Below are 264,526 nucleotides of genomic sequence, written 5' to 3'. Positions count from 1 at the left end.
GATTACATCAATAAATACTCACAAACACAAATAAATGGCTGACAAATGAATGAATGTATGACGTATCAATTTCCACAGGAGCGTTTCCAGAACACTGTGTATATTGGATTTGCAAAACAATATTTTGCAACAGGTTTCTTTGAGTGTAGACTTCAGAGTAATGACTAGATAGAATGTTTCCATGAATTGCTGTCCCTGATAATTACAGACTTTTCCTATATGGTTCTAAACATGTTCTTAATTTGGTGGTGCAATTATGTCATCCATGCAAAAAAATGTTCTCATATACAATGCAGTCATTCATATATCCTATTCCAGACTTTAAACAAGGAACAAATAATGAAAACAAGTGAAGTAGTATTTCTATTATAGTAGTGTGTGTTTCACAAACTTAAGTCCACTCTATTCATGTTGCAAACTATGTAAAACTTCCGGTTATTCCACTAGAGGGCCATACATGTAATGCATTATAAACACAGAATATACAATAATAATAAATACTATACATTACCCTTGCAAAAAATTGTCAGTGATTGACCATGAAGTATTATAATATTTTGCCATAAAATTAATTATAACATGCTTTATAATATGTTTTGATAACTGTTATAAATAAATACAAATATATATAGAGCAATAGGCAAACAATAAAACATAATAACTATGTTTATAATGCATTATAGACATGTGCATCTTATGTGCTACCACACTTCCATTTAATTTGAGGTATGAAAGCCAATAACGTTAACAGAAGCTGTGAAGAGGAGCATTAGGTTCTATAAATTAAACTGAAATGTAATTAAACAAAACAAATGTTCCCATCACCAGATTACAAATAAAGAGGGCGGGTTCTTTTTTTCCCTTTTTCTTACATTAGAAGTCATTAGACAGTGTACGGTGGACGGTATGGTCCTGCCCTGAAGTGCCATGGTGCATATGATGGTGGTACATGCGTTGCTGGCTGGTGGAGGGACCATCATCCATCATAAAGTCCTCATCCTCTTCTGCCCTGTACCCCTCTGCCCCATCCTGAGAGTAGCTATGCTTCATCATCAGGATGCTCCTGTGTCCTGCGGGTGTGGTATGTTGGGAGAGGTGCGGTGACTGTTGGCTGCCCATCCCTGGAGGCAGTGGTGGTGGCATGAGGCCCCCCCCGTCAGCCACTATGGTTGCGTCCCTCATGCTCAGGTTGCTGCGACTACCGTGGACACTGCCATGCATGCTCCCCGGGAAAGAGCCACAATGGTGGTCACGGATGCATTTGGAGGAGGAGCGTCGGAGCTTGTGAAATTTCTCATAGTCCTCGGCCATGGCGGCATCGTTCAGGTCGCCGGAGGGGGTGCGGCGCAGAGTGCAGAGCTCGTAGTGAGGAGGCTCAAAACCAGGGTGAAGGAGGGCAGGGTCAAAGTCATCTCTGTTAAGATAGTTAAAGGAAATCACACACAAACACACACACACACACACACACACACACACACACACACACACACACACACACACACACACACACACACACACGTTAATAGAGTTAATGTTCAGAAAAGCATTACAAACTTTCTCAAAACAGAACAGCAACAGAAATCTGAATATTAAAGCCAGGTTCAAAATGTTGGCTTCTTTTTGCTAGGGTGAGAGGTTTTAAGTGTTTTTCTACGTAAATAAAAATGTAGGCCACGAATGATTTATCAACAAACCACTCTGTAAAAATCGTTAGAATAGAGATACCTATAAAAACAATCGGTCATAAATATTGAATTTTGAAATAAGATATATGAAAATGTAACCTGCGAATTATGTATTTCTTGCGAGGCTGTTTGACCTGGATGATGACAGAGATGATGAGCAGGATAAGAACCAGGCCACAGGTGACGCCGATGATAGCCAGGTTAGTGCCATCCAGTGAGTCCAGAATACTGGCCTGCCTTTTCTCTAGTTAGGAAAATAACATACAAAATAATGACTTTATGTTCAGCTAGAGCCAACATATAGCTGTATGGCAGCCATTGTGTCAGGGTACCTTTGCAGTGATTCTCGTCCCATGGGAAAACACAGTTCTGGATACCGTTGCAGACCAGCGTTTGGTTGATGCACATGTTGCTATGGCAAAAGAAAGTTTCTCCTTCACATGGAGCTGAAAAAACAGAGGCAGGAGTCATGCCATGGCGCACAGAATATTGAAACATAGTCATTTTTAAATGTAGATAATTATATTCTATGCTTGGTCACTTGGGGGAAGGACAACAAGCTAAAAGACAACCTATTATAACCTTTTACTGAACAATTGCCTATTGATTTAAACAAACTGTAAAAACTGAGCCACATTAATTTGGTTTGGTTAATAAATGAATGCTTGGATTCCTATTTTTCTCGATTCAATAGGCCTTGATCAGATTTTTTTTATTCATCCTATCCTATTTCATCATTTGCCTTGGTGTAAACATTTATCTTTCAATGTGGGCAAGTGAACATGTATTTAAGTATGGCATTTACATTTGATATTCATATTTGTGATTTGGGCTAAAACACCTTTTCAATAAATTACAAGAATGTTCCGGGGTTGCGATGTTTACTGAATTGGAAGATGGAATCGTTCATCGGGCAGCCCAACCCCCAAATAATATTGAGATAAGTAACCAAAAACGCCACTGGAGAAGCTACAATTAGATTTTTGTGACCATTGTCAAGCATAGCCGGTGCACCGGTAAAAAGAAAGCTTGCAGGTATATAGATTCACTCACGCTCATGGAAAGTTGTAAAGAGGATCCTGAATTTGCTCTTCCTGCTACCCTCATCTGCCCACAGCCTCACCACGCCCACAGAAGACACCAGCATGACATCGTTGGCCACCGTGGAGCAGAACTTATTCTTCAGGTGCTCAACCGAACTGCTGCCGTCGTAGATGGCAACGAAGTTACGCTTGCACTCGTTCGAGTTGTGCATCTCATATTCCAGGAAACGCAAGTAGATCTGTGGGTAAAGAGCTTTGATGTCAGTTACTGCTCCTGGCTTCCCAGCTAGCAGGGAACGTTCTCACAACTTTGGCTAACGTTACCTACAGGTTCTAATACTTTTTTTAAGAAACGTTTTAATCTGATGTTCAAAGAACCTTTTTGAGGATGTTTATTATTTCAAATAATGTTCCTATAAGGTTTAAGGTTAACTAAGACATAACGTTTTAACTGCAACGTTCAGAGGATGTTTTGAGGATGTTATTAAGGCCTGAGATGACAGAAAGTTTTTTATAAAACGTTCTTTTAATGTGATATGTTAACAAAAGTGGAACGTTTTGCCTGCAACATTATAAGGATGTTTTTTGGACGTTGTTGAGGTAACACATTAAAGATGTTCTTTTATAAAACATTCCCTCAATGTTACATGATAACAAAAGAAGATCATTTTCAAAGCAACATTCGGATAATGTTTTCCGGAGGTTATTCTTTTTTTATAAAACGTTCCTGTGATGGCAAATATTAACACGGTCATGGTCAACGTCAGATTTATTTGTAGAGCGCTTTAAAAAACAAACTTGTTGCATTTGTTTGAGAAGGATGTTTAAAAAAATCTGATGTCACCATATTTTCCTTTTGAAAAAAACAAACAAGTACGTAATTCATGATAAACTGTAGGCAGATATTGCATGTTTGCGGTGGCATGTGTGAGTTCCCAGCTAGACATTTTTGGTTCTAAAAACATTCTGAGAATGTTACCATTCATTGTTCTAGGAATGTTTTCAGCAGGAAATGTTTCTTTGTTTGAAATGTTCTTCTGAAAGGTAGGATAACGTTCTTTAAAAGCATTCTTGAAATGTTTGGTGATAACCTTCTTAAGATGTTTTTGATAACATTGTTAGAACATTATGCCCTACTATTCTTAAAACGTTTTCAGCGGGATGTTTTATTTTGGTTCCCAGAATGTTCTTCTGAAAGGTAGGATAACGTTCTCTAAAAACATTCTTAACATTTTTGGTGATAACTTTCTTAAGATGTATGAGCGCATTGAGACAATGAATAGGACGTATAAAAACGAATTTGCATGCCAATATTCCCTCACATGCACTTCTAATCACACTAAGGTTTATAGGCCCACAGTATTCATAATAGCATTATGTGTAAAATATCAGAAAATAATCACACTTTTTTTCTGACTATAAAGGTTGTGTCTCGTATGTAGGTTCTAACTGTTCGATAAGCTATCTGGCCGTGTGTGGTTTGTGAGGGCTGCGTATAAACAGTGTCCACTGTTTATGCATATTGGATAAAAATCGTTATTGCACCCTTTAGATTTGAGACCGACAGACATATAGAAGAACGGACCGACTGTCACTGCCCGTCCCTGAAACCCCTGTTAGTGTAGGTATGTGTTTGTTTCTACTGTGTGTCTCTCTCTCTCTCTCTCTCTGTCCCTCCCTCCCTCCCCCCCCCCCTGCCTGCTGGTCTGCTCGACACGGCTGGGAGCAATCTCCAATCAACCACACCTGCAACCTGCTCATCAGCCACACTATGAAAGCCTGCAGCCTGCACTCATTCCCTGCCGGATTGTTGCCGTGAAAGGTTTGTTGCGTGCCGCTCAAGCTTTTTGCCAGCAGATTTTTCGACAACTTTGCCTGCTTTTGCCTCACACTGATTTGTGTGTCTCTCCCAGGAGGAATCCAAGGCCTGCCACACTCTCAAGACCAGCCAGGCCTCTCCACCCACCCTGGAACAACTGTTTCCCACTGCTGCCATAACCAACCTCCACTCCCAGCTCCCCTTTTCTAATAAACAAATGTTACGCTCACCAGCTGATTCCAAGTCATCCTTTTACATGTGTTAATAGTCAAATTCCAATAGTTAAGTAAACTATCAAAATCATCCTAGTGACCACAGTGGTCAGTCCACTTACCCAGGAATTTTGAGTTGAATAATTACAGGAATATTATGTCTTTATGTTCTAATAATGTTAAAATATTTTAGTAAATTGTTACCACAGAACATTTGCATAATGTTTTAAAAGTAAAGCACGTTATCCTACTCTAAAATAATAACATTCTGGCAACATAAGAAAATCTAACTTGAAGCTGAAAACATTTTAAGAACAGTAGGGCATAATGTTCTAACAATGTTAACAAAAACATTTTAAGAAGGTTATCACCAAACATTTTAAGAAGGTTTTTAGAGAACGTTATCCTACCTTTCAGAAGAACATTCTGGGAACCAAAAGAAAACTTCCCGCTGAAAACATTCCTAGAACAGTGAATGGTAACATTCTCAGAATGTTTTTAGAACCAAACATTTCTAGCTGGGTTATCCCTCATTTGTTTTTCCGCATTTCTAGCAAAAGCTTTGACGATGGACTGATTTTAAAGAAATATAAGACATTTTAACAACGGCCAATCGACTTTTAGTCTTACGTTCATCTAGTTCTAGTGACACCAACATTACCTTGGTCAAATCCTTCGCTTCGTGGCTTATGCTAACACTTACGCAAATAAAAACTAGGTTAAGGGCTAAAACTAAATGGAAAAGTTAAATGTTATAAACAAATAAGGGTTATCAAGAAATGACATGTTCCAGCAACACCATCACCAGCACCACCACATAGCAAGACCAAAACAGTTCAAGACAGATACGGACCCTAGCTCTTGGTGGAGCCTTGATGAACCACCTGCAGTCTACAGCCTCAGTCTGCAGCGCTCGGCTCTCCCCGGCTATCTGGCCTGATTCTACAAAGCCTTCTGGACCGCTCAGCTCAAACTCACAAACTGTGGAATACAATATTTAAAGTAATGTTAGTTTTAAGGCCTAATAAATAAGGACTCAATCACAAAAAATGTATGCATTTGTATGAACTTAGTAAGCAGTATCTATTAAAGCTCTAATTATGTTGTGACTTAATAATACAAGTAAAATCCTTACATGGCAGAGCTGGCAGTTCCCCAACTCCAGTGAACTCTGGATCTAAAAGCAGAAGATAAACGTGTTAGAAATAAAGAAATATTTGGGACATTAATGGAAGTCTTTGAACAGTTAGGGGCAACCTTTAGAAAAAGAGTTGCATGGAAAAAATTGAAACAATTTCACAGATTACCTCTATGCAAAATGCTTTTTTGATGTATAACGTAATGTCCCAAATCAAACGTATTACTAACTTATTGTTGTTTTAATTTTTAAACTAAACATTGGAGAAACGTTTCATTCAATTAATAATGTATATTTTATCCACATTCCTAGTACAATTAAACCTGATTGAGAATCACCATGTAGATATAATCCATTTATTCCATTTGTTATCTCAAATTTGGAAACCTTGTATTTGCAATATGTGCATGTGTCCATGCAACGAATAGTATCTAAGAATAGACACAACAAAAATCTAGTCCAAAAAAAATACACAAAACAAAACTGATAAAACTAAAGACATATTGCAGAACAAAATAAAAACATCTGGCCAAGGCTTACATAATCTATGTACCAGTACATTCCCTCTGCCCTCATTTAAACTCCCCCGATGCCCTTCTTTGAAAAGAAAAACACACACTTGGCCTCGGACAGGCAAGAGAAATTGTTTTAAACCTTTGTGCTGATGAATCTACTTGCTAGGTGGATTATAAACCCTGATATACAGGCTTAGTCCAGGACAGATTAGGCCCCGCCAGCAGTGACAACCTGGTAAAAAAAAAAGTCTACTCTCTTTATTTTGTTTTCTAAATTCTTCTGGAAGTACAGTTTGAATGCACACCTCAAAACTAGTCAATACTATGACATATACAATTGGAACAAAAACAATTGTTTTAAAGGATGCAGCAGGGCTGGAAGAAGAATGTTTATTTTTTTAAGTGATACTTTTTCATACCTTGAACTTTTTTCAATAGTAACTAAGCAAATGTGTCAGTCAGTAGGTATAATCGAAGAAAGAAAACAGGTGATGGAGTCCACTGAGGCTCACATCAAGAAGGACTTTTATTAATCCCCACATGTTTCTTACCCCTGCTCCAGGCTTGTCCAGATTATTCCCATTCATTCCTCTGTGTGCGTGCGTGTGTGCGTGTGTGTGTGTGTGTGTGTGGTGTGTGTGTGTGTGTGTGTGTGTGTGTGTGTGTGTGTGTGTGTGTGTGTGTGTGTGTGTGTGTGTGTGTGTGTGTGTGTGTGTGTTGCAATAATGCATTCCCAGAGGATTTATACCCAATATGAGAAAAACATGTAAAATCAGATGAAGGCGCAATATAGGATGGTTTGTGTTAATCCTCCCTTAATATAATTCAGCTAGAAGGTATGTGGCACAAACCAGGACATTGTGGATTAAAACAACATGTATACTAAACTAACATGGAATCATATCAAATAGTGTGAACCAAAACCAGACGCCAACAGATGAAACAATTGCAGGCCAAAACAATCAACTGAAATAAGCTAACACGCTCCGAACTGCATTTAGATTAAATTAAATGTGTGAGTACATTACTACAAAGAAACCTTTCACGGACAATAGCCATGTGATCCATTGTTCGAAACTACTTTACATACAAGGAGGAAAAGATTCTGGACTGATTTATTGAATGAAGCTGAAACAACACATGACAACAGACTCTCTGAAGTTTAGTTTACCTCTCGCAACATACATTAACTTACAAAAACTTCACAGCATACCTTTACATTTGGCTTAAATTCTTGTAAACTCACAAAAGTCAGCATAAACAAGAAGAAGCATGCAATAATAATACAGTCTCTGCTAAAAGCAAGACACTGGTTGTGACTGCATTGTGTAACTAAAATTCACAGAGCCACTGTAAGGTGATATTTTTACTTCTCTTGTGCACACAATGCAATGCAATGCTTCTTTCAAATACTACAGTCCTAATTATATGTGTATATCTGGAATGATGTAATTATCTCCTGCCAGTAATGAGTAGAATTAGATGGGAGATTAGCACTTGGCAATGGGGACTCATTACATATGATGTAAACGGATAGAAATCAGCTTCTCCTGATCTGCCAATAATGAAACAAATCTTCTTAAAGGGGAAATAGTATTTGCTTAAGATTTTCAGCTTCCGAAAATATAAATGCTTATTTATGATTATAACTTTATAAACACTGGAATGTACAGATGGAGCCTCTTATTTTGGACCCCAGCATACAGCTTCCTGCCGACTGCCAGCCAGTTGCCAGCCAGTTGCCTGCCAAAGACCAGTATTCAGGAATGTTAGGCCCTCCCACTATTCTCCAATTTCAGGGTTTAACCAGGAGATGGCGCTATATATTAAATAACTAAGACTTAGTTTTTCACAATAGAAAATGCAGATATTATATAAAAAACTAAAGTTAAAATCTTGTTTTTAATGCCCCAAGAGCAATAACATCTTGTCACAAGCTTTTTGGAAGAAAAAGACTGACTCAAGAGACCTGTAGTTGACTAATTACAGGCCTCAATAAAGTTCTGCCATTGGTTGTGAAAAACAACGGTGGACATAGTGGAAAGTGAAATTGACATTGTCGAATTTAATAAAAATACAAAATAATGTATCTGTGTACGTGTTTTACTATGTCTAATTTCTAATGTCTTATCTAATTAAGGCGAGACACCCCAGGTGAATAGGGTATTTTTAACTTAAAGATATCAGCTAAATATTTCTCCAGTTAATTACTTACAATAAGGCAATTGTTTTTTGTATTACAAGTTTTCTGAAATAGCATGTTCAAATATGCAAATGAACCATTATCTCATGAAATATGCGCATATTTTAACACATTTCAGGAACCGAAATCTGAACTTTGGATAAAGCCAGGATCAAAATTATTGTTTCATTTTGTAGTCATATTAGTATCTAAGGCTTTTACAGAAGGGATTTTGGATATCTCTTTGTATCACTCCATAAATCAGAAAATACTGTCAACAGCCCTAAAATATCAATTTTCACCATGTTTTTAGGTATAAAATGTTATATAATTCAGGCTATGAATTATATATGACCAAACCCTTCTGTAAAAGCCTTCATAATATTGATAGGAATATAACTGGAAGGTTTGGTGTATGTAACTGCTGAGTGATTCTACAATTTAGGGTACATTCCATGTCCATTGATGTCCATTGATGATAATTATAATTATTCTAACTATTTTCTTCAAAAATATCATATTTTGCCTATTATTGGAAAGCATGTTATAATATCACACAAACATTATGTGCATCCTATGCTTTATTTAGCTTGAAATGTGTCATGATGTTCTTAAATTGTCAGTTTTTGCTATGTCCGTTTTTCAGTTGAGGGTGTCTTGGATTCAAAATAATGAATAAAAACCATTAAAGTAAATTTAAAAAATGATTCATTTATTTCAAAAGTCTAAATACTAAAGAATAATAACATATTTTTAATTGATTTCCCCCTTTCAATAATTTAAATATCTTAATATATGAATGTCCGCAAAAGTTCTGTCAACTATGTTACTAACAGAACTTCCCCCTTTAACTCAAAAATTGTTTGTCCCAATACCATGTCACCAGCATCACATGATGCCATGTTCCTCTTTGGCAGACATTTTGAACACACTGTGGTGATTGTCCTCTACATTTTTACAATATTTTATGTATAATAGCACATGGTCAATTAATATACTCATTGACAATCAACAATGTTACGTACATTGTTATGGTTTACAATTGTTTAATGATTTTAATTCAATTATATGTGCAAATGTGATGTTAACCTGTTCAAGAAAATGACATGTGGTCATCCAGGCAAGGCCTACCATTGAAATGATGGGTCAAAATAGGGAAATTGTCAACTAGGTTACCTGTCAACTGAGTTACCCAGTACTGTAATAACTGTAGTAACTTAGTTGACAGGTAACCTAGTTGACAATTTGTACGACATGTAGACGTCATTACACATCATTATCAATGGAATTTTGCACTTCTGCCTTGAAATTAACATATTGCTGATGGTTAATAATGTGTCCAGTCAACTATGTTATCTGCGTCAAATGTTTGACTTTCATTGTCAACTATGTTGCACCTCATTTTTTCAAATTTAAAATATCTAAAATAGTGCTTCTGATATCCTTTATAGTATAATGTATATCTACACAGGTTGGAGTTTTACATGACATCTCTTAAAACTATCAAAATGACCTGTATGGTAGTTTTATAATACAAAATATCCCTAAACTTAATGACAGTGCTGAACATATCACATGAAAAAACAAAACTTTAATACAATTATTTTTTAAACTTTAAAAAATCTTTGGATATATGGTAGAATAGACTCAAGAGCCTTTCAAATTTGATTTTACTTGAAGTGCAGGACTTAATCAAATGATTGTAATGACATCAAGTTTGTCCGTAACATAGTTGACAAACTGAGTAGTGAAAACATCCTTTCCCTTAAAATAAAAAAATATATAAAAATGTTTAAGCTTTGCAACTAGTGGATATGTTACACTGAGGAATATACTAACTTGAACCACTGATTGTTCTATCTATACATTTTATTTGGCATTAGTAAATAATTATGCACATTTACAGATATTTTACATGATATGAGTGATAACACGTGTTATAAGGGCTATTTCGCACAATAGGTGTGCCTTGAGATTTTTACTTGTCCTTTGGTGTGCCTTGGGCACAAAAAGTTTGGGAACCACTGCTGTAGAGAAATGTAAACGTTCACCATCCCCCACCCGCCTACTGTATGTTGCTTTTTGACATGTAAATGGATAACTACCCCCCTCTGAGTGAATACCTGTTGTACCTGTCCGGGGCTTAGCCCATAGGACGATGCTCTGATGTCATCACCCTCGCACATTGGTCATATGTTTACAAAAAACGATGTTAACACTTTCTCGTTCTTAATATATGCTATATTTAGGGTCGATATGTGTTGAATTTACTTTAAAATAGCAGATCACTGTGATTCACTTCTCCGCGGCTCCTCCGTGCAGAGAGGCGTTGACAATTCACGAGCGTCTAACTCTCTCCCCCCTGTGAAGAGATATCACAGGGGGGGTTGGGACACACACATTCCGATGGCCAATTCGTTTTAAACAAAGAGTGGGGTGGGGGCTGGTGAACGGTATGGTCAATGTTTGTAAACACTGTGACATTTTGACTTTATTTGATCATTTCAGTTAAAAACTAACGTTCATATTTCATATTACTGTTTTGCCTGGCTGGACCTGTAATTTACAGGAAAGGAGTGCACGCTACTAAAGAGACACGCTACCATGGAAACCAAACAATGGTGTTGCTGTATTGAAGTCCGAGTGGAAACAGTCATATTTGGAGCGTTATGTTAGAATGAAACAGCGAGGTCGTGACTCACAAAAAAAAAAGTGTTACTTCACTAACTGTAAGCTTGTCACTCAGAGTAACCTACAGTTAACTTAACTGTTGGAAAAGAAAGATCAGAGTTAGGAGTGTGAACACACAGCTGAGAGCTGCCGTTTCATTCTGACTGTTTAAAAAACGGTAACAACGGACTATTTTTCTTAGCGGATGCATGTCAATTTAAATCAATACATAGAACTATGTTTTAAATCAATAAAAATATTTTCTAAATCCATAAAAGCATTTTAATTAATATTGGGAGTCATGTCGTTACTTTGTTGAGAATGTGGCCATGTAATAAGCGGGATAATTTGCAGCGACTTGGTCATTATGGGGAAAAATAACACCCAGGGATCAAGATCCCTCCGCGACGCGGAGGGATCAGTAATTTTTAGTGAATTACTGAGTTTAGGCACGTTAATAACATTTTAATGAAGTTGAATACAGTATATTCATATTTGTCAGTGATTTCATGTCAATTCGGCGAACATAAACGATTAAATTAGGATTAAAAATCGAGAGCCGGCTGCTGTTCGTTACGGTAACCCAACTAGGACACTTGACACAGTGGCTTTTGGCAAAGCACACAAAGAAAACAAAAAAAACCGAGAGAGATGAATTATTGTTATTACAACGTGACTTCACTATTATTTAACAACTATTTTTATTGGGTTCTTTTATTTGGGGTTAAGTACATTGTCAGAATAAGTGAGAAATGGATTTAACTTCTGTTAGACAGCTATCATACTGAATAAATATTTATGCAAAAATGTATGGCATTAATAATGTATATCTAATTACATTTAAAAATGTATGGCATTAATAATGTATATCTAATTACATTAACTGTGAATGTCTTTCATTTTATTTAAAATGAAATAAAATTACATAAAACATTTTCCATAAAAAAGTTGATTCAAGAACAAATCAGTACTTTTCTTATATGACTATTATTGCTAAATTTGAAAGGTCTTTACCAGCTTTGGAATTATATATATATATATATATAGCACCTTCTGCCATCCCATCTCTACTGACATATGGATCTTAACAAAGATCCGCTATACATTAGTACCAGATATACTGTACACGGACATTTTAGTGAACCAGACCAGCTGTTTCCGCCGGGTCTTCGCTTCCCGGGCATCACGTTGTTTACAAGTGTGTTCAGATGCTAAATGACAAGTGCAAGTGACAATTGTTGTCGTCTTCTCTGTGAACGTTTTTTTCTCCGTTATTTTGCCATTTTCAGATTTAAATTTCGAGCGGAAAGCTAACCAGGAAGTAATAATTACTTAAGCGGAGAACGGAGAAAGTAAACGTTACAGCAGGCATAACAACAGCCGGTGTTTATTTTATTATAATATTCAAGAACAAATCAGTACTTTTCTTATATGACTATTATTGCTAAATTTGAAAGGTCTTTACCAGCTTTGGAATTATATATATATATATATATAGCACCTTCTGCCATCCCATCTCTATATATAATATCTATCCGTGACATATGGATCTTAACAAAGATCCGCTATACATTAGTACCAGATATACTGTACACGGACATTTTAGTGAACCAGACCAGCTGTTTCCGCCGGGTCTTCGCTTCCCGGGCATCACGTTGTTTACAAGTGTGTTCAGATCGTTCAGATGCTAAATAAAAGTTTAGCTTGTACTTTTGATACCCCGCCTCTCGGCACCACAACATCCAGTTTACTGTATTTCACATGAGCGATGTCGAACATTGAAAAGTCCTTATAAAATCTCTGTTATTAGATCAGTACTTTTCTTATATGACTATTATTGACTTGAACACTGAGAATGTATTTATTAACTTCAGACATTTGAAATATTTGAAATCAGATGAAAACAAACTGTAACGGACCCTGCCGTGTTATCTATGATTACTATGCCTTACTGTACATTCATAATTTCAGCCGGAGGTAGGTGGTAGGCGTTGCGGAGGAGCAGATTGCGAGTGAGGTGCCTGTTCTAAACGAACTATTCCAGCTGTTATAAAGCATTAAATAAAAAGTAAGCAAGGAATACAGAATGTTTCGTTACGTAACTTTGTTGAGAATGTGGCCATGTACATGTAATACATGGGATCATTTGCAGCGACTTGGTCATTGTGGGGAAAAATAACACCCATCCTGATCGTTTCAATGAAGTTGAATGCAGAATATTCATATTTGTCAGTGATTTCATGTCAATTCGGTGAACATAAACATCAATGATGATGATTAAATTAGGATTAAAAATCGGGAGAGCCGGCTCGTTCGTTTTTTCCGACTAAACAACATCTATTATTTAGAAGTTGATTTCACATGACTCCAGTGTGGAACCCCACTGCACCCCCTGGTGGATCAATGATCCATTGCAGCTGGCTTCACAATAATTAAATGTATTTATCATGGGGGCGGTATCAAGTCTGACTGGGGGCCGGCCGGCCATCACGGAACGTGCACGAACCGATCACGACCCTCGCACTTTAAACTGTCCAAAATAAGACGCTTCATCTGTAGGATGACCTGTAAATTGTGTGAAAAGAATGAGGAAAGTGTGTATGATATTTGCCGAATAATAGCACTGAGTCCCAACATGCACAGACAAACAATATCATTACCAAACAACTTAAAAAGGGAGAGTGCATGGAAAGGACACCCTGGCTAACACTGGAAGAGTCCTTGCCGAACAAAAAAGATAATGAATAACGGCTCAAGAAAGAGAAATAACAAAACAAACAAAGAAATAAATAAACATACGGGTATAGCAGGATGGACAGAGGGATGCAGATTCATCTTTGCCCCCCCTCCCCATTCCATCAGTGTAGGTGGCCTATAAAATCTGCTGCTAATGAAGCCTCTGCCTTAGACTCCCTTAAGCTGCTACTGCGGCTCAGCACTGACAAGCTGTATTCCCCTGAAGACAAGCTTTCATTAACGTGTGTGTGTGTGTGTGTGTGTGTGTGTGTGTGTGTGTGTGTGTGTGTGTGTGTGTGTGTGTGTGTGTGTGTGTGTGTGTGTGTGTGTGTGTGTGTGTGTGTGTGTGTGTGTGTGTGTGTGTGTGTGTGAATAAATGCTCCACTCCTCTTCCCTGATCAGCTGCTGCAGCTGGTGTGCTTGCACTACAAATGGAAATGGAGGAACATCCCCAGCAGCCAACAGACCACTTTTAAAGTTGCAATATCTACGCACAATTTAAAAAAAATTCAACAACCTTTAATACAATTTAATGATAACAGGCTAAGTGTCCAGTGTCCATTGGTGTCAATGTCTGTTTTAATGGGACTGAAAGGGAAGATCTGTGTCAAAGAGGTTGCAGCCAACAATGTCAAACTTATAGCAGGGTGGTCAATTGGGAGAGCACGCCCAATAAGGAGTGGAAGGCTTAGTACTCGAAACATGAACCCTGCCAGCCAGACAGAGCGCCAGCTGGCATGATATAAAAACAACAATAAAGCAGACAAACAAAATAAATAAAAAAACAGAATAATATAATCAATTATTTTCCACTTTTTTCCCCACTGTGACCTGACTAGGATGTCCTCCCATGAAAAATCATTAATTTGAGAAAATCCTGTTATTCTGCACAGATTACCACTGTTGTCCTTCGTAACCATGAAAACGAAGCTCCTTTAAGCCTAACAAAGTAATTATACCCAAACTATGATGTTTTCCAAAATGCATCCCTGTGAGGGAGGGGCCATTCGGTGTGACTGTTAACCTGGACGGATTGTCTTCCATGCTAGGGGAATCCATCGATGTTGAACATGGACCCGTCTCGTCAACAAGGCTTTTTGGGGGTGATTTTTCGCGGCCATGAACATTCATAGATACGCAACCAATGTTCATTAAACAAAGTTTATCATTTGCTAACTTTCTTCTGAAAATATACGCATTGAGCTTTTGCCGAGATAAGTTTACCTTAACTAATGGCGCGTTTCCACTACAGCGCGGAGCACGGTTTAAGAGGGCTGTGACGTCAGCGGCCCGTTTTTGGTTGCGTTTCCACTTGGCCTAGTACCGGCCGGCGGGTCCTAATTCACAGTTTTTCTGGCCTCATAAAATCGTGGGTCTAGGGCCAGAGACAACGAGGCTGAGTCGGGCTGAGTATGCTAAACTAGAGAGAGAATCGCTGGCAAGGGGGCTACAACTACAACAAGATGGACATATTTGACCGTGATTTAATTGTAATACACGTTTCAAAAATGATGCCGAAGTAACAACATACTGATACCGGTTAGTAAAAATCATGAATTAATGCTTTGACAAGTCTGCAGACAGACGGCAGGCGAAAAACCTTTTAAAATGCGTGTTTTCTAAATGGAGATTGGCTAAGCTAACGCAGTATATGCTCCGACCGTCCACACTCACAACAACGGCCTATACAGACATAAATAAAGCAGCGACTGTTTTCGCCATGACACAGGCAGTCTGTGGTTTGTACTTGTTTAACTTTTGTCTAGTTTCTGAACATATATGAGGAGCTGTGAGCTCTGAGTGCTAACAGCTAACGGCTGTGTTGTTTTTCTGGGGTTCTCATTGAAGATGACGTCACGGCTCCGCCTACACTGCGTTACTATAGATACTACCCCAGTTCCTAAACTGTAATGGAAATGCGCCATAAAGTGAGCCAGTCCTAACGAGGCCTAGCCATACCGAGCGAGGCCGAGCGAGGCCGTGTAGTGGAAATGCGCCATAAATCATCATGATTGTTAGGGATTCACATTTTAGTATCAACATTTAAATACTCACGTCAAACTATTAAAGAGTGTTTAAGACACACAGTTGGTGAAGGGATCAGAACAAGGGCTCGCTAACGCCCTAATGCTAACACATGCTAACTGCTATCAATCACAAAAACCACTGCATCCCTAGCATGATGGGAATATACGAAATGACTCAATTTAAAGAGTTTTCAAAACTTAAATTAACACTTTGTTCTATCCAGCCTCATTCATTTCAATAAGAACACTTAGATAAAGTGCCACAGGTGTCAATGCTAAACTTTTGCCGCAATGGGCCTCACCTGGCAACACTTAATTTACGTATAAAGGCCCTGACACACCAGGCAGTCACCAGAGAACTCGCCGACATCCGACACCGACAGATCCATCGACGAGTTCTCCTGCGTATTGGCCGTGTGTCGCACTGAAATACACCGCTTTACTACAGCCGAGCACGTACGAACTGCGCATGCGTGAGTGGCAATAACTCTCCTTACCAGCAGGCGGCGGTAGTGTGTATTCGTCATTCAAAATAGGTAACAACCGGAAGACAGAGAAGAAGAACAGACTGATATAAACAAACAAATAGCGGGTGCCGTTCCATTTTCACTCTCGTCCATCGAAAACATGTTTTAGAATATAAAAATACATGCATGATGAAATGAGCACATAAAGTGCAGACATACTATAAAATCACAGTTAATAGACCTGCATCTGATGATCGCAGTGTTCTGGCGGGTGTGTAGTTTATTGAGTCAGCAATGTAATAATGGCCACTTCTTGCTAAATTTACGATGAGATGAAAAACCGGACTTGACCAAACAAATCACGGAGCTCTCAGCAGAGGACAGCCGGGGACGCTCCCGCCGATATCAGAGATGTCCCTGCTATGTGTGGGAGGTAAGAGAGGACATTTAAGGGCTATGTTTGATGTCTTTAAGTATCACCTGCTGGTGTTTAGCTGCTGTCCTGTGCTTTAAATCGTTTGTTTACGTCCCTCACTTCCGTTTCGCTTCTCATTTGCTAGCTGAACAGCTGATCAGAGTGGTTTCTTGGCCCGATAGCTTGTGTCAGACACCCGGCCGATTCAACATGTTGAATCGGCCGGGTGTCTGACACAAGCTATGTGTCGATCGTGAAAGGCCAAATAAGGCGTGTCACGGCCGAGGGTTCGGGACACACAAAATTGACTTTGGGCGACAAGGAACCCGTTTTCGCCCAACAACGCAAGACGGCCGATATCGGCCTGGTGTGTAGGGGCCTTAAGCGTGCATTCCTGTTAGTTCTGTTAACCTTATCACCCATCACTCACCTTGTGTGAAGTTATAATGGGCAGAGAAACCCATGGCCTCCAGTTCCCCATCAGCCACAAACTTGATGTACAGGTACCTCCCACTGGAGCGGACATATGAAGGGCTTTCCGGCCCACAGAAGCGCCCGAGGATTGGAGAGAACACGAATGGCCCATCCCGTACCTCGATGTGGTCGAATTTACACTCCCAGGATGGCTCGATTGAATACTTCTCATCGAAAAACAAGTCGATGCACTGTCGTGGAGAGGCTTGAGAAAGAAGAGGGGTTGAGAAAAAGTGAGATAAAGATGGGACTGTCGGAAATGTAGCCTTAAACAAAGATGGAAGCCTCACCTTCAATAATATAGACACATTCTCTCTCAGGAGGGTATTTCTCTGGGTAGTTGGGTGAGGTGAAATACCCTCCCTCAGGCTCTTTTATCCAGGTCCCACACTGCCCAGCTGGTGTCACACCCGAGTTGTTCTTCACTGCAAACACAAGAAAGAAGTGAAAAGACAGCATGCAGAAGAAAGTGTTTAGCACACCACTAGTTTATATTTGTCATAATTGATCTTCTTTTAAAGATCTTGTAGTGCAATAGAGGTTTTTAATTTATGGTAAACTGGATTTTAGTCCAGTGGCAAACCTCCACTGGTTGCAAAGAGTAACCTGATTGTATAAAAGTCTATGAGAAATTCACCCCTTTCCCCCACATGATTGTCTTAGAACTTGAATCCTCTCGCAGGGTATTTATTTGTACAAGTTTTTACATACCTCTTACAAAGTGGTGGTGGCGTTAAGTCATGTGGCTGTGGTGTAGTTGTTTTCAGCCTTACTTTTTTTTACTTTTAGCAATTCAATTCACCCTTCAAAAATCATAAAAACAGTGTTAATATGTAGAAATTACTCTGCTGAACAAGTATCTTGTGAGAAAATAATAAATTAATACCGATTACGAGTTCAGAAAATGTCTACACATTGTTTGTTTTGTCGGATTAATTAAATTGTATTTAATTTCTCACAAATTCCATTTTAAGTAATTATAATAAATATAATTAAGATATTTATGTTTAAAAATGTACTTCATATTTCTATTCCGCACTTCTCTCCTTTAAGGGGCTTTAGCAGAAAATAGGCCTTTGAATGGTGGCTACAGAACTACAGGCTACAGAACGATCGGTGTGTCAGGGTGATACCTTGAGTTTTTGTTTTGGTAGCTGAGGCCCCCGGAAGCTCACGTGAGAGGAGACTTGCTGCCAAAGCTGTCAGAAAACAAGAGATTACAAATAAAGTTGCAATGTGTCAGAAATGCACTTAAATGTCCAGTTGTTATAAATAGAAAGTGTTTAAAACAGAGCAGTTATAACCAGAGGTGGGAGAAGTACTCAGATCTTGTACTTAAGTAAAGTAGCACTACCAGAGTGTAGGAATACTCGGTTACAAGTAAAAGCCCTGCAATCAAAATGTTACTCAAGTAAAAGTAGAAAAGTATTGGCATCAAAATATACTTAAAGTACCAAAAGTGAAAGTACTCTGTATGCAGATTGGCCCATTTCTGAATATTATATATCATATGATTCGATTATAATTATTGACTGGCTACTGCCTGAGATCGCATGCTGTGGTTTTATTAAATGTGCCAACTGCTAGGACTGTCTTAGGGAAAATAGCATTTAGATGCGCAGCTCCACTGTCCTGGAATAGTCTGCAATTAAAATGGAAACTGAGCAATCTGTTGCCACTAAATGTTTTTAAAGCTCGGTTAGATGCTACTGAATCGGAAGCTGTTGGTACCTGTTCATGTGTATAGTATGTAATTTGTAATCCCTGTATTGCTACTGTATGATGTCCTTTTGTTGTTCTGTTTATGTTTTTAATGTTTCATGTGGAACCTACTTGAGCAGGTCTCCCTTGAAAAAGAGGTCAATGATCTCAATGGGATACAACCTGAATAAATAATGGTTTGAAATGAAATGAAATGAAATTGACGAGGTTATCAAAGCTGGTAAATGTGCAGCTAGTAGTAATGACTTTGTATACTGCAGGGTAGCTTTTGATTTTGTTGATTTCATTTCACATTATTAATCAAAATCTGCAAAGTAACTAAAGGTAAAAAATAAATGTAGTGGAGTAAAAGTGCACAATTAACCTCTGAATTGTAGTGGGTTAGAAGTACAAAGTAGTATACAATTGAAACACTCAAGTAAAGTAAAATTACCTCAAACTTGTAGTTAAGTACAGTACTTGAGTAGATTTACTCAGTTACTTCACACCACTGGTTATAACACACAAAACGCAACCAATCGTGTTGAAGTATTTGAGGCACAACATATGATGCAAATATATCTATACTAACAGGTTTTGAAATGTGTGCAGCTGTAAACTTACCGATGTGCAGCAGAAGTTTGTGCACCATTTCTGTTCCCTGAGGATGAGCAGCTCTGTTACAAATGTTTCCATTAAATAAAGTTGATCAAACGTCCATTCTTTGGGGAAAAATATCCCTCAGTCCGTCGTCCATCAGCTCCTCACAATATGCGCATAATCCGAGAGCCAAGAGTTCGACATTTCCATCTCTCTGTCATTCTCCCCGAGAGCTCAAAGGATTATTCCCCCGTCCCCTCCGGCACAAACCTTCATGATTTTCGCTCCACCTTTAGGACGCAGTCGCATAATCTTCTCAAAACATATACGCTCATTGACAATGCTGCGAGTGCGACCCGCAGTGCGTGTGCACGTGCGTATATCTGTATGTGTGTATGCCGGTGTTGTGTTAAATTATGCACCCCCATCATGAAATGCCCCCCTTGTCACGGGAACGCGCATTTCTAAATGACACGTTTACACCTTAAAACGATGTTTAAAACGAAAAGTAAACGTTCAGGTTTTTTATTAATGGTAATTTTCAGACTGTGAGTTGTTTAGTGGTAGCTCATAATAGTCTTGATTCTTGTGGTTAAACTTTTCGCTCCGTATTTGATGGTAGTGGTGTCGAAATTCATTCATCACTTCTTTTTCAGTTTTTTTTTTTTTAATCTTTTTTTTTAAAATTATTGTTACGTCCTGTCTGTATACACGTGCTTTAAAATGTATTGTTTAATTTTACATATTTCTCATATAATAATCAAAATATATGTTTACAAATGTTACATAGTCTTTGTCAGCATATTTTTGCCACGTTATGCACCCCTTGCTATCTTACATAATAAAAGTGTCACATTCATGAAACTTGCTCCATTCATTTGTACTAGTCCTACAACTATACCCTGAACAATGCTTGAGGGTGGGATTAATAGAAACATCTTTTTGGGTGGGGTGCATTTTATGACAGGCCTGGTTATCACAATATGCCCCCCCTTGCTATCTTACAAAATAAAAGTGTCACATTCATGAAACTTGCTCCATTCATTGGTACTAGTCCTACAACTATACCCTAAAAAATGCTTGAGGGTGGGATTAATAGAAACATCTTTTGGGGGGGGGGGTGCATTTTATGACAGGCCTGCATGGTTATCACAATATGCCCCCCTTGCTATCTTACAAAATAAAAGTGTCACATTCATGAAACTTGCTCCATTCATTGGTACTAGTCCTACAACTATACCCTGAAAAATGCTTGAGGGTGAGATTAATACAAACATCCTTTTGGGTGGGGTGCATTTTATGACAGGCCTGGTTATCACAATATGCCCCCCTTAATATCTTACAAAATAAAAGGGTCACATACATGAAACTTGCTCCATTCATTGGTACTAGTCTAACCCTAACCCATTTATCTCCATCTCCAAAACACTCCAAAATAATGACTATCATCCAATATTGTTTTAACTCCATCATAACCTTTAAATTACAACAGGATTGTTTGGTCATTATTTTGGAGTGTTTGGAGATGGAGATAAATCATGGGTCAAAATTGACCCGCGAACACCATGAACGGTAACAGCTTTCGAACACAACACAAGGGTTAAAGATGAATATGACATGTTGTTCACACTGACTTTGATTGCTTACCATGTCACTGGACTCTAATCTTCAAAATGAATGTTTATTTTATGTGTGATAATGTAAACAATTTTAGTATGGATAATATGTCACTTTATTTCTTTATTTCATTCAACATGTATTATTAATTACTGTGTGTATGTAAATGTGTTGGACAATTGCAGGACTAGCCCTCACTCCATATTTGTTTTATTTCTGACTCGGATGATAAACCAGGCCTGTTATAAAATGCACCCCCCCCCCCAAAAGATGTTTATATTAATCCCACCCTCAAGCATTTTTCAGGGTATAGTTGTAGGACTAGTACCAATGAATGGAGCAAGTTTCATGAATGTGACACTTTTATTTTGTAAGATAGCAAGGGGGGGCATATTGTGATAACCAGGCCTGTCATAAAATGCACCCCACCCAAAAAGATGTTTGTATTAATCCCACCCTCAAGCATTTTTCAGGGTATAGTTGTAGGACTAGTACCAATGAATGGAGCAAGTTTCATGAATGTGACACTTTTATTATGTAAGATAGCAAGGGGTGCATAATGTGGCAAAAATATGCTGACAAAGACTATGTAACATTTGTAAACATATATTTTGATTATTATATGACAAATATGTAAAATTAAACAATACATTTTAAAGCACGTGTATACAGACAGGATGTAACAATAATAACAAAAAAAAAGATTAAAAAAAAAAAAAACTGAAAAGGAAGTGACGAATGAATTTCGACACCACTACCATCAAATACGGAGCGAAAAGTTTAACCACAAGAATCAAGACTATATGAGCTACCACTAAACAACTCACAGTCTGAAAATTACCATTAATAAAAACCCTGAACGTTTACTTTTCGTTTTAAACATCGTTTTAAGGTGTAAACGTGTCATTTAGAAATGCGCGTTCTCGTGACAAGGGGGGCATTTCATGATGGGGGTGCATCATTTGACACAACACCGGCTTGGGGAGTAACGTATGTAACGGGAGTATGTAATCAGGAAGGAAGGTTACAAAAAAGGTAACAACTTGGTTGGGTGATTTAGCCTATTGTGGGACAATTTTTGCGTTTCAGACTTCTGGAATATTGCGATATGAAGCCAATAAATCCACACCCAGTAGCCTACCATTCTGAAATCCCCAGGATGTGTCCTAATCAAACCAAAAGAGAAAATGCAGATATCACACTCATAAAAGAAATGGACATATCAGTACTCTCGTAGTGCCAAGTTGTCTCAGACAATCTGCATTTTCTAATGTGGGACAGTTCTGTCCAAAATGTGGGACAGTGAACAGTCTATGTTGAAAAGCCTCTTTCACCTTAATTCATGTAATAAAAACATCTCAGGTCAGAAACACTCAAAGCTAAATGTGCAATACCATGTTCAGCTATTTTACTATTTATAATGTTATTGTTGTTACAAAATCTAGGCTTATAGGTGTGAATGTTACATGGAGAATCAAACATCATCAAACGAACAATAGATTCTAATAGTTTTGATGCATTTATTACAAAGACATTAAGTAGCTGTGAATTGCAAAGTTAAAATGTTTAAAATCTATGTTTAAAATAAAAGATAATTGAAATGGGAACACATACAACTGCAGGTGTATTTGAAGGCAACATATCAAACATTGAGGCAACACATAAAACCTAAAGCTGCGTAAAACAATTGCTTACAACATGCTGCTGTGAATTGCAAAGTTACAATGTTATTAAAATCTAAAGTCATTCAAATTTATTTCACAGGGAACACATACACCTTTAACAGGTATATTAGGCAACACATGCCCACACAACACACACAAACATGAACCTGCCTAAAACAATTGCTTACAACATTACATGTCTGGAAACAAGCAGTCCTTGCATGTCAAGGAGCCATCATCGTCCATAACCCCATTATCCTCTGCACAGCTTTCATGGAACCACTGGACACAGACTGCACACGAAAGCCATTCCTCTGTGGACTTGGGGTTCTTTCTGTCCCCATATGAATGCTGGCAGATTGCACAAGCTTCTTGGACCACTTGTGCAGTTTTCTTCTCCTTAGTTTTTAGTTTTTTCTCCTTTTTCTTTCCCCCTTTCTCTTTGATGAAAGAAAAATGGCTGTCGCTCGTCAAACTATAGGAAGGAGGTTTGGCCCTCTGGCGGCTGGTGGTTGGGCGTTCTCTTACTGCAAGTGTAATCAGAGATTTGAAGGAGACCTCTGGCTGTGTCACCACTTCAACCTTCTTCACAGCAGTGGGGTTGAACCCTGCTGCTCTTGCGGCTGAGAGCGCTTCTGGTTTGCGCATGCTCAGTTTGGGGTTTCGCCTCAGAAACCCCTGAAACCATTTATAGCCAGCTTTTTTCGTAATTTCACTGAAGCCTTTTATTCCTTTTTTCTCAGCAAACTGGAAGGCCAGTTTTCAAATGTCGCCCAACCTCAGGGGGAATCCGTGTTTTCCCAGGGTTGCAATCATCTCCTCCAGTTCTGCTTCATCCTTCTCATGAATGAATGGCTTTCTTCCAATCATATGATGATAGTGACCATTGCCTTTCGCCCTGCGCTAGAGAGTGGATTTAGGAACGGTCCAGGCTCTGGCCAACAGCCTCAACGATCTGTCATACTCTTCTATGGCTCCCCTCATCCTGTCCTGCCTCCACTAATTCAGTTTCCTTCCCTGATTTTCCTTTCCTCCAGTATTCTTTGCCTGCTTTGCCTTTCTCTGTGTCTGGCGTTCTCTCCCTGTCTTATTTCTCTCCTTTGCCATTGTGATCTGAAATACATTCTATTAATCAATAATATGCATAGAATTATGTGGAAGGATTTATTAAATTGCTATGAAAATTTGAGCTTAAATTCATTGCCATCTTCTCAACTCAGACCATAGTATGGAAATTAGCTCCATAGGTTACTCACATTTCAATAATATTTGGCTGGACGAATTGCAAACCACGCCCCGTAAAACTCTGAAATGTTTTGTAGAGCTGCCATTTTATTATCCTCGCATTAGCATTATTAGCATTAGCATTCGCCCAGCGCACAAACGCAGAGAGACTAATTTATGGCAACACAAAATAAAGCATGGGAGCGGTGGAGATGAGGAGATGTCAGCGTTCTGGCGATTTACTCGGAAGGCTGCTGGGAGTCCCAGCAGCTTCTAATGAAGCCAGTCCCCAACTCCGGGGACTTCGGGTGGCAGTATACACCGTGAAGTGGTTTGCGGCCTGCCAGTAAACCCAAAGCAGAAGAAGACGAAGTGACGTCAGCGGCTCATTTGCGTAATCTTCCCTCAGGGAACTTATTCCGGTGTGAACGCGATCTGTACTAAGTGCCCTGGGGTAATAAGTGCCGGGGCACTAAGTGCCGGCACTAAGTACGGCAAAGTACTTGGTGTGAATGCGGCTTTTGGGATATTTATCTCCCATTCTTTTACTTTTCGGGCATTTTACAGACCAAACATGTCGTTGATGTCACTGTTTACCAAACTACCACTTTTTCTGAAAAATGAATAAAATGATGCAATATATGTTAAATACATGGTTTATACATGTAATTACTGGGGTTCCATTTCTTCTGATTACCTAATTTGGGCGTGCACATTTGCCGCGCACAAACCTACCTCTTTTGGATTTGGAAAGGTTGGCATGGACACACACAGGGCCGTCCCTCCCTACAGGCCGATCATGCAGACTGCATGGGGCCTCACCTCGCGGAGGGGGCCTCATCTTGCGGAGGGTGCCTCAACTGAGCCTCAATGCGGCGCACCTATGCGCTTATGCGGCGCAATTAGTGTGGCGCGGCACGGTTTCGCCGCTGCGAGGCTCCACTAGCACCACCCCCCCCGTCGACGACGACGTCGACGCTCGCGAAACAGAGGGCCTCATCATATAACTTTGCGTGGGGCCTCATGTTTGCCGGGGACGGCCCTGGACACACAGCTGCGACTGTATACGGAGACGATAGGTTGGGACGTATAACGTGTGCCGGAGAATATAGGTTGGGACGTGTCACGTGTGCCGGAGACGATAGGTTGGGACGTGTCACGTCGGCCGGATGTCGCCAATGACGTTATAGGAGCGAAAATTCTGGATCTGCTTGTTAGCACCACCATGGATGTATAATAGGTTAGCACCCCCCCTTTTTTTTCAGAGATGTGGGTACGGAAGAAAAGAGAGAGGGTTTTGTTTTCTGACACTTTGTGAGTTCCCTGACACACCGGGGACACATATTTGTATAAAAGACATAAAAAAGTGCATTTTGCATAATAGGTCCCCTTTAAGTTAGGTTGCAATGCCTTGCGGTAAAAGCAGTTAGTTTAATTTCAATGGTTGCAACCCCTGCTTGCCTGTGATGTTTCAGTTTCACACAGCTGTAAGTCTCGGTGGCAATCTCGAGTGGTGCACTGCACAATGACAAAGCTAGCTCTCCAGCCTAGTCAGGTGGCACAGCTATCTGCATAGTAACATAATGGCACAGCCAGTACAGAGCGGTTTTACAGATGGTTGATGGTTTCTTGATTGCCAAAGATCTTGGTCCTCCTTTAACATTACCATTGGAGCGACAGTGGCTGCGAGGTAGTGCAACCGTCGTCCTTAAATTGGAAGGTTTTGCATTCAAACCTAGTCAACATGTCTTATATTTAACCCCAAGTTGCTTGCAATGGCAACGTTGTGTGTGATTGTGTTCTATGAATGTTAGCATATACTTGAGCAAATGGCACATTACTCTGTATGCATGGGGTATGAATGGATGAATGGGTGAATGATGACTGATGATGAGGGGTCATAAAGACGCTTTAAAAGTACAGTCCATTTGCCATTGACTAGACATTGTCTTCAGTAAATTTGTTATCTTTTATTTAAGTTTAAATTGGATATTGTGGATATTTGTCTGGCATTTTAGAGAGCCTTAAAGGTCTCCTATCATGCAAAATGCACTTTTAGATTTTCTAATTGTCTCTCTTTTTTAGTATAAGCACTTATCTAACAGGGCTGAAATAGAGGGGTATGAGGCATGGCTACAATGGTGATCTGTCTGGTATTTTGAGCAAAACACTTCATAGACATTTTTTTTTTTATCGGAGACCTATAATGTATGCCTAAAAATAGTAGGAGACATTTAATTTGAACTGCAGTAGTGCAGCAACATGATACGTTTATGGTCTTATTGCCATGAATCACGTCATGTATTAAAGCTGTCTTAGTCTAAAGTCTATGCAGTTGTAAAGCTGAGGAAACCACTGCTGGCCTGCTTGGTTTAGCTCAAACCACTGATGCATGAATAGCTTGAACTGAAATGATAGTTGACATCCACGAGGTGGCAGCAGATGCTTGTGGAAGAGTTCAAACAAATATTGAGGTGCCTTTTTCATTCATGTTGAAAATACCCTCATGCTCATCAAAAGCATATCAATGTCGAATTGAAGTGCACAGAATAATTGCTAATGATCACTTGAAACAATGAACTGTGGCATTACGCAATTATTAACTAAATGGAATTCGGGTGTCTTTTGCTGAATTGCAAATGACAAACATAAAACAAGCAGCTAAAACATGGCATGTATATGTACATTTAAGTTACTTATTTTACAAGGAATATTTAAAATTCAAGTTCTGTTAAAATCAACAGGATAAAAAGAAAAAGTATAAAACATGTTAAGACCAGGGGAAAAAAGGGCTGTTTTTCTTAGTGTTGTAAGGTCTTAAAAAGTCTGCAGGTTTTAAAACCTTTGTGAAGGACATTGTACAACAAAAATAAGACACTCTACATTCGCTCAGAGACAACAAGAAAGAGGAAATACAGAAGGTGAAATAATAATAAAATGCTATATGCTGTAGTCTGTGCATGTGCTGCCAAACTATAATGCTGCAACCCGGAGCACAATTTTCATGTTGCATAATCAAGTATGTTTAAAATGAGAATAATAATAGATAAAACTCAGCTGGCAAGACTACAGTCAGAGAGGAGCAGACAATGACCCATCTGGCTGAACAATAAGCAGTATCCACACTTAATAAATTGTTAGCATGCCGCCCGTTTTTGACAATGTGCTGACAATGTGTCATTCATGACATTTTAGGAGCAAAAGTGCAAAACATTCTCCTGTATCTCACTTTGAATTATTTGGTCTGAATTTGCTCTGGAAAATTCAGATGTACCTTTACTTAATAACAAATTGGTGCTTAAAGATTAGTTTAAATATAAATGTTTAACCTATACAATCAAAAGCTACAGATACTTTTGCTAAATAATTCATTATCATTTTTTAAATAATTGATCTCCAGTTTTTTTTCTGGTCTTAACACCTGCATGTGGTATGTCACACTGCTATATACACTATTGTATATATAAGTTCACTTGTGTTCACATCGATTTCAGCATGAAAAGACTGTTGGTGTGCACATTCATTAGTTATTTATTAGCTCTTATTTGCAGTGTTTTTATATATTTCCCCTTTTTTGCGTTTGTTTGCAAAACTCATTGACATTTTTAAAGGGTCCTTATTCGGCTTTTTGGGTATTTACCTTTCCTGTATTGTGTTTTATAGGTTTTTGTGCATTTAAATGGTCTGCAAAGGCTAACATCCCTACAGAGGGAGTTTCTTCCCCTCACACTGACCCCTGCCTTAAACAGTCTCTTTGTTTACTTCTGTTACATAATGACATCACTATGTAACACGTGCGCTTCTATTGGCAAGCGCTCCAACCCATTGTACGTGATAGGCCAAGGGGTTGGACATCTCTTAGTGGTTGACCAATCACAACAGAGCCAGCCAGCTTACCAATCACAGAAGACTGAGCTCTGGTTTCAGACAGAGGGTGAAAAGAGGTGCTGCAGCACAGCGAGTATGAGAAAAACAAAGAGCTTTTTTAACATGAAAGCATGGAAATATGTTATAGTAGAGGCACAACATACAAATATTAACCTGAAAATGAGCATGATTATGTCCTCTTTAAAGAAACTATCTTCTTTGCGCTGAAAGACAGTCAGAACAGAGTATGTTGGAGTTGAGGAAGCTTAGAGAGAGAGTAAGAGAGAGCACACAAAAACACAGCCCACAAACTTTCACAAAATCTAGTGTATGCAAAAGCAAATGAATCAGTGCTTTGTGGTTGTGTCGCAGGGGAATACTGGCCACCCTGCTGGCTTCTCACACACAGCAAAAGACCTGATGTGATCCTAGACAAGTTCAGCCCTCAAGGAAAATCAACACAACACTCACAGATGCTCATGAATGGTGATGTTTGATGCATTTGTGCAACTAATTATTACTAAATAATCACCTTTGTTATGTTATATGTGGAAGGGTATGACTGTAAACTGTGTTCCCGCAAAACACATACAGTGACAAGTATTCATAAAATATTGGAAATGCCATGCTGCAATTTAGCTTCTTAATCTTAAGACTTCGTATTGGCTTTGTAATTCTCTCACCAGGGCGCTTTATAAGGCCCCATAGTTTTTTACACTGTAGCCTTTTTTCTGGTGCCAATAACTAGTTTGGGCCATGTCTTCCTGTCAAACAAAAAAAAAATTGAAAAAGCAACATTTGCAATATTTATGACAGGAGTGGGCTGCTCTCATAACATAACACGTTTACCTTCACGTCACATCTAGTGGCGATCAGGTGCCTCCTCAAATAGATCAACACCCAAACAGTGTGTGTTTTAGGTGTGAGTGTGTGTGTGTGTGTGTGTGTGTGTGTGTGTGTGTGTGTGTGTGTGTGTGTGTGTGTGTGTGTGCGTGTGTGTGCGTGTGTGTGTGTGTGTGTGTGTGTGTGTGTGTGTGTGTGTGTGTGTGTGTGTGTGTGTGTGTGTGTGTGTGTGTGTGTAGGAGAGAGTTTGTAAGGTGGGGGTGCGGTAAGGCAGTGGGAGCTGCAGGGCTTGTGGAGGCGTGGTCCTCTGCGTTGCACGTTGCTAAGCGCGAATTTGGCATATAAACGCAAAATGAGAAGCGGTCCCATGCAGCCAGTAGCGCACTGAGCCAGCTGAGGAATTCAACAGGTACCTATAGACATTTCTGAGCTCTCTCTCCCCGCGTGGATGTACCGACTGCCTGCCCTTGTGTTGCTTGTTGAATGGAATTAAAGGCTCCATGGGTTGGAAAACTGCAACTCTGCCCTAATCTCAAGGAGCTCTTGCATCTGGAGTATTGCACCTGAGATACTCTGATCGATTTGAGGGAATTTAAAGGTAAAAGTGCAGTACTGCACTATGAAATTACTTTTATTGTTATGGACATGTGTGTTTTTATTACTACAGAAATATGTCGTTCTTATCTAACGTTTTTTTTTTTTTTTAAGTATTCCTAAAATCATTTGTGCAGTATTATCTTTAGTGGAACTAGTTTTTGTATCAAACAATGCTAAGTTTAGTTCATAAAGGGGTCAATAAAAGGAAATATAAAATAAAATGTCTTTTAATAATTAGCTCCAATGCTGCACCTTACCTTCAGTAAATGTTACGGTACAGTAATTTACGCATGCGCAGTAATTCTCGTGCACTGTAACAACGTGTGAAAAATCAGTTTACACTGGTCCTACTGTGTGTACTGATGCGTGACCTACAGATGCACTCATACTGCTGAAAGCTGTATTACCCTTACTGTTTGAAGTCCCCTATGATTACAGCATTATTTAAAAAGAGACCGAGGATGGATTTAAGGTGCGTTTGGGGCTATTTTATAAAAATGCTGTAGTGTGGAAAAGCTTGTTTAGAAGAGGGTGAATGAATATTGTGTACACTTATGTGAATTAAGCCATCAGTCAATATTCTCCTATGTTTTATTGAAATTCAAGCTAAAGCTATTCTACTCTAAAGAGTTGTGGACTCAAGTCACAAATTCGATTAAGACTCGACATTATAAAATCAAAATTGACTTGGAATCGAACACCAATGCTTGCATATTTAGTTTATCTTTAAAATACTTGATACCTTTCCAGAGCCAAAACATTGTTTAATATTTAATTAAAAGTCACAAATCGATTCATTTAATTTAATTTAATGAATTGACTAATGTCAATCCTATTCATTCCAAGCAAATGTACACTTAATTCACCTGATTTACTTTGTTTGAACCAGTCTGACAGCAACCAGAGAACCATCAAGGTTTGAGTGGATATAAAATAAATATATATAATTGATTTTGTTTAAGTATTAAAACTACACAGGGTCAACAAAAAACGAATTCAATATGCATAATTTGCAGGTCAAAAAAGCATGACATGTTCAAGAGGCAGCCAGTGAAGGACTCAAAATGCAAAGGCTTTTTGGCTTGGTACTTCTGACTTAGGACCTTGACTTGCAACTTGAGACATACTCGTGACCTGCAAATCCCATCTCTGATACTTTTCTACTCTTTTTGTTTTGCAGAAATCAAAAAGTATTCTTGATTCAGCAGTGGGATTAACTCGGTCATGAAGAAGTCTATTCCTCTCCTGGGCTGGGTTAGAGTAGCGAGCTTGTTCCTGTGCTTGTCCCAGACCGTCCTGGCTGTGGTCCTCAACAACTCTACAAATCTCGAGTCCATCCTCGACAAGTACAGGGACAAGGATGAGGAGTGGTGGAAGGTCAGGTCCAGAGGGAAGAGGGCCATCAGCGAAGGAGACATGCACCTGATCCTGGACCTTCACAACAAGCTGAGGGGTCAGGTCCACCCTCCTGCCTCCAACATGGAGTTCATGGTAGGTCCTTAGGATAAAGCTGCGCCTTATAAACTGTAGGTCAATTTCCTCAAAATCGAATACAAATATTAATTTCATCATGTTTTTATTTAAATGAAAATGGCACTATCTTGCAATGTTAAATGAAACATAAACCATGATTTGTATGCGATCCAGAATCCAATGGGTTCTTTCTTGGCCCTTCCACCAAGTTTCATGAAAATCGGCTAGTATTTATTTTCCGTAATCCTGTTGACAGACAAACATACAATCACACAGACAGAGGTGGTGGGGGTAATCAATAAACCCTACCAGTATTATTCAAATAAAGTGTCAGAATAAAATTACTAGAGTTAAACGGATACAAATTCAGTTAATTTTGATTGACCCTTTCCTGAATGCCCGTCCAACCATAAAGGGCCACAGCAGGCTTCTGGCACTGTAGCTGTGTCAGCATAATAGGGAAGGCAATACGGACAGAACAAGATCTGCATCCAAAGCCCCCATCACGCTAGCTCCTTCCTCCTGCTTGCCCGCCCTTGCTGACCCTGGCCTACATCCAGCTTTCACCCCCGCAGTGTTGTCCTGCCCTCTGCCTCAACCATCCTGCCCTCCCTCCTTCCCTTCCTGCCCCACGTCTCCTTACTCTATCGCTCCGTTTCTCCTCCTGCTGACTCTCTTTCTCCCTGCCTTCTAGATCTTTAGCCTCACATGCTTTCCCTGAGGCTTTTCTTCACCCTGCTCTGCTTTCACGCTTTCCCTTCGCCTCCTCTCTCCCCATCCATTGCAGCTCACTCAAACCCTGGCCGAGGCCCATGTTATCTTTTGTTTGATCCTCCACGCATCTCATTTCGGTGCCACAGCGGTGAATCTATTTCAAACATGTTGAGCCTCGCCGTTTGAAGTGCAGGGCATGGTAGTGTAAATGTATGTTATGTACACTTATCTAGTGTTTCTGAAGCGAGGGATACTATTACTGATTATAATGATGTGGTGAGGCAGGAGAATGATGAGGGCCAAGTGTTTGGTTTTCAGATTGCAGGATTTGAAGGCCAGGAAGACTGCAGTTTATTTGCAGCTCTGACTTCTTTATTTCGTTAAAAAAAGCCACTCAGCAATTCCTTTAAAGCACTGTTGCATCTTAATCTAAGTCTGTCCCTTCTTGCAAAGCAGATTTTCCAGAAAAAGAGAACTCTCTAAAGGTAACCATTACCATAATCTTAAATTACAAGCATTTATGTTAAGCAATTTGCGTCCTTTACATTTCCAAAGGATGGCTCTTGTTTTATTGAGTATTCCCACTGCTGTAAGACATGTGCTTCCCTCTGTAGCAGAGGTGGTCCTGGCAGATGGCTGGAAACAGCTCTGTATTTTGAGAAATGAATGCTCTTTGGAATGCAAATGGCGACTGTTAGTTGTTACAGTGACCGTTCCCCAAAGGCCAGCGGGCAGTCCATCTTCCTCTGTGATGGATAATTGAGGATGAAGAATAACAAGATCACAGGAAGAATAATGAGCTGACAGTGATCATTAGTATCCACTGTCGATTCTTTGTAGTAAACTCGATCATCATTATAACCTGCAGGAGTAGTGACACATGGCCTGTGCGGGTGGGTAGTATTTCATTACAAGTAATCAAATAATCTATGTTCTAATAAGTGCTTTAAACATTTCTAATGGCAACGTTTTTCAATCTGTTCCAAGCGGATTTGTTAAGGTTAAGTTCTGCTTTTGCATTTATAACTCACATGCTTCTCGTATGGTTCAATTTCTCTAGCTAGCTAGCTTTCTCTAACTTTGATGTGTTAGTGAGCTTTAAATCGTAATGTTAGAAGATGTGTTGCATCTTATTGCTTAGAGCAGGGGTTTTCAAAGTGTGGGAAGGTGAGCCTCCCCTCAGAGAACATAAGATCAGCCGCGCCCCCCCCCTCCCAATTATTATTGCTATTATTATTATTATCATTGTTGTTGTTGCTATAATGCAGTGGTATTCAATTGCATTTCAAAGAGGTCCAGTAAGATAAAATGAAGACTGTTTCTCTCCTCTTGTCTCGTCTCTGTGTGTGTGTTTGAATCTATCGTGCTGACTCACTGACTGCACCGATTTGATTGGCTGAGTAGCGTCACCTCCTTAAAACATTAAACAATAACTTTTTTAAACCTTTTTATCTTTATGTTTTAAACATATTGTATACAACTCCCCCACTACTTGGACTATTCCTTGCACCCCTCTAGAATAAGCCCAAATGGTCTCAACCATATTGCATCAGTAATAACGTGCACTTTGTTGTTATCGTTATAACAAGATCGCAAGGACACTGGTAGCGATCGGACAATTGAGTGTTGTTCAGTTTGTGTGTTGTGGAACATGCGTGTCCGTGCATGAAAATATACCACACACCCAATTACAATAGCATGTTCAATTCACTACCCTGGAAGTTAATAAAGTTGTTAAAGTTGTAACAGCCTGTGGACAGCCGTTCTTCCTTGCATGTCAGTCGCCGACACCTTCTTACAGAGGACAGGCAAATCTAGCTGCAGCACGACCCGTATATTTTCGCACGCCGTGTTCTCAACACATATTTTTAAAACATTTTTAACATTTTCAACATCGTGGATAAATCCTTATATGTTCCCCGGCAACACACTGAACGTCAATTTTGCCTCCTTATTACACTCATCCCTACTTTAGTGGGAACAATGAGTCTGCGTCTTTGATGCACACAGGAATAAACGCAGATCATACTCTGCACTTGATTTTGATCAAAGTCCATGCGGAAAACCCGCACTCACACAGGTAGGTGGAGATGAAGGGAATGAGCACTTTTACAGCCTTTTTGGCGAAGTGGGGGAACTCGGTCTCCACAGACAGCCAAAAGTGGGCAAGTGTCACTTTTCTCATCTTTTCTCGTTATTTTTTTTCTCACGCTGCGCCTCCCCTGAAGCTCTCTGGCGCCCCCCAGGGGAGGCGCGCCTCACACTTTGAAAACCGCTGGCTTAGAGCATTTAAAGAACACGTTGTCTTCCTTTTATCATACATACATTTGTTTTATTATTCGATGACATGAATATACTGTAGCACCAATGCCCTTATAGCAATGTTGGAGAAAGTGACACATCACTAAATGTTGTGTTTCCCCGCAGATATTTGGATCCAAACCAAAATGTAATGGATATTCTCTGCCGATTTTACACCTTCCAATGAAATTCCTAAAAATATAAAACAATTGATTCCGTAATCCTACAGAGGGACAAACCAAGACGAAAACGTAACCTCCTTGGCGAAGGTGGCAACAATTGGAATGATCAAATTTGACCAAACACTTTAAATATTATGTAATGATCTTGGAAACATATAGTAAGAAGGGCAAAGCAGAAAACACACAACAACAGTGTTGGCATCTCAGCCACAGCTGGACCATGGCCAAAGGAGTAAAGAGCCAACGAGTCAAAATATCTCTTCTCCAATCAGACCTGAACAGTAAGCAGCACCACAGTGAATGAGCAACAGTGTGCACAGTGTGCTAGCCTTGCCAAACATATGGAACACATTATAGTGGTAAATCACAGCAGTTGCAACTCCACACTTGAGCATTATCCTGTTAGTTTTGACGTGTGATAGCTGTAATGCAACCAAACAGTTCAACGACAGAGCACACTGCACCTTTTCTTCTCCCTCGCAAACAAAGTCACCATTAAAATACGGTACATTGGAAATACTCAATACTCTGCTTTCCTGCTTTGTGGGAAGTTTTTACAGTAAAAATGGCTTCAAGCCCCCAAAACAGAGAGTCTCTGTTTTAGGGTAGCTTTTATTTGTCATATTTGTCAGCTTCTTTTATGAGACCAAAACTTACTGGAAACAAGCTATGAAACAACCGCAATGAATAGTAGCACAACACTGCAAGTTGATGTGGTGGTAGTGATACCTCTCTGTTTTCCTTCTCTCTCATGTATGTGTCTGTGCGTAGGAGAGTACATGTGTGTGCCTAATAGGAGGGGCCTAGTTTTGACCATACTGTGTTAAATTTGCGAGAGACATACATACAGCCACTTTACCTTAAAGAAAAGAGCAGGTTCATCTTTCAGGTTCACTTTCTCTCAAGTAAGTCAGGTTACTTTCAGATTAAGTACAATGGAATTTAAAGTAGTTTAGTTTACTCGATATCTTAAAAAATGCAATGAGTAGCAATTACAGCCTCAACTATGGTAAGTGGCCACTTACAGTAGCCCACTTAAATCATGAAGGTAATCCAGGAGTTCCAGGTCTGCAAACATCAATTGGAGGCAAAGAAGCTCTGACCTCAAACAAACTCATTGAGTTTAACCTGGAGCCCAAAAGAAAACTAATATTACTGAACCTAATGCTTTATGTACCAGCTGACAAAAATATGAGCCACCTACCCTAGCGGACCTTTAGAGTAGGGTTATGTTCATCTTTCCAAAGGCACGTAACAACTTAACCCTGGACCCTTTGTGTGTTTGTGTGTGTTCTCCCCAGGTATGGGATCATGAATTAGAGAGGAGCGCAGAGCACTGGGCACATACCTGCCGATGGGAACACGGGCCGAGCCACATGTTGACACAAATAGGCCAAAACCTTGGAGCGCATTGGGGCAGGTGTGTATGTACAAAGTGGAGAGAATTTTGACAGTTATATGATTTTTTTATACAGCAGTATTTTAATGATAATGTCTCTTACTCAGGATACCACTGTTCCTGTCTCATGTTTAATTAAAGAGCTACAGAGAGACTGAATATTGGACTTACCTTAGTAACGGGGTCAGGAACACAACTTCGCATACAGGCTAATGTTGTGCCAGGTCTGCCACATAAACAATTGTTTGCTGACACATTTGCCTTCATAGGGTAATAATATGTAACCGTTTTTTTTCAGCTTGTTTTGTTGCCCCCAAGTGGCTAAACAAATATAAATGCAACTTTAATGACCCCGACATATTTTCACTAACTGTATGAATGCTTGGTACAAGGAGGCTGGAAATGGCCCATCCCATTCAAAGCAACCTTCTTTAATGTCATCAATAACCCCTGTGTATAATTGTTTTAAAATGTCTTCAGTGAAAATGTTAAAAAAGGGAAGACTTTTTCCTTGTAATGCTCCATGATGGCCTTTCATTTTGTTACAGGTGAATTGCCTTGCTAACGGAAACCTAAAACAATGCAGTGTGTCTTTACCAACAAATGAGATGAGAATACGTTCATGGACTTGACTTGAATATAGTTTTTGTCACATGTCTTTTTGATGACGTTATAAAAAGATGCAGTGTAACACTTTTTCTGGGACTTTAGGGACCGTCCCCCTACCTATCATGTGCAGGCATGGTACGATGAGGTGAGGCACTACAGCTATCCCTACTCCCAGGAGTGTAACCCACACTGCCCATTGAGATGTTCAGGACCTGTTTGTACCCACTACACTCAGGTAAGGGCTTTTTTACTTCCATGTGTCTATAGTCAGAGTTGCTTTTGGAATACTTTAGGCTTTTTAATTAACAACATTTTTATTTAGAATTAAATATTTGCAAAAAGTTGTTTGTTTTGACACAGGCTGAATAGACCTCCTATTTTACCCTCTTTGTCAGCCTTTTTCGTCACGAACACCTCTCTTATCGACCTGTCATATTGGAGGAAATTTCTTACCGATTCCTTTATCTGCTTATACTAGTTAAATGTCAATATCATTGTATATCTGTAGTAATTTTCTTTTTTGGTTCCATTGGATTAGCTGAAGCCTATCGATTTACCATTTATTCTCATGTGATTGTGAGACCCAGATGTATTGTGTAAAATCCTGCTCTACTGCAGATAGTAGAACACTTGACATCTGCCTTTGGAAGATTCAGTTACAAGCTCCACCAAATGTGAGAGCACTACTGAACTTTTGACTTTGTTTCTGTATGTATTTACATTTTTCAGTTGGTGTGGGCAACAAGCAATCGTATTGGTTGTGCCATTAATGTGTGTTACAACATGAACGTGTGGGGAATGATCTGGACTAAAGCTGTCTATCTGGTCTGCAACTACTCTCCACCGTACGTTTTGGCATGTTTCAGCATCCGCAAAATAACTGAGATCAAAACTTAAACCATTAATGTTGTATCTCATTATCAGATATATATTTGTTTTCCTTTTTTAACTACGGCAAATACTCTTTTTTTCAGAGGCAACTGGTGGGGTCATGCTCCGTACAAATATGGATCACCCCTGTTCTGCATGTCCAGCTAGCTATGCTGGAGGCTGCAGGGACAATCTCTGCTACAAAGGTGAGTTAGGATCAAGAGTCTTACTATTTGTGCCTTATCTTATCTCCTTACATACCTTTATACCTACCCTTAAAGTTAATAATAGTTTAACCAAGAGAAAATGGGCTCAAATTAAATACAATACAGTGACAATCTTGTATCCATGTTTTTAGATGGGGGTGTTGACAGGCGTCCAGCTCCTGAGCTTGAGGAGACCAACTACATTGAACCTGAAACAGAACCAGTGAGAGACAGGGAGCCGCAGCCCAGGGCCCAGACACCAGACCCCTCACCCAACGACAACCTGGAGAGAAACCAGGTTCTCAACACAGAGCAGATGTGTAAGCAATGCTCTGAAAATACTACATCTCTCCCTGTGAAGCCGTTTTGAGAGTGTACATCATTACTGGTATTAAAATGAGGTTGTAAAAGCTCTTTTTTATTTGTTATTGTAGGTCAACAGGTCGACTGTGAGACTAAACTGAGAGATCGGTGCAAGGGAACAACCTGTAACAGGTAAATGCTTTGGAATATAGTGACACTTGATGCAAATTCTGAAAAATATCATGTGATAAGGTAGGTGGGAATTATCAGGACAACTCAGATGGGAGTAGATCATAAATAATGTAAATTAAAATAGTCAACTATAATGGGTCAAGTACCATTGCCAACATGTGTTCACTATACTCTTGTTCCTTTCCTTAGATATGAGTGTCCACCTGGCTGCCTCGACAGCCCTGGAAGAGTCGTTGGGAGTGGACATTATGACATGGTAAGGGATCACCAGAGACAACTTACATTTTCAGTACATTTTTTAAACCTGCAATTACATTTATGTATCCATGGAAAATTAATTGGGGTTGTTTATTTGGAAAAATCTGAGGATACGATACGTATTTTGATCCATGCAGTTATTTTAGATACAGTATCACAAAACATATATATATTTATATATACTTGAGTATCACTATTGTGTTAGTCAAGTGTTTTGATATTTTCTTAAAGCCCTAAAATGTAGGTTGATTATATTTTTACTTTGTCTTTTATTGCAGCAATCCAGTGTGTGTGGAGCTGGTTTGCACGCTGGTGTTATTGACAATGATGGAGGATGGCTGGATGTGACAAGACTGGGTAGAAAACAACAATTCAGCAAGTCATACAAGAATGGTATCCAATCAATAGGGTATGAATCAGTCTATTTATTTAGTCTTTTTCTATTCTAGTATTGAGTAAAATTGGAATGATGGATCATGCCCTTTTCTTAAATTTGCAGGAAAAACCGAAGTGCAAATTCCTTCAAAATAGAGACAGTTCCTGGTAAGGAGCATACACTATTTGTATCTCATTAAAGATATATAACAACATGTCATCTGCATACAGAAACACATTCATTGTACGTTGCCTTTTTTTCTTTCAGTCAAGGCAGTAAGATGTGACACCACTGTTGCACTTTTCTGCCCTTACAAGAAACCTGTGCGACACTGTGCCAGGTAACATTCTGCTTTAGATGTATTCCTTAAGGAGACTGAAAATATCTCACTCAATTTAACCACAATCGACTAGACCAATGAGTCACAGTCATTCTAGGTAATAGTAGCTATTTGGCCCATGTGACATGTAAGATTCAGAACAAAGTATCACCACTAGCCTATAGCCAGAGTATGCTAATATACCATTAGCTAACCTGCTAACGCTTCAGTAACGTCAACGATCAATCCAATGACCTATAATTATCAGGCTCTGCATTTAAAACAATAACATACATTAAATCCTGTGTATGCACTGACATTATTTCAGGTACTAAATAAACCTCTGTCTTTTTCTTCAGGTTGTATTGTCCCAGGAACTGTGTGCGGGAGAGTGGAGCACGAGTCATAGGGACAACATACTTCTCAGATGTAAGTTCTTGCATCATTGTCATAAATTGAGTCTTTCATTGACTTCATGTTGACATATCATAGTCAGTAAAGCAAATATATAGTATTTAATAACATGAATGGTGTCTTAAATTACTGCAGAGTATCAATAATTTGTTTATTTCTCTTTCAGAAATCCAGTATCTGCAGGGCAGCCATTCATTCTGGAGTTATCCAGAATGAGGCAGGAGGGTACCTCGACGTGATGCCTGTGGAGAAAAGGAGGCAGTACAGTGGCAGCTACCAGAATAGCATCTCCTCAGAGAGGTACTGCAGGGTTCAAAACAAAAGTACACATATATACAGTAAACCCACAATGTTCAAAAGACAGTAATGGTAATTCCAGTCAGATTATCCACCAACATTTTCAGAGGGTTAAACGTACAACATACAAACCAAGAACTGAGAAGGAGGGTTCTATTTCCCATTTTTAGTTTCTTAGATTATGTTAGAAAAATGCCAACCAGTAGGATGCAGTCAATTTCTTAGCCTATTCAAAGGAAAATGTAATAGATCAGTAGATCAGCTGACCTTTGAAAATGTTGCTGTTCCTGGTGCATTCTGGACAGACTAAATTCATTTCTAAATATTCAGAAATCGTAGTTTAAAAGCAAAGGGGGATGGGGGGGTTCACTGTTGACATCTTTGTTCACTCCTTGTTCTTTTTTTTCCAGCTTAGTGAACCCGACAGTTGGAAAAGCCTTCAGAGTGTTTGCAGTCATCTGAAGAACCGCTCCCAATGGACAGAGTACCATCAGACAAGGCCACTTCACATCCAGCAAGCCCACTCATTATCATCTTTCAACCTGTAATTACATCCAGTCATACAGTAAATTCAGCTTTTCACCTTCTGACCCAAAATATGTATGAGAGTTGTACTCAATGCTTCTCCTCTAAGTTTGGTGAGAATGATGATCCTGGATGTTTTTTGCCATATGTCTTACCAAAATATCCATAATAATTACATTGGGGCTGCCGTATATCTTGCTGACATGATATCATGACCTCATGTTTTTTTTTATCACATTGTATCAAGTTGATGTTGCACCCTACAAAATCCCACAATTTCCCATGTGAAGGTCAAAATATAACATGATGAAAATGACATAATAGGACCTCAGGCAGCGGTAGACAAAAAGGGGGTTTCACTTCCAGCCATCCACCATCAATTTTGCAAGCCAAAACAACAACTATCAGAATGCATATTAACTCTGGTTTGGGCTTCCATATAATATAGCAACTATTCAGGCAGTAGAATACAATTGTATATATTTGTAAATAATAATGTAAATAATACTGAACACCTTTTGATTAAATGTTTGCTACTGTTACCTTTTGTTTATTCATATTTCTAACACATTGCCAGCCATACAAAGAGCAATACCAGCAATAAACAGTAGATGCTGAAACTGATTCTGCATGCGTAACATATATTTGTCAAACAAGCTTTTTTTTAAATTTTTATAAAGGACAAGCAATAACTCTAGTATATTCATGTGTTTGTAAATATTGTGTATGTAACATATTGTTTTATTGTATGCTGCATTTCCCAGCCTTTGTTTACAGATTTATATGAATGGATCCTGGCTGGCCAGGAATGTGCATGGCAGAATCAAAATTAAAACACACAGAGATTAAATTCAAATGTTTTTTGTGTAATTTCTTATTGTTATAAAATCAATAAACTATACTCTCCTGCTAAAAAAAAAAAAAAAAATCCAAAGTCTGAAAACCCCAATTCACAGGCTCGACTGTGCTCCTCAGTTTACATTGTATTATGTAATACTTGTTTTCATCTTTAGCGGACATATGGTTACAGACATATGGTTTGAGTGGCCACACTTTTTAATATCAGTCCCTACAGCGTCCGGATAGCCTGAGGAATCTGGGCATTTCAACAACGTCTCAAATTCAGCTGCGGATGAAACTTTTGAGAGAAATGTCTTTCTAGAAAGCTGTGGGTGTTTCCAGAAACTGTAGGGAACACAGGAAGAGAAAGCTGCTTGTTTCAGGTCCAGGAAGGAGATTTTATTTAGCAGTTGGCTTTGCATGCTTCAAGTTAAGTGCAAAGAAATGCCAATGCAGGCAAAACCTTTGCCTGAACCAGTTTACATCCTGTCAATTCAATTTGAGATTACATTTTTGCTAATGCTTTACCCAAATGCCTAAAATATAAGTTGACAAACAGTTTTTATTTGCTTTCTTTTTTATCAACATTACTGCGTGTGTACATGTTCCTGCAGTGTTTTCTATCACTCCTCTTTTCAGTTTAATGTCAGTTAAGAGAGATGTTAAATTGCTCAGGACCACAGGCTGTGCCATAAGCTGCAGAGACAAATACCAGCTTTGTGTTTCGCTGATCTCAACTTCCCAGGATGCATGTCCGTTTCCCTCATCTGGATGGGCACAGATGTGTATTCCAGCTAAAAAAGTCCCTGTCAGTCACCTCTCAACTCTCATGAAGAGCCACACACACTCACAGAGGAGTACACACACACGGACATTAGACACACATCCACATAAGGCAGACACGCTCTGTTACTTTGCAAGTAAATGGGGTATGACAAGTTATGAAAAAGGACGGCATAGAAAAATAAACAATTTCCTTTGGAAGCTATTGATATTTTACCTGATCTTTTGTGTATATTTTAAAAGTCTTTGAGCATTTCAATTTCTATAAGATACAGTTTTGTGGAGACGTTACAAAAAGGTGTCTTAAAACACTATCTTCCGACAATAGGTCATTCAAATGTCAACAGAACAAATTACTTGAAAAGTCCAATATTGGTCAATGTATATACAGTATGTCCAGTCTAACCATCACATGAGGCAAGTGATGTTGCTCTGAAATAGGCATGACCCTTTACATACCACATCAAGAAAATAGAAACCAAGAAAACATATGCTAACTGGGTTTGTGCCAGGTCGCCTGGAGAAAGAAGTCAAGCATCGCAGTGCTGTCAAAATTCACAGGATCTTGTTGCAGAGGCGGCCATTGGCACAGGACCCCTGTGAACTGCTGCGGGCAGTTGGCCAGCCTGTCAGTCAGAAATTAGTCAGTCCGCCATCATGGCAGTCAATTAAAGGCTTTCTCAAGCATTAAGAGTAGGCAAGCAGCATGGAATTCCGTTTGTGCGTCATGACTCAATCAGTCAGACAGACAGCTGGTTTGGTCAGATGAGAAGCCACCCACTAAGCCAAGCAGTCCATTACAGTGGGTCGGTAAACCAGGATGCCCTAAAGGCTCTACAGTGGTTTACATTGGATACTTATTTAAAATGAGTAGTTTTACATTTTGGGAAATGTGCTATTGGATATCATGCAGAGAGTTAGGTGAGATCTCCTAAGACATACCACTCTCCATATTTACCGTGTAATCCATCCTCAAATCTCATTAATGGCAATAATAATAATCATTCCGAAAAATGCCGCTGGCAGACATCTACCTTTGTTGGTTTATTTGAAACGGCTTGGTTGGTGGTCTTGCTATTGCATATGGTTTTTACTAACTTTTTTTAAGATGGTGATGCTAAATGAGGCAATTCTTTGATTTTGAGCTCATTGCAGGCTATTAAATGCACATTTGTCTGGGTTAAACGGTAGCCTATTAGCTTGTATTGTTTAAAGGCCTGTTGGCTGTTCTCTAAATTGTCTTTTGGTTACGTTAGTGCATAAATAAAATAAATTAATTGTTCTCTCTCTTGCTCGTTTACTGAAAATACTTCATACTGTATGCACGTTTTGGAACATTAGAGCTAGCCTCAAAGAGGGAGTTCTATGAAATAAAATCCTGACAGGACCACTGTTTTAGAAAGTGTTACACTTTTCCTTGGAAGTAGTTTTTCAACTTTATAGTTGCAATCTAAGCAGTGTAATAGCTCCTACAGATACTCTCTGTATAAGAGAGATCTAACTGTGAACCTTGGACTAGCGTCTTTGTCATGCCATGACGTTTAGCCTGCAAACATCTTTTGAGAAACAGAAATCATGCCTCACAGAAAATGCCTTTGCAATGAATGATGGTAAAGTGGATGAAAGCTATTACAACACATACAATGAAGACAGTATCAAACAATGCATAACTCTTCCAAAATGTTCTCTAAAACATGGCCGAGTATGCAGTATTTAAAAGGGGCCCTGGTGCTCTGCTAGGAATTCTGAGCCCCTGGAGAAAGGAAACATGGCCCCTTGAACTTGATGTGTTGAACTCAGCAGAGTATAACCTGGCATCTTTGAGAGGGCCCCCACCAAGTTCGAGGACGTACTCTCCCCTCTGTGGGCCACACTTCTCAGCAAGCCACTGCATACATTGAATGCTTCAGTAAATCAGGGCCAAAGCCTTCAAAATGTTCTCTCTCAGACCAAACTAAACCTAGTCACCCTACTTTGGTCCTATATTTTTAACATAAAGTCGTAAGTGTCATCTTGTGATTCTGTAAATAGCTCTAGTTAGAGGCCTTGAACACTTAATCCATGACATTTAGCTGTAAGGGAAAGTTTAAGTCTTTTCATAGCAAATAGATAAATAGTCGTGACTGATATTTGTGTAAGTCTAACAACACACTCCTGAGTTGCCAGTTATAGCAATTAAACCTTTTTGATTGTGTGTGTTGGTCACTAAAATACCGAAACGTCAAACGGACATGGCAATTATGAGGTTTTTGGAGATATGTTTGACATTTTGACACAGCTGGCCGTTCCTGAAACACACTATATGTGTGCGTGTGTTCGTGAATACACTTCTGTGAATGAATGTGTAGTTCTGCATGTGTAAAAGTTAGGCACTTTCTAAATGCATCTCATGCAACCACTCTCATGCTATGTAGCCGGCTCCTCAAGCGGTTAACTCCTGGGTGGACACACACCGTGCATGTGGGCGAACAATCACTGTGGGCAGAATGAGAAGTAACGTGTGTGTCAGTGCTGGTGTTCGAGTGTGTGGTTGGACTTCCTCCTCTCAGCCCTTTTGCCACTCATAGATTTAGACATTGTTATTATTTTAACATAGTTAGCAGCTGTGTTTTGGTGGCGAAACATGGTAATCATCTCCCCATCGCTGGCTTTTCTGTCGGTTGATGTGTATTTATATCTGTCGACTGTTTCACTAAACTTTCTCAGGACTCTACACAGATCTGGAAGCTTCTCAAAGTCACACATTCATATTGAATTAGTCTTTATGTCTGTTCACTTGCGCTAATGTAATAATCAGATGGTTTTACTTATTCTTTTTGAGGGAATTGATCTATAAGGAGATTTTATGAGTTTATTTATTAACTCACAAACCAGATTAAAAGTAGGCACAGTACTTGTTAGTATAACAATAATTTACCATGACTGCCCTTACTGTACAACCCAGTCTCACGGCATTTCGTGTTATAGTCCCGACATTTAATCTATTGATTCGTGTTCACCAACACGATTTTCCCCCTTTTTTTCGTGTCACACAGAACGATTTTAAAATCAATGTATTTCTATTGGTAGTATGTTTCGTGCCTGCACCACGTTTTTTTGTCCGGTCGGGTCTTGGAAGACCGGAAGCTGTGTGGTTCATAAAAACATGTTCTTACTCAATATCAAGCCACGATTATTGTTTTTATTTTAAATCGTATAATGTCGGACTTTTTTTGACATCCGTGAGGAAAATAAATGGGATTCAGAGCGTCAGAATACTGAAATCTGTATTTTTTGTAATCTTTTTTACCTTCTAATTTGTTATTATTTTCTAAATAACACACTGTTATTTACTCAACAATAACACACAATTATCCTTGTTTTTATTTATTTGTTTAATTCTATAATATCAAGCTTTTTTGCCGTTCCTCAGGAACTGAATTTCAAAATAAAGTCACCGGGAACAGACAGAGGCCTATAAGGGACATTTTGAGCATCATTGCGATACACACCCACTGAACTGATTACCCAAGATCCTCAGCTATGGTTGAAGCTCGGTGAATGGATGTTTTAGCCGCAATGCACGTTGGGATATGGTGTTTATGCAATATGAAATATTAATAAGATATTAATGTGTAGAAGTAAAACATGTGAAATAATATAGCAATATCCTGTAAAATTATGTGAAAACATGAATAAAACGACACATCTTCAGATGTTATACATACAGTACATACGTGTCCTACACTAATAATACAAAGTTATTATGGCATTGTATGCTGTGTGTACCTTATTTGTAACATCTTCAGACCTTTCCAACTCCTCAATAGTTGCCTATCTTTGACTGTTGCAGGTGTAGGTTCAAATATCAAACAAATATATGTGTGGATAACAAAATACATCCGTCATGAACTAAGCTGGAAACTTTTACTGGAAAGTATAATTTATTGTGTTAACACTGTAAACTTGACAGTTTTAACACCGCCTAGTGGTTAAAGCACGTTATTGCATTTTTTGTTGTTGAATATGTTATATTTACATAGGGGGAGAGTAGAAGATCAATGATAGAAATATAGAATATAAAAAATCAAGAAGATACTGTAAGTGATCTCTACAATGAAACAGTTTAGTGCCGGATGTACAAAGATATTAATAGGAGGTTCACTAGCAAGAACCACGCCACGACAGTGTGATGTTTGTGCGTTTATTGAAGTAACATGTGAAGGATATGAGGGGGGTGAAGAGGTGATCTGGGAGGACGAGCTATGGTCCGTGCTGTGGGAGACTCAGAGTGGGGGTTCCGTCTCCAGCATGAACTGCGTGGGCTGATTACGGTCCCCCAGACGATACCTGGAGTTTAATGTTAGTATACGCAGTATAGATATGCACCGTTTAGATATAAATGGTGATGGGCAGAGGATGTTTATGGGTAGAAGGGTGAGGGAGGGTGGGTTGAAAGATGAGACAAGCGGTTGCCGGAAGCTTTTGCCGGATATAAATAGGGGTGGCCGTGGTTTGAGGCGGAGTTTTAGGCGTGGCCATGCTCCTGAACCTATGTTAACATTTTAACCTCATTTCACTAGCAAGAACCACGCCACGACAGTGTGATGTTTGTGCGTTTATTGAAGTAACATGTGAAGGATATGAGGGGGGTGAAGAGGTGATCTGGGAGGACGAGCTATGGTCCGTGCTGTGGGAGACTCAGAGTGGGGGTTCCGTCTCCAGCATGAACTGCGTGGGCTGATTACGGTCCCCCAAAAGAGTCGGATTAAAAGCAGCTGACTTAAGCGTGTGCATGTCAGACGTCGTTTAGATGTTGCGGATGTAAGCGTGGTACGCTTGGGATGACGAGCGGCCGAGGGCCTAGGCGGTTGGATAAGAGATGCCTGGTCTAGCTGCTGTGGACGCTGCGCCGATGCGGGAGAAATGGCTCTAATTCTGAGAGTGCCCCCCAAAATGTGCGGGATGTTCTGAAAGTGTTTCTGGACCAGAAACATGTGGCTTGAAGATAACGTGTCTGGAACGAGTGACTACATCTACACTTCTAAATCTGGCTAAACATTGAGAGAGAGAGACCGGAGCGTCTGCTCGCTGCGAGGGTCGGAGAGAGAGAGACCGGAGCGTCTGCTCGCTGCGAGGGTCAGAGGGCTTGCTGTGCCTGTTAACTGTTCTGGACTATGAGGAGATCTCTAGTTATCCTGAGAAGTCTACTGGATTCAGGTCTGTTCTGGACTATGTGGAGATCTCTAGTCTGTTCTGGACTATGTGGAGATCTCTAGTCATCCTGAGAAGTCTACTGGATTCAGGTCTGTTCTGGACTATGTGGAGATCTCTAGTCTGTTCTGGACTATGTGGAGATCTCTAGTCATCCTGAGAAGTCTACTGGATTCAGGTCTGTTCTGGACTATGTGGAGATCTCTAGTCTGTTCTGGACTATGTGGAGATCTCTAGTCATCCTGAGAAGTCTACTGGATTCAGGTCTGTTCTGGACTATGTGGAGATCTCTAGTCTGTTCTGGACTATGTGGAGATCTCTAGTCATCCTGAGAAGTCTACTGGATTCAGGTCTGTTCTGGACTATGTGGAGATCTCTAGTCTGTTCTGGACTATGTGGAGATCTCTAGTCATCCTGAGAAGTCTACTGGATTCAGGTCTGTTCTGGACTATGTGGAGATCTCTAGTCTGTTCTGGACTATGTGGAGATCTCTAGTCATCCTGAGAAGTCTACTGGATTCAGGTCTGTTCTGGACTATGTGGAGATCTCTAGTCGTAGAGATAGAGACTGGAGCGTCTGCTCACTGCGGGGGTCAGAGAGAGAGAGACCGGAGCGGCTGCTCACTGCCGCTGTTGCCGCTGTTGCCGCTGTTGCCGCTGTTGCCGCTGTTGCCGCTGTTGCCGCTGTTGCGGGTGTTGCAGCTGTGGCAGCAAAACACAATGCAGGTGTTGGGGAAGGGATGGGGTAGGGATGGGGTGAAGAGGAGGGGGAAAAGATAGACCAGTTGGAAAGGAAGGTACTGGGTAAGAGTCGGCTGATAGGTTAGCATGTGGCATGGCCCCTGCCCCTTGGTTTACTGGGTGGGACGCTGTTGCTACGGGGTTAGCTGCTAACCTTGTTTGAACCGTGACGACGCGCAGCGTCTTTCTTTATTTCTTAACTGAACATGCCAACGTCCGTGTACCTGGTTGTTACCAGGACACACGTTTAACTGAACATGCTAATGTCTGTGTACCTGGTTGTTACCTGGAGACGCGTTTAACTGAACATGCCAACGTCCGTGTACCTGGTTGTTACCAGGAGACACGTTTAACTGAACATGCTAATGTCTGTGTACCTGGTTGTTACCTGGAGACGCGTTTAACTGAACATGCCAACGTCCGTGTACCTGGTTGCTACCAGGAGACACGTTTAACTGAACATGCCAACGTCCGTGTACCTGGTTGCTACCAGGAGACACGTTTAACTGAACATGCTAACGTCCGTGTACCTGGTTGTTACCTGGAGACACGTTTAACTGAACATGCCAACGTCCGTGTACCTGGTTGCTACCAGGAGACACGTTTAACTGAACATGCTAACGTCCGTGTACCTGGTTGCTACCAGGAGACACGTTTAACTGAACATGCTAACGTCCGTGTACCTGGTTGTTACCTGGAGACACGTTTAACTGAACATGCTAACGTCCGTGTACCTGGTTGCCACCAGGAGACACGTTTAACTGAACATGCTAACGTCCGTGTACCTGGTTGTTACCTGGAGACACGTTTAACTGAACATGCCAACGTCCGTGTACCTGGTTGCTACCAGGAGACACGTTTAACTGAACATGCTAACGTCCGTGTACCTGGTTGTTACCTGGAGACACGTTTAACTGAACATGCTAACGTCCGTGTACCTGGTTGCTACCAGGAGACACGTTTAACTGAACATGCTAACGTCCGTGTACCTGGTTGTTACCTGGAGACACGTTTAACTGAACATGCCAACGTCCGTGTACCTGGTTGCTACCAGGAGACACGTTTAACTGAACATGCTAACGTCCGTGTACCTGGTTGTTACCTGGAGACACGTTTAACTGAACATGCTAACGTCCGTGTACCTGGTTGCTACCAGGAGACACGTTTAACTGAACATGCTAACGTCCGTGTACCTGGTTGCTACCAGGAGACACGTTTAACTGAACATGCCAACGTCCGTGTACCTGGTTGTTACCTGGAGACACGTTGTTAAAGGAGGAAGGTAAGCAGAAGCTGGGTAGCTGTGGACTGCTGAAGGTAGAGAAGAAGAAGGGATGGAGGGATGAAGGGATGTATGTGCAGGGGGATTTTTGTGAAGCCTGTGAGCAAGCACAGAGGGCAATACAACCTGGCCCCCACCAGGGGGTGCTGGTGAGTCGGGCTTTGTCCGTGGAGGGGGACGGAGGCCTGTGACGTCACGACCCGTGGTGCGCGCGCGCGGTGGTTGACTCTGGGGCGGGAAAAGCTGTGTGTGTTGCTGTTCTTGCCGTTGTGCTGCTGTAGGCTTGGTAGAGGTTGAACAGTCTAGCCTTGTTGTCGTTCCGGTGAAAGTGGATGCCGTTGTCTTTCAGGAAACGTTGGAGTTGAATGACTGTCCACCTCCGTAGTTCGGGCTCTGTTGTGGAGCGTCGAGTGCGTTCGGGCTCTGTTGTGGAGCGTCGAGTGCGTTCGGGCTCTGTTGTGTAGCGTCGAGTGCGTTCGGGCTCCGTTGTGGGGCGTCGAGTGCGTTCGGGCTCCGTTGTGTAGCGTCGAGTGCGTTCGGGCTCCGTTGTGGGGCGTCGAGTGCGTTCGGGCTCTGTTGTGGGGCGTCGAGTGCGTTCGGGCTCCGTTGTGGGGCGTCGAGTGCGTTCGGGCTCTGATGTGGAGCGTTGAGTGCGTTCGGGCTCTGTTGTGGAGCGTCGAGGGCGCCGCTGCGAGTGGCCGGGAGCTGCGAGTGAGGCAGGCTGCCGGTGGTGGGGAGATTGGAGCTGGTTGCACAGGGAGGAAAAACATTTGGGTGTTGGGGAAGGGATGGGGGAGGGGGAAAAGGTAGAGCAGTTGGAAAGGAAGATACTAGGTAAGAATCGGCTGAAAGGTTAGCATGTGGCATGGCCCCTGCCCCTTGGTTTACTGGGTGGGACGCTGTTGCTACGGGGTTAGCTGCTAAAGAAGGAAGGTAAGCAGAAGCTGGGTAGCTGTAGACTGCTGAAGGTAGAGAAGAAGAAGGGATGGAGGGATGAAGGGATGTATGTGCATGGGGATTTTGTGAAGCCTGTGGGCACGAGGATGAGAGAAAGGTTGAAATGAGCTGTGACATGTCAGACACAGAGAGAGCAGGCACAGAGGGCGATACCACCTGGCCCCCGCCAGGGGGTGCTGGTGAGTCGGGCTGTGTCCGTGGAGGAGGACGGAGGCCTGTGACGTCACGACCCGTGGTGCGCGCTCGCGGTGGTTGACTCTGGAGCGGGAAGAGCTGTGCGTGTTGTTGTTCTTGCCGTTGTGCTGCTGTAGGCTTTATAGATGTTGAACAGTCTAGCCTTGTTGTCATTTCGGTGAAAGTGGATGCCGTTTTCCTTCAGGAAACGTTGGAGTTGCATGACTGACCACCTCCGTAGTTCGGACTCCGAGAGGCGTGTCGAGTGCGCCGCTGCGAGTGGCCGGGAGCTGCGAGTGAGGCAGGCTGCCGGTGGTGGGGAGATTGGAGCTGGCTGTACCTGTTGCGGCCTCGGCTGTTTGCCCTCGCTGGCGGAGTAGACGAAGCCTGGGACCTGTCTGGAGTTGGAGGTATCTCGTTGGGGGAGCTTGAGTGGAAGCGGTGGCGGCTGGTGTGTGGGACACTGATTGCCGAGCGCACGCGGCTCCGTTCGGATGCTTGGCTTAGATCCGTCTGCTGACCTGAGGATGGCGGGTAGCCGATGTCGAATAGATCTTCATCTGACTCCGGCGAGTTGATCGGGATTTCGGGATCCATGGTGAGTAGCAATGTTCTTGTGGTAGCGTTTTAGCTTGTATTGAACTGTGACGACGCGCAGCGTGAATCACAGTCTGCCTGTCGATCTTTGAAAGATGAGACAAGCGGTTGCCGGAAGCTTTTGCCGGATATAAATAGGGGTGGCCGTGGTTTGAGGCGGAGTTTTAGGCGTGGCCATGCTCCTGAACCTATGTTAACATTTTAACCTCATATGTGCAAAACAGAAAAACGAATGAACCTTTATTTAAACATTAAAGAATACTTTAGGTTAAGGTCTTCTTTTAAATAAGAAAAAAGCTTTGGGCGTATCTACAGATAAATATTAAGCCTGACAAAGTACTTAACGTCTAATACAGGGGTCGGCAACCTTTTTGATATGAAGTGCCATTTAAAAAAAAAAATCTGATTAGTGTGCCGACGTTTGTGAACTGTCAACGGGAGGGGGGGGGGGAGCTTGACGCTCGTTAACTGTCAACGGGAGGGGGAGGGGGTGCTCGTGAACTGTCAACTGGAGGGCGGGGGGAGCCTCGCTGTGGGGAAGCTGTGGACCTCTGTCGCCTGTCAGCCCAACTTACATGATGCAGTTTAAACACAGTTAAATAAATAAAGGGCGGTGCCGGTCGTCAGCGAACCGAGCCCGGTCGTCAATGGCCCGCTGGCGACCGGCTCGGTTCGCTGACGGCCAGATGTACTGTGATTCTCCAGAACACACAGTTGGCCAGTCCACCCCTGTGTAGCATATTATTTTCGATGACAGATGAGCAGATCGCCACTGGGTTTTCAACTAAAGACACAGCCACGCAAAAACTGCGGCATGTACAGCTCCTTATGGGTACTGCAATGTGTGAAGTGCACCACCCCCCTGGTCGTTTCACCATGGAGGAAAGCAGCAGAAAGTCGACTGGAGTTAAAGAGAGCGGGGCCTAGAAGTTATCCTCCTGCGCTGCGTTGCGTGCATGGCTTCCTTCTGCAGGGGGAGACACGCTCTTCCGGCGGTCTCGTTCAGGATCCGAAAATACAATTTAAATATTTTGCACACTTATTCCTAGTGTGCCACTGGTTACGATACGATACGATACGGTCCCGCGTGCCAATGGTGGCACGCGTGCCAGGGGTTGCCGACCCCTGGTCTAATATATTGCTTTCTTGCAATGTTAACTATGTTGAAGCACTTATTTTAACTGATAGTATACATATTAATTATACTCTTATGTATGTAGATAGTATAAGAAATGTGCAGAATACGACAGTTTAATGGTGGAGGTATACACACATATTGATAGATGTCTTGTAATGCACTGTTGAGGAACCTGCGACCCAAGTTTTTCATTGCATAACTACACCGTAGTTGTGTATATGACCTTAGAAAATCTTGAAATCTTGAGAGGGATGTGCAAAATAGCCATTAAATACAGTTTTTAATTAACGAGTAATGAATATACTTTATAGGGATCTGCAGATAAATGTTTAGTCTTCTCAAGCACCAACTATCAAATATCTCGCGTGATTGTTGGCATTTGACAATCACCTTCCCTGAATTTTACTCAGGTGTAACTAAAGTCTGATTTAACAGTTGTTTATATTTCACATCATTAATCAGAATCTGCAAAGTAACTAAAATAAATATAGTGGAGTAAAAATACCAGGTTAACCTCTGAATTGTAGTGGAGTAGAATTACAAAGAAACAATGAGCTGTCATGTGGGTATATATTAATGCTGCCCATTATGGACACAAGCCATTTTCACCCATTTATTAATTATATGTTTTAAATTTGATAACACCAATGTGTTTCCTATCCCCTAAACCTCCAGGGATGTACACAGTTTAATACTGGCAACTTCTAATTGTGGGAAAAACGTCTTTTAAAACTAGAATTCCCAGTAGAGACTTGCCATAGAACATGTTGCGAAACACAATAGCCAGCATGTGTAGTTCTGGGGTGGGGGCTGGACCCGTTCGAGTCCAGTTTTGGATAGTCTGCCGTGGGTTTCATTCCATTTCAAAGAGCTGTCTGACGCTCGGCATAACCTTGGCACACTGCCACTCCAACATCCAATCCCAGAGCTTGAAGATTAAACACGGGGTGTGTCAAGCAACGGGACTGTAGTCCCAAACGATACATTACATTATATGACATTGCATTTACCTGACGCTTTTATCCAAAGCGACTTACAATAAGTGCATTCGACCAACAAGATACAAACTTGAAGAAAACAGAATCATATAAGTACATCAGGTTTCATAGAGCCAAAACATTTCAAGTGCTACTCAACTGGCTTTAGATAAGCCAGTCCTTTATTAGTATATAAGTGCTTTGTTAGCAATTCTTTGTTAGTAATTCTATCGCTCGAAGTGGAGTCGAAAGAGATGAGTTTTCAGTCTGCGCCGGAAGATGTGCAAGCTATCTGCTGTCCTGATTTCAATGGGGAAATCAGGACAGGTGAGGATTATGGGTAGTGTAATGTCTTCGGCCATCCTAAACTCTGAAATGTTTTTTGGATTTCATATCGCATTAACACCATATCCCAACGTGCATTGCGGCTAAAACATCCAATCACCGAGCTTCAACCATAGCTGAGTATCTTGGGTAATCAGTTCAGTGGGTGTGTATCACAATGATGCTCGAAATGACCCTTATAGGCCTACGTCTGTTTCCGGTGACTTTATTTTGAAATTCAGTTCCTGACGGATGGCCAAAAAGCCAGAGATTATAGAATTAAACAAATAAATAAAAACAAGGATAATTGTGTGTTATTGTTGAGTAAATAACAGTGTGTTATTTAGAAAAGAATAACAAATTAGAAGGAAAAAAAGATTTAAAAAATACAGATTTCAGTATTCTGAGGCTCTGAGCCCCATTTATTTTCCTCACGGATGGCAAAAAAAGTCTGACATTATACGATTTAAAATAAAAACAATAATCGTGGCTTGATATTGAGTAAGAAAATGTTTTTATGAACCACACAGCTTCCGGTCTTCCAAGACCCGACCGGACAAAAAGATGTGGTGCCGGCACGAAACATACTGCCAATAGAAATACATTGCTTTTAAAATCGTTCTGTGTTACACGAAAAAAAAAAAGGGGAAAATCGTGTTGGTGAACACGAATCAATAGAATAAATGTCGTGACTATAACACGAAATGCCGTGAGACTGGGTTGTACTGTACTGTCATTCTAAGGAATCCACCTTTAAAAAAAAAAAAAATAACACACTTATTTAGCTAAATTGTTGATGTTACCAAAGTTTATAATTTTTCAACACATTCAGATGGATAACCTTATTTATCTTTTGTATAAAGTCTACAATTTAGCAATACAAATGATGGGGCCCAAATTCTCACCACTTGATACTCAAAACTATACGGATGGAAATGAGCTCAAAGCTCAAATCCGGCATGTTTACGTTTTAAAGCATTATTTGTTTTAAATGTTCATCAATGTGCATTGTCCCTCTTCAAATAAACAATTAAATGAAATGAAAACAAATGTCTGCTCCTTAATTCCCAAACTTATGATGAATATAAATATACTATCTATTAATTCATTTCTAAAACTGCATGAGAGCCTAAAGTGATGTTATTTTATGTGTAGGCTTGTGTTCATGATTCACAGATGATTGATGATGTAGGATTTGTTGTATGGTGTCATTATATATTTAGCTATTTTTATTTTACTTACATAAGTGTACTGAGACATCCATTTACTTTAGTTGAATCAGTATCCAAAACACCATGAGTGTTTTCATTTTGCGTCTACATGTCGTACCGCACCAGGAAACAGCGTTGCTGCCAATGCTCTGCCCACTCGCCAGGTGAGTGGGTGATGACAGGTGAGATAAATACATTCAAGACACATATTTCACTTAGTTGTATGGTTTCTAAATTTCAAAAAAGTTATGATATGAATAATAACAGATAGCCTTTGACACTTTGAGTTTTAATCCCCAAAATTCACCCCTTCCTTTAAAACTTTAAGAATTCTTTCATGTTTTAGTAGATTGGTGTGAGTTTTCTTATAGGAAGAACTGGAGAAAAGTAACCCCTTTTTACTCATACTGTACTCCTCATTCGTCATTTTCCACCTACAGACTACATTTGCCTCCATCCTTCATACCCTTTGCCAGCAACCTGTCTTTTCTCCCCTATCCACCCCTTTTACACTTCTCAATGGACAGTGTTTGATACAAGAGTGTTACATGGCATATGTTTTATTTCCAGAATCTGTGATAAAGAAGATCATTGACATGATTTCGCCATGATAGCTCAGACGCATTTTAAGGATAGTAAATGTTGCCTTCACCAGAGCTCCACAACTTCTGTCCACCAAACACACTCACACACATACACTCATCCCAAACTCAAATGATGGGCTTGGCAGCTCTCCCTCTCCTCCTGTTTTGTTGGTTTCCCACATGCAGACCTCCAGTGCCAGCAGAGTGTGGCAGAGGGTCACTGTTTCCCACAGTCCCACAACATTTACAGACTTTCTTCAAAACCCCCCGATCCTCTGCTGTTGGTCCCCGGCCACCACCATAGAATGCCCATAGAAATGTTCCACTTGTACCAAAAATAGTTGTCTGACTGCTTGCCACGCTCGCCTGGTGCCCTCCTGTCGCTTACGGCAGACTGTGTACACACATCGACGACCAGAATTTTTCATCTTAATAGTGAAATTCATTAATTTGTTGTATTTATTTTTTCAATATGACGAAAAGACATCACATTTTTGTGTAAAAAGGATTGAGAGTTCGAAGACGAGGGAGATTAAATAAATAAAAATACTACTGGGTGTTCTGGGTATGTAGAGTCGGCATGTCCCTAAAAAAAGAAGACAAGGTAGGCACTGTATATGATCTTCAATGCTACTATACAGTATACCACTTGGCCAAAATACCCAATTTATTATTAAATGAAAGGCCAACATTTTAGAATTATATGGTTTAAGGATTATATGCCCACAGTGGTGTCTTGCACTCAAGGCACTGTATCCCAAATACACTCTCATGACATGTTTTAATAAGGAACCCCTGGCTTCTGGTCCCTAAAACAAATCATCTCTTGCCAAAAATATGTCCTATATTAGATTTGTAGACAGCCTTTTGTGTTTTTTTTTGCCGTCCGTGAGGAAAAGAAATGGGGCTCAGAGCCTCAGAATACTGAAATCTGTATTTTTTAAATCTTTTTTTCCTTCTAATTTGTTATTCTTTTCTAAATAACACACTGTTATTTACTCAACAATAACACACAATTATCCTTGATTTTATTTATTTGTTTAATTCTATAATATCTGGCTTTTTTGACGTCCGTCAGGAACTGAATTTCAAAATAAAGTCACAGAAAACAGACGTGCGATACACACCCACTGAACTGATTACCCAAGATCCTCAGCTATGGTTGAAGCTCGGTGATTGGATGTTTTAGCCGCAATGCACGTTGGGATATGGTGTTAATGCGATATGAAATAACTATCAACAGAATTGCGTTGCCAGGCAACAGCTTGGGGTGAAAACAGTATTTCCGGTCTCGAAGTTTGCAGAAACTCATCAACTAAACACATCAGTTTATCCTTGTTGATTACACAACATTGATTGGTTTAAATCAGGGGTGCCCAATATGTCGATCGCGATCGACCGGTCGATCGCAAAGGTAGTGTGGGTAGATCGCATGGCATTGAAAAAAAAGAAGAAAAAAAAATATATATAAATATTTTTTAAAGTTAGCCTATCATCCATCCTTACTATGGCATTTGACACTTGATTGACGTACAGGTAAGCCAGTCTGAGTTGTATTGTGCCCTACGGGTTCATTATGAGGGGGCCTCACCTCCTCATCTGAAGCGCAAATGCGGCGCCACAGTTTAACCCCCGTCTAACCCCCGTTTAGTCCACTAGCACGGCAGAAACCACGGCAGACTATCCAAAACTGGACTCGAACGGGTCCAGCCCCGCCCCAGCCCCGATAATATTTATCTGTACTGTAGATACCCCCAAAGCTTTTTTCTTATTTAAAAGAAGACCTTAACCTAAAGTATTCTTTAATGTTTAAATAAAGGTTAATTAGTTTGTCTGTTTTGCACATCCTCCTATTAATATCTTTGTACATCCTGCACTAAACTGTTTTATTGTAGAGATCACTTACAGTATCTTCTTGATATTTTATATTCTATATTTCAATCATTGACCTTCTACTTTCCCCTTATTTTCTATGTACTCTTAATATGTTTTTCATCAAATATAAAAATTCAATAACGTGCTTTAACCACTAGGCGGTGCGGGTTAAAAACTGTCAAGTTTACAGTGTTAACACAACAAATTATACTTTTTATTATTAGTGTAGGACACTTATGTATGTATAACATCTGAAGATGTGTAGTTTTATTCATATTTTCACATAATTTTACAGGATATTGCTATATTATTTGACATGTTTTACTTCTAATATCTGATTTGTAAAACATCACAGACAGAAAGGTATATCCGTCATGTAATGGTAAGCTATTGAAATTCTGAATCCATAGATGTGTCTCCCATCACCCAAAACCCCTGACTATTCTCTCAACTCAGTATTTACATTCTTATATTCAAAGAAAATCAATAATATCTTTAAAAACCCTGTCTATCAGCTGTGCACTGTTACCTATCTACCAATAGGATCAAATATAAAAGTCACCCGAATTAGTATTGATACTGCAAGGAGACGTATTGTGTGAAGAGAAATTGAAGATGTTGTTTAATTGCTGATATATTTATGATCCACGTCACGTATTCAGTTTCGGCGGCAGTTCTTCCAGATGTGTAATATTTAATGCAGCCGAACCGTGTATTACAATGCCATTATGTGATGACTTTCAAAGAGAAAAACAAGTACACTCGGAATAAAGTATTATTATTATTTTTTTTTAAAAATGTTTTCGGATTTCATATCGCATAAACACCATATCCCAACGTGCATTGCAGCTAAAACATCCAATCACCGAGCTTCAACCATAGCTCAGGATCTTGGGTAATCAGTTCAGTTGTTGTGTATTGTCTGTTTCCGGTGACTTTATTTTGAAATTCAGTTCCTGACGGACGTCATAAAAGCCAGATATTATAGAATTAAACAAATAAATAAAAACAAGGATAATTGTGTTATTGTTGAATAAATAACAGTGTGTTATTTAGAAAAGAATAACAAATTAGAAGAAAAAAAACATTTAAAAAATACAGATTTCAGTATTCTTCTGAGGCTCTGAGCCCCATTTCTTTTCCTCACGGACGGCAAAAAAAGTCCGACATTATTATATTAGTGGCTTGATATTGAGTAAGAAAATGTTTTTATGAACCACACAGCTTCTGGTCTTCCAAGACCCGACCAGCACGAAACATACTACCAATAGAAAGCAGCTACGGATAGGTAAGTGAGATTAGCTAGCTTGCTAGCTCTTGTGTTGTTGAATTTGCTTGATATTTGGCTGTGATGCGAGATGGTTGATGACTTGCTAGTGTTTTTGATTATAAGTATGTAATCATAACAAATGCTTGTGTACAGTTGTCCATGTTTTAGAGAGAGGTCCATGTGACTTGCTAAATCGGAAAATTAGCCTACTACATCTGTTTCTTTAGCTAGGAGGGTCACATGGCAAGATGGTAGGCTCGTATACATGGCTACACAGTTCTCTCTTCATGAAATATATTTTAATTTAAAGTGGACCTATCATGCTATATTTAAATGATATATTGTAGGGCCATACCTATATAAGGTATATTTATACGTTTCTGTTTTCAAAATACCAAACAGATCATGCATTTTAGCCATGCCTCATTTCGCTCTATTTGCTGTTCTCCAGCACTGTTTTTGCACGGGGCTGATTCTGTGAGCTGCAGCTGACCACGCCCCCCTGCAGGAGAGGGGAGCCGTGCTCCGATGAAGTCAGAAGAGGGGGAGAAAAATAGATCTCCGTCATCCGTGTTTTATTATATTATTATAGGCAGGGGTGCACATAACTTTCTCAGTGAGGTACTCAGATGAGTACCTGGAGTCAGTGTTTGGTACTCCAACTTCTGGCTCCCCTCAAAGTTCCCATGAAGCCCTCTGTATCGCGAATGTCAACGGAGGGGGTGGTAGTGGAGTACAGAGCTTCGTGACCACAGAGCGTGTGAACGTTGTGATCAGCTGTTTTAGCGCAGTGCTGCTGTACAGACCGACGTTAACAGCAGCCCTGTCTGTGCACACGGAGACCGACTCTGTCGTCCGGTGATCTAACCGCCTTCTGGAAAAGCTTCACAAGTACGTCGGTACGCAAATGCGCTTTGTGACATTTGGACTAACCGGAGAGAATTACAGTGCATGCCTCGACGGGGAGGGATTGCATTGAATTAAAGCAGCGGGAGGGAGAAAAAAAGCCACAGCGGAGAATAAACAGAAGAGTAACCATGGTAACCATGCGCGGGAAGTCTTCTTCGCTGCTTTTGTGGCAGACTACAGCGCCACTTATAGGCCTGGCATATGTACTACAGCGTCTCCAGCGCTTTCGAGCGGCAATGGCCGGCCGTGGCCCAACCCCACATTCCCCTGATAGGTGGAGAGTTGGCCCAATAGCCGTAGCGCCACTTCTGTGACGTCATTGAAGTGTTCAAATCTGGATCAGTTTTTATCAGATCTGTTGCAGCCCCTTTTTTAGAGATTTGGGTATGGAGGAAAATAGAGAGGGTTGTGTTTTCTGACACTTGGTGAGTTCCCTGGAACACCGGGGACACATATTCATGTATAAAAGACGTACAAAAGTGCATTTTGCATGATAGGTCCCCTTTAAGGAAGTATAGCTTGGCTACGTGAATGCTACCCAACATTAGCCAAAATGGTAGGCCAGTTAAACTGAATGTTATTTGGGGTTTCTTTTCTTTTACTAAGATAGCCTAAAGGGTGTAACATTACTTAAATGTAGTATTTAATTAATTTGACTGACAAAACATTTCAATATTGCTTTATCTAGAACAAACTACAAGGAATTCACTATCTGTATTATAAATTCAAAGTTGTATTTGAATTCTCATAATTATGAGGTTAGGATACTGAAGCCAATCTTCTGAGTGAATAAAAAGTACAGCCAAGCCATGATAAACATGGAGCCTTTTGCTCAGATATTGCGTTTTGCAGCAGCACAGTTCAGGCAGTTGAAATGTATTCCCTGTGTGATGACACAAGAGTTCGTCCAAACCCTCCAGTATGTTTGCACAGCTACCTGGTTTTGGACTGGGGGAGTCAGTAAACAGGTAAAAATGCTACAAATAGAATCTACCCACTTAAGAATATAGTCTTGAGGGAGGGCAACATGTCCCCGAGTCTGCGTCAGCACTGACCTTTTTGCTGTTTGCTAAAGGGATTTGATTTCAACTCGAGCTCTTTCGCTTACCCTTTTTTTTTCCTTCAACATTTACACTTAAGCCATTTGAGGAGTATAAAATGGCAGGTTTGTCCGTGAAGGCAAAGCTGAGGTAGTGATATCACGGCAGTGATAAGCTTATTCCAGCTATGAAATGCATTTTGAAGTTTGGATGTTTAAAGGTCTTGCCAAACACAAAATCAAGCTTGAATACAATTCTGACCTCTTAGATATTCATGTCTTTTATTGGGAGGACAGAAGTCAGAGTCAGTACAAAATACTGATTGAGTGACTTCAACAGTGCTTACCTGTTGTCACAAGTCCTCAAGCCACTAAGGGATGTATTTCTACTCTTTACTACCTCCTGCTGTGCACCCTTACTTAAAACCAGTTGCGGTCATCTCCCCTTGGTTGCTTACAGACTCAAAATATCCATTCCTGTGAGTTGGACATTGACCGAACATCTCTCTACAACATAAATGTTCAGCCCCCATGAGCCTGCAGCACCCTCTGCTGGCATTACACTGGCACTTGCTGTTGGTATGGGATCAAAATGATTGATACTTTCTTTAAAAAACTGAAGATTACAATAAGAGTCAAAGCAAAACCTAGCACAAACGAAATTGTGGTTACAATCAGAATTGAAACTTAATGCTAATTTTTCTATAGCTCAGCTCTTTTCCACTAAACTGAGAAAAGAAAAACAATATGTAAAGCTCCACCATGCATTACTTTCTAAACAAAGCTGAACAAATAGCAGTTTTCCTTTGTGGGATCCAGTGTGGTTTTTGTGGTTGGGATATCATCTGATATCAGGCCAGCTGTAGAATGGGTGTCTGCAGGTTCAACAAGAGCCATGTTTGCTTTCACTGCTGTTCCAATCCAGTTCTGTTTATTAAGGTCTACATTTCATGGCACACTATATTTCATATTAACTATTACGTGGCTCAGCAGTTTTGAAATAAGCCATAGGGACGAACACTCAGTCTTCAAAGACACACATCTGGTCAAACATCTGGGAAGCCTGTATTTTCAAAATGCATGAGACAGTCAGCTGCATTCCAGTTTTTCAAGATCACTCGGCATAATGGACTTTAGTGAAGTTTAGTTAGAAAAACGTGAAGAACAGCTTGCTAGACCCTTTTAAACTGTGTCTTCATTACTCTGTCAAACAAATAAGGATATAAACAAAAAATACATATCCCATCATGAAAGTCACAACAAAAGAGCAGTTTTTTTTAGTTACCATCACTTTATTGTAATTGGTCATCCTACTGTATTCTAAAGGAATGTCCAACAGAAATGCTAAGGAAAAGATATTGTCTGATAAAATACAAAGAAACATACAGTAGACTGCTTACTTTCTACATGTTGCGCTATCATTCTTAAAGAAGTTTTCTGCTAAACTTACATTACATCAAGATAAAGGTCCCAACTCCTTAACAAGAGTGTGTAAGAGTGCCAATGAAATGATCATTCCCACAATCTGTAAACAATGAATGTTTATTTGAGCCCATTGTTATTTAAAGCTAAATCCTTTTCCCCTGTGACAGTCCATTGTAATCTGCACCGGAGGAAAGTTAAAGTCCAAGGTTTCATGGTGTTTCCTTTGCTGGGACAATGTCTGTGTGTGCATGTGGTGCTTTGCTATGCTGTACAACAGCATTTCACACCAATACCCATAATGCACTGTGGGAAAAGGTAACTCCCATTTTGTGTACCTGAAGGAAACCAGAGACGGAAACTACCAGGGAAGGCAGAAGAGGAAACAAAACCACAGCAAGAAGAACAAGAAAGTAAAGAGTGTGTGTTTGGATTGTCCTTGTTTATAAGGAGCAAGTTGTTTTGTTTTATGGTAAAGTGGATTTTTTTAGATCATTTCGAGACTTTTATAGGTACTTTTAGAGTTTGTTTATCTACCTTTCTGGCACTTCAAAGGTGAGAGTGAGAGAAGTGGGACAGTCAGAGCAATGGGAGGAGCTGCAGGGTTCACCATGTATGGAATCCAGCTCTGTTCACATGGTAAATAGAGGGTCACATGGGGCCATAGTCTTGCACAGTGGGGGGAAACGGGAGGGAAAGGAACAAGGAGAGAGTGAAGAGATACTCTGCAGGACTTTGGCCTGCCTCATGTGCAAGAGGCAGCACTTTCAACCTGAGTTAAGAGGACACTAGATCCCACTACAAAGAGGAATGAACGAAAGATTTAAGATTGCCATGTTGAGGTCAAACTAAAACTTTGCCTCTACTGGGCCTGGATTTGACTTCCTTTGGATACTTTTCCTCTTCCCTGTGGGGGTGAAAGTTCAACAACTAATGCAATCTTGGTAGATGTAACTGAACACCCCTTACATACTTTATTCCATACGATTGAAGAGCCAAGATGCCCATCAACTTTACAGTAGTACCAGTGGAGGATGCAGAGGGTGACAGCAACAGTGCGGCTGCAGCTGGAAGCAGCAAACCTGTCAGTTTGGGCAACATTTTTGCGAAGGAAGATGACGAAGACAACTTACAAGGACCTCACTCGGGTAAGAATACATTGTAAACATGCTCATTCAGCTACACTAAGGGAGGACAGCTTTTAGCCGGAACTTATGACACCATACACTGGGTAAAAGAGAGGTGTGTATATGCTTGATCAACTGTATGCTTCATTGGATAACGGAACATGTAAAGAACTGATGAACGCTGACACAAGTTTCAGGATACATGTTTTGGCAGGCACATGATGTACACATAGCTGTTAAGTGTGACGTCGTTGAACTAGCAACAACTTGCAGGGCAGCTTGATTGGTGTGGTAGGAAGAGGGGGAGTGACTGTGTTGTTTTTACCTTCTGGTGTTCCTTCTTGTTCTCTATTGGATTTAGCCACAGTCAATTTAGTTTAAGCTTCAGCTAAAGCCAGGGGTCGGTTTGAAACATTGTTATAGAAGATGATATATGAAATAAAGACAACAACATTGTACAGATGATGACACAACACACATGTCAAGGCCCCCCACCTGTCATTTATAAGAGTAACATAAACAGACAGAAAGAGATAGAAAAAGAACGACAAGGCATAACTTAATCTTCTGTATTTGTTTTGCATCGTGATTTGTGTTTCTGTTCAGTTTACATCACTCTATTTTTCATACATATTTCTGTTTTGCTGTGGTCATTTGGCATCTCTTGTATTTGTTGTATGCCTTGCTCAGCCTCTTGTTTTGCCACTGTTTCGTCATTCTTTCACTTTGAGATATATATATTTTTTTATAGATTTGGGACAGTCTCATCCCTTGTCCACTTATTCACTACTTCTTATATTAAAGCTTGTTTTCGAACACAGCTTTAATTTGAAGTACTATTAAAGGAAAGGCACAAAAGCTCTGTGGCTATAAAACATATCGAACTAAGAACACAACTTTTTATTTGGAGAAGCACATTTCAATACTACAACTTTTAATTTAAAATCTTTCTGTAACTGTCAAGAGGAAACCCATGCTCACACAAAACATTGATCTTGATTCAGCAGCTTAGCCCACTTGTTGGAACCTAACGCTGATAGTCAGTTTGAAGGTCATAGTCCTGGTAGTCTGTCTCAGATTTACTATTTTGGTTGCTATCAATGGCCTTACAGTTGTCTCTGTTCAAAGTTGTCAGTCTTTCTAAGTATTGTGGCACCTGTTGAGTTGCCTAAAATAAAAGGATTCTGTCTGCTGTCTGTATAAAAACTGCTGATGTCATAGAAAGTCACATTTCCCAATTATTTCTACATGGACTTTATTACAGGTGGTTATGTATAATAATTTGTTTCAGTAGTATGGTGCATCACTTTGACCCTAAATAATCTATAATGACTCACTAACTAACCAAGCACAAACCATAAACAGTCAGAAAACATGATACAACCAGGTACTAATTTTAAAATTATGTTAAATATGAAAAAAAAGGTCATACTGACAGTATTTCACAAAATGTGGCTCAAATGCAAAGCCCTGGTTTTTAGCAAATGATACACTGTGCATTTTTATAAATATTTCTATCAGTGTGATAAATGAAAGGCAAATACTCTATACTGATATATAATACTGTCTAGCTTTGTATAGCCTACAGTCATGGACATTATGAGGGGGCCCCTGACACAGACATGTAAAAGGCCTGACATCTCAGTCTAATATATATATGTCTCTCACACACACACACACACACAAAAACTGACCCCATTGACCTTCAGTCACTATGCTAATCTAGGCTAATATTGGTGGTAGAAATACCTTCAGCGTTCTGCTTGCAGAGACACGCTGTATTTAATGCAGCAGATACAAAGGTATCCTGACTAATGCGTTATGCTTCAGAAGCTCTGGAACCTACTTTTCCCATAATGCAACTTATCAATAAGAGTTATTTTTCTCAAGATATAGTAAACCCCAGATGAATACCACAGCTGGTTTCATAGCCCTGTAATACTATTTTCTTCATAATGAGTGAGCTGATGGGAAATCTGTAGGATAAACTGACATGTTTTTTTCCACAAATTCCTTAAATCAACCTTTAATACGAGCCTTGCACAATAATGCAATCCTTTATCTGTGGCAGTACAGTGGGTACTTTCACTTTTTATGTGTTTCATTGTAACGGTCAAAGTCACAGAACGTTCAGCGCTCAAAAGGTCACAAACACCCACGTATGCAGACACAGTGCTGATTAGACAAGATGTCATCAAGTAAACAATAACATCACAGAACCATCATTTTCCAAAGCAGTGTCGGATGACGGGTGTCATGATTTGGGGCGTTCAACTATCTGCCTGAAGTAGGATTCACAAGATGCACAACACATTTGTTTTAAGTTCTAAGAAACCGTTTTTCGAAGTCAAAGATTTGATGTTGGTAAAATATGCTTCATACAATGTTTCCTACCTCAAGATTGCTGTCTTTGACAATGATAGCTGGTTGACAATAATGGTTCATCTCCATCATCTGAGATCAAATATGGGTAAAAAAATGCAAAAGAAAAAAAGCATACTGACAACTACATAGATGACAAAATGTAACAATCAAAGTTATAGTTAAAGGGGACCTATTGTGCAAAATCCACTTTTTCATGTCTTTTATACATAAACATGTGAAAAGATTCTGAAAGTTTCAGGAAAAAAGATTCTCTCACTTTTGGTCCTGATCCATTTATATAAAAACCTGTCTGAAAATGAGCTGATCAGATTTTGGCCACTTTATGATGTCATAACGTTTTTTTGGGTTGTGTAACCATTAGCCAATAACCAACCAAGGTAACCCCCCCCCCCCCACCCCCCCCCCCCCCCCCCCCCCCCCCCCACCTTATCACCCGAATCTCCTCCTAGAGCACCATTAGCCGCGTTCACACCGGAGTACTTTTCACCGTACTTTTCGCGTTTAGTTCGGTTAGTACCCCTTATGTCGCGTTCACACCAAAAAGAGCACTTAATCTCGGGAACGTTTACCCCCATTTTTAGTGCCTGCTGAGAGATGGTACTTTCCTGGGGGAAAAAAGTGCCCCAGTTCTGATTGGCTGGGCGAATTACAAACCACGCCCCGTACAACTCTGAAATGTTTTGTAGAGCCGGTGTGAACGCGATCTGTACTAAATGCCCTGGGGTAATAAGTGCCGGGGCACTGAGTGCCGGCACTAAATACGGCAAAGTACTTGGTGTGAACGCACCTATTGTGTTCTTTTTAACCAAATATCTCTCAGAGGGGCGTTGGGAGTGGCTCCTTATTTTCATTCTAAAGTAACAGACACATAAACAGCACTTTTGAAACAGGGCTGAAACAGAGGGTTTATGGGATGCTACAATGCATGATCTGTTTGGTATTTTGAGCCAAACACTTCGGAGACATGTTTTGTATATATCTGAGACCTATAATATATTGATGAAAAACAGTATAATAGGGGACCTTTAACAGAGAGGACAGAGTGAAACGTAGAGTAGGTAATCTCAGTGTTTATTCATTTTTTTTGGAATATGCTTATCTGCCAGAGTGACATGAGCTAACAGTTCTTCATAGAGTTAGCCTCTTCATTTTGTCTTCAAAGTGCACTAGATTGTGGCATTTACTTCATATATGATGTTTCCAAAGTCAATAAGTAATTGCCTTAGATAATTGTCATGTAAATATTGACTAAAATAATAATGATTCTGTCGTTACCATGTGTGATCAGACCCATGTTAAGGGCCAGTCACTGGGTATTAAACACAGGACTTTCTAGCAACTATAGCAAACTGAGGAAAAGGATGTTAAATAGCATTGATTTCCATGTGTAAACCTGGTAGGGTGGGCTTACTGCCAAGGGTTGAGTGTCTCGAATAGAAGTTTACTTTTAGCAAAAACCCTTGTGACGTTTGTTTTGTTTTCAGTTGTGGAGACGAGTGCCGATAAAATGGTATGAATCTCACTCACTCTAAGATGTGCATGGTTAGCGTATTGGTTTGGTATAATCTTTGACTTCATTATGAAATCTATAATACCCATTTTGCAGCTTTGACTCTTTGCTGCAACATAGTTTTGACACTACTCTCATAATTCAAAATGGCAGCAGTAACAAACTTTTTAGACTCATTATGTTGACCAATCCAACGTCTTTTGTGCTTTATACAAAAGATGCTGAAAAAACAAAAGAATAACAAAATCTTGTATGACTCAGCTTTCACTGGAAGGAAACACCCTCATAGCAAATGTCTAAGATAATACTGGTAAACTAGATTCATCACTTAACTTAATCTTGGCAAATAAGGTTAATCAGAAGCATCTCAATTGGGCTTAAACATTCAGTGATGCCATACACGTCGACCAAATTCATCTTAGTAATGTATCAACACATACCAATCAATTAGCAGCATGTTAAATAATTATTTAGTGTACTGTACATGTTGTGATGTGCTTGATTAAACTTAGCATCTTGAACACCCTGCTGTTGGATACAGAGAAAGTTGGACATCTGCTGGTTAACACAATTACTGCATCTGAAGCTTTTCATGATGTTAGATTTTGTGTAAAGCAAATAAAAAAAACTGTATGTGAGTAAGAGAGAGATACTCACACCTTTTATAGCCTATTGTGAATTAATGTAATTGCTGCAAACATTAATAAAGGAAAACCTCTTTCCGGAGCATTAAACAGAAAGATTAGGATGCGACTGAAGTTACAAGTAGATTATGTTAGGGTAGGTAGTTAGTTTGGAAGGTTAATGTTAGCGTTAGGCAATGAATGTTCAACAGAGGTCCACAGTCCAACAGACTGTTCAGAAATATCATGACATTGTTACAAGGAACATGACAATGAACCCACTATACACGTTACTGTTGACTGAAGATTTACATTTGTATGTGTTTGAAAGACCTTCAGGCCTAGCATAGTCAGCCTATGATTCACCAAAATGCATAAGCATAGTTTACAACATCTGACTTGACATTAATCAGGTGTTTCTAAATGTTTTTTTCTATTGTATTACCAATATCTGTCTCATAGTGTTCAGTCCTATATGTATATGACCCCCTGCCCCAGGAAGCCCCAGCTGACTTTTGAATTATGGAAATAAGATTTTCTCAGAATATGCAGACAAACATTTCTGCCACTGTGATAATACATGAAATATCTTGTTCTTTTTTAATAAATACATTGTAACAAACAGTCTGTGACATAGATACAAAATACAACCATTCCCTGTGAGGCAGAGAAGTTACCCTACTTCCTTTGTTCAACCAAATATATTGTATTCTTTTATGGGTACAGAGTAAGTGCAGAATGACACCAAGCTAGTACTGATTACAGAACTAACACTGACCTTCACCTCATTCACACTGGGGTTTTAGATTTTGCATAAAGATCCTTTCAGTGTGTTTTAAAGGACAAACATTTTGGCTTGGAGCCCACCGAGGGACTTCCCAACTAAACATTGCATGCTAGATTTTGTTACAATGCTCACATGTCATGTGCATCCACAGTACACTATTCTTCTTATAAAATGCCTTTCATTGATTTCTTAACCATTGACAGTTGAGGCAATGAAAATGTGCCATCAACAGTGTCATCTAGTGTGATAAAATACTAGAGAATGCAATTCCTGAAGAAATTGCTAGTGGGAATGCTTTATGCTGAAAAACTTCAATATTTAAAAAAGAAAAATCTTCCCGGGGTAGCATGCCCTCGGACCCCCCTAGAGGAGGTGAGGAGGACCCCCCCCACTTATAAAATAGCACTTTACCTCTGCTTACACCTATATGCCATTTTATATGCTGTGAGCTGATTATCGAGCCTTCATTGTAAGAGTCGCGGGTACACTGTGTATGTGCGTATTCCACTGTAGCGCCCGGTACATTAATGAGAAACCCTAGTTTGTACATGTTCAATACATTTGTAACACTGTACACATGAACGTTTCGTTTTAACCAAAAAAAAAATTCAAAATAGTAGCCGGATTTATTAACAAATTTGCATAGCAAAACACTACATTATCAACGCTACTGATGATTTTTCTTTAGGTTGATATTCTGGTAAAGTTAAAACAAAATGAGTCAAAAGTGCTGGTGTCTCCCTCAAAACGTTATTGAGAACGGGAAAACGATCTACACAGTAGCCTTTTATAAATATGGCTAATATACAGAAATAACCCCACTGTATGTACTGCTAAAATGCATTTTAATAACACGGACAAATACAAAATGTCTGAACTAAAGTTAACTGACATATCTGTACATATACTTTATATCTAATTATTATGTTTTTTCTAACGTTAGCTTAATATGTTGTGCTGAGTGACTCACAGCTTTTGTTTCTGGTTTGCTTTGGTTTATTGACAAATTCACATAGTGTATAAAAGTTAAACATGGAGATTTTGAAACATCTTATTACAGTTTGTATTTATCTGCTGCCAGTTATATGCATTTGAAATGTTAACACTGCCTTGCTAGCGGAAACTAGCTTTAGCTGTGTGAAAATGAGGTAACATTTCTAGCAAATAGGAGGATATTTTTCAACAAAACCATCGGCTCAAAGTGGTCTTACCAGACAACAGCAATGACTTTCATTTTGCTTGCATGTTTTACCAAACCTCCACAGCTTTTCCAGATACAACACAAGAACTGATGATCCTGCCGCTTTCCTTCGCTGCTCCATCAATAGACCATCAATCTTACAGTATTGATTTTTCCTGTGTTTCCTACTAGGTGATAACAGTCAAAAAGAGTCCACTCCCTTCATCAACTCAGACGATGACGGAGAACAATATTATGATGGAAAGAACATGGCCCTGTTTGAGGTAAGACAAAAAACATGTTTCTCCATATGTAGTTTCACAGTGTTTAAAAATGCCAAAACATTGGATGTTGTGCAAAATAGTTTTCATTCCATGCATTGTCCACTAAGCTGCTATTTTTAAAGCAAATTCATGTTGCATTTTATCTATGGTATAGGCACAGTATGAAACCTATCCATTTGTGCTTTAATATTTCATTCATGCATGTCCCTCTGTCTCTCCGCAGGAGGAAATGGAGAGTAATCCCATGGTATCATCTCTTCTCAGCAGGCTGGCCAACTACACCAACCTGACCCAGGGTGTTCGGGAGCACGAGGAGTACGATAACGAGGATGGGGTCAGGAGGGTCGCGGACACGGTATGGACCTGACTTTTGTACTGGGATAAATTTGAATATTGAAAATGACAGGTGTAATTTTTTTTAAATCCAGACTAGTCTTCCTGTAGTTATACCTGAAAAACATGTCTGATGTAGTTTACATGAGTGTCCTTGTTGAGAGTTGTTTTTATTTCCATCTCTGGTTTATTGTCTTTACATTCAAATTGGAGTATCTTAGATGCTTTAGTAAAGCGACATTGGAAAATGTATGGTATTTAACTATTAGTTATCTAATTTTCAGCAATTGTTAAAATTGGCAGTGACTTTAGGTTAAGGAAATAGAATGAGTTTCTGCTAAAATAATTCCTTCTTTTTAGTTTTGCTGACTATCAAGAGTTTGAGAACAGTTAACTGCATACTTTGATCCTGGGGAGCATATCACGAGGAGATGAGGCAGCTCCTTAATATCTTCAAAGAATGGACTTTATTGTGAGAAAGTCGTGCAATGTCCCATAAATCTTTCATCTTGTAAGATTTGTAGATTTTGTATTGCCTACAAGTACAAAGGGGGCAGCAGAATATCGAACAGGGTAGTCTTTATGGTGCTAATATTTATTCATGTCATGGCTGTATGGTAAAAACACAACCTTACAAACTGCTAAAAACATTCAAAAGAGCTTATTGGAGGTTTTTTTGAGTATTTAAGGAATGTTTTCTTTTAAAAGTCTAGTTCTTTAATAAGCAACCATAAATGATGTTGGCCCTGAACTTTTTGATGATATCAGTAGGCTCCTGCATAAAACCATGTTAATGATTCATCAAATAGAACAAAAACAAAGCTAATAAGGGGCAAAACTGGGTTAAATAGCAAGATAAAGGGGAGTTATTTTGAGGCCGATAGCAAGAGATGAGAGATCCTGACCTTTGAAATATATCCTTTTTGAATCACTTGAGGTTCATGTGGCACACTCAGGATCTTTCAGAAAGTGAGAGTGGTTAGCACAACAAAAACAGAATACATTACTAGTTAAACCAAACATACATGAATTAATGTGACACTTTCTTCGAGCCCCAGAACTGTAGCCTTGTTTACTTTCCGTAGTTTTTTTCAAACATTCGAATCTTGTTTCTTTGATGGTACCTCGATAAGTGTAGATCAACCTCTAGCGAAGTCACAAGATTAGTTACACCTCCTTTGTCCTGAGACTGCTATGTGGAGCAAATTGCCCCGCTCTGTGTGGGAAAAAATCCTAGAATTACCAACATTTGACCAGTAATTATGTCAAGGTCATGACCAGGAAGGACACTTTTCTTTTGCTCAAACTTGATCTCAAAGAGATTGTAACAGAATCTGTCTTCACCTCTAGATTTGTAAAACAGAAGTTCAGACTGGACAGTAAACTTACCCTCAGCTTAGAGAGGCAAACTAAGTTTAAATCTTTGTTCCCATTAGACAAAACACCCACTAACAACCACTTACGTCCGTTTTTTTGTCTTCTGTGGGAAATCTTCCTTTATTCCTCAACAAATACCTACTTCAGTTGTCACGGCTATTTATCTGTTCAAGGAGAACACTCGTTTTCACCCATTTCCAAGCGCAATGCTTTGTGACATTTGTTGTGGATATATAGTAAATAAAATGAAAGAAACTTGGCCAATTATTATCCTTTATTGACATACAAAACATAGGATTAATATATTCTGCTTAAATCCACCAGGCTTCTTTGACCGTAACAGTCATTTACATTACTGATCAATGTCAAACACACTTTCAAACTCCACAGAAACAAAATAGACTAATCCAAAACATCTTCAGAACGAAAGACTGAATAAGTAACCAATATAAAAATTGAGTAACCACTGTTGTTTTATAAGCCTGTTTTCCAGCGTGTTCACAAAAACAAAAAGGCATACTCATCTACTGGCCTACTTTAATTAAAACCTGCATATATCCACTTATTTTGGTGGAGAAAGGTTTGTCTGTGGTGTGCAGACAGTTGGGACTTAGATGAGTCAAGTCACATTCAAGCATTTTGAATATGATCCAATTACAACAATACTTGCCTACTTGGCCTTCAAGCTGCCCTTGAGTGAAACACAGTAGGACCATAGCTCCATAGACCATAGAGTGGAAGAACTGATGATGTTTTAGTGAAACCCGCCCCCTGATTAATAGCTGTGACCGAGATCCGAGACCAAAAGGAAAAAGACAGACCATGCAGGGAGAGTGAGGGGGAGAGAAACAGACACAAGAGGAAGATAGACTATCTCAAGGGAGAAGATGTGGGATACCTGGAGATCTACATCAGGCACTTCACAGTATTTAGGCACACAACTGAGCGCAGTGGAGAAAGCACAGGACAAAATATTTGTATCTCGGAAAATGGTATGTACTCTTACGTTTTTTGGGGAGTCAAGTAGTATAGAGATATATATGTAGGTGTTTGTGCAGTGTAATGCATACTTTACATATTTAAGAATCTAGGGTTAATGGTATTTAAACCGTAGGAGGTTAAACACAGTGACTTTATACTTTGAGATGCTCTTTGGACGATATTTCTCTGGGAAGCTGTGGCGCAGTATTAGTGTGCTGGTTCAAATCCCGCTGCAGTCAGCATGCCGCTGTGTCCTTGAACAAGACACTTCAACCCAAATTGCTCTTGTGGGGAGCGCACACAGTATTGAATGTGTGTATGTCGCTTTGGATGATAACAAGTGACATGTAATGATTATATTTTATTTGTTATTTTATTTTACAGGAAAAAGTAATATTGTGTCTATTTGCGATTAGATGCGATAATTTGCAAGAAAACTTCAAAGTAATTTTAAGTTTGAATGCCAAAATATCAGGCGGCCAGTGGATACAATTGCAGTAGTAAAGGTATTGCAATATATTAATTGACAAAAACTGTATCACAATACATACAGTATTGTATTACAAGATTTGTGCCAATACACAGCCCTAACATGCTTTAATAAATTAAATTACATATTATATAATAATTATTATTGTGAGAAAATCCCTGTATCGCAAACTCAGTAGGCCAAATACATTTTCTTTTCATGTGTCATGGGAACGGTTTTATCTTTTCTTCTTATCAAGTTTGACTTCCATCTTTTCCCCCCCACTTAGACCCAATATTTAGTTGAGCTTAGTAGAGCTTGTGGAAATGTAATATTTTTGTCCAGCAGATCAACTTTTTAAAGGGTTACATTTATATTATTTATAACATCAGTCTTTTTCTTATGTGTCTATCTCCAGGTCCCTCAAATGGGAACTTTCATTGGAGTTTACCTGCCCTGCATGCAGAACATCCTGGGCGTGATTCTCTTTCTGCGTCTCACCTGGATCGTCGGCACCGCAGGAATTCTAGGATCCTTCGCCATCGTCTCCATGTGTTGCATCTGTGTAAGTTATTTATAAATACAATAGCTAAAGGTTGACTTCCTGCTGAAAGTGTTGCAGGAAGTTGGAAGAAATATTGTGTCAAACTTGGGAAAGTAATCCCACTTTTGAAATGATATGCAATGCATCACGACAGCTTGGTAAGTGACCACAAGCATCAATATGTACACACTTATTTTAACCCAAAACCACCATCATCTCTTGCTTTCACTAAGAAAGAAGAGCTGCTTATGGAAATAATCATCGCCATACAATGAACAGTTCACCCTGGTTGACAGCTGAGCCGGGAGCAACCCCCCCCTTCACGGAGAACACAGCAAGCACTAAGAAGCCTTACCAGCTGTGAGAAGGGCTGCAGAGTGCCACTTTCATCTGGCACAGCATATTGTTTAGGTCTATTATCGATGGAAACCAAAATTGGAATCAATTCAGATTTTGTTGCACTAACTACAAAGATGTTTGTAACATACAGTACTCAACTTAAGTAGATTACATTGCGTAACAAACGTATTTATTTTAACCATTGCAAATATAATCTTTTCTTAAACGTCAAAAAGGAACGTTACCACGGTCATGTACGTAACTCACAGCTGATCTTGTGTGAAGTCTATTTCACTTCCATGCACATTGACATTTTAAGTTAAGATACGTAAACAGTGATGCCAAAGGTTTCTGATGAACCATCCCTATATGATGGATATGAGAATGTGCTTTCATTTCACAGTTTTTCCTCAAAATGTGGCTAGTGGCATTACTGTGAATGAAGGAAAGACAAACAAGCAGAGTCTCTCTTGGCCATAATTCTAAGTGCCTGAACCGGGTAGCGATATATGTCGGAGTTTAAGTCTGAAATTGACGAATGGCTCACCAACTGAAAGCCAATCAATACCCTCTCCTCTGAATTTATGGTGTTGATTTATGACGGCTTTACAGTAATCTGTATGCTTAAACTCAAACGAGGGTCCTCATACAAGCAGGAAATGTGTGTCTTATTTACAACCAAGGTTCGTACGTCAGTAGCTCCACTGCCAAACAGAGAGTTGACTGTTTGCAAAGTTTGAACTTCAAATGCTCAGCACTCATGTGATGTGAACAGTCTGCACTTAACACACTCCTACAATATATATAGCCACTCTGACTGGCTCTGATGACTTAGACCAGAGACACTGACGGAGGCTATGTGATGTTGGTGCCGCTGTTAGATTTGGCTTCTGGTTAAGGCTGGGTATTTAACTGCAATATTTAGACATATAATGCCTAAAATGTGTTTATTGCACTGGGTTTTCAAAATCGGTCAAATACCAACTAGCATTTTGTTCTTGTTCCGGAAAAAAATTGGTGCTTTTTAAAATTTAAATAACATAATGAAACCCTTATTTTGAAAATAGACATTCAAGTAAACTTTAATTGAATTACTTTTATCAAATAATGCTGTTATAAACCATAGTTGTATATAGCATTTTATTCAAACAAAGGTCTCGAACAGTAATATTAACTTTTGAAAAGTCCTTCTGTCTCTCCTCTACCTCAGTCATTTATAAAATGACTCAAAGTTAGGTCACCAAACCAAAAAAAACATAAAATGGCACCCAAAACTATGCTGTAATCAGTGATAAAAATAGACTTTAAAGTGTGAAAAAATGAAAATGTTAATTTTGTAGCAAGTTTAAATAAAGTTATGGCAGTATAAGATAATAATATTCAATGTAAAAACCCAGCTTTTTAAAAGCATTTTCTTCTTGCACAATTAGTACAGTGCATTCTGTACACTTATCTCTTTTGCTTCATCCATTACTTAACGTCGCTCGTCTTTCTTTCCACACAGACCTTGCTTACGGCCATATCAATGAGCGCCATAGCAACCAATGGAGTTGTCCCAGGTACATTTTGAATTCTTGCTATCATGATCTTTTACTATTCCACTGCAATTTTTCAAATGCAATGGCTTGCAACTGCAGATGCATACAACGATGCCCTATTTTCCTGTACTGTAATTTATTTGAAAAATGTAAACCCCATAAAAAATCTCTTGCATTGCATTCTGCCCTGAGTAATTTTTGCCATCAGCCTCTGTAGGCATCATAGAGCTCCAACAACCTTTATCAGTAGGATAACATAACGTGTCGGTTGCGTGAGAGACAAACACAGGACAAAAAGTCTGTCATTCACTCCTACTTCTGTCACACTGAATGTATCTGAGAATAAGGTATGACTGATGTTGAATCAGATCAGAAGTCAAAGCTTTTCTCAAAATAATTTGTTACTTAACTTTTACAAAATAAAATAAAAATATCAAGGAAAATCTTTTGTAGTAACTAACCAGGATTTATTTTTCCAAAGCCGGTGGCTCGTACTATATGATCTCCAGATCGTTGGGTCCAGAGTTTGGAGGGGCTGTGGGTCTCTGTTTCTATCTGGGAACCACCTTCGCTGGATCTATGTACATACTGGGCACCATAGAGATTCTGCTGGTATGATCAACACTCCACTTCCACACGCTTCCACATAGGAAAATCAGTCACATCAGTTATATTGAAATTACATTGACACTCTCTTTCTTCTGTCTTCTGCTGCCAGACATACATTATTCCAACAGCAACGGTGTTTAAAGAGGGCGAAAGTGCAGCGATGTCCAACAACATGCGTGTCTACGGCACGTGCTGCCTGCTCCTCATGGCTCTGGTAGTGTTTGTCGGAGTGAAGTAAGTATTCACTTACACAAATTACGTAGGTTTTATTTCAGTTGACAATTCAATTCAAAGAGATGTAATGGCATATGCCGTAAGACTCTCATGCATTCTTTATTCATTTCAATTATTTATGTTCCTATAATATGGCCTTAAAACACAGACTGATGTATTTCCCTTCTTTTTGCAGGTATGTGAACAAACTGGCCCTGGTGTTTCTGGCCTGTGTCATTCTTTCCATCATGGCCACTTATGCAGGAGTCATCAAGACATTAATCGAACCACCAGAGTTCAAGTGAGTTCCTGAAATCTAAATAAAAATGTCTCATTAAACACTGACATGTTTTCATGGTGCTGTTTTAATGTCTTTGAAGAGAACAAAGATAAGTGGTGAAGATATCCTGAAAATCAGTAGATTGCATTTAGTTTGGTTTCTATTTTATGCATTTTGCTGCACATTGCTTAGATCGTATACTATAACTCCAGCCTGTTTCTCCAAAATGGAATCGTGCCGGCCGCCATCTACTGTAGTTGATACATTAAAGGTAGGGTAGGTAAGAATGGAGAAACCAGCTTGAGTGCGCTAGAATTTGAAAGTACAACCGAAAAAAATCTGCCCCTTCCTTCAGACTTCCTTACAGAGCCCCTCCTCCAACACACACGAACGAGCACATGACCAATGAGGGCACGAGATAAGTTTGTGCACGAGATGGAAGGCTGACAGGCAGGTAGGCCATCCAATTATCTGCCGCGGGCCGAGGCAGATAATTGGACTTGCTTTTTACAGCGCCACGGCTTCCACAGATGAAATATTTGTATATATTTATTGTCAACGCATTTAATTTATTCATTGCTATCGGGATGTTAAGAGCATTCCATGGAATATAACAAAAAGTGTTTCTGAAGTGAATTACCTACCCTACCTTTAACAATAGATTCATGCCTAATACAACTCCTTTTCAACATTACATTACATTACATGTCATTTGTTAGACGCTTTTATCCAAAGCGACTTACATACATTCAGTACTGTGGACAATCCCCACAGGAACAATTAGGGTGAAGTGTCTTGCCCAGGGACAAAACGACATGCTGACTGCAGTGGGACTCGAACTTGCTACCCCCTGATTCTAAGTCCAGCACTCTATCCACTGAGCCACAGCCGCTTCAAGACATCTAACATTTCCCTATAACGCTTACAGTCTAATACATCTTTCATATCATTGCCAAAACTCAAGTATGTGAGGTGCTCTAGAAAAAATATATGTATTAAAGGTGGGGTAGGTAAGTTTGAGAAACCGGCTCGAGATACACTTGTTGTTATATTCCATGGAATGCTCTTAACATCCCGATAGCAATGAATATCTTAAGTGCTTTGACAAAAATCCATAAAAAAATGTCATCTGTGGAAGCCGTAGTACTGTAAAAAGCACGACCAATCATCTTAGCCGGCCCGGCTAAAATAACTGGATGGCCTACCTGCCTGTCAGCCTTCCATCCGTGCACAAACTTATCTCGTGCCCTCATTGATCATGTGCGCGTTCGTGTGTGTTGGAGGAGGGGCTCGGCAGATTTTTTCCGGCTGTGTATTTTCAAATTCTAGCGCACTCGAGCTGGTTTCTCCAAAATGACCTACCCCACCTTTAAGTATTCCACGTCATTTCAATGTAGGTCAATTTGTTATTTAATAGGATTTGTTTTACTGTCTGGAAAAATTTAAAAAACGATCTGAGATTTTGGATCATGGTTCTTTTTTATCCAATCAAATGTTCTAAATAGCAGCGTTTAATTATCGGTCCATACTAGGTTCATAGGTACATCAACCTTTTTAAAACCACTCTCAAATAAAAAAATCCACTTTTATCTATTTACAGTTCTCAGTAGTTCTAAAGCATCGATGTCCCAGAAATGTACCTCAATATATACAGCTGCTTTTATCTAACTCCACTAAACTGTCCTCTCTTCATCAGCGTCTGTCTGCTTGGAAACCGATCTCTGAAGAACGAAATGATTGAAACATGCGCCAAGACCGAGGTTATTAAAAACAACACGGTGATCACTAAGGTGTGGAGCCTCTTCTGTGATAGTGAATATTCAAACGCGACCTGTGACGAATACTTCATCTTAAACAACCTGACGGAGCTACGGGCCATACCCGGGCTCCTGAGCGGAGTCATTAAAGGTGAGGAGGTGGAGAGGAAGGAGCCTCAAGATATTTATTGCCCCTAGAGAAAAAAAGGAACTCTGATGTTCATACGGCTAAAGATATGTTTTCTTTCCATCAGACAACCTGTGGGGCGACTATGGGCCAGCTGGTACGTACATAGAGAAGAAAAGCCAGCCTTCCATAGAGGAAACCCAGGACACCTCCGATGATGTGTATAAGCCCTACGTCTTCAATGACATCAGCACCTACTTCACTCTGCTGGTGGGAATATACTTCCCCTCTGTGACAGGTACATCAAAAAACGAATATAAATATGTTTTATCAATAAGAAATGATTGTGATACAACATTCTATAATATGAGCATACTCTGAAATAAGAAGTAAAGCCTGATGAGCATTTCTATGACATGCATTACATTTTTCTTTTAGTACTCAAGTACATTAACACCTTTCCTTACGTTAATTAAAAAACGTTAACGCCTAGGTGCCATGCATGCACATACGCTGCGTACTCCATCCTCAGTACTCCTTTTGGTAATTGTCTCAGTTCAAAAGAAACATAGATTTCATCATGTACAAAACACACAATTTGATTTTTATCTCACTACGTATTCTGCTTCATTTCATACTTTTTGCTGTTGAGCCATTCAAAAACAAATTCAAAATTGCTTTAATTGCCGCACACAAAGGGAGGCATGCATCTGCATTAATAGGGTCTAGTAACAACATAAGTTATATTCATATGCCAAAACAAATTAAAATCCCATTTCTTAAGTTTTAGGATGATGATGTTATAAAATTATGACAACAGAGATTTGAAGCTTAAAATATAAAAAACTTGTAACCATCAGTGAAGCTCTGTTTGATTGATGCCACTGCTTTTTTCCCCTTCCTACTGTGTATTGATACTGTTTTTTTTTTAGGTATAATGGCTGGTTCTAACCGGTCTGGTGATCTCAGAGATGCTCAGAGGTCCATCCCAATCGGAACCATTATGGCTATTCTCACCACCTCTTTCATCTGTATCCTCTTTCTGCACGTGTGCAGCTGAAACAGTTTATACAAACTGTAGTGTCAGTTGATGATAGAGAGCAGCCACACGTGTATTTTTCAGCTTTATTTGTATTAATGTGTATTGTAATGTCACAGGTCAGGTTTGATACTGCAAAATGAATCAAAAAGAATTCCATCTTAACTTCATGCTCAGACATCTCCTGTGTGGTCTTGTTTGGAGCCTGTATTGAAGGAGTGGTGCTGAGAGACAAGTATGATTTATGTGTTTTTTTATTTTTATGAACTTCTACTTCTATAGTTAAACAAATGATGGCTAGTTTTTTGTACACTTTGAATCAAATTCAGTCTTAACCTGTCGTCCAAAATGTGCTCTGTAAATACATTCGATTGATTGATTTTGGGTGATTCAGGTTTGGTTACTCCGTTAAGAAGAACCCAGTGATTGGCATTCTGGCCTGGCCGTCACCCTGGGTGATTGTGATTGGCTCGTTTTTCTCCTGCTGTGGGGCGGGGCTTCAGAGCCTCACCGGCGCCCCCCGTCTGCTGCAGGCCATCGCTCGGGACGGCATCATCCCGTTCTTACAGGTCAGTGTTTGAAAGATCTTTGTTTTTCACATGATGCTGTCCTGTGGGCTTTCAAAATTAAGCATCACCCAGACACAAAGAGGGTTTGTTTGACTATTTTTAATTTTAAGCCGTTTACACACTTTCAAATACATATTTAGACCGATTTCTAACCTCAATTAAAACCTTAAAAAGCTGAAAGATAGAGGGTGTTGTATGCTTTTCAGATTTTAAAGTCCCCTGAAGCAATATGTGATATTGAGCTATAAAATAAAACGACTTGACTTTATGTGACTACTCTCCAGTTAAAATGTTACATTTCACCTTAAAGTGCAACGTTGAGTTTTCAAATTACATTCAGTGTTTCTCAGCAACACACATTGGGCTTCATTCAAGAACCGCTCGTACAAACAGCTGCAGTTGGTAATGTTATTAAAAGTTCCCTCACTTTTTGTCATGTTTGCTGAACCATTCTATCCTGACAGTATTACATTACACAAATTATCTGTAAAATGTAATGTTCCTCTGAGTCTTTAAAGGAACCCTATTATACTCATTTTCAGATTTCATAATTGTATTTCGTGCCTCTACTGTTAAATGTTTACATGCTTTAATGTTCAAAAAGTGCTTTATTTTCTGTTATGGCCGTGCTGATTGGTTAGCTGGCCGGCTCTGTTGTGATTGGTCAAGCGCTTAAAGATGCCACGCACAATGCATTGGAGCCCTAGCCAATAAAAGCGAGAGTGTCGCGTAGTGATAAGACAATGTTGCGGAAGTAAATCCGTATTTAGCTTCAATAATGACGCATTTTATATATTTGATCAAATTTAAACTGCATCTTGCAGCTACTATACTGTTTGACTACGACTTTTTGTTTAGACCATTCTTCTTTCTCTGTCTTCCTCAGGTCTTTGGTCATGGGAAGGCTAATGGGGAGCCCACCTGGGCTCTGCTGCTGACCGTTGGGATCTGTGAGATAGGAATCCTCATCGCCTCTCTGGATGCTGTGGCCCCCATCCTCTCCATGTATGTTGTTTAATAATGTAAAACACACTTATAACTGAACTTCTTTCAATGCATTTAGTTACAGACCTATCTCTCTTTCTGTGTGTGTGTGTCTGCTCAGGTTCTTCCTAATGTGCTACCTGTTTGTGAACCTGGCCTGTGCTGTTCAGACTTTGCTCCGGACCCCCAACTGGAGACCTCGCTTCAAGTTCTATCACTGGTAAAAGCAGCCTCCAATAAAAACCTAATCTAATATTAATCCTGCGCTTTTGATGAAAGATTTAAGCTCTCTAAAGCTTTGATTAAAAACACAGATGTTGGTCCTTATACTTGTACCAATATGTACTGTTTGTGTTCAGGACCCTGTCCTTCTTAGGGATGAGTCTGTGTCTCTCCCTCATGTTCATCTCCTCCTGGTACTACGCCCTGGTTGCCATGGTGATAGCCGGCTGTATCTATAAGTACATTGAGTACAGAGGGTGAGTTAAATAAAAACTGATTTAAACACTCCATTGAAGGCAGTCTTCAAGAAGAACTGTGTGTATTTGTTGTTATGTGAAATATAATATAGCTTCATATCTCGCATGCTACTGAGACTGTATGATTAAATATTTAAATGTTACTTTTTTTAAATGTCTGGAAAGAGGTATAACTTTTCTATTTGGTTGCAGGGCGGTGAAGGAATGGGGGGACGGGATCAGAGGTCTGTCCTTGAATGCAGCGCGATACGCTCTCATCCGGCTAGAGGAAGTACCACTACACACCAAAAATTGGAGGTAAGCCTGTGTGTGTGTGTATGTTGTGATTAGCTATGGTGAAGGGTTAGGGGATAGTTCTGAAGACATATCATTCAAATTAAACTGCACCTCGGGGGAAATAGGGAGAATATAAATCTAAAACAAATTTGAATTACATTTTTCATTGACGAACAACGCCAGAAAAAAGGATCAAAATAGTTGCAGCTGAAGAAAAGCAGCTGTTTATTTGACGTATGCTTCTTCCTTGACGAAACCTGGCCCCTACATTACCCACAATGCAGCTCCAACGCATTTAAGTCTGAGATTAAGGTGTGTTTTTGGTAGTAATGAATAATGTAATCAGATCTGTTAGGCTCTTAAATCATCTGAACTCTGCACACTCATTTAATAAATCGTTTTATTCCAACTTGTTTAGTCATATTTTTACAAACAACATACTTTAATTGTTTATATGTCCTTCTTAATGTGTCTCTTAAATGTTATTTTCTCTCTCTTCAGGCCCCAGCTGTTGGTGTTGTGTAAATTGGATTCCGACCTGACGGTGAAGCACCCTCGTCTTATGTCCTTCACCACGCAGCTGAAAGCTGGAAAAGGACTGACCATCGTGTGCTCTGTGCTGAAGGGAACCTTCATGACCCGGGGGAACGAAGCCAAGACTGGAGAGCAGGTCTGTCCTGTTTATTTCTCAGGTCTACTGTGTGTTAAGTATTAATGGCTACAACACCCATTTAGAAGTGCCAAAAATAGCTGCACCTATTCACATGGTAAACAAATATGCCTGTTCAATCATTATCAATCAGACATTAATGTATTGTAAAAAGAACATTACAAATTATTAAAGTTTGTTGTGCCATACTCACATGGCTAAAGCTTATGACTCTTCAACACAATTCTTTAAATTGCTCTTTCCAGCTGTGTAGATGTATCATTTGTTTTCTCATCTTTTTTTTTTACCATAAGCTCTAAATAAGTATATATCTTCTTTTTTTTATCTGCATTAATGTATATTTTTTAGACACTTGGGGTAAAGCAGAACATGCTGTAAACATAAAGTGTATTAGCATATCATCAATTTATAAAGGTGTCAAACACTCAGCTTGAAGTTAGGATGGTTTGTTATGTGTCATCATTGGTCATGCTTGAGTTTGTTTATATATTGCTAAGTTTAAGATAAATTATATATAAGTGACGTTGAAACCAGTATCAGTTTTAACCAGAGTGCTGCTTTTGCTCTCCTTACATTTGCCAGGATTACTTGTATACAGGAAGTTCATTACACAAGTAGAACAATGGCTGCCAGCATGTGATTCAAGCAATGATTCACTCATAGTATTGCGTACAATTCTACATTTTAAAGCCTGTTTTACATTCCTCTCCTTTGCACCTCTCACAGAACCTGAAAGCAACGATGGCTGTGGAGAAGATGAAGGGTTTCTCCCATGTGGTGGTGTCGTCCAACCTGAGAGACGGTTTCTCCCTTCTCATCCAGTCAGCCGGCCTGGGAGGAATGAAACACAACGCTGTGCTGATGGCCTGGCCCACAGGCTGGACGCAAGCCCGGGACCCCTCTGCAAGGAGGAACTTCATAGGTAAACTACACAGGAGCGTGTGCCAGGATAAAGTCAAAGGGGAGAATTCTACAGTATTCAGAAAATGACACTAAGTTGATATGTATACATGTTAAATATTTCATTCCTTCGGTTCACTTACATTTTATTGAATCCAACTAAAAAACATAATGATGCGCACAATGTAAAATGTCTATTAAATGTATCTTGCATCTTATTTTATTACATAAGTTCAATTTATAGTGTCTCATTAAATGTTTGTCTATCATGTCAGTGTAAATGACAGTGTCCATAAGATATTAAGTAAGTGACATTTTTTTACATTCAGTTTATACTAAGCATATCCACTTAATCTGTATTATTTAATTTATTTAACATTTTCCTAATGATTTTAAATGAGGGCCAAGAATAGCTTTTACGGTCCAATTTTTCGAATGAACTATTTTTTTCAGATATTTAAAACTTTACCGATCTGGGTTATTTAAAAAAAGATTTAAGCTGTTTAAAGACACACAAAAGCCTTTTTGAGCAACAAGTAAAGGGACCTTTTATCTTTTCAAGTGAAAAAAATAAAGACTGAATCAGGGAGATACACAACTTATGTGGCTGATTCCCACAACCGTGAAAATAAAAGATCTGAAATGCAATTTCTCTCACTATATTTCTCTCTCTCTCTGAATAGAAACTGTAAGAGAGACCACGTCAGCTCATCTGGCTCTGATGGTTGCCAAGAACATCGACCATTTCCCTAGCAACCAGGAGCGTCTGAAGGAGGGAACCATTGATGTGTGGTGGATCGTTCATGACGGAGGACTCCTCATGCTGCTGCCATTTTTACTCAGTCAACACAAGGTGCCCCATCCAAATTATATTTCCTTCTTTTAATCATCTATTGTGTTTTTATGAACTGCATTAGTCACATTTTGACGCTTCACATAGCTGACTAATTGCTGAGTTTCCTGCTCACATTTCCCTCTTAGATCCAAGATAGATGTAAGTGCTCTTAAATTGACATCCTTATTTCTGCTGATACTGATTCATCGCCTTCCTCTGCAGGTATGGAGGAAGTGTAAAATGCGTATTTTCACGGTGGCCCAGATGGACGACAACTCCATCCAGATGAAAAAAGACCTCCAGATGTTTCTGTACCACCTACGCCTGGATGCAGAGGTGGAGGTGGTGGAAATGGTGAGACTCAGTCGATTAGATTTTGTATCAAATGATGATACCTGCCCTTGAGCAGGATACCGAAAGGCTGAATACTTTAAACTGCTTTAAATTGTAACAAACCCTACATCAAATGTGCAGGTGCTCGAAGACACTTCACAGAGATAAATAAATAGAATATGTCAAATTTAGAATGAAGCTAATAAAACAACTTTGTGTTTGAATGAAAATCTGTGGTTGCAAATGTTCTTTGTGTCCCCCTAGCATGAGAGTGACATCTCCGCTTTCACCTATGAGAAGACGCTGGTGATGGAGCAGCGGTCTCAGATGCTGAAACAGATGCAGCTGTCCCGCACTGAGAGGGAGAGAGAGGTACTGTGACACTCATTATAAATATAAATATTTGTTACATCTTACCTGCAGTGCTGTCTATTAATCTTTTGGTGTGAGTATGTTAGAGATATCGGCCATAGAAACACCCTGCTTATGTTGACCTTTAAACTCTCCCCCAACCGGGTTTTATGATTGGACAACGGCTTCAGATTCAGAGCATCACAGATGTATCACGCGGCTCCATAAAGAGGAAGAAGTCTCCAGGTGTGCCTTCCCTCATCACCCTGTGCATACCTGAGGAGGAGGTAGCCACAGGACCCTAACGGCTTGTTATAGTCAACCATTACGCCATTGTTCCAACCATTCATCACGCCATCCTTTATCATATAATAATCCATTCATAACAACTGCAATGCTCGAGGCAGTGCTGTCATCAGGAGCTCAACTCAGGGATTCATCGTTTTCTCTCCTCCCTTTTTTCACTGTCCTGTAAATGCTGACTGGGTAAAGACACAGGCACCACAAGTGGCCACTAGAGGAAGACAAACTGCTCACTGAGAGCCACACTCACAGTACTTGAAATTGACATGTTAGTAGTTTTTAGAAACAGTTTTGGTTCCTTCAGGATCCCTGTCCTGTTGTTACTAGCCAATAGTTATTGAGATAATTAAAGGGGAACTAAACCCATGTACAACATCTTTACATGTTATTCCCATGGATGAAGACAGTCCAACATGTATTAATAAACATGAACGTCTCTCTCCTTAATCCAAAAACTCTAATTTAATTTGTAACGTCAACAAGTATAATGTCTCACTGGCACTTTTTTTCAGTATATGGGAACATTAGGTTAAGTTCCACTTTCAGTATGGTTTGGATTGCATTCCCTCTTTTCTCTTAGAGAGGTATTCATAGAGCCAAATAGACGTCTGTGTAGAAGTTCCGGACAAATGCCACATTTATCCCCCTCGATGTCATTGTGGTCAATATTGACCCATGGAAGGCGTGGTCAAATGAGGTACTAGATTTCAGTGATATGGTTAGCTGGTTATCGTTACTCATAGCAACGTCAGGCACGACCTGCCTCAGCACCGTAGAAAGTTGGCGACCCGGTGCCCTACTCATCGCTTGACTGCAACAACATATAACATCACTGACAAACGATGGAGATCACGTACACAGAGCAAGAGGTTTACTAAGAAAAGACACTCAGTTTGTGTTTCTGTGGTATGTCCTGCATGTACTCTCATCACTATAATCCTGTCTACCTCACTGCCTTTAAAGTAACAACATCTAAATCATTACTTTTTTTTAACCTCTTCTGATCATAATTTTATATCCCTAACAACTTTAAGCAATTACATATTTGCCAAGTTATGTTGCTTTGTGATTTGGCTAGAGAGAGTTTGATAATTTTCATTTAGGCCTTTAATAGAAAGGATTTATTTGGAAATCCAATGTTTTATTAAAGGTCCCATGACATGCTTTTCCGGTTATTACCCGTCCCCTTGTGTGTTATGAAGGTTTTTCTGCATGTAAACGGTCTGCAAAGTCACAAACCCTCAAAGTACACCCTGTAGCGAGTACAACTCTAACACAGAAAATACCTGTCTGTGCTGCCCCAGAACGCCTCGTTGGAGATTTCTCTTTTTCCATTGTTTTCTTCCTGGGTACAGTGACGTGCCCATACCCAAATGGACCAATCCGTGGAGCCGTTACGTTAAGTCCGCGGATTGGTCCAAATGGACCAATCCGCGGACTTCCTCACACACACACACTCGATCTTTTCTCAGCTGCAGCTCCGCCGATTTCTCCTCCCTAAGAAGGCGGGACGCGGCGAGGCTGGGAGTTTGTGTGTGAGCACACACACACAAACTACCTGCCAGGCTGCGGATGTGTGTGTGTGTGTGTGTGTGTTCGGGCTGGGTTTCGCTGTGTCTCGCAGACGGCCACTGGGCTCATAGGGAGGGGGGCAGGAGCTCCAACAAGGCGTTTAGGACAGAGAGTGAATACACATACTATACAGAGATGCTGTATGAGAAACCAATGCGATTTTGGAAAATTGCACATTATAAATCTATTTTAGTAGACCTCGACAATGGAATTATGATCAGTAGAAATGGCCATGACATGGGACCTTTAAAATAAATGACAAAATAAATATGTTTGTTACATTGCTGAAAAGATCAGATTTTTTATGATCTGACATGTTTAGGCCCAGTTGATCCACGACCGCAACACATCGTCTCATGCTGCAATGAGCGACAAACCTGCAGGTGCCCCCCCAGATCGGGTCCACATGACCTGGACCAAAGACAAACTGATCAACGAGAGGAACAGACAACGAGAGAGCATGGGAGTTAAGGACATTTTCAACATGAAACCGTAAGTAGATTTTAAAGAAAATAAAAAGAAATGCTGTGTTGCGTGTTCCAACACGTCAAACATTCTGTTTTTATTCAACTAAGGACAAACATAATACATTTTTGAGTCGTATGACTTATTGTTTTAATATATGGTACTCGTATCAATGTTGTTGAAATCATAAATAAATTCACATATGCTGCTAGTGTACAACACAGGACCTTCACTTAAAGACATCTGTTTGTGTCCTGTAGTGATACCAAAATCAATAATTACTTATTTTAATTAACATATATAGGCAGACTTGCATAACAGTCTTAACATAACCTGACAAAGTAGTTTTGTTTAAAACTGTGATCATTTCTCAGTGTGGATTGATGTAATTCGCTTTTTTTTTTAATGTCTGCTCTTAATCATATTGCCTTTTGTCTCATTCAAGGTTTGCCTATTTTTTTGTATGTTTGTACTGCATCAGGACAAACAAGCTCTATTTGCTTCTTGTTAATCCATATCTCAAGGTTTAGCCCTTATTATGCATTGATGTTGGACATGTTTTTTTTTGCACCTTTTTTTCTAGAGAGTGGGAAAACCTGTAAGTCACTTCTTCAACTTTCGATTCTTTTTTATAAACGTGCATGAGCTATCTGTGAATGTACAGTGTGATGATAAAGTGTGTATTGGCATGCTTGTGTGTCATTAGATCTTTAGTCCACTTTGCATGAGAGTCAGAGTGCATGATCACAACTATGGAGGCTGCATGTGACTGAGTAATGTATTTGCCTCCATGATCACCAGATTTTCAATCACTCATACTGCTGATTGAGAAAATCATACTCACTTACAGTAGCTGTGAAAGATATGTTATCCAATGCTGTTATTAATATCTCTGCTCCGATGTAGCAACCAGTCCAACGTACGGAGGATGCACACGGCTGTGAAGCTGAACGGTGTGGTGCTCAAGAAATCCAAAGATTCCCAGCTGGTGTTGCTAAACATGCCGGGCCCCCCGAAGAACAAGAAAGGGGACGAGAACTGTATCCTTTTGGGCAAAATCAGTACATTTTCTTTATTAGCAATGCCATTATTTGGAAATTGGTCGAAGGATAATGATATTGTTAAGATATTGAAGGAATAGTTTAAGGCTAGCCGTTTATCCCTGCTTTCAGTCCTAATGCAAAGCTAAGCTAACTGGCTGCTGACTGTAGCTGTTACCATACTTAAACGTGCAATTAATCTTCTTGTCTAACTCTCAGCAAGAATGCAAAGGAGGGTATTACTTAAATTAGTCAAACTTTTTAGGATTTGCAAGTTGCAAATACTGTATTCACCACTGATCAGAGTACTTTCCAGATGAAGAAATTGAGATTAAAAGTATACAAATGTGAAAATGGCAGCTTGTGTTGCTGTAATGTACAGTTTGTCTTTAACCAAACTGACTCTCAGATATGGAGTTTCTGGAGGTCCTGATGGACGGCCTAGACCGTGTCCTGTTGGTTCGTGGAGGCGGTCGGGAAGTCATTACCATCTACTCCTAGTACCCAGCTGTTCCTCATTGTTTGAAAGGAAACTTTAAGGAATGTATGGACAGTAAGGTCCCAGAAGGATCAAGGGGAAATGGACAAAGATGTCAGACAAAGGAAGGACAGTCCATTCCTTCACAAGACAGAAAAGGAGGACCATGGTCGGTGGGAAGAACAGGGGAGTGTAGCTGCAGCACAGCCTGATCTCAGTTAATCGTCTGGGGGCACAGCCGGCTTGCTACTCCCCCTTCTCTTGGGGCTTCAACATATTATACACTCTAAAAGTGACAACTGTGGGGCGTACCTTCCTTCTCAGAAAAACTGTTTTGTGGATGAGCTGTCATTTTTCATAATTTTTTTGCATTTCTCTGATTGTGGTAGCTGGTTAGAACGAATGATGCTAACGTAGCTAACATACAGTAGTGCCTTTATTTATTTCAATGCTGTCGATGAAACCTTTTAGTGATCCCTGACATTTTTTTAAGACATTTTTACCGAATACAATGTTTGCCTCAAATCACTGTATCAGAAGTTTAAGCCCTTGATTACTATCAGGACAGTTTAAGGGCAAATGTGGCGTTTTGATTGTAATCCAGAGATTGTCTTGTCAACTGTTTGTGTTGTCACAGAAAACATTAGTGTGTAAAAGGATGAGATAGTTTAGATAGCATTTAAGTTGAGTTCATGTGTATTTTATTGACTTCTTGTATTGGAGCAACGTTTTAAGGTCCATATGTAGGTTCATGACAATATAGGATGCATTGATAAGGGAGCTTTATTAGGTTTTATTCATTTAAAAAAAATATATAAGTCTGGAAGTCTCATTTTGCAGCTTAGTGCAGTTTGCTCTTTTTGTGTCTGATACACTTACAGCCAGTCATGGAATGCCTGTGAGAGAAACCGTACATTATGGTATAATATCTCAGTCTGTCTCTGCTGTTGGTGTTTTGTTTAAAACATACACCTTCAGACTGTAAAAGAATATGGCAGGAAGTCTAGCTGAGAATAAAATATGTCAAATGTCTGGCTGTGAAAACCCTGAAGACAGCAATTACCCTGTAACAGCATGAGGCAACTGAGCTTTGCATATTGGGCTGTATTTGCAATGAACAAAAAATAGTATAGCAAAAACATTACAAAGAAAGTGGGCAATTTTGCACCAAATGCATATTATCACATTTAAATATGTGCCAATAGCACAGGACATAAATTGGCCTCAGTCTTTTGTCTGCATAAAACAGGGGCACCAATGTGATTTGTTGTTTCATGTGCTCCTGTAAGGACTAATTATGATGGTGCAACATGAAAAATATCAAAAAAAGTTGTTGATTTGTACTCAACACGCAGTCCGCTGTCTTTAAATACATTTATTTTTATTTCATTCAAGATTCCAGATTTAAAATAACAAGTCAAGTTCTTAAAGTTTCTGTGTGTTGTAAAGTTTTTATTTTCAAGTATAGGTCACCACTATGATAAGGTTGGATTTAATTCAGAGCTAAAACAAGTGCACAGTTGTCTTTGTGATTAAAGGCTGAGATAAATAAGAATATTGCTTCATTAATACAAGGTCACTGTATTCTCAGAAGTCAACAATTACTTTTATTGTGGGTGTTGTGAAAAGTATTTTCTGCATGTCTTAATGTGAGTAATACTTTTAGTTTTTTCTAGTTGAGTTAATTTCTGTATGTGTAGAAATAACTTTTTTAACTCTTTGAATACCCCTGGTCATTTGACAAGATATGAGATTCTGGATTCTGCCATTGATTATTTAGCAAATTAACAGCATCAACAATAAACTAAAATGTACATATTTAACATAGTTGTCATGTCCTCTATGGACAGATTTTTCCATACTGAGAGTTTTGGTCCAAACTTAGGAACAATTTAGGAACAATTTGAGTCTATAAAAAATGTCCCACATAATGGGCTGGCCCACAGTCAGAAGTGTTTCTCCAGACTTGGATGGAAACTCCCATAACATGAAATGAAACATCTATGGACATACAAAAGGCAGGAAACATCAAAGCAGGAAGTCCGTATTCAAGGAAAATAAAAAAGGAAATGAAGCTGAGCGACTTGTTAGTCAGATGTTGATCGCTGTGATATCTCTGATTGCCCTCATCTCATCAAGGAGAGGCACTTCAGGCACACACTTTCTTATTTTTGAGTGTCGGCCATTTTGCTTCCATAACATGTAGACTAGCAGAAAGAAAACATAAAATACTTATCAAAGTGTTTATTTTATCATACTTTTTCTATTTGTGGATGGGATTTTTCCAAAATTCACCAAAACAAGTACATATTCAATGTGGCTCATTTGCATATTTGAACATTACATCAGCAAACTTTTAAAAAAAAATTAAAGGTGAAATTTAGAGGTCTCTTTTAACCCAATTCACCTGTAGTGTTTTGTCTAAACATTTTATCGGTTTCATTAACTTAACTTTGGTTAAATGTCAATTAAATCTCTCATTAAACATTGATATTCTATTGTTATATGCACAAGAAGCTGATACATCGTGTCCCACATTAGAGCTGAGCCGGATTGTCGTCATTTCTTACATAACTGGACCGGGCTCAGTATCCAAACATCAAATTAATCCTGGAACATCATTGTCGCTTGGCTCATAAAAGAACAAAGGCAATTTTGGAGCTTCAGAAGGAAGCTTTCGGAAAGACTTGGCCCTGGATAAATGGTTTCCTGTTTGTTCAGTTGTCCAGTTTTCAGATTGGTTAGCTGGGTCAGCATGCACAAAACAACAACAACAACGATCTCGGTCAGATGCTCAGATCACTGTCTGAACTACAACTCTGATACATTCTGTGCTGTCTGTAATCCCTACTTTCCCTCACATTAAACATGCTGTATTTGTCCATGATTCAGGACAGTAAACCTTATCTGAAACGTTATTGTTTCCCCAATGAGAATCTTATATGGTGGTATGGTGGACAATGACCACAAGTGACACTCTATAAAACAATTTGGAGAACTTTTAAAACAAAATAAGTGAAAATGATGGGTTCACAATTTGCTTTCTGAAAATGTAAGAGGTTTTATTATCCAATTGTTTGCCATGTTAGAGCCAAATTGCCTTTGTTGTGTAAGTTCAGTCAAAGTTGCATAAAAGTACCGCATGCATTTATAATCCTGCATGAGACGTATCTTACATTGGCCCATATACAGGCAATCTATAAATATCTATATCTATATGCAGTGTACATATTATGGTTGTATTGTATGGTTGTGTTTAGTGTCCTGTCTGTCTGTAACTTTGTGTGGTAGTGTTACCACTGACAGGTCTCTCTTGGAAATGAGACCTTGTGTCTCAATGAGATTTTAAACCTGTATAAATAAAGGCTAAATAAAAAAAATAAAAAAATTAAAGGCACAAGCAATTATATGCACATGTTGATACATTATTGTGTTCTAGTGTTTTCGCTCTAAAACATGTAGCAACACAAGCAAATATGTATTCAGTTTTGTATGGCATCTTTAAACAATACCAAGGACCATGCATGCATGCGGTGTAACATTTCGAAACAAACATTTAAACAGCCAAAAGCTACCAATGGCACTACATATTAAACAAAACAGGACATTTAATTTAGCAATTAACATAAGCACCACCAAACCTCCAAACTATAAATCCCCAATGCCCCCCATTATTGGGCATGCACTTGGTACAATCCGTTTGGCCAATTCCTGTGTTTACAAGCTCTGGCATCTTTTGCTTCTGCCTGCCAAGATGTCCCTCCAGTAGCAGCAACTAGCAGTGAAACCCCAGGCAATGGTAACTTAAAGAAACATTTAATAGATTGTCAAAGTCATCTAGAGACCAAGTGTGACTTTACAGAACTTAAAGTGGACCTATCATGCTATATTTGAATAATATAGTGTAGGACCATACCTATATACGGCATATTTATACTTTTTTTTTTTCAAAATACCAAACAGATCATGCATTTTAGCCATGCCTCATTTTGCTCAATTTGAAAAAAATTTGCTCTGTTTTTGCAAGGGCAGATTCAGTGAGAACAGCACCACCTACAGGCCTGGCATATGTACTACAGCGTCTCCAGCGCTTTCGAACGGCAATGGCCGTGGCTGTCTCCTCCTGATTGGAGGAGTTGGCCCAATAGCCGTAGCGCCACTGTTTTGATCAAATCCGTTGCAGCCCCTTTTTTAGAGATTTGGGTATGGAGGAAAATAGAGAGGGTTGTGTTTTCTGACACTTGGTGAGTTCCCTGTAACACCGGGGACACATATTCATGTATAAAAGATGTACAAAAGTGCATTTTGCATGATAGGTCCCCTTTAAGTTACTACAGAAATGAGTAACGTGACAGGTGTTTGTTTGTTTATCTGTCTGTCACTGTGATAGTTGTAACCATGCAAAATGAGGTCTAGAAACGTGAGAGTTGTGTGATTGACACCAAAATGAGGATTGTGTACAAAGATGGGTTTGGTCTGAGCAAGAGCTCTGGAAGTAGGTTTGATAAGAAGCAGGGAAGAGGCCATTTGCTAGAAATCGAGAAATAGTTTCATAATTTAAAGGTCCCCTATTATACTCTTTTTCAACAATATATTATAGGTCTCAGATATATAAAAAACATGTCTCTGAAGTGTTTGGCTTGAAATACTAAACAGATAATTGTAGCATGCCATAAACCGCTCCGTGCGTGCGTGTGTGCGTGCGCGCGAGCGAGTGATACTTTTGTGTTTCTGCCCCTGCCATTCCCGCACAAGGTTGCAACATTGTTGATAAACTCAAGCACCGACACCTGTCTGCTCTCACATTCCCGCATTATGTCTTGCGGGAACCAATCTTTATTTTTTTCACATTCTATCCCAGCTGCAAATTTGGGGGCGGGACACAATAAATAAAGCTTCGCCAGTTTGGGTCCTTATCACAACTGATCAAGATGGCCAAACGATTCTCTGCTCAGAGGGTCTTGCAAATGATTTTGGAAGAGAGAGAACCATTTGATGATGATGTAGAGGAAGAGGTTTCAGAATGTGAGGATCACATTTCTGAAAATTCTGAGTCTGACAGTGACTTTGAAGAAGAGGATGAGATTGAGCATCAGCTAGTTACAAAAAAAAAAGACGAGTCACAGGACCAGCCGGTCAGCAGGTAAAAAAACCTGTAGCACTTTGATTCATTAATGTGATCTAACAAATGTAAAAGGACAAATAATTGTAATATTAAAAAGTGCTGAGTCTGTGTCTGTAGCTTTAAATGCAAATGAGCTGCTGCTGGCCACGCCCCACTGCGATATGTTTGGTTTAAAAAAATCACAATGATGCTCAAGTAGGAGATTCAGGTGATAAGGTGGACGGGTGTTACCTTAGTTGGTTATTGGCTAATGGTTACACAACCCAAAAAAACATCACAACATGGCCAAAATCTGATCAGCTCATTTTCAGACAGGTTTTTATATAAATGGATCAGGACAAAAAGAGAACCTTTTTGGCTGAAACTTTCCGAATCTCTTAGCACAGAGGGGACACATATTTATGTATAAAAGACATGAACATTTTGATTTTGCATAATACTGTAGGTGACCTTTAATTTGTAATTTATTTCCCCTTCTAACCCCAACCCAATTGTATGTCTTGCTGAAGATTCTGCCTTGTAATGTACCCTCTGAACAAATACCTGCTTAACGATTGGCATTTCCATCAGCCTCAAGTCTTCTACTTTCATGCTACTTATTAAGTGTTAGCAAGCATACAGCTAAACAAAGAAGGTTTACATTATACCTACTGTTAAGTTCAAACTGATAAAGTTCCTTTTTCCTCATCATTCATCATTCTTTTACCAAGTGTTATGTTAGTAGATCTTGATTTATATACTACTAATGTACTAATATATTGTACTAATATTTTGTGTTCTTAAATATATGCAGCTTTTGTTCACTCTGACGTTCTCCTATCTTGTTAAGCCATTCTCTTCCCACAGCTTCCAACAATCCTCCAGTAAAATGTGGACATTTCCTCTTTACTTCTCTTATCTGAGAGCTAAAGAAGGAAGGCACAAGTGGCTTAAGGAAGGGAATGTTGTCATTATGGACAAAAAGGGAAAGAGAATGAGGGGGGAAGTTAAGGAAAGGGTGGGTACCTTTCTTTTTCTTCAAGCCATTATCATTCCAGCATCTGCTAATAGTGGGGTATTAACATCACAACATGCATAATTTCACAGAAACACCCTCACATCTTGACCCCTGAAGCCATGTCTCTGCTGACTTGGGACCAGCACTAACTTGACCAGCTGTTTCAGTGTGTTGCTGTGAAATGCGTAATTAAATAAATGTTTGTTTTTATTGAAGGCACCTATTTAAAAAAAAATTATATATTTTTTTAGGGAATAATGTTAAACTCCTTAAGCTTCAGGCCACAAAGACTAATCCGATGGTTGCTATCTGGTAGTGTGCTGCCTTGAATTGGGTTTCTGCCCAGAAAAACCAGCCAACCAAATGTATTTTAAAATGAAGGCCATAGGAACACACATTTTTATATGAGTCTTCTGGTCTTAAATACATTAGAATTTAAAAATGTTTTATGGGATTGTCTTTTTTCTTTTTACTCTCGGAAACTGGTAAATCAGTAAGTCCCAACACTAAATACCAGAATTAGACTAATGGGTGTTTTGCTTTTTAAAACATCAGTGTTTATGGCCAGTATGGAAGTATCAGGGTGTGACTATAATGGTATGAACAATATTTTTTTCTGACTGATTAAAGGGTTACAAACAATGAGAGCAACCAGACAACAATTTGTGAGGCATGGAGTACATGTTTGAGTAGAATTAGCAATTAGTCTTTTTAACCAATGAATGATTTTGTGTTTTGAAAACCATATTATATCTATGAATTTGAGCACATACTGTTGAGAATGTTGTTCCGCTGGCAGGTAGTGTGATTATTTAAGCCAATTATTGTGTGGACAAAATCATATCTCTTTCCTCCAAGGCAGGCTGAATTCTTATTTTAATTTCTTTAAAGAATGATTCCCTCTTATTTTCAGCAGGAAGCCACTGGTTGCCAGAAGAAGTCCTCATGTAAAAATTATCATATTTCAACTTGATTAATTAGCTCATACCTCAACATTTTTAAAAACAAGTTTTGCGAGTCTGATTTAATTTGTTAAATTAAGGTGCCAGTAAGAGAAAACTGAAAAAGAAAACAGGGTCTGATTTAGGGCGCTGCTACCTTGTGATATAGTCTGGATGCTCCTTATTTTTTTGTCTTAAAACTTTAACACTTTCCAGTGTGTTTTCATGTGAGGAAAGTCAACTTTTACCTCTTGGTCACCTAAACATTTCTTATTTTTCTTATCAGCGCAACTTTTTTGAAGGCAGATTTTGAAAACATCGAAATGCAGAAATCCAAGCCCCTCCCTTTTGGCCTCCCCCAAAGCCACTCCCCCCAAAACACATGGATCCTGCTTAAGGAGAGGAACACCATTTGGTTGTATTGGGCTGGATAAACTGTATATTAAAAAAATTCAGGATTACACATTTTATTCAAATATTACCAGAAATGAAGGACTAATATTAGTCAACCATAAGTTGTAATGGTTGTTTTCTGGATCTTGACGCAAATAATGAGGCTGCCATGAGAAATGTCCTGTTTTCACCATACCTAATGGGAACTTAAGGGCTACACAGGGTGCATACATAATACTAATAAATGGGAAGTGTCAGCAATTCCAACAGCATTTATTTGGACCAAGGCTGTCTTACACTTTAATTCACCCATGCTATATTTGCTATAAATCACTGATCATTATTTTTGAATAACTAATTGATAAACATGTGTTTTTGAAATATTTGTTCTCAGTCTGATATTAGCTACACACAAAACAGTCTGAAAAGAGTTTTTTTTTTAAGTAAAAAAATATTATCATAATAAAAATGAATTCAAAGATGGAAACATTTTCCTTAAATGATGGTCATCATATTGTCATTATTGAAAATAACTTAACTAAAGCTGCAGGTTAGGAGAGAGGTTCCACTGAGTGAGTAAGGGGGGAGTTTTCTTTCCTCCAAGGGAGTCAAATTTCCAACTCTGTGGGTCTGAGAGTCACCCAGCTCAGAACTGAGAGAGCCTTTGTACTGAGAGGGAGGGAGAGAGAGAGCAGCATTAGTGTGACTTCAGGTCTGCACAGTGAGGCAGAGGGATCACGGACTTTGACGGAATTCCATCACACACATGCACTTGGAGTTCACTTCCAAACCTGGATTTGTATTCCTTTACTTGCTAAAATGTTTCAAGGGTAAGGCAATTAAACATTACTTTACCTTTTCTGAGTGTATGAAAGCATCCTATCTTAAATTTAAGTTGCACCTCAGAGGAGACCTGTGATGTAGCAACACTTCTTCTATGGACAGCCTACTTGCCTCTTCATTTAAACACTTTCCCTCTCTACATCAGCCATTAACGTTATGATAATTGTATTTAACCTTTTTTTTTTTTGCCTGAACAAACCTAGATTTTTGTGAATGATGTGTTTCCTCAGGTGGTCTCTTGCCCTGCATCTACTCCTGCTGTGCTGGCTGGCCACTGCCCTGCAGGTTATAGAAGGTAAGATTAATGCTGCTGCTGCTCTTGCTTAACACTGTAACTGTAAAGAAACACAAATATAATGGATCAATTTGGCATTGACCAAGCAAATGCTTCATTAACGGAGCTTTTCCGTTTGTTGATGATATGGTCCTAACTAATCTATGAACCCTACTAGCAAGGTAAAGACCATGGGAGGCAATTAAGTGTGTGTTGTATCATTAAGCAGTAAATACCAGTTTCCATGTAAAGGTAAAAGCTATAGTGTTAACTATGAATACATATCTGGGAAAGCTCTAATAAACAAAATGCTTTAGTTTCTCATGTACAACACAGTCACAGCAATTTTGGATAATTTTGATCAGATTCATGGCATCCTGTCCTTTTTACTGTATGCTTTATAATGTGTGTCACAAGGTTAGGTTCCTTTGGCCATTTTGCTACATTACTTTTCTAAGTGCAGGTGTACATTCCTCTCCTATTGCCAAACAACTTATGAAGCTAATGTTAGCGTGATTAGCCATTTAGCTAGTGGATAAAATCTGCACGCTTCAGTGGTCATTTTAGTAGATGGAGAAATGAGAATCATGCTTTTGTTTATCTCAACCTGAAATCTTGGAGACCTTCTTGCGACATTCACAAAGAATATCATTTGTTAAATCTGAAACTGTTACCATTCTAATCTGCTTATTTGCGACTAAGCAGGGCTTCGCAAACTTGTATTACGTATATATGTAGTTTCTTGGGGTTATAGGTCACACCTATGTTTTTAGGGTCCTCATTGTAAGATATTAGTAAGAGCTATCTTTACAGTTCAAATAGCAGAACAACAAAGGGAGATAGAGCTTTACAATTAGGTTTGAATGGTCATGATGCACATATTAATGTAAAATGTCAAGTCTTGCCCGCACACTTGAGGTAATACTGTAGGTTCCAAGGAACATCAGCTGACTTTAAATTGTACGTGGCTGATTTCAAGATATTGACCCCGAGAAAACATAAAACTATTTACCCTTGAAAAATAATTGCTAAGAACAAAGGTGATCAATTTAGATGGGGAACAAAAGACCCTGAGAACTCTCCTGTTTTTTATCCCATTGATCCCAATGTCTTAGTTATAATCAAGGCTGTTTTGACTTCTTAATCTTTAAAACAAATACAGAGACATGGTGAATATTTGGGAAGAGATGTCGAAATCCCTGTTTGGTCGTATTATGTGAAAGAAAATGTTACACCTAGAACTTCACTGAAGACCCATTTGACTTAATGGACTTAGATGACTATGTATCTATAAGGTGGAAGCCAACTAGTGATCTGGAGTCATCTACATGTTGTTGGCAGTAAAAACTAAATAATGATTGGGTTTAAGGATAGACTTATGAGGCATACCATTTTTGCGGGTGCATGAGAATGGGCCTTAATACCTGGCCAAGATTTTTAAAAAACTGACCAAAAGGTTGCAGTTAAGCACCAATTATAATGTAAAAGAGTTATCAAATTAACAGTTTTTCAGGAGAACTTCTAGAGTCAAATTTCACCAGTCATCCACTCTTCATTACAAACCAATAATATGCGGTCAGTCCCTTTTCAATTCCCATGTTCACACCTGTGTCAGCTGCTGTGGTTTCCGTAGTTACTCCCTGCTGTGAGGATCTTCTTATACAGCTCTGTAGGAGAGAGACAGTTTGTTTGTTTGGCAATAGGCTGGGCTTCCTCTGCCCCCTTTATCCTGAAAGTGTGTGTTTGTGTGTGTACAATGAGGTAGCTGGAAGTGGCAGACGAGTCAAACGCTGCACCAGGGTGAGAAATGAACTGTTTAGTTTGTATGGTAATGGTGTGAGGGGTTTCATCTGCACTGCACTTGCTGTTTGTGTGCTTGAGGACATCAGAGGGGTCGGTGTGGGCTGGTTCACACGGAGCTTTGAAAAGCAATGTTGAGAACACACTTGTCCCTGGGCCAGATTAATGTCAGCCCGTTTAAGTATGTGGGTGGTTGATTTTTGACAATGGATGAAGGAAATATATATTTTTTTTAACATTTACAGAAGTTCAGAAAGAATCCAGGTTACAGTGTGTCTGCATGATTTAGAAGAAGTACTTTATATACACTGAACACAGCTCATCACATTGCGGAATGCCACAGGCTTGCTGGATAGAGGGACTGTCTTGTGATCATAACAATATCATATGTTTAAACCCACAAACCTGTGTCCCAATTGTACACAATGTCATGACTATATATCAGAGTCCTTCAATGCTTATGCCTGAATACTATTCTGGAGCAACAGTTAATATGAACCCAGTTGAAAAGAGACTCTCAGACAGAATCCACACTTAGGTTGGTCAATTTAAAAAAGCGTGTTTTTCTTCTTTTGGTGCTTCGTAGTGTATGTTAAGCTGGTGTTTTCAACACTTTTGCAGCTATTAACCTACAATAACTGGCATTCAGCACAGACATCAATCTTGACAAAAAACAATCTTAAACAATAACGTGAGCGTGCATCGTTTTCACACATTTCAATAATCTTTCTTTTTATTTAGTTGCTTTAGTGTGTTCGGTTTAGAGAGCATCATTGTAGGCATCTACATTCATAGACACAGGACTTATTTTTCTGTTTTCCAGACTCCAAATGTCACCCTGTCCTCCAAAAAACATTCTTATTCCTGCCTCCAGGAACCTTCACTTTCCATTTAGCATTGGTTGAGTTGCTCTGAAAGGGTTCCATGTTTAGCCAATATAAATGATTGTGAGGTGAACCCAGTGGGAGTCCTTTTTGTACGAGCCGCCCCTCTGTACTGTAAAACCAAATCCCATCATTTACTGTTGAGATCCTCTCTTACAAGCCATACTTTGGTTCCTTTGGTTGTTGGTATGTTTTCTGTACGTTTTCTGCTGTCAAAAACATGTTTCCCCCCAACTCCCACCTTTAAGTCTTTGCTTCTTCCGCTCTTGACCTTATTTGGTCTCTGCTGTTCCTGGAATAAAACTCCCAGCAAGCTCCATTTAGTGTTTTATGAGTCTGAAAACCTGGCAGGGAGTGTCATAGCTGTATGAAAGAGCCTATACCTAAATGTCCTCAGTATATTAGAGAACTGCACACCCTCACTGCAGCGGCGTCCTGTCTGGAATGTGCTCAATGAGGCAGATTAACTTTGATTTTAACACAGTTGGGCACAATGGGCCAACTGTAAAAGGTGTCATTGCCGTATGTGTGTAATGGTCGGATCTATGGGATGGGGAAATAACAGTCACTGGAAACTTGAAAATAAGAATGGCTGTTTCTTTTAGGGTCTTATGACTTTCCGTTGAACATGGTCTTGTGTTTTCCATGATGTGATGCACACTGAGATGATGTAGTTCTTGACGTTGGTTCCCATTACAGCATAGAGGAAAAAAGTGCTTTGATTTCAAATAAAGCCAGAAAAATATGTTGTGTTTTTGCAGAGGATGTTTAACTAATAAATGAAGCATTTTTTTTGATTGACGTGATGATTTTTAAGATAACAATTCTGATTTACAGCTCTTACAGTAATGCTTTTTAGAAAGGAGACTGTTGCTGTTGTTTGGGTACACCGTTTCCATAGTGACTGTTGAGCATGAATCGTTATCATTGTTCCGCGCTATCTATGCTTCTGTGATAGAAACATACAATGAAGGCTTTTAACTAAGAGTGATACAATCTAAAACGTATTGCCTGCTCTAGGTGTGAATAAGCAAAAACATTTCTACTTAGTAAAACTTAGTATCTTTTTGGAGTAGATATATATAGTTCAATTAAGTGAGAATTTTCATCACCAATTCATTTGCCGAATAGTTTATCAATTCATCTTTTTCTTTTGTAAAAATGTAAACCCCAGAGCCAAAACAAATGTCCTCAAATGACTTGTTTTATGCCAAAACCAAAAGGATTCAGCCCACTTTTGGATAAGACAAACAAAAGCAGCATTTAGTAATTGTTGTTTTTAACTATAATTGAAATTAAGCCTTGAATTAACCAATTTTTTCAGATTTAGTTTAAAGTTTAAAGTTTTTTTTTATTTCAAAGAAACAAATATCATGGTACACATTACCAGTACTATTTTTACAACGTATTTTCTGCTTTGCTTCCTTTACCTGTTTTAAAATAACAGAGATGCTATCAGACGGTAAGTAGTTTGCTGACTGACAAAAATAAACCTGACCTGCACTCAGGTTCATTTTATGTAGGGCAGATGTTATACCTGTCTTGCTTTGTTTAGTTAGATTGTTTTGGTTTGACTTAAAATAAAGTCACAACCAGAGCCATGTCCTGAATAAAAAATGAATGTGTGACTCCCACAAAGACTGCTCTGTCTTTTAGAAAGTTGTCATGCTGGTCACTCACACAATGTAAAATGGCATGTTCACCTTCTTATTTTGAGTTAACTTTCAATACCTTGTTTGAGAGATAAGTAGGAAGTACAACGTTCTTCTGTGTGCCTGTTTATGCTCAGGTATGCTTTTGCATATTTGGGTCTGTGGCTACTAAAATGATGGCCATTTAGCTGTTTGCAGATGGAGAGCACTATACTTAAACACACACATCAACACACTCTTCCTGAAGGACAAATCTGTCAGTCACAACACTAAATTACTAACATGATCATTGTTTCCTCTGCTCTGTCCTCTTTAAGTAGACTTCAGGAAGAGTATGACAACATTCCATGCGAATTCCCAATTCCTGTGTAATGTAATTGAAGAATCAATTGGAAACTGAAATCCTGCACGAACCTGGTGTTTTAGATTGGAAAGATTTCTTATTTGCCCTTGTATTAGACACGACAGCATAAATCCTTCTTCTTCACTTCTTTCCCTGAGGCTGTGTGGATGTGCTTCTATTGTTGCTGAACATACCTGTGAAAAAGATGTTGGTCAAACATTGACAATACTATAATATCTCATTCCTTTTCTTATGTATCACTTTAACTGACTGGAGCTTTTTACAAAGGATTACAAATATATTACTTTTTACGACCTTAAAAATACGCTAATTGCTAAAAAGGTACTTCTGAAATTGCACTTCTTTCTGTGGACGTAGTCTCCTTTCACTACCCTGCCTTTGATGAAACATGTTTTTTTTATATAAAACATATTCCTTTGTGCATTCAACATCATCTATGATTCCTTAGGGACTCCTAGCGGGGCAGGACAGTTCTGAAATATTTTTACTCCTATGACTAAAGGAGGACAGAATGTGCTCAGGGAACTAAACAAATTACCACTAGATAAATGTCCCAGGTCCTTCTAGGGGTTTGAGGGGAAATCCAATTTCGGACCAGTTATATAAGATTTTGAGAAATCAGCCTGAAACCCATGTAAATAAATGACTTGATCCCGTGCCTTATCCAGAATACACTGGGTATTTCAAGAGGGGATGATGGGAAGTTTTTTGCACTCTAACAATACTTCATCTTTGTCTAGTGCTGACATCACATGTGCATTCACCTGCACTTGTCTATAGAAAGTCTTTACAGAGACAAGAATACAAAAATGTATTTTACTTCCGCAGCTCCAAACAATAGTGAACTTTGTGCTGCGATTTCAGTGGGTGGACGTCAATAGATGGTACTCTGCAAGGGGGGGCTGTAGAGGGCAGATGAGATAATATTTTCCTATCACATTTCTCTAAAGGTTGTCTTTCATTCCAGCCATTTCTCATCACATTTGTCAAAGAATTCCCCCATTACTGTGCCTCCCATGTGTTTCATTAGCATTCGTATTGGAGGAGGAGATGAGTCGATGCGAGAAGCTCTAAGAGGTTGTTTACTCTGAGAACAACACTCGCAGCTGAGCAAACACCCGCCAACACACACACAAACACACACTGAGAGTCTTACATTCAATGAACTGTGCCCCATACATGCATAATCAGGTCATAAACGGATGTAAACAGTCCAGACCAGCTTGTATCTATGATACCGTATCTTTGAAGAAATGGCTCGACTGGCTTGGTTCGTTTGATACTTAACAGCTTATCTGAATTTTCTGCTCCCAGTAGTTAAAATAATGATTACAAGATTGTTTCATAATACATGTACAAATTATTAAATTAAGATTGTTTGAAGACACTGTATGCAATGAATTGTACAGAAACTTTTCTGGAAAATGTTTCTTTAGTTGTAAGTGCCACTTTTTTCTGACATATTTACTAGTTTTTATGAACTTAAGTTCTAGGAATCTGTTTCCTTGTCTGAGAATAATAACATTATTCTTAATATGATGTTAATATCATAATAATCATAGCAAGTGTAAATGCACTTTATCATGATACAACAAATATTTTGTATCAAATTGTATTACCACAAAAGCAAAAGCAGGCAAAAACACAAAAGCAAATGTTTATCAGAGGTTTGGAGCAAAGTGATTGGGGTCTGTACACCAAATCACACCAGATGTTGCCGCCAATGTAATACCTACCTGTCTTGCTCATGGCACTGTCCTTCTGTCTCAAGCAGTCTATGGTCTCAAGCTGCATCTCAGCTGGCAGTAGCTTTTGGAAGAAAACAAATACATTGATGAGCTGCAAACTAGGGAGAAGGCTGGTGTGTGGGGGGTAAGGGTGAAAGCCAGGCCACTGGATGTAATGGAAACGGCCCCTCTGCAGATGTCCGCCGCTGACCTCATAGCAACTCCAAACAGTGCATTCTTTATCATACAGTGTGGCATTGAGAGAACTTCTGTGTATTTGTAATGTGTGTGAGTGTGTGTGTCCAAAGTCAGAAGTTCATCCAGATTTGAGTCTTGGTTATTGTGTTAATTACCTGTGGAACGGCAGGCAGCTTGTAAGCCATTAAACTAATCAGCTCCCATGTTGCAAGTCGTGCTGCAATCACATGCCTCCATAACTTAACCTGTCTTTTTATGACAGAATTAAAAATATGCTATTTGCATTGCTTACCAAAACATTGCCAAACCAAACAGTTGTATTTTATGATATTTAGAATTGACTTTATGCTGCACAAAACTATGTTTTCACATTAAGAATGGATTCACTGACTTATGTGAAAAGTGATGCTGCATTAACAAACTTTCATAAAAAAGGTTGCAGTGTCTTAGCCTATTATTTTGGTTTCATGGCCCACAATTTGACTCTCAATGTTCTCGTTTGGTTTTCCAGCTGCAAGGCAAGGCAAGGCAAGGCAAGGCAAGGCAAGTTTATTTATATAGCACCTTTCAACACAAGGTAATTCAAAGTGCTTTACAAAAATGGAAGACATTTTAAAAATGGCATTTAAAATCAGTCATTAAAAAGGAAAGATAATAAAATAAACATTAAAAGAAAAAATACATGGATAAAAGTTAAAAGTTACAGTGCAGTTTAAGATGTGAATAGTTCAATTAAAAGCAGCGGCAAAAAGAAAAGTCTTCAGCCTGGATTTAAAAGTAGTAAGAGTTGCAGCGGACCTGCAGGTTTCTGGGAGTTTGTTCCAGATATTCGGAGCATAATAACTGAATGCTGCTTTACCATGTTTAGTTCTGACTCTGGGGACAGAAAGCTGACCAGTCCCTAAAGACCTGAGAGTTCTGGATGGTTCATAATTTAGCAGTAGGTCAGACATGTATTTTGGGCCTAAACCATTCAAAGCTTTATAAACCAGCAACAATATTTTGAAATCTATTCTTTGACACACAGGAAGCCAGTGTAAAGACTTCAGAACAGGAGTGATGTGATCCACTTTCTTAGTGTTAGTGAGGACTCGAGCAGCGGCGTTCTGAATTAGCTGCAGCTTTCTAATAGATTTTTTAGTGAGGCCTGTAAAGACACCATTGCAGTAGTCGAGTCTACTGAAGATAAAAGCATGGACAAGTTTTTCCAAATCCTGCTGTGACATTAGTCCTTTAATCCTAAATATGTTCTTTAGGTGATAGTAGGCTGATTTAGTAACTGTTTTAATGTGACTGTTGAAACTCAGGTCAGAGTCCATGACTACACCTAGATTTCTGGCTTTATCTGTTGTGTTGAACATTGCAGACTGAAGCTCAGCGCTAACTTTTATACGTTCTGCCTTGGCTCCAAAAACCATTACCTCAGTTTTATCTTTGTTTAATTGGAGAAAGTTCTGACACATCCAGTCATTGATTTGTTCAATGCACTTACTCAGTGTTTGAATTGGAGCATAATCTCCTGGTGAAATTGTTACGTAAATTTGTGTGTCATCCGCATAGCTATGGTAACTTATTTTGTTGTTTTTCATTATCTGAGCCAGTGGTAGCATGTAGATGTTAAAGAGAAGAGGCCCCAAGATGGAGCCTTGAGGTACCCCACATGTCATATTTGTCAACTCAGATGTGTATTTACCTATAGAAATAAAGTTTTTTCTGTCCTTTAAGTAGGACTCAAACCAATTTAGAACTGTTGCCGAAAGTCCCACCCAGTTTTCTAGTCGGTCTAGCTGCAGGATGCTCTTTACAGCTTAAACACATAAATAACGTGTATGCTGTATGTGGCCTGCTCAGCAGTTAGCATTGAGCTAACTTTGTCTGTTGTCTGTCGCACACTTAGCATTTAGCTAGATATTTGGCAGATATTTCTCCCCAGGAGTTGATGGAGACCAAAACAGAGTCAACAGGCAAGTGAATATTGGACTGACATTTCTGCATCCTGGATGTATAAGGCAAATGTTTGCTAACATGCTAATCATAACAACATATGACATGATGTTTTGTGAGCTTAACATTGCTCTAAAGTCTCAACAAATGTAACTTTTGAAGGTGGTAACAAAATCTTCCTTTAAAAAATGAAAAGTTATGTTCCCTAACACCTTTGCTCTATGCATTACATCAAAGGCTAAGGCCTTTCTTGGTAGTCTATGACAAGTAAGTTATGGTAGCTAATGTTAGCAAACCTTGCTTTATAGGCTAACTGAGATCACTGGCTTACTGCTGACTTGATAAGTATGACTCCTCTTCCATCATGCAATACAGTTAGATTCATAATGCTGTTGTAATTGTCAGCCACATACAGCTAGTATAATGCTTAGCTGATAAAAGTGAGTGCTGAAATTATACTTCCTTTTTTGAAATGGATGTTAAGGGGATTTTATTCCATGCACCACAAAGGAAACATAGTAGCCTATTTGGTATGGGCTCTGCCTTTTATTCTGCACATGCTTGTGTTGAGCACAATTTGTCCAATAAGTAAGATTTAGACAATCTGTTAACACGTAATGAGAGTAAATAAGTGAATTTACTTTAGACCACTTAAGTGACTTGTCTATTCCGCAGTGTTTCTATGTGAGACTGTGTGATGTTGGCCCCATGACTTCTCTAATGCAATTGGATGGATGTCTGCCCTGGTCATTATCCTAAACTATCCTAATAATAGTTGTCTGCCATCAGTAAGACCAAGCCTGGTTTTCTATTTGATTATTTGATAGGATCTAGCCAGCACACAGTACAACATGATTTGTCATTCAGCACGATGCAATCTAAATTCTACTTATGCTTCAATGGGTTGAAATGGGATCTCTGACTGACAGGGGGACACACACAAACACATTTACAAAAGTTGGGATAAGATCGGTGCACACACATTTTTATCCATAACACAAGATCCTGGTTAGAAAGAGTTGAGGTAGCTATAGGATATCAAAGTTTAAGTGCACAGCATTCGTGTCTTTATTTTGTGTGTGTGTGTGTGTGTGTGTGTGTGTGTGTGTGTGTGTGTGTGTGTGTGTGTGTGTGTGTGTGTGTGTGTGTGTGTGTGTGTGTGTGTGTGTGTGTGTGTGTGTGTGTGTGTGTGTGTGTGTTGGCAGGTCAGTTCAGGTTAATCTTACCCTGGGGTCAACCTCTCCTTGCGATAACCTCTTTGACTCCTAATTCCCTTCTTTTCTTCTCGTCTTATCTTTTTTTCTTCTTTTCTTTTCCTAAAGAAGCCGCTTTCTGGTTCGTTTTTTTTTCTTCAGTTCCTCCCTTCCTCTGCCCACCCTCCCCCTCTTTTCCCATGCTTAGGAATAATTTGTCACTAGGGTTGTCACAATGTGAGCTATAACTATGGGATTATCATGGCCGAAGGAATTCACACAAATACCATCATAATATGTATTTATAATTGCTTTCAGTTAATCTTTTACTTTGTTTAGTTTGGGCTTTGTCTCTTTTGAGTGTTGGGAGATAGAGAGACCACAACTGTATAAAAGCGTACAAAATGAAAGAAACTGAAATAGGCACTGGATTATACTCATATTATTATAATATGTGTATAATTCACTTTAGGCATAATAAAGGACTATGTTCCAGGGCTATTTCTATGTATAGTAAGCATAAAAATGACAGGGATGATAATGATGATGATAATTATTGCTCCTATTCCTGCTACCACCCCCACTGTTTCTAAGCAGAACACTGATGGAGACTGATCGACTGTAACTCACTCCCAGGCCGCCTCGCCCCTTTGCCTGCAGGTAGTCCCTTTGTCTTCACTGAATGGTTGGAGGTTGAGTTAGAGGTTCAAAGAGTGTGTGATTGTGTGTGTGATTGTGTGTGTGATTGTGTGTGTGTGTGTGTGTGTGTGTGTGTGTGTGTGTGTGTGTGTGTGTGTGTGTGTGTGTGTGTGTGTGTGTGTGTGTGTGTGTGTGTGTGTGTGTGTGTGTGTGTGTGTGTGTGTGTGTGTGTGTGTGTGTGTATCTCAAATCATCTCTGACATTCCAGGCATTTTTATGTCTGCCACCTGCAGTCCTGGACACAAAAGGGGATTGGATGAGACGGGCTGGTCCTGTCCCACTTATGCAATCATCACTGAACCTTAATGTTTTCAAACCAACAGCTTACACTGCCTCTCAGTGATGTAGCTGTAAATTACAAGCCAAGATCACCATTCGGTAAATCATTTGTACTAACTTTAATGTGACAAAAACCACATTTTTTTGTGATTTCATTTCCTAAGACAACTTAGATAAGTTATAATTAAAATATATGATATTGATTTACAGTTATTTCTCGCATAATTTATGTCCTTACCTCAAAAATTATTTATTAAGGTAAAAGGATGTAGAACACTTTATTTTCACTAAATCTGGGTCGGCACACTTTCCACTGTATTCATGCTCGCAGATATCTCCCTTCTACCTTCTGTTTCTGGAAATATTTAGAAATGTGTATCTTTTTATATATAAATACATTTTTTATTTTTTTTTTCTCAAGCCTATTATTTATTCCTGTCAGTATCATTCTTGATTTCCTTTTCAGCATTAGTTACAGATCTTTAACACATTGCAGTACATTCCTGAAGCATTTTCTTTAAAGTTCCTGAAGCAGTTTGTTTAAATAAAGAGCAACCACTTCCAAAAACATTTAACAACTTTATTCTGGTTTTGCTGATGTTCTAGCTTTATTAATTGTGTAATGCATATCACTGAATAAATTACCTACATTTGACTTCATAATAATAATAATGACTCACCACTCAAAATGATGATAGTGTTTGATTTAGTGACTTTCTTGGCAGGCCTTTACAATCAGAGCTTATAAATGTAGTCCAACATTTCCTGGCTGAACATGGCCTGGAAATATGAAATGAAAACACATCGTAGGTGGAGCGGAAGATGGGGGAGAGGAAAGGAGGTAGGGGGAGGTGCAACACTAGCTTCATTGACTGCTTGCCTAGTGGCTACAGTGAGCATGTGCGTGACTGTCTGAAAATGTGCATGTGTGGTATACCATTACCTGAAAACAGGTCCTCTCTGTTGACCTGTTGAGCCCGCCCACCCACATTTATTTCGATTTAGGGTTGGCTTAGAGGATGTTTCAATCAAGACCTACTTGGGTACAGTTGAATAAACAACACAGTCACACACATAGACAAAACAAAAACAAAACAAAGTCCCTTTGAGTAGTCATGCAAAGATGTATGAGCTTAATTAGTCATGAAGAGTTAAACATTCGATACCATCTGTAGTGCTCCATAAATGAGTTATTGTGTTGTTCTGGCACAAAAACACTAGAGCAGTGAGCCAGAACCTCTTTCGCTCTAATTGGCAGAGATTGTACACTCAAACTCACACGTAGGACTTGTGAACACACAAAAACAGGAATGAAATCATCCTTGTGTGTCAGCTTCGACCATCGTGAGCCTCGTTTAATTGGACAGCTATCCAGATTGTTGCAATAATATTTTAAGTTAAATATCTTCAGGTATTAGTTACCAGCTTTTTCTATCTGATGTGCCTCTACAGCCCTTTTATGAGTTTGAATAGGTAATTATAAATGTATGCAGTTTATTTATTTTTGTGCAGTGTCAATAAAGAAACACACAGTATTCTTAAATGACAACAATGTCCTCTCCCTAAAAGTGTTTTAAAAATACTATATCGTTTTATTATAATTTTTCGACTAATTGTTCTGCCTTGGTCATAACCAAACCCAATCTTGGTAAATTTTGGAAAATCATGAGGTCATGGAAACTTCTATTTTCAGGTTTGATCTCACGTTCTTTTTGTATTTTCATTTATTTGGATCAACTTTTCATTTATACTTCTATTTTATCTATATACTTCGACTTTTAAGCTCTCTAGAAACATGGTTGTTAGGCGCTCTTAGTTTAAAGTTAATAAATATGCTGCATATTCAACCAAATTGTATTAAACAAAAACGTTTAAAATGTAAAACATGTTAGTGTGGCAACTTTTCTAAACATGGACCTAGAAACAGATGTGATGGGAAGATCATGTTTTTAACCTACTTTTACTTTTAACTTTTTATTAAGGTAACATTTACATTTTCTTTACTCAGGTCTGCATTTATTACTGTGTATGACCACTAGGTGCTGCCAGAGTGCCAGTATTTATGAGCAAGGCTACAGTATGTTAGAGGTTCCCTTTTTTAAGTCCCCTTTATTGTTTCTGCTCTGTTGTGTTGATTTTAAAGTTCCTGAAAAGAGTAAGCTGATATGTAATTATATTTATGTGTATAAATACCTAAAATGTAATAACTCCATCCATTTTAAGAGCTAAGATTGACCATTAAGCCTGACTATTGGACATGTTTCTGATAATAATGTGACATATCACAAAGTTTCCAGCATTTTAAGTGTTCTTGTCCATGTGGTTTCTTCTCTGTCTCCTAAAGACACCTTAATGTTTATCTATGTGAATAAATTCATATAATCTCCATGCGATTGACTTTGACAGTAAACCAATTAGAGTTTATTGTTGGGGAGGTTGCTAGATAGAGCGGGAACTGAGAGAGAGAGAGGGGTGAAGGGTGATAAGGGTGACTCTTCCAGGAATCCAGAGGCCCTTAACAGGGTCACCATGTTTAGAGAAAGGATAACACACATAAGAATGGGGCAGCAGCTATTGCACATGAAAGTTTACACTTTCTTTTTGTCATTTGTTAACACCATAATGCCAAAGAGAGGCCATGTTCACCATCCTACGTCACTTGTATTTACATATTATTTACTTGAGGAAGCTGGTTAAAGCTCCACTATTCAAGATTTATTTTTACCAATGGATCAAATGACTATGTGTAATGTGACAGGGGTTCTTTGTAGTGAAGAACCCACATTAAATGATCACCTGCTGTTTGCCAACAGGTGTCTTTAGGGTCTTTTAGCATATTGTTTCACTAACTTTACCGTTTACTCTTATTACTCTCAAAAAGCCTCTAGGACTTCAACAGCAAAAGTTGCTGGGGACCAAAACAAAACTAAAAGGATGACATTCATCAATCTGCCATCTCCCAATGAATGCTAATGTTGCTCCATGTCTTCTGGATGTTTTAAAAGCCAGCTGTGTACTAACAATATTGCCAAAACTACTTTATAAGGTTGTAGTATGTTGTACTTTATAACCAGTGTGAACTGCTGCCCCCTAGTGGCCCAAAAAAAACACATGATACTGCTTTAATTCATATTTTATCCAGGTCTGAAAAGTGAATGCAATGTAGAAGTGCACTACACGTATATTATTTCAGCATGGGGATACTCCACTGGTTGCAGAAAGATGTCAGATTGTCGAGAAGTCTAACCACAGAAAACTTTTTCCTAATTTGTTTGTGGTTTCAATTGCTATTTTCAAGTCTTCTTTAAACTGTACATCATTTTAAATATGATGGACCCATTTAGACTCAAATCATTAAAGGTGGGGCAGGTCATTTTGGAGAAACCAGCTCGAGTGCGCCAGAATTTGAAAATACACAGCCGGAACAAATCTGCCACTTCCTTACAGAGCCCCTCCTCCAACACACACGAACGCACATGACCAATGAGGGCACGAGATAAGTTTGTGCACAGATGGAAGGCTGACAGGCAGGTAGGCCATCCAGTTACTTTAGCCGGGCCGGCTAAAATGATTGGTCGTTTGGAAATCTCTTGTTCAAAGTTCAGATGTACTTTGCTCCACCCTCTTGGTTCGAAAAACCTATATGGCGACGGCTGGTGCCAAACTCAAGTCTTCATATCACATGTTGAACAAATCATTTCTTACAGTTCATAGTTATGGTATGTAAATGTCATTATTACAGTTTGTATTGCTGCCCCCAAGTGGGTAAACCGTTGATACGGTTTTAAAAACGTATTTCCCCCTTGATAAAACCTGTATAATTGCCAACCATTATAGTCGGAACACCTCAGCTTAATAGGGTTAGACTAACCCTAACCATAACCCCAGAACTTGGTCCCCCCTTTCTTCCTGACCCCCTCTAACCCATCCTCACCCCTTCCCATTCCACACCACCTTATCCCTGGCTAATCCATGACTAATCAAGCATCTGCCTCTGGGGGGTCTCCTCCCTCACCCTCTCTTTAAATCTTAAACCTATCATCTGCTCCGTTAGAGACCGACCCTTTCCCTCCCACAACAGTCTTTATGTCAGTGTGCTCTGACCGGCATGGCTCCCAGGGTCTGATCAAATGTATCAACACCTACAACCCACCACCCCCAGGTAAGGCAGTTAGGAGAGAGAACAAGGATGATGTCACATGGGTAAGAATAAAAAGTGGGAGTGCAACAAATATATAGTATATAAAAGTGCGTTAATCAATGTGTCCAACCCTAAAGAGCCTAAATGTGCCATATGCAATGAGTAAAAGCATCTCTGATATCGATGGATACCAAATTGTTATGAATCTCATCAGTGGTGTTTCCATCATAAACATGAAGGTATTTTTTTTAATGCAAATTGAAAATATGAATACAAATTATTGGAACGCCAAATGCTAGAAATGCCAGTCTCCCCTTCCTTCTCTTATGTTATACATTGCCTGTATGTTATGCTGATGTCACCATCTTCATCTGTATCCGGCACCCATAAACCCTTGCATATTTCAGTTGTTTCCTGTATTTAGTACAGGTTGCAATTTGATTCCTCCTCAAAAGTGAGGTATTACAATATAGTCCATCACATATAGGGTTACCCCACCCCTCTTCAGCCTAAACAAACACCTCCACCCAATGATCCTCAGAAGCACTCCATCCCTCGTCCTGGTCCTCACCAAACATGTAGAGAAGCACAATACGACAGAACAGGCATCTCTTTGTCATCACCAATACGGGGCCTCTCTGCCTCTCTCCTTGATCAGTGAGCTGCAACAGAGAGAAAGTCCACACTTATAAATGCTTCCATTCAACCTTTTGTGTTTATTTTTTAATTTTAGTCATGTGACTTTTGTATGTTATGTTATCAAGGCTTTTTTGTTATTGCTCTGCCATTTAAAGGGGGAGGGTTAGGGTTCTCAGCCTTCAATAAAACAAAACAAATCTCTATTTATAAGCAACTTAAGAATAGTCTCAAAATATAAATATAGAAAATATATAGAAAAGTAGCATTTTCTCTGAAATATGACTAGGTGGAAGGAAGGAAATTGACTCTAGGGATTTCTCTGATATTGGTCTATATATTCCCATTAAAAATAGACTGAATACGTGAAAGTGAATCAAGTTGCATTGTAAATCCCAGAATAATAAAGGGAAGCTTAATTATTTGTCTTGGAAACAGTAAGAAATATAAATGCACAAACATGCATGATACATAAATGAAATGTCAATAGGTAAGAAAAATGTTCTAATGTGTAAAAGACAGAGTTTTTAATTGATTAAAGGATATAGTAAGCATAATGCATTGCAAAGCTCCAAACCCCACTTTACTACACAGCTATTTGGCTATGACAAGTTTTTCTTAGTTTTTTTAATGTTTTGTATTTATTTATAAAATGTTACATCTAGCTAGGAAGGAATGCTTTGCCCTAATGTCCTTATAAAGACATCTCCCTGATAATGCTCCTGCAGTGTATTTTAGACTCATTTCAGTTTTGATATGGCCTTTTGTTATCTCACCACATCCTCAGTCCCAAGTACCTCATCCCAAGTTTGTGTGCATATGTTTATTAGACTTGACATGCTGTACTGTACATGTGGTGTGAGGGATAGGCTGAAAAAGACCCCAAGTATGACCCAGAGAACACACACACACACAGATGGGAAAGTAGGAGGAAGAGGAGGAGGAGGATGGACTAACTAACTCTCTAATCTGCCTGTCTGAGTAAAAAAGGAGCGAAAATGAAGTCTGCTGTGTTGTGTGTGCCAGAGGAGGGGGAGTCGGTAATTACAAAGAGGGAGAGAAGAGGGGAGGGAGAGGGGAAAAAGACAGAGATGTCAGGGAGTCACAAACGACCAAGAGACACAGACGGAGTGAGAAAAGAAGGACATAACGAGAGGAGAAAAGAAAGGAGCTGAAAGGCCGTTCCTTGAATATTTCTTGCAGCACTGGACCTTGTGGATTACTCAGAGTTACTTAAACACACTCTGCAGGTCTTTGCAAGTGCATCCTCTATAGCTGGAGACATAGCACTGTATTGCTTTCATCCCTGTTGGCACGTGGGTTGCAGTTTATAGATGCAGTTAACAGGACCGGCTTATTATTCATGTGAGACAAAGTGAGAGGATGGGAGCCCTTCGCCTCTCTTTTGCTCTGTTCTTCCTCTCATTCTCTCCCGCTCAAGCCCAATGGTGGAGTTTCATCTGGGCAAAACCTAAAACCACCACAATCTCTATGACTTCTCCCATTCCTTCCTACATCACTTCTCCATCCATCACCTCCCTGGGTTCTTCTGACACCCCAGGGATAACAGAATGGATGTTAAAGGAGGACGGGGTGACAGAGAAAGCCCCGGAGATAAGCACTCTGACAGAGAGGTCTGTACTGCCCCCCACACCCACCCCTGGAGTGGAAATCTTTGGTCAAAGCACTGCAGTACCTGGGACTTTACCTCCAAAGGAGAATGCAGGTGCTGGCAGCAAAGCTAGGGCCCAATGCAAACCCCTGAAACACTGGAAAAGTGGTGAGTTTCACTGATGAGTTTAAGAGTGCAATAGTTTATTTTCCCAAGAGTTCCCATTGGCAGATTTCTAGCTAAGAGTGGCTTCATATTTGGTATTAGAACTGTCAACTTTTATGTAAGGTGACGTATGCCTTTGAGTCACCAGCAATTTAGTTAATGTCTGATTTAAACAATAAGAATACATAGTTCAATAAAAAGTGGTCAGGAAAAAAAAATGTGTGTTGGAGAAATGTCTTGTTCAACGGCTACCAGGTTGAACAGTTACTGGATTAGACCTTTCTGCCCATTCAAAGTGAATGGGCAGAAGCGTTGAAGCTTCAACGCACGCCACCGTGTGGACGGTCCTGATGTGCTTGGCATTAAAACTGTTGGAATCTTTCAAATCTAGAGAAAGAGTGGGGCAGGGAGCTTTTGTCTGTGCCACATCAGGGTCAAGGAGGGTTTAAAAGGTTATACATGGAAACGCTAGGGGGTTTGTTAATATTGGCTTTATAAGTCTCCTCAAGGTGATCAAGCGTCCATGGCGGCCAACGTGATGAGGATTAGGTTCTTGAGGAGGGAGTTAGAGTTGAAAAATGTGACGCAAAATGAAGGAGAGATCAGATGACTGGCAAAGTGTTTGATTTGGTGACTGAAGAATTGTATGCAATTAACTTAATGATTGTTTGACGCCTGACTGACCACTTAACTTGTCTTTTATTAATAGTTTGCTTAAATAATTGTGCGGCTGAGTGTTTGCACATTAAAACATTTGTATAAAAATATATTTACAATACAATCTTAATTATTACAAAGTCTATTATTTTAAATCCATACCACATGATGTCATGAGAATGGGATTGGACCAATGGCTGTCATGTTCGTTACTCATTGGTATATGGGCCATTCTACCGAATTGGACCAAAGTCAGGTTGGAAATGTCTTGAAATGTTGTATGTTTTTTTCCAAAAACTTTGTCCATATATATTTTGTACCATATCTAAATTACATATGTAAAAGAACCGTACATTTTTATATCGTATTTTCAGACTGTATTGGAATGTTCTTCCTCTACCAAAAATGGTCACTACGAAACATAGTACATAAACTGTAGTAAAAAAGTATTATATTAACCTGTTAAGATTGTTTTACCTTCCCTTCTCTAAATAGTATTTTAACAAATATTTCTTGAGGGTTTTCACAATTAAATTAATAAAAGTTCATTTTTAATCAAATTTCAAAGTTCAATTTATACAATTCATAAAAATCATAATGTAAACTTTCTTTGTAAAATGCATAATACTGATCATATTGATTCCAGAGTTGATGATTGTTGAAATTGAACATACATTAAACCAATCAGTATCATATCATTTTAGTTGATAACTCAATATACTGTTTCCACTGTTTCGGTAGTGACCACAGTATATTGTTCTCAAGGTTGTTTCATATTCCCTCAACCTTATTGCTTAATCTTAACTCATAACATGCCTTATGTTGAAGTGTGAATGTTTGAAGCTACTGGCCCAGAATCAGCACTTTAGTAACAGGCTGAAATAGAGGGGAATGAGGCTAGAATTGGTGATCTGTTTGGTATTTTGAGCAAAACACTTCATAGACATGTTTTTTATATATCTGAGACCTATAATATATGCCTAACAATAGTATAATAAGAGACCTTTAAAGTAACACACTGATTTTCAAACTTTAAAACACATTTATTTCAAAATGGTGGGATTTACCTGCCATTTTGTCACTACCGAAACGATCATGTCAATTACCGGAACGTAACCATATGTTTCGGTAGTGACTGTTTCGGTAGTGACGATTCTAGCTAAAATTGAGCATAACTAAAGAATGCTAGCAAGTACATGGCTATCATACACGTTTTTGAAGAGGTTTACACACATGAAAACCTAATACTTTGCATAAAACCCCGAAAAGGTTTACTTAATTGAAGATAATAATGTGTTCGGTAGTGACAATTCTTAAGGTTACACGCCGATTTTCAGATTTTGGAACAGATTTATATCAAAAGTATGGGATATAGCTACTTGCCATTCAGCCATGAGGGACAGGGATGCAGTTTCACTGCCTAGTAAAAAATGCAGGGGTCTTGCTAAAAACCAGGCTCAGCCATTGGACTAAAACCCCTTGTGTTTCGGTAGTGACATGAAAACTGGGGACATGATTTTTTGAGTATAGTTTTTTTATTAAAAAAATGATACCCACAATAAATCTAAATATTCCAACTTCTGTTTGAATGTAATCATAAATATCTTCTAAATACACCATTCAACTAAATTAAAAAAATGTTTGGGTTAACCCTAAGTGTTATTTACAGAAATTGAAATGTAGATGTAGATGTCAGGGTTCAGCTACTTCCCAATAGAAAGTACCCTATAAATGATGTTTTTGTATATATTAAGCTTATCACTATATAATGTAATGCCTTGTGTTTAAATAGACCATAACATATTCTTAATAAATATCTATGTCTGAATACTTAATTGTTTTGTTAAATAGTTTTTCTTGTTGTGGTACCGCACTTTAATACTAATTTGGTAGAATGCCTGTGTGTGTGTGTGTGTGTGTGTGTGTGTGGTGTGTGTGTGTGTGTGTGTGTGTGTGTGTGTGTGTGTGTGTGTGTGGGTGGGTGGGTGGGTGTGTGTGTGTGTGTGTGTGTGTGTGTGTGTGTGTGTGCGTGTGTGAGAGAGAGAGAGTGAGTGTGAGTGTGAGTGTGAGTATGTATGTTTGAAACTAGTGAAAACGATCTACCTTTTTGAGGAACTTTAGCATTTCAATTGTATTCAACTTTTAACTCATTTCACAGATAAATATATATCCTACGTTTTACTTACTGCAGAAAAATATTTTTACAAAAGGTTTAACATCAGTTTTCCAATCACAAATCATTCACAAGATATTTGGTGGATCTTTATCTGTTTTGTTTGTTCATGGGCAGTGAAGGCCTAGATTTGGTTCATCAGCTGCTTAATATGTGTTTTAACATCGAAATGTTTTCATGCCAACTAAAAAAGACAATCACAACTTAATTAAGACAGCTAAATCCAGTTGTAGCTAATAACATTGGGTTAAATATAGTCGCAGCTAGCCTTGGCTAAGGCTAAACTTACTGACTTTCTGCCCCTAGCTTTTTCCTAGAATTTAATTAAATAAATGTTGATCACTGTGTTGGTCATTCAGTTTGTTACATTAGACGAGTGCAGTGGCAAACTATGGTCATGAAGAATAAAAACAGTTGGAACTTATCAAACTCGTACTGAGAAAAGGTAACTAGCTTAGCAGAGTAATAGTAGCTTAGCTGCTATATCAGCTTTGGCTTGAAGTGTAGCTACTTTAAAGTTTAAAATTGATCTAGCTACTATAAAATCTGTATTAAATGTAAGTTGTTTATTCAGTTGAGGTATAACAAGACTAGCATATTGTTCCCAAAATTTGCTGATAGAAATTCCTTTCCTTTTTTCTCACAGTCACAAATTTGGCCCTTTTTCCAAAGTGGCTGAGAACTCTTAATGGCTGCTTTCCGAGTCATGACTGGTAATCACCAACATGTTGCTGCCATCATGTCACTATCAGACCGGATTCACTAAGTTGTACATTCAAATGTGTCTCAGAGTCGGGGGATAAAAAGCTAAACTTTGCAGTCAGTGGCCTCCGGACAGCCTGCTGGTTGTATCATGAGCTCTCTCACAGCAGTCTGTTCCTCTCAGTCATTACACAGAGAACTAATGACTTCACATCCGGACTGGATGCGTGTTACCACTTTGGTGTGTGTGTGTGAGTGTTTAGTTTGCACATCTTGAGTGCCCACCTGTTGCAACATTAAGTGTTTAAATGTGCAGAGCTTTACTTGTGTGTGTGCTTCTGTGCTGCACACACATACACACACACAATCCTTAAAACCCTCTAATCAGGTGCTTTCAGTGGTTCAGGTTGATGAACTACAGACCCCAAGATGTTGGCCTTTCTGGTCTATGTGTATGCCTGTATGTTAACGTGGGTGAGGTGTGTATGTGTGCACAATGTATGCAAAATACTTTCTATATGTGTGTGTACATATTGTATGTGTGCATGACAGTGGTAGGCTATAGGTAACAGGGGTGATCTCGCCCGGAATGCTAAGGTGAGAGTTAGTCGCCACGGGAGGCATAGGCTACGGGGGAATCAAGACAATGTGAAGCCATCTCTTCACATACACACTAAATACTCTAATTACCTGCCATTTCTTTTTCGGAGGATTATGTCCATGTGAGGCAGAGCAGCGAGGCGTGGGCACTGTCTGGATCAAATCAAGTCAAATTAAAGTCATGTCAAGATGATTCGGGTAGCTCTCTTTTTTTTTGCTTGTATGAACCAGCAACACACAGGTTGCAGACAAAGAAGACCCGTTTTAATTGGGGTTCAGACACCCGCCAGAGAAGTTTATCTGCATCTAGGTCATAAGGTCCACTTATTGAAGGATGTTGAAGTGAAATTATCCCATGTAAAAAAAAACAGGATGCTACATGTTACTCCTTTGTTTCCACTTACACATTTTCTCCTTCTGTGATAGAGCGAGGCTCAGGAGGTCATCTGGACCTGACGGAGTTAATTGGCGTGCCCCTCCCTCCCTCCGTCTCCTTTACTCCTGGCCATGAGGGTTTTCCAGCCTACAACCTCGGGCCTGATGCCAACATCGGTCGGCTCACCAAGACCTTCGTGCCAGGCTCATTCTACAGAGACTTTGCCATCATTGTCACGGTAAAACTAAAGAACTGAATACTTTTCAACCTTTTCAAACCCTATGTATGCCGCATTCTGTTTTAAGGGGTCATGCAGTGATTTACACACAAATTGAACTAAGTATACTATAAGCAACTGTTTACTGTGTAAAATTGTAAATACATACATTGCATGACTTTTCTTCTGAACAATCTTCATGGTAAAGTATGGGTATGTTATGTTGCCACCTTGTGGCAGTTTGACAATAATGCAAGAGTCCTATATTTTCAGTGCTAAAAAGTTTCTATTTCCCCTGTGTACTGGAACGTCTGTCAATTTCAGTCTTGTACATTACTGTATTTATATGTTAAATGGTACGTCTATAATGTTCATAATGTGGGAAAGATGACTCTGAATCCTGCCTTGCGCTTACTCCAGGTGCGTCCAGCCTCTCAGAGAGGAGGGGTCCTCTTCGCCATCACAGATGCCCGTCAGAAGGTGGTGGAGCTGGGTTTGGCCCTCACTCCGGTGCGGGGGGGCCTCCAGAGCATCTTACTGTACTACACTGATGAGGAACAAGCTTCACACAGCCACAAAGCTGCTTCCTTTAGTGTCCCTGATATGACCGAGCAGTGGACACGATTCACGGTGAGCATCATGTGCTGTCTGTGTTAATGATAATTTATAAGATCAGGGAGACGTTTTTAGTTGCTTCAAACCTTTTATTCAAACTTTTTATGGTATACCTTCACACCAAAACAGTTAAATGTGCAATTAATGGATTTGTATTATTTTGCAATGTATTTTTGGTTGATTAAGGATTGTTTTTTTAAAATGATAACAAATTAAGGCATCACATTCATTGAATCCTTACATCCTCACCAATCCGTTTTTTACAAAATATTAGAATAACTCCCATTTTATCAACAGCAATGAACATTTCAATGACTAAACAATTGGTGTATTTGATATAATCCTCCATCAGGTGGTGGTGGAGCAAGATGAGGTGCGTCTCTACATGGACTGTGGCGAGGCAGAGAGGACGACATTCCATCGCAGACCAGAACGACTCAACTTTTCGCACAATTCAGGAGTTTTCGTAGCTAATGCAGGAGGCACGGGGCTCGACAAGTTTGTGGTAGGTTGCAAAATCCTTTAAATGTAGAAATGTCACTGAGTGAGGACAAGAATGCATAAAGGGCAAGGAGAAGGAGGAAGAATGATGCCTGCCTTTGTCAATATCAGTGTGCAGTTGTCAGTGTAGGCTTCAGATCACATTTGTTCCTGTGTTCTGGCCTCTCATTACCATATCAAAGAGCTGAAATGTCATCTGCCTACAGTCTGTGTCCTCTGAAAAATGTCCAGCATTTAAGAAAAACAGAAACAATTTATGTTTTAACTAAATGCTTGAAGAAAATACTATTTTGCTTTTACAATAAGTATCTTGTGTAAGCAACATGCAGAACAACTAAAAACCTTGTCCCTTGTAAAAAAAAAATGCTACTATTATACTGTGTCATAATACTTTATAGTATAGACTATTATGTGATTATAAATTATAAGAAATAACTTTTAGAAAAAATACATTACAAGATGGTTACAAGTCAATATAAGTGATCAGGGTTGGCTTTATGTGAAGTTGAAAAATATTTAATTTTAAATTATATTAATGTATTGTGATAATTAACCTTATCGTTATCAGAGCATTATAGATATTTGAGATATTTTTTGAGTGCTCATATCTATAATTGTACAGTGCTATTAACCAGTTATAAGGCAACAAGTGCTTACAAAACTTAGTAGCCAGTCTCTGCAAGGTATTTCTTTATAATAAGAACATTCTTACTTGAGGGATCTGTTTTATATTGTATTCTATACAACTATAACGATCAGAGAGGAAGCAAGAAGAGGAGGACAGCAAAGAGATGGTAAAGAAGGAAGGGAGGGGAGTGAGATGAGGATGGGAGGAGAGGACGGGGGAGTAAGTTGATGGCAGATGAGGAAGTCTGAGATGTCAACAAAGCTTAGTTGTGGTCAGATCAAGGGCTTTTTCTCGGGCCTTTGAGTCTGCCGCCAAGTGGGATTGTGTAGTAAGGTAATCTAAATGAAGCTCTGCTAGTCAATAATAATGTACACCTACAACAAAGTAAACTCTCTTCAAACTGACATTATTACTGGAATCACCCTTGGACCATCGTCAACTTAACGCCACTTACAAAAGATAAACCCAAGCTGCCAGTCACTTGTTGCCATGGTGAGGGGAAGGCTTTGTTCAGTGTGGCCTGACTTATTGAACGGGTTATCTGAAGCATGACGACAGAATATGTGCATGCTCAGAATTGGTAACATCCAATCGGAAATATCTGGGTCACTCTGTGTGTGTTTGTGTGTGTGTGTGTGTGTGTGTCCTTGGTTTGTTGTCATGGGCTTCAAAGTGGAGCAGTCATGGCATGGGGCCCTTTTTAATCAGCATGTGTGTGTATGTGTGAATGTTGTAAATGTAGGACTCGACATCTCTCTCCATGTTACCATATAAACTTTATAAACTAGCGCTTTTATCACCATGCTGCGAGTGTTAATGTTGTTTAGGTACATTTTTTGAAATCCGGTCTCTTAGGTGATGGCATTAACTGAAATGTACTTCATTGTGTGTGCAGTGCTCCTCTGTTCAAACTGTATAAAGACAGAAAGAGAGCACTTGTTTAGGTCACAACACTAAAATGTTCATGCAACTTCGGTGCGTTAAACATTCTTTTGCGAAAGAAGAGTGAGTATTATCGGCAACATGTACATTCTTATTCACTTTAAAGAGGCCCTATTATGTCTTTTGGGGTTTGGGTGTGTTATATAGGTTTTTGTGCATGTAATTAGTCTGCAAAGGCTAAAATCCCAAAGTTTACACAAGAAGGAGTTTATCCCAGAAACACTCCCCCATGCATGAAACGCATCGTTGGACTCCTTAGTTTATTTCCGTAACAAAGTGACATCACTATGCAAAACTTGCGCTTCTATTGGCTAGCGCTCCAACCCATTGAGCGCGATAGGCTAAGGGGCGGGACATCTCTGAACCAGGCCTCTGGTTTCAGACAGAGGGTGAAAAGAGGGGCTGCAGCACAGGCAGTATGAGAAAAATAAAGCACATTTGAATATTAAGGCATGTAAACATGTCAAAGTAGAGGCACACAATACAATTAGCCTGAAAATGAGCCTAATATGGTTCCTTTAAACGTAAAGTAGTCAATATGCAGAACATTGGCTCCTTTTTTAGCTATTGAATATTTTAATATTATGATTAAATTGCTATTATGTTGCTTTGATGTGTAAGTCGTATTTAATTGTTGCAGCTGTTGGAGGTAAAGCCAGCATTTACTGTTTAAGATATTGTTGATAGGTTTAAAAAAGTTAATCATTGAACTTTCTGCTCATTCTCATTTTCATATGTACGTGTAACGAATGACATGATTGATATTCTGAGGTAAAAGTTTTCATTTTCGCTCGTTGATTTTGGGTCCTGTTTTTTTTGTTTTACTTTTCCTCTATGTAACCTGAGTGAATATACATGTAGTATGTAGTTAAGGTGTCAAGATGACAGTTTTTGAAGGTTTTTCCTAATCCTCTCGCGCTCTGTCTCTCCCTCCAGGGATCCATTCAGCAGCTGGTGATAAAAGATGATCCTAGAGCAGCTGAGGAGCAGTGTGAAGAGGATGATCCTTATGTGAGAAATGCACACATAAACACAATATAGGTGTTTGACACACAGGAACGTACTATTCATAAGTTATAGTTTAAAATTCTGTACACAAATCACAAATGTATCAACGTTACCCCCTAGTGGTCAGAGATCTTCCCTCAACAAAGTACCTAGTTAGCTGGATTAATGATCATGAGTAAACGTTTGCTGTAATCAGACAACTATTTGGTTTCTCCTGCCCTACATAATTGCCATAGGAAGCACTTTATACATTATAAAATGTATGTAATTACATAGGTATTTTTTTTAAACGAAACACCGAATGTAAATAGATTTTAAAGAGAAGATCTTAAATAGTTTTTGTCCTTTTCTCCTTCTGTGTCTCTTTCTTTAATAAATGAATTTGTCTGTAACATTATCTTTAACTGGCAAAACGTGGGACACTGCCCAATTATTTGTTTGTCATTTACATAATTTTCTTCCCAAACTAACACACCATGTGATGTTTGATATAGGCCTCGGGATTCACCAGTGGAGATGATGCATTGGATGACAGAGAGTCAGAGGAGGAAATGATGAAGAACACACACGAGAGAAAACAAGGCACAGAGCAGGTAAGTTAGCTGGATTGGCTGCTGGATAATGAGAACCTGAAAAAAGTCTTGTTGAGTAAATATGCTGTTTTGTTTTGGAGATATCATATCTTTCGAAAGTTTTAGATCTTCATTTGACTGGAAGACATGTCCTGTAAATGAGAACAACTGTGAGAAAGAGTTCTGGTTTCTTTAGAAGCCCACACTTAAGCAGGAAGGGCTCTAAATGCAGTATTTGCTGTTTGAAAAATACGCTCATCGAGTTAGGGTGTGTGTTAGAGTCCACTCCCCCCCCCCCCTTTCTTATCATCATGACCCTAAACAGCACTCCTCCTGTGCAAGTTGATTTGTGTGTTTCTTATTTGTTCCGGGACAACCTTTCATTCCCCCTCAACCAGGAAGTCAGTCTGACCCCAAATATCCCATAATCAACATTGACTTTGAAGCTTCAAAGACAACAGTCCCTCAGAAGCTAAATAATTGTTATGTATGGTTAATGACATGGTAGAGACTTGCATAAACAACAGTGGCACCAAAAGCACAAAATGTCAAATGATTTGGTATTTCTCTCAAATGTCTCTTTTTTCTTGTATTCGAATGACCTTTTGACCTTGTCCTCTTCTTCGTCCCTCTGAGGAGGAGGACAGTGTTCCAGTCAGAGCTCCACCCACTGAGGCCCCGGAGGTGGAGCTGGAGGAGTTCTCCGGTCAGCAGACTACAACAGAGGCCACTGAAGACATGCTGCTAAAAGGTCAGAATAAAACTGAATATATATTATTATTATTTTCTGTAGGAATTGTACAGAAGCTTAAAGAAGGCAAAAGAGGAAGTTTTGCCAGGATCTTTATTGCAAGTTACTTTTTTTCATCCAATAAAAACACTGCTTGAAGTGAGAAGCATAATATAATTATGGGATTTTAGTGTGGAGCTCTCCATTATTCAGTATTATAACAACAAATACATAACATTTCACAGAGCAAAACAATTTTTCCCCCCTAATTTACAGATGTTTTTTTTTTTTATAGGCTTAGAAACATCAAAAAAGTAAAAAGAATAATTAAGATTATAATGAATAACTGAATTACTTGATTTTTTTTCATTTTCCTTTCAAGGTATTGATAGATAGAGAATTTTTTTATCCCAAATTGGGTAATTTAAAAAATGTTTTTAATTAAATTAAATGTAACAATAAACAACAGCACGTTTATTATATCTACAGTGGAAATGACATGAACCACAAATAATACTAAATATATAATGTTCTAGATAAGTTAGACAGTTCTATGAAAGACCAATATATTAACTGTAGTCTTTAAAGTTAATTGAACCTAATCTTTTTACATTGCTTTTACATTTGAACAGTTAATTGGCTGTGTCCATTACTAAAATAATAGATATTTTTGTAGGATTTTGTTCTACTGAAGACCACTATCTAATGTTTTCATTAGCTGCCTCAACAGGGGCAGCGGTGGCCCAAAGCTTAAGGAAAGCAGGCTTGCAATTCTGTCCTTACGGGACTAGCATGATAAATGTTGGTTGGGAAAATGAAAAAGTGGCCCTTATGTCAAGCTACAGTAACAGTGTTACCTTGTTAGACTCTGATTGGTCACACCTGTTGATGATGTCATATGCTGTGTACAGGGCCACACATGACACAGGAGCCAGGGGAGGCACCCAGAGATGTGAGTTGACTTTGACTTTTATATTATATTGTTCAAAAGGATGACAAATCCAAATTATTTTTGCACAGCAGTATCTTTTTTATAAAAACTTCTCTGCTCTCTACTCATGGACGTTATATTTTGTATGAATGTTTAGGGTCATGTCAGACATGGGATAAAAGGAGAGCGTGGAAGTCCTGGACCCAGAGGCCAACCTGGCCGACCTGGACACCCAGGCCCCACCCCTCTACCTGGGCCAGCTCAACCCGGGCCGAGAGGGACACAAGGACCAGCCGGAGTCCCCGGGTCCACAGGACAGCAAGGGAGAGACGGACAGGCGGTGTGTGTGCCAGCGAGATAGGGAGTGTGTGTGTGTGTGTGTGTGTGTGTGTGTGTGTGTGTGTGTGTGTGTGTGTGTGTGTGTGTGTGTGTGTGTGTGTGTGTGTGTGTGTGTGTGTGTGTGTGTGTGTGTGTGTGTGTGTGTGTGTGTGTGTGTGTGTGTGTGTGTGTGTGTGTGTGTGTGTGTGTGTGTGTGTGTGTGTGTGTGTGTGTGTGTGTGTGTGTGTGTGTGTGTGTGTGTGTGTGTGTGTGTGTGTGTGTGTGTGTGTGTGTGTGTGTGTGTGTGTGTGTGTGTGTGTGTGTGTGTGTGCCTTTTCATTAAATGTGATACTGATCCTAAATCTTGTTCTACTCTTTACAGGGACACAAGGGTGATAAAGGGGATGCAGTAAGTTGTTTATCTCTTCTGTTTAACGCATGTCATCATTGCTATGCTATATATAACTTGTGATTACTTAAATGTGTGCAGGGTCAAAGAGGAACTCAGGGATTATCAGGTTCTGACGGAGAAGCTGGATCTAAAGGAGAGAAGGTACGACAAAAGCACACAACTTGCAAATAACAACTTGCAAATAACAACTTATTGCGACTCTTAAAGGTGGGGTAGGTAATTCACTTCAGAAACACTTTTTGTTATATTCCATGGAATGCTCTTAACATCCCGATAGCAAATGAATACATTAAATGCTTTGACAATAATACATAACCAAATTTCATCTGTGGAAGCCGTGGCGCTGTAAAAAGCACGACCAGTTATAACTGGATGGCCTACCTGCCTGTCAGCCTTCCATCTCGTGCACAAACTTATTTCGTGCCCTCATTGGTCATGTGCGCGTTCGTGTGTGTTGGAGGAGGGGGCTCTATAAGGAAGTGGCAGATTCTTTTCGGCTGCGTACTTTCAAATTGTAGCGCACTCGAGCTGGTTTCTCCATTCTTACCTACCCTACCTTTAACTCAAAAATAATATAAATAAATTAAAGTAAACTAATTGAAAATCAGTTTTTTATAATTCCTTAGATATGTCAAATATAATAATTTCAATAACAAATAGATAGCAGTTGGACGAACCATCTTTTCAGGACAACCCTATTCAATGTTGAACAGTAGCAGCCATACAGCTGAAAGCACATTGTATAAAAGGTGAAAAAAGAGGTGAAAATTAAGCCAATATTCCATCTTTCAATACAACAACGTCTTAGTGTTATTACTTAATGACAAACAATTGGATGCTATGAATTAAGCGGAAAGGCTGTTGTTCAGTAAATCCAATACACATTTTACACCGCCTTGTTACTCCTCTTTATATAGACTTTGTTTTCTACCAAAAATGTTTTGAGCTGTACTTTGCAAAAACAAATATTTCAAAGTAGGGAAAATCATTGAAATAAAGCTTTCCTCATACTCTCTTGCCTAACAGGGAGACCAAGGAGTTGGTGCTCCGGGCCTCCCTGGGCCTCCTGGACCGCCCAGATCACGCAGTGTATCGGTCAGTATCATGGTCCATGGTTTTCCTCTGTCTTATTGTTGTTACACATAAAACAAACTTGAGATACTGTCTTTGGAGATAAGGGTCAAGCCTATAAGCAACCAGAGTGAAGGACAAGATGTCTGTAGCCTCATGTGTTAGACTCTGTGTGTTATCTTTAGTATGGAGCAGATGCCCTGGGTTCTGGCTTTGAAGACCTGGACAGTGACACTGAGCTCATCAGGGTAAGGCAGAAGACACACATACTGTACATATCTAATAGTGTAATTTACTGAAATGAAAACAAAATAAAACATCTCTTTCAACTAGGGTCATCCTGGTCTACCCGGGCCTCCAGGGCCCCCGGGTCCCCCTGGACCCTTACCATCATCCTCAGCTGAGGGCTTCTCTTCAGGATATGCTGGTCTACCCGGCAAAGACGGACCGCAAGGGAAACCTGGATTACCAGTAAGTCCCATGGATACAAAATATACTGCGATCTACTTTTAGCAAAATGTTGTTAAAAATAAAAGTAAGACCTCAATGCATGGGGGTTGATTTTCAAATATAATCAACCCCCACTCAAATAATGTTGAAGGGCAGGCACTGAATACTTCATCTAACATTGTAAATATGGCAATAGTCAAATTATATATTTTTTTATATTAAATATCAGTTCAGTATCACATTTACATACTGTATATTCCAATCTGTATTTGCTTACCAAAGGCATTGCATTTTGGCTAAACCCTTGTTTTTAAAAGTTAAAGTGGACCTATCATGCTATATTTGAAACATATATTGTAGGGCCATACCTATATAAAACATGTCTGTGAAGTTTTCTTTTCAAAATACCAAACAGATCATTTATTTTTATTTTTTTTATTTAGCCTTTATTTATACAGGTGTAAAATCTCATTGAGACACAAGGTCTCATTTGCAAGAGAGACCTGTCAGTGGTAACACTACCACACAAAGTTACAGACAGACAGGACACTAAACACAGAGGCAACAATAAAATACAACATCGTAAAAAAAGTAGTCATTGAAATCCATATAAAGTATTCAGATATAGCAGGTGCAAACACCCACAGATGATTTCTCCAGCTTTTTTTAAATGAGTTTAAAATCCGTGATGGGTATCAAACTGGTCAGCTTAAGTTCCTGCTGAAGTGTGTTCCAGGTCGAGGGGGCAGAGTATGATATGGCTTTTTTCCCAAGCACCGTGCGAGCTGAGGGGACGGACAGAGTGATGTAATTTTGAGATCGTAGGCTATAGCTGTACTGTTTGTGTGATATGTAAGTGGATATGTAGAGGGGCAGCAGTCCAAGCATAGCGGTATAGATGACTTTGTACCAGTGCAGTGATCTGCGCATTGATAATGATGTCCAGTTGACTAAAGAGTACAGTGTGTGAGGGGTTTACAGTTGGTTATGAACCTCAGAGCCCCATGGTTGACAGCGTCCAGCAGATGAAGGGAGTGAGCTGAGGCGTTCATGTACACAACATCCACGTAGTCCAAGAGCGGCAAAAATGTGGCAGCTACTGTACAAGCCGTTTCCTCACACTTGTGGAGAAGCAGGCCTTATTTCCAAAAAAAGAATCCCAGTTTTAATTTCAATTTCCTTAAGAGATTGTCAATATGTGGTTTGAAGCAGAGATTGTCATCTATAGTAATGCCTAAGTATCTGTAGGTGTTAACAGCTTCAATGGGGTTATGCTGTGCAGACATGATGCAGGGAAGAACAGTTGGTAACCTTTTCTTATTGGAAAACAACATGACTTTTGTCTTATCTGAATTCAACACCAACCTAAGGTGGAACAGATGTGACTGAAAAGTGTCAAAAGCAGACTGCAGACGTTCAAATGCAAGGGCAACAGTGCTAGCCCAACAGTACACAACAGTATCATCTGCATATAGATGTACAGAGGCATCAATACTTTGACCCACATCATTTATATAAATAGTAAAAAGGGTCGGTCCCAAGACCGAACCTTGAGGAACACCTCTGGGCACATTAAGAAAGCTTGAGGAGAGACCGCTGAATTTTACACATTGCTTGCGATTCGAAAGATAGTTTGCAAACCAACCAACAGCTTGGTCAGACAGGCCTATATAAGATAACTTCTGGCATAGAATGCCATGGTCCACAGTATCAAATGCCTTGGATAAGTCTATAAAAAGGGCAGCACAGTAGCTCTTTGCGTCCAAGCTTTCAACAATGTCATTCACTACTTTCAAAGCAGCCGTTACTGTACTGTGCTGCTTCCTAAAGCCTGACTGGTGAGGAGATAGAATGTTGTTCAAGCTTAAATATTCTTTGATTTGATCATTCACCAGCCTTTCAAGTACTTTAGCTAAAATAGAGAGCTTGGAAATTGGTCTGTAATTATTCATCACCATGGGATCACCACCTTTCAATAAGGGGAGAACATTTGCAGTTTTCCAAACATCTGGAATGACATTGTTTGTTATAGAAAGATTAAAAACATGACACAGTGGTTTGGCTATAATATCTGCAGCTAGCCGTAAGAAATAAGGGGGGAGATCATCCGGGCCTGCTGATTTTTTGGGGTCTAGGCCCTTTAGAGCCTTACAAACCTCCCCAACATTGAAGGGGTTGAAGGAGAAAGTGTGGCTACTGGAGGCATGACTATTGGCGATGGAGGGAGATGATTTACCAAAAGATAATGTGTCAAACAAGGAACTGGACGCAATAAAATGTTTATTAAAACAATTAAGCATCTCTGTCTTATTTGACACAGGGGTGGAGTCAACAACAATGTTTGGAGGCAGCTCTAAGGAGCGAGAGCTGGCAGAGTGGGATTTTATGGCATGCCAAAATCTCCTAGGATCGTTCAAACTGTCTGTGGTCTGGGATAAGTAAAAATCGCTTTTGGCTTTTTTAATGGAAGCAGTACAGCGATTACGCAGTTGACGAAAAAGAAGCCAGTCAGCCTCAGAGCCTGTCTTCCTCGCAGCAGCCCAAAGGAGATTCCTCTTGCGTAAGAGGGCTGCCAGGTCAGAAGTGAACCAGGGGGTATAACGGCCCTTCACCCTGAACCGGCGAAACGGAGCATGTTTATCTAAAAAATTAGTAATTAATTAAAAGATCGATAAGAGATGATTTTTCTAGACACCTGGTGTTAAGACGAGTAGGACTTTCAATTACTTGTGTAAAATTTAGAGACATACAATGAGCTTTAAAATCATCAGACACTGGTGAAAGCCAGTCCCAGTTAAAATCACCTACCAGGATGATTTCCTTAAACTGTAGTTGAGATAAAAGCTGCATTAGCGAGGATAGTGTGTCGTTTGTAGCAGAAGGGGGCCTATAGCAACCAACAACAGTTAAAAACTGACCACCAGATAAATCAATCTTTAGTGCTAAAATTTCAAACTGCTTAACAGCAGATTTGGAGAAGATGACCTGTGCAGCAAGATTATGTTTTACGTGAATCGCCATGCCACCACCTTTCCTGGGGCGGTCCGAACGATAAATATTGAAGCCGTCAATTCAGCCGTCACTTTCTTTGAAAGCCAAGTCTCAGAAACGATAATTAGATCAGCTCCAGTTGACTCTGACCAAATTCGCAACATATCCATTTTGGGAAGCAAGCTGCGAGCATTTACATGGATGATGTGTAACCCAGACAGGTTCTTAAAGTCCGTCGGGGTATTACATGCCATTAACGGACCAGGATTAGGCTGAATACCAGACAGAAGAAGAAGCAACATGGTTAAGCACTTCTGCTTAAATTTCGTTATAGTCGGGAGACTAGAAGAGTTAGAAGAAGAATACTGGCAAAGGGCATCTGTAGGGTTTCCCACGGTGAAGGCCCCAGGAAAACAACAGATCTCGCGAACCCAGGGGCAGTAAAATCATGCATTTTAGCCATGCCTCATTTCGCTCTATTTGCTCTTTTCCAGCCCTGTTTTTGCAAGGGCTGATTCTGCTTTTGTGGCAGACTACAGCGCCACTTACAGGCCTGGCATATGTACTACAGCGTCTCCAGTGCTTTCGAGCGGTCTCTCATTCCCCTGATAGGTGGAGAGTTGCTCATATAGGCGGAGCACCTCTTTTCTGACGTCAGAAAAATTCAAATAATAATCAGCTCCGTTGCAGCCCCGTTTTTAGAGATTTGGGTATGGAGGAAAAGAGAGAGGGTTGTGTTTTCTGACACTTGGTGAGTTCCCTGACACACCGGGGACACATATTCATGTATAAAAGATGTACAAAAGTGCATTTTGCATGATAGGTCCCCTTTACGGTTACACTGACTGGTTTCTAACATCTATCACTTGTCAAGTTTGACTAGACTGAATTGACCTCACTAGGTCACTCATATATTTCTTATGATTGCCAAATGAATAGCGTAATTTAAAAGTTTGAATCCATAACACATGCTGACATGCTTTGTAAGGTTGCTGTTGTTGTTGCTGTATCTCTGTCTCTATTATCAATGATTTGTATTTCTTGTTAATATGTATGTGTGTCCTGGCCAATGATGTGATGAGTGTATCTTTTATCCTCCCTCTGCCTCTGTTCCTGTCACCCCCCTGATATCACCCTCTATCTTCCTCCTATATCTCCTCACATATATTTCTTCCTCAATCTTCTTCTCCACCTTCTTCCTCCTCTTCCTCCTCTCCACCCTTGTTCCAGATGTATAAGGATTGGTTTAGTGGCTCTGGGTCTGATGCTTCAGGACTGAGCTCAGAGTTTTCCTCTGACCTCGGCTCTGGGTTCAGCTCCGGGTTCAGCTCTGAGCCCGGCTTTGCGTCCGGTTCTGGGCTTGACTTTGGGTCTGCTTGGGGTTCAGGCGAGGTATTTGTTTGCAAACGATAAAAGGCAGAACTACAGTCAAAAGCCTGAGAATTGAGGAAGGATGTATGATATGAATGTAGACTACATTAAAGGCTAAGGCAATTATGGGGCTCTTTTTCAATTGTGCCTCTCAAGAACAATAGGCGCTTTCACACCAAGTACTTTGCCGTACTTAGTTCATCAGAACTTAGTTCATCAGAACTCTTTAGTTCCGATGAACTAAAGAGCAGATTGCGTTCACACCGGAATAAGTCCCTGAGGGAGGATTAGTCAAATGAAGCCGCTGACGTCACTTCTTCTTCTGCTTTGGGATTACTGGCAGGCCGCAAACAACTTCACGGCGTATACTGCCACCCAAAGTCCCCGGCCGGAAGTCCCCGGAGTTGGGGACTGGCGTAAATCGCCAGAACGCCGACACCTCCTCATCTCCACCGCTCCCATGTTTTCTTTTGTGTTGCCATAAATTAGTCTCTCTGCGTTTGTGCGCTGGGCTAATGCTAATGCTAATAATGCTAATGCGAGGATAATAAAATGGCGGCTTCACAAAACCTTTTGGGAGTTTTACGGGGCGTGGTTTGCAATCCGCCCAGCCAATCAGAAATGGGAACCTTCTTCTCCCATGAAAGTACCTGCTCTCTAGCAGGGACTGAAAAGGGGGTGAAAAGGTTCTCATGAACTAAGTTCTAGTTCCTGATTTTTTTGGTGTGAACGCACATTTTCGGAACTATACTGACAAAAGTACTCCGGTGTGAAAGCGCCTAATGACGCCATGTTTAATGACAACTTTAGCTCACTGCCTCAATGCTCAGGCTAATGATTGTGCAATATCTCCAACCATGTTGTCTTTATTGCTTTCTGGCAGCTGGCTAAATGGATTTTGTTTTCACCTGGCTGAGGTAATCTGTGTGTGTTTATGTGAATTTGGTGTGTGTGTGTGCGTGTGTGTGTACATGTGCGTGTGCGTGTGTGTGCATGTGTGTGTGCATGTGTGCGTGTGTTTGGATATCACTGCTTCCTTTGCCCCTTGAAATTCCCACTGGCAGCCACTGCTGAAAAACCTGTGTGACCTGCTTTGGAAATTGGTCAATTACCTCCTATTCATTTCCTTTCAGTTCAAATGTTGTCATTATCACATGGAACGTTTCGGTGTTATATAATTCTGAACTGAAAGGAACTGATCTCAAATGTGCTGTATAACCTGAGCTTGAGCTGCCATTTTTTTCTGACAACATGGTTTTGGAGCAAATCTGCCTTTTCACTGCTCTGTGTTATTTCCCCTTTTTGTATATTGCTGTACGTATATTGGCTATTCTCATTCAAGTACCAAGGTACAATGATGTGCTCAGATTTTGCAAAAATATCTAAAATTAGTTTAGTTTAGTTATCAGTTGGTAAAATTAACTAATAACCTAATTGTATATGGCTCAAATTGTGTGCCCCACTGTATGCACGTTTTTGATGAGCAAAACATTGCTGTACTTTGGTCTGATGCTGCTTACTTAAAGGAATACATTGCATTTTTATCAATATCAACTTTCCTTAAGTGATGAGAAATACAGACATCATCCTTGCCTCTAAAGTTGCTGACTCCACTGATTAATACCTTCTCTATTATCTTTAATATGGTAAGAAAAATGTGATAAATAATACAGTTGGTCTAACTTGACTGTGACTCGAGTAAGTCAACAATTTCCTAATACTCTCTATACTAAAGTGTGAACGAGGTATATTGAAGTCAACAATGTCTCCTGAAACGATTTTCTCAATAATTAAAATGTAAACAATGTCATAACATATTTTCTCACAGACTACAGTAGCAGTTTTAAATGTGATTAAAGTTGTAAATCAAAACGAAACCTTAAAAAATCCCAATAAAGTTATTGGTTGGGTCTAGGCAAAGATCATGGTATGGGTTAAAATAAGTATGTTTGTTACATTTAACTCACGGACATACATTTTAATAATTTAACTTGACTATTGGTTTAACACAGGACTCATAAGCGGAATTTTGTCAAATGTGTTTCACCCATCCTTCCACCAAAGCCTCCTCTCAAAAGACTTAAAACTGTATTTGTTATCCATAAAAACAAATGTTATCCAGAACTAAATTAGTTCCCATCAAATTAAAATTACAGTTCTCTGTACGAGAAACACAGTTTAAGGAAACAAGGCTGATATTAACAATCTTGAGCTGATTCAGCTGAGTCAGACAGATGTTGGCATGGATGATCTCATCACTAAAGGAAAGTTACCCAGTACTCCTTTACAGTGACAGGCTGTATTCTTTGGATTTGGCGTTGGTCCCTGTTGGAATGGCTAAAGGGTCAACAATCAGCTTGGCATCATATCACTCTTTCATATACTGCCATACTTTCTCTGACTCATCACTGCTTTTTACCTCTTCTCGTGTCTGTCTGTATTCCTATGTCCAGGGTCTAGCAGGAACAAATGGCAGTCCAGGCCTATCAGGAGCTTTGGGAGAGAAGGTATGTTTTATAGGAGCTCAGTGCGCCGTATCATATCAAAATCAGAAACTATTTTTACCAAATTAAGGCACTGCTGGACCAAAATCACCATGACTTTGAGATGATATAATTAGGTGGATAGTCAGATATTTGGAAGATGTACAATTCTGATTACAAGCATTTTTCTTATAATGTACTATACTGTACACACACGCTAAAAGGCAGAACTACAGTCAAAAGCCTGAGAATTGATGAAGGATATACGAAATGAATGTAAACTACAATAAAGGCCAAGGGAATTGTGAGGCTCTTTTTCAATTGTGCCTCTCAAAAACAATGATGCCATGTTTAACGGCAACTTTAGCTCACTGCCTCAATGCTCAGGCTAATGATTGTACATGATCTCCAACCATGTTGTCTTTATTGCTTCAGAAACTATTTTACCAAATTAAGGCACTGCTGACCACGATTTTGAGATTGTTTTTATTAGGTGGATAGTCCGATTGTTTTTATTAGGTGGATAGTCCGATATTTGACATACAATTCTGAATACAAGAATTGTTCTTATAATATACTGTACACACACCTAATAGTTTTGTTTACGTCTATATTGTATGATAAATGGACAGCCTCTACTAATGATGCTATGATATCAGAATAAGTTATACTTTATTCATTTATTTTGCACTTCCTCAGGGTGAACAAGGGTTAGCTGGTCAACCTGGACCAAAGGTAATACACGACTATACACAGAGTACATAGAGACAAAATAAATCGTTTGCTGGTGTTGTTTCTATTTTATTTTATTCACAACATATCTCTTTCTCTCTGCAGGGTGAATGCGGGTCTCTGGGGACAAATGGATCCTCAGGGGCTCCAGGGCCTAGTGGACCACCGGGGAAGAGGGGCCCATCAGGTCCCCCAGGACCCCCTGGCCCTCCCTGGCCAACCAAATTCTTTGTAGAGGTGACCCTATTTCAAATCAAAGATCTAAGCATACAATTCATAGATCGACTTTGTCGTGAACTGAGGCACAGGACACAGGACACAAATGCAGGACTCGGAGACAGTTGTCCAAAAACAGAAAGTAGTTTAACGGATATTAAGTCTCACTACACGTGGACATTTTTTTATTTTCTACAAAATCAAAATCACACATCCAGTGGGAAAAAGGTTTTCCAAAAATCAAAACTCACTTGACAAAAGGTATTTTCTAAATATAAAGTTCAGGAGTCAAAGGGCCCAGGTTCTCACAGCATGGAACATAACGAACTGACAAGGGACAAGAAACACAAGGGCTATTTATAGGTGAGGGGGATGGGCACAGGTGAAAACTATCAGGGCAAGGCCAAGCAATCTCAAGGGCGGGAAACACACAAAGGCAGGAAGTGTGGGATCTGGAATGAGAGGGAAGGATTACTTTCAAAATAAAAACAGGAAGTGACAAGATCAAAAACACAAGACTAGACTAGAAAACATAACTTAACATAACATAACTGTCGAGCCACAACAGACTTTAACTAATAAGCCAATGAAGAGACAACGCCTCATGTAGGTCAGAGAGAGCCACATGGATCGATAAAGATTTCAGTTAAATCGATGTTTAACATCAGACTTCTGTTTCAGGATATGGAAGGATCTGGGAAGAGTGACATGCTCATTGGAACCGGAGTCAGAGGCACACAGGTAAGAGATTCCTTACAGATGCTTAAAAAGTCCTAAAATAAATTAAATTAATTATTGTAAAAAAGGCATTGTTCGGTATTAAAATGTCTTGATTCAATCTGTATGAATATTGTTTATTTTTTTGCATTAGTCATTTTCTTTTTTTCTTTTTTCAGGGTCCACCTGGTATACATGGTCCAACAGGACCTAAGGTAATATATTCCTTAAAATTGATTGTCTGCTCGCTTTATGCATGCTAAGCGAATTTTGATTTTGAACAGCCAATAATATTTAACGCCTGATTCCTCTGAGTAGTTTTGCCCTTGCGTACACTCTGCAATGTTTTCTCTTGCGCTGGAGTTGAACAGTACCTCTTGTTTTTCCTGTAGGGTGAGGATGGAGCCACAGGAGCACCAGGGCTCTCCGTCAAGGTAATTTGATTCTGAAATGGCACTGCTGCAGAAATATTTACCTTTATTCTTAGTCTTTTATTGTTTGAGTATGATGATACAGTGAGAAATGCCATTGGAAGGCATTTGATCTATTCTATGAGAGAAACAAGTATAGTATCTAGTTGTAAACGTCACTAAGAAGAAGTGTTGCCTTGCTGTGATTTCAGGGTGAACTCGGGGACAAAGGACCAGAGGGCCGCCAGGGTCCTGCTGGACTACCAGGAGCCAGAGTAAGTAGCGGATGTTTTTACAAATGTGTTTTTTAAAGTTACAATAAGACATAATCATTACAAATCCAAATACTGTTTTGCTTTTCTGAACTTTTGTAATTTTGTGTGTTTTGGACTTCTAGTCATCAGTTAATTTTCTGAAGCCTAATTCGACAATAACAATATCTTGTTCATCCTAATACTGTCAGTCCTATATTTCATCCATATTCATTGTAAATATTGCTATATTGTAATGTTATTATAGTTTTCTTTAAATCGTTTTTTATCACTGTTTTATTTTTATGTATGCACCAAAAACTCCAAGACAAATTCCTCGTCTGTGTTAACCCACTTGGCAATACAACTGTTTCTGATTCTGATTCATAAAAGATGTCCAGGCCGTGTTTAGCGTTAGCTTAGCATACAAACGCAAAGTAAAGGTAAACAGCTAGCCTCCACCATTCAAGGACTGAAGAGTCAAAATGATTTAAATACATTTAAACTATCACCCTTAAGCATGATGCACTGCAGTTTGTTGATAACCCATTTATACATTTGTTTTCTTTATTTATCTTTATTCTACAAACAGGGGGCTAAAGGAGAAAAAGGAAATCTAGGATCCAAGGTAGAGTTGCTGAAAAAACTAAATGTCAAACTGGTCTAGTTTTATTTCACAATTACATTTCAATAACAGACTGATAACCGTCTGTTTTGTCTTATGAAGGGTGATCGAGGCGTTGATGGACTCAGTATCCCAGGAGCCCCTGGGCCTCCTGGACCTCCTGGACCAACCCTTAATCTGCCGGATGTACGCACATACACACACACACAAACACACAAACACACACAAAGACACACAAAAGGCCCGTTCACACCGCAGTACTTTTTCCACTTTAGTTCCGCGATAGTTCCGAAATGTCGCGTTCACACCAAAAGAATCCGGAACTAAAAGTTCATGAGAACCTTTTTACCCCCTTTTGCTGCTAGAGAGCAGGTACTTTCGTGGGAGAAAAAGGTTCCTATGTCTGATTGGCTGGGCGGATTGCAAACTACGCCCCGTAAAACTCTGAAAAGTTTTGTGAAGCCGCCATTTTATTAGCATTATTAGCATTAGCATTAGCCCAGCGCACCAACGGAGAGAGACTAACTTATGGCAACACAAAAAAAAACATAGGAGCGGTGGAGATGAGGAGGTGTCGGCGTTCTGGTGATTTACTCGGAAGGCTTCAGTAGAAGCTGCTGGGAGTCCCAGCAGCTTCTACTGAAGCCAGTCCCCAATTCCGGGGACTTCCGGCCGGGGACTTCGGGTGGCAGTATACGCCATGAAGTTGTTTGCGGCCTGCCAGTAAACCCAAAGCAGAAGAAGACGAAGTGACGTCAGCGGCTTCATTTGCCTAATCCTAAAGGATTTATTCCAGTGTGAACGCGATCTGTACTAAGTTCATGAGAACTAAAGAGTTCTCATGAACTAAGTTCTGATGAACCTTTGTGGGAAAAGTACTGCGGTGTGAAAGCGCCTAAAGACACACTGTACTGAAAGTACCAAAAGTAGATTTTGCCATACCATTTCTGAATAATTTATATTTTATCATTGGATTAAGATGATAAAGGTTGAGCTAATTATAACTTTTGCTTGCGATTTGAATCTAAAATTAAGTAACAAAATGTATTAATTTAATTATATTTTGTATGTATAATATAGAGCTGTCAGATACATATATTGGAGTAAAAAGTACAATATTTATTTTGAGCAAAATAAAAGTGTAAAGTAGCATAAAATGAAGAAATAAAATCAACTACCTCGAAATTGTATTTAAGTACAGTCTTTTTAGGAGTAAATATAATTTCTGCCACTGTATAGTTATATGTACTATGTAGTGTCATCATCTTTATTTTCTATCTGCAGGGTGTTTTTCTAAACTGTTTATTGTTAACTTAATGCTATTGAACAAAACGTTTATTGTACCCTAACCCACTTGACCCTTCGGCTCCATAGTTTTGAAACTATACTGGTGTAAAGTTGTTGGTGTGGTCCTTCATAAAGAACCTACTTTTACAAATCTCTAAATGTTTTCAACATGCCCACTTTTACTTAATATGTATGTTCTGTCTACAGCTGCTGCTCAACATGACAGAGGGGATCTTCAACTTCACAGATATCAGAGGACCACCAGGGCCCGTGGTGCGTAGAACTGAGCTATTTCTATCTTTAAGATGTTACCTTCTGCACAAATGTTTAAATGCTAACAGAAAACAGCTGATACATTAATAGATAACAAACACACATTTGCAACATGAACAAACTACATTATTAAAGACAAGGAGATATAACTTAACCGTAACATCATTGATGCACTCTGAAGTGCTTAGGCTGCTTTTCTGTTTGATGATGCTCTGTACTGACTGAGCATGTTGTTAACCCAGCCTTACTGCTTTTGCTTGGCTCTGTGTTAATGTTTGTGCATGTTGCTTGTTTGTTTGTTTGTGTTTTGTCTGCGTGTTGCAGGGCCCTGAAGGCTTGCCTGGCAGAGCAGGATTTCCTGTAAGACCATTTTGCAACTGACTTCTGAATGTCTAAAATGAGTGTCTTCATGGGTATTTTGCAATTCACAAACAAAGATGTTAAAATGATATGATAGTAGTGTAACATTTTTTTTTTTTTTGCTGTCTTTGGGCTAAACAGGGTATGTACCCAAAGTGTTGCAAATGTTATTGTCTCAGAGGGTGGGTTTTCCTTTGAGGACACAAAGACACATCATTTAGAATACATATCAGAAGGTTTTAGCCCTTCGGTAATCAAAGAAATCATGACACTTATTTTAACAACTGTACAATTCATAAAGCTTCACACCAAGGACCTTACTTTAAAACGCTATCATCATCACTCAACCTCCTAACTCACTCACCACTCTTTCTTCCCTCTCCAGGGCCCCAGGGGACCAAAGGGAGACGTAGGCCCTGCAGGTGTCCAGGGGCCATTAGGGCTCAAGGTGAGAACTATACAGAATGTGGATTAAAATATATGAGTAAATAACTCAAAATGTCGAAAAGGTGTGAACATTTTATGCAGAAACATAATGGACTGGAAAACATTTTGTGTTTGTTTCTTTGCTCTAACAGGGGGAGAAAGGGGAGCCAGGGGTGACCATTGCTGCTGATGGATCCCTCATATCAGCACCAAGAGGTCCCCAGGGGCCGAAAGGCCTCAAGGTACCATACAGGAGACCCCTGACCCCTATCTGTTAAAACCATACCTTACTCAGTAACTAACAGTGGTCAAAGACATAGGATGATGAAGTTGTTTTTATGCTGTAGTTGCTCATGCTAGCCCTACACGCTTATCCCTACAATACATATATTTGGTCGAAGTCTAACTAAACAGCACTATATCAACAGCAGTCCGTCAGCCAGTCAACACACACATTGAAAGAGGCACACTGGTGATTTGATGGCAATTCTCTACTGATTGATGCATCAGCAGCACAGTCAATTAACAAGACATGGTAGCGTTTGTGTGGTTGTCGTAAGTCCTTAAACTTCAGAGGCCATCAAAAATGTTCAGTTTGATTTGACCAGAGGCCTGTACTACGAAGCCGGATTTTCCTAACCTGGATATGTTTGAGTTAGACGGTTGGCCCAATCCAAAACATACGCACTCTCGCTAAACTGTACTACGATGCTGGATATCAAGTGGATCGCTCAAGCCAGCCGTGTCCTATCTAGTTAGGTGCGCGTTCACATGAAAGGGGTGGTATTTGGAGCATTCGACCAATCTCAAACACGGACAAGCGTACTGACAGCGCAGCGTCATACTTCCTGAATGAAAAGTGAACTTTAATATTAGTAAAATATGAAGAAGTTAAACTTTAAACATCCATGACTTAAACACTTTATCCAGGATAAAAGCCACATAGCTGCACCTGCAAGGTGAATACAGCTGGTAAAAGAAAAAGCGTTTGAATGCGTACATTAACAGGTTTATGAAATCACTGCCCCGTCCAAGACACGAGTGGATCTGACTTTAATTACATTTGACTCGAGTGTTTCGTCAACTTAATGTGTTGCTTAAAATAATACTTCTGCATACAGTATGTGACACTGTGAGTGTTGCACGGCCAGATACGGCTCAAGAAGCTGACTCAGATAAGGAAATATATGATACATTATGATGTGATATGATATGAATGATAATGGGACACATCGACGTCTGCACTCACAGTGCCGCGGACTGTACTTAATGTTACTTTGATCCTGTTACTTATGTTGTGGCAGATATTTAAGTAAGTTTTCTTAACGCTAATGTTATAATAGTCAGATTGCTCTGAAGATGGGAGGGGATATTCTATTAATTTTCACGTTCACACAGTCAGTTGATTTTGGCCGGCCGTCTTTCCTGCAACGGCAGTTTTTCTGTATTTCCTCTATCCTGTAATATGAATTGATCGCTTTAAACTCCGCACACGGAGCTCTGATTGGTCAGCAGGCGGTGCTTTCACTGAGTTAATCTCTTAGCCTGCAACCTAACCTCCTCCCGAGGAGGTTAGCCGCTCAGCATAAGTTACCATGGAGATCTAGCCCGCTAAAAAGAGAACCAGCGTCGTAGGACCGGAAAGCCCGAGTTTTCCCTGAAGTCAGCCGGCTAAGCGAAAATCCGGCTTCGTAGTACAGGCCTCTGGTAATCCACACCGATTGCCTCCAATTGTCTTGTTTTTTAAAGACACTGCAACTTAACTCCTTTTAGATCTTAAGACCAAATAACTACAATGCATCTCTGCTTTTTTAGGGACCTTATGGGGGTTTGGGTTGATGGGAGTAATCCTTTCACTTATTCTAGAGACCTACAGTCAGCGAAACCAGTTTTCTTGGAAAATGTGTTTTTTTTTTTTACTGTCAATGATGTAAACACAATGCCAATTCCTCATTTCACATTTTGCTGTTCTGCTTTGTGAATTCATAGGGTGACCGTGGTTTCTCTGGACCTGCTGGACTAATGGTGAGTTGACAATTTATCAGGTGACACATTTTAATTAAGGACAAGCTACAGTATACACACGTCCATGTATTTCTGTTGTTATAAACTTCTGTGCTTAGTGATATATTTAATTTTTGTTTACATCACTTTGTCTGTTTGTTTCAGGGCCCGATAGGACCAAATGGACAAAAAGGAGAATATGGCTTTCCTGGTCGCCCAGTAAGTACCTTTTAATGCTTGAATAAAGGAAAAAGACCATCCAACCAGAAGAGTGATGTTCCCATAGTCTTCTATACATATATAGTCCGTAAAGAGTTCTTACCTGGAGGATGTCATCAAATCATGCTTTGCAGCTCACACTGTGTACAATCTTTTTTGTGTGTGTGTGTTTCATAAATACTGACAAGTTGTATTTTCTGTTCACGTAGGGACGATCTGGTATGCCTGGGAGGAAAGGTGACAAAGGAGATGCTGTGGGTCTATCGGTAAGAGGAAAGGATAGAAAATATCTGATTCTTCTTGTTGTTGAATCCATTTTATACACAGATACCTAATGTATTACTGAGATGGGTCAGTATCACAAATGTGATAATATTCTCTCTCTCTCTCTCAGGGACCTCCGGGTCCTCCGGGCCCGCCTGGACTTCCAGGAAGAGTAGTTGGGCTGAAAGGAGTAAGTTTCCAATTTGGGCTTTTTATTTCTCTAATTTGCCATTTTGAGTTGGTTGATTGGGACAATAAAGATGCACAGTCAACAATAGACATTGCAATTTGTTTTTAAAAGGCTTGTTTCACAGATACATGTTAGGCATATTCCAAATAACCTGTGTGTAGGATATATGGGGAACAAATATTTATACTTTGGGTCAGTAATTATATTGTTACAATTGTTATAAAGGTTTGCATGTTGCACATTGAAGACCATTAACAGTAATCACAGCAATCAAATTCATTCATCACACGCAAAGAAGCAGAAGTGAACTCACAAAACACCACTAAGACGTGCTATGGCAACACTTGCTATGCAGCCCCGCAATGGCTTCACATTCAAGCCTTTACTATGTTTACATTAGTGATTACCTTTAGCATTTCTGCGTTACATGGAAATACACTGTAAATTCTATAACACGTTAAGGGAGGGGGGAGCAGAGGATTCTTTTGTAGGTTACAATCTGCAACCTGACCACTAGATGCAACTAAATCCTTCCCACTGGTCCTTAAAAACAAGTGCAAAAAATGTGTTAGATTGGTAGAAATCCACCACACTTTTTGTTATTGATGCTTTCATGAAAACACCAGGTTTGGCTTCCAAAGAGCATCACCGTACCGTGAATGTGTACTAGAATTAAAGAAATTAGGACCTTGGTTCACTGGAATTTCTCTAAAAGCAATGGGTATCATTTGAGTGTTTGTGTATGTGTTTATTTCTTTGTAATCCTTTCTTTAAAGCTAATCTTTAGCACAGTATTGGACCTGACTCATTTAGTCTGTTGACGATGCTCTTCTTTGAATTTTAAAGACAGTGTTTCCGGTGCGCCCCAGACCGCACTGCAAAATGGGACGAGTAAGTCTGAATCGGACCATCTGATTGGTCTGTTTCATTTCAAAATGAGGTGGTTCTGTTGTTGTGTGGGTGTCGCAGCATGGCAGCTCTCTGGTCTGGGCTACAAACAGCACCCCATTCCTCCCCCCTTACTTTACCTCCCTTCATGTGCTCCTCTCCTTTCTCTGTCCTAATGGTCCTGAAAAGGGATAAATGTCTGTGGTTCTGGCCTCATTTCATCAGGCGTTAACATTCCTCTCATAAGAAGTTTGACATGTATTTCACTGTCTTACCTACAGTACACGCATTTGTTGCTAATATTGGATGTTACATGCAACAAATGTTAGAGTAAAGTCCACAATCTTTGGTGCATCTTGGGTTCATTAAGATTTTTGGTGAAATCCAAAATGAAAAATGTTAATGCCGGGTTTCAAAGTGGGTCTGACACTAAATCCTTCTTGCCTTGTCTGTTCTTTCCGGAGAGGCAAACAAAGAGGGAACTTGGTGAATGGCGTCCTTTTTGAGGTTTTTGGTGTGGTGACGGTTTCCTTCATAACTGTATGAACATTCATTTCAAAATGTTGACCTGACTGATGAGTTTATGTCGTAACAGAATCATGCTGCTAAAAATATTAAATGTATTCTAGGTCTAGATACATTTAGAATCTCAATAACATTTTATTGACTGATTGTTTGAATTTAAAAAAGCAACAGTCATGAAGAAATAAAATCTCTCACTTCCTATCATTGTCACTCTTCCTATCAAAACAGAGAGAGTTACAAATTATCTGTAAATTAATTTTGATTAACCTACTGTTAAAAACAGTCACCATTTATAAATGTAGAACTTTGTCATAAATAAACCTGATTTAACCCTGTTCCCTAACTTTGTTGTCTCTTAACTGCCACTGCAGAGGGTTGTTTGTGCTGCTGTCTCAAGCATGCATCCCCTGATCCCTTGTGTTGTTGCCGTATTGACATCAGTGTTTTGTCTTTTTTTGCTTTGATTAAGGCCTATATTTTACCTCCCTAAACATTCTTTACAGATGTTAAAAAAAGTTCAAATGTCGTCACTGGTATCCTTGTTATGTTAAGGGTGTATGTTTGTGTGTGTAGCAGTCAGGTACAGCGAGAGACTCAGTCGGAACTAAAGGAAACAAAGGAGATATAGGAATACCTGGAGAGCCAGGGACACCTGGTAAGACCTTCGCAACAGAAATCTCATTTAAAAAATATATTTTAATGGTAAATGACTACCTGAATGTGCATCACTTATGTTTCATAATTTCTCTTCTCAGCACCCGAGTTTCCAGATGGAGTTGTGGTGAGTGCTGATTCATCATACAATCTGGAGCTAAATTATCATGTCATGTCATGAATATTTTATATTAACAATGAATCTAATAAATGGGAATTGGAATCCTAGCAGTGCCAAACCACAGATAACCTGACTCTACAATAATTCTCAGCATTTCTGACTATTTGAGCTTGTATTTTTATGTATGGCCATCCTCATAACTAATTTAATACACTAAAAGGTGTTTTCTTATAGATTTCTATCCAACAGATATACAGGCTATTAGAACTAATGTAGGTTAAAGGAACTGGCTTTTTATATCTTGCTAACCTGGGTGAACCCTGGATTTTGATGTAATGTACGTTTGTCTCTCAGGGTGCTAGAGGTGATAAGGGATACCAAGGTCAGAAGGGAGACAAGGCTGATGGCGGTCTGCCTGGTCCTCCTGGACTGCCTGGCAGGTCAGGACTTGTGGTGAGTTCTATTTGCATTAAACTACATCCTGAAAATAATGTTCCAATAAGTTATTATTTAAGTATTGGGATAATTGGTTATAATCGACGCAGATGAACTTTGCTAATGTTGCGAGTTTACTCCTGTTGAATATATTTTAGTTAAAATCTTGTTTCAAATGTTTCTGTAGGGTCCCAAAGGTGAGTCTATCGTGGGACCTCATGGACCTGTTGGTCCGGTGGGCGAGCCTGGAGCTCCTGGGTTTGGACGACCTGGCCCCCGAGGGCCCCCTGGTCCTGCTGGACCCCCAGGACCTGCATCTGGATATGGATCAGGTATGTGTATGTAAAGGCGAGAGAAAGATGGTGACCTTGGCTTGTTTCCATAAAAATGAATCATTGTCAGTTATTACAGGAGGCTGACTGTTGTTGTTATAGTATCTGTTAATGCATTTCTGACATGTCATGATCAGGTGCCAGTGTCCCTGGCCCCCCCGGTCCCCAAGGCCCGACAGGATCTCCAGGAAATGCCAACGCGGTACGACACCTAAACAAGCCATTTGTGCCTTATCTATAATGAAATGTCTAAATATGGCAGGATATGATAAATGTCCCGAAAAAGGTATCTGCATTGTAAAAAAATAAAATAATATTGCCAGGTTTATGCTGTGATTTTGTGAATTTTCAGATGACTGTTTATAAGACGAGCAACGCTCTAGACAGAGAGACTCATCGCGCTGCAGAGGGAACATTGGCCTATGTGTCTGAGAAAGGAGGAGAGCTGTTCATCAGAGCACGCAACGGCTGGCGCAAGATCCAGGTGTGTTACCTACCATGAACGCCTTTAATTAGAAGATAAAATGTGTCAAAAATATCACCTGCTCATAAGACATATGAAGTATTAAAAAAAGCGACATAGGACAGTATAGTATGTTGAACATATCAGAAAAACTACAAAGTATGTCGAAAATATTGGAAAAAAACAACTTAGTATGTATAGTATGTCGAAAATGTCAGAAAATACGACAAAGTATAGTATGTTTAAAATGTTTAAAAGACGACATAGAATAGTATGTCGAAAATATGTTTTTAAAAAAAAATAATATAGTTTATCGAACTATATTATGTCTTGTCTGTAAATATCCGAAAAAATTACATAGTATAGTATGTCGAAAATATCAGAAAAAACGACATAGTATTTGACATAGTACTTACTGTACACATGGCATAAACATATACACAGTTGGAACATACATATATAGACACAGCTACTGATAATGGTGAGCCTCATGACCAACATTTACATCCACATTGCATTTGAGTGTTGAGAAGCTAAATGGACGTAAGCAGGATGAGTGTTTGTAGTGGTTCGTAACATCAGATCAGACGAATAAATAAAGAACTATAATTTGACTTTTTTCCTATTTTACGACATACTACTACACTATTACTTTTTTTCTTCAAATTGTTTGGTTTCGCACTCCACTAGGAAATCAACATGGCAGCATAGCACCTAACGGCATTGTTCATGTGTGTCCGTCTTTCAGCTCGGAGAGTTGATCCAATCTGGACCCTCCTCATCAGTGACGTCTCAGTCCCTCAGCAGAACTGCTGAGAGGAGCCGCCCACACAGAATCCACAGCCAGGTAAACACACAAACACACAGCAACGCATAACAGAAGACCCACAGCAGGAAACTAAGATCCACACAACAAAAAACAATCTGATAAGACCAGCTACAAATGTGTGGAAATGCATTATTTATCATGATTCTACAAGTACTGAAACACAACTACAAAAAAAGCAATACAAAATCTGGTGATCCATTTTTTTATTCACATCTTAATTGTTTTCTCTTATGTCAAGAAAACCCTGGATCATATTTCTATATTATTAGTTTTTTTAATGTTGTAATACTTCCCTTCGTATAATGAGAACATGATACAGAGGTGCATTTTAGCCTCTTTTAGCTGAAAAGTTTATCACAACAACAACCCGTATTATAATTTCCCTGAAGAAAATAATGTAACTACCAAAAATGTTTCATATCCAGATTTAATTTAAAGTGACTTAAATACATATTTATTTGATTATGTTTTTGTTTAACAGGAGCTTCAAGAGAGCAGTAGAGGATATCAGCCCAGCTATAATGTATTACCTCAGACCTTCAACGCTGTACCGGGGGTGAGAGTAACAATATATGTATGCACTTACACACACCAACCAATAGTCTACCTGCTTGAACCGCCGCTGAGCTCCACATACTTACATGCATACATGTAAAACCAGTTAGTTAAAATGTTTGCCCAACACCAGCCCCACTCAGGTGTGTACCAAGTATAACGTCTCCTCATATCTGTGTTTTCACTCTTTCCCAGCTCCATCTGGTGGCCCTGAACGCCCCGCTGAAGGGGGACATGCGTGGCATCCGGGGGGCCGACTTCCAGTGCTACCAGCAGGCCCGCTCCATGGGGCTGACCTCCACCTACCGGGCCTTCCTGTCCTCACACCTGCAGGACCTGGCGACCATCGTGAGGAAGGCCGACCGCACTGACATGCCCGTGGTTAACCTCAGGGTCAGGACACTTTTATATATACAATTACATTTTAGCAACCATAATAGATATTGTTTTTTACCATCAACATCTTCTTTTATATAAAATCTCTCATCTCTCCTCTCTTCTCAGGGTGAGGTGTTGTTCAGTAGTTGGATGTCCATCTTCTCTGGGAATGGAGGCACTTTTACCCCGTCCACACCCATCTACTCCTTTGATGGCCGCAATGTGATGACTGACTCAGCATGGTGAGTGTGTTTCTGTCTGTTGTAGTAAAGTCACCAAGTTTCGAGTCCGAGTCACTCTTGAGTCCCCACTCTTAGAATCCGATTCCAAGTCCGGGTCATCTAGGAAGAGTCCGAGTCGAGTACGAGTCTGAGTCATCATTACCAGTGCTCGAGTCTGTTTAGAACATTGAGTAGTCATCAGTGTGCGAGTTGGAGTCCGAGTCCATCAGTGCGCGCACCCGAGTCCGAGTCAGAGTCAGAGTCTTTGTGCGCCAGAATTCCCAAGTACGTGTTCAAGCCGATAACTGCGCAAGTCCGAGTCAAGTCACGAGTCCCAAAAATTGGCACTCAAGTCCGACCCTAGACCGATTCCAGGACTCGAGTACTGCAAGTCTGGTGTGAGTAAGTAAGGAAAAGTAATTGTGTGGAGGCTAAGGCAATCATTATCATGTGCGAGTTCGAGTCTGAGTCCATCAGTGCGCGCACCCGAGTCATAGTCCGAATCCTAGTCCGAGTCGGAGTCTGAGTCTTTGTGCGCTAGAATTCCCAAGTACGAGTTCGAGCCCATTACTGCGCGAGTCCGAGTCAAGTCACGAATCCGAATTCAGGACTTGAGTACTCCCCTCACTAACCCACCCCGTCTCCCCCCCAGGCCAGAGAAGCAGGTGTGGCACGGCTCCAACACGGTGGGCATCCGCCTCACCTCCAACTACTGCGAGGCGTGGAGGACGGGAGACATGGCGGTGACGGGCCAGGCTGCTCTGCTGCAGACGGGACGCCTGCTGGGGCAGCACACGCGCTCCTGCTCCAACCACTACATCGTGCTGTGCATAGAGAACACATACGTGGGGAACACGCATCAAAAGAGGACCTGAAGAACACACACTCTCACACAAACACACATGCAGGCGTGCTGAAAGTGAAGAGTAGAACATGTGACTAAGTTCACATGCATTTTAATTGAAATGGAAAACACATGCAGGCACATACATGATGATATATCACTGCATATAAATGACAGACAGAAGGCACTTTTTGTTAATGCGTTCAGAAAATATACACCCACGTTGACACGCAGCAGGCGCCTAATGAAAACACACATTTGAGTTTCTTTCACTATGTTTAGGTTTGTCTTTAGTGCCAATGTTTAACCCAACATGCGTCCGTCCCAAGTTAGATTTTAATTAACTAAACTTTTTTTAATGACAGCATCACACAGGACATTGATATTAACAGTATGTGTTGTTAAAGTGAGGAATGACTCGGGATATCAGGCACTGACACAGACTGATCTGAGCACAGCTGAATAACTGAACCATTACTGTGCAGGTTCTGTTTTAAGGAATACTTCACCCACAAACTGTCCGCTTGTATATCAGTTACTCACCCTGTTAATTAAAATTCTTGAAGAAAATAAATCTTACATGCCTACATGGTGAACAAAGAATAAGAAAACAAAAAAAAGTCTTGATAAATGGAATTAAATGTGGGCTGCATTTAACAAGAATTATTCAAGGTAACACAGGGTGAGTTACAGATAAAGAAATGGCCATTTTGTGGCTGAGGTACCCCTTTAACTAAACAATTATAATTGTTGCTTATCATTTTCAGAATTGTAGATATTTTTTTGTATTTTCCCTACAGTTCAATACAGTCAACAAACCCCATGAATGAAAATATCAACAACAGCTGGTCCCTTTAGTTTTTAGCAAACTTCATGCAAACAAGAGGAAATAGTGCATTTGTTTGGGACTATTTTCAGTGGTGGATTTACACACATTTGGCTATCTACTGTCTAATTTTTGGCAGCAGGACAGCGTAAATGGGATTGAGTTGAAATAAACTACAGTGTGTGTGTTCATGGTAATATAGGAACCCAGTGCAAGTTCATAATTAATAAGATCAATAAATTGTTAGTTTTGGTCTTTTTTCACAGAGAAAAATATAGATTATCACCAGGTTTACATTATAAATATGATGAGCACAATGTGAACCGTTTGAGAAACATACCGCACACATGTAATGACATATTTCTTTGTGTGTGAACCTCTAATGTCAGTGACCATGTCTTCCTGTCATATTTTAAATGTTAATTCACTGTATGAAAATGACTTCCTGCTAGCAAAGTCAACCAATCACAGCATCACTTCTTATTCATCCATTTTATTTTCAGGCCAAAAAACACTGGCTGGATTTGACCAAAAACATTTTACCACTAGGATCATCTCTATTTGTTAAAGCTGCTGATTATTAAAACAACATTCAAGAGATTATAAAACAGCCTACGGAAGAGGATTAGAAAATGTGGGGATGTGAAAAAAATGTTTTTTTTTGTTCTGAGAAAAAAGTCAGAATTCTGAGATTAAAGTTTCTTCCATGTGGCCCTTATCATCTTCCGTAAAAGCCTAATAGGAAGTTGAGAAGAAATATTCTGAAGAAAAAAACGGAATTGTTTAAAAAAAAAAGTTTTATCAGGATGTTTAATTAAGTTAGGGTTTTTTGTTGTGTCCGCATTGTGGTTGACAGCGTAGTTGTAATACTTAATTTCCCCACTAAAGGCAGAAGCGCATCACTACCTAATGTTCTAAACAATTAAAATACATATCTAGCCGAAAGAAAGACATGAAGGTAATGTTACATCACTTGCTGACACTATTTAAACAGTTATATTCTGAGGCCAAATTGATTCTAAAAATGTGAGTCCCATAACAGTTTATTTAGGATTTCGAAAGATCATCCTTTTTTTACCCATTTTAAAATCCTGATCACAGGCTAGAGAACTTTTTTTTTGCATCTCATGGCTTCCGTAGCATAAGTCATGCATTGAAAAAATGTATCTAGGCATGTTAAAACAGAAGCCTGCTAAGACTAAAATGTAGGCGAGTACACAAATAATATCAGAGACCTAATCGCCCACCCCCCAGGAAAAACTTGTTGACTTACTTTGAATTGATCAGTTAATGCATTACCATTTAGCATCTCGTAATGCAAGTATTAAAGCTTGATTGTCTTTTACAAATTCAAGTCCAAAGCAGCTATTTTTTTTCCTGTTTTCTTTCGTCCTGTTGCTTGCAATAAGTCATTCAAAAGTAGTGTCAACACTATCAGAGCTTTAGAGTTAGTATTAGTCAAAATCATCAATGTGTGATTTTTGTATTAATTTATACAGTAGCAGGACACAGTGGGAAAATCTAGCGAGTTCACTTTCAGATTTTGATGAAGTTGGAACATGTGTATGTACAGTATATATGTGTGTTTGTTATTGTTGTCTTAATGTCTTTGTTTTTTACTCTGTAGAGGTAGGTTTTGTATGACGCACACTAAATGAAGTATTTCTCCCACCAAGCTTTAGATGTAGTTCAAGAGTTTTGCCTGTAAAGATGAAAGTGTTTGATATGAAATGAAAAGTCGTTTTACTGATGTCTGATTTATGATTACAGTGCAAACAAAACTTGAGTTTCTGAGGAAAGCGAACATTTGTACTGCCTGGTGCTCACTGAATAAATGTTTCTTTTTTTTTATGTTGTGACTCCTTCACATTTGTGTTAAGTGCCGTAATGTATTGGCCACGAGGCTGAAGTGCATGAAGCTTTCTCATTTCACTAATTCCCCTCCTCGACTCCCCTCCTCGACTCCCCTACCCTCCTATCCTCGTGTCTTAGTCCCGCCCACAGGAGATGCGAGCGGAGGAGTCGAGGAGGGGAACCGAGGAGAGAGGAGGGGAAGCAGCAGGCGTTTAGAGAAATGAGAAATCCTCTGAGCGGTCATTTCAAACAGACGTCCATTAATGATGACAGGAGGCACAGCAGCCCTCTGTCTGATGGACAGATGTGTTCATGACAACTTATATATTTACTTTTAATTCATTCACAGTGCGGTATAATGAGACAATAACAGGCTACAGATGCGGACATACACACACATATATTTATATAAATATATATATATATATTTATATAAAGATATACAATTTCAGAATCAAACAAGAGAGCACTCTCATAATAACGTACCACTATCAGAGACTGGATATCCCCCCCCCCCACACACACACACACACACAAACACACACAATATATCAGGATACAGCCGTTGTGTATTTTATTATATGAAGCACTAAATGGTTTTAGAAAAATATCGACTCTTTGTAGATATCTACACAGTAAATTTCTCTGAGTAAAATTGACTAAAATTGAAGAAAATTTTACTCTAAAAATATAACATTTGGTCCCAACCTATATAGAGTAAAATGTACTCTTTGTTCAGAGTTGTATTTTTAGAGTTCATTTGACTCTATTATGTGCTTAGATTTGACTCTGCTTAATGGTTATTTACTCTATGTAGTGTATATTAAAAACAACTCTACTGCCATTTTACTCATAATAGAAGGTCATTTTACTCCCAATCGAAAGTAATTTCACTCAGAATAGAATAAATGAACCATAATGATCTTTACAATAAAAAAGGTCAATAAACCAAAGTGCTTAAGGAACATGAGTGGGCGTGTGTGAAGCTGACCATTGAGCGGCCCGACCAAGCAAGGAGGCAGAGGCAGAGAGTTCAAATACAACCCGGTGTGGGCATTTATTCCTCTTTGTGGTACAGGATACACAGCCTCAATATGACTGTCTCACGTGAACACAGTCACCAGCTACCAGGACCTCACACACACACACTAACAGGAAAACAGAACCTAAATACACACAGGACTAATCAAACCAACAAGACACAGGTGAGGAGAGAGGAGAAACACAGGGCACCAGGTGAACGCAATCACCAGCAACAGACAAGACGGGAGGGGGAACACTTTTCAAACTAAAACAGGAAACGGAGACAGACAAACTAAAACATAGACAGATTGTGACAAATATATGCATAAATGACATATAATCACATGCTTCCTGTGCAATGTTTTAGCGTGGAACAAATGAATATACTTCGCCAATAATGAAGCTATATAATCCGTGATCAATGGCCCCAGAGATCACCTCCGTTACAGCGTGGTCATGGTTTAACTCCAATAGAATTGACTCTGCATTTTTGATCGCACTCTAGAAGCTATGAGTAATAAATACACTCCAAAATGATTAAATATCACTATTTCAGAGCAAAATAGTAATTACTCTGGAAAAAATACTCACCAATATTTCCTGTGTACTAAACTAAGCATATAAATAAAGACAGTAATGTAGGCCTGTCATTCTACAGAAAAGGTGGAATCTGGGTGATACAAATCTGCTGAAATGCATTCCTTCTTACACATCTAAAACCTGTTAAATAGCAATAACTAACTTCTTAACTTGATGAATCCACAACAAGTAGAGCTTAAAGTATTTTTATAATTTGTATACATTATACAAAGCTTATTTATATAGGAACGTCACTGGTGTTACTGGTGTTACCAGGAAGAAGAGTAACACCAGTGACGGTAACACCAGTGACAATTTGGAGAAAACACTACCATTTTAACAAAATGGCTGCCATGTGTCAGACCACATGGCTTTAGTCAAAATAAAAATTCAACATGTTGAATCGGCCGCGGGAGGCGTCCGAAGGTGTGAAAAGGTGCCGTAAAGAGACGACGGTGCGGGACACACAAACTTGAGTAGGGCGCCGCGAATGCGTCCCCGACTGCCTCTGACGGCCTCTGTCGGCCTCTGACGGCCTCTGACTCCCAAAATCGGACTGGTGTCCGGGCCTTTAAGGCTATAGGCCCAATCCCAAACGATGCCCTACACCCTAAGCCTACACACTACCCCTCCGTTTGCGCGGAGGGTCCGCCACATTAAAGGGCCCATGTCATGCTTTTCCGGTTATTACCCGTCCCCTTGAGTGTTATGAAGGTTTTTATGCATGTAAACGGTGTGCAGAGTCAAAACCCTCAAAGTACACCCTGTAGCGAGTAAAACTCTAACACAGAAAATACCTCCCCAAAACGCCTCGTTGGAGATACGTCATTGTCCATTTGGTACGGCATGACATCATGCCGTACCCGGAACGAAATGGACCAATCCGTGGAGCCGTTACGTTACGTCCGCGGAGCCGTTACGTTAAGCCCCCGCTGATTGGTCCAAATTGACCAATCCACGGACTTCCTCACACACACATCTGTGTGCAGGGAGCAGGCAGCTCAGCTGATTTCTCCTCCCTGGCTGCAGGCTGATAACAGACAGTTGGGATCGCGGCGAAATTCTCTCTGCAGACCCATTCTCACAGCGTTTATCAACCTTTTTCTTACTCAATATCAAGCCACACTTATTGTTTTTACTTCGGCTGTGACTTTGTGTGTGCTCAGGATGAGTTTGGCTGTGTATCGCTAACAAGGAAACAACACCTCCACGGAGCTCAGCGCGATTCACAACGTCCCGACCAATCAGAGCACACTGTGCTCACAGGGAGGGTGGGGGCTGGAGCTATTGGAGCTACAACGAGCCGTTAAAGGCAGAGAGTGAAATTCAGTGAATACACGTAGTTTACAGAGATGCTGTATGAGAAACCAATGTGAGTTTGGAAAATTGCACAGTATAAATCTATTCTAGTAGACCTCAACAATGGAATTATGATCAGTGGAAATGGCCATGACATGGGCCCTTTAACAACCTCATGATAACCTCATATTTGTTTAACTTAGGATCATATACCTGTGTTTAGTCTAGAAAAAGGTAAATGTGTGCATTTTATTATAAAGTTGTGTATATTTACAGATTGTTGCAAAAACTAAGAAGCTTATAAAAATCAGGTTTAAAACTAAAAGAGCTTTACAAAAAAGTAACACAATTAAAGATGTTTGGAGTTTTATTTTAGTTCTTAATTTACATTTTTTGTCTAAGAGATGCTGATTTGAAACCGTTGTTACATACAGTTACGGCATTTCCTGTTTCTGCCAGGAGTTTGTCCCAAAGCTTGCCGCTGTATTTACTCCCTCCATCTGACAGGAGGGAGCCTCGTTGAGCTGCGAGTGTCACTCCAGAGTTCACTACGTCACGGAGGGGGAGTGTGTAGGGGTAGGGTGTAGGGCGTGGTTTGGGATTGGGCCTGAATCTCCTCCATTCAGGCCTCGATGCTCGATCCTCGATGTGTATTTAGAGAAATTAGATTTGCTTCAACATGGTGCCCTGAAATCCATTTCCGGGTCACTACCGAAGGACCGAGGATTCGAGCAGTCGAGGAGGGGAAATTAGAGAAAAGAGAAAGGCCCCATGACTTCTCAATTGTTCTAAACAAGTCTAACGCAGCGTCCACACAGCAGCGTGCGTTGAAGCTTGCCGGTGGGCGTGTCTGAAACTCGACCAACAACCAATGACATGAATCTCCCGCCCCGGACACACAAGCACGCGGCAACTTTTTGCTCAACAAAGCAAAGAGAGATTCATGTGATTGGTTGTTGGTCGATTTTCAGACATGCCCACCGGCAAGCTTCAACGCATGCCACCCAGCGTCCACACGGCTGCGTGCGTTGAAGCGTCAATAATAGATTCTCCGTGGTAATGCACTTCAGCCTCTTGTGGTCAAAGTCAAAGTATTACAACTATAATATCTGAGGACAAAAACGGTTTTGTTATTTGAGGATTAAAGGATATATTAACACATTTAAAAAAAAAAATGTTAAAACTAAATGCATAACCCCTGATAATCAAACACCAAACGTTAGGTAGACTGGTCCAAGGTTTAGAGATATCACATTTTGAAACACGCACAAGTGAGCTTAACATTCACATTTGGAGTTTTAATAATGATAATCTTTCTTTTTCTGTGCAAAAAAGAATCAGTCAAAATGTAACAAAAAAAAAGTAATTTATTAAAATGGATATGTACAGCACATTCCTGGATCAAAAAAAGCAAATCATTAGCTCTTCATGTTGAAATGTACGTACTTTGTTTCACTTTTTCAAGAGAAATTACATATACAACAGGTGTGCCTTAATTTCCAAATGTTTTAAAACACCCCCTATTGCATCAGAGTCCGACAAACCTTGTAGAGACCTAGGGTCGGCGTAAGGATATCAGATTTAGAATGGCATTCTCACCACATTCACGCCTGTGTGCCTCCATACAAGGACAACGTAAAGACACTTAATTTAAGTAGCTACAGCTGCTTCCAGCACTGCATTTCCAACTCAAACATTATTGAAACAATAACTTGCTTAGAAAAGACCCCAAGACTGTCTTGAAAAAGAGTATCCATACAAAATAAAAAAATTAAGAGATTTTATATGTACGTCCCAGAATTTTAAATATCCAAACAGCTTTAAAAAAACACAACCAAGCAACGTTTCTAACATTAATCTCAAGGAGAATTTAGTAGGGACGTAATGTTTTTAATATATCAATCCGATAACAAGGCTGCATTTACACAGATACAAAAATAATAAGAACTGTAATAACTCAAGTATCTTCATTTTTGGACAAATACTAAAATCTTCCACAATCCATAAAATCCTAACCGTTGTCTTTTATTACCATTTAAGATGTGAAAAGTACATGGAATTATAAACTACGTAAGCTCCCAAATTCACAAGAAAAGTTGTCGGATCTCTTTAAAAAATACACTACTGGAAGCTAAAAATATATTTTTCCTCTTTTTTTGCACCTGTGTAAAATCTGCCACAATAATCTGCCACTATATGGAGGTCCAACAGCGCTCGACACATCTGACAGACTGCAACATTCAAATAAAAAAAGGACTTTATAAAAAATGTAATTGACAAAAAAGTTGGAATCTGACTATGTGCTGCAGTGGCCGTATAATCGGAACGTTTTTTTTTTTTATTCCAATAGTTTATCATGTCATAATTCTGCACTCTAACTTTTTACTTTGGCGCTTTACAAACCATAAATAAAAAAGTATAAAAATGCAGCAAAGCTTCAGGAGTCTGAAGGAAATAAAAGACTTGATGGGAGAAGATTACAAAACAACATTAAAACACACCGCTGATCCAAACCTCAAACAGCATAAATACCCCCCCTAAAAAGTATTGTATGCAAGTAGTTTTCTCAAGACTTACATGTGGATAACTAAGTATTAGGAAGCAGGAAGTAGTTGACACTTGAGTGCAAGTCTGAAGCTTCAGTGTGCAGAGTAAATGTCCCTGAGAATCCAAAACTAAGGCAAAAGCAACTCAAGTCTGTGAATCCCCCCCGCCTCTCAGCTGTTCAGAGCCAGAACCAGGGTTACACTCACGTAAGGATCTCGGAGGGGGGGGGGGGGAGGTTATGTTAGATTAAAGTGGGAATAATGTTGTTTGTGAACTACATGCGACTATAAAGTAACACTTTCTTTTACACCAGGTTATAATGTTATATAACCATACTTATCATTATAGCATTATATAGCACTGTAGAGTTATAAGGAATTATAAATATCCATAATTTTTGTAATGATAATCACAACACATTATAAATGATTTTATAATGACTTAAAGGTCATAACTGCTCATTCGAAGGATCATAGTGTTGTTTTTGTATTATGGATATTCATAAGTGCTTGTCACTATGATATAGTGCTATAAACGGATTCAATCCCCATACTGAAACATTATAAGTATGCTCATAGACATAGCAAGCGGGAAAAATCTTTCACATTGATGAGGTTTTGATCAGAGATGCCGAGTCAGGCTTTAAAACAGCAGCTTAAAAACACCAGGCACACTTCTCTCTCCTCACACACTTACACACACTCACACACACACACAAACACACCAGCTCATCACTCGGAGACTTTCGCCGCCTCAAAGTTGACTGCCAGTTTCCTGTGCTTCTTCTTGGAGGAGGAGCTGGGGGTGTGGCCTGTCGCCGGGATGTTTTGTCGAGGAGGGGTGTGTGGGACTGCTGTTGTTGTGGAGACGGGGTCTGCTACTTGGCCGACGTTAACGCCCTGGGGTTCGCACTGAGCGAGCTGATCGCAGAAGGGCTGGTTCTGGGGTTTCTGTGATTGGTTCCTGGTCACAGTGTGGGCGGCGCTGTAAAACTCCCGAGTGTCCTGGTTCTTCTTGTTGGCGGAGACTCGCTTCTTGGTCACCTGAAGTGTCAGAGGACGGTCGAAAAGCTGGGTTAAAAAGACTCTACTTTGTCTAAACGAGAACAGAAGGAATTGTGGTTGATCCGTTTTCTAACACTAGAATATAACACAATAAAGTGGTGCAGGAATGAGTCCTGAAACCTGGGAATTAGTCAGCATTTTAAAACTTTGGTTCCCTAAGATGCCTGAAATAAGGTTTGTGGTTGGCAGAGGCTTAAGAGTCTTTACATGTTGTTCTACGACAAGTAATAGTAAATACCCCTCTAATACATGACAGTAGCTTCTATGTATCATTAAACACAGGCTGCTAACAAGCGGCTGAATAAATTACTCATCATGCCGAGCATTAGCCACATTTAACTTAGCGGTGGCGACGCGTAGCCATGCGACCACGATGTCGTTTATAGCCTAATTTAGGTGGTGTTAATATGAGGAGAATAAACGTGGGTGTGGGAAATTATCTTATTTTCTGCAATATACCAAAATTAAAAAAGGGAAAAATCCTATTTTTATGGAGGGAACCCTAACAATGCTAACGTCCAGGCTCACTTACAAAAATACATCCTCACTGCCCCACTCTTTAGAAACACAGGGACACTGGTAATTAAAGTTAATGATCCTTCTTGTTGCACAGCAGTATAATAGTCACAATACGAGTCTTTCTGGAGCACGTGTGTGAAGACTCCGAGAGTATTACAGCTTTTTATATCACCCACAGTAAAAATGTATTAGACAACGTAGCAACGGACGTTAAATGTTGACTACATGTTTATGATATGCGAGCGACCCTTAACATATCAATAGGATTTAGCAGACTCAACAGGAAACCAAACCATAGCATAAAAACAACATCATGGTACAAAGGTTAACCTATACAAACTGATTATTACAGACACAGTAAAGCTCATTCACACAGAATCGGCACAGGAAGTAGAAATACAGCAACATTATTTCAACATATTTAAATCGTTTTCGTACCTGCAGCGGGACAAACTGGTTGTGTGAGCCGATGGGCATTGATGCAGGGTTCTGGGGGCGGGGGGCCCCAGGGAAGGGTCCTGGTGCTCCGAAGAACTGCTGGTTCGGGTGGTGGTGGGGGGGCAGCGGCATCCCCCAGAGGGGGCCAGGGCCGAAGCCCTGGGGAGGCAACAGCATACCGCCTGGAGGACACGAGGACGCACATGAGATAACAGCCCGAGAAAGGGTCAAATTCATATTTACGATAAAGATTTTGAATTGACAAAGACATACCAAAATAAGGCAAAAATGTATATTTGTAAAAGCTGTGACATATGGTTATTACTAGGCATTCATAAAAACAATGGCAAATAAATCAAAGTGGCAATGATAAGTTGAATAATCAATAGGTTGATGGGAATAAAATCATCAACAGGTTATATTTCAAAAGTTTATATTCATGAAGTTGAATTTTAATGAAAGAAAATGCTGTTGATATCCTTCTTGTCAAGATGTAAGGAGAGAAGACAGACCTTGTTGGCTGAAGACGGGGTTCATGCCTAAGGGTGGGGGTCGTATCTGACCCACTCCTGGGAAGAGAGCAGGTGGGAGGGGGAAGCCCGACCCCAAAGAGTTCTACAGGAGAGGACAGAGAGAGAAGCTCTAACTGGAAATCTGAACCACACCAACGTATTCACATTTACACTCCTTTACAGTTTGGATAGCAAGTGATGCTCTAAGTAGACATAAATTACTTTGTCTTTCTCTTGTATGGTAAATACCAATAAAACACAGGGTTAACCACCGAAAATGTTCACAGCTCAACTTAATACATCATCTGGCTACATGCTGCTGTGACAAATCAAATGCACGTTCCCATTGCAATGTGTTAAACGATATGAGGAAAAGAATTGCCACTGGAATAACTGGACTTCCCAGATCCTTCGAAAAATAAAATGGCTACTGCATCCAACTAACTACTGCAAGCACATTTAACGTGTGTGAGTGTGAGTGTGAGTGTGAGTGTGTGTATGTGTGTTTGATGTACCAGTCTCTGGAGGGCAAAGAAGGCAGCTTTTTCCTTGGCATCATTTTCTGATTGGCACTGGGGACCGTGAACCATGAGCCCATTGGACAGCTTCACCTGACACACTACAGTCTGGGGAGAGAGGACAAAGTTAGTGCAACACAAACAGACACACTCCTGTAGACTAGGGTGCCATATATCTGCCATATATTTATAATGGTTGGGCAGGTATTACGCTTTGATATTTAGCAAAACAACAGACCAAATGAGAATACAGAAACGTTACTACTAGGTGTCACACTTCACTTAGCAGCCACTCCCTGATGGAACATAGTGAGTCGAAGAGAACGCACATTGTTTTTAGCTCAGCAGTTTAAAGCTTTCATCGTGGCTTCAAATCCAAAATGTTACCTATTGGTGCAGTTTAATCTGTCTTCGAGTATGTTTCGTCAGATAAAATATAATAAAATAAACACAGCTCCCTCTCGTGATGATGCCAGCTACTTCTGGAGTGAATTGGTGTAGGTGAAGGTGTGTAATATGCATTATAAAACGGACAAGTCAAATCAAGCAATCTGATTGGTTCTTAGCCGTTATATACTGAGCGTATACCACGGGTAGAATTGTAAGTTACTTTTCACAACAAGTCAGTATCCCTCCGCGTCTGAGATAAACAGTATACAGTTGGGCTGAAAAGCAAACTGCCTGCAGTTTGCTTTTCAAACTGGAACAAGAAAGCAGCGGAGAAGTAACCGGGCAGAAACCCTCCTTTTTACGCAGCGGTCCAGACATAGACATCAAACGGCAAAAACATATTCAGTGTGCAGTTCCTTTGGCATTAGGGCAGGGATATTTAGATACTTTCCAAGGTTTGACATAATGAATTGTGCTACTTTTAAAGCAAGCAACGATGTTTTCAGATCTGTAATCAAAAAGGTCCGCAAAAACATTTAAGATTAACTTCGACCTCCGGGGGGGTCTTACTATGGAGGAGTGGATTGAGGAGTGCCTATCTCCAGAACAAAAAGCACCTAAACGACGACATGTAGAGCTACGTGAAGAGCAGGTAGACCAACTGGAAAAGTACCACCATTCAAAAGCTTTCTGATGCGGGTCTTGAAACAAAGCAGAGAAATTATGACCGTTAGTGGCCACAGGTGCGAAAGCTCTCTCCAGAGCTACTGGAAGCCGAATCTCGGGGACCGGAGAAAGTGGAGCAATATTCTCGCCACACCAAGCAACAGCCTAGAACAACCTCAGCCTATACAAGTAACCACGTAAGCCATGCTACTGATGCTGGACAGTTTTCAGTGGGTGCACAATAAACGGCAACATACACATTAATGTAAATAAATAGCCAAATAATGGATCAACGCTCTCTGTCTAATATGTTCGCTAGCTGTTGTTAGTGTTGTTGCATAGCAACCACCTCGCACTATGTTTCGTGCAGAACGCAACGGAGGGACTATTTTATTTTGAACATCATTATTTACTAATAACAACTATTTAAGGGCCGAACCACTCCCCTTAACTGTGATATAATGGCCATATACCATGGCCTGTCGTGAGCTATTGCTTAAGTAAAGCATGAGACTAAAAACCTTCAAACGTGAATTCCATGTGTGTTTCAAAACGCCGAGTTACCTGTCTGTTGCTTATGAAGCTGAAATCGGGCGGGGCCATCCCTAACCCCACACAGATGCACGCCAGCTCCGACACCTTACTGTTCAGAACGGCATTGGAGAGATTTGGAGGGGGTAAAACAGGGGCGTCACCGTGGGGGGAGGTCATGTTGGCTGCTGGAGGGAGTGAACATTGGATGAAAAGGAGAAAACACATTTAAAAAGGTCAATAAAAGACAAAGTGGCACAAGGACCCTGATCGTGTGATGTAACCCTGTTAGCCCTACATGCCTACATATATATACACGTATGCACATACTGTTGGAGCATCCAAGGAGTTAAATGTGTATACGATTGTATAGATGTGTGTGCAAGTACGTATTGTATGTATGTATATTATGTATAATGTTTTCTACAACATAGTAAGCATTTATTTTGACCCAGGATGACCCCGTCTGCTCTCATAATGTTTGTCTGTTCATTATTGTAACAAAAACACATTTGCTTGTGGTGTAGCAACGGTTTTGTACCCAGTTTCTTGTTGGACCGTCTCCTGTTCTGCTGCTGGCCCCCGGCGGCCTCCTGAGGTGGGGGACTTCCTGTTCCAGAGCCGTCAATCTTCAGCATCTCCTTCAGCATCAGGGTTCCCTTCTGCAACAAGAGAGAACACACAGACCCAGTTGAGTTATCCTGAGCTGTCCTAGCAAAGAATGGCTGGGTTGAAATAAAAGAAAGGAACACAATACGTATCAAAAATGATTAAGACTATTCCAATCTAAAAATAATGATGGAAAAGGAAAACAACTTATGGCCACATACGTTTTAAAGGGGTATAAAAGAAAGAACTCATCAAGTCTCTAACCAAAATACTAAATATTTGAACCAAACCTTTTTCAGCAACACTCACCATTGCAAAGGACTGAGGGGACAGCGGGCCATCTGATTGGCTGGTGGTTACTTGTTGGGGAGCAGGAGGCGGTGGAGTTTGCTGGTTGCCCTTGGAGATCTGCAGGCTGGCTATCAGGTCCTCGAACTCAGTGGTAGACTAAGCGAGAGGAATATGTAAGGACACGGAAGCCTTTGTTTCTTACAGCTCAAAAATATAATAGATACAAAATGGGAAAAGGAGATTAAAAGTGTGTGTGTGTTCGTGCATGTACCTTATTGCCTGTGTTCTGGGGGGGGAAAAGGGAGTTGACGTCTTCATTTTTCTTCAACAGTCTGATGCCACCAACTGGGGCCTGTAAAGTACACACAATATTTAAACCACATATTCACAAAAGTATAAATATAGCAACAAAAAAGTAATGAGAAGAACAGTTTACAAATAATTAAACATAACCATCTGGAGTGGAGTGCACCAGCTGGGCGTAAAAAAGTAGGTCTTAACTCTAACGTCAGGCTTAGCTACGTCCGACTTAGTGATTAGAATTTACACCGAGTGCACCAAACCTGACTAGTCTCGGTCGTAGCTGCGCCTGGTCTTAAGATGCGCGTCCACGTGAATACACGCGAAACAGTAATTGTTGCCAAGCAACACACGTCTATATAATTTTGGACCGCAGAGAAGAGGGAATTCCCACACCCACAGCATCAGCGATGACTCAAGAGGAATCCCAAATGGCCACACCCCGAAAGAGAAAGAGGGATTTGTCAGAGCTACAGCGGGAACTGACGGAGAAAGAAATCGTTCGTGTGGAGGTGGAGACCGTAAAATTGAGAGCGGAACACGAGAAAAATGAGCTGGAGAAGGAGAAATTGAGACTCCAAATTATAATTCTTAATAATCAAATAATCACTGAAGAAGACAATGTGTTCACCATTCTGTAATCATATCTGTTGTACTTGTTTTTTATCTCAATTTCATGTTAACAGTTCTCCAAAATGTTGTTATTTAATGTTCTTGTGTGTGTTCTTTGAATAAAATAGACCTAATGAAAATATGTGGTCACAATGGGAGCTTATTGAAATGCAATTGCAAAAAAACAGCGTTCATATTACAAATATATAGGTCTATAGGTTGTTTATTATATGATTGCGGGTAAGTCGTCCACCGATATCTTCACGGATGCCAGCAGGAGCCACAGGGTTCTCATCCGCCTCCAGTACCAATTCTCCTTGCATCGGAAGGGGGATTCTCTTTTTCACACAGATGTTGTGCAGCACCGCAGTGGCAGCAATGATCACGCAGACGCGCTCAGGGTGCATTCGCATTTCACTGTGGAGGCAGTGAAACCTACAAAAAAAAGCTGAGGGGAGATCTCCTCGATTAAATCAAAAAGGGATTGTCTGCCGAAACGAAACCTCTCTATCAGTTCACTGTCTGAATAGATGTCCAGTGGGTTTGTTCGATCACGGACGACTCTTTCTCTTCTTAATGCCCTTTCATTGTTAAACCTGTAAACAAGACGCCCTGCCATCGTTAATATCCTTCTTGCCTGTTTTACGTTACTATGGATACTAGTCTGTCTTTCTGATTTACGCCTGCTCCATACTAGGCGTAAAAGTTACACCCGGGCGCAACGCATACAGGGCTTAAGTCTAAGTGGTGCACTAGTCATAACTTTAGTTTGGTCTTAACCTTCGGTTCTACGTCGGACGTAGAGTTACGACCAGCTTACGCCCAGCTGGTGCACTCCACTCCTGTTGATATTTCCCTTTACCCAAAGCTTCCTTTATATGTTATTATTACTGATACACTTATATATTCTTCCACATGTCCCTGCTCAGATAAATAAACTGCTTTTAGGATCATTTGTAAAAATCCTGCTCTCCTGCTGATGACCCGGTATCTTGCAGTGTTGCATGCTGGGAGAGCATGCATGTGTGTTCTGAGCATTTGTGTACTTACAGCTTTGTTAGCGTGCTGGTTCTTCCCCTGTTGGTTAAGTCCTTCCTAGAGTTGGAAACGCACAATGTTGTTTTTATTAGTCCAAATTCTAGCTTTAAGATACCGTAACATCAATATTAGTCTGTTTCAAAGACTTATCATACCATAAATGCTTTGCCATTTATTAGCTCCGTTGTATTTTGCATGTGAAACTGCAACTCTTGAATATGTTTTGGCGATGCATCTTAAGTATCAACATATTTTTTCATTTCCGTATTAGAGAGCTGTGCCTTACCCTATGCCACTATGAATCTATAAACTCATATGGAAACTTTAGTGTAAAATAACGTGAAAAAGGTTCCAGAGCCGCCAGCCCCAAGGTGCCACACTAGACTTTTCCAATCAATGACATTTAAAAAAGCACCCAAACACACACTTTCCCACACAGACGTACATTGTGCCAGTGAGCAGGAGGTTGGAGAGGAGGGCCAGAGTTCTGCAGAGACTGCCACACATTGTTGTACTCCTGAAGAAGAAGAGAGACAGACACAAAGATGCAAAATGTGTAAGAATACGTGGTTGAAGTGCCTGATAAGTTGAGAGAGGGCTTCACTAACACATGTCCAGGTACACTCTGCTTACCTTGGCCTGTTGTTTCTGCCCGAGACCTTGGGAGGGAGAGTTCCTGCTGCCCTGGGAGGCTGCTTTCACCACGCCGTGTTTACTGTTATGCTGCAGGGGAGGAGACATGGAATACAGAGAAGAGTTTGAGTGAAAGGGAAGAAGACGGATGTGGAAGTTTTACAATAACAGCTTTTATTTCCTGTCAAAATCTTTCATTTTGGGACTTTGTGTTGGACTCCACCATAACTTAATGTAAATAGTATCCTACTTTTATATTGTGTTAGCTGTGAATGGGCCCTTCAATAGTGTTTTGTTTGTCAGATATTTTACAGATTTTTATCTTCACGGTCAACTTGTATATTTTCTACTCTTTAGTTCCGTTTTAGTTTAGAAATGTTTATATTTTACAATTGTTTATTTTCTACTCTTTTTAATTTCTAATTATGTGCAATAGGCGCGTTCACACCGCAGTACTTTTCCCACTTTAGTTCCGATATAATTCCGAAATGTCGCGTTCACACCAAAAAAATCCGGAACTAAAATGAGTTCATGAGAACCTTTTTTACCCCCTTTTCCGTCCCTGCTAGAGAGCAGGTACTTTCGTGGGAGAAAAAGGTTCCTATGTCTGATTGGCTGGGCGGAATGCAAACCACGCCCCGTAAAACTCCCAAAAAGTGTTGTGAAGCCGCCATTTTATTATCCTCGCATTAGCATTATTAGCATTAGCAGCTGCTGCTGGGAGTCCCAGCAGCTTCTACAGAAGCCAGTCCCCAACTCCGGGGACTTCCGGCCGGGGACTCCGGGTTGCAGTATACGGCGTGAAGTTGTTTGCGGCCTGCCAGTAAACCCAAAGCAGAAGAAGAAGAAGTGACGTCAGCGGTTTCATTTGCCTAATCCTCCCTCAGGGACTTATTCCGGTGTGAACGCAATCTGTACTTAGTTCATGAGGACTAAAGAGTTCTCATGAACTAAGTTCTGATGAACCTTTGTGGGAAAAGTACTGCGGTGTGAAAGCGCCTATTAGGGGCGTTCACACCAAGTTCTTCCGAGTAAATCGCCAGAACGCCGACACCTCATCTCCACCGCTCTCATGTTTTCTTTTGTGTTGCCATAAGTTATTCTCTCTGCGTTTGTGCGCTGGGCTAATGCTAATGCTAATAATGCTAATGCGAGGATAATAAAATGGCGGCTTCACAAAACTTTTTGGGAGTTTTACGGGGCGTGGTTTGCATTCCGCCCAGCCAATCAGACATAGGAACCTTTTCCTCCCACGAAAGTCCCTGCTCTCTAGCAGGGACTGAAAAGGGGGTAAAAATGGTTCTGATGAACTCATTTAGTTCAGGGGGCTTTTTGGTGTGAACGCAAATATATCTGAGTTCTGATGAACTATTGTGGGAAAAGTACTCCGGTGTGAACGCGCCAATAGCCTTGTTTTTCTTTATGCTGCTGTAATGAAAAAAAATCAAACATTTTGGGATCAATAAAATATATCCTATCTTATCTTTACCTGTGTGGGGGTGAAGGGGGATCGGGGGGAGTGGTTGAGGCTGGACCCCTGGCGTTGGGAGTTGAAGTTAGCGGCTGCGGCGGGCTGAGGTTTGACGATGGCGGTGAGCTTGTGGCAGCTTTGATCCACCCTCACTCCGTGGGTGAGGTTGATGAGGGCGCAGGGGGGGAGGCGGTAACCCCGGGGAGACTTAGTCCTGAGGACACAGGATCATTAAACAGTCAGCACTCACATGTTCGCTCTTAAATCATTCTGGTGAGGAGTGGGAGGCTTTTACTTACTATATATTTTACAATTAGATTCTGTGATTACCTGATGTTGAGACCTCCAGCAAACTCATCGTCAAAAAGTACCTCGTAGAGAATCTCGGCCTCACGCTCCGCTGGAAGACAGTCACAATATAAACTTTAAGCATTATAGTTTATATGTATATTCTCTCCTTTATATTATGGACATGCAGGATGCCCTTAAAAAGGTGAAATGTGTAACATATGACCAACGTTTTAGCTTAAATAAATAAACCAACATTATTTACAGAATGTGAAGATTCTGTGTTGACGTTATGTCAAAGACTTCAATGTATTGTGTTGCAGAGATGTGTTAAAAAAATAAATCCTGTTTATCCATTTATAATAAGCATGTTTTTAAAGTCAACTACAAATGCTACTATTATTTACTATGCTACTACTAAGTATCTGTACCCTAACACAAGTCAAGAACTCAATATTTATCACAGCCAACAATAGACTTGGCCTTATACAAGTGCCTTATAAGGTTGATGAAGACTGCAGTAATTGAAGCAAAATCTCATATATCAGTCACACTACAATGATGTCGATTGATGATCCCATCGGGCACAGCACAGCTCCTTTCTTGTAAAATGCCCAATGTACTCAATAACAACGGTGTGGTCTGACTTTATTAACCTGGGGCAAAATGTCTTTATCCGTGTCATTTCCTTCCCATTTTGGTGGTTAGTTTACAGGATTACATCGAGCATTGCCCGCCTTTTGTTGATAGCGAGGTGAAAGAAACAATAACATGAGTAGCATGAAAGAAATGACAGTGTGTCCTCACCTCCTTGAATGCCGATGATGGTCCCTCTGCATCCCAGGGGGACGGAGAAGCCCTCCCTGGTGTTGATGATACGGTCAAACAGGCGGTACTCTGACTCAGGGTCCGGCACCACACCCTGGTGTTGCTCCATGGGCTACACACACACACATTCATATGTTCAATACAATACCAACTGGCATTTATATTCACAACTTTCTTTATATTACATTTATTGTTTAGTCAATATGTCATAAAATTGCCTTTGCCATTTCCAGATGCTAAACAAAGCTAAAAGCTACATGTGCATTTTTAACAGCATGTTCTTAGGAAATTGAGCAATAAGCACATATGCCTTTGAATAATGACACATTCAGACAAAATACACTCACCCTGAAGAGCAGATGAGGCTTGACTGTCACTCTGACTTTCTTGGTGCTCTTCTTCACCTGAGAGCGGGATGGTGAGAGAGAGGAAGAGAGGAAGAGTGTGTGAGTTCACAAAGAGAGCTTCTGATACAGTAACTGTAGGAAGTGTGTGTGTGTGTGTGTGTGTGTGAGTCACCTTGGCTTTCTCCGCCGCCTCCTCGATCCTCTCCACGATGGCCGAGTCCAGCACCTGCAGGTCACATGACGACCTGCTGATGGAGCTCACTGGGTGACTTTTCAGCCATGAGGTGATTTCAGAGACCTTCTCCGCCCTGTGTCCATAGATATAGGAGATTATCAGTAAATACTCCATCAATCCAATTCATTCACGAGATTTGGTCAAACTGTGCCTGGGGTGAACAGTTTAGCAGAAGTAACGCAAGAGGAAATGCTCCTCAGCTGATACAGGCTGCCATTTCTTAGTTTTTCATCTGACAGGGCAGACAAATATTATATATATTATATTATATATATATATCAAGTACTCTGTATGTGCATGTGTGTGTGCGTGTACATTTACCCATTGTGGTCCTCTCCAGACCAGATGTCGTCTTCATAGAAAACGTCATCATGACTGTTCCTGGACACCAAGTTGAATACCTCAGAAAATCTAGAAAGAAACAAAAAACAACAATAAAAAGTATGAAATAGTAAAAAAATGTAACAGTTTGAGTCACACTACAATTTCCTTTTATTTTAAACATATGCTATTTTTAACACTCCCTCTGGAGGGATCTTTGGGATTGTTTGCACACCATAACACCATAAGTGCATAACACACTACAGGAAAGGGAAAACCCCAAAAAGCATAGGTGACCTTGAATCTAGATCTGTACCGAAATCCCTTTGAAACTTTGTTTTAAGAAATCATGTACTTTTTAAAACACATTTCCAATTGATATTTGAGTTTTTCAGAGTTTCTAACACAACTGAAGAATGGAGGATTAATGTAACGGCAGCATGGTGATAGATGAATAGGGATGGAACAGTATTCTTTTTCTCACACAGGATTTGTTTTAATGTTTTTTTACCTGTCCAGGTATTCGGCCAGCAGTTCCTCCACAGCATTAGAGTAGAGCCACTCCTTCTCCGTCTTCTTGGTGTACCCAGGAACCTCCTCGTTCTTCTTGTTGAACTTCAGGTTCAGGCCAACGTTTGCTTTCTGCTCGCCACAGGGACTGCAAACAAGGAAGTAGAAAGATATTGGTGCACAGAAAGAGAGAGAAGGTTCTCCTCAATAGAACAAATCTACTTTTAAATACTGAGTTTTTAAAGAAGTAAACAGCAGGAGTGGGTGATGTGGAATGGGCTGTGTTGGAAAGCCTGCTGACTGTTACTCCAGCGCCCTCTGTTGGCGGCACGCGCAATTGTAACTATCAAGCACATGGAGCGCAGCTGTTAGGAGAAAGGGAGAGAAGCATGTCATGTCTACGGAGCGCAGCCTGGACCTTTAGTGGCAACTTAAAGTGGACCTGTCATGCTATATTTGAATAATATAACTTTTTTTTTTTTCAAAATACCAAACAGATCATGCATTTTAGCCATGCCTCATTTCGCTCAATTTGAAAAATTTTTGCTCTGTTTTTGCAAGGGCAGATTCTGTGAGAACAGCACCATCTACAGGCCTGGCATATGTACTACAGCGTCTCCAGCGCTTTCAAACGGCAATGGCCGTGGCTGTCTCCTCCTGATTGGTGGAGTTGGCCCAATAGCCGTAGCGCCACTGTCCTGACGTCAGGACAGTGTTCAAATCTGGATCAGTTTTTATCAGATCCGTTGCAGCCCCTTTTTTAGAGATTTGGGTATGGAGGAAAATAGAGAGGGTTGTGTTTTCTGACACTTGGTGAGTTCCCTGGAACACCGGGGACACATATTCATGTATAAAAGACGTACAAAAGTGCATTTTGCATGATAGGTCCCCTTTAAGTGAGCTGGGCCTAACAAGGCCTAACAAAACCGTACTAAGTCGAGCGAGGCCTGCGGTGGAAATGCGCCATAATAGTGTGTGTGAGCTTTGTGCGTCGCTGACCAATAGTAAGTTAATGTTACTCACATGGGACTGGACAGTATTAAGCCTTTCACGGCATATTAGTTGTTTTGGAGTTTGCTAACTCAGGTTATTATCGACAAGTTGAGCTAAGCTAACAAAGCTAATGTTAGCACTATGTAGCTGTACTTTTCTCCATCTGAAATGTTATGTTTGACCCTGTTGGCAATGTCTAATGTTTAGATGGCATATTAACCTTTTTTACTGTAAGTTAAAGGAATCATCTGTGCATTATATTTCATTTTTATGTGGAAGGGTTATATTACAACCTGCCTGTTGAGCAGTCAATTAGCCTGGTAGAATATGTCATTTAGTACTATTAATGCGAAAGTTATGCATATTTTCACTGTATAATATATTGGAATAATAGATTCTAATTATATTTGTACCTTTGTATTTCTCTCTTATAGACCACACATATACATACACTACACCAAGGCTGTAATACTGTGACTGTTGTGTTGATATCTTCAGTAAAAGGAATTAACCGCTACCAAGACTCCTGTGTTCTTACCGACACCCCGAGGCGTTCGTCATTCCGAGTGGAACTTTCATTATACAGTCCTTCCTCAATTCCCTACTTTTCAGGCTGCTAGGATTTTAATTTTCAGAGATAAGCAGGCCATTGGAGTTTCAATTCTAAACATATTTTCAGGAAAGAACATTGAAATATCAGAATAGCGAAAAGTGCGAAAACTACCGTGTATGGTCCATTTCTCCACTTACTTCCTCTTAGAGCCTCGGCCAATGAAGATGCTTCCTGAGAAGCGGGAGACGAGGTAGCTGGTGATGCCGAGACGAGAAGCCAGAATGTATCCGGGACTGTACTTCACACAGTACTTCTACAGAATACAACAGTACACACGTGAGGAAAGTATTCTTGACACTATATCTCATTTCTTTGGCTTTGCAAGAGTGAATGTGTTTCTTACATGCTGATTCTGTATTAAGGGCTCCAGCTGTGGTTCGTGCGGCACGTTGAAGACCACTCGTACACGGCCTTCGTTGATGACATCACTAGAGTCCTGCACCTGTTGAGCAAGTAATAAAAGAGATTTGGGATTTGATATTGAATATTCCTGTACATTTTGTAATCTACAAGAAGAAACTATTGGCCATTTATTTTATGAATGTGTATTGTAGAATATTGTGGTATGATGTAGAATGTTTTATTAGGAGAAAGACGGGACAAAAGGTTCAACTCCAGGACAAAGACATTCTTATGTACATCAGGGATGATAGTATGGATGCAGATTTTGCCTTTTCTGTGCAGTTGATTGTATTTTTAGGGACATTTCATATCCATAAAAAGAAATGGGCTGACTCCCAACCAAATTTTACACATTTTTATCAAGAATTTAAACAATATATTAGCATTATTAAAAACATTAGGAATAAGAAGGCAATCAAAACTAATTTGATATTTAAAAAATATTTTATCTGAAGTATCAAAATATATTTTTCTTTCCTTTTTTGAATAAAAATAAAAATAAATACAATTAAATAAAACATTTAAAAAAAGTAATAAAAGAGATGGCGTGATTCAGGAGGAGACATTGTCAACATGTTGCCTTCCAAAAATAATTTACGTTACCAAAAGAACATGTTGCAAGATTAAAAGCTATACGATTGGAGTATCACATCATTATCAGAGAGAGGACGTACTTTCTCTACTGATGAAGCTGAGAAGTGATCACATACCTCGCCCATGGCTCCGTAGTAAGGGTTCCCCACCATGAAGACATTTGTTGCTGGAGGGAAAAGCTCGTCTAGGCTCCTGAAGCAGCTCTCAGACGAGCAAAAGGCCTCGATGTCCTGAGGAGAAAAACGCAAGTGAGGAATATGAGTGAGAAAGCAAGAGTATTCAGCATTATCACTTAATAAGATGACAATGTCAATCTAAATTATTCTACCATGTCCCTACATTAAATATGCTTGTGCAAATCACTGCTCACATAACACACACTTTTTCTAATTTTATTTATTTGAAAGTTAAATCTGCTTGTCTGCTCCTCAGCTCAGGCAGATCTTTCTGCAGTCTCGTCTCCCTGCTGGGAAACACCACATCTCAGCTTAAAATCTCACCCTGGCTATCTTTCAAATATGACCTGTGTATTCTTTTCTTGTATGTTTCTGCATGTACCTTAACCACGGTCTGGAAGGCGAAGGGGAGGACCTGCTTGGCCCACTGCTTCTCCAGCTCCACCACCCCGTTGGCTTTGGGGACGTATTTCCTTCCCGCCAGCGTCTGGCCGTACAAAACCACTGATGTCTCGTTCACTATGATGCCTTTCCTCTTATTGAAACTGGGACAAAGAAAACACATTTTAAGAGAGGATTTGGACAATAAGAGAGGAGAGGCCACACTTTAGCATAATTTAGGGATGGATAGGTCTTTGGCGGTCTATGATGCTGTTTGGTTTAACCCTTAGGAGACGTTTAGAAATATCTTGACCACCTAGGCAACGTCCAGATCAATGGTGTTTCTCAAATAAGATCTTTAAGGTGATTTACAGTAATATTTTCAAGTGATCAGATTGAAATTTGAGTGCCAAGACATATTCAACGCATCTGTATGGGCTGTTCTGGAAGCTACAAAGGTGACGTGGCTTTGCAATGTGGAAGAATAATCGTTGCAGTGTCGAGTCATGGTGCAAATCAGGCTGGTATACATTGTTAGTTTCCATAATATCTTTATGTAATTGTTTCTTTTCATTGCACAGTCTTGCTATTGTTTATATAGTTGTTTAGCTTTTATTTATTTCATTCTAAAATGCGGCAACAGGATAAATACAAAAAATGAGTACTATTAAAACGGTTGTGCTTTGTCTATTAATTCTTCAAAGTGTTGTTGTCCATTGTGCCTTACTATTCAGTGAGTCCCTGCACGTCCTTCAACCAGTCCTTCTGCTCCTTGTCAGACATGCAGTTGACTTTAGAGGGAGGGGGGGTGGAGGGCCTGTCGTACAGTCTCTGGACACCAGGCGGTTCCTCTAGACAGAACCTGCAAAACAGAGGGAGAGATTTCACGTGTCAGAGCTTGACTCTTCTTACAGACAGAACTCTCAGCGTGCTAAAGGGGACAGGAAACACACCCAGTTACGAGAAACAGAAACTTAGCACGAACGCATATTCTAACCAGATAACAAGGCCCAACTAAAACATATGTATTCAAGTTAAGAGCGTGCACTTAAAATAGTACTTATTTTTAGGTGTGCTTCTTCAAAATGGCTAAAATGTGTGTTGTTGCTGTCATACTTCTATTATTCAAACTCCCTTTGAGAAAACTCACATGCATGCTACATTAGGTAATTCAGCATGTGTCTAGTTATCACAGGATGTGTCTTTTCCAAACAACATAATCATTTGATTTAAGTTTATATTGGCTGATAAATGCTTTCCAAACAAATCACACAGATGCCATACCTACATTCTACTCTATGTTTTTAATAATGTATCCATGTGAAGAATTAGCCAGTGTGAAAATGGTGATAAATTAAATAAATATATACATATTTGAGACATTCAGCACATCATTATCAGCCCAGTACTAAATCTTACTTGACGTCTCCATCTGACACTGCGATGATGCGTGCTTCCTCTAGATGCGGCCAGTTGACAAACACAGACTTCCCAAGAACCTTTGCAGATACAGCATCACATAACTAAAGAGGAACAAACAGAAAAGAAACAGGGGGTCAGTAGGTTTCAGGGGAAAGTTTATATACAGTGTTTCAAAGAGTTACGGTACGTCCACACAGCAGCGTTAAAAAAATCTTGGAGGTGGGCGTATCTGAAGCTTGGGGATTTTTTGCGAGCAACGCGACCAACAACCAATCACATGAATCTCCCGCCCCCCGACATACAAAGCAAAAAAGCCCGAAGTAAACTGGATATAAACTCCCCAAACAGGCGAAAACCTACCACTGTCTCTGCCACCTCCCTCCATGCCTGGCTCCTCCGGTTTGTATCCCGGTAGGTAAATAGGGACTGGTCATAAAGCACCGGGTGATTCCTATACCGCTATAATTAATTTCTCCTCCATTTTTTGGAATATGAGGAAATGAACTGCGGTATGTCACTCCCAGCTTACACGCGGTTTGATTGGCTAGCGCTTGAACTGTCAGATTTGCATAAACGGGATTTGATTGGCTGACGCTTCCATCTCAGCTTCAAAAGTTGAACATTGCTCAACTTTTGAATCCTGAAAATCCTGAAAATCTCCGCTCTGCTTCCCACAATGCAGTTCGGCGAAAAGTGAGGCAAAGTGACGTCACCCCATTCAAAGTGAATGGGCAGAAGCGTTAGAAGATGTTTTTAACGCTGCTGTGTGGACGGGCCGTAAGAGCAAAAGTAACTAGCAGAAAAACTAAATATTATATCGGGGTGTTTTAGCATTTATTAAAAATGCCTAAATCAGAACCCTGTTCTCCTACATATTACACCTACACAGTGCAGACACGAGAAGGTCATGATGACAATACAAAACACTTTTTGTATCCCATTCTTCGACCAGAGGAAACCTGCTTCATTGCATTTCTTAGTCATGCACCTATGGCAATAACTAGCAATACATGTGTTCTATTATAAAGCTACGTCTGTCCAAAAATACATCACTTAATTATTTTTAAACTATTAGACATTTGTGTGCCTGGTATTCTACTAATTGTATTGTAGATTGTTTTTTTTAAATGATAAAGTCTGTATTTTCAGCAGTGTCTTTATGAAATGAGATGAGTAAATAGCTTACCGCCTCTCTTTCCTCGGTGTACAGGATCTCCAGCATCATGTTCTCCCCTCGGCTGCTCTGCTGGAACACCATCACTCCACTCTTCTTCTTGAAAAACTAAAAGTGAGCCATGGACGAGACAGACAGGAAGACAACAGTTAGAGGGGTGAGAGAGTCAAAGAAAGAGAGACCATTTCTTAATATTCAACTATAAATGATAACAAGCTATTAACACGCTGCTAAGTTCCGGGTCAGGCTACAAGATGTCATTCCTTTCTTTTCTATAAAGGTGTAAAGATTCTACAAATCCACGGGTATTAAACATGAATATACTGTATCTGCACACACACACACCCACCTTGTGTTTGATGTGTTGCAGGGTGGGGAAGCCGCAGAAGTACAGAGCTGAGCGGTCGAGGCGTCTGCTGACGTGGTCCAGAGGAACATACCAAGCATCCATAGGGATGTTTGATTTCCTGTAACAAACAAACGTGAAATGTGTTCTCTGTGAACATTTTAAATAACATTTGTTTCATTTAATTGTCTTTTTTTTTAGGGACTTTGAACTGCATCATTCGTATAAAAAGTGTGCTATAAATAGAGTTTATTATTATTATTATTATTATTATTGTTTGTCATTATTCAGAAACAGAATTCTTGATTTAGCTTTTTTGATAGTTGCCGCATTAAAACAACAGAAAAATAATAGAAGTTTAAGTAAGAATGTGCAATTAAAAGGTAACATGAATATATAAATATTTATATAGACATAAGAACATTTTATCATATATATGATATAATGTGTGTGTGCGTGTGTGTACCCACCTGACTTTGCAGTGCATGATGTCGGGGAAGAGCTGCGGCAGGCTGGAGTTTAAGGGGAAGTCTACCTCAGAGTCGTGCGAGTAAACGGCACAATCTGTGTGACAGTTCCTGTCCTTCTCCGCTTTCGTCATCTTGTCGTTATAGGGCTCCATGGCTCCCAGTAAGCACCTCTGTTCAATAAAAACACAAATGAGTACGCTTTAATAAAAATATAGGAGGTTTTCCTCCCGGTGTGGTGTGTGTGTGTGTGTGTTTGTGTGTGTGTGTGTGTGTGTGTCTCTACTTCCTACTTTCTATTTTCGAGTTTTCAATTTTTAGTTTAGCGTTTCACCCCTTCTCCCTTGAACTAGTTTAGGAGAGTGCATGTACGTAGACACGTTGTGCCTCTCTGCTTATACTATTTACTTTCTTTCTCTTTGGGGAGTGCAATTACGTCAAGGTTAGACTCTGTTTCTTACTTTCCTTTTCATACCCCTGTTTCTCAGACCTATCCTAAGGGAGCTGACACGTTGTGCCTCTTCACTTTTACACTCTAAGGGTCAAAGTTCATATGGCGAGGGATTCCTTTGAGCGATATGCGCCGGCCCGTGCCTTACCTTGGACTTCTAATAGAACTGCTCGGGTCTTGATAGATTGAGTGGGGAAGTTCAGGAGGTGTGTGTGTGTGTGTGTGTGTGTGTGTGTGTGTGTGTGTGTGTGTGTGTGTGTGTGTGTGTGTACCTCATCTATGAAGGGGATCAGGACCACAGCCTCCCACTCCTGCTGCTTGCCGTTGAGGTCCGTTTTGAAGTCAACAGGGTAGTACTCAATGATGGGCGAGTTTTCACTGCTCATCAGGTGCTGAAACATCAAAAACAATTCATTATCTTTTATTTTATTTTATGTTTGATCTTGCATATATATGTCTTTTTAAATTATTCCGAGAGTGCAGGACTTAATGTTATAGAATCCCTACAATGTTTATATATTTACAGTGGGAAGAAGAGAAAGAAAGATAGAAACATAAATATTTAAAAAGACAAAAATATATACTGTGTATTTTTACCCCTTAGAGCTGGGCAATATGCTTTACAAATAACATCACAATATTGAAATGCTATGCATCAGAATATTTTAAATATATCTTAATATTTTCTCTAAAATAACACAACTGTTCAATTTAATCTGTGTGTCTAGTAAACCTTTTCTGATCACTCGGAGGTGATGTACTGTTCTGAAGTCAGATTGGTCTTCTAAAATGGTACTTAATACTAAGTTTTAGTATATTTGTACAAAGTGAAAACCAATCAGATTAACTCACTGTAAATATTCTGTGCATACTAACTGTTGTATGTGTGTGAGAGTGTGTGCTTGGACAGTGTGTTACCCTGTAACTCTCAGGCAGCAGCTCCATGCTGGCAGCAGGCAGGACCGCCAGCAGCTGCTGGAAGGGCATGAAGGGTCTCCCAAAGTCAAAGGTCAACTTCAACCCGGCTATCTTCCTGATGTCCGACAGGAAGGGAGCGTAGTGGAAGGGGTAGTACCTGAAGGGACATGCACACCGTATTAAAACACTGATTTCAATAAAGATAATTTAAAGAGACGAGATGTAAGGAAGGCGAGTTAGGGGAAATATGTTGCCATTATTTTGTGTGTATTATATCATGTCGGCAACATTTGTAGACATTCGTTTTAAAGTGCTAAATTACTCTTATTTGTGTATCGAATTAAAGGCATGGTTGTGAAAGAGTGTAGATTTAGTTTCTGTACAGAATCATAGGAACATTCTGAGATATTATCCGATAATTCCACATTTTTCAAGATCCTTCAATACATTATCAGACTTCTCCTCAGACCACAGGAAGGGGGAAAAAAAGAGTAGAAGTGACTTAAGAGAAGAAGCTCACCAGCTCCAGGACTGAACCCCATGGTAATAGTAGTGAAGAATCCACTGGATACCTTCCACATAACACTTAGCCTGGTTGGCCAGAAAATCACTGCAGATGAGAATACAAACAGATGTTAGGGTGACATAAGAATTAAAGATTGATGTCGGGCATGAAATATGTAAAAGCTGACCAGCTACGGAGGAAAAAACTAAAAAAAAGTACCTGCCAAAAATATGTTTTCAACATTACTAACATTACTAAAACTGAGACAGTGTTACGATACCAATTTCAAATAACTTTTAGTTGATTAAATCAGGTAGTGTGCAAACCATTACAGGAAACAGCATTGATTGTTGTTCTATGCCCTGTATTTGTGTGCACTCACTCTGACACCACATCCACTTCCATCTTGGTCATATAGTACGTGCGCTTGTACTGTCTGAACTCTGTTTCAAACATATCATCCTCCTCTTCCTCTTCGTCGCCTCCCTTTCCTTCTCCGATCAGCCTTCCGGATGAGACAGAATCCTGAACAAAAAACACACGTTATTAATTACAAGAATATAAACACTTTGCAATTAAGAAAATATTGGGTTTAATGCCAGAGTGTGTATAGATATATATAACGAACAATATTTGGACATAAGCAGACCTGATTCTTGTCGTTGTCTCTGCTGGCGGCTTCCTCTTCTGCTGCCTTACCGGCCGCCTCGTTCAGATACTTGTTAGCAACTTTACTCTCAAACCACTTCAAGTCCACGAAGACCTCATTGAAATGTTCTCGATCGAACTAGAGAAAAGAGGAGAGAAAGTTAGCAACATATTTAAACTATATTTTTGTGTGTTTTTTCAAATAAATGCATTCATATACCAAATAGTTTTTACTCTTTGTGTTGCATGCCTACTCGTTGTGTTTAACCCAATATTCCGGCACAGTTGCAGATAAAGATGAGGCTACACCTATACATAAGATAATTATCATACATATCATATCATGCTATTTGTAGAACTGTATTCCAGCAGTGGCTGCGTAGGATTGTTCAAGACGTGTGTGATCCAAGCATTTTGAATTTGAATTTAGTGTTTTAAAGTTTTGGTCAAAAAACAGCTCAAGCTTGTCACACACCGCCCACAGGGCAGTCCGGAACACCATACATATAAATATCAACAAATAGATATATTTTGCACATTTTTTAGGGGGATGACATCAGATATTCAAAGCTTATTTTGCAAACCTTCATAGAAGTTTTAAAAGTAAAATAAAACACAACGATAATAACATGATAACAGTTACTAGTACAATAAATAAAGTATTGTCGAAAACTAAGTATCATAAGTGAATCAGCTTTTGATGTCTCACCTCAGCGAGCTTCTCCAAGTATTTCTCAAAGTTTCGGAGGTTCAGGTGGCCGTTCTCATTGAGATAGCCTGAGGTAGAAAACAGGATATTTGTATCTATGATATACATCACATTCGCAAAAATATTATATATTCTATTCTAGTAAAGTAAAGTAAAGTAAAGTAAAGTAACTACCCTCACAATAAATAAAAAAAACACATCTAGAGCACGAGAAACTTCTGATATTGCTCGATATTTACATCCAACATCAAAGCTTTCCAAGAAAAGCAAACGATGTTATGACTATTTGTGTGTGTGTGTGTGTGTTTATGTATATGTGTATGTGTATGTGTGGTGTGGGTGTATGTGTGTGTGTATGTGTGTGTGTGTGTGTGTGTGTGTGTCTCACCCCCTATGGTGGGCAGAGCACAGATGTAGGTCCTGTACAGCAGCGGCAAAGCATCATGACTGATGTGAAGATTTGGGAGGTGAGGGATGAAATCGTTCCCCACTAGGAAGCCCATTAGAATCCAGTCGTCTATTATTCGCTCCAGGTCATACTTAGAACCGAGGTGACTCTGTAAAAAAACACACAGAAACATCATCAGAATATAGAGCACAGATAATATGATAAAGCCACACTAAAATGTATTTTAAAACCTGCCCTGTGCATTTGTTTGCAGAATTAGAGTGGGACTTTTCCATGAGGGAAACTGTGTGTGTGTGTGTGTGTGTGTGTGTGTGTGTGTGTGTGTGTGTGTGTGTGTGTGTGTGTGTGTGTGTGTGTGTGTGTGTGTGTGTGTGTGTGTGTGTGTGTGTGTGTGTGTGTGTGTGTGTGTGTGTGTGTGTGTGTGTGTGTGTGTGTGTGTGTGTGTGTGTGTGTGTGTGTGTGTGTGTGTGTGTGTGTGTGTGTGTGTGTGTGTGTGTGTGTGTGTGTGTGTGTGTGTGTGTGTGTGTGTGTGTGTGTGTGTGTGTGTGTGTGTGTGTGTGTGTGTGTGTGTGTGTGTGTGTGTACGTGTCTCACCCTGAGCCCAGAAAACTCATAATCGATGTATTCCCTCATCAGAGACAAGTGAAGCAAATGAAAGGTAGTCTCCTCTGGAGCCGTTATCCTACAGGAGAGGAAGAGAGAAGCGTTCAGAGTGTGACAGAACTGACATGTAGATAACACACCACTAGAAAAAACATGGAATAAAATTGTGAGTACTTTATTTATCCCGGGGGGAAATTGGGTTTTGGTGACGGTGCAGCATTTTAGAATTAAATTTAAAATATGTATAAATAAAATAAAAATATAGAATACTCGTATAGACATTAGATGTTAAAGAAAAAATATGTAAACAAATAAACAACTATTCAAAAATGAGGAAGGAAGTGAACCTTTTCTGGTTTTTCTTTCCTCCAAAGCGGACCTCTTCTCTGAGCAGGGAGAAGTTTGGCTCGTGGCTGGTCAAACCCAACATGATCTAAAACACAGATGAGCAGGACAGTGTGAGTATCAAACAAATGGTAAGAGGAGGGACAATATCTTCATCCAAGGGCACAGAAACCGTACCAGGTCAGCATCCAGGCCGTACAGGCAGTGTCGGGTGTTGGGGTTGTGACTTGGCTTTCTGTTCTCAGAGCGAATAAACTCCATGATCTTATGCTCCCCCTCGCCTGGAGTCTGTAAGGGGGAGAAAAGCAAAATATTAGAATCAAAAAAACTTTATTTATCCCAGGGAACATTTTGTTTTGTGAGAGTTGCTGGATTTTTGTATACAATTAAATACAATTAAAATAAAAGTATGTATCTAAAACATAAGAGGTTAAAGTAAGAATGTGCAATAACAAAGTAAAACAATTTAAATAAAATATATGACAATCATCATAAGAAGTTAAAGTAAAACTGTCAAAAGATTAAATAAAATAGAATTAAAATGTGTTTGTAAAAATAAAATAAAATACGTATATAAACATTCAAAGTTAAAGTGAACATGTCTAATAAAAGATCAGATAAATAGCCTTAAGATATTAATATAAGATAATAAATGAGAGTACACATTGTATTAAGGTATATAACCTGTAAAACCACTGGTGTATGAGTATTAATAAGATATTGATGCTGAATTACAGTTTAAGGTACTATGGCTGCAGATGGTAAAGTATGTAGACAATCACTTATTGAAGCAGTGGTCGAATCACAGAGTCTGAAAAGTGTGAAAACAGCTGTTGCCGTACCTCGTGACCCGACAGGTAGACGTTGACGTTCTGCCACAGCTTGTCGGTGGACAGCTTGTTGTGGACAAAATACTTGAGCTGCTCCTGGAGTCTGGCCATGAAGTCAGTGCCTGGAAGAAGGATGCGTGGTTAAAGAGAGCGGCTGACAACCTCTCAGAATAGATACCTCTGACATGTTAGCGTTGTCCAAAATATGTATGAATAATTGATTAATTGTGCCAGTGGTTGCATTGCATTTTCTTGTTGTGGTATTATCTATTATTATTCAGCCAAAGTTTTGAAGGCGCCGAAGATTTCTCCCGGGGAAGTGATCAGAAGTCAGCGGGACTCGCAGAACATAGAAATTGTCATGTGGCATCAACACGTTTTTAAAGCAATCTTGTTATTTCTGGCTAATTGTCAGATTGACCATGAAAATATGAAGAAACCCTTTCACTTTTCAATTTAAATATGAATGTAGATCGATAAGTACTCAAATATCTCCCTACCCTGAAATGAAGAGGTATCTTTACATGTTCTGCTACAGCTCAATTTAACTGTGTGACGTTTATCGACTGTCAAACTGAGGGGCATGCCTACCAGGAGTGATACAGTTGGAGTCGAAGCGAGCCTCTGTGGGAAGCACCTCTCCCTTTTCCAGAGCTTTTTTTATCTTGTCCTCTGCTTCTTTGGCAGACCTAGACACACAGACACACATATAAAAGAGAGAAGGTCAAACTCACAGTCTGTGTCTCCCTGTAGTCGGGTTTCTGAAATGTTTACTAAGCCAATGTTGCATTTCAGTTCTGTTTGAGCTTCATTCTGCCTTATTATGCAGTACATCAGACAAAGAACTATAACAGTGAATGTATACAAAAAAATGTGCAAAAAGACTTTGCGTCTTGATCAGATAACATTAAGAAAACGTGCTGTTATTTACACACAAAATCAAGGTGCAGACCTAGGATTCTCTTTCTTTACTTTGTATTTTTATTTTTTACGTAGCATTTTTAAATGTTGAACAAAATGGTATCCAAACCCTTAATCAAAAAATGATATATAATAAAAAATAAGATAAGATAAACTGAAAATAAAAAAATGTACCACGGTTAGAAGTGTGTTAATATACTAAGGGAAAAACATCCCATGCCAAAAAATTATAAAAGTAATTAAATTCTGTAGTTATAACAGGAGAATGTTTTCCCCATAGCATAACAAAGTCAGCTGCATTGATTTCAGGTCGTGTAGCAAGGTCAGATGACCTTAGTCGACCCATTCTGCGTGTTAGCCTAAACACAACCACAGGAGAAAAGGAGATTCTCCATGTTTCTTCTCATCCATCTCTACCTGAATCTCCGTCCTCTCTGCTGGTTCATCTTCGCCCTTGGTGCCACGCCGTCCACCGCCATGAAGAACACCTTGCGGGGCTTGATGATCCTGAACAGCACCTCCAGGTAATGGAAGATGTCGGCAAAAATCTTCTCCTCGGAAATGCGAAAGTGGACATCCTCATCGTTCGGGTGGGAACATTGGTGGATAATCCCATTCATATCCAGATAGAGATTGTCAAACTCTGGAATCTGAGGAGAGAAAGAAACAAAACTGAGCATAAACTTTTGATATTATACAAATATATTCCTATAAAGTGACCAATATTCAAAATATTTGTATATTTCTTGAATCCTGAAAAACATCTGTTGGCAACAAAGATATTGTAGTTTGTTTGGTTTTATTTTCAGGTACATTTAATTTGGAAAAAGGGAAAATGTTAAGCATAAGTATAAGGGATAACTCAAAATGTTTCAGTTGCTGCTGCTGTTATGTCTGTATTTACAGTTTATTTTTATTGTATTGTTGTCCATGTGCAATGCCTTGTAAACATGCTTATGCTGTTACAAAAAATGGTCAATTTTGGATCAATAAAGTACAATTGATCTAATGAAATACAATCAAAAGGAGAACATGTATTTTATGTTTTTGAAATCATTAACAGATAATTCCCAGAAAATAAATACAACATATGTTTCGTATCCATTGTCATCCAATATAAAGATGCTAGCATTAATCGTCCTTTATATTGTTTTAACACACATTTCAGAGCTGGCTTACGCAATGAGAGTGACACTGAGCAACGTCCAGCTGATGAAACCCTATCTGCCCTACGACACAGGGAACTAGGTCACTAAAGTCAATTCCAGTGCCGCTAAAGTAGACTAAATAACTTGGTAATTCAATCATAATATCACATAAAACGTGGCCATATATGTATTACATTTTAAACCCCTTCTAGACAACGTGAAACAAAGTGTATGTAAACCAAATAACTAGCTACATTTAGTTAGCATAAAGTTGGTTAGCCTATCTGAATGTGAGGGGTTTATTGTTTTTCAAAATCTCAACAAAGACCTAAACAAGTCGGTGGTAACATGTTTATTACTAAGATGTATTTTTGCACTGGTAAATGTGTACACGTAGAACATATACAATGGTAAGCGAGTAAGTGTTGGAATTTGGTATGACGCCAATTTGACTAGCAATATGTTGTATGGTATCAAATGTAAGAGTTAGTCAGAAGTGGCCGGACAAAAACATTGGTGAGCTAACGTAAGTGGAATAAAAGTTCCACGGCCCACTGACGGTGTACTTTGCTGTTAGCAAACAGCTAGCTAAGCTAACGCTGCGGCTATGAGCAACAGTGGCTTGCGAAGCTAACGATGTTTCCTACCTGATGTTCCTTGACAACTTCACTGAGGCAGGGATATCGCTCTGAAATCCATCGGTAAAATTTCGGTACTCCCATCTTCACCACGAAAGTCTAAATCCCCTGGATGAACACAGTTAAAACTGAAATGTGGTTTAGCTAGGTATTTAACTGAATACAGACAAGGCTTCGCTCGATAACATGAGAACTTGCTTTGAGTGGAGTCTGGTTTTGTTTCCAACGGCCGCTAACTAGCTAGTTGTCCGTAGTCCGTCTGTTAAAACATTCCGCCGCTACTCTGAAAACAGTAGTTCCGTTTTGTTTTGTTTTCAGTTGTATTTGTGAAGAGCCCATTCCCGCCAGAAAATAGATACATAAACACATTTAAAAATAATAATATTTAAATGTACATTCTGTTTTTGGTTCAGCTAATTTCATTTCACATGAATACGCATTTACCTACACATTAGTCACTTGCAACAATCTCATTCTCACATTTCTATTTTATTTCTGTTCTGTTTCTATATGTTGCATTGATGAAGGAGCATTAATGGGCCTTATAATATTGCCCTAAACACACTGTAGCTATTGTACATTATGACAATAAAACCTATGAACCTAAAATCAAAGCTGCAGTAGCTCAGTGTGTAACCGGAGGGTCACCGGTTCAAGTCCTGGGCACTGCCTTGCTCAAGGTGCCGGAACCCCAATTGCCTCCTGGCGCTTGACAGACTGGGTATTTGTACTGTGTGTTTACTATGTATACAAAAACATATAAACAGAGTGGACAAATGAATCTTCTTAACCTTCATCTTAATTAGCAAACCCAGAAGTCATACTTGGGGTAGGCTAGTCATGTTTTGTATGAGACTGGGCCCTCTCATACAGCCAACAGCTCCTCACAGCTCCAAACACTGTTGTAAATTGTCAAATATATGTTTTTATTTTTATAAAATGATCACATATCGGTAATCAAAATAGTTTATTCAAAAGCTTATAAACCTAATCAAATCAATAGCAATCGTGCTTAAATGGGAAAGTGCCCTAAAGCCAGCAAAGTATAAGGTAAATACGTGCAAAACACATTTATGACACTTACTGTCACAAACCCCTTTCCCCTTGTCTATTTGGGAGGATTCATACAAAGCATGCCGGGCCCCAAAAATAATTGTTTGTTTTTTTCTTATTAAATTGCAGGACATTTTGCAATTTCTAATTAGTTTGAGTTGTTCGGTGACTGTAATGGTCCATAATTGTTGGGGCTTGTTAGGCAGGTATTGCACCATGCGTACTTCTACTAAAAAGTGGTGCGCAGGGTGTGCAACCAAGTGAAGGCAAACTGAAAACTAGTTTTCATGTCTGGTTTGTTTTCATTGTCACGACACACATTACTACAAATACTGATGGAAGATGGTTCTATCTGGTGGTATCTTTTAATATCAATACAATTATAATCTGGGAAAAATCAGCCTGCCAGTGTCCAGCAGACACACACACACAAAGGATGGAGGATGATTAGAGTACACAATTGAATTTAACTTTGCTAAGTCTCCCTGTTTCTGTCAGTACACCTATTCCTTTGTTTTCATCGTTTAACTTGATTTTACAGCCAGACTTTTCCGGATTAAGAGAGCTGGAATAGAAAGCGCCTTGCCATAACAGTTTTTTTTTAGAGATGGAGAAAGAAAATGTAATGTATTATTTTTACACACAAGATCAAAACAACCCATCTCAAGAATGCTTTAAAGCCAAATAAAAATGACCGAACGCAACAGTATTGTTTTGAAATAATTTATTCAGTTATACAAATACAAAACACCTCTCACTCAATTATCATAAAATAGGTAGGTATTGGCGGAGTTTACCAAATCCTCTCTGTGTCAATCATGTCAACATGGATCACCCATTAACAGAAACTGACAGCAGTTTGCATTAAAATGCAGATGTTTCAACCCTACAGTACGCGAACAGTAATTCCATTGCTACATTAAAAATAGAACAAAATCAGATACTGCGAGGTTCTCATTTTCAACAAGCAACAAACGGCTGACATACGTGGAAAATGATCCAGTTTGATGTAGCACTGCAGGTCAATGCCTTAAGTTATACGAGTTTCACTGTGATCACAAACAGGTTGTGTCAATAGCAACATAAACAATTGGTCTTCCTTGACTTCTGTACACTACCTCACATTCTGCACTCCAATGCCAGAAAAGGAACTGACGATACGCTTGACAGAATGAAATTCAAGTTATATTTATTAAAACTGGTTTCTTCCAATCTGAAAAAACACAAAAACTACACATAAAGGGGAACGAAAACAGGCGGTTGACAAACAATGAGGGCGGGAGAGGGTTTAAAAGCTTCATGTGTAGACATCATTCTTGCATGTCCTCTTGTCTTGTGCTTTGGCCTTTAAAAGGGGAAATGCATCACACTAGTAGCATTTGGCTGGATGTACCCTTGAGAGCAAGAGCTTGATTAAAAAGGTACACATTTTAAATTGACCTAAAACCATAAGGAGGCGTTGTATTTTAGTCGATATAACTTTACTGAAAAGAAACAAAAATGCTTTCTGAAGTCTCTTGTTCCGCTGCGTGCCGGGTCCTCGTCTCTGGGCTGTGAAATGACAGCACATCTTCTCCTGCTATACAGATGTATCCGTCCAAAGTCTTTCTGCTGTAGCTCATTAAAATAAGACAGGTTCAGTTTATTTCAGCTCTCCGAGGCAGCCTTGGTCTGCCCTGCATCAGACTGATCCTCTGCCCAACGAAGAGAGGCTCATGGGAGTTCTATCACACTGGAGACTTGGTGGGCCTTCAGACGAGCTCCAGCACCTGTGAGGAGAGAAGATATAGCTGTTTTGTTATCTGTAGCTCACTGTTACTGGAAAGCAAGATGAACGCAGTCCTTGCTTTTGTAGGTAACAATGAATGTGCCATATGGAAGTCCATTTATACACAGACTGGGTTAAGACATACTGCTGAAAGATGTCTTATCTGTATACTACATAGACTGGACATGTAACCCCAGCACACGGTGAAACTTTAATACATTACTTTAAAATACATTATTTTCCACTGCAAATTACGACCATTATAGGTAAAATAAATAAATAATAATAAATACAGAACCAGTGGAGGAGAGGTTATAATCAGAGAAACACCAGTACTACAATGGCAAATGTGTGAGAAAAAACTGAAATATTTAAAGTTGCACATTTAGAAAAATAATCAGAATTTCAGGATGATTTGAGTAACAGAATTACGTGGGGAAAAAAACTGAACAGGAAAAAAAATAGACGTTTTCTAATTTTTTGTCTTAATTCTTGTCTTAAAGGTGGGGTAGGTAAGTTTGAGAAACCGGCTCGAGATCGCTAGAATTTGAAATAACACAACCGGAGAAAATCTGCCACTTCCTTACAGAGCCCCTCCTCCAACACACACGAACGCGCACATGACCAATGAGGGCACGAGATAAGTTTGTGCACAGATGGAAGGCTGACAGGCAGGTAGGCCATCCAGTTACTTTAGCCGGGCCGGCTAAAATGATTGGTCGTACTTTTTACAGTATTACTGCTTCCACAGATGACATTTTTTAATGGATTTTTTGTCAAAGCACTTAAGATATTCATTGCTATCGAGATGTTAAGAGCATTCCATGGAATATAACAAAAAGTGTATCTCGAGCCGGTTTCTCAAACTTACCTACCCTACCTTTAATGTTAATCTCGGCTCTGTAATTTGAAAGAAAAACAATCAGGGCAAGGACCCTAATACATATGTTTCTAACACCTTCCTTGTGGTATTTGTTTCAGTCATGCAGATCAATTATTATCAAAAAAGTAGCTAGTTTTCTGTGAATTTACTGATGGATCTCAAACTAGGCATGAGTTTTTGATTAAAATCGCCCGATGATAAAGTTGGACTGTAGTTAAAAGCATGATTTATGTATATTTCAAAACACAAACCTTGATGGTTCCTTGACTGTTTGCAGCAATCAGTACATTTGACTCCTAAAAAAGAAAGCATCATTGTTAAAACCTTATCAGTTACTCATGGATATTTATTCACTTACAGGACAACATCAAACAAAATGTGTTGACACCACAAGAGATTTGCATTAACGTGATCTGTTCAGGAAGAGCAGACGGCAATCTTTCTTCTAGAACAGAATATGTAAAAAGAACAGGTGAACTCACTCCGTCGGGCAGAGCTCTCCAGCAGACAGCACTGACAAACTCATTGGTGTCGTCTTCCTTCTTGTCTTTGTCCAGAACGCTCTTCACCGTGTCAAACTTGAATGTTAACAGTGTCTTGGAAAGGCCTTTGTAGTACAGGTACAGGGAGTTGTTTTCACTGCCTGTACACACAAATAAATAAAAAGGTTACATTGTGATTGTTTTCATATCATTTTTAGTTTTGTCACAGGTTGCTAACATGGCCAAGAGTAATAAATATTCAAAACTTTCCGATTTGGACCTAGAGTTGCGTATTTCTTGCAGTAATGCCGCTTCATGGCTGAGCAAATATCAAGGAAATGCTGCATCACAAATACATTTATTTATTCATCTCTTTTTTATTGATGCCTTTTTATTTAATTATTTTTAAAGCAAATTACTATTAATATCTTACATTGCAAGTTTGATTCTTGTATTTATTGTATTTTCTTACTGTATTTAAGCTTGTTCTAACATGTATCATTTTAGCTTTTTAAATATTATATAATGTGTTTCTTTTGCACTGTCTCAATGTTATATGTAAAGCATTTACTGTCAAAATGTGCCATATCAATTAGTGATGTTAAGATTCACCGATTCGCATCGGTGCACCGGCATAAACGTTCAAAATGCGAGTGCACATCGGCTACAGTTTGGGTTGAACTCGCGATGCATCGATTGTAGCGTCTTTGCATCGGTAAAAAAATGATTAATTCATATAATATCCTCTCATCCTGTCAGCAGAGACGATCTTTGATCTTTGCTTCGCCACTACGGAGGCCGAGAGCCTCAGTTATCAACAAACATGGAAGTCGAGGAGAAAGAGAAACATAGCGCACTGAAAAATACCTACAAATCAAACGTTTGGCAACACTTCGGATTTTTCAAGAAAGACGGACAACTTGAAAAATCGCTCTTTGTTAACTACTTTGAAAAAAAGGTTGATGATATTCGCTCTTCTTTTTCCGACTCACCATTATTCACCACTGGGTCACCAGTCCCACCGTTCACCCACACACTAACCTCCTTTTCCCCTCTCTCTCCAAGTGAGGTTCTTACCCTCGTTACCTCTGCCCGTCCTACCACCTGTCCTCTGGACCCTATCCCCTCAAACCTCCTTCAGACTATCGCTCCTGATATTCTACCGTTTCTCACCCATTTCATCAACACTTCTCTAACTTCTGGTCACCTTCCAAACAGTCTCAAGGAGGCAAGAGTAAACCCTCTCCTAAAGAAACCCACTCTCAACCCGTCCGATGTTATAAACTACAGGCCTGTCTCTCTCCTCCCATTCCTGTCTAAAACACTTGAACGCGCTGTCTTTAAACAACTCTCCTGTTATCTCCATCAGAACAACCTTCTCGATCCGCACCAGTCTGGTTTCAAGGCAGGTCACGCCACAGAAACTGCTCTCCTTGCTGTCTCTGAGGAACTGCACACTGCTAAAGCAGCCTCCCTCTCCTCTGTCATCATCCTTTTGGACCCGTCTGCTGCATTCAACAGGGTGAATCATCAGATCCTCCTTCGCACTCTCCAAGAACTTGGAGTTTCAGGCTCTGCACTTTCCCTCCTCACCTCATACCTCAAAGACCGCACCTACAGGGTAACTTGGAGAGGGTCCGAGTCCGACCCTTGTCAATTAACTACAGGGGTCCCTCAGGGCTCTGTCCTTGGTCCCCTCCTGTTCTCTCTGTACACAAACTCGCTCGGATCGGTCATTAGCCAGCATGGTTTTTCATACCATTGTTACGCTGACGACACCCAATTAATTCTGTCTTTTCCCCGTTCTGAAACCCAGGTCGTCGCACGCATCTCTGCTTGTCTAGCAGACATTTCTCAGTGGATGTCTGCTCACCACCTCAAGCTCAACCTTGACAAGACTGAACTGCTTTTTCTTCCGGGAAAAGATTGTCCCACTCTTGACCTAACAATCAACATCGGCCCCTCTGTTGTTTCCCCGACTCAGACTGCAAGGAATCTGGGTGTGACCCTAGATAACAACCTGTCCTTCACCGCAAACATCGCTGCTACAACCCGCTGCTGCAGATACACTCTTTCCAACATCAGGAGGATACGTCCCCTCCTGACCCAGAAAGCGACGCAGCTTCTGGTCCAGGCTCTCGTCATCTCACGCCTAGACTACTGCAACTCCCTCCTGGCTGGTCTACCTGCATGTGCCATCCGACCTCTGCAGCTCATCCAGAATGCAGCGGCTCGTCTGGTCTTCAACCTTCCTAAATTCTCCCACACCACACCGCTCCTCCGCTCCCTTCACTGGCTTCCAGTAACTGCTAGAATCCACTTCAAGACACTGGTACTTGTGTACCATGCTGTGAATGGATCTGTTGCTTCCTACATCCAGGACATGGTTAAACCATACACCCCAGCACGTGCACTCCGCTCTGCATCAGCCAAACGGCTCGCTGCACCCGCACTGCGAGGGGGACCCAAGTTCCCATCAGCAAAAACACGTCGGTTTGCTATCCTGGCTCCAAAATGGTGGAATGAGCTCCCCATTGACATCAGGACAGCAGAAAGCTTACACATCTTCCGGCGCAGACTAAAAACTAATCTCTTTCGACTCCACTTCGAGCAATAAAATGACTAACAAAGCACTTATATACTAACAAAGGACTGGCTTATTTAAAGCTAGTTGAGTAGCACTTGAAATGTTTTGGCTCTATGAAACCTGATGTACTTATATGATTCTGTTTTCTTCACGTTTGTATCTTTTACATCTTACGCTTGTAAGACGCTTTTATCCAAAGCGACTTACATACTCAATACTGTGGACAATCCCCACAGGAGCAATTTGGGGTGAAGTGTCTTGCCCAGGGACAGAACGACATGCTGACTGCAGTGGGTGCAGTGATCCCAACACCAAGGCTCTATCCACTGCGCCACACGCCTCCATCTTCTTGGTCGAATGCACTTATTGTAAGTCGCTTTGGATAAAAGCGTCAGCGAACTGCAATGTAATGCAATGTAATCGCAACAGGGGTGAATTGTATCGTATCGTATCGCCTGGTGCTTCAAATGTATCGTTAATGGATCGTATCGTTGGCAACGTATCGAGATGCGCATCGCATCGGCCTCAATGATGGAGATGCACATCCCTAATATAAATAAATGTGCCTTGCTTTGCCTAACAACATGGTCAGTATAGGCTTTTTATTTTTCTTACCACAGGCAACATAGTCTCCATTGGAGGCCAGGCCTACGAAGTTCTTCTCGTTGATGTGACCCTTGAAGGAGCGCAGGCAGTGAGGTTTGTTGACGTTCCACAGCTTCAGCTGACTGTCTGTTGAACTGTTGATTAAAGGGTGTAAATACACGATGACTCAATGCAAATGTAGGGCACTTTGTAACATGACCTGATAAAAATGCTTTGGGAGGGATAATATTATCAATGTTCAGACTGAAAAGGTGAGCATTTTTGTGAAACACAAAGACAACAACAAAACGAGCCATGAATCAGTGTAAGCATATGTATTTTTGTCAAAGGTAAGAACCACTGTATATGTTTAGTTACAGAGGTTTTCACACATTTCTTGTTCTTATATATTGTAGTACAATGTGCACATTTTTGCTTCACTTCTTTTTGCACATTATCACTTTTATTGATTTGATTTTAGCTTTGTATTTTATTCTTAAATGGAGCAACAGTCCCAAACCCACATTTTCCTCAGGATGAATGAAGTATTGTGGTTCCGATTTAGATTTTTGTCAACAATGCATGTAATGTGGTTGGTAGAAGGGTTCATTTTGTCAGCTAATCTTTTATGAAGTATTTGTTTAGTCTTGGCTTCTCTAATCTTATATTAGTCGAAGTAAACCATTTTATATCATTTCAGTCAAGGAAACTAGCCAAATATCACCTTGTTTTTCCTAAGCCACGCTGTTGTCATTCATTTTAGCACTCATAATGCAAGGCAGCAGCAGAAATAGACTCGGTTTAGCACTAGGCTTTGTTCAGTTTTAATAACTTTAATTAATTATGTAAGTTACTGCTGTATCTGTATTCATTATATTGATAAACAAAAACAGTCCATTATAGACAACAATAATATCTTGTCTCCTTGTTCGTCAATGGACATAAAGAAATTCGTTTTTATATTCCAAGGTCAATTTGACTCGACTTTTCTCGACAGTCAGGGTTTAATGACGTGGTCGAAGTCTCGTCTTTGTCTCAGTTATGTCATGGACACAGGTATAGTTTCACAACACTGGTGGGTACATAGACTACAGTATATATAAATACTAGATGGCACAAGAGAATCTTTGCAGAAGAAAAATACATTGGAATGAAAAATAAATAAATACTAGCTGTTTTACACATACACACACACAGGCTTTTAGCACAATACTACTACAAATAGGCTAGAGTGACTTACGCAGAAACAATTTCCTCTCCGTTGACGAACTTAGCGTAAGACACCGCCTTCCTGTGGCCTTTGAACACCATGATTGGCTGCTTAGTGTTGCGTAGATCGTAGTAGTGGACACAGTGGTCTGCGAGCGGAAGAACAAAAAGGGGTGCATTCAGTAAGTATTTTCTTTTTGTACAACCTTTATTTTCTACTCCACTTCGTTTTGGACGTCAATATCATACTTTTAACTGAACTACATTGATTTGACAGCTTAAGTTACAATACAGATTTTTGGCTAATACAAGATAAAAACTGAGTGACATAATTATAGGTTAATTAATCCGGCAGCAATTTACAAAGGAAGTCAAAACAAATCCACCATTACCAGCGGAAAACCCATGGTCACAAATCTGGGCGTCAAAATCGACAGTGCTTTTAAATGAGATAAACAGATAAACTCTGTGGTTAAGTCCTGAGGCTCCTGTCCAAAATGTAACCGGTTTTATCCTTTTTAGACTTTGAGCGTGTAATTCATGCCTTTGTTTTCTTTCTAGATTATTGTAATGCCCTTTATGCCGGCCTAAACAAGACCTCGCTGGCACGCCTGCAGCTGGTACAAAACGCTGCGGCTCGGCTGCTTACAGGAACACGCAAGCATGAGCACACCAATTCTGGCTTCCTGTCCATTTTAAGATTTTATTGTTTGTTTTTAAATCGCTTAATGGGCTGGCCCCTCAGTACATCTCCGACCTCCTAAAGGTGTTCACCCCCTCAAGGGCTTTGAGGTTGGCTGATCAGCTGCTGCTGGTAGTCCCTAAAACCAAGAAAAAGACCAGGGGAGACCGAGCCTTCTCAGCGGTAGCCCCCAGGCTCTGGAACGACCTGCCCCCCCCCATGTCAAATTGTCGCCCACCCTCCAAACTTTTAAGTCCCGCCTAAAGACCCACCTCTTTTCCCTCGCTTTCGAGTCAGTTTGAGCTGTTTTATCTATTTTTATGCTTTTATTGTCTGTCCATAGCCTTTGTGTACCTTGTATTAATTCTTATGTGTGCCTTTTATCTATTATTGTAATATTATATTTTATTATAATGTTATGTTTGCTGTGAAGCACTTTGGTAAACCCTCTAAAGTGGATTGGATTGGAGATAAACACATTAATTCATCGCTAATCATAATCCAGTAATTTCATATAAGTGATTTTGAAATGTGCCACATAACTGCTATAAATTGAACTTTTCTTGTGGTGCTTGAAGAATACCGAGTACTTCAATTGTAGCTGTATAACAAAAACAGTGGAAAAACTGAATCTTCTATTTGGGGATTAATAAAGTAAGTCCTCTTCTTAAATAGGATTTAGAATGCAGCACTTTACTTTTATCTCCGGTTGTTTTGTGAGGTGAGAGACTAAGAGTCATTCATATCCCATAACAACCAAGACAGGCAGCCAAGGTGAAACGATGTTGTAAAAGACTGACCGTTTGTGTTTCATACAAGCTCTGTTTTAAGAAACACTACGCCTACTGGCTTTTACTTCAGTGTTCTAGCTTTACTCCAGGCGCTCAACCAACACCTTCAAGGTCAAGGAGGGGCTCGGTGGACTTGGACCTTGGAGACAAAGGGAATGGAGTATATAAGCCAGGGCAATTCACCGCTCGATAAAACGCAGTTTGCTATTTTATCCAATGTTAGGTACTTGAAAGGTTGTTTTGGTGCACACAATTATTGTTCAGATTCTTGTTACTCCCTTGGGAGAAACAGCAGATCAAGTTGTTAGACTGGACCACCTGTGTGTGTGAAACCACAACATAAATGTCGTGGTCCACGAGGGCTGACTGTGTGAGGTGTGTGCACCCTGTCAGAGTGCAACGATAATAATAAATCACAATGATCTATGAGAATGTTTTTGCCTGGGATTTTAAGCACGGGTAATTCTCATCTTTTTGTTCCCCCCTATGGACTTTTAAAGAGTTAAATAAACAGATAAACTGCACTCATTGGAGTCTGACCAGATACTGTAAGCTGCTTATAAAATATGCTGCAGGCTTTTAAAGGGAATATTTACGAAAACATGTTTGTGATGTCTATGTTAGACAGATATCTATTACAATAATTCACAAGAAAAGGAACAATAAGAAGAAAAACAAGATCAAGAAGACGGAGAAGAATACACAAAAAAGATGAGGAAGAAGAAGAAGAACAAGGAAGAAAAAGATCACGAACAAAAAGAAGAAAAACCTTTGTCTTCACATAAAGAAGAACAAAAGAAACAAGAAGAAAAACAAAGAGACACTTTTTTTTAAAACTATCTTGGGTCAATTCTGCTCAATGCTGTTCAAATCCAGTTCTAGAGAAATCGATCCTGATCTCACCTGCGCAGCCGAAGGCCAGATGATACCTGGAGGTCGGACTGAACTTCACACAGCAGACGTTGGCCTTGGCCTCGATGCTGGCCACAGAGTTGTCAAGATTGGTCGACCATAACTTCACTGAAACACAAGAACAAACAAAAACAATTCACCATGACCTGGAAGATGTAAGTCTTGAAAACTGTCAGAAAAAAGCATTTCTCGGTTACCTTTAGCATCATCAGAACCGGAGGCTAACAGCTTTGGGTCCATCAGATTAAAGTCGACACTCCAACACCTTTTCTCATGTTCCTGGAGAACAAGAGAAAAGAAACCTTATACATGGGACATGACAGATTGGAAACAGATCACAAACAAAGGAAATCTATATGATATAATTATCATACCTGGTAGACTTTGGACCTCTGGCCTGTGAACCCGTCCCACAGGATCACAGTCCCCTCATAGTCACTGCTGGCCAGAAGGTTCTTGTGATAGCTGCTCCAGCTGATACAGCTACAACCAAACAAGATTGGGATTACTTTCACTTTAAGATGTAAACTCACAACTTGTCACCTTCTTAATAAGTGCTCCATTTAATATTTCTTTAGTCTAGGGCCTTGGTTTTTAAAACAACGGTGATTTGGATATTTTAAGTGGGCTTGCATCAGTCCGTCAATGAAGTAAAACAACATTAATCTTATCCCTTTAAAGCCCACCGAAAAATAAAAATATGACATATTGAAAAACAGTACATTTGAGAGCCTGTTTGTGGGATTAACCAAACAAATGATCAAATCAGTAGACCAGTATTCATAGTGTTCTGCAATGTCAAATTACAATTTTTGTCCAAAAGGAAGTCTAATAGCTTTGAAGAGACCATAGATAATGGTTTCAGTTGTTCTGTCGGAGTAAATGAACATTATCTATAAATAGAAAATACTTAAACTGATGTGATTTTATCACAATATTAGAAAAGAATATAGGGACATTATTTTCCTTCTATGGGTTATTATTGAAATACAACTCTTTGAAATCGTCGAATAGAAAATAACACCATATTTGCAATATGTGTTTACAACCTGAACATCTAAAACATTGTAGGACATTTATTTCCCCTACCTGATTTTGGAATTGCAGGTCATTTCATTAACAGGGTAGTGGATGTCCACGGCGTCCTGGATCACTGTGCCATACTCAAACACCTTGATCTTCTTGGTCACACCGGCGATGGCAAAGTAGTCACAGTCACGGTCAAACTCAATACTGAAACACAGGATAGAAAACTTGTTAGGATGGATACAAAAACAGCATAACAACTCTAATATCACACATTGAGCCTTCAAAGATCAAGGCCACAAAGTGCGTCGGACTTGTATTCAAGGTCATTTAATGTATTTTTTTGTACCTGGAGACAATACTGGAGCCGTTGTACAGGTCGCTGGCGTACGAGAGGGTGGCGAGCGGCCGCACAGAGTTGTAGCGTGTGAACTTTGACAGGCACTCCATGAAGTCATCCAGCTGGTTCAGGTTCCTGCCTTCATCTGAACACACATTATTAAAAAAACTGTTCGATAAGAGCAATGGCTACATGACCTAAGTACTCTATGCTATAGAAAAAAAGAGGATACATTTTTTAACTAAATCTTAATTTCTAGAGGAGATGTATGTCACATGTGTGATATATTGACCAAAAATAATGCAATCTTTGTATTGTGTGACCGCATTCCGTAATTTCTTTACGTTACAAACACTCACTCTGTGACAACCAGAAGACATGTTTGTGGCAAATGTGGTCTTCAATTTAGCAAAAAGCTACTTAAGGCACTGCCACTCATCCTTTAAGAACTGAAGCTTCACTCTGGTTCTTCCTTCATGCTAATATAGTCCAGTTTGTGCAGAATCAAGACATTAGATACATTTATAGCGATGTTTCTACACTAACTGCCTTTGTACTGTGAGAGAAAGATGCCCCCTCCCCCCCCCTACTAACGGACATTTACCTGTGATGCGTGACATTTTGTTGGAGAAGTAGCACTGTTCCAGATCCTCAAAATGAGCAGTCAGCCTCTTCCTCCGTGACGCCAGGGTGCTGTTGTACCAGGTCTGTCTCTTGCCCTGGTAAAAACAATTTCAAGTGTTTAAGAGTACAGTGGAGTCAAAGTCATTCTGACATTTATTCTGTTGAAACTCATCCATAATTTGACTAAACATTTACGAGATGAGCCTACGAATGCATTTTTACCGATTACATGTGGTAGTTAGTCATACGTTAGCCAGAGGAGATTTCTCTTCAAATAATTAAGTTTGTTATATTATATTTAGTGGTTATGGCTAATACAGGGGCAGGATCAGCAAATAAAATGACTAAATAATTGACAGAAGGAACAAAAAAGGCCCAAACAAGTATCAACCTTGTTCGATCTTTCAGCAGATGGGAAGGATTGTGGGATTTAAAAGAATATAAAAAGACAATCCTGAATTGTCCCTTTTCCACATAGACTGTGGTGTGATATGACTTTGTAATTCAAAATATACTTTTTGAGACAGGGTTTTACATCAAGATATACAGTTACGTTGGTGGCTAGAACAAAGCTAGCTAACGTCTTGGCTGTTGCTAGTTAAATGAAGCTTACAATAGCTTTGTTTGTCAAGAAACATAACCACAGCAAAGCTTTATCTGATTACAAGCAACATAAATCAGGCAACTGACAGTTTTTGGAATAAAAGAGAGAGCAAGAGTTGTGTTTTTCTTTCATTTGCTTCCAAAACCAACAAAGGTATTGGCCATGCGGATGAAATCATTGCTTAAAGAGGCGGTGGTGCTCATGGGATATGCAGTCTTCATTCCGGTAAAAACAGAAGCATTTTGTCAAGGGACCGTCAAAATCAACGCGTAATAAAAAGGCCCTTGTAGTTGCCTTAACAGATTCCAAGCGAGTCTAAATCCAACAAAAATAATGATGATAACAGACATAAATATCAAACGAGGGTTTCTAATGGATTTAAAAGCCACTATCCAAACAGCATGTGTGTTTCTCTCACTCACCTGGGTTGTTCCACCAAATCCTGGAGGCTGGCTGTAGTCTGGTGCCTCAATAATACTGCTGCAGCTACTCGAGAAACAAACAAAAACATAAACAGGCGTATAAGGCTCTGTAGGGTTATTCAGGAATTAGATAAATAGATTAAATTAGATGTGTTTAACAATAGAAAGATATACATGTCTATAGAGTATCTGTAAAAAACACTATAAAATATGCTGTAATATACTGTGGGTGTAAGTTAGAATACACTATAACAGACGACCAAAAAACAAACATTGAATATCAACCAACTGCTACAAAATAAAAAAAGGGAGTCTTAACCAACAGCTAAAACAATTATAAAATGATATTTAGCAACTGCCAAAGAATATAAACAAATATACTAAGCAACTGCCCAAAAATATATACAAATGGACATTAACCACATTTTTAAATATTCTAACCAACTGCTTGAAAATATAAACATAGATACTAACCAAATGTAAAAAAAAGTAATACAAAAAAAAAAGTCATTGGATAGTCTCCAATGATTAAAATAATACAGACAAAACAGCATCATCAAAAAGAACCATGTGGGCTGACATTGGGTTTTCTATTGTACTGAACAAAAAGCTGAATGTGTTTGTTTGTGATGACGAATCCTTTCTTGTACCGATAGCATTTGTAAATAAATCCAGCTGTACCTGGGTGCTGGTGATGGAGCCTCCACATTAGGCACCGTACACTCCGCCTCCATCATTGGACAGTACAGGCCGCTCATTTCCTGGGAAAGATGACACAAAAAAACATGTTTTTCTTTTTCAGCTGCTGATGAAAAAGACCCTGTTGTTGCCATTTCCTAATATAATATGATTTCATAAACACATGTGCACAATCTCTACCTTTCCATTTACTATGAATGACAGTTATAGATTCTCTGTTTACCTCAACACGTTTAATGTCCTCCTCAAGAAAGTTGAGCTCTTTCTGCAGTTGCTCAAGTTGCTGTTGAAAGAGCCAGAAACACAGATAAATATGACCGCATGTGAAAAGCTTTCAGGATCATTTCATGACAGCAGTATAATATTATAAGCATATTAAAACTAAAGTACTTCTCTCTTGTTTCTCCTGGCTTCTTTGAGGAACTCCATAAGGATCTGTCTCTGAGCGGCTTGGGATTCCTAGTGAAGAGGCGGAGAGCATACATGATATCGCATAGTAAAAAAAGTGATAGTAAAACAAGTAAAGCTGCAGAAAGTAGAATTTTAAAAACATTTTTGGTTGCCAGACAATTGACCAATACAGTTGTTCCCTTCACATGTTTATTGTTTTTACTTGTATAATGTTTATTTATACTGCAATGTTTAGTTGAATAATCAACACTTGATTGATAAAAAATTATAATCACAGACTATTTTGAAAGTCGCAATTGTTATCCATGTTCGTTAAAGTAATTTCATGCAAGCATGCTGTTGTCAGTCTCTCAAATCTGGATATCTCCTGCTCTTATTGTTTATCTTAATAATTATCACAGTTAACGTTAATTACAGATGCTAAGCAGGCTAGCTGTGCTAACAGTACCCAGCCCCATCTCCTCCAATCTCGTCCAAATATGGTCACTTTGGGCTTAAAAAACCAAGATGGCGACTGACAAATGCCAAACTCAAGGCTTTCAAATGGTAATCCACAAAACAATGGTCTTATATACAGGGTGTTTCTCAATCGCGAGTACGCTTGCTTGGTAGCACATGTCTGCCGAGCATCTTGCTTCAGAAGCGAGTCAAGAATACTTCCTGGCATTCGGAAAACGAAGTGTGGAACAGGCTAGCAAGTGTGCAGGTGTGCGTCATATGAGAGGCCCCGCCTTACATCTTCCGCCACAGATTTGGGGAAATTGGTCCGTGCGCAAAGCATTGTGGGGATTTTAAGACCGCGAAGTCTACTCATGTGTAGACTCGATATTTCTCCAAACGGAGTACGCCGGGCTCGGTAGATTTCCAAGTATACTGGAGATTGGAACAGTACTTCGGCGGCACTCGATGACGTAGTATGCTTGAAATAGTGGCTCTGAAGCAGCTTTACTCGCGATTGAGAAACACCCATAGTCTCTGGTTTTAATTGCCTCTAAGGCAGGAAGGAGAGAACTGAGATCAATGCTTTTTCAGACTTTCACTTGCAGATACCCTGGGTTCATTGTGCTGCCCATTTTTCAGTGTAACCAATTAGCATCGATTTGACAGAATCATGTAGTCCCTTCATCGTGGTCAGACTTATCTTTCATGCATTGTTAACTACCACAACTCTGTGTGGATATTGCATTTGGCAAGTGACTTTGTATCCTACTCCCTTGAAGTTACAAATCCTACTGGGAAGTATTTTCCAGTACTACGTTTATTATTAGCAGCCAAAAACAGATTCAGAATGCAAGAAAAAGTTGGCACCAAAGAAAAATAAACGACACTTCTGATGCCTGTTAAACTTTTACTCACCGCCTCCAGCTGCTTCTTTTTCTGGACTAGGAGCTCCAGCATCAGGTTGACGTTTGCCAGGTCCAAGTTCTCCTGGTCCGGACTCAAAACATCCTGGAACACCTGCCACCGAGACCCATTCTGTAGTCAGACACACCGATCAGTTACAGGCTTTCTAAAGCGAGTAAAATAGTGTGCAGGAGTTTAACGGGATTCACAGGTAGACAAAAAAACTAAGCGGTGTGCGTGTTTTGTACTTACAGGATGATCTAGTTTTAGTCTCTTCTCTTCCGACCTCTGTTTCTGTTTAAGAATCAGTTCATTTACTGAAAGAAGTGGACATGGGGTGGAGCAGGTGGTTGGGATGGGGGGGAAGGAAAGACTTAGGAAAGCTAGGTACTCAAAAACAGCTGCATATATATGAGTGTTTCCTAAATGTATTGTAACAAACACTACGCAAAACGTCAAATCAAACAATGACTTTATCTTTATGTTTTATTCTATAATGCATATGCTAAGTGTGACTTGACATGTAAATGTGAACACTCTATAACAGCTCTTGCATTATTGAATTGTTTACCGATCAATGAAAGCAGGATGAACCCAAGCAATACCGTGTTAAGACACAAACAAACATACACTTTCGTACTCAAAATACCTACCAAGAAAGTTTGGGTAAAGCTGATCAACGTTATCGACAATATAATTACACTTGGGACATCTATTGCTGTCCTCCAGACTCTGGCGGATACACTTGAAACTGCAGAAGGGAGAAATAACAAAATGATGATATGTGGGAATATCATGCAAAGGTATGAGTTATTAGTTATATACAATTCAGCTATGCAAGTGTTGAAATGCCAGTATAAAACTGTGCCATGCCAATAAGTTCGGCTTCTCTATTCTCATGTTGCTTTTGTCCATGTTTTTTTTCCTATTGTTAGACTTTTATGTTTAAATTCTTGATTGATTGTCACTCAGTCTGCCAAAGTGTTTTTTTTCAGAATCTTGCTAAGAACATTACAAAAGTAAAAGCAAATGTCTTCTCCCAATAATGCAAAGATTGCTCTTGGTTTGTTGAAGTTGGAAACTATAAACCAAACATATTTTAGTTTTTATGAGGTTGACGTTTTTTAGGTGTTGACTAAACTGGTGGACAGGGGACGAAGAATATAGTTGTTGTATTTTAATTTTTGTTGCAAATAACACATTTGTTATTTGTTTACATGTTGCTCTGCTGTGCGTTTTAACAGCCCAACGGGTGTGTCATTATTCTAGAACAAACTGGGACACCTGTATCACACACTGCCTCATCTACACCTGACAACTTACCAAAAACTGTGCCCACATTTTGTCATGTGTGCCTCTTCTATCATCTCGAAGCAAATTGGGCTGGAAAAAAAGTACAGAAAAAGTTAAGTGTATGTCAAAGTTTAGCTTTCAAACTATTTAAATACTTACAGTGACAATTAAAAACACAACTGCATATACTGAAATAGAACACGTTCTGAAAAAAGTCGTTGCGAAAACTAACCAGACAAAATCGTTGCTTTTATCTTCGTATGAATTCAAGAGGCCGTTGTAGAGGGGTGCTTGGTGGTGGGATTTCTTTCGGCTGCCTGAAGACGCAGAGGGTCTGCTCAGGGAAGCAAAGCCGCCCCGAGACGAGGGTACGGCGGCCAAAGTTGGCACCGCCAAGCCGCCCTCGGTGGCTGCTGGTAGGGTCCGGGAGGGCACAACATTTGCAGAATTGTTCCCATTACTTGTGACGGCGTTGCTCCCACCGCTACTGTTTGAGTTACCCGTGCTACTGCTGCTGCTCGTGCTGGGCACTGAGCTCGCCCCACCGGGGCTCTGCTGTGGCCGGTTGCCTGACATCATGCGAGGCCGACTAGTAACTCCCCAAAATCCGCTGCGTTGCTCTTCAAAGCATCCGGACAGTGCTGCTATTTGGCTACCTTAGCAGGTTGGCTAGCTAGTTGGCTTGCTTATGTGCTAGCATCCTGGGAGAAAGCAACAGTGGCCAAACATCCAGCGTATGTTAAACTTGTCCCTCCGTGTGTGCCTCACTTTTGACACTGACGGCCTATTAGAAACTCACTGAAATATAAAGGACCGAAGACATAGGCATTGAAACGGCCAAAAAACAACCTAACTGCGTTGTTCAGGAGATTAGCCGGCTAACTAGTGTTAGCTACGGAGAGGAATCTCTTGAGTTTCCTCGATTATTTCCCCAGGTACCCGGTGAGCTCCCGGCTTTCAACGACCTCCCTCTAGCGACAGGGAGTTGAACTGCGATGATGGAAATCTAAATAGCGTAGGCCTACTTAATGAACACCGCTGCAGTTAATGTGGCTATTTAAAATGTGATTTAAAGTCACTCCAATAGTTTTGTGATGCAGTAGTTTGTGGTTCTTTGGTATATTTTTTCATACTTATTGATGCAACAAAACTGAATAATTAAATATTGAGCATTAATGGACTCTCTTGGTCTTTCATTAACATCTGCATCCGATTCAGAGATGAGACTAGCCTTCCCTAATATTGAGTAGGCCTACACAAACAAACATTTAAAAAAAGTAGTATCTACAAAATAATTTAATAAGTAGGGAAGCATTGACATGATTAGCAAAAATAGTTTTGGATTGAAAACAAATGATGTACAGTTTCTATTGTGTTGGCTATATATGTACAGTATGCTAAATAACGGATAGTCATTAAACTGTAATGTTATAGCAGAATGTTTATCACAGCGTATTTCTGGTATATTCATTAATGTCACATGGTATTAAGCAACAGTATAGTGGACTGTGTGGTGTTCATTTGGTTTGCTGGAAGGAGGCCCATCTATAAGCAACCAGCTGACACTCTTCACCAGCAGTTGTATACATTGGCATGTGTGGTAGCTGCTAAATAAGGTCATGAAATCTGGGATCATGTAGAACTCAGAGGATGCAACATATATGACTGTATAAGGTTGGAACATGTTCAGGAGAACTGACAATGTGTGTGCATTAAACATGTTGAGGGAACATGTTCGTGTGTCATTTAGAAAAGTATATCTAGCCCTGTGTTTCTTGTGTTCTGGGGGGGCAGTTCCGCGATTGGCTGCTGTGGCAGCAGGTGATGTACTCCCCATTATTGTTTGTTTGTTGCAACAACTAAATAATAATTACTGATCAGCTATATCTGTGTTTGTGTTTTATTGATTCCTTTCTGTTTCATTCTTTCCTGTTGTGTGAGTGCTGGATCTCCACAACAGTAATTCTCAGCTGAAAACCAGAATGGAAAAGAAAATGGCATAAAGAAACTGTAAAGAGCTGTACTTATTTGTTATTTGATCTAAAATGTATCCTACTTTAATTATGTTGCATGTTCATAAAAGGCCAATATATCAGCAAACTGAAAAGATCAACAGACAAACACCAGAATATTGAGCTTGAGCTTTACAAGTCTGTAGCTTTATTGGAATTAATGTCATACTTCAGAGTGAGGATTTTGCAGTTACATCAAAAACAAGCAGGTAGGTCACTTCCATAAAGTGCAGCCAGCAACCAAGCCAAGAAAAACAGTGTAGTGTCATCCAAGTATCCACCTGCAGCTCCGCAAATAAAACCTAAGGAGCCCTAACTTATTCACACTCACAGTTTATCCAGCCTGCTACTTGCTTTTCCAATTTTACCTCCACGTGGACAAATAAGGGGTCCTCCATGTAGGCACGCACAACATGGATTTTCCCATGTTTTTGTTTGCAGAAGGAGTTTACATGTATCATTATGAAGCTCAGTTAGGATGTGTATAAGGTTTTTTAGCAAGGGGAAAATTACTGGATACATTGAAAAGTAGATTAATTTCCCTAAAAAGGACCACCATGTACAGTAGGATGATTTTCTCTGTGTTGGTCAATATAAAAGAAGTATGAGTCTACTTGTATCAGTAATACTTTATATTTTAGCAGATTTTGGTCTTATTGGATTAAATACATTCAAATACATTACAATAAAAATCATATACTTCAAAAAAAGCTAACACTGTAATTTGGGAAATGTTTTTTTTGTGCTGGAAACGTGTACATTTACTCAATTTAAGTACAATTGTACTTTTCTTTAGTATTTCAATGTTCTGCACTGTTCCACTTCTACTTCATCCTAATTCATTTGAAAATGATGTTGTGTCTTTCATTCATTCAATACCTTAAATTACTATGAAGATTTATATTTATGATTCAAAATATAACTATAATAAAAATGATCAAACCTTTTTTCAAGTTAAAACATTACCTTATTGATCCATTGGTGGAAGAACAATAAACGATACAATCCATTAATATTTATAATCCAATATAATATGTATGCATCTGCAATAGTCTGTTGTCGTGAATAAGTACTTTTACTTCTTGTATGTTGATACCAATACTTTTTAACCTATAATTAAGTATTATTTGAATGCAGGAATTGTATTGCTAGTAGCCTAAAAGATCTGAGAACGTTGTCCACCATACTTTGTTTTTTTAAATGATCTTTCCGTATAAAGGATAACAAACTGTTTAAGAAGGATAACACAATGCAGATTGATTGGTAAGATTTAAAATAAATATATAATAATAAGTGTGTCTATAAAGTCGGACAGAAATATCAGTAATAGCTTATGATTTGAACACCTGAATTACCCCATGCAACAACAGACTCTGAATAAGACCCTTTGAGCCAAACACCTGCAGTACTGTATGTACATCGTGTTGCATTTGTCCCCCTCAAGCCCTCTCCCTCCCCCTTTTCTATTTTATACCAGTGGTGGTGAAAAGCTTTCCGTCTTTTTTTCCCTCTTTTCTTCTTTCTTCCCCTCCTCATTTGTCCTGCACATCAGCCTGGATTTTCTCCCATTGGGTCCCCCTCTTTTGCATGAGGTACCAGGTTGTGTGTGTGTGTGCGCGGGGGAGGTTAGTGAGTGGCAGAGACGTAAAAAAAGAGAAAGAGTGAGTGACACCGAGAAAATAATGAGGGTGTGTAGAGGAAAGAGTGTGTGTGTGTGTGTGTGTGTGTGTGTGTGTGTGTGTGTGTGTGTGTGTGTGTGTGTGTGTGTGTGTGGTGTGTGTGTGTGTGTGTGTGTGTGTGTGTGTGTGTGAGTGTGAGTGAGTGATTGAGTGAGTGGGGGAAATGTGTGTGTGAAACAGAGAGGGGAAGACAGAGAGCGGGCCTCAGGTTCGGTGGGGTCAAGACCGACAAGCTCAGATGAGGGATAATCTGTGGAGGTCTCTTACAGCGGGGGGTGAGGCCCCGGTGGAGCACGCTCATTCAGAGTCTCTCTCAGACACACACACCCCACACCACACACACACTCACACACACTATGCACATCGCTCTCTTCCTCTCTTTCTCTTCTCCTTCATCCTCCCTTTCCCTCCCTTTTTTGTTGCTTTCTCTAAAACCCACCCCTCCTTTTTCTCTTGTTTCGTTTTTTTTTTCTTCCAACACAGTTGCAGCTGGATTTCAAAGGGCACTTGGCCAGCAGAAAAAGCTGAATGTTTAGCAGGCAGATCCCTCTCAGTCAGGCAGGCTAGGATTGTGGAATTCCTGCCTCCCACTCTTTAGGAACCGTTTTTGCCCCTTCGGGGGCCCCTGCCATAACTGCCAGCGGCCTCCTCCATCTCCATCTCCATTCTAGAGCCAGGCCTCTGTTTGCAAATTGAGTCTGACAAAAATAGTGGGGTCTGGGGGAGAAGAAGGGGCAGCATTTAAAAGGTGTGGAACAACAGCAGCTGCCTATAGTGTTCACTTTCTTTCTTAATTATCTCTTAAATAAAGAGTGAGTGCATCAAGATAAAATACGTAAATTATATTTGACATCAACATCCACACAATTGTTTAATTAAACTCGCAAAAGGACACTTAAAAAATCTTCAAGTGGCATAAGTCTACAAACAGCCGATTGCATATTAAAGCTATACAGTTTTAAAGCCCCTTCAATAGAGTATAGATTTTGTTTGCAGTGTCTGGAAACCTCACAGTAAGTGCACCTGTCTTTTGAGTTAGGAGGGCCTGCACACATTGCCAAAAGCTATTTTTTTACCCATTTGCATGTTATTGTTCATGAGTCCAAATATTAATCCATATATGATCTGTTACAAAAACAGACTTTTTGGCTTGAAGAGACAAAAAGACAGACAATGATGGGGTTCTGCAACTTTTTCAGTAAAATGCACTTTTTTTTACCACGTGAAAAAGTGGATGATACTAGAATGGTAGCAAATTAGTGCACACAACTACTGAAGTTAGATTCTCTTATAAAGTGCTCTATACAGCGTTGCCTCTTCTGCTGTATAAACAGGATTTAATAGAGAAATAGAGTATTTCTCTCAAAAAATCCAATAGAAAATGGTGAACAGACTGTTACTGATTGTGTGATCCCAAAATGAGTGGAATCAAACGGAACCAGAATCATTTTCAGACCTTGGAAAAGTTAGTTTGACAGAAGACAATACAAAGTACCTCAAGGGCTACTAATTTGTTAAATGTATGTTTCAATGTATCTTGTCTTAAATATTTGTCCTTGTTGTTGTTGCAAATGAAAAATGTCAGACTTGATCTGACAATAAAGTATTATTGCATCTTATTGCATCGTATTATATTTTATCACATTTCGTAGTATCGTATCGTATTTCATATTATCGTATCATATCTTATTTTGGGAGCTTTTAACCACTTCTCTCAGCCTTCTACAGCAAGGGAGAACATATTGGTTAAAAGCTACTGAGAACTTGAGGAACATTTTTTAATTTCCGTAAGAGAATGCAACTTTTGTTTACAGCTAATAAACGAGTTGCATATAATCTGTGGTATTTTTACCTTCAGTTTTGCCATTAATGTCTAAAATCCCTCCTGACATCTCCCCTGTTTTTATCCCCCCCCCCTCCCCTCAGCCGATGCTTCCTCATCCTGTTTTTCAGTCAACTTGAGCAGAACAGTACGGCATAAACAGGTAGCATATTTTGACGATAAAAAAGCTTTTCATGTGCGAGACAGATGTTGTGCCTGTCCGTGTTGTACCACTGAAGGGTGCCGGAGCATGAGTGAGTGAGAGGGTTAGATCAAGAGAAGAGGGGCGGGAGAAAAAGGAAGAGAAAAAGAGAAACAGGGGTGGAAAAGGGGGAGAGGTAAGAGGGGTTACTCAAATCTCACCTCCTTTACTTTAGAGGGAATGTGTGGGTGTGTGTGTGTGTGTGTGTGTGAGAAAGAGTGAGAGAGTGTGTGTGTGTGTGTGTGTGTGTGTGTGTGTGTGTGAGAGAGTGTCAGCCACCACCTTCATTCATCTGTTGCCAGATTGACAGTCGAGCCTCCCATTAAGAAGACTTGACACAGTGGTGGAAAGTAACTTAGAACATTTAGTTGAGCACTGTTCTATGTTTTTTCTTTTTTAAAGTAAGACTTATTTACCACATTTCAGAGGAATTTTTTTTCACAGACATTTACTACATTACAATACATTATTATTTTATACTTAAAACCAATAATGAACTATGACAAGGTATTATCCCCAATATCTCCCAAAAGATACACAGATACATTAAAGAACCATTGAAAAAATATATCTTTTTAAAACCACTATATATTATGTTGTTTACCTTTACTTTTGTTGTGTACATAACTTACACTATTATGTTTATGCTTAACAGTATTTTACCTATTTTAGGAAGTATTCAAAGTTAAAAGTATAGGTAAAAGTGGGTATACTGCAATTTAAAGATAAGTCATCACAAGTAAAAGTCCTCCACTGTAAATGACAAACCAGAAATGTATCATAGTGGTTTAATAGTAGGTTTAGTTGGAGCTTAATTTAGCTATATTTTATTCTGTTTAATTTAATCCTAGCAGTGGATATAGTATACATCCTAGTTATGCATGCAGACTCTGCATGTGCAAAGTAACCAAAGCTGTCATATGAATGAATTTAAGTTAAAAAAGTACAATATTCCTAGTAGGCCTACCTCAAAATTGTAGGTTTCTTCGTTAAAACTTGCCACTGCAGGTTAATAACATTTGAAATGGAAATCACTTTAAGAATGTGTTTACGTTCATGTGCTGCTACTTTTACTGAAGTAAGGAAACATTCACTAGAGGTGGATGGATGGATGGATGAGATCAGGACAAGAATAATATACATACAGTTTATAGCCTCCTTCCTGTGTTGCCCCTATGCAACAAGAGGGATGTTCAGCACAGGACTGGGCAGGGGAAAGAGGAGAGGATTTCCCTTGTAAAACACAAGTGTGAGCCCCCCCCCCCTTGCACCCTTGCAACCCTCTCCTCCCTCCACCACCTCCACCGCACTTCCCCTACCGGTGATGTCAGGGCGGGCAGGGGCTCCCTGATAATAAAAAAAAACCTTTAGACTCGAGAGAATGAGAGAGAGAGAGAGAGAGAGAGAGAGAGAGAGAGAGAGAGAGAGGAGAGAGAGATGAGAGAGAGAGAGAGAGAGAGAGAGAGAGAGAGAGAGAGGAGAGAGAGAGAGAGAGAGAGAGAGAGAGAGAGAGAGGGGAAGAGGGAGAGAGAGATGGAGGAGTGAATGGAGGAGGATATTACTACTACTGCACGGACCGATGCAGAGGAGCAGCAAGTCACTCTGAGGCGCACACAGACGCACAACAAAAACCAAGAGGAGCTGACGCGCAGACGCCGAGCTATGATTTAATGGACTAATATTAGTGTCCCCTCTTTCAGAAATTATAGGAAAAAGCTTCTGCTCAACAAGTAGAGCTAGTTAAGGACTGGCACTTTGCACTGAGTTTGGAGTGACTTTTCTTTTTTCATTATTCTGATTTACCTTGCAGCCATATTTTGGATCAGGACGCACTGAATGATCCCGCTGTGGTCAGGTAACAAATAGGCTTTATTCAAAGTCAGTGTGGATTGAAATGATCAGATTTCACCTGATTTATTCCTGGAATTGAAATCTGCCCTCTTAGGTTATAAAAAAAACAATTCTGTTTCTGTTTATTTCAGATTTGAAATCAGCCTGACGTTGAAACATAATTGTTTGGCTTACTGAAACGCAGAAAGGAGTTTTATAAATTAATATTTTTTTTCTAGAAGTAAACAGAAACTTAAACACGCTACAGATATTTTGCGGAATACACAAATGTAAAGAAGGCTCGTGCAAAGTGCAGAACTGTGCTGCAGCTGCGTGAAGAAAGGATTTGGATGATCTCAGAATCAGAGAAAATAGTCAGATTAGCTGTTAAACGTCTGCTTTATTCAAAATCAATACAAAACATATACAAAGAACCTCAATATCCAATAAGTTCAAGAATGTGACAACCTCTTTCTTTCATTCATTTCGAATGCACTGATTTATTTTACATTTGATTATTTTTACAATTTGTTTACCACAATAAATACATTTTCTAATTCGGTAGCCTAAACAGATGTTTCTTTATTACTCAGTAAATATAAACAAACAAATCGAATAACCAGTTTGGCGAATTGGCGTGAGACCTCTTGCTGCTGACCTGGAAACCAGAGGCTGACTTTTTAAGAGCTAAAACGTTTTTTCCCCCCCAATTTGTCTTCAATAAAACAACGACAAAAACCTGTTCCTAACCTGACACAATGTTGTTCATCAGACTACTGGCTATATTCCTTGTTTTCATCACTAACACGTGGCTGCTCAGCCCGGTTCGCTCCGATGCACTGAGCCGGTACAAGCGCAGCATGGCCCGGCGGGCAGACAGTGAGCTCTCCAGGCTAGCAGGTGAACCCTGCACCTCGTCCGGCGTCTGGAGGTCCCTGCGGCAACCCCGCTCCCTCTCCCCGTCTCAACACCGCCCTCCAGCGGTCCGTCCGAGGACACACACGAGCCGGAGAGAGCCGTACAGTGTTAAGAGCGCTCCTTCGGTTTGTGAGGGAGGGTGCAGCAGGTTTGACACCGGGGTCCACCGGGTCGCTGCCGCGGGGGAGGATGTGGCGGAGAGTGCTGGGGACGGATATGATACGGTTACCGGACGGCACTTTGAGAACAGCCACACAAACGACAAGCGAAAGACAAATGATGTCAGTGAAAGCACCACGCAGCAGCCTGGAAAGCCTCTCCTTAAAGACCCCGGGAAAACCGTGTCCTCCTCGGGCCACACGAAGCCCTCCCGCAGCACTCGCTCGAGGGTCACTCGCAGCCTCGGCGGCGCGTCTCCGTACGAGGAAGACGGTAACTCCAGCTGGGAGAAAGTTTTCCCTGACAGCTCAACAGATTCCAGGGGTCTCCTGGTACTTTACAGGCTGCAGCAGGAAGATGGAGACCAGCAGTCCTCCACCGGTAACATTGAGGATAGTACCGAGGACTACTCCGGGGAAGTGGTGGAGGAAGAACAGCCCGCGAACATGCCTGTCGGGAGTTCCCTTCCCTGGGGGAGTCCCTTGCCAAGGGTGCCCCCTTCCTGGATGACTGCCCTGTACTTCAGTGGACGCAGGGAGCAGCTGAAGGTGAAACCGGCTGCAGGGGTGGAGCTGCCGAGGGCCAAGTTCAGCCTGGAGCTGTGGGTGAAGCCTGAGGGAGGGCAGAGCAACCCTGCAGTCATAGCAGGTGGGTGAAAACTGAGCATGATGCATGATAGACACGAACTGATGTGGAATGTACAAGTAGCACCAAATTACTCAAATAGACCCACTGTACTTAAATATTCTACACATTCAAGGTACTTGTAGGCTTATCTTACTTGTATAGGCATATCTCAATTGTATGCAATTGTATACCTATTATCCACTACATCACAGAAGCCAATATGAAATGTTGTAGTTTATTACATCTGACAGCTTTAGTTACTTTCCATATTACAATTTTACCTACCCTTTTAGTCCAGTGAATAACAAGTATCTCTATTTGGTATGTCTCCCCTAAACTGAAAGATGACATGTTAAAGTAAGCAATAGTTACAATTAGCAGAACTTTAAACATCCTTAAACATACAAGGCAACAGTAAAATTAGTCCCAAAATACATCCTTTTAGTAGTCACTGTCAGGGAACATTCTACAAAAAAATTACTACTTTTCTTTTGGTACTTTGGCACATTTGCCTTGTAATATATTTGATACTACGAAAACTAATAACTAAGGTTTGAAAAGTAAGATGTTTACTTTTACTGGGTGTTTTCACACTCTGGTTTTACTACTTAAAATATCTTAAAACTTCTCTGTGTTAGTAAAACTCATATCTGGCTTCTTACTAAAGTTCCCCCCTGGAAGATGTAAGCAGAGTCTCATGACCGCACACTGTGTTGGGGATATATGCCCCATGACAGAATTTGGGAGATATATTCATTTATTTTTCTCCAAGAACACTTTCCCAATCTGAGAACTATACTGATCAGTATCAGAACTTTTTTCTCCTTGTCTGCTTGTTCTTTCCCAGTTCTCAAGTATCCTAGATTATATTCTGACACTTAATGGTGCTGTATGTTATTGCAAATAACTTGTGACAGCTATACTACTATATCTACTAACCATAATAACATTTGGGTTTTCTTTTTTAACAGCAATCACTTGTGCTGTGTGACGTTAGTGTTAAATGGCTTCCAAGAAAAAATGAGCCTACTTTTCACCAGAAAGGTCAAACAGAGTTCAACCAGGGTTTACTCTGTTTGGTGTTTACTGCCAACATGGTGACTGAAATCCGGGAAAAAATTATTACATTATGAGGCCTGAAACACAAGAACATGGCTTGGTTGATTGACAGAAAAATAATAAAAAATGTTGATAATCAGTTACATGTTTTAGTCATTTTATCAAGCAAAAGAGGATTTGCTCAGTTTTATATAATTACTTTTGCTGATGATTGTCAATTCAATGTGTTTGGGTTTAGGAATCTAACAGGGACAAATCAAGACTTTATAGGGTCGTGTTGGTATCTGGGAAATAGTCATCGACTTATTTTACTCTTTGCTGAAAAAAAACAATTGTATTTAATTGTGTACAAAAAGGCTTATACTTTCAATTGAACACAGAGCCAGGCTCCAAATGGTTATCCTTTATTAGAAGAATAAAAAAAAAAAACTTCCACATGCATGCATAGTGAGTTATCTGATGACATAACATTATTTTAAAACCAGTTTTTATCATAACATACAATTACATTTTTATTCTTCACTCAAAACTGGAAATCACTGTTTTTCGACATTAAAAGTGAATGTCACATTTGAAAAGCTGCACATTTGACAGGACAACACCTACATCAAACAAATTGAAGAGGATAAAAGCGCGACGGTGCAGCACCACAGCTGTCCAGATAGTGAGGGAGACCCCAAACTGTTACGTCGGCTCACATTTACTCTGATCAAAGATCCCACTCCATCACTCAACTACTTTTTTCCCCCTCATTGCTTCCTTATGTGAGGGTGGAATTCTGTGGCATGGGCCTTTCTCTTTGTAGTGTTCTGAAGGAATCTGACAAATACAGTGAAAAAAAACCTCCTATTGTTTCTGCTAGACATGACATTGATATTGGTTAGACTTCTAAAGGTCACTTGTTGTCTTGTTGTTTGTACATTGCATTCTTTTTTTGTCATGTTATTGTATATGTTACTGTGCCCAGAGTGCTTGAGAAACAATGATATTAATGAATTTCCTCAGTACTATGTATTGATTAATGTACTTTATTTTGGCCAACATTTATGCTAATGTCTTAAATGATATTATTCGAAAACTGGTTAAAATGAAGGCCCTTGTTGTGATGGGGCGACACGACACATGCTGAGAAAGTAAATAGTCTTAAAAAAGGATTGGTTTTTCAAATGTTGATAAAGGTTAAAACATTTGACAACTTGCCTAAATGTAGAAAACTTGAGAATTCAAACGCATTTCATGCATTAAAATACAGTTATTGTTAAAATATAATATATTTTACTGGTAGTGACCAACCTCAGAAAATGATCGCTTAACTCTGTTTTTTTAGCTTTACAAAATATTTGCCTTTAAGCCCATTGTTTTGGTTTTCTGGCCTTGAAATTGGCTTAAGAGGTTTTCTCTATGACTTTCATCAACCTTGTTTCAAGGAAATAAAATAAAATCTCTGATACCGCCACCAAGCGCCAAACTGCAGAAATATTAGCGCCATGCTAATAGCGGAGCAGCTTAACAGCCAGAGGTTTCCCTCCCCTGTTGGGAACGGAATCAGAGTAAATATTGGACTTGCATTGCCAGAAACATGGCGCCAAGTGAATGCTAATGTTGCTTCCAGACTGCTTAAGGTGTAAATAGCCAATTGTTTGCTGACATATTTGCAATAACAGTTTTAGAAAGACATGTTATGTTAATATTGTGTTTTCTGCTATTTCCGCTGCCCCTAACTGGCCCCCCAAAAAATGTAATGCAGCTTTAAAACATTAGTTCCTAATGGAGACCAGGAGAGAGATGAATAGTATCCTCAAACTAATATTTGTGGTATTGCAAATGTCTCACAACCTAAACACCACATTTTCCCATAACCTTGATGTTTGCTCTTGCAAACGCAGTGTTGTCACTTTTTTGGCAGTTTCCCCACGACCATCTGCTGTTGCATGAAACACAGAAAACTTTAGCTCAATTTTGTTTCATTCAAACAACGCCCTCCTCCTGGTTTGTGCCAAACTTCAACAGATTTCCAAGGAAATTAAATTGTGAGACACGTATCACCAAGAAGTGTATGGAACTGCATTTGTGAATTTGTCACCATTGGATGATTGATGGTTTATTAATGACGTGTTGCGTGATAAATTGATTTTAAACGTTGGTACCCTTGCTCGTCTGTGACCCAAATAGAAGTAAGTTACAATTATTGGTAGAATTATTATTACTTAATGAATGTACACATTTAAATAACATGTTGGCTTAATTTGCACTGAATAAGAAACAATTCTTCATTCAGTTAGCTAGTTAAGATGAACAAAGACGTTTTCAAATGGCTAATACAATTGGCGCAACATTTTAAGTTTATCCTTATATATTATATTGTGCTCAATGTTTCTGAGTGTGTAGGGATAGATTGTTATACGTGTATTTGTTTGATTACATTTGGTAGTACAATGTAATCTAATTAACTTGGCCCAGCTACTGTTTAGCCTCCCAACGACAGCTTTCTTTAACTGAATGAATTGCTTAACCATGATCCTGGCTCACTTCGGAAAGGATATTTAGCTTTAGTTTTCCCACTTCTCACACTCGCGCACACATAGTCATGTAAACATATACACATGCTCATACAGTAGAGCATTAAGGAGGGTGAAGGGGTTCCCTGACCCCACGCTGTCCCAGTGAAACACATCTGGGGAGCAGATGTGGATCTGTGTGTGTCTGTTGCAACAGCAAATGAAAACACAAGGGCCTTGCCCTGGCTGAGAGAAATACCTCCGTCCTCCCTTCCCTCTCTGTTCTCTCTTACTATATCTGGCTCTGTCTATTCTCTGTATGTCTCAGCCTCTCCTACTCTGGGGTCCCAAGTCCTCAGGACCGCAAACACTTGGAAAGATTGCTTGTTTGTGTGTTTATTTATGTGTTTTCATAAAGGCTATGAGCTCATTGTGAATTAGTCCTTGGACCCTGCCAGATAATAATTGCTTTATTTAATTTCTTTACTGGTATTCTTATTAAATAATATATATTATAATATATTTTACTTTCCCCCTTTCCCATAGGTGTATTTGACAACTGTTCCCATTCACTAAGTGAGAAGGGCTGGTCGGTAGGTGTCCGCACTGTGGAACCTGCCAGTGCCAAAGACGCACGGTTTTACTTCACGCTTCGCACAGACCGAGCTTTAAAATCCACCACTGTTTTAAGCCACCAGCGTTACCGAGCCAACGCCTGGACTCACCTGATGGCTACTTACAACGGCCACAACATGACCCTGTATGTTGATGGAGCTAAGGTGCGTGATTTGAGTGTTTTGGTGGTCGAACTTTGGCTCACATTTTGGTCATTTATCTCTTAAGTTTCAACTCAACGATCACTGAAATACCATGATGGTATATTGACATCACAATCCAAGCCCAAGGTCCACCTACTAGATTTCTCTGGGTCTTTCACCAACATCACATGGTCTTTATTTTGTTTCCCAAGCTACATAATCGTCTTTATGCTTAAACGTGACATAGATGTATAGAGAACAGCTACTTAGTTTGCTTGTCAACAGATCAGTCTCCATGACAACTGAGCAAACTCAAACTCATGAAGACATAGTTACGTGGTTGAAAGACTAGAAAAAACTAGTATGCAGATCTTTAGTTTGGATTATTTTGTCAAACATTTCTGAGGTCAAGATGACCTTTTTTTCTTAAATACTTATTTATTCATCATCCAATTTATTTCATGCCAGTTTCAGAAAAATTGAAATAGGACAGAGCAAGAGACTATATTAGCTTCTAATTTGGCCATTCTCAATTGATCAATCATTTCATTTTTTTGTAACAAATACAGTGTTTGAATCATCTTGGCAATGTAGTTGTTTTTTGGATAGCTCGCCTTATTAATAGCAGGCTGTTGTAGTGTTAACCAATCGGAACATTAAAGGAATAGAGAAAATATGTAAAAGGCCTTAACTTTGTTGACAATCAGATGGAGAGCTTCTCAAGTGACATGCAAAATCAGCAGCTGGGTTATTTAATGCTAAATATGTACTTTTTAGGAAGTCAAATCATTTTAGGAACTTTTGATTAGAACATAACTGGTATTATGTTTGTAACAATGCAAGGGAGAGACATTTATTTTCTGCCCCTTTTGAATTGTTTGGCTGTCATTTCTCCCCTGCTTGTCCTTTCAGGTGGGAGAGAGCAGTCATCAGTCGGGGAATCTCTACAGTCCTTACATGAAGACATGCAGAACCCTATTCCTTGGCAGTAACCAATCGGATCAGGGAAACAGCTTCAGGGGCCACATAGGGGGTGTGGTGTTGTGGGGCTATGACCGCTCTCATGAGGACCTGCTAAAGCGGCCACTTCAAACTGATAAAAGCGAGCCATTGGTGGCAATGTGGGCTGACTTCACTAATGTAATCAACTATATCTCTTTTTTTGCAAAAAATCATTTTCCTCTCAAACTTGTTCCGTGTTTAGTTGTTCCACATTAAAACTGGTCTGGTTTTAGTAATAACATGTATTTATTTTACTTCTTACTTTGAGGTGGAACAGCTATGGACTCCTAACAAAGTTGGCCTCCATCCAACAATCATCACCACTCCTGTCCCTGAACAAGAACTTGTATCTCCGTTCCTGCCGCCACCCTGTGGCCTGACACCCTGCGACAACACCGACATCATCTCCGGCTACAACAGCAACTGGCAGCTCCGTGCTAACAAGCAAGTTCGCTACCAGATCGTCAACCTCTGCAATGACTCTGGCGGAAATCCCACCGTGTCTGAAGCCCAGATCCAGCTCCAGCACCTGGCTCTAACTGAGGCATTCCGCCCTTACAACATCACCCTGGATCTGAGCGTGCACACTGTCAGAAACTCCAGCTTCAGAGAGCGGTTTATTCTCAGCAACTGTCGGATTGGGAAGATTGGGAACCGCAAATGTGACCCTGAGTGCGACCACCCGAGGACAGGCCATGACGGAGGGGACTGCCTTAGATTGGGACTCTGCTACAACTGGAAGAGACAGGATGGAGTTTGTAACATGGAGTGCAACAGTATACACTATGATTACGATGATGGAGACTGCTGTGACCCGGGGGTCACTGACGTCCTCAAGACCTGCTTCGATCCCGAGTCCCCTGACAGGTGAGGTTCCAAATGCTCTAACGTGTAGTTTTTTCTTTTTGGTTTCTGTTAAAGGTCACCTATTATGCAAAATTGACTTTTTCGTGTCTGTTATACATAAACATGTGTCCCCTCTGTGTAAAGAGATTCTGAAAGTTTCAGGAAAAAATATTTGCTCTTTTTGTCCTGATCCATTTATATAAAAACCTGTCTGAAAATGAGCTGATCAGATTTTGGCCACTTTATGATGTCATAATGTTTTTTTGGCTTGTGTAACCATTAGCCAATAACCAACCAAGGTAACACCCGCCCACCTTATCACCTGAATCTCCTCCTAGAGCACCATTGTGTTCTTTTTAACCAAATATCTCTCAGAGGGGCGTGGGGAGTGGCTCCTTATTTTCATCTAAAGTAACAGTCAGAGAATCAGCACTTTTGAAAAAGGGCTGAAACAGAGGGGTTTATGGGATGCTACAATGGGTGATATGTTTGGCATTTCGAGCCAAACACTTCAGAGACATGTTTTGTATATATCTGAGACCTATAACATATTGATGAAAAACAGTATAATAGGGGACCTTTAAATTACTTCGAATGAAACTTAACTCTTTCTGCAGATGTGTCACAGTGTTATATTTGTACATAAAGGGAAAATAAACATTAGTTGACAGGGTCTTATTATGCCAAATTGTACTCTACATTGTAGGACTCAATTGTAGCTCAATTTACTTTTGCTATCAACTTTTCTCAACTTCCTTTTTGCATGCAGATAGTACCCCCTCCATTTAGTCAAATTTAGGTTGACTGTATAAACAAAATGTGCGGTCGCTATTGACTGTAGCTTGGCTATAAAGCAATTGTTGATTTGTACACAATGTACCTTGTTGTCCAAGTTATGATTTCAGTTTTTATTCTCTCTGACCACTGAGCGGTCTGCAGTGTTATTAGTATCCGCACAGCTCACTTGGAACCTCGACTGCATTGGTACCAAACAACTATCAGGTAATATCCACAAAGTTTGCCAATGGACAACCAAAAAATATGTTCTAAGCTAAAGGAAATCTGACATTACTGTCTTAGAGGATTTTAAGTAAATTGTTTCCAGAAGTATGTTGTTGCATGTCCCATACATTTTTTTGAATATACAGTAAACTGACCGGTCCATTGATATGTATCAATGTATATTAAGATAGGAGAAAAGTGTAAAGGGCTACAATGTAAGATTGACAGAGTGGTGAAAGCACCAGGGGGATACGTATATCAGCCAGTCAGGAGAACATGTTTTTCCAGAGGCAAGGAGAGCATAAACGGCCACTAATTTCTCCCCATGAGGTGAATATCTGCTTCAGCACGCTAAATTGTGCTTCAGCAGGGATTTGCAATGAACAGCTCGACATGCTACATCTACAAATTGGTACTCTCACTCTCCCCAGTGGTTTTAAACAGGGCTCTGTGAAGTGGGGATGGCGGGTGAAGAGGCCAAAGTACACACTTATTTTTACTAAACAACTAGAGCGGGAGCCTGCTGTCTTCTATTTGGTCTGACAGACAGGCTCATGCAGAGTTCCAAATAGCATGCATGAAGTCTCGCCATGAAGTCGTCGGCCCAGGCTCTTAAAGACCCCGTTCTTAATCCAAATTGTAACCACAAGCTTTACACTTGGCCACTGGGAAACAGAACATGGGAGCGAGAGCTATTTTTTAAAACGATTTTGCACTTGGTGTCCAGAGTTGACAGAGTGTGACAGCTTAACGCAAGGATGTATTAATGATTTTTAAACTAGTAGCTTTTTTAAAGGATTACAACTTCTTTTGTCATAATCCAAATCCCAACGTTTCAATTTAAGCGAAGATAAACATTTTCTATCTACATAACACTTATTTAAAATCACAAATTGGATATTTATTCCTTATTCAACCCAATTCCTTTAGCTTCAAATCATGTTTATTATTAACAAATATGAGAAAACCTTTGTTGTAAAGTAATTTCATCACAATTTGATGACTGACTGATGGTTAGGGTTGCTGAGCTATGAATAAAGGAAACACAAAACTTGATATATGCTCAAGCGTTGCCTTAGGCAGAGGTCATGACCTTGGGAACATTTGATTTAAGATGAGGAAATGCCTACTGTCTTATTCATAAATAATACCAACAGAAGGTTATTGGTATTTCATTCTGTCAATCAGGAACTTGGTTAACCAATACCCGAGTCCAAGGCAAGTAACCATTCCAAACTTAAACTGTATATAAATGACTGTTGGGTTTTACAAAAGTGAACTAGTGGAAACACAATTATACTATTGTATGGGAAATTGAAGATTAGCTTCTAATTTATCCACACTGCCGGTGACACGTAGGGCTCTTTAAGAACTCAGATGCTCGATTCCTTTGCTTTGGTAATAGTCTTTATTTATAAAGATCACAAAGCTTTTCAAAAGTCTTCTAGGATCTACTAGGACATTTCCAAAGAATCCTTAGGTTCAACTAGGTATTTACAAAGTCTCTGGTAACAGCATGGATATCATGAAGAGACAAGACGAACCAACACAAGACAAAGGGAGAGAAGGACTATATATACACACACACACACATTAGGTAATGAGGCACAGGTGGACACAATCAGAGGCGGGAACAACAATCAGTCTGACCGGTGACACACAAAGACAGGAAGTGCAGACACCTGGAAAGATAGAGCAGAGTCATGTCACAATAAGACAGATAGACAAACACTAAAACCTTACAGTACCCCCCCTTTTACGGACGACTCCAGACGTCCCTGAAACCTGAGACCGTAGTCTGTCAAAATCCGTGATCAGAGTCTTGTCGACAATGAAGCTGCCCGGGATCCAGCATCTTTCCTCTAGTCCATACCCTACCCAGTCGACCAGGAACTGTCTCCCTCTACCCCGCTTTCTTTCTGACAGTATCTTTTCCACTGTATAGACGATACCTCCGTCGATGACCCGAGGAGGTGGAGGTGGTGTGGAGGAGGGGACCAGTCTACTTTCTAAAACTGGTTTCAGCTTGCTGACATGGAACGTGGGGTGGACCTTGAGAGACTTTGGGAGACATAGGCGAACAGCAACAGGATTAATAACCTTTGAAATGGGAAATGGACCAACGAACCGGGGGGCCAGTTTCCTGGAGGCGACATGAAGAGGAAGGTCCTTGGTGGACAACCACACTCGTTGTCCGACCTTGTATCTAGGAGATGGACGTCGTTTTCGGTCGGCCAAACTCTTCATGCGGGTCGCACTTCTCTGCAGCATCTGGCGAACACCCTTCCATACCCGGCGACAGCGGCGAACCAGAGCATGTGCTGATGGTACGGTAACTTCTTGCTCGAGCTCCGGGAACAATGGAGGCTGGTATCCATGGACACATTGGAAAGGAGAGATTCCGGTGGCTGATGTGGGTAAGGTATTGTGTGCATACTCAACCCAGATCAGATGTTTGCTCCAGGTGGTAGGCTTCTGGGACACCAGGCATCTCAGACATGTCTCCATTTCCTGATTCATCCTCTCCGCTTGGCCGTTTGACTGGGGATGGTATCCGGATGTCAGGCTCACAGTGGCTTGGATCAGGCGACAAAACTCCTTCCAGAAACGTGAAACGAATTGTGGGCCTCGGTCTGAAACGACATCACTTGGGAAACCATGTATTCGAAAAACATGGGACAACATGGCCTGTGCAGTTTCTTTGGCAGTAGGTAATTTGGACATGGGGATGAGATGTACCATCTTGGAAAAACGATCAATGACTGTGAGTACTGTGGTATTACCTGCCGAAGGTGGAAATCCTGTCACAAAGTCCAACGCAATGTGCGACCATGGTCTGTGGGGAATGGGCAGAGGTTGAAGAAGACCTGCCGCAGCTTGACGAGATGTCTTGTTTCTAGCACACACAGGACAAGCTGCCACATACTCTGCAACATCCTTCCACATAGCAGGCCACCAGAATCTGTGTTTCACCATAAAAAGGGTCCTCTTGGTTCCAGGATGACATGAAAGGACAGATGTATGGGCCCAATGAATCACCTGAGAACGAAGTGTCCTAGGAACAAACAGGCGATTCTGAGGACAACCTTTATGGACAGGATTCTCTCCATTAGCCTGTTTTACCTTAGCTTCAATGGGCCAGGTCACACTCCCGATCACCCGGTCTGACCGCAGAATGGGTTCTGGAGTCTTGGGAACTGGCTCCGGATCAAAAACTCTGGAGAGAGCGTCCGGTTTCCCGTTCTTAGAACCAGGTCGATAAGACAGAGTGAAGCTAAATCTGTTAAAGAATAAAGCCCACCTGGCTTGTCTGGAGTTCAAGCGCTTTACCCTCCTGATGTACTGCAAGTTCTTATGATCTGTCCATACCAGGAAATCCTGCTCCGCTCCCTCCAACCAGTGCCGCCACTCCTCCAAAGCAATCTTCACAGCCAAGAGTTCCCGATTTCCCACGTCGTAATTCCTCTCAGCAGAAGATAGCTTACGGGAGAGATAGGCACATGGATGAAGTTTATTGTCCCCCGCTGACATCTGAGACAGTATAGCTCCAACGCCATCGTTAGAGGCGTCTACTTCCACCACAAACTGTCGGTTGCGATCAGGTACAGTCAGGATAGGAGCCGTGGTGAACCTCCTCTTCAGATCCATGAAGGATTTCTCTGCCTGTGGATTCCACACAAACTGAACATGGGGAGAGGTAAGGGAATGGAGAGGAGAGGCAATAGCACTGAAATTGCGTATGAAACGTCTGTAAAAGTTAGCAAACCCCAAGAATTGCTGAACTTTCTTTCTGGAGTTTGGCGTAGGCCAATTTGCCACATCACTGACCTTTGCTGGGTCCATTTCCATCTTGTTAGGGGAAATCACAAAGCCCAAAAATGATACTGAGTTGACATGAAACTCACATTTTTCGGCTTTCACAAACAAATGATTAGCCAGGAGTCTTTGAAGAACAAGATGAACATGGTTAACATGAGTATTCTCATCTGGAGAAAAGATGAGAATATCATCGAGGTACACAAAACAGAAAACATTCAGGAAATCTCTTAACACATCGTTAATGAGAGCTTGGAAAACAGCAGGTGCATTACAAAGTCCAAAAGGCATCACCAAATATTCGTAATGTCCCGTAGGTGTATTGAAACCTGTTTTCCACTCATCCCCCTCCCGGATGCGCACAAGGTGATAAGCATTCCTTAGGTCAAGCTTGGTAAATATCTTAGCTCCCTGTAATAGTTCAAATGCCGTAGAGATGAGTGGAAGGGGATATCTGTTCTTGACCGTGATCTGATTTAGCGGACTATAATCAATACAGGGCCTCAATGTCCCGTCCTTTTTTCCCACAAAAAAGAAACCTGCCGCTGCTGGGGATGAAGATGTCCGAATCAACCCAGTCTTGAGTGAAGAATCGATATATGCCTTCATGGCCTCCCTTTCTGGCCCAGAAAGAGAGTACAGCCGTCCCTTGGGAATAGTAGAGCCCGACAGAAGTTCTATGGGACAATCGTACGGTCTATGGGGAGGCAATGAAGTAGCTCGTGTTTTGTTAAACACCTCCTTAATGTCTGAATAGCAACCAGGAACTTTAGACAAGTCAGGAAAGTCAGAAGGTTTAGAACAAATGTCACTGCTATTACCTGACCCCTGCTTAAAGTTACTAGGTCTGCTACTCAACCCTGTTTCACTGGTTAAACATGAACGAGAGCACTCAACCCCCCACCCTTTCACCTTTCCTGTCTGCCAGTCAACGTGAGGGTTGTGTTTAACAAGCCATGGGTACCCCAAAATGAGAGGATGTTGAGCAGAGTTAAATAAGTGAAAACTAATTTGCTCTCGATGTTCCTGATCTACGACTAATACCATGGGCTCAGTGCGATGAGTAACTGTACATAAAAGGCGGCCGTCCAAAGCACTAGCCTCTAAGGGCTGATCTAAAAGTACAACCTTTAAATTCAAACTCTTAGCCAGCTCCCAGTCTAACAAACTCTCATCAGCCCCAGAATCGACTAATGCATCCTGAGTCACAGTCTTATCCCCAAGCTTGATTCGTACCTGCATTAATTTTCTGACTGGAGAGTCGAAGGAAGTCACTCGGCTCACCAGCGTCTTCCTTCCTGCTGATGAGCCTGATCTTTTGCCGAACAGGCTGCCGAAACATGACCCTGCTGGCCGCAGTAGAAGCACCGCCGCTCCCGTAGACGGCGCTGACGCTCCTCCGGCGTGAGTCTGGCTCTTCCGAGCTGCATCTGTTCCTCCGCGGCGATAGGAGGCGCTGATCGCTCTGGAGATGAAGTCTGGGAATTCCTCTGCCAAGTGTAGTATTCCCTCGGTAACTCCCGTCTGAAAGGTGGAGTGGATACTGCATTCCTTCCCTTTTCCCGCTGTCTATCAGCTAGACGTTGATCAACCCGGATAGCCATGGCGATGAGCGAGTCCAAATCTTCAGGCAGCTGTAATGGAGCTAACTGATCCTTTATGGGATCCGCTAACCCATGCAGGAAAGCATCAAAGAGAGCCGCCGAGTTCCACCCACTCTCCGCTGCCAGAGTACGGAAATCAATTGCGTAATCCGCCACTCTCCTCTGCCGCTGTTTAATGTTCACCAGGGCTCTCGCTGACTCTCTCCCGGGTGATATCTGATCAAAGATCTTGCTCATGGTATCCAAGAACAGTTCCAATGACTGACAAACAGGCGAGCACCGGGACCACTCCGCTGTTGCCCAGGCTTCCGCTCTACCCGTCAGATGAGAGACAATAAAAGCTACTTTAGCTTGATCGGTGGGAAATGCTGCGGGCTGGTGTTTGAAGTGGAGATCGCACTGTACCAGGAAGGGACGACAGTTTCCAGAGTCTCCGGAGAATTTCTCCGGCGAAGCGAGACGGATCGTAGGTGACTGCATGGGTACTTGAACGGGGATATCAGCAGACCCGACCCCCGCTGAACCGGAAAACTCTGCCGCAGGAACACCAGGGTTTGCCACGAGGTGAGTCAGTATGTCCCGCATCTTTTCAGCCAGTAGATTTATTTCTGTCGTCCCCGTAGCTTGAAAGTTGTCTTGACGAGCATGTAAATCCTGGACCCCTTGGTTGATTGCTGACAGCTGTCCCTCATGTTGATGAAGGCGTGTACCCTGCGCCTGCAGGGACGTTCTCACTGTAGTAGAATCGGCTGAGTCCATCTTGTTTGGTTGGTTCGTTCTGACACGTAGGGCTCTTTAAGAACTCAGATGCTCGATTCCTTTGCTTTGGTAATAGTCTTTATTTATAAAGATCACAAAGCTTTTCAAAAGTCTTCTAGGATCTACTAGGACATTTCCAAAGAATCCTTAGGTTCAACTAGGTATTTACAAAGTCTCTGGTAACAGCATGGATATCATGAAGAGACAAGACGAACCAACACAAGACAAAGGGAGAGAAGGACTATATATACACACACACACACATTAGGTAATGAGGCACAGGTGGACACAATCAGAGGCGGGAACAACAATCAGTCTGACCGGTGACACACAAAGACAGGAAGTGCAGACACCTGGAAAGATAGAGCAGAGTCATGTCACAATAAGACAGATAGACAAACACTAAAACCTTACAGCCGGTAGCTTTACGTATCATAGATGTCACAGTTCCTGCAGCGATCTCTTTTCCTCCATTAAGTAGTATGGTAGTATAACCAAATGCTACATTCCTATGTTATTTCTCCTTGAGAAAATAACAAGGAGACGAGTACGAACTGCGCATGCGTGAGTGGCAATAACTCTCCTTACCAGCAGGGGGCGGTAGTTTGTATTCGTCATTCAAAAGAGGCAACAACCGGAAGACAGACTGCGTGATAACCGAGAGAAGAAGAACAGACTGCGTGATATAAACAAACAACAAATAGCGTGTGCGTTCCATTTTCACTCTACAACGAGAAGCTCATGGGGCTTTCCCGAACCTGTGTCGAGAGCTGGAGTTAAATGAAATCTCAGATTTGCCTTCTTAATAGTTTGTTTGGGTCCCTCACTTCCGTTTCGCTTCTCATGCACTGATTCGCTAGCTGAACAGCCAATCAGTGATTTCTTTTGCCGACAGCCTTTGGCCGATTGTCCACCGATTCGACATGTTGAATTTCTCCCGAAAAGGTGTCGGCACGGCTTAAAAGACACGACGGTGCGGGACACACCAATCTGAGTAGGGCGTGTCGATGCTCATCGTCGGCTTGACGCCTATCGACGGCCAAAATCGGCTTGGTGTGTCCGGGCCTGGGCCCCAGTCCTAAACAAATCGCTACAATCCGTTATGTCTGTTTGTACTTTTTGCTGACGTATGCATCAGCCCAAAGATGGCTAAGCATGCTTTTGAACAGAAGATCAAAGGCTTATATAATTAAAGTAATCTGAAGTTCATAGCTTTTACCACCATCCTTAGCCAAAACACAAGGTGCCATTGAGCAAAGCACTTAACCTTCAACTGTCAAGTTATACTGGACAGCTCTAAAAGGCCAGCATTAGGACTGTGCAGCTTCCAGGTGTAGATTTGAGCAGCTTTGTGAGTGCGAAACAGGCTGTTGCTGGAAAATAATCTGGTGCTCTGTTGACTCTCCTTGGAGGACAAAGGCTTCAGTTAGGTAAAAGTTCAAACAAATAGTTGGCTTGCATTTGTGTGGTCTCTAATGTATGTCTTATCTTCTCACAAGGTTAGTGGGATAGACCCAGTGAGGCAGACAGGAGAAAAATAGGTTCGGTACATGTTGTGGTCAGATGTACCCTCGGCTCAGCCTGGGCTCGGTAATCCACAGAGAGGAGATGGACACTAATGAAAAATATTGGACAGCAGACAGCACTCTACTCTGTTGTTTTGCACAAAACGTCGGTCTGGTCCTTGGCCTGAATTATATAAAATGCTCCGTGATTTATTCTAGATTTACTTTGATGGTTACTGCAAAGAATATTCAGAAAAAAACAAATGAAAACGTATCCACCACACTTACCTTTGGGTAATAACTGGAATCCGTTTTAGTTTGATATATGACAGGGAACTGGAGAGATCAATGTAATGTGTTGATTTTGATGTGAGCACACTTTTATAAATCATGGCTCTGGATTTGATCTGGTTTCATGCAGAATCTTTTTGCATGAGAGACTTCCATAAATAAGGGCTCTGCTTTTCAGATTTTCAAAAGCAAAGCTCCAAAAGTTACAGTGTGTTCACTTCTAAGCAGTGATGTTACTGCTTCAGTGAATCTTGCCAGAGTTCCTGTCTATAAGCCCCTGACCTCCCACTAAAAACAACATGAGCAACCAATACACAGGAGACCAGAGTGTAGTAAATCTGGGCTCAGTGGATTTACAGTAGTGTAGGTCTTCTGGAAAGCTCCTGACCCCAGCTTGTTGGAAATTCTTATGTGTGAGAGTGCTTCGACATGCTTGCATGCATGTGTGTGTGGGGGTCTGGATCGCAACTTTCTCAGACAGGGAGACAATTAATGTGAGGATGACATTTTGCTGGCATTTACGGAGCACTGGACAATTTTTATGTTCTGGATCTGGGTTTTTGATATCCAACCTCCCTCTTTTCTCTGAGCTCTTGGCCAGGTATTCCGATTGTGGGACCCTATACGTGTGCAGCTGCTGCTGGCCAGTACAAGGCCAGAGGTTTTTCAAGCCAGTTGCTGTCACAACACAAACTTGTTGTTAAGAGCCAGTTCTAGCTATGGCCAGGTACACTAATAATTCTGGCATTACAAGAAGGGCCGGGAAGGAAAAACGAACAGAAAGAAAGAGAGGCAAGGGTGGAGACTGGGTGGCAGGGGACATTATGCTCATTAATGCTGAGACACATGTTGAGTATTTGCTAACAGTTTGGATTTGTAAAACCTGGACAGTGCATTTGTGTGCAAAGAGGTCCAGGCAACTCCCCTGAAAGAACAATCTTTTTCTAACATTGTTTGACAGTTACTGTGAATGTGAATCTCAAGTTTTATTGTGGTCATGTTTTATTCACTAATAAAAACATAACTGCAATGTTTCCCAGAACATAATTCATTATAGAAAGGGTCATTATTTACCTTTTTTTGTCATTTGGGAAATGCTATGCATGTCAAGCTTTCTGTTCTTGCATGACAGTTTAGGGAAGAAATGTACCATACATTTTTGGTGTCACATTTACCATCAACATTCTTAGTAATTTTTTAAACAAGGGGCTTTTGATTTCAGATAAAGTGTAGACAACAACAGATTGGCATGACAACTGACGCTAGCAGATTTAATCAGCTGTAGCTAGCTAATTTATTAAGCTAGCATTTGTTCCATAAGTTGGTTAAACATCTCCAGCTAAATTTTTAGTGTTTCCAGCCGATTAGTTTTAAATGAAGAACGCTGTTAAATGTTTTTAAATGTGCATTTGATGGCTATATACGAAATATGGGTTGCTAAGGTATAAATAAATCATGAAAGAGCTGCTAACTTTACTGTTAACTCTCCACCAATTGTGGCTATCATTTGCAACACAAAGGGTTGGTTTCAGGAAAAGGTATACAAATTGTACACTTAAAGGCTGGTTCGACTGGTTTTCAGTATGCGCTAGTACACTGCTGCACTAAAGAAACCTGCACTGGTTGTATATTACCTGTGAGTTCTTGTGTTTTCCTCTAGCACTGCATTCATCAAGCCCTTATGAGGAACTGTTTAGATTGTAGATGCTTTTGTTTTCTCTATTTAAACATGTAACATTGCAGTGCACAGTATGTATTAAAGTTAAGTATATTATACAAGGCCGTATTCACGGCGTCAACATTGGGGGGGACCAAAAATTCAATACAAATTTGAATACAAATTTCCTGCCATTCTAAAGGAAAATATATAAAAATTCACTAACACATGGGATACTTTAAAACCTGTTAAACCCCATGCCCCTGCCCGTGGGGGCAAAAAACAACAATATTCACGAAACTGTGTCTCGGGCATGGGCGTAGGAAGCATCCTCAATGTGGGTGGGACAATTTGACGGGGAGTGTGGGCAGGTGGTGGACCTAACCTCCTCTAGGGGGGTCCAGGGGCATGCTCCCCCGGGAAGATTTTTTTTAAAATGTTGAAGTTAAATGCATCAATCTGGTGCACTTTGAGAGCAAAATTAGGGACTAAATCTATGGATACATCTCTCAACACCATATGAAACAGAACTGAACAGATTTACTTTTTCTTTATGCATATTTTACAAATCACTCCCCTTTTAAACTGTAGTACAGTATGAGTTGGAATTATTTCATACCTGTTATTCTCTTATTTTGTATAACTATAATGATCATATAAAGGTGTGCCTTGGAAATACTTGTTTTGCATCAATCTTGATAGACGGTACTTATTATATGTTATAGTTTAGATTCCTAAAGCTTTTAATCTACTATCCCATCATTCAAGGGTGGTTTTCACTATAAGTAATGGTTTATTTTTTGGACGGACACTATAATTTACACTTTTTTACTATGTTCAATCTGAATTTACTTTAAAAACATCTATATTGATTCGGAATTTTTCTACATCCAACTCACAGGTTTATCATTGCTTTGAGAAAAAAGATTATTCATTTACCTATTTTAGAAGTGAAGATATAGTCAATTGTTCTGGGAATGTCATTTTCGAGCCTGAGACCTGAAAAACAGGCTGGTTAAAATGTTTTACCATAATGTCTAATTGTGCATTGTATTACATCGCCCTATTTTATCTAGTTTAGCTTTTCTTGTTTCGTTGTTTGTAATGGCAGAGATTAGGGATGAATAAAGTACAACTATAACCATAATCATATTAAAGCATTTCAATCCATAGGTCTGTGCCACGCAATTTCAGTAGAAACAGGAACACTTTATTGCCCTTTTGTTTTGTTGAAATTATTTCATAATAATTGTAGAGTATTTATTTAATTAATTCTGGCACCTTTGGTATTCCTTAGATGTCACACATCACAGTTTTAAATCTTTCCACACTCTACAAATGACAAAATAAAATAGAAATCATCCACATGAATAAATATATATTGGATTACATCCAAAACGACACCGTAATTTTCCACATAGCTGACACAAGCCCGCCAAACCCTGGCGAGCAACTGAAACCAGCTAGCCCACAGCTAGTTAGCTACTATTCCTGAAAAGTTCGGTTTTAACATCAGAACTACAAGTTACTTACACAAAGAAGCTAAACCGGAGGGTTCATTAACATTACCATTACGAAATAAAATAATATAGATTACTTTAGGGCTAACTAGAAAAGATACCAGAACTGATGGAGGGCAAATTAAAACATGACTGACCTGCTTGGAGCATCAAGCTAACTGAAGCTGGACTCAGACGTGCGACAGCGAAATACACCCCCGGGTACAAAATAAAGGTATGCATAAACAAACAAGGCGGAACCAATTTACATATGAAAAGAATATATCATTTTGGTGAAGTTCACAATAACAGAAAATAAAGATGTTCAAGTATACAAATAGCCAAAATAAAAAGTAATAGAATAGCAATTTTATTTTAATAAAAAAAAAAATAATGTTATTGTTATTTTTGCTATTTATTGGGGGGGGGGGGACATTTTGAGTGTATCTGAATATTGGGGGGGGGATGTGTCCCCCCCAATGTATATGGTGAATTCGGCCCTGATATTATATATCAAAAGGTTTGACTGCTGTTTATTTTAGAGTCTGTGTTCTGATTCTTGAGGTTTGAAAGTAAAAGACAGCTTAACATGGTGACAGTGCTAATGCTTACACTGCTGTTGATTTACACAGTGTTTGAATTGCCCACACATGTTAATTTTGGTAAATCATAACTTTGGTTTTGGGCTCACCTAAATGATGTAGAGCCATTGATTTTTTGCCAGGTTAGACATCCACTGAGGCGTCCTCTGAGTCTCAGAAGTTGAAGAGTCAACTCTTTAGTGGTCAGCTTTCTGTCACTTGTAATAGCACAGCCCAAGTTGATGGATACTGCACGCAACCTCAGCTAACCTCAATGCTTTAGTAATGTATTGAGAGCAGGGTTTCCCTGAAGCATCTTAAATCTTAAACCTCATTTATTCAGGCAAAGTGCCTGAGAAAACACATGTCTATTTACAGTATAAAACACATGCACTCAGGGAAGGATTGCTTTAGGGGGAGGATTACACACATGCAGGACTCTGGGCTGTCGAGTAACACCTTTGGACCAATTTAGAGGCAGAGTACTTCACTTATGGTACATTGAATGTAATGTATAGGATAATTGGGATACTTTTTCCTAATTTCATCCATCTATATTGTTCCCAGCTGAAAGCTCAGATTTTCAGTCACAAGCTCACCTGCGTTTCCTTCAGGCTGTTGGAACAGTATAAGCAGCACTAAGCCAAAGCTAAAGTGTTTAATGAGTAATTCTATGAATTATATTTTGATGGAAATAAAACAAAGAAAAGAGTAATATTATTAAATGTAGCCCTAAAGCTGAGCTTGATCAAAAGCATAAACCTTAACCTATTTTTCAGAAAATCATCAGGATACACTTTAAGTGACTTAGGTAAACATTAAAGTATGGCTTTGTAATTTTAACAGAGTTATGTATGATTCATACATTTCACAATATGTATTAAGTATGAACTGACATGACCCAGCGCTATATTGATGCACCACTGGACGTCTTGGCACCGTTGATTTTTATTACCCTGTACATAAAGCATACACTCAGTCCCAAACACTGAGAGCCAGATTAAAGGCTTTTTGATGAAGCAGTTGTAGTGCTCCAAAAAAGCCATAGGAGGCTCAGCTAAAAGCCTAGTGTCTGGCATGCGTACTTTGGGCAGCCGGTGAGACCCCACTGCAGGGCTCTCAGACTCAGTAAGGCTTAATGGTGATGGGTGCAAAAGCTTTCCAGCTATAAAAGCAAAAGGAGAAAAATGACATGTGACATCACTGCAGCCAGGCAAAAACAAAGTCGGCTTCACACATCAAAGTGCCTCCCGGGTAATTTATCACAGTCAGAGAGGGAAAGAGGTAGGTGGTAGGGGGCAGCAGGGGGGTAGTGGTTTGAAGTACCCTGACCAATTCAAACAATTATGATTTGAAAGGTACATAGAGGGCAGAGGGAGATGTTGATGGATTGAAGCAAACTGTCGTCTTCTAAGGACGACACAATTACATGTTCTTAAATTCACTCTTACAATACTATGTGAGCAGAAATACTTTTTCACATGCTTAAAGAAATAAATATTTTGGGGATTTTAAGTTTTTTATCTTTTTGCATGCAGTAGCATTTGGTATAGCCTAGCATAATAGCTAACATGTCTCCTATGCTAGATATTTAGCTTAACAGAGTCTTAACTCCAAAGCTGCCAAACAAATTGTAGCCTGTACAGTACTGTAGTCTACTTGAACTTGTGGTGTAAATTAAAGGACCCAACTATAAACCATAAAGCATCTAAGGTTCAGCAACAAAACTAACATGAGAAGCTAATCAATCAAAGTACATGATGCCTACAGTGTCCTGAAAAGAGGTCTAATCAGGCAACATAAGTGAACACATGTGTGAGTAGGACATGTCTTTGTGGCTGTAACAGAAGAAAAAAACTGTTGTCTTTGGGAAAGCTAACTATGCGAGACTGAAAAGACTGACCGAAAATGTTAGTTACTTGGTAAACTTAGTTACGGCAACAACTGCACGAAGCACCTCAGGTGTCCTCTCTCGTTTGGAAACGTTCTAAGCTAACTCTGGAGAAAAAAAATGAACTATGATTTGTTGATGTATTGTTTGATATTTATAAGTAAAAAAGAATTCAGTTATGGAGCTGTTGAAAGCACTTTATTTTTCACCCTTGAGAAAATAAGCTAGCAGCTTTTTTGGCTGCCAGTACTAAGCTAGGTTGAATGCTTAAATTAAAACTGTTTCGACTTCCGGTGGAATGTCGAAGTCTGTCGCACTGTCGAATACTGTTTCCCTTCTGTTAAAATGAAAGCGCCTCCTTTGTGGTTAGGTTAAAGTAGCAGAAACCCATTTTGACGTTTTAGTCTGTTTAGTAATAATAACGCAGAACATGGTAGCATAATGTTAGTTTGAGATTAATGACTGTTTGTAGTTTAATCCTGTAGATATAACACCACACTTTACAAGGTTTTACAGCTTAATTTAAAGTGCTTTGATGAATGCTTATTGAATATATCTAATATTTTCATGTTTTCTCTCTTTTTATTGCTTCTGCAGGGCCTATATGAGTGTAAAAGAGCTAAAGGAGGCCCTACACCTGAGCGGCACTGACAACCTCAATGTATTCTTTGCCAGCAACTCAGTGCGTGAAGAGCTGGCAGGAGCTGCAACCTGGCCATGGGCAAAAGAGTCTCTAACCCACCAAGGTGAGTAATATGACATCAAAATACTGTTCAATATCTGTCATATCTTCAAATTCCTTGCTTTTGTCTTTATTACCATTTGAATTGTTCTGTTGTATTATGTTTACAACTTGTTTTGCCCTTTTCTCCTGGATTTGACACAGTTTCCCTCTTGCTTTTATTCAGTTTCTCTTTCCCTGCCTATTACTCTTCATATCCATCCCTTGATCTTTTCCCATGCCCTCCATTCTTTGTTGCCTGCTTTAGCGATTTCAAAAACGAAATGGGGAGAGCAATTGGGGCTGGCAGGGATTTTCCCGGCACATTGCCTTTTTCCTCCTCCAATTATTAGGTCCTTTCCACTGGAAAAGGCTAATCAACCCAAACAACAACCAAACAAACAAACGTCAGTGTGGGCTAGTTAAGTTTTTTTTTGGGAGTGTTTTTCCATATCCAAAGCCCGTCAAAAAGGATAAAGGGTGTCCTATGCTGTACATAATGTAATGCCCCTGAGGCACATTTCTGATAGTGGCCTATATATATAAAATGGACTTCACTTGCATTGGCTCTGTATTATTGTTGACTCCCATGCCCACTTGCCAGCTGTTCTTCATTTATTTTTTAACTTTGTTTCCTGCTTGTGCAAGCACAAAGCAGTGAGTTGATTCAAAAGTAAGAGACACATGGATAGGATGTACCTCCAGATGAAGTATTTAGCACATTAAGAAAGTCTTTCACTGGAAAAGATTATATGATCCTGTAACAAACTGTGAAATGCTTCCACTTTAAGCATTTTCAACACCTTGTGAATCCCTGCATCCTTAACAAGTACAGCTGTTATATGGCAAATTGGATCCATATTAACTGGCTGTGTAATGCATACCAGAGTATGTGAATTGTAAGTTAAATAAATAGCATATCTTTCACTTTATTATTACACAATACAATAATACTGTGTAGATAAATGGGCTTAGATAGCTATTTATTTTAATAGAGATACTTTGATGATACCAGTTTAGTAGTAGTACAGTAGTAGAGTAGATGTTATATTTTCAAAATATACAGTTTGAGTCCTGATACTGAATGTGTCCCACAAGACATTTGGTACAGTTGCCCAGCATCTGTCCCTGTTTAAAACCAAGTTACTGTCATCTCCGGAGGCCCTGTTGTTTAGTGTCTTCATATTTAATGTCTTCATTGTTCAACATCTTCACTGAACACTCTGTTCCTAATCATAATCCCAATAACTGTCATGTCTGCTCTTGATTCTTCAATTATCATAATTCTTAGGAAACTTGTTTTTGCCTACAGAATGGAGTTATTCTTTCATTTAACAATGCAAATTAGCAAAAAACAAGTTTGTTGTAGTGAGCTGTCCACTTCCAATTCAGCCTCTAGTGTCTGTTGACCAATTAGAGGCTTTATGGCTGCTCTGATCTCAAACTCATTGCACAATGGAATAACATTATAATAACATTAGATACATAAATGACTGTATATGGTACGGTGTATGGTACACAATATTTGTAATTTAGAATGAAGCCTACCGTGTGGACTCCATAAAGCAACAAAGTTTACAAATCCTGTTACCACATCAACACCAAAACATTTTTTGTCCATGTTGCATGGACTTACTTAGTACCACACTTTATTGAAATTGGTTAACAGAATTTGAGCAGAATCCAAGTCATTTTGATCTGTATACTGTATGTATCCAGCCTTCCCACCTACCATTTACACTGCTTTAGCTGTGAGTCATTCATTACCTCTTAACAAAACTCCTTAAATGGTAATGAACTTATAAAGCATATACATATAAATGTATCTCAAACCAACTCATGCATTCAAGTAGTTGGTAATATTGGTAACAATGTTTGTATATTCAATGTTTATAATTGTATGCACCTTTCTCGATTGTTTTACAGTGATTTCGTTTTTATGATTTTTCCCCCAATCACATCTTTAGTGGCTGTGGAATTTCGTTGTATATTTTGGTGTGTTTTTCTGTTGTATTGGGTTAGCTCCAAGGCCATGAAACTATGTCTGTATTCTAAAGACAGCGTAGTGAGGTGTCAGCTATTAGCTAAACGAGGAAAAATGGTGAATACAAGGTTTCTGCACTGCAGGGTATTCCTCTATATTCAAAGCTGGCAAAACTGGCCCGCATCCAGCTGTAGCCACCTTACCGTATCCTGTTTCCTGTTTTTGGTTTAGAGTAGTAAAGTTTTACTTTATTCCTAATTGGTTTTAAATATCACAGTGCTTAGTCGTTTTACTATGGAGGTCTGTTTCTCTTTTGGAAATTCCGTAGCAGAGCGTAAAACACGAGTTAAATAGTTTCACAGCTCTAGATTTTCACAGCAATAACACATTTGTTTGCGATCAGTTGTTTTGTTGGGTGCTTCTGAAATCTCATTAAAAACAATCGTAAACGGTTAGTGGATCTGAACATGGTTTAGTGTTTTTAGACATACAACAGTAACCATACCAGGGGATTTCCTCCTATTGATTGTCGTGCCAAAGGGCACTGAAACGGTTCACCTGCTGAAGGACAATTTTCCAAATCATTACATCCCATCAACGTGGAGGAATAAGGGGTTACAGTCCAGTGTGAGAAAAAGTTTTTAGAGAGTACTTGTCCATGGACAAGTGAGTTTGGCAATTTACTTGTCCGAATACATTTTTCACTTGTCCAGAATGGACAAAAATTGGGGCCACTGGAATCTTCTTCTTCGCCAACGTATTTTACATTTTCCCACGTTTTTTACGACACCGCTAACGTAAGTGAGCGGTAAGATTTGACTGCATCACACATAGGGTTGGGTATCGTTTGGATTTTAACGATTCCGGTTCTGCTTTTCGATTCCGGTTATTTTCGGTTCTTGATTCCGGTTCTTTGAGAGGGTAAAAATAAGTCCCATGACAAACTGGGAGAAAAACATATTTATGAAAACATTAAGTCAAACCTGTATTCCTATTTACAAATCACTTCATACTGTTTAATTTCTTACGGTTATTCAATAAAATTATATAAAAATAATCTCTGCATTGTTTAGTTAGTTCTATGTGGTGCAGTTTGAGAATGTACAATTGGCCCAGTCTCCTCTGATGTTACACTGCAACCTGCCTGTGAGACAGAGTCCAACCACACATGTCCAACACATAGGCCTAATAATAATAATAATAATAATAATAATACATTATATTTATAGCCTATAGGCCTAGCGCTTTTCTACAACTCAAAGACGCTTGCATGCTTGCACATGTCCTGCAATACACATGCTGCAGCTGCCCAGCTGCTCACTGTTTGTAAATAAATAGTATTTTCATTTCAATAATGTACTTTCTATACCCTGCTTCATAAACAATACTGACATCCCTGTGCTCCTCCGAGTCTGGGGGTCGGGGGATGTGAGGACAGCGCGAGGACACAGACAGGGAGGCTGCTTTATTTCATAAAGGAAATGGCGTCAATATTAACAACGTAGGAGCTAAAACGCTTAATAACCTTCATTACGTGTTAAAGAAAGAACATAAGAAAGTTTGACAAAGATTAGGCTGTTAAACGGGCAGCGGGTCCGCTGTGTGTAGAAAGAGAGAGGGAGAGAGAGAGACGCTGAACTGCACCGTGCAGCGATCAGTTGATCCGGAGCAGAGAGAGAGAGCTGCGGTCCGCGGGGCTCGGCCTCGGCCTCGCCTCCTGTCCTCACAACTCTTATTAATCCCGGTACCGGACAATTGTTATTTGTTCCTACTCGGAACCGAATTTTGCTTCCCAACCCTGCCACTGTGCTACACGTCCCGCACCGCCCCGCCCCGCCCCGTCTAACAGTACAGAAAGCAGCGAGATGCAGGAATCGACAAGCAGAACCGAAACTAACATTTCTAAACGAACAATGGCGGACACGGACAATTTGCGAATGAGTTCTGCCTTTTGTAAACTGAGTTTATCAATAATTTGTCAATAAATGAGGGCTAAAAACGTCACTTGTCCACCGGACAAGTCAATTGAAAGATCTACTTGTCCGACATTGTAAATAACACGTCCCGGACGGTGGGACGTGTGCTTTTTCGCACACTGCAGTCTTGAATGGCAGTTTTAGATTTGCAACTTGTGAATGCTTGCAAAACTTCACTAACATGTCACCAGAGATATATTTACCATGACTCTTATTATGAGTCAGAGACCAAAATCAGCTTGTAAGACAAACAGTTCAAGATATAATTGTATTATGACACACACTTTAAATATTATCTTCTGTCCTCAGGTGGGATGGTTCTGAGCCCGTCCTACTTTGGTACCATGGGCTACCAGAACACCATGATTCATGAGATGGGCCACATATTTGGACTTTACCATGTTTTCAAGGGGGTGAGCGAGCGGGACTCTTGTGATGACCCATGTCAGGTAGGACTGATAAATGTTCTCCTCTTGTTCATAATTCTGTATCATACAGTTTATATATAAATTATTTTTCTAGTTTATATGGGAATGTGTCCTTATTCAGTCGTTGTAATATTTATTCTCAGAAAAACAATAAATAAATGTTAAAACAATGAATACAAAATAGAACAAATAAGTAGTGTTGTAAAATATATAATATTTATAAGGATAATTATCTGAAAACACAGTGATAATAATAAAAAACAACTAAAAACCATGACGAATTGCCAAATTAACGCCACGTTTTAACCATTTACTACTCCGCCCACCAATCTAATCCCCCTTTTCGGAACCAGCCATTTTGCAATACTGGCCATTTGGGTCTCAACTACACGTTGGCAAAGTTTCGTGACTGCATCTTGCTAGGTTGCGACACTATTGCAAATCTGTCCCCAGATACACAAACAGACTCCTGGCAAACTGCTCACAACAGCCTCTGATAATGTTAGGCTGATGCAGAGCCAGCAGCGTCTGTGCTAGTTCCAGCTACAGAAGGTGTCTCCAGGGTTAAATTAAGCAAACTAGATTATAGGTTTGCCGTTCTCTTTTTAGGCTTAGACATGCCTCCTTGGATAGGGCTTTTCACTCTCCTGTGATCATTTGCTTGTATTTCTCTCTTATGCCCTTGCAGGAGACCACCCCATCAATGGAGACAGGAGATCTGTGTGCTGACACTGCACCAACACCCAAATCAAAAGCCTGCCATGATCCCGGAACCGTCAATGATTCCTGCGGAGTCACCATGTACCACAACACACCTTATAGCAACTACATGAGTTACACAGGTACAGTGATGAAAACATCTCTCCTTACTTGTAGCTATGCTTTTAGACATGTTGAAATAACCAATGACCCAGAGAACAAGTTATTTACATGACATGAAGAATGTACACTGTAGTGATGATAGAGGACATGGTATAGACATCCTGCATAACAGCCATGCATAATTAGAACCAGGGCTTTTTCTATTCAAGACAAAAGGAGAACAGACACATGGTTCTTGGTTACTACAGTCTGTCATAAGTCTTCTAATGGAAAAGTTATGTACCTCTTGACATTTGAATGACACAGCCACACAAGCAGGAAGTAGAACTACTGTGTAAACTACATTTCGTTTTTAAATGGGTTTTGCAAGGACTAAGTTGGCTAATTGTGCTTGCTTTATACGATAAGAGCAACATTGATATTTACAGTCATTATTTTGCTTGTGATTTCACCGAGAACCTATTTTCTTCAATATCTGCCAGTAAGCTAAATATTTGAGTGATTAGAAATTAGGTTAAATGGAGGTTAGTGTTTAAAATTATAAACACTGATTTTTTTTATTTCACCACATCAGATGACAACTGCACCAACCATTTCACCCCCAACCAAGTGGCCCGAATGCACTGTTATCTGGATTTGGTCTACCAGAAGTGGCTAATGGACCAGCAGCCGTCTCCCATCCCTCTGGCCCCCATAGTGACAGACCAGAGTCCAGATTCTGTCTCCATCTATTGGCTGCCACCTTTGAGGGGAATGCTTTACCAGAGGTACTGTACGAGTATGACTGCATGGGTTCTTAAAGGTCCCATGTCATGCTTTTCCGGTTATTACCCGTCCCCTTGTGTGTTATAAAGGTTTTTATGCATGTAAACGGTCTGCAAATTCACACACCCTCAAAGTACACCCTGTAGCGAGTAAAACTCTAACACAGAAAAGACCTGTCTATGCTGCCCCAGAACGCCTCGTTGGAGATTTCTCTTTTTCTTCCTGGGTACAGTCGCAGACCCCACGCAGCAAGCAGGAAATGAACCCAGCTCACACTGTCCGCTCCTTGCAGCAGCGAGCCTCGCAACGTCCCGCCAACACGGCACCCAGACCCCACGCAGCATTCTCATCTGTTTGTCATTACTGGTGTCATTTTCTGGTTGCTAACAAACGCCATTGTAACACATAATCACTGATGTTCAGCTGTAACGGTGGTGGACTCATCAGAACATAGTGGGCGAGCTGACCAATCAGAGCACAGTGGCCTCATAGGGAGGGGGGGGCAGGAGCTCCAACAAGCCGTTTACACGTACTATACAGAGATGCTGTATGAGAAATCAATGTGAGTTTGGAAAATTGCACAATATAAATCTATTCTAGTATACCTCAACAATGGAATTATGATCTGTAGAAATGGCCATGACATGGGACCTTTAAGCACAAAGTGTAAAAATACACAATTTTGTATTTATATTTATATCCATCTGGAGTAAAAAAAAAAAAGAGGCAAGTTGGTCCAACATTATTATATGTCTGTTCTTAAAAAAAACATGATATAATATCGCACGCAACCCTTTTTTCTTTTGACCCAGCTCCTCATTCCATGTGTCTGGAATCAACTGCGGAGACTGTGAGAAAGACGGCGTTTTGCACCAATATGCCTCGGAGGCTACATCACCTCGCATCTGTGACACGTCAGGCTACTGGACCCCCGAGGAAGCAGTCGGTCAGTAAAAAAAACCAAAAACTGTGTGTTTGTTAAAAAAAATGGTGAATGTATCGGGACTCAGTTCCTGTGTGGAGGAGCCAGGTTTGAATCTGGCCTGGAACCATATACACATATCAACACTGTCATAATAAAGGCTAATCTGGCCCCAAAAAATAGGGTGAATATTTATATCTTTAACCAACAAAAAAAAAGCATACAGTTCAGAATAGTGATTTCTTTTTCTTATTGCAACATCCATACATCGATCATAGATTATTTGTATGCGCTTCGCCTGATAAACTCTTCCCGATCAATACTTTTTTGTAGTGGCGGTTTCATGTTTGAGTCTGTGTCGTTGAGTTCCGTTTCTGTCTCTTGATTCCACAAAGCAGATCAACCCCCCCCATCCAAACCCCCCCCCCCCCCCCCCCACACACACATACACACATCTCTGCCCTGTAAATTTCAGGTGCGTGCAAGGCTAATGGCTCCTGGAAGAGGAAAAAGCAGAAAATCATTAAATGATAATTGCACTCTGCTACAGACCTCTGTCTCTGTCCTGTTTTAGCCAAAGCGAGAACAAGGATTATTAACCAACGTCTACTCTGGGTAATGTTTGGGTGATGTTCAGACATTAAGCCTCCGTCATAAACAAAAAAGCCAAAAAAGTTGTATCTCGCAGCGCTGCACTTTGAAACATTACGCTTCGTGTAAGCACATGGTCCTTGTTATTCCAATCATAATCTCTGCAGAAGCCCGGTTTGCTTTGGCATGTAGGGTGAGGGGAAAAGAGACAAGAAAGAAAAAAGGAACAAAAGGAAGCAAACAATACAAAAAAAGAGAAAGAAAGTGATATACAGTAAGAGAGAAAGAAATACCTCGCGAACACAATAACACTCCCTTTCTCTTCCGTGGAAACTCTACCCAAATATGTGGAAATCCTCTGCAGGAATTTATGCTTTGACAAGCGGCGAGGAGAAACGGGGGGGATTACGGCTCCCTCTCTTTCGCTGCGGGATCATAATGATGATAAAGAGTCAATTACAGTCTTACTCTAAACAGTGGTATGCACACAGCTGAGGAGACAGCCAGTCTGCTGGCTTCCTTTTCACTTTTTCCCACATGATGCGCGGGGGTCATTTTGTCAGCCAACGGAGATGGGTAGACAAAGTGAGGGGGGAAATTGGACAAATTCAATGCGGATATCATGGCTGGCAACACAAAAACACAAGTACAATGGCAACAAACTGTTGGGTAGAATTGTTGACATTGTCCTTTTACATTTCCTGAAAATGTTGCCTTTGCCACAATCTAGACTTGTTTGCGTTTTCAGCCCGTTGAGAAGGATTACATTAGTTTATGTGCTGAATCTAGTGGCTTATTACTCAAAACGCGATACTTTTAAGTAGGTGCAGCACAATGTTCACTGAATTTCAATTTGCTGGGGGTAAAGACAGGGATGAAAGGTAGGTCTTCAACGTCTCTGCCTGTATAGGGCTAATGAAAATCTAATATCACAATTCTAAGCCTACTGTTAGAAGACGATGGAAGTCATGGACATATAAAGAGAACTGGATATAGCACATGAGGTGGCAACTTGTTAATTGCTTTAAAAAGTTGCTCCGTGGCACATCAAGCCCCAAAGTTTGACTACAGAGTATAAAATTAAACGAAAACTCCTGCTAAGTATAACATTAAATGAAAACCTTGGCGCTCAATGTGGCCCAGAGACAAATCCCTTTGTCCCTCCCAGCCGCTCAGACTCCATTTGTTCACATGAACAGAGGTGGGAAAACAAGTCTGGATTTGGCTATTAGTGCATGTTACAACTTTTAGGACGTAAGGATTTATTTAAGAAGGGCTATAGGGCAAGACATCTTTTTCCCAATGTAAGTCTATGGGACAGTATTTTTGGGCCAGTACTGGTGCATTTTTAAGGCTGTTTTTACCTGGCTGTCTTTGTCTTTCTGTCAGTTTAGCGATCTAGTGTTATTTCTACAGATGGCTAATCACAGTGGGTGTGAAATGTCTAACACCTCAGTAACATCCTGATTGTATTGGGCTCTTTGGGGCAGAGCTGAAAATAACGTAAATTAACGTAATTTGATGCCATTGTGCTAATCACTAACACTGTAACCATTAACACGTCATTTTGCCTTGCGTCATGGTGTTAGTACTAGGTTTTTTTCATGTTTGAAATAAGGAAGAATTACTCTTTCTTTCTTAACTGGAAAACTCTCTCTCTCTTGTTACTAATGAGAATAAGTGTGCTGGTAAAAGCATTGCTCTGGTATTTGTTAAATCAGACCCTACAAGGCAAGGTTATTGCGTGGACCAAATAATTGACAGTTTTTTGCTGTACATGATTACCAATACGTACGTCTGTGCAATGTCATTAAACCCCAGGCCCGCCCGATGTGGAGCAGCCCTGTGACCCCAGCCTACAGGCCTGGAGTCCTGAGCTCAGCCTTTATGACACAAATGTGACCTCGCCGTGTCCCGACACTGAAGGCTGCACCCTCACACTACGGTTCCTCCACCCAATCGTCCCACACGCACTCACCCTTTGGGTCACCTACATTTCATCAAGTAAGTGTCACTCTATAACTCCTAAGGATTAAGACTTTCCTAAGTGATAAAGCTTATAGTTAGGGCTGGCTCAGGCTTGCCTAGAACCAGCCTTTAGTTGTACTTCCTCAGTAGTTTTCTTCGTCAGTATTACATGTTACATCTGGATCATGAATCGCCTGTTGCCGTGGTCCTTACTGATATTCACGTAATTCTTTTTGGGCAGCACTGGGAAGCTTTTGGCAACCTCCTGGATCATTCATTTATTTATACGTTCACATTATTATTTTAGCTATTTGGATTGCCTTTGTTGTAATGTAATGTAATGCATATGTTTTTCATCTGAACAGACTGTAAATCCCCTTGAAATAAATGTGAACTTGTGATATTGGCAATCCAAACTAAATTTGATTCGGATTTTATATCTACAGCATGGTACCTGAGGCCATGCCGGACATTTGTTTTTGGCCAGTCAGAATGATCTAAGAAACTTGTTCATTGTGCATAGATATTCCACCATGTGAGAAATACATGTTCCATTGTCTGTGAATACATCAGTAAAACCCAGATATTCTGGCCTCCAGTTAAAACCCAATCCGAGATTGACAATGAAGTTCAAAATGCCAGAAATAACAGCTGACATACGTCTCTAACTCATATATCTGTATTTCCTTGTCACAGATAACCCAGCTATAGCCAACATAGAGCTGATAACAGACACGGGGAAAAGCATCAATCTCGGACCGCAGCACGTCTTTTGCGACATGCCCCTCACGGTGCGCCTCGACACCAACAATGCTGCCGTTGCCGCCATAAAACTCTGCACTTTCGACGAGAAGATGGAGATCGACGCCGCCATGTTGTCTTCAGGCCCCGGCAGCCCTCTGTGCGCCGGCTGCCAACCCCTGGCTTACAGGATTCAGCGGCAGCCGCCCTTCGCCAGCAAATCCCCCCCGCCTCAGACACAGCAGACGTTCACCGACAGGTAGGTTCCAACGTTGACAGGTGTACTTCGAGGAAAAATCAAAAATTTATTTGCTTTTACTGCAGTTAAGTCTACCTAAGGTCACTCACATTGTAATACCAGCTGGAGAATTATCGAAACGGGTGGGAGTGATCGCAATATGTCATGGGAATTGACAGTTGGGTTTAAAATACACTTGAATACAGAGGACTGCCTCTGAGGCAAGTTCCCAAATCGTTTTTTTTTTTACGTGTAGACTAATATTTATAACATAATGTTTTTGCCAATCACCATTTCTGTGTACACTAACACACGTAGACACACCTACACAAATAAACACACGCTGCCTTGTCAGACATCAGCAGCCTCAGAGGAAAATAACGTTTTTTTAGGGGCAACTTGGAGTTTAAGTTTCAGCAGCATACCTCTTCGACTGGGTCCTCCGATCTGCTAATCCACAGTTATCTGTCTTTCAAAAGTGTTTGGGTCTGTTTCTGTTTGAAAAGCTCAGAACACAAATGTTTCCAACGTGTGGATGTCGAGCTGTGGCTACTGATCCAAATCTGTTTCAACAAGCATATACTCAATCAAAAGCATGCTGAGGTTTCAGGACCAAGTTGAAAACGTTTGTACAGTGTCCTGTGGGATGTCCAAATGCAACCAGAATCCAAATGTAAAGCCCCAAGCCAGGATTTTCTTTCAAATTCTAACCAAAGAGTTTCCAGTTTATGACAGTTGTGTCACTTGATTGCAGATCATCTGGGGCTGATTTCAAAAGTTTCAAATGGCACTGATTTTCTAAGAAGCTGTTGCTATTCTGCAGAGCAAGGCAGACGTTGGAGGTGGATGCAGCCTCAACAACAGTTTATTTTTCAGGGAACACATCTCCTGTGTTACACAAGCTGTGTCTAAGTGCAAAAAGATGTAAGAACCTGTGGGATTTGAGTTATGTGGGACTGAGGAGGGCAGAGAGGGGTTGATGTTAGGAGAAGAGAGAGTCTGGGAGCAATGAGTTTAGAAAATAAGGTAGCGTGAATAAGGGAGGGTGGGATGATACAAAAGAAAGTTGGGCGAGACATATAATATTGTAGTTTATACCAGAAAGTCTAAATAAAGATACAGACCCATACAAACACTATTTATCTGCTAGATATGAACACTCGAATGCAACGCTAATATCACAACTCTCTATAGCTCTGTCTTTTCATTATTATTCTGACTCATTGTAACAACAGTGATATGATTGCCTTTACAGGATAGTCATTCCCAAAGTGTGTGCCATTATTAACACTTGCAAATAAATTCTCTCCCTTCTGTCTTACAACAAGCCTGCCAGCAAAAGTGGTCGTTTATAGAGACCGTATAAACTAAAAAACCTTTTCAGACAATTACATATTTGTTGTTATACTTTAAACAACGGCTATCGAGTGTTAAATCTAATGATCATATGTCGCTGTGCAGTTTAAACACATTTTTTACCATATATAGATTTTATTGGACATTTCCTATGCCGTCATTCAAATAATAAAAAAAAATTGCCCAATGATTTTTGTTAATTAAGTTTACTAGTTCAATAGGGAATTAGGCATGTAGGTAGGAAGTGCAGAGTGCAACAAGGGAAAGGGGAAAAGATGACCTAAACCTCACCATAATTATCATAAAGAGGTCCCTGAGAGCAGCGAGAAGGACTAAGGTTGCAGGATATAGCCCATTACAGATGGATAGCGGTGGAAGGTGTTTTTCAAGCTTCCTTCTCTGATCCATAATTAATAAAGGACATTTCTTTGGAAATAGACCAGACCTCAGGTACTGAATAATTTCTTATTGTCCTGTTTACATTTTCACACTAGACGACGTAGGAGATCTATGCTGGAAGAAATAGGGAGGATTCTCTTTTTATTGACACAGCCAACAAACAGATCAATAGTCCAGACACTGCAGCCAAAGTATCGCAAAACACACTTCCTGCCCGGGGGCTTTAAGGTCAGGGGATACAAGGTTACACACTGAAAACTTGCAGAATCTATTTTTTTAGAGGGGACTGGGACATACAGCAAATACAATGTTCTCTCTCTACATAGCACAACGTAAGAGAACACAACAGAATTAGATCCTGATGCACTACATTGGCACCAATAACCACATTAGTTCTTACTTACGTTGTTTGGGAATGAGTCATTGGTATCGATCAAGCCTGTGAAGATTATGTTCTTTCGAGGACCAATACAAACCTTGCCTAATACTCCTCGAAAGAACATAACAAAACTCTGGAATTCTGTTATAATTTTAGAGTGCCAATATATTTGTACAATTTCAAGGAATCACAAAACCATTTGCTTTCGTCTCTTCTCTTGCTTTCCTTTCTCTTCTCCTCTTCCTCCCCTACCCACTTTTCTTTTCTCTTTTCTTCTTTCTTTCTTTCTTTCTATCTATCCACTCCCTTTTATTTCCTCCCCTCCTCTTATCTCCTGTCTTATCTTCTCATCAATTCATCCTCTTTTCTCCTCTTTCGCTCCTCTCCTGTTCAAAACTCTAACCTTCTCATTACTTTGTTTCTCTTCCTCCCTTCCTCTCCCGTCTCTTATCCTCTCTAATATTCTTCTGTCTTCCTCCTCTCCTCTTCTCTCTAGCTCTGTAAGGCAGGGAGTCAGGTACCACTACACAATTCAAGTGGAAGCAGAAGGTCTCCTCAGCGACCCGTCCCCATCTCTCCTCTACACCCACGGGCAATCCTACTGTGGAGACGGCCTCATCCAGGGGTTTGTGCACTTAATGTTAACATGACCAATTACACATTGTAAATGTATACTGCATGGGAAATGACGGTCTTGATAATGATAGTGATGTTAATGATCATTTTCTCATTGTAGGACAGAAGATTGTGACGACAGTAATCTTCTGGATGGGGACGGTTGCTCTAAGAAATGCCACAAGGAGATTGGCTTCAACTGTCATGGTGAGTGAGTGGGTTTTCAAACACACATACCGTTTTAAACCAAAAGAGCAACACTTTTATCTATCTTTCATCAAACACACTAACCCACTTCAATGTGGAACATGAACACCATATCAACTTTTAGTGTGAGAAATCTTTCATTTGTGCATGCAGCAGTAATAACAAAAATATTCAAGCCAATCAAATGTTATTTACAAGACATAAAAGCTCCTCGCTTGAATTGATTTCACAAACCATTAATGTAACATCACCGCAGCATAAGAGGAAACAGATGAGTGGAGGGATAACAAGATTTTGCTTTGCTAAGTCTTGTTTAGAAATCTGAAACATTTTGACATTAGGCTGGCAGAGAAACACCAGAAAAACATTTTTCAGCGGTAACCGTTCGGTTTCAAAACACATGTCAAGCATGTTTCCTTTTATTAAATAAGTTCTGGCCTTAATCAGATTTCAAGCAATCAATACGGGCTTAGGAACACTAATGAATAAAGTGTATTGATGTGATTGTGTCACAAATTTCAGACATTGCCATTGTTTTCATTTTATTTGTTGTTTTCTATAAACCCAACAACAAAGCTTAGAACTAGGACACAGCTACTGTACTACTTTTTAAACCAGGTCCACATTTGGTAATGTTTAGGCAAGAATGCATGATTTGTTCTTAGACCAAAGATTTATGGTTAAGATAAGAAAGCTTAAGTAACAGGTGATTTGTGGCTCTGTGAGTACTGTGGCTGACACAAGAGAACTTGATGTGTGTTTAGGATTAAGTTAAACAGATTCACCAGTTTAAACTAACTATTTCAATCTAGGCTTTTGTTGTAGTTCATGCTTTTCAATCGAATCTGTAACCAAATGGTTATAACCTGCCTAATCTACAGTAGTAGTAATGCCAAATTATTGCTGCCACATACAGATAGGGAAAGGTATACATTTGCAATGGGTTGAAAAGTAACTGCAATGGAAAAAACATAAAACATTATATATATATATATATATATATATATAATGTTTATGAGTTCCCAACCAGTGATATATGGATGGCCGGGTCAGGAACCCTTGCATCACTGGCTAGGTCGTAGACTTAAAACTATGGCGGTCTACTACAGTCACAGAAAACTTGTGGTTAACTGGTTGGGTTTTGGTTAGAATAAGTATGTTTGTTATGTGACGTAACTTTTACAGAACAAAAACAGCAGCCCTCTATGTGACAGTCCTGTGTTTGACCAATTCATACATCAATTCTCCATTCTACACCAACATTTGGCTCTTTAAAGTCTCTAGGCTCCTGGAGCACCTGCTCTGAGTGTCTAATATTTCCTGGTATTGGTTTATATTGTAGTTACTTGCAAGTCCAGTCATTAAGCCTTTTGGGCCATATCAGGAATGGATGGCTGTGACAAAGCGTTAAATGTCACCCTGGGAATAAACCTTGACTGGATTCATACAATAGAAGACCACAACCAAATGTTCTTTGCTCAACCCATGGCCAGGTGGTTAAAAAAGCAGTAAAAAGTACCAAAAACATGCAACAAAACTTTGCAAAAGACAATCAAAGAAGCCACAGAGAGCGCCCTGACCGTTTGTAACTCTAACACAGAACAACAAAACGTTGTTTCTGCGCCACCGCCCAGTCTGAAGCATGCAGACAGGCCACAACAGACACCTCAATATACGATATGGAGTGCAGTCCATTGTAAGCAGAAGGTTAAAGACTTCCTCCTTTGACATGTGTTGCTTGACCTTGACATTCAATACAAAGTTCAATGTGGTAAAGCCAGACATGAAGCGTTCAGAACAAAACCTCATTGATGATTCCATTTCGCCTCATAGTCAGCTGTTTACCCGTGTATACTTGCTTACACACACTTTTATACATTCACTGACACGCACAGAGTTTTCCTAATATCCTCATACAAATCGAAGGATTGTCACGTCTACGTCCATGTGTCTCCAAGTCTCTCTGTTTGTTATTGAAAGACTACTGACACGAGAAATCTTCTCCACTCTTGTGGTTTGTGGTGTTCCTCCACAGCCAAAACTCATCCTCAGTCTAACAGAATGCTCGCCACAAACGCGCCTCAGTCTTCAGACGCTAAATCAAATAAGTATGACTTTTACAATAACTAACTTTTTGGCAATTTCAGGAAAATTCCATAATATTGCTAAGAAGATGTGACAGGTCAGATTTGCTTCCTTTGTAGGCCATGTATTGTATATATGAGGTGTAATGTTAGGTGTTAGGAGAGCTCACATTTCGATCATCCAGTCAATTTATTTGTCATGGTAAACCGACCTCCACTTACCACGACTAGCCATGCCGTGAGTGAAGCTATTAGATTACTTGTTTGACAATAAAATACATCATTACTAGAGGGAAAATGTTTTGGCAAAAACAGCTTTTCACAAATTGCTACACTTAAAACCAATTAATCAGTTGTACTTCTTAGTCATAGACAAAATATTAGTTTGGGTTCCCTTGGCACATTTGCTTGGCCCATTTAACTCCTGATCTGCCTCGTCTTTCTCTGTTGTGTTTATTGAACTGACTGTAGTTCGACAGTAACCACAACATATTCTTTTATAGTCATCATGTCACAGAAAAGTCATGGGCTGTAATTGGTAAGGAAGTTGTTTTATGCGATTCATTTTTTCAACTGCTGGATTAAGTAAGGGTTAAATTGCACATCATCATTAAAGAATGCAGATCTGAAATGAAAAGCAGATGGTGTTAATAGTTAAGTCAGAGATGGTCAAGTCATTCTCTGTTGCAAGGCTTGATAAATACACAGACTTGGAATAAGTTAGACTTAATCATTTTCACAGGTGTTTTTCAAAGCAGGGGCGGGGGTGTTTGGTGAGTTCACTAAGTGCAGCATTTCCAAAAGAACTCGGGATGACAATACAGCATTAAATTGTGTCGGCTGCCTCATTTGCCTTTTAGCAGAAACATGTTTTCGTCAACTAATTGAAGCCAATTGTGCGGCATTGACCCTCCGACACAGCTCAGTCTGTCAAACTCCTGCAGCTGTCCAGATGTTAATGAGGCCAAACTTCTGAAGTGTATTGATGTTTTCCGCCCTTTTTATGAATAACTGCTGCATTACAAGCTGTCGTTCAGCTAATGCTTCCCACTCTTCTCGTGATGAATGCCTGTAGCGCATTATGTCAGTCCAGTATATTGAATATTCATTGCTAATAGCTCAGGTGCAACTTTTTTACAGGAAGTATAAAAGCCTATTTTATACTGCCTTATTTAATTCAAAAATCATCAATTACATCCTAAGCACATTTTATTAACCTTTATCAGACTTTATTGTCATGTGTTTGTTACTCTTTAGTTAGTGTGTTTTTTATTAAGAGTCAGAATGAGATCATTGCTGCAAGATAACTATTTCAGGCCAAAGAAAGTATGCCAAAAGTGCATCCTGCTGTCTGTGGAGACTCTCTTAGGAAAACATCAAAGATCCTTTACAACACCATTTGGGCCAGGTGATCAAAATAGATCCAATCACTGATCAGATGCCCCTCAATACAGGATGTTGTAAAAGCCCCCATACAACTTGCTTATTCCTCCCTCTCTTTCCTGTAGTCATAAAACCCTTTATCTTACTTCCGTGAACAAAGACCAAATGTTCTTCTCGTACAAAGCATATTTACAGTATAATATCAGAGCATGTGTTATCTCTAAGGATTTAAAATACTTCCAGGATTACACTTTATTAAGCTTAAATTCCATAATTGCCATGACACAAAACCATGGTTAGAAAAAGTAATGGGGTATCAGAATCAGAATCAGAGGGGAAATGTTACAGCAGAAAAGAGCCAAAGACAGCTTAATGTTAACTAAGAAGCATGCATAATTTTCTTTATTAAAGATTATATAAAAAAGTATACCCTGTATAGCCCTAAAAGGGAGCCTCCTGCAACTGTTGTTGTGAACTAACAAAAGTCCAGTACAGTATGTCACAGCGTACGGAGATTGTCAAAGGGCACAATTTGAATTGAAACTTTGACTTTCAAATTGACAAACGCACCCCTGCATCTTGCTGACGTGGCAGATCTACGAATACCATGAACAGCCTTAAAATGTATAAACTTTGTTGCTATAGCCTTTTAACAATCATGTATTACAATGGAACCCTCATAAACTTGGTATCCTAATATCCTCTCTGTAGATGAATTGAGCCATACAAAAACATCTCAGGAAGAGCTTATTTATCTATCAACACCCTAACAATCATCCGGCTGACAAATCGACTTAGAAGAGGCAGCCCTAGTTTTCTGTCAACTTATTTCCTGTTTTACTGTCAACCGTCCAATAATGACAGAAATGTCATTAAAAAACGAGTGTATCATGTTGCATTAGATTAAGTGTTATTACTCCACTGCTACTTTCCACCCCTGTGGACAGGTATTTATTGACATTTTATTTTCCCCTTGCTGTATGCTATAACATTTTTGAGCTCTGATAAGTTGACTTTATAAAAAAAAGAGGACATTTATAAGCAGACAAAATAAAAGCAATAGAAATACCTTCCTGTCTGTATTTTTAGACTTGGAACAACTTTTGATCATCGCTTTGACAGTTCTTTGTAACACATACAGTAACGCCACTGTTGATACTTGGTGACTTATAGATACCAATGGGCCCATTGTTGGGCTTTTGGGATTAAACTCACTGGCCAAATCACATAATACGTTCTCTTGCTGCCTATTAACATTACAGAATTATTATGATTTTCAAAAATTAATTGAAGTCAAAGTTCATTTCTTCCCATAATTTACAGTCTGTTGACAGCACGAGGAGTCAGATGTGGTTGAGTTGACGTGGTTAACATTGTAAGTGGCCAATGAAAATACAAAAATGATTTGCTCAGATTTGGTTCACTGACAAATAGACTTGGATCGAATTTTCACGGGGGGGGGGGGGGGGGATGATTGTATACCCTGCCAGATAAAAAACAGGCTTTATATCCTTTCATAAATCCTCCTGGCTCATTCTCCTATCCCTCTCCCAAGGTGAGCCAAGTCAGTGTTATGTTTTTGACGGTGACGGTGTGTGCGAGGAGTTTGAGAGGGGCTCCAGCGTTCAGGACTGTGGTTACTTCACACCTTTGGGGTACACCGACCAATGGGCATCCACCGCCACTGCTTCTCACCAGGACCCCGATCACTGTTCAGCCAATGCTGCCACCGGAGAGCCATCGCTTACCAAGGTATGACGTAACAACCACAGGGCACATAAAAGACTACCAGATGACGGATTTGGAAATCGGCAACATTATTAGCCAGACCAGAACGAATTTTCAACAAGTTTTTAGTTGTGAAGAATAAAGATTAATTACAGGTGTGTTAAAGTTACAAAAACAGAATGTCTAAAGCAATGCACAGTAAACGTAATACAATTAATAAATTCTATGAAAATTCAAGATGGAGTATAATTTCTTCTTGCTCATTGCAGTTTTGCTCAGAAGCCTTAATTTAATTGTTTCTACTGAACAAGACTATGCTTTAATATCAGTATTTCTTCTCGCTAGTTGTTATACAGTACAAACAGCCATTTTACATGAGACCTCAATAAACTGTACTTTGCCTTGTTTGGCAAGATTCTTGATCTGGCCTGATCAATCAATAAGAATCACGTTTTAACACTCAAGAGAAAACAAAGTAACACAACTCTTCAGGTCACACTGACTTACATGACGTAATTGAAATGCAAGCCGGTAATGAGTCAATGCATTGGTTAATATTTAACTATTTCTGTTTAAGAGATGGAATCTGAGCAGCAATTGGTAAGGGAAAAAAGCCTGAAAAGGAAGGATTTACAAACAAACAAATTAAGCATATGCTAAGGAAACTTCAGAGTAACTGTTAAGTCAGCTCCTTTGGGCAAATAACATGATGCAAGCCTCTTTTATCATGGGAGGATTGTTGGTGTCAGACACACTGGTCCAAGCATCTCAGAACTGGCAGATCTCCTGGGATCTTTCAGCATGAATCAGCATGATATATTACATATTACTAGACCGACTGGAAAACTGGGTGGGAATTTCGGCAACAGTTCTATATTGGTTTGAATCCTACTTAAATGACAGGAACAACTTTGTAACTACACATCTGAGTTTACAAATATGACATGTGGGGTTCCTCAAGGCTCTATATTGGGTCCATTCCTCTTTAACATCTACATGCTACCACTGGCTCAGATAATGAAAAACAACAAAATAAGTTACCATAGCTATGCAGATGACACACGCATTTACATAACCATTTCACCAGGAGATTATGCTCCAATTCAAACACTGAGTAAATGCATTGAACAAATCAATGACTGGATGTGTCAGAATTGTTTTCAATTAAACAAAGATAAAACTGAGGTAATTGTTTTTGGATCCAAAGAGGAATGACTAAAAGTCAGCGCTGAGCTTCAGTCGGCAATGTTCAAAACAACAGAAAAAGCCAGAAATCTAGGTGTAGTCATGGACTCTGTCCTGAATTTCTGATATCCTGCTAAATTATGATCCACCCAGAACTCTCAGGTCTCCTGGGATGGGTCTGCTTTCTGTCCCCATTCAGAACTAAACATTGAAAAGCAGCGTTCAGTTATTACGCTCCAAATATCTGGAACAAACTACCAGAAACCTGCAGGTCCGCTGCAAATCTTACTATTTTTAAATCCAGGCTGAAGACTTTTCTTTTTGCCGCTGCTTTTATTTGAGCTATATATATCTCACACTGCACTGTAACTTTTATTCATGTATTTAATACCTGTGTTATTCATGTCTGATGTTTATTTTATTATCTTTGCTTTTTAATGACTGTTTTTAAATGCGATTTTATAATGTGTTTCCGCTGCACTATTTCTTAATGGTTTTAATGTTTTTCATTTTTGTAAAGCACTTTGAATTGCCCTTTGTGGAAAGGTGCTATAAATAAACGTGCCTTGCCTGGATGTCAAATGCCACACAGAATGTGGGCTTTTCTCAACACACAAAATAATCAAATCAAATGTATTGAATCAGTCAGTCAGATAATATCAAAGTTACATTGTTCCTCCATAATGTGGAATATGTGGCAAAGACACAAACTAAACCATGTGCCAATTCAACAAATGGGTTAAACAAGGATTTTAAATGTACACATTAAAAGGTAAGGTCAGGATAACTTTGAAAAGTAAAACAAGATCAGTTAAATTAATGTTAATATTATTCAATTTTCTTTGTTCTGAATATAGCTCTGCAGCTACCAACACCTGGAGGTGATTGAGAGAATGCCCACGGACGCCTGGTTCCCCTGTGTAGCTCAGTCCGACACAAACAATGACCTGGAACATCCATTTTGGCTAAAGGTACATGTGTGTGTGTTTGTGTGTGCACTATGTACATACTGTATATTTCCCCCCCTCCGCTAAGTGACTGTGGGTGGCTACTCTTTAAGCTTCCAGCACTTTCCAGTATTTTTAAAATTGGGTTGAAGGGCCTCACACAGTCTGCTGACTTTAACCTGCACACATTCCTAACTTTCTCACAATTGCATGATTCATACAATGGATTTTTTTTTTTCACTTTAATTACTCATTTCCCAAGACAACTGTAAATTACGGGTACTAATGATCTGTAGATGATTACTGAATCATGACTTACCCTCTACTTATTCTTGTAGCGTGCATTTTGTGCTATTTTTACCCATTGGATACTAATCACTCAAATTCTTCAAAAAATACCATTACCAGTTAACTAACAATAAAAGATCAAGTGTTATATAATTAACTCATCAGTCATAATTAAATTCCCTTAAAGTTCTAAAAGTTATTATAGCACTGGCATCGCAATGAACAATAACAATTTTGTAATCACTACAAGATCCTTATGAAAACATCATTTATATTTTAGTTTATTTTGGCCCCAGAGAATGCAAAGCAACCAAAAAGGTAATTACCTATGATACTCCTAATTGTTTAAAACATTTGCAAAAATGACACATCATAAAGTAATGTTATGAATTGTTGACACATGAAATTGTGAGAGGATTACAGAAGCTGCGGCTGCTGTTTAGTTGATATGCTTGCCTACAGTCCTGCTATTCTTTGCAGCCCCAACATTCACTAGCCAACAGCGCTTCACATAGACATGCAGGTTTGTGTACTGCATTGTATTTGGACCCGGCTTTCCATTCCAGACCTGTGTATCGTTCTTATATTTAAATGTTTTGTAAGTCAGACTTTCCACAGCCACAGTACTCTTCAGGTCCAAACTAAGCACATGATAGCTGTTGATTTGAGTGATAGCCTCATAAACATGTCTGCCGTGCTCTGGATGAAGGGTCCTTTACTGTCATGAGCCTGCCTCTTCCTTCCTTTGCACATATTCATTTATTTTTATCTATCACCATTTCCACCACTTTGTTGAATGACTCATCTTTCCGTCCCTTGCTTTCTCTATGGACACCTCCTATCAGGCACACCTCTGTAACATCTCTGGAAGGCCACTTTCTCTCTAAAGACCCTTTCACTGTCTGAAGGGCCTTCATGATAACCGCCTGTCCTTAAAGTTTTTCTTTCTGTCTCTGAAAGGCACCCTCATTTGAAATGATCGTCTTGCTCTCTTTGAAAAGCGTTCCTCAGCCATCGTCAGCTATCATATCCATCTCTGCAAACTCTCTTTAAGGCGTCCGTACTATAAAAGAGTTGCACTTAGGAAGCCCTTACTAATTTACTAAACTAAAAGTGATACTCCAAAATCCATCTTTTCAGTATGAGAGACACAGTCTCTCTAAGCAGGTGGCTCTGAAAAGTTGAATATCCATCATTAGAACACAGGCTAAGGTTAATTTGGAATCAAAGCAGTTACATTGATTTTTAGTCAGAACGCAATTACTATACGGTTCCTGCCATGCAGCAACATGCACATGCATTGATTAGGACATGTAACAGCACCCAACCTTTGCTCTTCCTGTGGTCACTTAGTGGTCTCCCAGACAGACCTCTTAGTACTTGTTGTGGCTTGTTTGCTTTTGTGCAATACCCTGTTTTCCTCCTTTTTAATGCCCAGTTCTTGTTATGCTCAGTTCATGTCCTTGCAATCTCCTTTGGAGGACTGCAGACTGACAAGTTTCTACCATGATTATAGACTGTTTATAAGAAATGAACATAGTCACCGTTACGTCACCCATTGGTTTTTGGCCATTGCCATCTTAGTGCCTTTGAACGTGTAGTGATACAAAAAAGCCTTTGTTTGCTGTCTAATTTACTGATTTATGAAATCATAATTTACAAAATGAACACCATGCTATTTTATAGAAGACTTGACACTAGCGATTAAGAGCGTATACTCATGTTTAAGTTAATAAATCAAGTTCGAAGTAGGTACATTTTTTTCATAGAGTTCTACAGACTTTGAAAGCGTCCTTCTGGCCAGAATGTAACTTCAAGGCAATTTCACATTGGTTTCAACTTTTCAGACCAGAGGTGGCCGACTGAACATGACTCATGGTGAGTGCGTTACCAGTCAAATGTCTTATCTGCCACATGGAGCTTTACAAGAGCTTAACACAATAATCCAGGTTCCTCCCTACACTGTTCAGGCCACTGGGCAACCTCAAGGAGTTTCTTGTTCAGTGACAAGGAACCCTTAGTTTGCCAACCCTAACCCTAACAATTGGAAAGCACACTGGGTCAATAATCTACCCCTTCCTGACTACCATGGTCTACTGTATAACTGTTTATTAATGTGTCATGTAAAGTATTTCAATTGCAGTAAACCCATATTCATGTATAAATAAACCTTTTTTCCTTATATAAATATTGTAATTTTCGTCATTGATCCAGGTGGGATTTCTCCACCCTGGAGTGGCAGCCTCTGTGATGGTGTACCTGGCTTCAGATGGGTCATGGTCTGGGGAGCAGTGCCGGAGGACAGCCACCATCCTCCTGTCTGATACTACTGGCAAAAACCACTCACTAGGTGCCTTTTTATTTGTATTTGAAAACCAATAACTTAACAACACAACAAACTGTTGGCATGGTGAGAAGCTAAAGGACTACTTTGAACTCTTCTACCTAGGCACGCATGACCTCTCATGCCATCGGAACCCGTTGGTGGTGAATGTGACCCATGACCTTTCTCGACCCTTCTTCATCACGGCCTCTGTTATTCTCCTCTTCTCCTCCCCCTTTGTGGCAGTGGGAGGCGTGGCCCTGAGGACCTCCTGCCACTTTAGCACCTTCGCCCTGACCGGGTGCGCATCTGAGGGTGGGCTCTCCCACAACTACCTACTTATCACACACACATGCTTTCACACACATGCGCACACATACACAGCATGTCAGTAGCTGTGTTTTCATTCAATTGCCAAGCAAGTTTGAAGCAAGCTCTAGAAAAGTCTGACAAATAAAACACTAGGCTACCCTTTACACATGACTGTTATCCACCAACAGAGTAGTAGAAGAACAGACTGTTAAACCGAAAACAGTACGAATCGCCTTGGCCATCTTACCATCTATGATGATATACAAAGAGAGGTATTCAGTAATTTATTCGGTAATTTAGTCTGGGGTTCTAACCAACCCAACTTAAAAAATGTTTTAACACTTACAAAAGAAAAACGTGTGATCTTGGCATTTTTGTGCAAGGCATTGGTATGATATTTGATGATAACATAACAGGTTAATTACCAAAATGACAGCCTCCCCAAAACTTGAAATACTTCTTATATAAAACTAGTGATCAGTTTAGGCCTCCTAGTTGCTCTGTGTCTCCCTGCCTCTCATCCTTCTCCCTTCTCCCTTCTCCTTTCTCCCTCCATCTCCACCTGTCCTCCATCTCCTGATATAGCTGTTTGCGGCAACCGTGTCAGTTGGACAGCTGCAGGCCTCCCCATTTAGAGCACGCCACTGTCAGGTAGGCCCTTTGCAATGAAACACTGAACAATGAGAGAGCTGAAACCGCAAACAAAAGGACTATCTATATATCAGTGTTTCTCTGTAGGTGTACAGGAGGAGGGGAGTCCTCTCACTGCTCAGTTCAGTGTCGTCATGGTTTCAGCATCAGTGTCCACAACAGCAGGGGAACCGTATCCCACCAGGTACACTGAATATTTGTTCTGTTGAACTGTTTCTATGTGAAGTCATCCAAAGTTATACATATGTAAAAACATTTGTATTATGCCAGAGATAGTAACATCTTCTTTTGATTCCAAAAAAACATGCTAAGTGAATAATACATTATATAAAACCAAATAGAGTGTATGCAGATGACACCACATTTAAAAGGAAAAGCTCACGTGTCAAAATTATTCAGTGAGAAGTCTAGGAATTGTATAGGCCATTGTATACCCTAACCAATATGTCATAGGGTTACAATTAACCAAATCACTTCTGAATAATACAAACGGTTGAGGCAAATGCTTAAATATTGGCAATGGAATCTACCTAATCAGATTGTGAACGCAATTGAACTTTTAACATGTTTATCAGTTATTTTATTTGTGATATTTTTTTTAATAGTTAACTTGAACAAACTCATTGTTATTATGAACAAAACATGTTTTCATTTCGTCATTGTGTAATGTTCCCCTGTCTTTATTTCAGAGAGATGCTCATCTGGAGTGTTTCCATGGTTCCTGGGATCGTGTGGTCAGCTGTCAGCCTGTAGACTGCGCCCTGCCCGATCAGTCTCATGTCTACCACGCTATATTCAGCTGCCCCTGGGGAACCACCTTTGGCAAACAATGCTCCTTCACCTGTGGATCACCAGCTATACTGCAAGGTAAGTCATTGTCTATTCTGCTCTATTCTCTCTATTAACTCTAGTCAAGTCTCATCTAAAACATATGCTGTGTCTCAATTTGCATACTTCCGTACTTACATTTGCTATTTTGAGTGCAAAGTATTGCTAAATGCAGTAACTGGAGGGTGCACTCATAACAGTCAAAAAGTTGAGTGAGGACACTTCACGCACTCAATGATCGCCATCTTGGATACTTAACAGATGTGGCACCAGACATGATTGCAGGTGCTCTGATGAAAGTAGCTCTAAGCTATACAAATAAAAGTAAAACATGTGTTTCTTTTCACACAATTTAATAAATGTGCCATTGACTAGTTTGGAATAAAAGCCGATTTGCTAGCGCTGACAATAACATTGCTAGCTAACAGCGATAAAGGCACAAGAGCAGTGTGTGATTTGTGATTGTTTATTAAGAGAACAAATTAGTCGTGTATTTTTTGGAATGTATCCAAAATGAAACACTGCTATTTTCTTTGTTAAAACCAGTAGATCAGTAACAAAATTACATGGTCATACTTCATAGCATCGGTGTCAGGCTAACCATGCAAATAATTATTTATTTTTCGTAATTTCAAAAATCATATTGCCTAAATTTACAATACTGTTAGTTCTCATTGTCTGCTTTTCCCAATAAGACAAACCAAAATACAATAATTATCTGAGAAACCTCCTTTTATCAACATCATTTTGAGTTTCTTACAATTAAACACATGGTCTCTGCTGCTACGACCTACCTAATGACAGCTACAGCCCAGTCTCGTGAGCAGACAAAACACAGCAAGATGCTTCCACTAGTTACAGTCCATAAAATGAAATGGACATTAAACCTTTATTTTACACAATTACAGTTTAAATTGGAGGCCTGTTTTCTCCCATCCTGTTATAATTATAGACAGTGTTTAAAACAAATTAGTTTAAAAAACAGCTAACAGAAGGGGAACTAATCTACAGTGTTGCAATAAAATCACAGTGGAAATGCCCTTTACAAAATCACAAACATGTCTTCTCTCAATGAAGCTTGCTGCTCACAGACTCTTTACTTTATGGCCTTTAAAGTGTTAGTTTGGGTTGCAGTGAATGAAATTCAGGATGAACACTGATAGAGACAGCTATATGGCATATTTCCTCTTCCCTTTACACACAATTTCCTTATACTCAAATGTCTACAAAGCTTTTAAAAACACAACTAACACCTTAATGAGTCAGAACAAATATTGCCTGTGGCCGCAAAAAGGAAAAACATTTCCCCTCCTTAGTAAAGTTACACAATGTAGTAGATGCAGCTTCTTGAAGTGATTAGACGGAGCAAGCGTGATGTCCACACACTTGTGTTTGTGGTCGGAAAGCCACAGCTAGCGCTCAAATATCGTAGTAGAGTCAGCAGTTAGACCCGTGTATCCATGGTGTAAATTCAGATTTTGTAGAAATAATTCGATTTGTGGCTTTTGGTTGAGTGAAATATGTTCAAAGGCCTTCAAGCATCACTCAGCAGGGAAAAAAAGCACACTGTGTAGTTCAGGAGAATATATTCCACACACACACAGCTGTAATGGATTTTCATCATCACCACACCAGCGCAATGTTTAAATAGCTTATAAAAATGTGATGCCATGTTAAAGATTCATTACATTTTATAGACCCAATAAAATATGTGAAAGGTTTAGGGTGTTATGATTCTGCACACACACACATGCACACCAACGCCCATGCTTCATGTGAGGCCATACAGGCATAGCAAATATTAGCTTTGGGCTACGTTGAAGACATGGTCTCCTTTTCCTCATAACTGTACAAGACAGAGCCATGAAACAAAAGCAGAATGTTTAGCCGGACAGAAATCAATCCATGCTGTTGACCTACTTGTGCTTTTCCCATGTACTTCTTTCTGTTTCAGTTATACAGTGCAGCAAATACAACTCTTGTAAAAAATGTGTCAGCAAGGCTATGAGGCTATACTTTCAGAAGAAGCAGTCAAACAATCTTCTTATTTCAAATGAAAATTCAATTAGCAATTCAATAAACACTTGCTGCCAAATCGTAACTTGGTCTGTTACAATTAGTAGCTTATTGCTGTGTAACAAACAATATTTAAGGTTATAAGTCACTTACTTCTTTTTTTTATCTGCATGTGTTTCATTGAAATTATGCTGTTTTTCACTCGCCACCTGCCTCGAGTGTGACGCTTTAATCGTGCATGAATGCGTGCATAAACAAATGATCTGTGTTGTTACAGTAAGAACCTTGACTTTCCCTTGCTGTGGTGGATTTTTTAATTTGAGAGAATTGGGCCATCAAATGTCCTTCAAAAATCTGTGTTTGATGTTTGAAAAGGTGTGGGAATCCTGTATATTCAGTCTGAAGAAAACTCATGTCCAATACAATCATGCAAAAATTCATTCATTCATAGCATTCTATTTCCATGTAAACTACTGCTTTATTTATCTTATTGCTATTTAACTGTATTTTATTACGGTGTAAAAAAGATTTTGTGTTTTATATTAGATTTCTTGTTTTTTATATTTTATGTATGCACCATGACATCAAGTCAAATTCCTAGTATGTGTGAAAACTACCTGGCAATAAACCTGTTTCTGATTCTGATCTGCACTTTGATTCAGGCACTGGAAAATCTTGTGGAGGTGAAATCGAATCTGCCCAGAAGTTAAAAGTCACTCTATATAACAGAGTTTGAGTTCACTTCTTATGATCATTAAGCTCATCATTTAAAGCAGGCCAAAGGAAGATTCTATGGAGGCCAATTCGAAGGGGAATAAAAACAGTCCCCAAAGAAACGTACCATAACCACCAAAGCACATTTAATACATCAACAAGAAGGGGCACTTAAGCTGCATCTCACTTCGGTTAAATGGATTCCTTGCGTCCCTCACTTGCGTCGTTTCCCTGCGACTAGTCCCTCCCACCAGGGAAGCATGGAGAGACGCAAGGAAACCACGAGAATCAGGGAAATGAGTTTTAAGAGCAATGGGACTTCGTTTCCTCCGGAGCGTCACGTGAAGCGACGTCCGTTTGTGATGAGGCCGCACAGCTGATCGTCTGACAGCAGCCAGATCAGTGCATGCGCTGCATCGTCCAATCAGTGAGCGATACACAGTAAGGGGGTGTCTGAGCATTTCACCGGAGAATGGTCTGGTAGTTCCTCGATTATCGGTCCTCCGTTATCACTCCTCGATCCTCGATCCTCGGTCCTCCGGCAAAAATAAGGCCACTGGGACGGTACTCAAGATGGCGCAGACAAATCAACTTCCGGTGATACCGAGCCCGAGGAGCGAGGAAATGAAAAATAACCGAAGTGAGATGCACTCTCGGAGAGTGCAGACCTCCGCCAAGGCCATTTCCATAAGTGATACATAATGTCCAGTGTTTCGGACCGCTCCGAAATGTGATGGTTTTTGTTTAATCCTTTCACCAAGTTTCATGAAAATTCGTTTTGGTAATCCTGCAGATAAACAGACAAACAAACCAATGAATCAAACCTAAAACATAACGTCATTGGCAGAGGTTAAAAAGGTTTATGCAGGTTTAGAATAACAGAGAAAATAGCCCATTGTTTACCAAGTATATTTTCCTGCATTGCACCATTGTGTTAGGCACAACACTGTACTCTGAATATTACTCCCTCACCTCTCCTCAGGTGACAGTGACCGGTTGGTGTGCTTGGAGGACGGTCTCTGGTCTTTCCCAGAGGCCTACTGCAAGATCGAGTGTGCAGAGGTTCCAGACATACCCAATGCCAAACTGCTTACTGCAGACTGCCTGGCCTCAGGGCACGATGTTGGCTCTGTGTGCCGTTACAAATGCAACACAGGCTTCTATGTAATGGGGAGCATCAAAAAGAAGACACCGCGGTAAGTGTTTTGGGGCTGTTTGCAGTAGCTCAGTGCACAAAGATACAGCTGCCGGGGTTTGGAGGGCGTTTTTACATTTATTTAAAATAGTATATCACAACTTTATCAGTTCATTTTACCAAGAGGAGACCAGTGGGCTCCATACGGTGATCCGCCAATGTGCCCCTTATAGTTAAATTCATTTAACGAACTTTCACATAAATAAAACATTTCAACATTTAAAAAGCATCATTTTAATAACCAGTTATGTTTGAATATCATCAAGTCAATCATGTGACATTATCAGGTAGAGACTGACGTCTTTCGCAACAGCTAGCTAACCAACATTTCCCCTTTTCATCAACACGTGTTGATATCAAAATGTCGTATTTTTCTGTACAAAGGCATTAAAGAACTACGTGGACAACAGATCATAATGTACTGGGTTGTGCAGTGCTTTTAAGTCAAATCTGTGTAGACAGCAGACTGAAGTAAATGTATGGTTTTTATCACACATGCCTGTCCGGTAATTAAGGAAATGCCTTCTTTCCCTTTACTTTTCAAGATTCCCACTACGCACTGCTTAATATTATGAGGATATTTGATTAGGTTTTGTTTGCAACGGCGTAACAATGGACTACATGAACACCGTAACCTCAATAGTAAATTCTTAAATATAGACGGGTACAATTTAAAGAGGCTGTGGTCCATCACCTGCAAAACTATGTTCTGTTTCAAAACAAGCTCAAATTAGGGTCCAATAAAATAGTACCGCAGCTGGGCCTTGTTGTAACTTTGCCAATTGTATTCATTGGGCAACTGCTCATTACTGAACACATTTCACATGTTGGTAATGAGTTTCAAATAGGAAGAGACACAACCTCTGTGGTGATTTTATATCCTGCATAAAATGGAGTCAGATATCTCTTTCACACCTTTCTGTATGTAATAGCAACCATCAATTTGCTGAGATCATTTAACGTAAAATACAGCAGTACTATTTTTCTCGCTTATTGTATTTAAAATGCATTATGTGTAAAAAATATGACAAGCTGACTTTTACTATCATACTGTATAAGACCAATAAAATATATACACTTTATAGTGTTGTATACATGTAATTTCCACCTAATATGGTGAAAAACTATCTCCATTAGCAGCTGTGTTTCTTTATGAGTAATGCCTTCTCAAACATGCAGTATGCGTAAACATTTTAATAACCTGATTAGTCCAACATGTGAACGTGAACAGCAGCAGCGAAATAGGACTTTCACTTTTACCTTTGACACATGTTCCCACATAAATCTTCATTGTTACACAAACTGTTGCATTTAAACACAACATGCAACATACATTTGATTAGTGTACTGTAGAATTGGACTCTGTACAGTATATGTTTGGTTATCGAAACAGTAAAAGTGAATTGAAAAAGTAGTGATGGCGTTGAGTTGTAAAGACTGCATGCAGTTGGAGAGGGAGTTTCAATACAACCAAATATTTTTAATAACAATAATATCTACCACAACCTTTTCTTTGTCCTAGGCTCATGGTCCAAATTTACAGCAATAAGCTAAGGTTGATATTGGAATGACTCCCTCGTGTTTGTATGCCTCCATCAATTGGTCAAGTCTGTCCAAAATGTCATCACTCATATCTTTTATCCTTTCAGAAACTTGTGAGCAATTGTCAATATTAGCATATCGATCTTTGAGTTATGGCTGTTACGGGTTAAGTGGTTAAATATTACCAGTACAGCTTTAGCCCAAGTGGACATTTGTCTCAAAATTGAAAATAATTATCTCAAACATTTGGGAGGTATCGCATTCAAGAAAAATAGGACAGACATGAAGTCACAGTGACTAACACAATTAAATGATATCATTATTTAGTCCAAATGGAGAGTTTGTGCCAAATTAGAAGAAATTCCCTCCTTGGGTTCCTGAGATATTATGTTAACAAGAATGTGACAAATGGACAACCAGAAAACCTAAAAAAAACACCAAGAACTGAACATGAACGAGCAATAAACGAGAAATAAATAATTCTCTGAAACTCTTATAAAACTAAAACTCTGTTGCATTCACTGAACACGGGAAATTACAGTGCTGCCGTCCTCTCTTGTGTCATGATGAGGTTCACGTAAATTATTATTGAGGGAGAATTGTCCGGGGCTACAGTAAAAACATTCGGGGCTAAAGCCCCGGATGCCCAGGCCAGGCGACGCCACTGGTAAACACTACGATCAACTAGACCTTCATTTAATATTCAGCAGTAATAATATCTTAACGTCTATCGATGTAGTGTTAAAGTCCGTACGTTTGTGTGTAACACTCCAAGTCATTTTCACTTTACATTCAGAAAACGCAACATTAGTCACAAGCTAACCGGATAAAGGATTTTTCAGAATAAAAGCTTGGCATTGATTTCCTGAGAACTTCCGGGCTTTTCCACAATAAAACAGCTTTAAACTGACGATATGTTTTAGACTGAATTATGCTGTTTAACATTGATTTTAATTTCTAACAACAGCTATCATACTGAATACATATGTATGCAAAAATGTATGGCATTAATATCCTAATAAGACTCACCTAATTAACTAACAACTAATAATTAACTCACCTAACTCACCTAATAAGATCATAAGACTCGCGCATGCGCAATGCATATTCGCATATTGGCCAGCCGCCTAGACGGTCGAGACGTCAAGTGTCCTAGTTGGGTTGCAGTTGTCACTACCCGATCCGTCCACCTGTGGTACTGCGCATGTGCATATTGCTCAACTCCGTACGGCAACCCAACTAGGACACTTGACACAGTGGCTTTTGGCAAAGCACACAAAGAAAACAAAAAAAACCGAGAGAGATGAGTTATTGTTATTACAACGTGACTTCACTATTATTTAACAACTATTTTTATTGGGTTCTTTTATTTGGGGTTAAGTACATTGTCAGAATAAGTGAGAAATGGATTTAACTTCTGTTAGACAGCTATCATACTGAATAAATATTTATGCAAAAATGTATGGCATTAATAATGTATATCTAATTACATTTAAAAACGTATGGCATTAATAATGTATATCTAATTACATTAACTGTGAATGTCTTTCATTTTATTTAAAATGAAATAAAATTACATAAAACATTTTCCATAAAAAAGTTGATTCAAGAACAAATCAGTACTTTTCTTATATGACTATTATTGCTAAATTTGAAAGGTCTTTACCAGCTTTGGAATTATATATATATATATAGCACCTTCTGCCATCCCATCTCTATATATAATATCTATCCGTGACATATGGATCTTAACAAAGATCCGCTATACATTAGTACCAGATATACTGTACACGGACATTTTAGTGAACCAGACCAGCTGTTTCCGCCGGGTCTTCGCTTCCCGGGCATCACGTTGTTTACAAGTGTGTTCAGATGCTAAATAAAAGTTTAGCTTGTACTTTTGATACCCCGCCTCTCGGCACCACAACATCCAGTTTACTGTATTTCACATGAGCGATGCCGAACATTGAAAAGTCCTTATAAAATCTCTGTTATTAGATCAGTACTTTTCTTATATGACTATTATTGACTTGAACACTGAGAATGTATTTATTAACTTCAGACATTTGAAATATTTGAAATCAGATGAAAACAAACTGTAACGGACCCTGCCGTGTTATCTATGATTACTATGCCTTACTGTACATTCATAATTTCAGCCGGAGGTAGGTGGTAGGCGTTGCGGAGGAGCAGATTGCGAGTGAGGTGCCTGTTCTAAACGAACTATTCCAGCTGTTATAAAGCATTAAATAAAAAGTAAGCAAGGAATACAGAATGTTTCGTTACGTAACTTTGTTGAGAATGTGGCCATGTACATGTAATACATGGGATCATTTGCAGCGACTTGGTCATTGTGGGGAAAAATAACACCCATCCTGATCGTTTCAATGAAGTTGAATACAGAATATTCATATTTGTCAGTGATTTCATGTCAATTCGGCGAACATAAACATCAATGATGATGATTAAATTAGGATTAAAAATCGGGAGAGCCGGCTCGTTCGTTTTTTCCGACTAAACAACATCTATTATTTAGAAGTTGATTTCACATGACTCCAGTGTGGAACCCCACTGCACCCCCTGGTGGATCAATGATCCATTGCAGCTGGCTTCACAATAATTAAATGTATTTATCATGGGGGCGGTATCAAGTCTGACTGGGGGCCGGCCGGCCATCACGGAACGTGCACGAACCGATCACGAC

General features: G+C 39.9%; 7 protein-coding genes across 17 annotated transcripts in view; 4 read left to right on the top strand and 3 right to left on the bottom strand.

The window, feature by feature from the left end:
* Positions 1-640: 640 nt before the first annotated feature.
* On the bottom strand, positions 641-20,003 carry LOC117488835 (neuropilin and tolloid-like protein 1). The gene is made up of 10 exons (XM_034137972.1): positions 19,709-20,003; positions 18,517-18,582; positions 17,674-17,808; positions 17,340-17,588; positions 5,895-5,936; positions 5,613-5,740; positions 2,739-2,967; positions 2,018-2,131; positions 1,785-1,929; positions 641-1,414 (listed from the first exon to the last, which is right to left on the bottom strand). Exons 1-10 carry the CDS (start codon positions 19,734-19,736, stop codon positions 874-876), a joined length of 1,677 nt encoding a protein of 558 aa, XP_033993863.1. The 5' UTR covers positions 19,737-20,003; the 3' UTR covers positions 641-873.
* A 9,356-nt stretch (positions 20,004-29,359) lies between these two features.
* On the top strand, positions 29,360-40,774 carry LOC117488852 (cysteine-rich secretory protein LCCL domain-containing 1-like). The gene is given in 16 exon segments (XM_034137994.1): positions 29,360-29,497; positions 30,677-30,987; positions 35,468-35,586; positions 36,277-36,409; positions 36,904-37,019; positions 37,149-37,188; positions 37,190-37,250; positions 37,403-37,570; positions 37,685-37,745; positions 37,935-38,001; positions 38,282-38,412; positions 38,503-38,546; positions 38,647-38,719; positions 39,058-39,127; positions 39,279-39,412; positions 39,820-40,774. Coding segments are annotated over 15 exon segments (1,536 nt in total). The 5' UTR covers positions 29,360-29,497; positions 30,677-30,720; the 3' UTR covers positions 39,872-40,774.
* A 20,824-nt stretch (positions 40,775-61,598) lies between these two features.
* LOC117488521 (solute carrier family 12 member 7-like) lies at positions 61,599-89,829 on the top strand. 4 transcript variants are annotated; one of them, XM_034137487.1, is made up of 27 exons: positions 61,605-61,662; positions 62,243-62,397; positions 69,054-69,145; positions 69,369-69,500; positions 72,724-72,870; positions 74,693-74,747; positions 75,208-75,338; positions 75,445-75,569; positions 75,745-75,849; positions 77,525-77,736; positions 77,840-78,010; positions 78,645-78,743; positions 78,929-78,986; positions 79,146-79,320; positions 80,207-80,325; positions 80,426-80,524; positions 80,664-80,783; positions 80,976-81,080; positions 81,561-81,729; positions 82,456-82,651; positions 83,313-83,482; positions 83,687-83,818; positions 84,062-84,169; positions 86,346-86,515; positions 87,072-87,086; positions 87,395-87,528; positions 87,938-89,829. In XM_034137487.1, the coding sequence occupies exons 2-27, from the start codon at positions 62,250-62,252 to the stop codon at positions 88,027-88,029; spliced, it is 3,279 nt and encodes a 1,092-aa protein (XP_033993378.1). In that variant the 5' UTR covers positions 61,605-61,662; positions 62,243-62,249; the 3' UTR covers positions 88,030-89,829. The 4 variants fall into 4 exon arrangements, with proteins under 4 accessions (XP_033993377.1, XP_033993379.1, XP_033993380.1 ...); XM_034137486.1 differs by having other exon boundaries at positions 61,599-62,397; XM_034137488.1 differs by lacking the exon at positions 87,072-87,086 and having other exon boundaries at positions 61,599-62,397.
* A 6,330-nt stretch (positions 89,830-96,159) lies between these two features.
* On the top strand, positions 96,160-150,517 carry col15a1b (collagen, type XV, alpha 1b). 6 transcript variants are annotated; one of them, XM_034138175.1, is made up of 45 exons: positions 96,160-96,292; positions 96,536-96,600; positions 118,432-118,619; positions 119,019-119,228; positions 119,566-119,718; positions 122,221-122,295; positions 122,787-122,885; positions 123,501-123,615; positions 124,506-124,546; positions 124,683-124,865; positions 125,226-125,252; positions 125,334-125,396; positions 126,282-126,350; positions 126,512-126,574; positions 126,660-126,797; positions 130,998-131,159; positions 133,592-133,645; positions 134,321-134,356; positions 134,459-134,590; positions 135,251-135,310; positions 135,466-135,501; positions 135,679-135,720; positions 135,909-135,971; positions 136,540-136,575; positions 136,675-136,758; positions 138,067-138,132; positions 138,457-138,492; positions 138,878-138,940; positions 139,071-139,160; positions 140,908-140,943; positions 141,088-141,141; positions 141,351-141,407; positions 141,536-141,595; positions 142,442-142,486; positions 143,585-143,663; positions 143,764-143,789; positions 144,138-144,236; positions 144,406-144,550; positions 144,688-144,752; positions 144,903-145,034; positions 145,762-145,860; positions 146,324-146,398; positions 146,593-146,790; positions 146,902-147,017; positions 147,649-150,517. In XM_034138175.1, the coding sequence occupies exons 1-45, from the start codon at positions 96,282-96,284 to the stop codon at positions 147,869-147,871; spliced, it is 3,969 nt and encodes a 1,322-aa protein (XP_033994066.1). In that variant the 5' UTR covers positions 96,160-96,281; the 3' UTR covers positions 147,872-150,517. The 6 variants fall into 6 exon arrangements, with proteins under 6 accessions (XP_033994066.1, XP_033994065.1, XP_033994070.1 ...); XM_034138174.1 differs by having other exon boundaries at positions 143,582-143,663; XM_034138179.1 differs by lacking the exon at positions 130,998-131,159.
* A 4,253-nt stretch (positions 150,518-154,770) lies between these two features.
* On the bottom strand, positions 154,771-183,023 carry xrn1 (5'-3' exoribonuclease 1). 2 transcript variants are annotated; one of them, XM_034137177.1, is made up of 41 exons: positions 182,792-183,023; positions 181,414-181,646; positions 180,667-180,764; positions 180,088-180,197; positions 179,423-179,533; positions 179,248-179,333; positions 178,892-178,979; positions 178,277-178,445; positions 177,889-177,956; positions 177,181-177,318; positions 176,914-177,056; positions 176,547-176,636; positions 176,027-176,183; positions 175,381-175,500; positions 174,661-174,830; positions 174,194-174,311; positions 173,857-173,952; positions 172,668-172,771; positions 171,976-172,110; positions 171,250-171,412; positions 170,808-170,921; positions 170,039-170,137; positions 169,833-169,948; positions 168,091-168,237; positions 167,580-167,669; positions 167,196-167,331; positions 167,024-167,080; positions 166,656-166,788; positions 165,891-165,960; positions 165,579-165,774; positions 164,090-164,179; positions 163,902-163,973; positions 163,469-163,513; positions 161,778-161,858; positions 161,525-161,662; positions 161,148-161,268; positions 160,640-160,794; positions 159,017-159,127; positions 158,502-158,604; positions 157,990-158,171; positions 154,771-157,011 (listed from the first exon to the last, which is right to left on the bottom strand). In XM_034137177.1, the coding sequence occupies exons 1-41, from the start codon at positions 182,864-182,866 to the stop codon at positions 156,700-156,702; spliced, it is 5,040 nt and encodes a 1,679-aa protein (XP_033993068.1). In that variant the 5' UTR covers positions 182,867-183,023; the 3' UTR covers positions 154,771-156,699. The 2 variants fall into 2 exon arrangements, with proteins under 2 accessions (XP_033993068.1, XP_033993069.1); XM_034137178.1 differs by having other exon boundaries at positions 160,640-160,791.
* A 1,521-nt stretch (positions 183,024-184,544) lies between these two features.
* On the bottom strand, positions 184,545-201,445 carry cop1 (COP1 E3 ubiquitin ligase). Of its 2 annotated transcripts, none has more exons than XM_034137176.1 (20): positions 200,730-201,445; positions 200,528-200,587; positions 199,858-199,955; positions 199,457-199,521; positions 199,217-199,318; positions 197,840-197,908; positions 197,673-197,732; positions 197,432-197,511; positions 196,751-196,814; positions 195,705-195,819; positions 195,110-195,245; positions 194,824-194,967; positions 194,109-194,217; positions 193,932-194,013; positions 193,726-193,842; positions 191,381-191,498; positions 190,171-190,295; positions 186,969-187,129; positions 186,738-186,782; positions 184,545-185,604 (listed from the first exon to the last, which is right to left on the bottom strand). In XM_034137176.1, exons 1-20 carry the CDS (start codon positions 201,074-201,076, stop codon positions 185,587-185,589), a joined length of 2,115 nt encoding a protein of 704 aa, XP_033993067.1. In that variant the 5' UTR covers positions 201,077-201,445; the 3' UTR covers positions 184,545-185,586. The 2 variants fall into 2 exon arrangements, with proteins under 2 accessions (XP_033993067.1, XP_033993065.1); XM_034137174.1 differs by having other exon boundaries at positions 199,217-199,336; positions 200,730-201,444.
* Positions 201,446-208,433: 6,988 nt separating this feature from the next.
* pappa2 (pappalysin 2) overlaps positions 208,434-264,526 on the top strand; it is a gene marked incomplete at its 3' end in the record, with an annotated part of 80,487 nt that continues 24,394 nt past the window's right edge. Inside the window, exons 1-21 of the mRNA XM_034138022.1 lie at positions 208,434-209,767; positions 213,850-214,082; positions 214,974-215,201; positions 215,332-215,930; positions 231,112-231,260; positions 235,505-235,644; positions 236,312-236,465; positions 237,020-237,212; positions 238,023-238,156; positions 240,545-240,727; positions 241,388-241,691; positions 244,301-244,429; positions 244,541-244,626; positions 249,649-249,845; positions 251,864-251,977; positions 254,456-254,591; positions 254,691-254,865; positions 255,462-255,527; positions 255,615-255,711; positions 256,217-256,394; positions 260,068-260,281. Coding sequence (XP_033993913.1) covers positions 208,801-209,767; positions 213,850-214,082; positions 214,974-215,201; positions 215,332-215,930; positions 231,112-231,260; positions 235,505-235,644; positions 236,312-236,465; positions 237,020-237,212; positions 238,023-238,156; positions 240,545-240,727; positions 241,388-241,691; positions 244,301-244,429; positions 244,541-244,626; positions 249,649-249,845; positions 251,864-251,977; positions 254,456-254,591; positions 254,691-254,865; positions 255,462-255,527; positions 255,615-255,711; positions 256,217-256,394; positions 260,068-260,281 — 4,676 coding nt within the window. The remainder of the gene's footprint in view (positions 209,768-213,849; positions 214,083-214,973; positions 215,202-215,331; positions 215,931-231,111; positions 231,261-235,504; positions 235,645-236,311; positions 236,466-237,019; positions 237,213-238,022; positions 238,157-240,544; positions 240,728-241,387; positions 241,692-244,300; positions 244,430-244,540; positions 244,627-249,648; positions 249,846-251,863; positions 251,978-254,455; positions 254,592-254,690; positions 254,866-255,461; positions 255,528-255,614; positions 255,712-256,216; positions 256,395-260,067; positions 260,282-264,526) is intronic.

Source organism: Trematomus bernacchii, unplaced genomic scaffold (assembly GCF_902827165.1).
Source record: "Trematomus bernacchii unplaced genomic scaffold, fTreBer1.1, whole genome shotgun sequence".
NCBI classification, from domain to species: domain Eukaryota; kingdom Metazoa; phylum Chordata; class Actinopteri; order Perciformes; family Nototheniidae; genus Trematomus; species Trematomus bernacchii.
The sequence above is the reverse complement of the archived record's forward strand: the minus strand, read 5'-3'. Positions and strand labels throughout refer to the sequence as shown.

Coding starts and splice junctions, on each gene's coding strand:
- LOC117488835 (XM_034137972.1), bottom strand. CDS start 19,736: ATGGTGCACAAACTTCTGCTGCACATCG. Junction 2,968..5,612: donor AGGCTCCACCAAGAGCTAGG/GTCCGTATCTGT, acceptor CTTTACCCACAG/ATCTACTTGCGTTTCCTGGA. Junction 1,930..2,017: donor GGACGAGAATCACTGCAAAG/GTACCCTGACAC, acceptor TTTCCTAACTAG/AGAAAAGGCAGGCCAGTATT.
- LOC117488521 (XM_034137486.1), top strand. CDS start 62,250: ATGCCCATCAACTTTACAGTAGTACCAGTGGAGGATGCAGAGGGTGAC. Junction 72,871..74,692: donor TCTCCATGTGTTGCATCTGT/GTAAGTTATTTA, acceptor CTTTCCACACAG/ACCTTGCTTACGGCCATATC. Junction 74,748..75,207: donor AACCAATGGAGTTGTCCCAG/GTACATTTTGAA, acceptor ATTTTTCCAAAG/CCGGTGGCTCGTACTATATG.
- col15a1b (XM_034138174.1), top strand. Junction 96,601..118,431: donor TGCCCTGCAGGTTATAGAAG/GTAAGATTAATG, acceptor CTTCTGTGATAG/AGCGAGGCTCAGGAGGTCAT. Junction 125,397..126,281: donor CTGGATCTAAAGGAGAGAAG/GTACGACAAAAG, acceptor CTTGCCTAACAG/GGAGACCAAGGAGTTGGTGC.
- xrn1 (XM_034137177.1), bottom strand. CDS start 182,866: ATGGGAGTACCGAAATTTTACCGATGGATTTCAGAGCGATATCCCTGC. Junction 181,647..182,791: donor AAGTTGTCAAGGAACATCAG/GTAGGAAACATC, acceptor TTCTCTCCTCAG/ATTCCAGAGTTTGACAATCT. Junction 171,413..171,975: donor GTGCAGGGACTCACTGAATA/GTAAGGCACAAT, acceptor TCTTTGTCCCAG/TTTCAATAAGAGGAAAGGCA.
- cop1 (XM_034137174.1), bottom strand. CDS start 201,076: ATGATGTCAGGCAACCGGCCACAGCAGAGCCCCGGTGGGGCGAGCTCA. Junction 200,588..200,729: donor AAAAGCAACGATTTTGTCTG/GTTAGTTTTCGC, acceptor CTTTTTTTCCAG/CCCAATTTGCTTCGAGATGA. Junction 187,130..190,170: donor TGGAGACTATGTTGCCTGTG/GTAAGAAAAATA, acceptor TTGTGTGTACAG/GCAGTGAAAACAACTCCCTG.